Genomic DNA, 264045 nt, shown 5'->3' on the forward strand with positions numbered 1-264045 from the left:
CCAGGAAGCCACATACAAAACCATAACACTGCACACAATCACACCTTTTGTCAGTCATGAGAACCTTGCACACAAACCACACTCTCACAGGCACACACATCAGAGAACTCAGGGTTTCTTCTGCAGCTCCCAGAGCAGGGACCCAACAAGTCCCAAAGAGTGTGGTCAAGCCTCCCATGGTGTCCACAAATCTAGCCTGACCCAGCCAGTTCCCTCTGCTACGCCTTTCTGGGGCTCACCCCTCTGTGAAGCTGTTCCCTCCTCCAAGAAGCACTCTCTGAAGGCCTAAGAGAAGGTGAGATCTGGGCCTCCCAGATGTAGATGGTGGCAGTAAGTAGCAAGGGGACTGGGGCAATGAACACGCACCTCTGAGCTTCCTTGTCCTGTGTGCATAATGGACTGTGCAAGCATTCGCCAAGGTTCCCTGCCACCCACAGCTCCATGGCTCTGCCCCAGGTGTGCAGAACTGCCCTGTGCCCTCATGCAAGGTGGGCGAGGGGGGTTCCCAGGGACCAGGATGCTGGACCAAGCAGCGTGTGGCCACTTTCTCTCTGAAGTAGACTGAGATCTCAGACTTCATGGCCTGTTCCCCCAGAATCTCGGGATTTGAACCCCCTCAAAGAGCCCTCTCCAACCTCTAGGCCCACAACCAAGACAGGGCATCCCAAGTTTCTAGCCTCTCCCAGGACATCTCCTCTCTCTAGTACCCACCCCCCCAGGAACATCATAGGAGGCCACCAGGCCAAGGGGGATACTGGTTGAGCAGAGGCCCAGCTTATCTGGGGAGCCTATCATCTGAGGGAGGGAAAGCCCTGAGGTGACAGGAGAGACACTGAGACAGCCACACTGGGGGGAAAGGTGTCCTTGAACAGGAGGAGGTGGACCCAATGAAAACATTAGGAGCAAGACCCTTCCAGCATGGAGCACCAGCCTGCATGGAACCTGTGACAGAGACCTCTCTGTCTGCAGTCAGCCCAGATCCACTGCCCACATCCTGGGTCCCACAGCAAGCCAGACCTGGGCGCTGAACAGAAGATAGGTGGACTGTCAGATGGACTAGTGGGTGATGAAGGCTTAGTTTCTGTATGGCCAAGTGTCGATGAGCAGGGTGGGTGGAGGTGTGGACTGGTGGGGTGGGAGCTGGGTGAGGGGGTGGGGGTGAGGATGGGAAGTGGGGGTGGACAGATGGGAAATGGACTGATGTGGACTGTTGGAGGTTCCCACTATCTAGGAGACCACAGAGCATCAAAGCTTCCACAGGAGGCCGGCTGGGTGGGCAGGGGCACAGAGGCCCCTCCTTTTCTTCCCCACGGGCACAGACATGCTTGCCATCTCCCACTTTGTTTGCCTCCAGCTCCCTTCAAAGCTTTTGGTCCCATATCAGTATTTGACTCACACTGTTGTGTGCATGTCGGCTCCTGTAGCATGTGCACACACTCACACACACACACATGCCCCCAGTCCATCTCAGCTCACCACACTGCTCCCAGACCCAGCCTCTTCACCTGTCACCCCCTCTGCCTGCCTTGGGCACCCCCCACCCCGCCTGCCCAGCAAACTCTATGAGCGTCTATTAAGCTAACTTCTGTGCCAGTTCTCCTTTTACTGACTCTAGTGGGATGGGGATGGGAGAGCAGGAGAGGGGGACACAGGGACTCACAAGGGAGGGACCAGGCAGGGGAGACTGCCGGTCTTCAACTCCCACACGCTGCATGAACAGCTGGATCACAGGACCGCACCACCCCCGCCTGAGCGGCTGATGCAGGGAGACAGGTTGGGGGATACAAGGACCCAGTCCTGGTGGGAAGAGCACAGGCCCCAGGTCTCCCAGACACCCCTCTACACACAGCAGCTCCCACTAGGCCCATGAGTGATGGACAGACCCTCACCTGACTCAACTCTCCCCAACCGACCTCCTTGGGGCCCCTCCCCGCATCTCGATGAGGACCAGGCCATTGTCACCACCCTGTCACCTCAGATTCCCCTGGTTATGCTTCCTGGGTCAGCAACACCTGACACATTGCTTGCTTGCTAGGTCTGTCTGACCCTATCTCTCTGTCTCTCCCTCTCTCTCTGTCCGTCTCCCAAAATTCTTCTCCCCTCTGAGGGTGTGGGGAGGGGTGACGAGTTGTAGCCAGCAGCTCCCACAACTGATGCTCTGTTGTTGCAAACTTCCCTTCATGCAGGGCCCGGATGCCAGGGGTTCAGCACGGGAATAGGGCACAGTCTGCTACCCATCATGCCCTGGACATGAGGAACCCAAGTTCCACTCTGGGGCGGCGGGTAGCGGCAACAATCCACCCACGGCTATGGAGAGGAGAGCCCCTCTGTGGTTCCCCCACACTGAGGTCACCCTGCCTGACTGTGGGCTCCGTGCAACCTGAAAGCACGAACCTAACAGCCATATACATGGAGTGCTCATGGAGTGACCACATGTCCCCGATTCCCCCATCCCAAGTGATCTTGTGCATGTGAGGTGACCAGCCTTCTCCATTCTTGACATTTTTCTCGGGTTACTTATTCCTTTGCTCCTGGGTCCCAGTCACTGTCTAGAACATTCTCCCCTGAGGTTGGTTGGTACCCATGGCTGGGGCTGGTATGAGGTTAGTTATCTGTTCTCCCCTCCACTGAGTTGCCCTCAGCTGATCACTGTGGTCTTCATCCAGTCGTGAGCCTATGTGGCGTTGGGCCTCAGTTTTCACCTCTACAAAATGGGAACAGAAACCTCTGATCTGCAGCCTTGAAAAGGCCTGTCAGCAGCCAGGCAGTAAGAGACGTGTGTCCTGGTGGGTGTGGCCAAGTCGTGGGTGGTCTCAGGCCCCAGGCCCCTCCTGGCCCCTTCCCAGCACCAGAGCCTCGTTACTCACACCGCCAGCCTTCCGCTGCGTCAGCACTGAGGTCCCTCACTAGTTCACTCACTCATTCATACTTGTGCAGTTACGGAGCACCGACAACATGCAGGTCCCTCCCTCTGGGCTCACAGTCTCCTAGAAAAGAACCAAATCACACCGGAGGCTGACTGGGCCCAGGGCGGGCAGCAGGGCCTCGGCCACCCTGGTGAGCGACCCTCTCTCCTACAGGCTGTGGGAGAAGGTCTGGGGCCAGGGAAGGGGCAGGTAGAGACCCCCACCCTCCTGGTCCCTCTCTGTCCTGATGCCCCCGTTGCAGGCTGCCTCTGTGTGTTTTCTTCTCTAGTTCTGCCTCTGGCACTCCAGGTGCACCAATGCTTCCCTTGCTGGACCCCATTCAGGGTGAGCCTGGTCCAATCCCGGCCCCTCCCCAGCCCTCCTGGCCAGCTCTGCTCCCCCCAGCTATAGGAGGATGACTTCACCCTGCCAGAATCCAGCAGCACGCAGTATTTACATAAACATTCCCCCACCCCTGGAACTGGAGTGCGGAAAGGCAGGCGGGCGATCTGTGGGGCTGCTCAGCCCCCCACACACTCTGAGCTCCAGGCAGCCAGCCCAAACTTCTGTCCCTCTCTGAAGCTGCTTCTCAGGCTGCAAATGGGGCCAACGAGGCTTCCCCCATGCACAAGCCCAACTGGAGAGGCACCTTGATGGGCAGGAAGCCAGGATTCCCGTCGCCCCCCTCTCCTCCAAGGCCAGCTCACCCTGAACCCAGAAAGTCCCCTTCTCCCTGTAGGCTTGAAGGACAGACCCATCCCACTAAGGAAAGAAACATTCTCACTCAGGGGGGCACCTTGGTCTGGGGCAGGCAGTCCAGGAAGACCGTCTGTTGGAAGTAGCGGCAGCCTTAAGTCTTAATCGATGAGAGGCAGATGAGAGGGTGAGGAAGGTCCAGGCAGAGTTCAGAGGCCTTGAAGAGGAAGGCCACAGGAAAGGAGGGGACACTGGCCACTAGAACCGGGCAATCAGGGCAGGCCTTACAATCCAGCCGGGTGTGGCCCCAGGCTGACCCACAGGGGAAGTGGCAGCCCCTAGCTTTCTGCATTTGGGGCCTTGAGAAGAAGACGGTGGGGAGAGATGGTGGGAACTGGCCTCACAGGTGTGGCTGGCCAGGAAGATGGTGGTGTGGAAGGGGTTGCCCAGGAGAGAAGCCCAGTGGGGGTTGCAGTTGAGGGTACCCAGCTGCCTCTGGGCCTAGCTGACTGACTCCTCTTTCCAGCAACCCCAAGAAAAGGAAAAAGAGAGTCCTGATGGGAGGAAGCCCTGCTTCCTGCTCTGTGGCTGCTCCCCTCTGTTGACCTTTCCCAGCCACCATCCAGACCAGGACCCCTCTCAGATCTCAGACCATGTTTCCCATCAGTTCCAAGCTGGTTCCTCTGCCCCCTGGTTGCCATGACATTTGATGTGGATGCTGGAGTGGGCAGCTCTGGGTGTTCCTTGCTGACACTGTTCACCCGGGGTTGGGGGCGCTGAAGGCCTATATAGGCCTGGGGCCCGAAGGGCTGAGGCACCCCGGTCTTAAGCTTGGGAGGGCTCCAGCCCTCCAGCCCTTTGGGCCTGAGTTTCTCTACCCATGCATTGAGAAGGTTTGGAAGGTCCCTCCTGCAGGTCCAAGGCCAGGTAGGTAGACAGAGGGCTCTGTTTGTCCTGGAGCCTACAGAACTGCTCCAAGACAAGGATCTTGGGCCAAAACGGAAGAGAGGCCGTGACTGCAGCCCCTGCCCCACCCAACTTGAGGGAGCAAGAGTCCCCCCAGGGCCCTGAGAGATCAAGGCAGCTGTGGCCACTGGACGGAGATAAGGTGGGAGAAAGAGCAGAGAAAGAGGAGCAAGGGGGCTCAGGCGGCCTCAAGTGTTCACTGCCAAGTACTCCCAGGGGGTAGAGGCTGCCAGCAGCAGGGGCTGTCCTGGACCCTACCCAGAACTCCGTGCTGCAGCTACTTGGGCCGAGACAGTAATGCCAAGGTGCCTGGGACACCTTGCTGCCCCAGGTGAGCAAGAAGATCCTCCCCCACACCTCACAGCTGTACCAGCCTGAGGCTGGGGGCCTAGGAGACCCGAGACATTATGGAGTGAGGGGAGGTCCATCTACTCCACCCACCCTCCACCTCCCCAAGACCTCGGGGGTCTCAGATACCACCTGGGAGAGCTGCAAATTCAGGAAAAGCTAGCCTCAGAGAATATAGAACCTGTCCTTAGGTCTGGGGATATGGAAGATGTAGCTCTCCCTCGGGGACTGGTCTAGGGGACACAGCACTGCCCTGGGTCTGGGGGATATAGCCCTCCCTGCACTGGGGTCTGGTCTGGGGCCCCGACTATGATCATAATGGCAAACTGGTCCAGATACTCAGCTGAGCCAGAAGCCAAGCCCTTTCCTGGCCATGACCTGGGCGGCTCCCACCCTCGGGGCCTGGGGAGGGGCAGGATTCAGCCAGTGTACAGCTGGCTGGTCTGCAGGCCCTGCATTCCCAGCACCCACTGGAGCATGTCCCTGCTGCAGTCCAAGCTTCAGCTATTCAAGTAATTTCCACTCAAGGCTGGGACCCACCCTCCCGACATCCTGGACCCCAAAGTCTGCAGGGCTGAGCCCTCGCCTGACCTGCTGCTCTGGAGGGCCCTGCCACCTGGGCCCATAGCACAAAGAGGGGGGCACTGTGGGGGACTGTCCCTACCAGCACACCTCCGCACAGACCCAGTCTGGGAAGGTGTGTCACTGCCACCAGATGTGGCCCCAGGATTCCACCCAGCCGTGTGGGCAGGGCAGGCCAGGCACCTCAGGGGGGCCCTCGAAAGGCACCTCTCATGGTGCACTCGAGCTGCATTCAGTTCTCCCTTTTAGGAGCATGCAGGGGGTTGCGGGGCTGAGGGACTCTCACAGCTGCCTCCCAACAGGAGGGCCAGCTTCCGTGGGGCCTGCCTGTCTTCTCTGAGTCTATTCTATTCAGGGTTTGAGCATGCACTCACCACCACTGTTACCAGCTCTGTCAGCCCCTCTCAGCAGGGTCAGGGAGAGCAGCGGTATGACCCCACAGCTCCCTCCTGGCCCTGAGCGGGTACAGGAATCCCACCCAACCTCAGTCACTGAGACATTCCCCTGCACGACAAATCACATACTTGGTAGAAATCAGGCCCAGGCCACAGTGGAAGACCATGTGAGCCCAGATGCCAGTTAATAAAACGTTTACAGCCTCCGTGTCATCCTCGGTGTCATGTGTTCATCACATGTGGCCCCGGTGAGCTATATGGCATGGAAATTGCCCTTCCCCTCGGGGCCACAGAAATCTCACTGGCTGTGGCCACCATCACCAATGACAGTGACCAATGTCCTTCCTGGCTAGGGCAGCGGCTTCTCCACTCCACCCATCTGTTGTGTGACCTTTGGTGAGCTCTCTCACCCTCTACCCACACCCCGGAAGTGAGCTCTGAGACACACGCAGGGTGGGTAGGGAGCAAACACTGTAGGAGCACCAGGATTGTGGATCTGATGCTAAATCGTGGCCACAAAGAAAAACTGGTCAGGGTGACACTCAAGGCCCCGCCCCTCCAGGACCACCGCCCTGCCCTGGGCAGGAGGCTTCGTGGGTTGAGTGCCAGGACTCTGAGCTGGTGGGGCTGGGTCTTCATTGCTTTCCCATGCTGGTCCACACCGTCCAGCCCCTGGGTAACCCTGAGCATGTGGCCCACAGGAGAGAGGTTCCCCAACTCCACATACCAGAAGCTTCCAGGCCCAGAACCCATGATCTGCTAAGAAGCATTGACTTAACAGTAGCCCTGGCCCCATGTCCCCTGTCCCTCTCAGCTCCATGTCCCCGTGTCTCTGTGTCCCAGGTCCCTCTCAGCAATCTCAGCTCACTCACACACATTCACACGCACACAGTCACACATATTCTTATACACACTTACATAGTCACACATGTTCACAAGCTCAGACATCAGCCCTCTTCACCTCCCCTCCTCCTCAACTTCCCTCTCCCTCCCTCTCCCCCTCCAACAATGGGTTCCCACTGCCCCTCCCCTCCTCCTCTCCCACTTCCCCCTCTCCCCACAGCTGGGTCTGCGGGAATGCCCTCTCTCCTGCACCATCAGTTGCTCTCTCTTGCTCTCTTGTTCGCTCTCATCTAGAACACGGTGCGGGGGTGGGGGCACCCTCTCCCTGTGCTCTTGTCTCTAGGATGCTCTTACGCTGTGTTTGCCCCCGCACATGGTTATGGATATGGTTATCCTGCACCCGTTTGTGTATTGCAGTTCAGACCTTGCTCTGCACCTGAACTTTTCCTCCAGTCTGGGCTATCGGGCTCCGTGGGGCAGGCTCTCTGAGGACCTGCTTGGCAAAGCACGGACCAGAGAAGCAACAACACCATTCACTCTCTGACCCTGCAACTCCTTGCTCGCCTGAGTTGTGACCAGTATTCAGGTGTGAGTCCTGCCCTACGGTGAGTAGCAATGGGGAGGTCACTCTGCCAGGCACCCTGAGCACCTCTACGCCTCACACTGTAAGCCCATTTCCTGCTGGGGGCGGATGTTTCCTCAGGCACTGGCTGGGGCTCCTTTGTGGGCAGAAAGTGGAGACGTCTTTTCCCCTTACTCTCTTCGCAGTGGCCAGCAGAAATACTTCTCCAAATGTAACCAACATCGGTGGTCTGGTTTGTGCTCTTACGGCGTGTTCATGAAGTTCTTCACATGTATATTTTCCTCCACTAAGCTGATCGTTTCAGTTCTAAAGTTTACATCCTTAATTTCAGCATCTGTGTATATCAGGTGCTCAACAGGTGTTTGTGAAATGAGTGAGTGAATGATTCTTTAAAGAAAAGGTCTCTGGACTGCACAACCCCTCTCCGCCCCTTCCCAGCCTGTCTCCCCAAGGGGTCTACATTCCTGTCCCACTGGTCCTCAGCCTCCCCCAGGAAGCCGTCTGTGGCCTGGCCACTGACTTGCTGGGGCCAAATCCACCTGCTTGTCCTTCCTTCTTTCTCTTGGTCACCTCAGAGCATTGGTGACATTGTCCGCACTTCCTTCACTTTCAGAATGACTTTTTAAAGAGGTGAAATTGATTAAACCTATTTATATTTTTAAATCAAGCAAAACTAAAATGTACCATGAGAGTAAATCATTACCCCAGACTCCTTCAGTCAGAAGTAAACCTTGTTTACAGGAATTGAATTTTAATCCAGGTCTTTTCCAGGCATCACACATGGTCCAGGGATCAACACATAGGCAGAAGAAAGGAGAGAGCGGGAGGGAGGGAGGAAGGAGGAAGGGAAAGAGGGAGGAGGGAGAAGCCAAGTGAGGCAATGAGATTCAGAGATTTACTTGCTGAACTTGGGATAAATGAGATACACGCATGTTTCTAAATAATCCTTCTAGGATTAAAAGAGAGAGAATATGCGAAATGAGGACATTGGACTGGTCTCCATTCAGCCAGCACTGGTATCTGAGAATGGACCTGTCCCTCCTCCTGGCCCTCTCCTCCCCCGAATCCAGGTGTGCCCTCCGCAGCCTCCTGACTTGGCAAGCTTTCTACAATTTGCTACAATTCCTTGTCTTTATTTCAGTGGGCTCAAAACTCACTCCTTCCCCTCAACCCATGCTTTCTACCAAAAACTTCCCCATTCTAAGCTCTGTACTTTGATTTGTCTTCCCAGTGGCTGGATCTAATCACAGGGAGAGGACCTGTTTTGTATGGTTTTTCATGAGGGCCCACACATCCTGAATTTCATCAATCCTGAGACATCTGCCATCTTCCTTGCACCCACCCTATTCACACCTCTGGGGTCCCCCCGCCCCTGCCCCAGACATCCCAAGGTTTCCTCCCCACTCTCTGGGTGGAGCCTTGTTCTCTGCATCCCCTGAATTGCTCTGTGCAGCACTTCAAACAATTTACTAGAAAGGGTGTGTAACAGAAGTGAACTTTCTGAGAACTTGCCTGCCCAGAATGCTTCTGTTCTGGTTTTTTTATGCAAGCTTGGCTAGGCGTGGACTTCTAGGTTGGAGATGACTATCCCTTGGAGCTTGGAAGGCACGGTTCCATTTTAGTCTAGCACCGCCCCCCCCCATTGCTGATGATGGCCAGTATCTGTTCGATCCTCAGGGCTCTATGTGCACATGAGTTAGGAATGATTTGGGTATCAGATAACAAAACCCAACCAGTGGAGCCTAAGCAAACAGACGTTCATTAGTTTTATTTTATTTTATTTATTTATTTTTACTTTTTATTTATTTATTTTTTGGCTGTGCCACGCGACATGCGGGATCTTAGTTCCCTGACCAGGGATTGAACCCATGCCCCCTGCAGTGGAAGCGCAGAGTCCTAACCACTGGACCGCCAGGGAATTCCCATGTTCATTTGTTTTAAATCATATGTACAGAACAGAAATAGAAGAGGCAGCGTGGGATTAGAGCAAGAGCTCTACAGGGTCACTGGGGACTTAAGCCTTTTCTATTTGTGTCCCTTCATCCTTCATGTTTGGCTTCTGTACTCATGATCCCAGGATGGCTGCTGCAACTCCTCCATCACAGCCTGTGTTTGAGGCAGGAAAAGGTTGGAAGGGTATACAAGTGATGAGCAAAATGGGCATTCTCTTAGCAAGCTTTACCTTTTCATCAGAGAAAGGATGCGCTCCACAGGAATTTATCACCACATCTCCTTGGTCAAAACCGTTAGGTGACCACCATAGCTGGAAGATAGCCAACAAGAAGTTGGCCTATGTTTTTCTCACTAGATTTCTTGGGCTTTATCTTTCATTTTTTTATTTAAAAACAGTTCTTATTCCACCAGCCATATTTTCATTTCCAATAGTTCACTTTTGTTTTTATTGTTCATTTTCCATAGATTCTACACTTGTTTTATGTAGTTCCTCCACAAATCTTTCTAATGACACTGATGAGTTTATTTAAGACTCCTTTCTGTGCCCTGAATTGTTTCTATTTCTTCCGAAGTCATTTTTTGGGAATATCTCTCTAGAGTCCCCAGAGTGACTCTCTGAGCACTTTCATTCTGCCTAAAATCCCTAGAATCCAGAAAGCAAGGAACTCTGCATAGACAGATGGGACAGAAAAGCCAACTTGGTGGGGGCAGGGGGCGGGGTTCCTCCTAGCCAAATTTGGAAAAATGTGAACACTTGAAGAGTAACAACGTCATTGCATTGTAACATTTTGAATTAAAAAAAGAATCTGTGTGTCCTTGGCAATGGGAAAAAGCAAACAAAAGTTGGGGAGGGACATTTTCTTCATAGAACAATGACATGTAAAACATGTAGCAGAAATGATAGAATTTGGAAATTGCCCTTTCACAGGCACCAGTGCAATCACTGCTTGGAGCAGAGTATCCATGAGTCACAGGACCACTGATGGAGTAGATTTCTCACCAGTCACAGGAAGACCACGTGCCTGCCTGGCACAGAGAAAGGGCAGTTACCACTTCGCCCATGACCTGCCTCGGTATCCCTGAAGGGGCAAACAGGTACATCCTTGATCGGCCCTGGATCAGAAAACAAAAACCAAAAACAGCTACGCAGTGATGTTTGTTGTTCCACTGATGTTGAATAGTCAGTGTGAAGACAATAGGGAGTTATGTGGATGAGTGCTCGTGTTACTGGAAGATACACTGGAGAATTACGGGGCTGAAGTGTCAGGATGTCACCAACATAGTCTCAAAAGGTAAACATAGATGTGTATGTTTTTAGAGAGTAAACAAAGCAAATGTGACTAAATTAACAACTGTTGAATCAGTACAGGATAAATGGGAGTGTGGCAGGTAGACTACCAGATGTCCCCGGGACCCCTGGCCCTGTGGCTTTAAACCACAACTCTGGATAATCTGTTATGCAACGATACATGACTGATGCTCATCGTAGGATGGTCACAAATTCTCTTTCAAAGTTGGGGAGAAAATCATGTGGATATGCACAGTTGCCCCTGTGATAAAATCCGCACTGAGGTCTTGTTGGCTGGTCCCGGCCAGCGCTGCCCCCAGGACCTCGCCCCACTCTAGGCCTTGACCCTGCCAGTCCAGGTTTGGGACATCCCAGCACTTCCCACACAGGCGATGAGGGCTGTTCCACCTGCCTGGTGTGCTCTGCTCCTGTCTTCTCATCCCGCATGGCATCAGGGCCTCCCACTGTCCACCCCAGTGGACATGTATCATGTATCATTCATGTATCATGAAACCCCAACTGCCCCTATGTTCCTCCTCTGGCCTCCTGCATCCCCTCCCCCACCATCTCCTTCCCTTCCCCTCCCCCAACCTTCTTCCTCCTCTGCCTTCCTCCCTCTTCTCCCTCCCCTTACTTCCCACCCATCTCCTCTCCCCTCTCAGCTTCTCCTCTCCCTTCCTCTTCTTTTTCATCTCTCTCCTCCCCTCTCTCCTCCTTTCTCCACTCCCCTTCTCTCCCCGCTCTGGAAGGTGGGCCTCTGGCTGCCCAGCTAATAACCACAGCAGGAGCCTCCCGGCTCCACTCCCCAGCTCCAGCCGTTTCCATGGACGAGGGCCCACACAAACACAGGATGCTGCAGCTCCCCCTGCCAGCCCAGGACCCCCCGCAGCACAGGGCTGGTGGCAGATGAGGTCATTGCCACAGGGGCCCCACAGGCCTGTTGGGGGGGACTATTTGTTTGGCCTTGTTTCTGTGGCAACCTGCTAGACCCCTCCTTCACTCCATCCACGGGGGTGTTTGCTGGTGCAAGGGACGAAGCTGCCCCTGAGCCCCCAGCTCCACCTCCAAGGTATGCATAGGGAAACTGAGGGGCAAGAGCCAGGCAGAGGCAAGACCCTGCAGGGTCAGGACGCTTGTCCCCAGACCGGGGTCTCCCTCTGCCCGGGAACTCAGGCGAACATAGGCCAAGTGGGTCCGAGGCACACAGCCCGTCGCCCAGAGCAGGGGTCCTGGCTCTGCCCAGCATCTGTCCTGCCCAGGGATCAGGACCCTGACCTATGTGCTGGACAGTGGGCCGAGAGGGTCCTGTCCCAAGAGAGGAGGCCCTGGGCAGGGAGCGAGGAGGCGCTCAGAGGGCAGGGCAGTTTCCAGAAGAGGCACTGTGGCCAGGCACTGGGGAGGAAACCACGGGCAGCCCAGGTGGGGAGGAAAGAGGCACAGTCACAGGCTGGGGTGGCTCTAAGAAGAGGGGGGTGGAGACAGGAAGCTGGAGGAGGAGCTGAGAAGCAGGAGGGCAGGTCGAGGCAAGGCTGTATGTCCAGGGCACCAGCACATAAGCCCACGGCATGCTGTTGCCACTGTCCCGTCTGTCCAGTGGCCTTTGCAGCAGCCAAGAGCCTCCTTAGGTGGGGGCAGTCCCAGGAGGGGTGGCGTAGGCTCAGGCCAAGGGCATCAAGACCCCCAGAGCAGGGCCAGGAACGGGGGCTGTGTGCTCACAGTAGTGGGGTCCAGGTGGCCCTGGCCTGCCCACAGCCTCCCAGCTTTCCGTACGTCGGTGCTCTGGGCCTTCAGCCCTCCTGGGCAGCCTCCTTCTCACACCCCTCATGGGCTGCCCCCTGAGCACCTGCTGTGCATGGCCTGGCCAGGCCCTAACAGAGTAGCAAGTGCCACTTCCTGTGGCTCCTATGGTCCCGGGGCCTGCAGGGTCTCACAGCAAGAGGCAACAGGGCCCCACCATGGCCTGTCTGAGCTCTCTGGCCATGGTGAATTGGCCTCACTTTTTCCACCCTTTCCCTCCCCCTCATCTTCCTCTCCCTCCTCCCCTTTCTCCATCTCCTCCCTCCTCCCCTCCCCCTTCATCTTCCTCTCCACCTCATCCTGTCTCTGAAGTCATCCTGGAAGGCAGGTGGGATCCAGCTGAATACCTTCCCAAAGTGCAGGCCCGTCTGAGACGTTACCTAACCGCACCTTCTTACCTAATCCCCCAGCCATCTCCTGCTTCCTGCGCCTGCCCCCACCCCAGCAGGGCCAACATGGGCTCGAGCCCAGACTTGCCTCTGGCCACCTGTGGTCTTGGGCTGCCTCCCCAGGATGTGGTCCTACAGGGCAGGCCTTCCCCTGCCTCAGATTCTGGGCGGGCCAGCACGAGCTTGTCAGCTGGAGGAGGCCAGAGACAGGGGCAGGAGAGACTACAGTCACTGGGCAAAACGGGTAGCTGGAAAGGAGGGTGACAGCCTGGCACTTTGTCCTCACAGTGCGCACATTCACGCATACACACGCACAGACACGTGGACCCAGCGCCCCCACATGTTTGCACACAGGCACACAGACACAGACACATGCAACGTTAGCCAGGTGCACGGAGCTTATCCACCGCATATGGAACCCAGGAGCGAGGGGAGACCTGGGTGCCCAGATAGGGATCCTCGGCAGGGGGCTGAGCGCCCAAGTAGGAGGAGGTTGGCCCTGGCAGGAGGCTGTGCATAGTGACCTGTCCAGCCTGTCCTGCCTGGCTGGCCCCTTCTCTCCTCTGCAGCCCCCACCCGCTTGCAGCCCTCAGCCTGCACCTGGGTTGGTTTCAGCTACAGTTTCAGCCACCCGTCACTCAGGAAGAATGGCCACATTCAGGCTGCCTGCTCTCTAACCCAGGCAGCTCACAACCCTCTCGCACCCGGGGCACAGAGGCCTGAGTCCTCTGCCTGCCCCTCCATAGCGGTGCCGGGCAGGAGGTCTCGGTTTTCACAACATGCGAAGACGGGGAGCTGCCCCCATGGGCCCCCCACGTGGCGAGAGGGCCCTCAGCCCCCCTCTGCCCTGTTGCCACCCACCCCCATCCCTCACCTGTGGATCCCGGCGCCTGGCTGAGGGGCCTCTTGGAGCGGCCAGGTCACCTTCGGCCTGGCAGAGGGTCTGGCCTCAGGAGGAACCATTCGGTCCCCAGTGGCAGTGTTCAGGAGGGCAGAGAGGGGGTACTGCAACCCTTCCGCTTGAGTACAGTGATTAGGCAGGTAACTCCACATCCCTCGTGCAGCAGCGCCTCTCCTGGGTATCCAGGGGGACTTGGACAAGACCCGAGGTGTCAGAGAGGTGACCTCCCAGGAGAGGGGCCACCAGGGGTCCAGCAGGGCACATCACAGCTGTGGGGGAGGAGGACACACGAGATGGGCTCGAGGGAAGACAGAGGCCAGCAGGGAGGGTGGAAGGGCTAGGGACTGGGGACAAACTCGGTGGGAGGGGGTTGTGTTGGGCCTAGAGGGCCCCAGACTCAGAGCAGGTGGACGGACAGATGGACAGGCTGTGTCAGGGACTCAGCGCTGGGATGAGGCACAAGGAACCTGCTTCTGGAAGAGGTTGCAGGCTTAGAGTGAGGGAGAGAAAACTGGGGGTCGAGCAGGCATCCTGAGAGGAGGCAGAGGGCGCCCTCCGGCTAGCCAAGGGCCCCCACACACAATGGGGGGGTCACATGCCCCCGTGGGATAGGGAGAAGGTGGCCAACACAGGGGCCTAATGCATGTACTGCGGGATGGGCTGAACCTTCAGCCGCTCTCTGAAGGAAATAGGCCTTGAGGTGATGAGGGAAGAATTGCCAAGAAAGAGAAAGTCTTCTTTCCTAACTGGGCAAGAGAAGGAGATATGCTCTGTCCTGTCCACCACAGCGCCTAGGCCCATCCTTGCTCCACACTCCTTTCCCCGCTCAGGGACCAGGTCCCAGGTCCCCTGGACTGCAGTGGTTGGGGCTCTGTCCCCCAAAGTTCACATCCACCTGAACTTCAGGATATGACTTTATTTGGGAAGGGGTCTTTGCAGATTATACTTAGTTACTTGAGTCAATGATTTCAAGATCAGAGCATCCTGGACTGTCTAGGTGGGCCCTATGTTCCATGGCAGGTGTCCTCCTAAGAGACAGAGGGGAGAAGACAAAGAAGACACGGAGATGGCCATGTGAAGATGGAAGCAGAGACGGGAGTGATGTGGCCACAAGCCCAGGAATGCCTGGAAGAGGCAGGAAGGATCATCCTCTAGAGCCTCCCGAGAGAGCTCAGCCTGCCCACTTCTGGCCTCCACAGCTGGGAGAGAACAAATTCCTGTTGCTGTAAGCCGTGCCCCTCACCCTGTTTGTGGTCATTTGTTATGATTGCCCCTTGACTAACACAGGGGACAAAGCCCCCCAGCAGTCCCCACAGTCCTGCTCCAGAGGAGAGAGTGAAACAGGGCCTCAGCAGGCACTCTGGTAGAGATGAGGGTTTGGAGGCTCACTGAGAGCACTGTTTGAGGGTGTGCTGGGACAGAGGCCAAGCTAGAAAGAGTTGGGCATGTGGTCCTCCAGTGCCAGCCTATGAGAGGATCCATGGGGCCACTCAGTGACCGGGGACCTGGGATATGGTCCCTGCACATGAGAGCTGCTGCATCTCCAGATGCTAACAGGGAACTACCACCCCCTCCCACCTCTGGGGAGGGCTGGGCTGGACTTGGTCTGTGAGAGGCCTGTAAACCCTCTCATCTCCCTGGGCCCTCCTCCCTCAGGCCTCCTCCTCACACAGGCCCTTCTCCCCAGGACCACTGGAACCCCTCTGAAGGCAGCCAATGAGATGAGGCTATAATTTAAAAATACATTTATTTAGTGTTTCCATTTGTTTCTGTTCTGTTACACAAGGCCATTAAATAAATACATTCTCCAAGTCACTCGAGTACACACCTACTCGCTATACAGATGAGGTAGAGAAATCAACAGGCTCACACAAGACTTCTCTCGTGTGTGAATGCCCCTCTCCTCCCGCCCGCCTGGACCTGGCCTAACCAAGCTCGGAGTCACGTCTGTGCATGCTGAGAAGAGAGCAGGTGGCCGGGACCCGCCTGGCCCTCAGCATGGCTCTGCCCCTGCGGCCCTGGGGGGGTCGGGGGATCTGGTCGGGGGATGTTTTCTTTTAGAGATCCTCGGCTGCACAGAGAGAAGCACGTTAATGAGAGGCTCCGTCAGCGGGAGTTGTTTCTTTGCTTAGCAAGACATTCTGATATATATTTATGTATAAACAAACCAGCCAGCAGACGTTTTCAATCTGCCTTGTTTAAAAAAATACTTTTCTTAATATTTATGACATAGAGCTAAATGTGGTATTTGATTAAAAAAAATCCTTCCTCTGACTTGCCGCCTTTCCAGACCCAGTAGTGACCGAGCTACAGTCTTGTCATAGAAGCATGGCCAGGTCTGCCTGCTCCAGGCCCCAGCAGGTGGGAATGCTTGGGGACAACTGGGATGCACCCCAGCCTATCCTCACCCTCTCCAGCCAGGCGTGAAGGAGACTGAGGGGCAGACCCACATCATCCACTGTCCCCTCCCAGGGGACATGCCTTGGCTGCACCACTCTGTCAGCATGCACTTATTCATGGGGATGTTCTCTGAACCACAGGAGAATAAACTTTACTATTTACACTATAAAACAGGGACAAAGAGACCCACATCCACATAAATAGGTTTTCTTTTAAAAACACAGTCCCCAGGGTTCCTGAAGCCCCCCCTGGACTCCGAGGAATCCCTTCACTCAGTAGTTCCCGTGTCCACGCTGCCACCCAGCTCTGTGCTTGCCCAAACCCCAGCGCACACCCTCAGAGCACAGTCATAGAGCTGAGCAGGATGGGCCCAGGGCTGGAGGCCCCACCAACATGGGAAGTAGAGCTCCACACCTAGGAAGGGCACAGGGCAGAGGCCACACCCCAACCAACCACTGACCACAACCCAACACAGTGTGCATGATCACACACGCCACACATATGCAGACACGCTTACGCACATGCGTGCACACACACGTATGCTCACACAAAGCACAGACACCACACATGCACAAACATGTGCACATGGTCACACACATACATGCATCCGTGTACATACATGCACACCCATGCACAGATGTGCTCACATTCTCATGCGTGAACACACACCACACGCAGATACATACACGTGCTCACACACAAGCACGCACATGCACTTATGCATACACACATCACATACACACATGTACACTCATGCATGCACACAATCAAACATGCTCATGCACACACACCACACGCTCACGCATGCATACACACATGCACACATGTGTGCACACACCCTCAAACCAAATCAGGTCAGTGCTGGCCATCCTTTTCCCTTCCCTGCAAAATCAACAGCATGGCCAAGGAGAACAGCCTTCCATTTGCCACATCCTAACCTAGACTCTCTCCACCCATGTCTGTCCCCACCCTGCCTCCCCCACAGTGACAGAGAGCAAGCTGTGCCTTCCTCATGAAATGAACCTCCAAGGGGCTGGCCCTGCCCCTCTGCCCATGCCCACCTCTGGGAGAGAACAGGCCACCTTCTGCCACCCCCAGCCCCAGAATCTGCATTGAGGAGGCTAGAGTGTGGAGCCATGTGCCCGCAGGGTGCAGAGCGGGGCCCGTCCACTTCCCAGGTCAGCCTTGCTATGGGTAGCCGACCTGGACCATGGGACCTGGCTTCCAGAAACCCTGAGGGTGGTGGCCAGACACAGCCTGCTTTACTTCTTCAAAAACAACGACAGCATGTCTCTCTGGAGTTAGTGGTTTCAAACGACAAAGCAGATCAGGCGAACAGTTTCGGAGGGGGCGTGGAGGGGAGGGAGAAAGGGGCCCCTCCAGGCCAGGCTCTGCTGAGAGGGGGAGAAGCCACAGCCTGGGAGACTGCAGGGATGGAGAAAATAATAATTATATATTAGTTAAATAAAAATAACTTAAAAGTCACTGATATCGCTCCAAAGAGAAGTGCTCGACGTCAGAGGGGCCGGCAGTAGAAGCCCCGCACCTGGGCAGCCAGGCATCTGCCCTCTGCCCTAGTGGTTTGACTCTAAGCCAGTGCTGGTGCAGGACAGGCCACAGGCAGCTCACACAGAGGCCGTGTGGTCACGGAGGTGTGCCCGCTGCTCCTCGGAGGGCACCCGGCGCGGGAGGGGCACCTGGCGACTCAGGGGGACACAGCCTGGAAAGCATCTGTGCAAAGCTCTCAGGCCATGGGGAGGGACAAACACAGGGGAGGCAGAGGTCAGACTGGGCCTTTGAGATGGGGAGACAAAAGGGCAGAGATGGCCAACAAAGCCAACTCCCTGGCCTCTGCCCCTGCCTTGTAACCAAGTATACTGGGGGCGCCCGGGTCAAGGACTCAGCCCCTGCAGGTCTAGACCCCTCACATGGCACACACCACCTGTACCCCTGCAACAGCCTGGCCAGGCCCAGGGGCTCAGCCCCTGCAGGTGTACACCCCTCACATTGCACACACTGCCTGCACCCCTGCAGCAGCCTGGCCAGGCACAGGGGCTCAGCCCTTGCAGGTGTAGACTTCCTCGCGCTGGGTGCACTGCCTGCACTCCACATAGCAGCACCAGCGCACCTGGCACTGGCAAGGCCGGGTCACCACCCGACTCTGTGTGTTGTGACCACGCCCGCAGCAGATACTCTCGCAGTTCTTCTCACGGTGGCACCTGCGGCCGGCAGTGCCTGGGGAGAAGCGGCCAGCCAAGCAGAAGCTGGGTGAGTCGTCCAGGTGCACTAGCTCCGGTGTGCGGGGCAGTGGGTCGCCACCACCCGTCCCTGTGGCCCGGCCCCGCGGTGGTGAGATGGCGCCGGCCTCGCCGGTGGCCTCATTGGTGGTGCTGCCCACCTTGAGCGCTGTCTCGTACTTGTGCTTCAGGCGCTTGCCCACCTCATGGAAAGGCGCCAGCTGCCGCCAGCACGTCCGCACGGTGCACGAGCCTGACACGCCGTGGCACTTGCATGTGGTCTCCACCCCAGCCTTGATCACCTGGGAGGGAGGTGGGCATAAGGGCCACTCTGAGCAGACTGGAGACCAGTCCCCAAGGACAACCCTCAGAGGGGCTGGAACTGCCATTCACCCCAGGGCCAGACCTCATGGCCCCCCAGACCCAGGCCCAGGCAAAGGGGGTCACCACTGCTCATTACCCAGGCTCCCTGGTACCCACACATGTCCCTCCCTCTCCAAGCCATGAACCACCCAGGACAGAAACCCCATAGCCAGCACCACACCTTCAGAGTGGCCACTGCAGCACCCTGAACCCACCTCCTGCACCATCATGGTCCTCCCTTCCCATCCCTGCGTCCCAGGCTGCCCTCTGCAAGGCAGGGCACACCTCCCCACTAGCCCCCCTGTTAGCACCCCCCAGGACCACACAGTCTGTCCTCAGCAGTCTGCTCCTTGAAAAAGTAAGGACAAGCAAGTTAGCTTGCCTAGTGGACAGAACTGGCCATGCCCCTGCCTGAGCATAGGGATCAGATGCTACTGCCTGTGCAGGCACCATCCCCCACCCTGCTACTTGGAGAGTGGGAGAAAGCCTCCAGAGAGGTCCAGGTGGGAGGGGGCTGCACCCACCGCACACATGCAGGCAGGAGCAGGCATGGCCCAGCACCAACACTCCGCTTGGGATCTGGGAAGCTGCCTAAGACCCAGGCTGGGCCCTTCCCCTCCCAGGACTTGGGTCCAACCTGCAAAGCCGTGGAGTCAGCCCAGCTGTCCCACGGGGCCTCCTGCCTGACTTTCCACACTGGGGTCCCTAGAGGGACACGGGGAAGAAGAACGGCAGGGGAAGGGGAGGTCCCTCTCCCAGTGGGCCCCAAGCCAGGCCTGAGCTCCCACACTGCCCCCAGGGAGAGTCGGCTCAAGGGGGATTAAGAAACATAGCTGCCCTCCAGCCAGGCAACAGAAGAGTCACATTTAATGATACTTTGCTGAGAAACCCGGACAAATTTAATTAAAACGAGGCTTACCCAGGACCAGTGGAGCTAATGGAGCACTTTCATATTCTGACTTTTCATTAATAGCTTACAAAAGGGCGAGTGCAGAGGAAAAGAAAGGGCCTCCCATGGGGGATTTAATCAGCCTGCACCCCTCCCCAGAGGGTGGAAGGAGAGGCAGAGCTCCTGTGGAATAGGGGGAAATTGATTCTTTAATAAGCCCACACCTCAGAACTCTGGCTTCTCAATAAAGAGGGGCTCAGAGTGAGGCTGGCATTAATTACCTCACGCCCCCCTCCAGCCCCCAGGCTGGGGCTCCATATCCCAAGGGCTGCCCAGCAAGCGCGCAGATCCCCCTCCCAGTCCCTGACTATCCCACAGCTCAGGCTGAGCCTTGGGAGGCGTTTGACTGGCCAGGTTGTGCAGGGACTAAGAGGGTGGGGTGTTCTGTCCACAGTGAAGGTGGCGGGACCCGATGCCTCCTCCAGTGGCGTGGGGGTGGGTAGAGAGTGGCTGCGGAGCCAGGTCCCCCCAGGTCCAGCCATGCCTGCAGCCAGCAGCTCCCAGAAGGGCCCAGCAAGAGAGCTGAAACAGTCCTTTTCACCTTGAGTCTTTTGTTTCAAGTTTCCTCGGAACAGTCCTAGCCACAGACAGGGTCCCTGAGGTAGCAGCCGCCTCCCCAGCTTGAGCCAGCCACACCCCCAGCTTTTCCCCGGGACCCCTGGACCACACACTTACCCGTTTGCTGTCCACCTAGGTCCCTGGTGACAGGACCACCCACCCCTCATCCCTGGCAGGTAGGGACCAGTCCATTGTCTTCCTGGTTAGATGGTGCCCAGCAGGGAGACCCTCCCTGTGGCCTTGACCAGCCAGGACCCACCTGCCTGTTCACCAGCCAGCAGCAAGTAGGCCTTCTGGTTCCACCCAACCATGGGAGACCACGGGGCACCCCCTCCATGGAGTTCCCCACCATGACAACTAGTATCCCTGCCCATCCGGTAAGTAATGAGCCTTATAAGCAGAAGGACTGGAGGCCCTGGCTGTCACCAGTGGCTGGAACAGAGCCCCAGAGGCAGCCGACTTCACCTCCTCCCAGCCCTCTCCACCACCAATGCCCCTCCCTCAGCCCCTGCACCCCAGCCCTTAAACACATATGCACCCTGCCCACCCCTCTGCACTTTCCCGCCCTGCTCCCCAACTCACGCCACCTGCAACCCCACACCCACCCCATGCCCTGCCCTGTGTCCTGTGCGCCCCCCACCCTGCACCGTTTCCCACTCCGCACCCCACCCCGCTTGCCTTCACACCCACGAGGTTGTTGTGGAAATCCACACGGGCTCGCAGATCCTTGCTAGACCGCCGACCCAGGAACTCCTTGACGAACTTGCTGCTGTACTTGAGATTGTCCCCGCAGCCACCCCACTGCCAGGCCTCTCGGTTCTCCAAGTCAGGGGCCTCATCACAAGTGCAGCGCTCCATGCGGCCTGCACTGCACGCCTTGGCCAGTGCATGCGTCAGGCCAGCAGAGGAGATGGCGTAAAGGAAGGCTGTCTCCTTGAAGCCTGGGGTGGTGGGGGCAGGGGCAGGTCAGCAGGCCACAGCGGCCCCCGTCTCACTCAGGTGCAGACAAATCATGGCATCCCCAGGCACACATTCCATATAGAGCAGGGTCTGCGGGAAGGATCCTTCCTGGTGTGTTCCATGCAGGGAGGGGCATACCTGCCTGGGCTGCCATGTGCACCTGGGGACAGGAGGTGCTCCCTTGTGCCCCAGACATAGGACTGGTCAGGGGCAGGAGAGAACCCAGAGTGTACTGGGCCACAGGTGTGCCCAGCAATCGGAGACCCTATCCATCTGGGTCTCCAACCTACTAGACTGGCCAGGGCCCTCTGTGAGCCTTGCCATGCCCTGGGCCTCAGGTCCCCAGTTTTTTTTTTTTTTTTAAACATCTTTATTGGAGTATAATTGCTTTACAATGGTGTGTTAGTTTCTGCTTTATAACAAAGTGAATCAGCTATACATATACATATATCCCCATATCTCCTCCCTCTTGCATCTCCCTCCCTCCCACCCTCTCTATCCCACCCCTCTAGGTGGTCACAAACCACCGAGCTGATCTCCCTGTGCTATGCGGCTGCTTCCCACTAGCTATCTGTTTTACATTTGGTAGTGTATATATGTCCATGCCACTCTCTCACTTCGTCCCAGCTTACCCTTCCCCCGTGTCCCCTAGTTTTTAAAACAATGCTGTTGAGAGACTCAGATGACAGTCCCCCTCGGCACCCTCATGCAGAAGGAGACACAAGAGAGGAGGCTCCGTGCTCTGGGCTGGGGCACCAGCTGGACCACTGCTCCTGTGCCCAGGCACTGGGCCTCAGCCACTGCCATGTGGCAAGAGCCATCAGAGCTGCCTCAGGCCTTGTCACAGCTGACCACATGTGCCTTGTGCCACCAGCAACTGTTCCATGCAGGTGTGAGAAGGGACCGGGCATGGGGGAGAGGGCAGGAGGAAGGGGAAGGGGGGATCAGGGGGGTCAGATCCCACCCACCGCCCAGTCACCTGGAACTCAGCTGAGGTGATGCACTAGGGGCGCACACCAGGGCTAGGAGGTCCTGCCTCCCTGCTCCGGCCCACTGTCCCAGCACACTCACCTCGCTTGAGCAGACTGGCCCGGTAGCGACCCTCCAACGTACAGTTCCAGCGCTCAAACCGGAACTGGTACTGGCACTCGAGAGCACTCATGCTGACCGCTTCCACCAGCGTCTCAGCCACACCGGGGTCCCGGCGGCACATGCGCCGCTGCTTGCGCTCCAGCTTCAGCCGGTCGCAGGCCTTGTAGTGTGCCTGGGCAGCTGCTTCCGGCTCCAGGGTCAGCGGGAGGATGGTCAGGGGCTCACTGCCCGTCAGCCTGGGCACAGAGAGGCCAGAGTGAGCCCTGCCCCAGAGGCAGAAGGTGGGCGCTGGGCGAGGGCTGCAGATGCTGGGGCAGCGGAAGAACCTGCTCGGCCGGAAAGCATGGTGGCAACTGGATAAGAGCCCCAGTGGGCCCACCTGGGGGACAGAAGGGGCAGCAGGCCCAGGGACAGGTACAGAAGGGCCACAGAGAACCTGGCAGGGGAGGGGTGGTGAGAAGGCCGTGGGACCCTTGCCCACCAGGCGTCCTCTCTACACCCACTTGCCCCCATATCCACTCACGCCCTGCCCTGCCAACTGCTTGTGGACCCCTGCCTGGCCCCCTGCACGCCCTGGGTTCTCACACTGGCTGCCCAGTGAGCATAACTCAGGTACCCACATGGATGCTGACCACTCCCCAACAAGTCCCTTCAGGGAGTCACACCCCAGCTGACACCAGCCTCACTGCCCAGGTCTGATGACAGGGGAAGGAACACACAGCTAGAAACTCATACACACACACCTGGGAAGACTGCCCAGCCCAGGGTATTGGCCAAGGGCATACAACCAAGGCAGGGAGCGGGCACAGTTGCCTCAGGCCACATGAGATGTAAATCTACCGTACCCTCCCCGACCCACTCCCATGTCTGCTTACCCAGCTTGCTCTAGGACCCCCACACTCTGCCATCCCCAGCTAGGGGTGCCCCCCGCGCCCCTGTGGTCCCTTGAGGATGGCCCTGGCTCACTCCCTGTCCTGCAGCCTGTGCAGATGGCCCCCATGGTTCCAATGGGGTCTCCTGGAATATGTGCACCAGAAGGGGTCTCCCAGCCCAGGACCCAGGTGCCACCCAGGAAGTGGGCTCCTGGTTCTTGTGCAACTCCACCCCTTCTCTTGGCTGAGCCAAGGCCCTGGCCTGGGTCCGTCTTCCTCTGTCTGGCCTGCCTGCCCTAACTCCTTACCAGCTGCTCCATCCAGGGACTGACTGGCTCTGGCCTTCTGCCTGCTCTGTGCTCAGAACCATGGGCCTCAGTGTCCCCAGACAGACAACTGCACATCTGGGCTCCAGGAACGCCCAAGCCCAGCCCCACCCAGACCTTCAGCCCTCAGGAGGGAGAGGTGCCCACCTGGACGTGAATGGGGCTCAGAGCCCACCACTAGAGCATCTTTAGAAACAAGCCCCAGCCCCCACCTCTCACCTCAGCCAACCCCAGGAACCAGGGGTATCAGGAGTTCACAGATACTGGAGCCCCACACCGTGCCCCATCCCATTTCTTGCTGTCCTTCCAAAGCCCCCTCAGGGGTACGGTGGCCACTGGGCTGACAAGGAGAGCTGCAGCTTTCTGCAGGGGAAGGGATGTGGGCAGGGCCTTCTAGAACCCCACCCTCTAACAGACTCCAGCAGTAATGCTGCAGGTTGAGGTTCCCATGGGGACAACCTGGGGTACCACATTTTGTAGCTGCATGCACACACACCCCAGCATGCCCTGCCCTGCCTAGGTGGAGAGGGGAGTCGCTGCATATCCACCCTGGTACGGGTGGGGCCCGTGCAAAGCAGAATCAGCCCTACCCTGAGGCCTCTGGACCCCGGTCCCTGAAGGAGTTGCCCCTGTCTCACCCTCGCTGATCAGCTCCCTGAGAAGAGCAAAGCAGGGTGCTGAGGCTCGGGAACCAGGCTGACAGGAGGCCCAGGCAGCATTGGGCAAGGAGGCTACCAGAACACCAGAGCTGACTGGACCACTACCCTCCACCTCTGCACACTTAGGTGCCGCATGAGTGAGGCCATGGTGGGCACCCTGAGAAGACCCACCCCAGGCCTTGGCCCTGCTCTCCACAGTGCTCAGAGCTAGTGTACCGGTGAGCTGTGGGAGAGCAGAGGTGGCAACTGCTCCCAACCCTGAGACCAAGGGTGTGGGTGAGCAGAGCCCACAGAGGCATCCCTGCCAGCTCAAGTCTGTGCAGACGTTGCTGAAAGACCCGTGTCCCTCTCCATAAGCAACACTCTGAATCAGGAGGCCCCTGGGCGTGCGGTGGGAGGTCAGCATGGGTGCTGGCTAGAGGAGAAGCTCCAAAGGTCCCTGAGACACGGACAGATCCTTTGTGGGCCACTGAGCAGTGGGGATGCAGAGGCAGTAAGACCTTCGGGGAGAAGACACATGAGCTTGGAGCTGGGACGATGCATTGGAGGGGTAGCAGCACACGGCAACCCCAGTTACCTGCACCCCTTATCTAGCATTAGGACTTCATGCCTAAGGACATGGGGATGTGGCAGAGGCTGACGTCAGGGGGCAGTTTTGTGGACTTCCAGGCCCCTGCCTGAGGACAGCTGCTGCGCTGGGGCAGGGTGAGCAGGCAGGGGCCCAAGGACCCTGGGCTGGAGGCCGGAAGAGCCATACTCCTCACACAAAGACAGCTCACACAGTGGAGACTTGTCCCCAGACAGGAATGTCAACAGCTGTGCCCAGAACTGCGTGCCACATGGCTAAAGCACTGTAGCCTCCAACCAGCACATCCCCCAGGCAGGATTCAGATTAACCAAGCTCCCACCGCTGCCAAAACATTCCGGCATCCAAGAAGACCCCTACTGTAAGGCCATCCTGGGGGGACCTGGGGCCAGGCTGGAAACGGACGAGGAGAGGGAGATAAATGGCAGGTGATGCTGCCTTCCAGTCTTCCAGGAGGCATTGGGGGTGCCTGTGTCCAAATTCTGCACATGGGCACTGAGGACAGGCCCCCCCCCACCTGGTGCCAGCCTGTGTCCACACTGCACATGAGGAGCTAATTCAGGGGTCCCCCACACCCAGGGCCAGTCTACATAGCTATAGGTAGTTTCACTCCCACCTGGCCTCAGCATGTCCACCAGGGTATCAGAGGCAGCTCCATAAACACAGCCACAGGCAAGCTGACACTCTCCTGAGGCCAGGTGGGGTCTACATCTGTTCTGGGCAGAAGGATGTTGAGGAAGGGTCAGCTCAAGTCCAGGAATGGCCATCTGAAAATCGTGTGGCCACATGGCTGAGGCCTGAGGCCCAAGGGCCAGGCCTTTCCCCTGAGCCATCACCCAGCTCCCATGGTAGGCATGAGGCTGAAACCCAAGGGGGCAGCACTGCTCTACCCTCCGGCGTCCCTCATCCCAAGGTGGCACGTCCCCACCTCCCTTTTACGGGGGCCCAGCTGGCCCCTGCCCAGGCCCCCTTAACAGTCAGTGTGGACTCAGTGCAGCCAGCCTGTGAACTTATGGCCTGGAGTGCAGCAACAGAGGACAAACCCTCACGGAGGTGCAGGGGTGAGACAATGCATGGGGTACAGGGAAGAGGGTGGCCGTCAGGTGGGTCCGGGCTCAGTGCAGAAGGTCCCAGGGACAAGAGGCAGAAACGACAACACAACGAGGAACCCACAGAAGTGCTGGAGGAAAGATGAGAGGTTCATAAAACATTCTTAGAATCAGGGAGGCTTTTGTCAGAGTGACTCAGAATCCAAAATGCCTTTAAAATTTAATAAATTAGACTATCTAAATGTACAAGAATCTCTGCACAGCAAAAAGTAGCATAGAACCCCAAGACCAACAGAGGAAATGCTGCAATTCAGATCCCAGGCCAAGGACCAAGTTTCTTTGCTTGTGTGTGGGCATGTGCATGTGGGCACACGCGCATGTGTTGCATGTACATATGTGGACACAGGCGTATCTTTTCCTCTAGATCAATAACAAAGGAATCAACTGTTAATTGGATACAGGATATGAACATACAGTTCAAGGGAAGAGAATATAGCTGGCTGTTAAAAACTTATTTGCATTTCACTCAAAAAAATGCAAAATAAAACTATATTGAGGGCTTCCCTGGTGGCGCAGTGGTTGAGAGTCCGCCTGCCGATGCAGAGGACACAGGTTCGTGCCCCGGTCCGGGAAGACCCCACATGCCACAGAGCGGCTGGGCCCGTGAGCCATGGCTGCTAAGCCTGCGCGTCCGGAGCCTGTGCTCCGCAACGGGAGAGGCCACAACAGTGAGAGGCCCGCATACAGCAAAAACAAAAAAAACAAAACTATATTGATAGGTTATTTTTCATTCATCAGAGGAGTACAAATCAATGTCTGATAGGATTATTGTCAAGGACACAGGGAAGAAGGTGTTCCTCCTTGGCTGGAACTCTGGACTGACATAGCTATAAAAATTCACCCACCAATTCTCTTTCTAGAAATACAGACTACAGATATGTTATCTTAAAACATATAAGCAAAAAAAAAAAAATTTAATGTCAGCAAGAAACAACGTACAAGCGTATGTCACTCACATGTTACCCAATGCAATGCTGTCATGCAAAAACACTGGAAGCACTGTTTGGTATTCAAAAAGACTGGAGATTGGCTGAATAAATGGGCTCCATCCACTCCAGTATTCAGCAGGCCTCAGAAAAGCCGCAGCCCACCTGCTGTGTACACTCAGTGCAAGGCACAGGCCTACCTCTGCAGAGTACCTGCGTGCACACCTGTGGGTACACGGGGCAACCCAGGATAAAGGGCAGCCTGGGGCAGAGGAAACACGTTCTTCTCCCTTATGGCGTGTGAGCCACTCACACGTTGTCCCATGCACATGTGGCCCATTCAAAATGACAAAGTTCAACATACAGCCAGTGGCATGGAGAAGTCCCTCACAGGCCCTCAGCCCTGTATGACAACCTGGAGCAATGAGCCTCTGCCCACACAGCCTATCTCCAGGGGCCGCGCCTTCCAGCCTACAAAGTGCCCAGGCCACCCGGCACAGCACAGTCCCTCCAACCGCCCAGCTGCCCACACCAGTGCACCTGCCACTGTGCTCAACACAGCTGCCCCTCCCTCTCTGTGGGCATCTGGTCTGAGACAGGTGGGTCGATGGGCACATAAGCCTGCCCAGGAAGCCCATGGAGGACTTGAGTCCAGGTTGGCTGCCCTTGCTCCACCTGGCTGTCCTCTCCCAGCGCCGGACCCATTTCCTGGGAAGAAACGAGACCTAAATGTTGGTCTGGCACTTTACAACACTCAGGTATCTTCAAAAGATATAATACACACATGGAAGTGAGCAGCACAACTGGGAAACACAGCTCTCACCCAGCTCAAGAAACAGCCTTGTGCCCAGGCACTCTCAGCTGCCACCACTAATGTCATAATCTAAACATCCTCCAAAAGCTTCCCCATCTTGCTGTGCACATCCAGCTCTCCATCCAGCTGACACCAACATCTGCCCATGAAGTATGGTGGGGCCAGCATCCCTCCCTCAGGATCCCAAAGGTTCCATCTCCTCGCTGCTCTGTGATGTCACAGCAGCCTCACATGTGGCTCATTTCCAGGCTCCAACCTGGGCTAGTGTCCCGAGCTCCTGACGTTTTACTGGGATTCCGTCAGGAGCTCCTTCCAACAGATTCCAAGGGCACATGTTGGCTCTGCATTTACACACACGTGACAGGGTTTGCTGGGGTGGTCATGACTGCTCTGTGCAATTTTTTAAAATAAATTTATCTATATATTTTTGGCTGCATTGGGTCTTCTTTGCAGTGTGCGGGCTTTCTCTAGTTGTGGCGAGCGGGGCTTCTCATTGTGATGGCTTCTCTTGTTGCAGAGCACGGGCTCTAGGTGTGTGGGCTCAGTAGTTGTGGTGCACAGGCTTAGTTGCTCTGCAGCATGTGGGATCTTCCCGGACCAGGGATCGAACCCGTGACCCCTGCATTGGCAGACAGATGCTTAACCACTGCGCCACCAGGGAAGTCCCCTGTGTGTGCAATTTTCAATCTCTCCATTGGTGAGAACAGCATCTCTCTCCATTTACTCAGGATTCCTTCCTGCCTCTCTCTGAAGTCTTACACGTTCCCCCACTGAAGTCTGAAGTCTTACAGCCTCCCACAGGGCTGGCCTGTATTAGAGTCAGTCTGTGTTCCAGAGTGATAGTGTATAAAAATAAAATAACTTTATAAAGTCAGTCTTCCCTCTGTTGCTGACCTACAAAAATCCAAATGACCCTATGCTGATTTAGTATTTGGTGACCTTGCTATGTGTTGTAATTCATCTCTGATGATTTTCAGATGCTCTGTGTACAATCATGCAGTCTGCAGAGACACCAGTCTATTTTCTTACTATGTGATTCTTCCTGCCTTGCTACACTGGCTAGGGCCATCAGCATAATCGTGCAGAATCTGCCAGCTACCCTCTGGGACCCAGCCTCCTGACCCCCAGCTCCACAGCCACCAGCCAGCACAGAGCTGTCCAGTGCCCTTGCCAGCATGTGTGGCCATGAAGTGAAGGAGAGAACTGTGGGCACAACCACCAGAAAGTGGGGACCCTCATCCTTGCTCATCTCTGCTACCCAGACCCACCCCTCCAGACGCAAGGGCGCCCTAAAGACTGGCACTACAAGGCCAGAGACCAGGAGTCAATGCACTCACAGAGCCAGAACGTGATTGCTACATGAGAGAAATGACTCCCATCATGCTTGAGGGTCTGTTAAGACAATTGGCATCACCCAGATTTAGACAACGGTGACGACAGGCATCCCTGTCTGACTCTTGGTCTTAAAAGGAAAGCTTTTGCCATTTCACCGTTAAGCATGAGGTTTGCTGTGTGTTTTTCTGGACACCCTGTATCAAGTTAAAGAAGTTCCCTTCTGCTTTTAGTTTGCTATGAATGTTTTTAAAATCACAAATGGATGTTGAACTTTATCAAATGTCATCCCTGCATCTTTTGATGTGTGATTTTTCTCCTTTAATCTGCTAAATTGAGGAATTTCACTAATTGATTTTTCTAATGTTAGACATTAAGCATTCCTGGAATAAACCCAGTTGGCCACGATGGGTTTTATCCTTTCTCTGTTTTGCTGATGTAACTTGATGATGTTTTGTCTAGGATGTTTGCATCCGTGCTTGTAATTTTCTTCTCCCATGCTCTTCCTGCTGAGTTTCAGTGCCTTAGCAGGAGTTTTTTGTTTTGTTTTGTTTTTTTAAATTTCCTAGAAGAGTTGTGTCAGATTAGAATCGTGTCTTCTTGACTGTTTGGTGGAACTTGCCATGAAGCCATGCAGGCTGACCTTTTCTTGGAGGAAACATTTCCTTTCTGGTCCAATTTCTTTTTCTTTTCTTTTAGAACACCTTTATATATTAAGATATAATTCACTTACCATAAAATTTGCCCATTTAAAGTATATAATTCAGCATTTTGTAGTATATTTGCAGATATGTGCAAACACCACCACAGTCAATTTTAGGACATTTTCATCACTTCAAAAAGAAACTACATAGCGTACTCTTTAGCTATTACCTCCCTATTCCCCTCCCCCAACTCCTGGCAACCACTAATCTACCTTCTGCCTCTGGGGGTCTGCCTGATCTGGACATCTCCTACAAAAGGAATCAAACAACGTGTGGCCTTTTCTTACTGGCTTCTTTCACTTAGCACAATGTTTTCAAGGTCCCTCCATGTGGTAGCATGTAATAATATCCCACTGTATGGATATACCACATTCTATTTTTCTACTCCTCAGGTGATGGACATTTGAGCTGTTCAATCTTTTTATTTATTTATTTTTTGGCCGCGTCCTGCGGCATGAGGGATCTTAGTTCTCTGACCAGGGATGGAACCCGTACCCTTGGCATTGGGAGCGCAGAGTCTTAACCACTGGACTGCCAGGGAAGTCCCTGAGTTGTTCACTCTTCAGCTATTGTTCATAATGCCACTATGACCACTCATGTACACATATTTTTGTGAACATATGTTTTCATTTCTCATGGGTATATACCCAGGAGTGGAACTGCTAGGTCATAGAGGAATTCCATATGTAATTGTTTGAGGAACTGTCAGATTGTTTGCCACAGTGACTATACCACTTTACATTCCCAATGACCCAATTTCTTTGCTTACTATAGTGTTAGTCAATATTTCTATATCTTGAATCTGTTTCTGTTACTTTTTTGGTTTTCTCCATTTCCTCTGAATTTGCAGATTTATCAGCATGGAACTGTTCATTACATTCCCTTGTTTTTGTTTGCAGAATCTGTGATGATGTTCCCCGTAGCTGGACACTAGCACTCTGAGCCTCCTCTTCACTGGGTTAGTCTCCTCAGGTGTTTCTAAGACCTTCCCAGAGAGGGATCTGTTCATCTCTAATGCACGTTTTTTTGTTGATTTCTGCACTACTTCTACTTTCTTTCGGTTTACCTTACTTCTCTTCCTCACTTTTGCGATGGACACTTGCTGAGTGCTTTCAAGTGTCTCTCCACTTCTAAAATATGCATTTAAGCTACCACTGTGACTGCTTCAGCCTCTCCGAAACTGCAGCCTCAGGGCACCAGACTGAGCCTGATACAGCCCCAGGTCGCTGACTAAAACAGTCACAGCTCAGATCACTGTGCTGAGTCTGAGTCTCTCTCTACTCTCATTTCCCTCTTTACCTTATGGCCCATTGAGCTGGTGTGTTCTCTCTCCATCCTCTTATGTTCTCTATCCTTACATCGTGTGTCTCTCACCCAGAGCCTATAATTAGACTCAGGACGTGACCACAACCCCAATCACCTCAGCCTTATGCCTGGAACATTTCATCCACTGGGGTCCTGGGGCCTCAGTTTATCCTTTCTGCTGGCCATGCCTCTTCTTTTTCTTTTCTCCTCTCCTGCCTTCTTTTGGGTTATTTTCATTATTCTCCTTTTCCTTTTGTTAATTTGAAGTCATATATTTCCATTATTTTCATGGTTACCCTCAAAATTACAACATGAGTCTATAAGTTACCCATGTTCAATGTTGGTCAATACCACCCCCTTCTCAGTAATATGAGGCCTGAGAACACAACCTTGCTGACTCCCTGGAATTATATGCTGTTGTGTATTTTAGTTCTACATTTAGGACCCAACAGGAAGTTGTTCAATGCTCCCTTATCCCCTCCTTCCCTGTGACCTTCTCCTTGCTGTTCACTCCTTTTTGTGTCTGGAACACAGCAGGGCCATTTCCCATGCCTAAGCTGCGGCGTCAACATTTCCTTCAGAGCAACTCTCAATTTGTCTGAAAATGTCTTTATTTCACCCTCATTTTACAGTAATCTTCACCGAGCGTAGAGTTCTTGGCTGGCAGTTATTTTCTTTTCATGCACCAAGGGGATGGTCCCACCACCTCCTGGCTTTGCTCTCAGTTCTGAACTTAGCTGTCAGCCTGACAATCCTTGGAAGGTAATCTGTATTTTGTTTTTTGGGATTGCTTTGGTGTTTTGCAGTTGCAATCTGTCATGTTCTGGCATGAACTTTTTTTTTTTTTTTCTGCTTAGAAAGACACTGGGCCTCTTGAATCTTCTTGATTGTTCTGATCAGTTTCAGAAAAACTCTCAGCCATTCTCTCCATGTATCACCCCATCAGTTCCTCTTCTCTTCTACCTCTGGGCCTCTGGTGGAGCATGTGGGACCTCCTCACTGTGTCCCCAGGTTTCTCACCCTCTCTGCTTTCTGTGTATCTGCCTTCCCATGCCACACTCTGTGTAATTTCTCTTGACCCATCTTACAGTTTGCTAATTCTCTTCAACTGTTTATAATCTGCTTTCAAATCAGTCTACTACTTAAAATTTTTCCCAGTTCTATTTGGTTTTTCCAAACTTGCTGGGTCAGTTTTTGTGGCTTCTCATTCCTTACAGATATCCCAAGCTTATCTTGCTCCTGCAAGCACAGTGAGGGTTGTTTTATTCAGTGTGGGATGCTCTGTTTACTGGTCTGCTGCCATCATTTCTGCAAGTCCTTTGGCTGCATTTCCCTGCACACCAAGCTATCTCTGACCATATGCTGGTCGCCGTATTTGAGAAACTGTTTGCAGGAATAACCTGAAGCACAGGATAAAGGTCCCCAAAATTCACAGCCACCTGGAACCTCAGAATGTGCCTCCTTTGGAATAAGGCTCTTTGCAGAAGTAATCAAGGTAAGGATCTTGAGACCAGATCATCCTGGATTAGGTCCCACATTGCTGAGGGCTCACCCCCCTGACGAGCTCTGCAGAGAGCACACTCCAGCCCTGGGGCAGCAGGAAAGAACCTAGGACAGACAGAGCCAAGTCTGGGGATGCCCAACCCCCTCTGTGGACCAGGCCTGAGGCTGTCATGCCTGACTGCTTGGGGACTACTAGTGCAGCCCCTCTGAGCACCCAGCCAGTCACACATCCTCACATCTGCCCCAAGGACAGCCAGGTAGCGGGACGGGCATTGTCGGAAGAGGGTGGGTGCAGGTTTGGCCCACGCTGGTACTGGAGCCATCCTTGCCCCACATCACTCAGCCCCTAGAACACCTCACCCCTTCTCACTCACAGTTGGGGTAGGGGAACAGATTTCGATTGCCCTTCCTCCTGCCTACTGGCCCAGCCACCACAAGGGCCACCCTGCCCACAAACCCAGCTCCCCGGGCATGGGGAGCTGAGACCCTGGGCTGGGCGGAAGGAGAAGAGGCCGGAGTTCCAGAAGCCACAGCGCCCTGCCAAGGAAACCTCAGCCCCACCAGACGGCGTTTAATTTCTGTGTGAATCAAATTCAAAACAAATTCCAGTGCTGAGAACTGGTTCTGAGATTAACCCTCCATCCTCCCGTGGCCTGCAGCCTCCCACCCAAGCAGGCGGGTGTGGGGTGGGCATAGACGCCACCAGAGCCTGGGGCTCCCTGAGAGCTCCACCATCACTTGGTGCCCTGCCGTGCCAAGGAGGAGGTGAGGGCCAAGGGATGGGGCTGAGCAGGGCGGGAGGGCAGCTCCCTGCATACAGGTCACACTGTGGCAGAGACCTTGTGTCTGTGACAGCTGTCACCTCCATCAGCTGTGAGAACTGCCAGGTCCCGACTTCTCCACCTCATGGGGCCCGATGATTCCAGGGCACGAAGAGCTCTTGGTCAGTCCGCAGATCCATCACTGTCCAGGGGATTGCCTAGCTAAGGCCTGGCCACCCTGGGGGTCAGCTGGCAGACACAGGACTCAGCAAACTCCACTACACTGGGACCCACAGCACTGCCCACCAGGCCTGGCACCCCCAAGCCTACCAGAAAGGTCCTCATCCACACTAGGTCCCTGAAGCGAGCAGAACTCGTGGGACCCCCAGACTCTGAGGGCCACCAGCCAACTGCCCCCTTTCCAGAGGACGATGGAGCCCAGATTGGACAGTGGCATGCCGAAAGCCCCCAGGAAGGTGGCTGAGGCTGCATGGGACCCCCAGATTCACTGACTGCCGCAAGGAGAAGATGGGCTGCAGTGGCTTCATGGAGGAACCAGAGTGACCAGGCCACCTCTGTGCCCTGGTCACCACATCCCCAGGCCTCAGAGATGGCTGTGGACCCACGACGGGGCTGCCACAAAGGACAGGCAAGATGCAGGGCAGGTGGTCAGAGAGCCACCGGACCCCACCACCACCGCCGCCACTACCAGCATCACTTTGATATCTGGTTTCCTTCCTGGAGCTGGCCTCCCAGGGGCCTAGCACCATGCCAGACACAGATGGGGAACACTGGGACAGCCTCAATCAACACCCCACCCTGGGGTGGCCTGAGGCAGCCACTGCTGCTCCCTCTGTCCAAGAGGGAGCCAGGTCTGGTGTGCTCTGGTCTGGGAGCCCCTGGCAGCCTCTACTCTCGGGCCAGACCACTTCCCTGGCCACGTCTACCTCAGGTATCGCTAAGAAAAACAAACGCAGCTTGAGGCTTGCCTTTTTCCATTCCCTCGTCCGGCTGCCGGTCTCGAGGTGCAGGGCCTGCCAGCTGGGCGGCCGGGTTTCCTCCTGTGGCTAGGGGCGCCAGGCCAGCCAGGAACCTCACTGGGAGGAGCAGGGGAGCATGGCGGGCTGTGCCCGCAGGTCACAGAGCCAGATGGGCAGCACACCACCCAGGTTGATACTGTCCTGAGTGGGGCTGCCCTCCTCTGGAGACCCTGGACCAGCCCACAGATGTCCGTTAATGATTAGTCCCTGCAGGAAAACAGGCTGGTCATCATCCAGCCCATGCTACCAAGCCCCACTCCAGAGGCCTGCTCAGACCTGCTATGCACCGTGGGCAGCCACCTGCTCCCACCTCCCCAACGCTCGCTCAGTGGGGTCCTCAACCCCCACCTCCCACCCTGGGAGCTCCAGCAGAGCCCTCTTCCCTCAGCACGGCACCACAGCAAAAACGCCCGCAAAGCCTCTGTCCAACATCCAGGCCCCATTTTCTTGTGTCTGCTGCACCTGGCCCACCATCCGTGCACTGGAAGGTGTAATGGCCCAGTCAGCAAGTGTGGGTGCAGCGTGGTGGAGGTTAGGGCCAGGGGTGAGCAGGGGGCTGGGCCACCTGGTGAACGAGCACCTCAGACCCCATACCAGGCTCCTGTGTGCAGAGCCAGGAAGCGGAGGGGCCCCCTCACAGGCCTCGGAAGAGCCAGCCCAGCGCAGTTTGGAAGAGACACCACAAGGGAACCTCCTGGCTTCCCCAGAGGTGAGCTACAGGTAAGGAGTGATACTTCTGGGCTATGCTCTGGCTTCCTGGAAGAGGCAACAGCTGAGGCAGACCCAGGAGGATGGGTAGCCCCATGAGGACAGTGGCCCTGTTCCCCACCCACCAGAGGCTGACCTTCAAGCAGGGACCTGGCCTCACCCACTTCCCAGACAACTGCGCCTCCTCTGAAACCTCCTGCAGTCTGCTGAGCCAGGGTGGGCACTGCAGGGGCACCCCCACCTCTGGGACAATACACAAAGGGAGCCGGGTGCCCCCCAGGCTGGGATTAAGGGGGCTGAGTGCCGGCCCTGCTGACAGGTGTCATTTTTCTACAGCCAGGAAAGCCAAGCCAGGCCCCTTATCAGCTCATCGCTCCTCCCCGAATTCAGGGCCCACAGCCCCCCGGGAGGAATCGTGTGTGTGCATTCTTTTCCAGGAGAAAAAATACCCACACACTTCTATTGTCCTCTATATCACAAGGCCCCTGGGGTGGGTGGTGGGCGCCACCCTCAGTCTGGGGCCACCCTGAGAGCCTGGGCAGGATCATGCTAGTGCCCATGGCTCTGGAGTCAGGTCCTGGACCACAGTGGCAAGGACGGGGGTGAGATTAGGCCAGCTGTCCTCCCGTCCAGACGGCCGCCGGCTGTGGCAGAACATCTGCTCACACAGCTGAGGGGAGCCAGATGGCGGCGGCTTCCTCCTCACCTCAGACCCCACCAAGAGGCCACCGGACTCCACAGCCTGTGTGCACGAGATTCCCAGCCCAGAGGCCCAGTCCTGGCCTGATGCTCCCACCTGCCTCTATCTGGTCTCTGTATTAGGGGGCCAGGGCAGGGCCCCCCCAGGAGCCTATGGAAGGGGACAATAGGCCAGGCAGGGGCCAACGGTTTGGGAGTCCACAGCCCCCCAAAGAAGACTGGCCAGGAGAAGGGGGGAGGCAGGAGGGACTCTGGAGACGAGAGATGCAAGGGGCAGTGAGCTCCCCAAGGGATCCCCTCTGCCTCCCCCGCCTGCTCTTTCCAACTGCCTCCCCATGTCTGCCCTGGACCCATAGGCTGGGAACCTGGAACACCTAGGTCCCTCTGCTGGCCACAGAGGTCCTGGACCATAGTCCAAGAAGAATCCCCCCTCCTTTGCAGGCAGGAAGCCCAGGCCCTTCCACACACCACCCCTCTATCCTCTCCTGTCCCTGGAGCTCCCTTCCCTGACCTGAAGCCCTCCCCACATCCCCAGGCACCTTCCCTCAGCCTGCTGCCCCTGCCCTGCATCCCTCGTCACCTGCTGTTCTGAGGTCTCACCCATAGGGCTTCCAAGGGGCCTCAGCAATCTCCCTGCCAGCCCCTCAGCTGCCCTGGACACTGTGGATAGGGCCCCATTGCCTGGGCCCTCCCCCACCTCAGCTGCCAGTGCAGGCCTACCCTCTCCTGACCCTCTGAAGCACACTGCTCTCCATGGCCTCTCCCTCAAACACCAGATCTGAGGCCTTGCAGGACTGTTTCGGGCATGTCTGTCCAGAGGTGGGTCTCCATGGGTAGCACCTGCCCTGTTGCCCAAACCCACGTGACTCCCCAAGCTCCTGCCTGCTTAGCTCACAGCACCACCACCCCTGGCCGGGGAATCCCCTGGGACACCTATCACTCTGTCAGCCCCTCCGTAGCCCCAGTGGACTCTGGGTCTCCCCAGCCTCTCTGTGAAAGGCTGACCTCCCCTACAGGTGAGCCCCAGCCCTCAGCCCCATACACAAGCCCACCAAGCCCCTGTCAGAGCTGTCTCATTCTCTTAGCAGGGCTCCATCTTATCCCTTGCCCACTCACAGGCTCACCGTACAGCCTTGTCATTCTACCATTCTACCATTAGGCTCGCTCCTGCTGCCCAGGAAATCTTCCCTCCTTCTTCCTGCTCTAGGGACCAGCTGGGAGCCCCTCCTCCAAGCAGCCAGCAGGCACGTGGCCACAAAGGACCGCCAGCTGAGCCCCAGGCTCAGTATTCAGAGAAGCAGAGGAGATGCCCTCACCTCCTGGCGCTGGGCAGTCGACCCTCCCTGACCCGCACTCAGAGCCCTCCCTCACCCTAATGACAGCAGCCCCTCTGGGGCAGACCTCGAGCTCAGTGCCAGGGCCCCTAGCTAGCCCCAACCCCAGACCAGGCTCCAGCAAATGAACAGCCACCTGCACCCTGGCCCCCCACATAGTCCACTGGGGGCCAAGCAGGGGGAAGATCTGTTGTGAAGACCCATGGGTGCAGCCCCTGTATGAAGGGGTGAGAGCATGCCAGCTCACAGGTCAAGAAAACAGGTTTTCCTCAGTCCAAGAATAGATCTAGAACATTTAAAGAGCTCTTACAACTCAACAGAAAGACAAACAACTGAGCCAAAAAGTAGGTAAAGAAACTGAATAGACAGTTCCCCAAAATAAGACATTATAAATAGCCACTGTGCACATGAAAAGATGCTCAACATCACTAGTCATCAGGGAAATGTAAATCAAAACTACAACGAGACACCACCTCAAATCGACCAGGGTGGCCAGAATTTAAAAACAAACAAAAAAATATGTTTTCTTTAAAATCAGAGAATTAACAAGCATTGGCGAGGAGTGGAGAAATTGGAACCCTCGTGCATTACTGATGGGAATGTAAAATGATGCTGTGGAAAACAGTTTGGTGGCTTCTCAAAAGGTTAAACGTAGCATGACTATATGATCCAACAATTCTACTTCTAGGTATGTACCGAGAAAAACTGAAAACATACAGCCAAAAAAAAAACTTGTACACCAATTTTCACAGGAGCATTATCCACAATAGCCAAAAGGTTGAAACTACCCAAGTGTCTATCAACAGATGAATAGGTGGAAGAAAACTGCCCTATGTCCAGCTAGTCAAATATTATTTAGTCACAAAAAGGAATGATGTACTGATTCTTGCTACAAAGGTGAATAAATCGTGAAAACAGTATGCTCGGTGAAAAGAGCCAGACGCGAAAGGCCACGTATGGTATGATTCCATTTATATGAAATGTCCAGAATAGGCAAATCCACAGAAACAGAAAGTGGATTAGTGGTTGCCAGGGGCTGGGGGAGGGGGGGACGGGATATGAGGTTTCTGGGGTGATGAAAATGTTCTGGAATTAGATAGCGGTGCTGGCTGCACAGCCTTGTGGGTGTATTAAAAACCACTGAACTGTATACTTCAACTAAGTAAATTTACAGGATGTGAGTTACGTTTCAATAACAAAAAGACGTTTGGCCCTAAGGCCAATTGCCCTCCCCCATTTGCAATGGTCCAGAGCACCTCAGCTGCCTTTCAAACTGGCTCCCAGCACCCCTCATGGGGTAGGGAAGCCCTTAGTGTCACGCCTGGTGCTGCCTCTTCCATGCAGGCCTCCAGGCTACTTGGACCAGAGAGTTGGGACGAGCCCAGACCTCACAGCAGTGCCCCACTCCCCCACATCACACTGCAAATGTTTCCTGTATAATGTGGAGTGCTGAAGCCAACACCATGAAAGAGCCTCAGGGCTCACCGTGCCCCTTCTTACTTCTATAGAAGATTAATCACGTTGGAAGCCTCAGGCCTCCGCTGGCCTGTGCAGCCCCTGGATGCCTGTCTAGCAGTTTCCCCAGGGGCCTCTGCAGGGGGCTGGCTCAGCACACACACAGGACCTCTAAGAAAGAGGCAGCAAGGTGCTGGGGAGCCCAGACCCTGCTCTGACAAGCACAGATTCCCCAAATCCCCAGATCCAGCCCCTGGCTCCAGGCTCAGAGGAGCACAAGGGTGGCTTGCCCCAGGGCCTGGGGCATCCCTTCCTGAGCAGGTTTCAGCACACAAGGCCCACCCTTTAGCTCTATATTCTCACCTGAGGATAACGCCAAGAGAGGAGCAAAGTATGGGAGAGCCCACCCAGATCTATGGGGTGGGGCAGGGGACTTGGTGGTTGGCAGCAGGGAGGGGTGTCCAAGTTTGTATCTCAAACTTGCCACAAGACCTTGGGACAGTCTCTTCCTCCTTAGAACCAGGCTCCACTTCCTTCCAAGAGAGCATCAGGCCAGCTGTCTAGGCCCCCAGAGCACAGACATCTCTGTAGCCCCAGGAGAACCAGATGGAAACACCACCTGCTAATCACACCAAAAAGAATGGTCAGGCCAGGGAGGAAGACAGGAGAGCCCCTTTCCTATGGCAGGCAGGTGACCTGGAGGGCCCTGCCTGGTGGCCAGAGGCTGAGCAGGACAGCAGGAGCAGGGCGGGTTGGGTTGCAGCCTGGGGGGGTGGGGGGGGGGCGGAGCAGGGAGGGCTCCCACCACCCACGTGATCCTCCCCCAGGCCAGCCTCTCTGGGTTTCTGGGCTGTAACTGGAGCTGCCCTGCCTGTGAGCCTCTGTGCCAGGCAGAGCTTTCAGAGTGGGGGAAGGGAGAGGAGGGCTGGATCCCAGCTCCTTCCCCCTGTTCCCTCTGTACTTGGGGTGGGGAGGGAAGCCCCAGCACAAGGCACAGAGAGGCCCCCTGGCTCTGGCCCAGCCCTGCCTGGCCCTGCCTGCCTTGGGCCATCTCCTCCTCCCCCTCCCCTCTGGCTCCTGCCCCATTATTAAGCTAGGAGAAAGGGCCCCAGACCCAGGCTCAGCCAGTCACTGCTAGCCAGAGGCTGGGCCTCCATGCCTGGTGCTATCCTGAGTGGACTCCAGCACCAGGTCCCTTACCTTCTCTGCCTGTGGGGCTGGCACAGAGCCTGCCATCCTCCAGGACCTCCATCCACCAAGCTGAGTCTTGTCTCTCGTCTGGTGGCAGGGGGAGGGGGGAAGTGGGGTGTACCCCAGCAGAGGCAGCAGAACTGCTTTCTATGCTACCCACGGGGCAGGACTTGGGAAGCCTCACTTGAGGGGGCCTTTGGGATTAAAGAGCAGGGCCAGAAGGGCTAGCTGGAGAAGCCACAGGGGCTCCAAGCCTTCCTGACTTGCCACACAGCCACTGGCCACACTTCCCTGAAGGTACAAAGTGCAGAGAAAACACGGAGAAAAAGAGGGATGCTACAGGGGTTGGGATGGAGGGCAGGAGCCAGGACTCTGAACGCCACCCTGTGGGTCTGATCTTCCCAGAGAGAAAAGGCCAGCAGCAGGGAGACTCCAAGCAGAGCACAGCGTGGCGCAGACAAGCCTAGGGTGTGTCTGAAGCCTGGTGAGCAGACCCATGGCTAAGCCCGGACAGCGAGAAGGCACAGCTGGCTGACAGGCCATCGTGACTCACCGTGGACCTGCAGCCAGACAGCCAGCCTCTGACCCTCCCTCTGCCCGAGAGGGTGAGGCAAAGGCTGCACAGATGGCATGCAGGGGCGTGCCAGCCTCTGCACAGCCTGGGCCCCAGGCGGGCCAAGCCCACAGCCACAGCTCTGGCTGCGGGGTGGGGTCTCCAGGGTAAGGAGACAGGGAGCTGACCCTGGAAGACAACCCAGGAAAAAAGAACAGGAGAAGGGGGAGGGGGGAGAAAAACACAAAGGGAAAGTTTCCCATGAAAATATTTTATTTTCTTTGAGAACAGGATACACCTGCAGGGCTTCTCGCCCAGTCGGCCTCTCCCCGCCCTGGCAAGTGCCACATTTCTGGACCAACGGGGCCCTCTGCCGGCCAGGACGCTGCGCGCCGGCGCCTGGTCCAGGGGAGAGGGAACAGGTGACGACGGGTGGAGGGCGGCAGCCCGGGAACGGCCGCAGGGCACGCAGGACAGGGACTGGGCAGGACGCGAGGGTGGCCTCGGCTCCAGGAGTGGCACGGGGTAAGGAGGCGGGGAGACTGGGGAGATCCTGAGGGCTGCCCACACGATGCCACCCAGACCCCGGTGTGCCCATCTGCAGAGTACAGCGAGGGTCCCCAAAGCTCGCCCGTCTGGACATCCCAGATCTGGGAGCGAGGAACGAGGAAGGGCAGGAAGGGACGTCGGAGAGAGACGAGCCCAAACCACACTAACTGCTGCTGCGGAGAAGCGCGCAGGACAGCGACCCTGGAGGCGGCGGGAGGCAGCATTCACGGCTGGGCTGGGCCCTGCGCACCGGAGAGGTCCCACAGACGCGCTCCCGCGGGCCGGGGCCCGAGCGAACGTCAGAAGCAAAGCGCAAGAAAAATAAAATTCCTCCAGTCTGGAGTTTTTTTTTCCCTTTGGGGCTCAGAGCAAGGAACATCTGGATTTTGTACGTATTTTTTTGTTGTTGTTAAATTAACTTCTCGAGGAGAGAAAGGAGGGGGAAACTGCAAGGGGGGGTGGGTGTGCAGGGGCCAGGGAGGCTCCAGACGTTTGGCAAGAAATCCTGGCCTAAGGGAGCCGATAACCAGAGCTTGGTCCCGGAGCTCCAGGGAGCCTCACGCACGGCCGCGGGCGCGGCCGCAGCGACTACGGCTCCGGGGTCACGGAGGACCGGGGCCTCACGCCAGCCCGTCGGGTACGCCGGCCCCTCTCCGCGCTCCGCGCCACGGGGACACCGACTCGCGGACCCAGCGACGCGGGCTCCGCAAACAAACAGCTCCAGGCAACCCGGGGGCCCTCGCTAGCCCGGGCACCGCGCCCCGCGCACCTGGGTCGCCCCCGCCCTCGCGCCCGCGCCGGCCTCGGGCACGGCCCGCCCGCCCCGCCCGCCGGGCTGCCGAGGCACCTACCCGAAGTAGGCGGCCGAGGGGCGCAGCGCGGCGAGCAGCAGCGTCAGCGCGAAGGCCGCGGCCAGCCAGCGCGCCAGCAGGGGCCCATCCAGCATCTTGCCGCGCCGCGGCGGCTGACCATCGCGCTCCCGGCCCCGCGCTGGGCGCCCCGCAGCCGCCGCCCTCTTATAGCGCCCGGAGCGCCAGGCCGGGGGCGGGGCGCCGGCCAGCTGGCCCGGCCCCGCCCGCGCCCGGGGAGGGGTCACGCCGGCGCCGGGGGCGGGCCGAAACCCGAGCCAGCGCCCCGCCCAGCCTCGTTGCTGCCCGGCCACTCGGGTCTCAGGGCGCGCCTCGCGCGTGGGAAGGGAGGCACGCGAGGGGGTGGGTGGGAACCGGGGCGGCCGGAAGGGGCGGGAGCGTGGCGGGGGCCGGGGGAAGGGAACGAGCCACAGGGCGGCTGTGGGGGTGGAGCCAAGACAGAGTGTTGGTGGCCTGGGGCAAGACGGCGGGGCCGGCGTTGGGCGGCTAGCCGGGTAGGAGCGTTGGGAGACCTGGGGGTGGGGGACTTGGGGCGGCCGTGGGGGCGGGGTGTGGCCTGGGGCGGGGCCAAGGCGGAGCTCTTGGCCGCGACGCAAGGGGTGGTGCCGCAGGGGACTCCGGTGTCAGTCCGGAGCTGGAGCGCGCGCGTCGGACCCCGGAGGAGTTTGCATGAAAGGGGAGACAAGCCAGCAGGTGATGCCCCTGCCTTTTGCGAAGACTGACAGTTCAGGAAGCGAGGCCAGAGGGGCTCTGCTCCCTGGTTTGTTGTCCTGGGAATGAGGCCGACCTGATGAGGGATGGTGCGGGCCGGGTCGCTCAACATTTTGGGACCTCTCTCTTCCTATCCTTAAATCAAGGGAGGTGAACTAGAGGCTGAGGTCACTGCCAGCGCTGATCCTCGGGTGACCTCCTTCTCAGAACCTCTGTACTGTGAGAACTGGACAAAGGGGTCTTGGCGCTGCTAGAGGCAAGAGGAGTTGCCAGGGACACGGAGGAGAGATGACGCAGAGCCACTGCTAAAGCAAGTCAGTGTCCGAGAACCGAAAACCAAAATTAAAACAGGTAACACGAATTACCAGACACAGGATGGGGTCAAGGAGAAACCTTAGAAACCCCTGAGCCAAGGGTTCTCCATGTCAACAGCCACAGACCAGGGAGGAGAGCACTGCTCTGGGGTCCAGGCTGTGGGATAAGTGTCCACGAAATGCCAGCCTTCGGATGACACTAGAGGCTCCACGAGCCCACTAGGCCAGGGCTGCCAGAGCCCTCAAGTCTTGGGCCTGAAGGGGAGAGCCCAGCTCCCTATCAGACATCTGTACTCAGAGTTGCTGCTTCTGGGCACAATGACCCAGAGTCTGGGGGTCTGAGCACCCCCCAAAGGCTGGGCTAGTGGGCTCTGAGGATCTACTGCTTTGTGACCTGTGTCAGGACAGTGCTGCGAGGCAAAACAGGAGGGCCAAAGATGTACCCTGACAGTGGCCCGAAGACCAGGACATATCCTTGGGCTCTCAGCTCTCTTAGAAGGCCACCCAGGTGAGCATACCCCATCCTTCCTGGGGACCTGGGTGCTTGGCTGGGTGAGAAGAGGGTGGGGAGAAGATGGGGCCTGAGCAAATCACTGCCTCTCTGGGCCTCAGTTTCCCCATCTGAGACCCATCCAACTCCAGGGAGTCGTGTTTCTAAGTTGTAATATCACACTGTAGAAACCTCTGTCCATAGTTCTTCCTCTCTGTGGGTGTGACCAGCCTCACATCATTCCCCACTCCGGGGACTCTTCCTGTGGGAGGGGGCCCTCCAATGCCCTCATCTGCTCACACCACACTCGGCCACCTCACCAACAGGGCTGCCACAGCAAAGAGAACACCAATCAAAGCAGCCCCAGCCCACCTGGACTGCAGGGCTTGGGGACACCCTGACATCCCCACCTCCAAGGGCCTCAACACAGCCCCCAGGGCCTCCACCTGAAGGGCTGGCTCCCACACCTGGGAAGTGTGAGGCATGGGGTGAGGGGACGCAAAGTGATGACATGTTTAAAGGCACAGAGATTACGTCCAAAAAAATGAAGTGTGAGATTGTAAATGTGTGTCTGGAAGGCGCTGTAGGCCTTACAGAGTTCCATTCTGTGGGGAGTGGAGGGTTCTCTTCTGGCCACCCAGAAAGTCCCAAGGAAAGAGGCGGCCAGCTGAGGTTCCAGCCAGCGACTGGCAGAGCTATAGTTGGCAAAAAGGGGACTGGAGAGATTAGCACCATCTGTGGAAGGGGAAGGAGGGCTGGGGTTCTGCTTTCACTGGGGGCTGTCAGCTCATAGCAGCTTGGGGGGCTATCCCAGCCAGACTGAGTGGCCCTATGGCACCTGATTTTGAGTGCTAAGCCTCCCCCAGGTATCAGCAGGGGAGGAATTCTGAGAGACCCCTTCAGTCCAGGGAGTGAGAACCAAGGTCTATAGGAGGACCAGACTTTGCCGGGCCATGCAACATGGGAGTGGAGTGGAGGGGGGGTTGGGGGGAGGGGGGGCAGTGCCCGGTGCAGAGTGACGTTGGGAATACACCTGAGGGTCTGGGAGAGGCTGCCCTTGCCCCCTGTGCCTGGGGTGATGGCAGCAACTGAGGTGGTGCCACCAGCTACCCCCACCCCAGCTAGACCTGGGGGCACAGGTTCCCTCACCCAGGAGTCTCCCAGGCCTCATACCTCCCCATCAGGTCTGACCTCCTCGCCCCGCCCCTGCCTGCATTCCCATCTCCTCCATGGCCAAGGTGGCCCTACTGCCTACAGACCTCAAGGCGCCCATGCAGGCTGGACCTCTTCGGAGGGGGCCAGGTGCTTCCCACCTCTGCGTCCACAACTCCTGCCTCCCCCACACCCAGCCCCAGCCCACCTTTGCAGCTTCTGGTCACCTGCAACACCTCCCCTGGCCATCCCACGTTGGTCTCGCCTCACTGTGTCTGCCCAGCGTGGAGAAGGAAGGTAAATTAACGTGGAACAGCAACTGACAGACCAGCACCTGGTTCAGTTGACCCTGGATGGTAAACTGAGGCCTAGAGAACTCGGCAAATTAGCTCAAAGGACACAAAGCAAGTGGGGGTGGGGCAGTGGCAAACACATGATCCCAGTCTCCTGCTTTCACCAGCTAAGCCACCTCCAGATAATCTTGCTGGCCTCAGCACAGCATGAGGAGGGTGTGTTATCCAAGGAGGTCAGAGCTTTTTCTTCCAGCATAGCATGCTCTGGCCAATGGCAAAGTGGCCCCGTGTTTCTGTTAGAGAAGCCTCGGCTTGGGGCTTTTTTTATTCCCCCTGCCATGGCCACCCAAGCCTGCTTGGCATAGGCCAGCTTTCTGGGAAAGGACATCCAGAGTATGAGGCAGGACAAGCTGACGCTAATAAGGGGGCTGCAGCCACCCTGTGCAGCGTGAGGGAAAGCACGGAGTGGTCCAGGCTGGGCTGCGTCTCTACCCTGTACATGTTCCTAACCAGAGTTATGGCAGTGCTCTCCAAGGGGCTGATGGGCACAGCTCCAAGAGGACCTCATCAGCGCCAGGGAGGGGTGTGTGCTGTGAAACAAAGCCCACCCCGAGACAGGAAAGACAAGGGTGGTAGGTTGTGACGGCTCACTGGCACTTTTGCAAACATCCAACTTCATGGAGACCTTGGCCCTGTGAACTGCCAGAATCTTGCACAGCAGTGGGTCCTGAGCATGTTGACACCCAGCCATGCAGAGGGGGCTACTCAGGTCTCAGCAGAACAGCAAACTCCTGCAAAGCTGGGGGTGCCCACCATGACCCCAAGCTGGGCAAGGGCAGCCCACCTCCCTGGGCCAGGCCCACCCGACATCTTTAAGGCCTAGTTTGGATGCAGAAGCAAGGCCTCAATTGTCAATTCAGTGACTTTCTCAGTCGCCTCCTCCCAGGGCCAGAGACAGAGACAGAACGCACAGAGGACCACCTTCCCAGCTGATGCCCACCCACTCCTCAGCCACTCAGGCCTCAGTTGCCCAGCCAACAGCATGATGAGAATGAGGTTTGGGGAGGATCTAGGAGGGCCAGACTGGGGAGCTTGTGCTGCCCAGGTGCTGCCCAGAACAGGGAGTGGTTCTCTCAGGTGGTCTGGAAGGAGTGGGTGAGCAGCTGCTTATCAGAAAACATTGCCTAATTGGGGCCTAATTGGGAAGGTTGATGGGGCCAGTAAGGGGGGCTCCTTGGGGAGATGGTGAAAGCCACTCATGAGTCATTTGAAACTGAGCCAGACAAAGAGCTCAAGGAGAAATGATCCCACCCAGCCTGCTAGCCATGGGTAGAATGAGCTCATGGGCTCTGGGATGCACATGCGTGCATGTGTGTGCACGTGTGTGTGTGTGTGTGTGTGTGTGTCTGTGTGAGAGAGGGAGGGGAGGGGAGGGGAGGAGAAGAGAGGAGCTGGTACTCATACAGCTGGTACTCAGAAGCTGAGCCCTGCAGAGCCTCCACTGCGGGCCCCATCACTGCATGGCCAGACTGCCCCCTGCAGGTCGGGGAGGGAAGGGCCCAGTATCTCAGCCAGCATCCTGGCTTAGCATCCTCACCCAGCTTCCCAGCCAGCATCCAGGCCAGCATAAACATACCTTCTCTGCAGTGCCCAGCACAGGACCTGTCCTGGGACAGATGCCAAATGGACATGGAGCTTATTCTTCACAGTGGGACACCATCTGTTCACACCACTTCATCCTCTGTGAGATGTGTGTTGGAGACTTGGATGCATAATAAACATTTTAACATGTTTATTCAAATGTTTAAAACTTGTTTTGAAAGAAATGTAGATTCACATGCAATTGTGAAAAATAATAAGAGACTCCTTGTACCCTTCACCGGGCTTCTCCTAATGGACGATATGACAGCCAGGAAACTGACATTGACAAAATGCATCGACCTTGCTACATGAACTCATCTGTGTGCATGTGTGTTTAGTTCTATGCACTTTTATCACACATGGAAGTTCATTTGTCCACCACAGTCACACTGAACATCTCCATCACTCATGGAGATCCCTTATGCTGCCCTTTTATAGCCACACACCCCTGGCATCTACTAATCCACTCTCCATCTATCATTTTGTCAGTTCAGGAATACTATATACATGGAATCATACAGTAACCTTCGGGGATTGGCTTTTGCACTAAGCAAAATTTCCTGGAGATCCATCCAGGTTGTCAAGTGTATCAATAGCCCCTTCCTTTTGATTGCGTCATAGGATTCTACTGTATGGATATACCATTCACACATTGAGGGACATCTGGGCTGTGTCCAGTTTCTGGTTATTATGAATAAAACTGCTGTTAACATTTGTGTACAGGTTTTATGTGAACATAAGTTTTATTCGTCTGAGATAAATGCTCGGGAGAGCAATGGCTGGGTCATATGGTAGCTGCATGTTTAGTCTTGTAAGAAACTGCCAAACTGTTTTCCAGAGTGGCTGCACTGTTTTACATTCCCACCAGCAATGTACAAAAGATCTAGTTTCTCCACATTCTCACCAGTATTTGGGGTTGTTACTGTCTTTTTATTTTAGTTGTTCTTATAAGCATGCAGTGGTATCTCATTGTGGCTTTAATTTGCATCTCCCTAGTGGCTAATAATGTTGAACATTAATGGATTTTATTGCCTCTTTGGTGAAATGTCTATTCATCTTTTGCCCATTTTCTAATTGAATTTTTTAACTTTGAGTTTTGAATGTTCTTTATATATTGTAGGTATGGTTTCTTTTGTCAGATGCTGGTTTGCAAATATTTTCTCCCAGTCTGTAGTTTGTCTTTTCATCCTCCTCACCCGGGCTTTTTCAGAGCAAAAATTTAATTTAGTATTTCCTTTTATGGTTATGCTTTTGGAGTTATGCCTAAACTCGTTGCCTAAGCCAAGATTCTGAAGATTTCTTCTATTTTTTAAATAAAAGTTTTATAGTTTTACAGTTTACCTTTAAGTCCATGATCCATTTTGAGTTTTTATATAAAGTGTGAGGTTTAGGTTGAGGTTCATTTTTTTGTCTATGGACATCCAGTTGCTTCAGCACCGTTTGTTATAAAGGCTTCTTCCTCCATTGAACTGCTTTTGTGCATATTTGAGTGGAGCTATTTCTGTATTCACTGTTCTGTTCATGTATGTGTCTAACCCTCTGCTGATACCACACTGTCTTGATTTCTGGAACTATATAGCAAGTCTTAACGTTGGATAGGGTGATTCTTCCACTTTGTTCTTCTTTTTCAAGACTGTTTTAGGTATTCTAAGGCCTGCACCTTTCCATATAAGTTTTAGAATAAGCTTGTGTGTGCCTACCAAAAAAAAAAAAAACCTTACTGGGATTCTGATAAGAATTACATTAAACCTATAGACAAATTTGGAGAGAATTGGCATATTTGCTATGTTGGGTCTTCTAATCCATGAATACAAAATGTGTATTTATTTAGGTTTTCTTTGACTCCTTAAAATCATCATTTTGTAATTTCAGCATAAAGATCCTGCACGTTTTGTCAAGTTTATAACTGAGTATTTCATTTTCTTTGGAGTGATTATAAACAATATTGTGTTTTACATTTCAATTTCCACATGTTTGTTGTAAGTATATGGAAATGTGATTGACTTTTGTGTGTTGATCTTACACACAACCATACAGAGCTTACTTAGTGCTAGAAGGTTTGGCTTTTTTCTTTTGAAAGGTTCATTGGGATTTCCTACATACAATAGATAATCGTGTCATCTGCCAATAGAACTTCCAATACTATGTTGAAAAAGAGTGGTGAGAGCAGACATCATTGTTCTCGAACATTAGGGGGAAAGCTTTCATCTTTCACCTTTAAGTATGATGTTAGGTGTAGGGGGGTTTTTTAGGTGTTATTTATCAGTAGGGAAAATTCTCCTCACTTCCTAGTTTGATGAGAGTTTTTTTCATAAGTGGATGGGTTTTTTCAAATGCTTTTTCTATATCAGTATAAGCATATGATTTTTCTTCTTTAGCCTGTTGATGTGATGGATTACATTGATTGATTTTCAACGGTTGACCAAGACTTACATATCTGGAATGAATCCCACTTGGCCATAGTATCTAATTCATTTTATACATTGCTAAGTTCATTTTGTTAATATTTTGCTGAGAATTTTTATTTCTAAGTTCATAAGTGATATTAGTCTGTAGTTCTCTCCGGCTCTGTCTCTATCTCTGCCTCCCTGTCTCTCTCTATCTCTATCTCTCTTTGGTACTGTCTTTGCCTGGTTTGGGTATCACACAGGGTAATAGTAACTTCCTAACATCAGTTGGGATCTATTCCCATCTCTTCTATTTCCTAGAAGAAATTGTATAAAATTGGTATAATTTCTTCTGGTCATGGGGATTTCTTTGGGGGGGTGCTTTTTATTTACACCAATTTTTGAAATGGTTATAGGACTACTCAGGTAGCTTATTTCATCTTGGTTGAGTCTTGGTAGTTTATAGTTTGTGAGGAATTGATTCATCTCTTCTAAGTTGTTGGATTTATAAGTATAAAGTTGTTCATAGCTTACTTTATTATCTTTGTAATGTCCCAGGGTGTGTAGTGATGTCCCCTGTTTCATCCTGATTTTGGTGATTTGTGTCTTCTCTCTTTTTACATTCTTCAGTCCTGCAGGAGTTTATAAACAATTTTAAAGACTAGCTTTTAAAAATTGATTCCTCTATTGTTTTCTGTTTTTTATTTCTTACTTCTTGCTTTGGTTTTATTTTGCTTCTCTTTCTAGTCTCTTGAGACAGGAACTTAGAATATTGACTTGAGACCTGTCCCCTTTTCTAATGTAGGCATTCAGTGTTATAAATTTTCCTCTCAGCACTGTTTAGCTGCATCCCACATATTGTGACATGTCGCACTTTCATTTTAATTTCCAAATATGTACACAACAAACAACAGAGCCTCAAAATCCATGAATTGAAAACTGATGAAAGGAGATGTAGACAAATCCACAGTTATAGTTGGAGACGTCAACACCCCTGTCAGCAATTGATAGAACTACTAGACAGAAAATTAGCAAAGACATTTAAGAACTCAACAACCTATTGACCAAGAGGGTCTGATAGGCACCACCCAAAGTACATTCTTTACAAACACCCATGGAACATTTGCCAAGATGGACCATACCTCATGGTGTGAAATAAACCCCAACAAGTTTAAAAGAATTGTAATCATACAGGGTGTGTTCTCTGACCACAGTGGCATTAAACTAGAAATCAGTGCCACAAAAGACATCTGGAAATCCTCTAAACACTCTGAAACTAGACAACACACTTCTAAATAATCTATGGGTCAAAGAGAGTCTCAATGGAAATCTTTAAATATGTTTTTCAAATTTAAAATTTTTAATTAAAGCAGAAATAATCTACCCCCTATTTGGAGAAAAGATTTCATTTCTATAATCTACTCCAAACCAATTTTCTGAATGGTCGCTTTTCCTCCCTTGGTTTATCCACAGCTAACAGGGACAGTGCCACTCCAGAGACACTCTCACATCTGTAGGGCCAGCAGAGAAAAGGGGAAGGCACTCAGACTGAGACACCATTCCACCTGGACCACAGGTTGGGACTCGGTGGAAGGGGAGCTATTTGCACTTAGGGGTTATACTGGAGTATGCCAGGTGCGGGGCCAGTGTCCCATTTTTGAAGTCCCATCCTCATGGCTGGGACTCCCGCCCAGCCTGCAGTCTCTGTGTTGGGGCTAGGGAGCACGAATCCTGCATCCAGGCTTTTCCTGGCCCCTTGCACCCATGCATTCCTGTCCCCCCAGGGAACAGCCTCACTCTCCCATCCAGGCCTGGGTGGAGTTCTGACACCAAGACCACCATATCCAGTCAGGTGCCCAGATAAGATGCCCTGAAAGGTGTTCCTGTTCCATGGGGCTCACTGGCCTCCCCGGTGGTCAGCATGTTCCCCAGTGCCTGGCCCCAGAATTAGGAACTCACCCCAACATTTTCAGGTTTCTCTGAGGCCACAGGGACAGGTTCCAGACTCTGCTAGCTGCCGCTTCATCTCTTGGAGCCCTGACTGCCAAGTATCACCATTTGCCAGGTTGGACCTGCATTTCCCATGGCTTCCCCCTGAAGATTCAGGCAGCCTGGACACCCCAGGAATATTTTGTGTGGGATTTGGAAAGAGTAAGTGGAGGAGAGCTATGTGCTTTTGTGCCCAAGGGGTGGGTGCCAGGCCTGGGTGCTCCCCTGTGGTCAGTGAGGCCCGCCAGCTCATGCTGGACCTCCTGGATTGGCCAGGGCGTGCTTACCACAGTACAAAGGGCAATAGCACATCCTGCTAAGACACCTCCATCTGTCTCCATTCCCTCCTGGACTTCCAAATGAACAGCTTCATAGAGACTGTGTAACCATCTCCAAAACTGCATGAGGTCAAATCTTTGTCATGAATATGAACGCATCTCTGAACAGTTTACGTCTCTGCTCAGACCCTACAGTTTGATGACAAAGACTTCCTGAGATGCCAGTTAACTTGGTGGTTGGTAAAGGTGCTATTTCAGTGTCAGTGAGGGAGGCTGCTGGTGTCATAGTAGGGCTGCCAGGGAACAGCAGTCATCCTTGAGAGCCCAGGCCCAGAAGCTGGTCCCACCCTGTCTGTGTCCCTCCCAAATGCCAGGGCCAGCCCTAAGCCCAGTGTGAGGAGGGAAGGAAGCATAAATGTCCAGCAGGGTTGAAAACTGATTTAACAAGAACTAATGAACTATTTGAAAAAGAAAAAGAAAGTCACACCCTAGCTTTGCCATAAACAATTTTCAGAGGGATCAAAGAGACTTTAAAATAATGAAAATATAGGACACCTTTCCATTGAAGGGTTAGAATGATTTTTGTAAGCATAAGTAGAAAACATTGGTAAAATGATGCACCTTTTTAGGCCACCTGGCAATATATCTGAAAAGTTTTCACATTGTCAAAACTTTGTCCCAGTCTCTGGGCTTTTATGCTAGAAAAGGAACAGAGGTGCACAAACATTCTGGGAAGGGATAGGGATCAAAGCATCATTTTTAATAGTACAAAATTACAAACATTATAAATGTCCTCCAGAGGAGACCTGTTTCCAGGAATTTTTAACTGCTTAAAGATACAAGAAAATTTCTGGTTAAAGATGGCTGTTGGGGCTTCCCTGGTGGCGCAGTGGTTGAGAGTCCACCTGCCGATGCAGGGCACATGGGTTCGTGGCCCGGTCCGGGAAGATCCCACATGCCGTGGAGCGGCTGGGCCCATGAGCCATGGCCACTGAGCCTGCGTGTCTGCAGCCTATGCTCCACAACAGGAGAGGCCACAACAGTGAGAGGCCCGTGTACTGCAAAAAAAAAAAAAGAAAAAGAAAAAAAAGATGGCTGTTGGATGTTTTTTCAAAATGGTGGAGGAATAGGAGAATGTGGAGTTTATCTCTCTTCACAAATGCATCAGGAATACACCTACAGATGGAACAATTCACACAGAGCACTGGCTGAACACTAGCAGAAGACCGTGGACACCAGAAAGTACAGGAAAGATCCTTTCATAACCAGATAGGATGAGAGAAAGAGAAGGGGAAAAGAAGAGGAGAGGAAGCGGTATGGGACCTGTGCCCCTGGTGGGGAGCTGAGGAAGAGGAGAGGTTTCCACATCCAGGGAAGCCTGCTCATCAGCAGGGAAATCAGTTGGGACAGAAGGAGCATCTGAGGCTGTCAGAGGAGGGTGAAACAGCTGGTCTGTGGCAGACAGGACAGAGTGTGACCTACACAGATGGTTCATGCCACAGCCCTGTGGGCCCCAGACTGGGATGTGTGTCTGCCAGTGTATGAGGGCTGGGAGCTGGAATGTGGAGATTGGAGAGCAAAGCCGGGGAGAAGACTGCCATTGGCTGCAAGGAGAGAGCCTGAGGGGACAGGAAGGAGGTAATCCAGAAATGGGAATGCTTATGGAGGAAATCCAGACTGCCACAGAAGCAAGGTGACACTGTTGAGTGATGTGCAGGGGGTGGAGCCACCATTGCATCCTCTCTCTTCCCACGTGCCAGCCTCTGCCCCCACCAGGCACTAAGAAAACGCCCCTGCCAAGGCTGGCACACACGTGCCTGCCTCCAGGTGCTAGGAAAAGCCCCTTCCAGGGCTGGCCTTCTCATGCCTGCTGCTGGGCAATAGGAAAGGCCTCCACTAAGGCTGGCACACATGTGCCTGCTGCCAGGCACTAGGAAAAACCCCTACTAGGGCTGGCCTTCTCACACATGCTCCTGGGTACTAGGAAATGTCCTGCAAAGGCTGGCACACACACGCCTGCTGCCAGGCGCCAGGAAAAGCCCCTACCAGGGCTGGCCTTCTTGTGCCTGCTGTCAGGCATTAGGTAAGGCTCCTGCCAGGGCTGATCCTCTCACAACAGCTGCCGAGCGCTAGCAAAGGCTCCCACCAGGGCTGGATCTCTCGCACCCGTAGCTACCAGTTTCTCCGCAGACCTCCTCACCATCCAGATGGATCTCTCGCAGCCGCCAATCCCCCACCCACCAACGCACCTGTTGCCACTGGGGCTCCCATGACCCCAGAAGTCATGCAACCTCTGTGTCCTGTCCTCACCAGGGCAGACCGATACACAGAGGTGGGGCTAAAACCACAGCTGAGCTCCATGGGTGGGGCAGCTAAGGAAGAGGAAAGAAAATCTTTCTGTGCAGCCGCACAAGCCATGGATTAAATTCCCACGATCAGCTTGGTAAACCCTGCATTTATGGAATATCTGAATGGACAACCAGTGTTCCCACAACGGAGACTGGTCTATGGGGGTTAGTACATGCGAGAGTTGGGCCAGGTCACAGTCTGAGCTGCCCCCACAGTGCCCACAGTGGGTCCAGAGACCTACCTAGAGGTATTAGAGGGCCTCCTGGGGAGGCGGAGGTTGGCTGTGACTCATGGTGGGGGAAAGGACACTGACAGCTGAGACCCCAGGAAAATATTATTATTACTAATATTTTTAATCTGTTGTTCTGTTCTTATTTATTATTATTTTATTTTTTAATTAAAAAATTTTAATGGTCTTAATTTTTTATTGTTATTTTTTATTTTTCTATTTTTACTTTTTCATTGTTTTGTGTTTTTTCCTTGTTATGTTTTGGTTTTAATTTTTTTAATCATTTTTGTGCATATGTTTTATCTTTTCTTTGCTTTTTTTTGTTTGCATTCTGCTTCTGTTTTGTTTCTTGTTTTTTGTTAGTTATGGTTTAAATTGTTTGATTTTATTTTGGCATTCTTTTCTTTGTCTGGTTGTTCTCTGGTTCTTTGTTTTCTTTGTTTTTGTTTATTTTGTATGTGTGTGTTTCTTTGTTAGTTTTTGTTTGTTTTTGCTTTTACCATTTGTCTTGGGTTTTATTTGTCTGTCCATTTGGTTTCTTTTTTTTTTAACTGTTGTTACTGTTTTTTGTCTTTGTCTTTGCTATTTGTCTTGGGTTTCATTTGTCTGTTTGTTTTCTTCCCCTTCCCTTTTTTTTTTTGCCACACCGTGTGGCTTGCAGGGTCTTGGTTCCCCAGCAGGTGGTTGGGCCTGAGGCTCTGGGATGGGAGTGCAGAGTCCAGGATGCTGGATCGCCAGAGAATTCCCAGCCCCGGGAAATATTAATCAGCAAGAGCTTCCAAGGAAGTCTCCATCTCCACTCCACCCAACTGGCCCCACCCAACTGCCTGCAGGCTCCAGTGCTGGAAGCCTCACACTAAACAACAAGCACGACAGGAACACAAACCCACCCATCAGCAGACAGGCTGCCTAAAGTCATAGTAAGCTCACAGACACCCCAAAACATATCACCTGACGTGGCCCTGCCCATCAGAAGGACAAGATCCAGCTCCACCCACAAGAGCACAGGTACCAGTCCCTCCCAGCAGGAAACCTACACAAGCCACTGGACCAAGCTCACCCACCAGGGGCAGACACCAGAAACAAGAAGAACAATGACCCTGCAGCCTGTGGAAAGGAGAACTCAAACACACTAAGTTGGACAAAATGAGAAGACAGAGAAATATGTTGCAGGTGAAGGAGCAAGATAAAAACCCACAAGACCAAATAAATGAAGAGGAAATAGGCAATCCACCTGAAAAAGAATTCACAGTAATGTTAGTAAAGATGATCCAAAATCTTGGAAATAGATTGGAGGCATGGATCGAGAAAATACAAGAAATGTTTAACAAGGACCTAGAAGAAATAAAGAACAAACAAACAGTGATGAACAACAAAATAACTGGAATGAAAAATACACTAGAAGGAATCAATGCCAGAATAACTCAGGCAAAAGAATGGATAAGTGAGCTAGAAGATAGAATGGTGGAAATAACTGCCACAGAGCAGAATAAAGAAAAAAGAGTGAAAAGAAATGAAGGCAGACTCAGAGACCTCTGGGACAAAGTTAAATGCACCAACATTCGAATTATAGGGGTCCCAGAAAGAGAAGAGAAAAAGAAAAGGTCTGAGAAAATATTTGAAGAGATTATAGTTGAAAAGCTCCCTAACATGGGAAAGGAAACAGCCACCCAAGTCCAGGAAGCACAGAGAGTCCCATACAGGATAAACCCAAGGAGAAACACACCAAGATATGTATTAATCAAACTAACAAATTAAATACAAATAAAAAATATTGAAATATTGAAAGCAGCAAGGGAAAAGCAACAAATAATATACAAGGGAATCCCCATGAGGTTATCAGCTGATTTTTCAGCAGAAATTCTGCAGGCCAGAAGGGAGTGACAGGATATATTTAAAGTGATGAAAGGGAAAAACCTACAGCAAAGGTTACTCTACCCAGCAAGGCCCTCATTGAGATTCAACGGAGAAATCAAAAGCTTTAGAGACAAGCAAAAGCTAAGCAAATTCAGCACCACTAAACCAGCTTTACAACAAATGCTAAAGGAACTTCTTTAGGCAGGAAACACAAGAGAAGAAAAAAGACCTACAGAAACAAACCTAAAATAATTAAGAAGATGGTAATAGGAATATGCATATTGATAATTACCTTGAATGTAAATGGATTAAGTGCTCTAACCAAAAGACACAGACTGGGGGCTTCCCTGGTGGTGCAGTGGTTGATAATCTGCCTGCCAATGCAGGGGACACGGGATCGAGCCCTGGTCTGGGAAAATCCCACATGCCATGGAGCAACTAGGCCTGTGAACCACAACTACTGAGCCTGCGCGTCTGGAGCTTGTGCTCCACAACAAGAGAGGCTGCGACAGTGAGAGGCCTGTGCACCGCGATGAAGAGTGGCCCCCACTCACCGCAACTAGAGAAAGCCCACGCACAGAAATGAAGACCCAACACAGCCATAAATAAATAAATAAAAGACACAGACTGGCTGAATGGATACAAATACAAGACCCATATATATGCTGTCTACAAGAGACCCACTTCAGACCTAGGGACAAATACAGACTGAAAGTGAGGGGATGGAAAAAGATATTCCATGCAAAGGGAAATCAAAAGAAAACTGGAGTAACAATACTCATTTCAGACAAAATAGACTTTACAATAAAGACTTCAAAGAGACAAGGAAGGTCACTACATAATGATCAAGGGATCAATCCAAGAAGAAGATATAACAGTTGTAAATATATATGCACCAAACATAGCAGCACCTCAAGACATAAGGCAAATGCTAACAGCCATCAAAGGGAAAATCGACAGTAACACAATAACAGTGGGGGACTTTAACATCCCACTTATACCAACAGAGAGATCATCCAGACAGAAAATAAATTAGGAAACCCAAGCCTTAAATGACACATTAGAACAGATAGACTTAACTGATATTTATGGGACATTCCATCCAAAAGCAGCAGAATACACTTTCTTCTCAAGTGCACATGGAACATTCTCCAGGATAGATCACACCTTTGGTCACAAATCAAGCCTCAGGAAATTAAAAAAAATTGAAATCGTATCAAGCATCTTTTCCATCCACAACGCTATGAGATTAGAAATCAATTACAGGAAAAAAAAACTGAAAAATGTAAACACATGCAGACTATACAATATGCTACTAAGTAACAAAGAAATCACTGAAGAAATCAAAGAGGAAATCAATAAATACCTATAAACAATTGACAACAAAAACACAATGACCCAAAACCTATGGGATGCAGCAAAATAAGTTCTAAGAGGGAAGTTTATAGCAATACAATCCTACCTCAAGAAATAAGAAAAATCTCAAATAAACATCCTTACCTTACACATAAAACAGCTAGAGAAAGAAGAACCAAAAAACCCCCAAAGTCAGCAGAAGGAAAGAAATCATAAAAATCAGAGCAGAAATAAATGAAATAGAGATAAAGAAAACAATAGCAAAGATCAATAAAACTAAGAGCTGGTTCTTTGAGAAGATAACCAAAATTGATAAACCTTTAGCCAGACTCATCAAGAAAAAAAGGGAGATGACTCAAATCAATAAAATTAGAAATGATAGAGGAGAAGTTAAAACAGACACCACAGAAATACAAATGATCATAAGAGACTACTACAAGCAACTATATGCCAATAAATGGATAACCTGGATGCAATGGACAAATTCTTAGAAAAGTACAACCTTCCAAGACTGAACCGGGAGAGAATAGAAAATATGAGCAGACCAATCACAAGTAATGAAACTGAAACTGTGATTAAAAATCTTCCAACAAACAAAAGTCCAGGACCAGATGGCTTCACAGACAAATTCTATCAAACATTTACAGAAGAGTTAACACCTATCCATCTCAAACTCTTCCAAAAAATTGCAGAGGGAGGAACACTTCCAACTCATTCTACGAGGCCACCATTACACTGATGCCAAACCCAAAATATCACAAAAAAAGAAAATTACAGGCCAATATCACTGATGAATATAGATGCAAAACTCCTCAACAAAATACTAGCAAACCAAATCCAAAAGCACATTAAAAGCATGATACACCATGATCAAGTGGGATTTTCCCCAGGGATGCAAGGATTCTTCAGTATATGCAAATCAATCAATGTGATACACCATATTAACAAATTGAAGGAGAAAAACCATACGATCATCTCAATAGATGCAGAAAAAGCTTTTGACAAAATTCAACACACATTTATGATAAAAACTCTCCAGAAAGTGGGCATAGGGGGAACGTACCTCAACATAATAAAGGCCATGTATGACAAAGCCACAGCAAACATTATTCTCAATGGTGAAAAGCTGAAAAGCATTTCCTCTAAGATCAGGAAAAAGACAAGGGTGTCCACTCTTGCCACTATTATTGAACATAGTCTTGAAAGTCCTAGCCATGGTAATCAGAGAAGAAAAAGAAATAAAAGGAATCCAAATTGGAAAAGAAGAAGTAAAACTGTCACTGTTTGCCGATGACATGATACTATACATAGAAAATCCTAAAGATGCCACCAGAAAACTATTAGAGCTAATCAATGAATTTGGTAAAGTTGCAGGATAGAAAATTAATACACAGAAATCTCTTGCATTCCTATACACTAACAATGAAAGGTCAGAAAAATAAATTAAGGAAACACTCCCATTTACCATTGCAACAAAAAGAATAAAATATCTAGGAATAAGCCTACTTAAGGAGGCAATACTGTATGCAGAAAATTATAAGATGTTGATGAAAGAAATCAAAGATGACACAAACAGATCGAGAGATATACCATGTTCTTGGACTGAAAGAATCAATATTGTCAAAATGACTATACTACCCAAAGCAATCTACAGATTCAATGCAATCCCTATCAAATTACCAATGGCATTTTTCACAGAACTAGAACAGAAAATTTTACAATTTGTATGGAAACACAAAAGACCCTGACTAGCCAAAGCAATCCTGAGAAAGAAAAAAGGAGCTGGAGGTATCAGGCTCCCGGACTTCAGACTATACTACAAAGCTACAGTAATCAAGACAGTGTGGTACTGGCACAAAAACAGAAATATAGACCAATTGAACAGGATAGGAAGATAAACTCACGCACATATGGTCGCCTAATCTATGACAAAGAAGGCAACAATATACAAATGGAGAAAATACAGCCTCTTCAATGAGTGGTGCTGGGAAAACTGGACAGCAACATGTAAAAGAATCACACCATACACAAGAATAAACTCAAAATGGCTCAAAGACCTGAATGTAAGGCCAGACACTATAAAACTCTTAGAGGAAAACATAGGCAGAACACTCTATGATATAAATCACAGCAAGATCCTTTTTGACCCACCTACTAGAGAAATGGAAATAAAAACAAAAATAAACAAATGGGACCTAATGAAACATAAGCTTTTGCACAGCAAAGGAAAACATAAATGGGATGAAAAGACAACGCTCAGAATGGGAGAAAATATTTGCAAACGAAGCAACTGACAAAGGATTAATTTCCTAAATTTACAAGCAGCTCACGCAGCTCAATATCAAAAGAAACAAACAACCCAATCAAAAAATGGGCAGAAGACCTAAATAGACATTTCTCCAAAGAAGACATACAGATGGCCAACAAACACATGAAAAGATGTTCAACATCACTAATTATTAGAGAAATGCAAATCAATACTACAATGAGGTATCACCTCACACCAGTCAGAATGGCCATCATTTAAAAATATGCAAACAATAAATTCTGGAGAGGGTGTGGAGAAAAGGGGACACTCTTGCACTGTTGGTGGGAATGTAAATTGATACAGTCACTATGGAAAACAGTATGGAGGTTCCTTAATAAACTAAAAATAGAACTACCACATGACCCAGCAATTCCACTAGTGGGCATATACCCAGAGAAAACCGTAGTTCAAAAAGACACATACACCCCAATGTTTATTGCAGCACTATTTACAATAGCCAGGACATGGAAGCAACCTAACTGTCCATCGACAGAGGAATGGATGAAGAAGATGTGGCACATATATGCAATGGAATATTACTGAGCCATAAAAAGAAACAAAATTGCACTATTTGTAGTGAGGTGGATGAACTTAGAGACTGTCACACAGAGTGAAGTAAGTCAGAAAGAGAAAAACAAATAGCATATATTAATGCATATATGCGGAATCTAGAAAAATGGTATAGAATGATCTTATTTGCAAAACAGAAATAGAGACACAGACATAGAGAACAAACATATGGACCCCAAGGGGGTAAAGGGGGGGTGAGATTAATTGAGAGATTGGGATTGATATATATACACTATTGATACTATGTATAAAATAGATAACTGGGACCTCCCCAGTGGCGCAGTGGTTAAGAATCCACCTGCCAATGCAGGGGACACGGGTTCGAGCCCTAGTCCAGGAAGATCTCACATGCCATGGAGCAACTAAGCCCGTGCACCACAACTACTGAGCCTGCACTCTAGAGCCCGCGAGTCACAACTACTGAGCCCATGTGCCACAACTACTGAAGCCCATGCACCTAGAGCCCATGCTCTGCAACAAGAGAAGCCACTGCAATGAGAAGCCCGTGCACCGCAATGAAAAGTAGCCCCCGCTCACCGCAACTACAGAAAGCCTGTGCGTAGTAACGAAGGCCCAATGCAGCCAAAAATAAATTTTAAAAATAAATAAATTTATCTAAATAAATAAATAAATAGATAGGTAACTAATGAGAACCTACTGTATAGCTCAGGGAACTCTACGCAGTGCTCTGTGGTGACCTCAATGGGAAGGAAATCAAAAAAAGAGGGGATATGTGAATACGTATAGCTGATTCACTTTGCTGTACAGTAGAAACTAGCACAACATTGTAAAGCAACTATACTCCAATAAAAATTAATTAATTAAAAAAAAGAAACAGAAGAGGGCTGTTGATCCCACATATTGATTTCTTCTTCCTCCTAAGACCTCACTAAAATGATAATAAGTGAATAAAAAAACATGAGGCCCATGGAACAAAGTGATCCAGAGAAGCCAATGAGGGATTACAACAAATTTTTGAAGGAAAAAAACAGGTGGGTAAGCCTGGGTTTGCAGAGTGTAGTATAGGTTGGGGTCCAGCAGACCCCCGACTAAGAAGACAGCTGGAGTCCAGGGAGGCTGTTATGGGCTAAATTGTGTCCCTCCCCACTCCCCGTTCAAATATTGCCCCAACCCTCAGGACCCCAGAGTGGCTGTATTTGGATGTAAGACATTTAAAGAGGTGATGAAAGTAAAATGAGGCCATCAGGGTGTCCCTAATCCAAGGGAGAAAGTGGAGATGAGAGCAGGGACCACGCAGGATGACAACGGAGGAGGGTGACAGGGTGGGATGGAGGGTCCTGTCCAGGGCATACCACTCTGCTACATCTGCAGGCAAGTCTTAACCTTCCCAGGCCTCAGTTTGTCCACCTGTAAGGTATGAGGGCTGGTATTTGAACTGACATTCTGCTATTCTCTGTTACATAGCATGGCCTGGCAGGGTAAGAAAGGTTAGAGGTGAGAAATTGGCATCTATCTTCTCTATGTCATGATTTTTTACCAGGATCAGCAACAGGTGGAGACTGCTGCTATCTGAGTCACCTTTGACATAACCGGGCTTCTGGGGCCCAGGGCCCAGGTGACTTGCGGTGGGCCTTCTGTTAACTTCAGGGTCTTCCTCAACCAGGCCAAAGTGAGGCCCATCCTGGACAGCTGAGCTCCCCACTGTGGTTTTCCTGTCTGACCAAAGCAAGCTGAGATGCCTGGAGGTCAGTGAGTGAGGGCCAGGGATGAGGGGGAGGGTGAGTCAGACAGACACCAGGAAAGAAGATCATTCAGGGTCTTGCACTGAGCAAGTGGTCACACAAGTCTGGAGCCCAAGGCACCCGAGTCCCTTGGGCTGATGCGCTATCAGACTACGGGGCAAACAGAAGAAGGAACCAGGTGAGAGAAGCATGTGCTTAGATCAGAGAGCTGGTAGTGGTGGGGCAGGCTCTGGCCATCCCTGCAGGGAGAACTGACAGGCCTCTCAACACTCCTGTGGGTATGCGAGGAAAGGAAGAGCCAGACAGCTCCAATGGTGGGCTGCTGTCAGCTCAGATGGGAGGACTAAGGCACCAGCAGTTTCGGGGACACAGTAAGTGTGAGGTGTCAAGTTGATTATCAACATCAAGGTTAGAATTGAGGGAAGGTGGTCATCAGCATATCAAAGACATTTAAGGGAACAGATTTAGCTGCATCCCCCATCTTACAAATTCAGCCCTGTATTCCAGGGACCTAGGACATCTGCAACAAAGCAATCAACAACAAACTGCATAGCAGCTACAGAAACCCCACCAGCACCTTGGACACCTGAAAACAGCTGTGGACTGGCACTTGGTGGAAGCAAGTCCAAGGTGGCAGGGAAAGGCCATTGTGAGCCTGTGGACACTGCATGTCCATCAGCATAAGGACTTGCTTTGAGAAGACTTTCCCCGAACTCATAGACAATGAGGATTTTGCTACCTGAAACCACGATGGTGAGAGTCACACAGCCCATTCTTTCTTGAGAGATAGGAGTCCCATGGATCACTCTGACATGGACAAGCAGTGTTGGTTTCCAAACCTGGTGTGGCAGGCAGGGTTCTAGGGTGCCCCCCAAGATTCCCACCCACAGGTGTTCACACCTTGCATAAGCCCCAACCCTTGAGTGGGAATGAATCCGTGATTGTGATGGGGTCTTGCTATTGACCAGTTGGCTTTGAAAAGGCTGAGTATCTAGGTAGGCCCGACCTAATCTGGTGAACCTGTAGATGGTCACAGAGGTTGGAGGTGTGAGTGGGCCCAGGGAGGGCCAGAAGATGAGAATGATCCTTAGCTGCTGAGAGCAGTCCCCAGCCAACAGCAGTGAGACAACAGGGACCTCAGCCCTAGAACCACAAGAACACAAGTTCTGCCAACGACCCACAGGTGCTGGGGTAGCTCTTTTCCTGGTCCAACCCCCAAGTGAGAACACAGCCTGCCTTCCCCTTGATTTCAGCTTGGTGAGACCCTGCTCAGAGGCCACACTGCATCCAGATTCAATCTACAGACTGAGATGATACATGAGTCTTAAGTGCTGACCCCGTGCTAATTTGTTATGTGGCAAAAGAAAACTAACTCAACTGTTACAAAGCTTAGATCAAGGGGTTTCTTCCGACATGACTTTCTACAACAATCTCAACTTATGGGTTCCAGCAGGTGAAGGCCATTTGAGCAACATTTCTCCCCAGACAGTGCCATCCATTCCCAAGTGACCGTTACTTGCTAACCTCTCCTTCCCTCCAGCCCCTATCCTGCCCCACCCCCACAAATACCACTGGGAGCCCCAGTTGCTGACAGCACACAGGCCAGAGCTGACCCTGATCTCCCAGACCCTCTCAGAATCACTCAGCACAACACCAGACCCTTTAAAAGGCCCCTCCTCCTCCCTAGGACACTTCGAGACTCCCCTTGGCATGAGGCCTCCCCAGCAAGTCAATGCACTCAATGTGGCTTCATTACAAGTGTGCCCCTGGTGGTCTTTGCCTACCAGGCTTTATCAGCAAGTAGGAGGAGCACTTTGAATGTTCTGATCTTGTTTTCTCCCACCACCTAAATCTGTCCCTTGGACACAGAGATCAGTCATGCATCCTGTTCCTTGGTTCTTCTGTCCATAGATAAACTAATCCCAGGGCCATGCAAAAGCCCTGCGGCGGTGGTGGGGGAGGATTAAAACCAGATTACATCTCTAGGCAGGTAGAGGCAGCTTCTTCCAGTCCTGTGTTTCCCTGAGTGTCAGGTGCCTTCCATGCCACCAGAGCATGGAATGACAGCAACTGCAAATGGTTCACAGCAGCTTTTGGGGGTCTGGACCCTTTGTTCTGGAGCTCATCCTATGCCAACTTCTTAAAATCATGAATTGACCCAGACCACGTCTGCCTCTAGCCCTTCTCAACTCACATTACTCAGCAGAAAGCTGGAACCACCAGAGGACAAAGAGCTGAAAATGCCAGCCATCTCAGGATAAAGGTCACTGGACACCATTCACCATCTGAAGCAGAAGTAGCATGATGCCATTACCTAAGGAGATAACATGAATCATGAACAGGAAATTAGTTCCAAAAGGATCAAGTGAGACAAAAAGACTTGAGAGGTGGAGAGAAGACAGCCCACCTGTGGCCTTGGGATCTGAGAAAAGATGCAGAAGTGGGTTTCATGGTTTTCTTTTTGCCTCCCAGATCCCAGCCTGGGTGCTGGAGAAGCCAGAAACCCAGACACAACAAGGGGTGCATACCAAAAAAGCCCTAAGAAAATCTGCTTATCTCTAGCAAGAGGACCAAGAAAAGACACCTTAACAAGATAAGACATTTTAGATGGTAATTGCCCAATCCCAGCCAGACACCATGGGAGAAAACATGCCCACCACACCCCTGCCATCAAGGTGGGACCCTTGACCTCCTCCTCACCCAGACATAGTGACACTCTCTTTCCCACTCACCAGGGTGGTGCGAGAGAAGGCCCTCGATGGGAAGCCAGGTGAACACCACCTTCCAGGGGTTACAGGCTCCTACCTCATCCTTCTGGTGTTGGTGGAAGCCTGATGAGGAGCCATACACTGGCAGCAATAAAGCAGTGCCTCTCCTTCTCCACTGATCAGTATCAGAGGAGGCCCGCTAAAACAGACTTAAATGTAATACCCTACATTCATGGTACCAACACCCAGTAAAACCTCAACCTGAATGACAGAGACAATCAACAGATACTGACACCAAGATGACACAGATGTTGAATTTATCTGACAAGGAATTTAAAGAAGCCATCAGAAAAATGCTTCAACAAGCAATTACAAATGCACCTAAAATAAATGAAAATATAGAAATTCTCAGCAGAGAAATAGAAGATATAAAAAATAACCAGGGACTTCCCTGATGGTGCAGTGGTTAAGAATCCGCCTGCCAATGCAGGGGACACAGGTTCGATCCCTGCTCCAGGAAGCTCCCATGGAGCAACTAAGCCCGTGCGCCAAAACTACTGAGCTGAGCCTACTCTTTAGAGCCTGCAAGCCACAACTACTGAGCCCTCATGCCACAACAAATGAAGCCTGCATACCTAGAGCTCGTGCTCCACAACAAGAGAAGCCACCGCAATGAGAAGCCTGCACACCTCAATGAAGAGTAGCCCCCGCTCGCCACAACTAGAGAAAGACAACATGTGGCAATGAAGAACCAACACAGCCAAAAATAATTAATTAATTAATTAATTAAGAAGAAGAATAACCAAATGGAAATTTTAGAACTAAAAATGCAATTTAAAAAACTCAATGGATGGGCTCAACCACAATTCTAAGTGATAAGAATCAGTGAACTTGAAGATAGAATATTAGAAACCACCCAATCTGAACAACAGAAAGAAAACAGACTGTGAAAAAAATGAGCAGAACCAAGGAAACTGTGGGACTATAACAAAAGATCTATTTGTGTCATTGGGCTCCTGGAAGGAGAGGAGAAAGAGGGCAAAGCTGAGAAAAATTTCCCAAAGTTGGTAAATGACATAAACCTACAGATTTGAGAAGCTGAGCAAATCCCAAGCACGATCAACCCAAAGAAGGCACTCCAGGACACATCATAGTAAAACTGAAAACATAAAGACAAGGAAAAAGTCTTGAAAGCAGCAGGAGAAAAGTGAATCCTTACTGATAAGGGGAAAACCATTCTAATTATAATGTATTTCTCATCAGAAACAATGGATGCCAGGAGGGAGCAGCACAACATTTTTCAAGTGCTGAGAGTAAAGAATTGTTAACGCAGAATTCCATATCTAGCAAAAAAAAAAAAATCCTTCAATAATTAAGGGGAAATAAAAACATTCTCAGAGAAAAGAAAATGAGAATTTGTCCCCAATAGACCTACCCTAAAAGGGTGGTTAAATCACGAAACAGAAAGGAAATGGTGAAAGAATGAATCATGGAACATCAAGAAAGAAGAAAGGGTGAAAATATGGATCCTATAATAGGATTTTCTCCCCTTCTTGAGTTTTCTAAATTGTGTTGATAGCTTAAACGAAAATTATAACATTGTTTGGTGTGATTCTAAAAGTTTAGAGAGGAAATGTTTAAGACAGTTGTATTATAAATGAAGGATGTAAAGGGAAGTAAGTTTCTAGACTGTACTTGAATTGATAAAAACATCATATCACAGTCTACATCAGCAGACTATGATGTTGTATAAAATATAATACCTAAACCAACCATTTAAAAAGCTAGACAAAGAGATATACTCAAAAGCACAGTGGAAAAACCAAAATGGAACTCTAAAAAATTTTCAGGTAACCAACAGGAATGTATGAAAAAGAAAACAGAGAAACAGAGGAAACAAACAGAAAACAAAAATTAAAATGGCAGACATAGCCACAACATATCAATAATTACACTAAATGGAAATGGCCTACTTTATTTGTAATAGCCAAAAATCCCAAACAACCAAAATGTCCCTCAGTAGATGAATGGTTAAACAAACTTTAGTACAACCATTTATTGTAATACTTAAAAAAACTATTGATCCACACAACAACTTAAATGGAGCTCAAGGACAGTGAAAAAGCCAATTTCAAAGGTCACATGCTGTATGATTCCATGTATGTAACATTCTTGAAATGACAAAGTTATAGAGCTAGAGAACAGATTAGTGGTATGAGGGTAGGAGTTTGGGGGGAGGGGTAGATGGGACTATAAATAGGCCACACAAGGGAGAATTGTGGGGTAATGGAAGAGCTCTGTATCTTGATTGCAGCAGTAGTTCCATGAATCTACACAGGTAGATGAAATGGAAAACTACACACAAACATCATATCAATGCCAATTCCCTGCCTTTGATATTCTACTATAATTATGTAAAAATAACCATGGAGAGAAACAGAAAAAAAGGGCACAGTTTATGTACTATTTTTGTGAATCTATGATTATTTTTAAATAAAAACATTTTTTAAGTGGTAAGAGATTTGAACTGACACATCACCAGAGAGGATGTATAGAAGCCAAACTGGTCCATGAAAAGATACTCACTAGTATTAGCCATTGGGAAATGTACATGAAAACAACAGTGAACTGTCATTACACACCTATTAAAATGGCTAAAATAAAAAACAGTGACAATAAAATGCAAAATGCTAGCAAGAATGTGGAGCAACTGGAACTCATGCTGCTGGTGGAATACAAAATAGTGCAGCCACTCTGGAAAACAGTTTGGCGATTTCTTATAAAGTCAAATATACACTTATCCCTGTTCCTAGGTATTTACTACCAAGAGAAATAAATCTTTGTTCACACAAAAATGTGTACAATTTACCCTAGATAAATGAAACACTAATGCTTATAGCAGTTGTATTCATGATTACCAAATACTGCAAAGGACCCAAATGTCCTTTGGGACAGGAGAACAGGCAAACAAACCATGGTGTCTCCATACAGTGGAATACTCCTCAGTGATAAAAAAGGAATGAACTATTGTAAATTTAACAACTTGGATGAAGCTCAAAAGTAATATGCTGAGTGAAAGAAGACAGTCTCAAAGGTTCACATACCATATGATTCCATTTATACGATATTCTCCAAATGACATTATGGAGATGGAGAAGACATCAGTGGTTGCAATGGGTTATGGGTGAAAGGACACACATAAGGAGTTGTTTGTGGTGATGGAGTAATCCCGTATGATTGTGATGGTGGTTCTACCCACGTGGTAAAATTTCATAAAAACACACGTGCATGTGCACACGCACACACACACACACAAAGTGAGTGCCTGTAAAACCTGGTAGAATCCAGAGAAGGTCTGCAGCCTAGGAAACTGAATTATGCCAATGTCAGTATCCTGGTTTTGATAATGATATATATCATTGTATATTTATATAACAGATTATCACTAGAGGAAGTTTGGTGAAGGGTACGTGAGAATCCGCTGTACTATTTCTGCAACTTCTGCTGGAACATGGGGGGTTTGCAGAGCGGACCCAGGGAGGGGACAGCTGTTGGCTGTGAAGAGACAGCCTGAAGGGACAAGAGTAAGGAGCTCCACAACTGGGAAAGTTTGCAGAAGAAGCCTGTGCCACCATAGAAGCAAGGCACCATTGTTGCATGGTGTGCAAGGTGTGGGGCCACCATTGCAGCCCCCTTCCCCACCTGCCAGCCCCTCCCTCCACAGGCCCTAGGAGAGGAGCCCACCTGAGTGGGCTCACCCACTCCTCAAGCCAAAGCCTCCTCCAGCAGCGCAGGCCCAGGAAGGCCCAAGCATAGTCCCTGCCAAAACCTCCTTGGGCCATGCTGGTCCCAGTGACCCATACACAGCCCCCACCAAAGCCTCCTCCGGCCCGCCTCAGTGTCCACACCCATCAACACCTCCACCGCTGCTGATCTGCTTGGGCATATGCACTCTGGGGCAGCCTCAGGAGCAGACACTGGTGGGAGGAACACACACAGAGGTGGGGATGAAACCACAGCTGAGTCCCAGGGGCTGTGCAGCTAAGGAAGAAGAGCTGAAATCTCTCCTCATGGCTATGTGAACCACGGAGTTACACCTCTGCTGATGGCTTCCTAAATTCAGTGCCAGTGGAACATCCAAACAGACAACGGATGCTCATGCAGCTGAGACGGATCTGGCTTTAGCAGCAATGGGCTTTGTGGGCATGTACATGTGAGGGTTGGGCCAGGCCAGAGTCTGAGCTGCCTCCATAGTTCCCACAGCAGGTCCAGGTGCATGACTACTGCAGTCCTGGGACCAGACCTCAGGGGATCTGCACCAGTGGCCTGGTGAAAACAACACCTGAGAGTCACCAGGACCATTTGCCAGCATACCCACAGTTAAGGTGGGACCGAGAGCAGTGCCAACAACAGTGTACTTTGTGAGCTCACATAACAAGCAAAAGGGGACACAACAGAGCACACTCACAGGTGAATAGTCCCAGAAAAGGAATACTCAGAGGCTTCTCTCCCAGTGGGAGTGCTCCGATCTCACCCACCTCACACCACAGATCAGAAACACAGCTAAGAAACAGATCTCGATGCCTCTACTTCAACAACTAGGAAACACACAATGCCCATGATAGGTCAGTAACAACCACAGAGCAAAGGGGAGGCCCCTCTCAATATCCACCTCACCCACCAGGGGTCAGAGAGGAGCCCCCACCAGAAGCAAGAGGAACTATGATCCTGCAGCCTGCAGAAAGGAAACCACAAACACAATAAGACAGACAAAATGAGAAGACAGAGAAATCTGCTGCAGATGAAAGAGCAAGATAAAAACCTACAAGAAGAACTAAATGAAGAGGAGACAGGCAATCTACCTGAAAAATAATTCAGAGTAATGATGGTAAGGATGATCCAAGATCTTGGAAAAAGAATGAAGGCACAGATTGAGAAGTTGCAAGAAGTGTTTAACAAAGACCTAGAAGAACTAAAAAACAAACAAACAGAGATGAACAATACAATAACTGAAATGAAGAATACTCTAGAAGGAATCAATAGCAGAATAACTGAGGCAGAAGGATGGATAAGTGAGCTGGCAGATAAAATGATGGAAATAACTGCCAAAGAGCAGAATAAAGAAAAAAGAATGAAAAGAAATGAGGACAGACTGAGAGACCTCTGGGACAACATTAAATGCACCAACATCGAATTATAGGGGTCCCAGAAGAAGAAGAGAAAGAGAAAGGGCCTGAGAAAATATTTGAAGAGCTTATAGTCAAAAACTTCCCTAACATGGGAAAGGAAATAATCAGCCAAGTCCCGGAAGAACAGAGAGTCCCATACAGAATAAAACCAAGGAGGAACACACTGAGATACATATTAATCAAACTAAAAAATTAAATACAAAGAAAAACTATTAAAAACAGCAAGGGAAAAGCAACAAATAACATAAAAGGGAATCCCCATAAAGTTATCAGCTGATTTTTCAGCAGAAACTCTGCAGGTCAGAAGGGAGTGGCAAGATATATTTCAAGTGATGAAAGGGAAAAACCTACAACCAAGAATACTCTACCCAGCAAGGATCTCATTCAGACTCAATGGAGAAATCAAAAGCTTTACAGACAAGCAAAAGCTAAAAGAATTCAGCACCACTAAACCAATGTTATAAAAAATGCTAAAGGATCTTCTCTAGGCAGGAAACAAGAGAAGAGAATAAAAGAGGAAGTGAAGAAAGAATACCTACATAAACAAACCCAAAATAATTAAGAAAATGGTAATAGGAACATACATATTGATAATTACCTTAAATGTAAATGGATTAAATGCTCCAAACAAAAGACATGGACTGCTGAATGGACACAAAAGCAAGACCCATATATATGCTGTCTACAGGAGACCCACTTCAGACCTAGAGACACATACAGACTGAAAGTGAGGGGATGGAAAAAGATATTCCATGCAAAGGGAAATCAAAAGAAAACTGGAGTAACAATACTCATTTCAGACAAAATAGACTTTACAATAAAGACTTCAAAGAGACAAGGTAGGTCAATACATAATGATCAAGGGATCAATCCAAGAAGAAGATATAACAGTTGTAAATATATATGCACCCAACATAGGAACACCTCAATATATAAGGCAAATGCTAACAGCCATCAAAGGGAAAATCGACAGTAACACAATAATAGTGGGGGACTTTAACATCCCACTTATACCAACAGAGAGATCATCCAGACAGAAAGTTAATAAGGAAACCCAAGCCTTAAATGACACATTAGACCACATAGACTTAATTAATATTTATAGGACATTCCATCCGAAAGTAGCAGAATACACTTTCTTCTCAAGTGCACATGGAACATTCTCAAGTATAGATCACATCTTGGATCACAGATCAAGCCTCGGTAAATTTAAGAAAACTGAAATCATATCAAGCGTCTCATAGCACCTCAATGCTATGAGACTAGAAATCAATTACAGGGGGACTTCCCTGGTGGTGCTGTGGTTAAGAATCCACCTGCCAATGCAGGGGACATGGGTTTGAGCCCTGGTCCAGGAAGATCCCACATGCCACAGAGAAACTAAGCCCATGTGCCACAACTACTGAGCCTGCACTCTAGAGCCTGTGAGCCACAACTATTGAGCCTTCATGTCACAACTACTGAAGCCTGTGCACCTAGAGCTCATTCTCCACAACAAGAGAAGCCACCACAATGAGAAGCCCGCACACCGCAACAAAGAGTAGCCCCCTCTCGCCACAACTAGAGAAAGCCCACGCACAGCAATGAAGACCCAATGCAGCCAAAAATATATAAATAAAATAAATAAGTTTTTAGAAAAAAGAAATCAATTACAGGAAAAAAATTGTAAAAACACATGGAGGCTAAACACTGTGCTACTAAACAACCAACGGATCACTGAAGAAATCAAAGAGGAAATTAAAAAAAAATCTAGAGACAAATGACAATGAAAACACGTTGATCCAAAATCTATGGAATGCAGGGACTTCCCTGGTGGAGCAGTGGTTAAGTATCACCTGCCAATGCAGGGGACACAGGTTCGATCCCTGGTCCAGGAAGATCCCACATACTGTGGAGGAACTAAGCCCATGCACCACAACTACTGAACCTGCCCTCTAGAGCCTGTGAACTCTACAGCCTGCACACCACAACACTGAGCCTTCAGGCTTCAACTACTGAAGCCTGCACTCCTAGAGCTCATGCTCTGCAACAAGGGAAGCCACCACAATGAGAAGCCCGTGCGCCACACTGAAGAGTAGCCTCTGCTCACCACAACTAGAGAAAGCCCGCATGTAGCAACAAAGACCTAAAGCAGCCCAAAAAATCAAATAAAATAATAATTTAAAAAATTAAAAAATAAAAACAAAACCTGTGGAATGCAGCAAAAGCAATTCTAAGAGGGAAGTTTATAGCAATACAATCTTACCTCAAGAAACAAGAAAAATCTCAAATACACAACCTAGTCTTACACCCAAAACAACTAGACAAAGAAGAACAAACAAAACCCAAACTTAGTAGAAGGAAAAAAATAAAAACCAGAGCAGAAACAAAAAATAGAGATGAAGGAAACATTAGCAAAGATCAATGAAACTAAAAGCTGGTTCTTTGAGAAGATAAAAAAAATTGATAAACATTTAGTCAGACTCATCAAGAAAAAAAGGGAGAGAACGCAAATCAATAAAATTAAAATGAAAAAGGAGAAGTTACAATGGACACCACAGAAATACAAAGGATCATAAGAAACTACTATAAGCAACCATAAACCAATAAAATGGACAACCTAGAAGAAATGGACAAATTCCTAGAAAGGTATAACCTTCCAATACTGAACCAGGAAGAAATAGAAAAAATGAACAGACCAATCAAAAGTACTGAAATTGAAACTGTGATTTAAAAACTCCCAACAAACAAAAGTCCAGGACTAGATGTCTTCACAGGAGATGTCTATCAAACATTCACAGAAGCGTTAACACCTATCCTTCTGAAACTCTTCCAAAACATTGCAGAGGAAGGAACACTCTCAAGCTCATTCTATGGAGCCACCATCACCCTGATACAAAAACCAGACAAAGATATGAGAAAAGAAAATTACAGGCCAATATCACTGATGAATATGCAAAAATTCTCAACAAAATACTAGCAAACTGAGTCCAACAACACATTAAAGGGATCATACACCCTGATCAAGTGGGATTTATCCCAAGGATGCAAGGATTCTTCAATATACACAAATCAATCAATGTGATTCACCACATGAACAAACTGAAGAATAAAAAACATCTGATCATCTCAATAGATGCAGAAAAAGCTTTGGACAAAATTCAACACCGATTTATGATAAAAACTCTCCAGAAAGTCGGCTTAGAGGGAAACGACCTCAGCATAATAAAGGCCATATACGACAAACCCACAGCTAACATCATACTCAATGGTGAAAAGCTGAAAGCATTTCCTCTAAGATGAGGAACAAGATGAGGATATCCACTCTTGTCACTTTTATTCAACATAGTTTTGGAAGTCCTAGCCATGGCTATCAGAGAAGAAAAATAAATAAAAGGAATCCAAATTGGAAAAGAAGAAGTAAAATTGTCATAGCTTTCAGATGACATGATGCTATACATAAAAAACCCTAAAGATGCTACCAGAAAACTACTAGGGCTCATCAGTGAATTTGGTAAAGTTGCAGGATACAAAATTAATGCACAGAAATCTCTTGCCTTTCTATACACTAACAATGAAAGATCAGAAAGAGAAATTAAAGAAGCAGTCCCATTTACCATATCATCAAAAAGAATAAAATACCTAGGAATAAACCTACCTAAGGAGGCAAAAGACCTTTACTCAGAAAACCATAAGATACTGATGAAAGAAATCAAAAATGACACAAACAGATGGAGAGATATAAAATGTTCTTGGATTAGAAGAACCAATATACTCCCCAAAGCAATCTACAGATTCAGTGCAATCTCTATCAAATTACCAATGGCATTTTTCACAGAAGTAGAACAAAAAATTTTACAATCTGTATGAAAACACAAATGACCCCGAGTAGTCAAAGCAATCTTGAGAAAGAAGAACGGAGCTGGAGGAATTAGGCTCCCTTGTTCAGACGACACTACAAAGTGACAGTAATCAAAACAGTATGGTACCAGCACAAAAACAGAAATATAGACCAAATGAACAGGATAGGAAGCCCAGAGATAAACCTATGCACATATGGCCACCTAATCTATGACAAAGGAGGCAAGAATATACAATGGAGAAAAGACAGTCTCTTCAATAAGTGGTGCTGGGAACACTGGACAGCTACATGTAAAAGAATGAAATTAGAACACTCCCTAACACCATACCCAAAAATAAACTCAAAATGGATTAAAGACCTAAGTGTAAGGCCAGATACTGTAAAACTCTTAAAGAAAACATAAGCAGAACACTCTTTGACATAAATTGCAGCAATATCTTTTTCAATCCACCTCCTAGAGTAACAAAAATAAACAAATGGGACCTAATTAAACTTAAAAGTATTTGCACAGCAAAGGAAACCATAAAAAAGACAAAAAGACAACACTCAGAATGGGAAAAAATATTTGCAAACAAAGCAACTGATAAAGGATTAATCTCCAAATTATACAAACAGCCCATGCAGCTCAATATCAAAAAACAACAAACAACCCAATCGAAAAATGGGTGGAAGACCTAAATAGACATTTCTCCAAAGAAGACACACAGATGGCCATCAAACACATGCAAAGATGCTCAACATCACTAACTATTAAAGAAATGCAAATCAAAACTACAATGAGGTATCACCTCACACTGGTCAGAATGGCCATCTTCAAAAAATCTACAAACAACAAATATTGGAGAGGATGTAGAGAAAAGGGTACCCTCCTACACGGTTCATGGGAATGCAAATTTGTACAGCCACTATGGAGAACAGTATGGACTTTCCGTAAAAAGCTAAAAATAGAGCTACCATATGATCCAGCAATTCCACTCCTGGGCATATATCTGGAGAAAACTATAATTCAAAAGGATGCATGGGGGCTTCCCTGGTGGCGCAGTGGTTGAGAGTCCGCCTGCCGATGCAGGGGACATGGGTTCGTGCCCTGGTCCAGGAAGATCCCACATGCCGCGGAGCGGCTGGGCCCGTGAGCCATGGCCGCTGAGCCTGCGCGTCCGGAGCCTGTGCTCCGTGACGGGATACTGCAGCACTCTTTACAATAGCCAGGACATGGAAACAACCTAAATGTCCATCAACAGAGGAGTGGATAAAGAAGATGTGGTACATGTGTGCTCAGCCATAAAAAGGAAAGAAATAATGCCATTTGCAGCAATACAGATGGATCTAGAGATTGACATACAGAGTGAAATAAGTCAGAAAGAGAAAAACAAATATCATATAATATTGCTTATATGTGGAATCTAGAAAAATGGTACAGATGAACTTATTTGCAAAGCAGAAATGAAGTCACAGAGGTAGAAAACAAACTTATGCTTAGCAAGGGGAGAAGGGGGCGGGATAAATTGTGAGACTGGGATTGACATATATACACTACTATATATAAAATAGATACCTAATTATTTTATACTGTGATAATGGGAGGAGGACCAGATCTGCCCTGGAGTGGAGTTTGGGACAGGAGGAGATTCAACCTCCTCCTTGAAGCATTTCCTGATAACCCAGACAGAAGGGCTCTCTCCCTCTTGGAGATTTGAAAATTCTGAGAGATTGTATCTTGTTCAATCTTCTAAAAAAGAAAAAAATCTTATGGGAAAATTGAAGAGCCAAGTGAGCCTCTTTCTGCGTCCCCTTTGCACTAGAATCTGTCCCATAACTAAATAGTCATGAACAGTGGGATGTCCACCCACCCTGGGTGTGGGCAATAAGGGGGAATATTGTCTGTACAGAGTTTTAAAGCAAATAAAAGTTGGTCTGCTTTTAATGATCACCATGTACCAGCAATTCTGAAAAATATCAGTGATAAAATGTTCCCCCATCCCCAAATATTTTGGTCTAAGTTCTAAATAATGACCATGGTTACTCCTAAATTTTAATAATATGTATGTAAGTTTCAAATTAGCACATTTTCAGTACTTCCTCTTTAAGAAACATTGCATCTATCTGAAAGTTAACTCAGAGAACTTCAAATTCAGCTATATGTGTTCACTTCAAAAGCAAATTCATAAATGTTCAGAATCACATGAGCTTGCTCTAGGCATAGTTCGTGTCTCCAACCCCTGTGGTACTATGTATTTCTACATTTAAACAGTAGATTTTAAATAAACAATAATACCACAGTGATTAGAGAGACAAAGAAACAAAATGTGTGTTGTTTCATTTCTTTCATTCTATGCAACCATTTTGAATATTTATTTGTTTAAAATTTGAAACAGTGAAACAGAATACAAGCTGTGAGATACAATTGTTTTCTCATGCACGAACTAAAGTTTATATCTGAACTGTTTTATTGATTAATATCTTTATAATTTATCATCTTTAAAGTGTTGTTTTAAAATTAAAGAATGGATCAAGAAAATAAAACTTTACATTAGCAATTAAAAAAAAAATAGATACCTAATGAGTACCTACTGTATAGCACAGGGAATTCTACTCAGTGCTCTGTGGTGACCTAAATGGGAAGTGAACCTAAAAAAGAGTGGAGACATATATATATATTATTTATTTATATATATGTCACTTTGCTGTACAGAAGAAACAAACACAACATTGTAAAGCAACTACGCTCCAATAAAAATTAACTAAAAAAAAAAAAACTTCAAAAAAAAAAAAAAGCTACTAAGGGCTTCCCTGGTGGTGCAGTGGTTGAGCGTCCGCCTGCCGATGTAGGGGATACGGGTTCGTGCCCCGGTCTGGGAATATCCCACATGCCGCAGAGCGGCTGGGCCCGTGAGCCATGGCCGCTGAGCCTGCGCGTCCGGAGCCTGTGCTCCGCAACGGGAAAGGCCACAGCAGTGAGAGGCCTGTGTGCCGCAAAAAAAAAAAAAAAAAAAAAAAAAAAACTTCTGTTCATCTAAAGACAATGTTGAGATAATAAGAATGCAAAGCATCAGACAGAGAGAAGAAATGTTCACAATATACATATGTGACAAAGGTCTTGCATCCAGCCTGTATAAAGAACACCTACAACTCAAAAGTAAAAAGACAACATAATAAAACAGTGTGTTAAACACTCAAACAGATACTTCAAAGTAAGAAGATATGCAAATGTTATTAGAAAAATGCAAAGTAAAACCACAGTGAGCTACCACTTCACACCCACTAGCAGAACAAAAATTTAAATGAATGAATAACATCAGGATTTTTGCTTCCATGGAGTAACAGGGAGTGGATTTACCTTCCTATCTAAAACAACAGCAACAAAGACTAAAAAAGAAAAGAAATGGGCAAAATACATAAAACAACAGACAGTGAGTGTGAAAACAGTGCAAGACAGTGATCCCTAAAAGAGGGAAAGCAAGCAAGGTCAGCTCTACAATTGCTCAGTTGACTGTCTGGGGAGAGTCCACGTTGAGGTAGGGAGAAGGACCCAGAAGGAGCCTGGGGTCTTCCTGAGCTGAGGATACAGAGTCGGGAGTCTAAGAATCCAGATTGGATTGAGTTCACAACACAGAGCACTGGAGAGGAGAGAGCTGCATGGAGAGTGTTCTTGAGAGTTGCAGAGGGCTCCCTCAAGTCATCCATGACTGCTGATCAGCACATACATGTGATGAAGCTGCTCAAAGCCAGAGAAGGGACCACCTGAAAGAATCAAAGAAATAATCTCCATAGCTCACACAGGTCAGCAACAGTTTATGTTCCCAACAGCCAGACTGGAAAAGCCTCATAATTCAGAGGACATCAAATGGAGTCGTCAGAAGTACACTGCCTCAGTGCTAGGGAAAAGTTAGCCCTAGACTAAATCCTGCTCAGGTCCTGACAAACAAATCTTTAAAGAAAGCCTCAGAAGAAGTTTTCAAGTAACTTAACTGTATTCAGAATAAAGCTGAAGAATTTTTATAAGAATACAAAAGTATTCAGCGAAATAAGCTAAAATTCACAATGTCTGACTCTCAATTGAAAATTACCAGACCTGCAAGTAAGCGGAAAAATCAAGCAATAGAAATAGACACAGATGAGACAGATGAGAAAAATAGTAGACAAGCACATCAACACAATGACTGTAGGGATTTCACATATTTGTGAAGGTAGAGGAAAAACTGAACAGGTTATGTAGAGACAAGGAACATAGGAGGGTAATCACACTTCTAAAGTTGAAGACTACAATATTTGAGATGACACATACACTGGATGGGATTGATGGCAGATCAGACATGGCAGAAAAGAATATTAGTGAACTAGAAGACATAGCATAGAAGAAAAGGCTGAAAATACAAACAGTGAATCAGTGAGTTGTGGGAGAACTTCAGGCAGCCTAATACTTGTATAATTGGAGTCCCTGAAGTTAGGACACAGATTTATTTATTATTTATTATTAGAATTGCCTTATACATTTGTGGAGGCAAAACAAATCCAAAACCCACAGAAATTTAGGAAGAGATCCCAGGAAGGTTCAAACCATGGGCTCTTTGAAAAGATCACTCTAGCCAGACTTATAAGAAAAAAGAGAGAGAAATTAATAATACCAAAAATTAGAAAGGTTACATCTCTACAGATATTAAAAATATTAACATCTATATGCCAATAAATTTAACAACTTCTATGAAATGAACAAATTCCTTAAAAGACAGACTATCAAAGCTCACTCAACAAGAAATAGATAACAAAAATAGCCCTACATTTATTACAGAAATTAAATGGATAGTTACAAACCTTCCTATAGAAAACTTTTCTTCCTGAGAACACTTTAGGCACAGAAGGCTTCATTGGTGAATTCTACCAAACATTCAAGAAAGAAATAATAGCAATATTCCACAAATTCTTCTAGATAATTAGATTTGGGAACACTCATGGGTAGTCTATGAGGCCAGCATTATCCTGATGGCGAAATCAGAAGAAGATATTATAAAAAAAAAGAAAATATCAGACCAATATCCCTCATGTACATAAATGCGAAAATTCTTAATTAAGTTTTAGCATATCCAGTTGAACAATATGCAAAGAGGACAATACATCATGACCAAGTGAGATTTATCCCAGAAATGCAAGGTTGGTTTGACATTTGAACATCAATTAATATAACTCAGTGAAATAACAGACTGAAAAATAAAAACCATATAATTGTCTCAATAGATGCAGAAAAATCAATTGACAAATTATGACATTTGTATAAAAACTTTCAGCAAACTAGGAACACAAGGGAACTTCCACAACCTGATAAAGGGCATCTCTGAAAAACCTACCATTAACATCATACTTAAATGAAACACTGTGGGCCTGTTCCCCATTATCAAGAACAAAGCAAGGATATCTACTCTGACCACTTTTATTCAAAATTGTCTTAGAGTTTCTAGCCAACGCAACAAGGCAAGCAAGAGCTGAAAGGCATCCGGAATTGAAAGGCAAAAGTAAAAATGTCTTTATTCACAAACAACACCATTGTCTATGGAGAAAATCCTACAGAATCTATGAAAAAAACCACACTAGAACTAGCAAGTGAGTTTAGGAAGGATACAAGATCAATGTACTCAAATCAATGGTATTTCTATGTACTAGCAACAAATAATGGAAATAGAAATTGAAAGAAACAATATCATTTAAAATAGCATCTATCTCCTAGACTAAGAGGAAAGAGCTGGTCTAGAGGGCAGGTGGAAGATTTAAGAGAGAGAAGAGCCTGAAGACAACGAGAACAAATGTCTGCTGAATCTTCTGGATGAACTGGGCTGGTGGAAATTTCATCCTCTGAGGCAGGAGAGATGGAAGCCCCACAGCAGGTCATATGGAGAACGCTGATGTCCTCGATTTCCCAGTACAACCCTCTGGACAACATGAGAGAGGAGGGATACCTATTGAGAGCAGGCAGAAGGAGCTGCACTGGTAGGGGGAGGTGGGGATGCTAGGTAGAAAGGCTCTGCAGAGCAGGGAGGTAGGGAAAAGGCCCACCAAGAGGCTGATGGCCTCATAGGAAACATATTGTCAACTCTCATTGGAGCCAGAGAACAGCAAGAGGGGAAGGGAGTGGTCAGAGAAGACCTTGGACAGCCTCAGCCCCCCTCCCCTCCCTCCCATGATCACGCCTCACCTTTCCTGACCCACAGACCACGACCTGGAGGTGTGGGAAGGTAACACCCCAGCCTCGCTCAGCCCAGGGAGATGACAGCCGATGGTGCATATTCTTCCCCCACCATCACTGATGGAGGCACCGAAGGTTATGCTGAGGGTTCAGTGCACCAAAGTAGAGGGCAATCGAGTGCAGAGGGAGTTGCAGACTGTGAGCCTGGGTGACAGGGAGGCAGGAAAGATGCTGCATAGGAGGCACCCAGTCCCTAATCCTAACCCTCTGAATGCCAGCCCCATGGATCTTGCGCTCAAGTCCTCCAGGCCTCAGCTCTGACTCATGTCCTGAGGATGGTAACACCGCTTCTCAAGTGGTTCTGGGACCAAGTGATCACCCAGCTTGCCTAATGCAGACCAGCCGGGACTGTGGTCACTGCCATTACCAGGAGGAGGATCATCTGTACTCAAGACTTGGGAACGCCAAAGGCTGGGGAGGTGCTGAGGCTTGTTCCACCCACAGCTGTGCCCAGCTGGGCACTGACTGCAGGTGAGGGACCTAGGAGTGGCCCCAGGTGTCCCATCCATGCCACCTCATTCAACATCTCCACATGGTGGCAGTATTGTCCTAGAAGCGGAATTTTGGCAGGTGGCCCCCCAAACACTAATGGCACCACGGGGAGGCTGTCGCAACAAAACTTAGCACATTAGAATGGCTGGGATGGGACTTCCCTGGTGGCCCAGTGGTGAAGAATCCACCTGCCAATGCAGGGACATGGGTTCGAGCCCCGGTCCGGGAAGATCCCACATTCCACGGAGCAACTAAGCCCATGTGCCACAACTACTGAGCCCGAACTCTAAAGCCCGCGAGCCACAACTACTTAAGCCCACACACCCTAGAGGCCCGTGCTCCGCAACAAGAGTAGCCACCACAATGAGAAGCCCGTGCACTGCAAGGAAGAATAGCCCCCATTCTCCGCAGCTAGAGAAAGCCCTCATACAGCAAAGGAGACCCAACACAGCCAAAAATAAATTTAAAAAATCCAAAAGAATGGCTGGGATAATATAGAACCCTCATTTTACAGGTGAGCGAGGCCTCAGAGTCAAGATTCTAGGCCCCACAGGAAGCCAAGATTCTGGGACAATTAATCTACAGATCCTAATTGTTGTGATGAGTCTAGGATTCCAGAAATTCCACGATGTTGATTTTGAAATTCTTTTTTCTTATGGTTCTAAGACTCTATCTGTGGCTTCCTGCTTTGAGAATCAAATGATGCCAAGATCTGACGGCTCTACTTATTCAGCTGCTCTGGGCCTCATGATTCTATGACTGAGTGGTGCCAGCATTTGGAGAGTTCATTCATTCCTTTAAGCAGAATTCACTACGTGGCTACTTAGGAAGTTAGAAAACTCAGTAGCCCTACTTCCATGACTCTTGGATTCCACCCTCCCTTCGCTCCCCACACAGAGATCCACAATTCCCACAACATCAGGCCACCTCTGTCCATCTGAGGAGAGCAGACTCAAGGATCATGCAGCCTGGGAATTCCCTGGCGGTCCAATGGTTAGGACTCGGCGCTTTCACTGAAGTGGCTCAGGTTCAATCCCTGGTGGGGGAACTTAGATCCCGCAAGCTGCATGGTGTGGCCAAAAAAAAAAAAAAACCAAAAAGAATAATGCAACCTGGAACCAGAATAGGACCAGCCATGTCTCTTGCGCTCCAAGTCCTAAGTGGAGGGGATGGAAGGTTAGGGTGCTTACACAGAAAGACACATGAGGTAGGGCTGCACACTGGAGACTGGATTATGGGGGATATTTGTCCCACAAGCCTTTGATGATAGCTTCCCATTCGACATCCAGAGGCTGGGTGCTTGGTGATCCAGGAGCAGACGTCCTGAAAGGCGTGAAGAATCCCTGGGGTATGAGATCTGGAAACCACGGTGCATTCATTCTCAGTCTCTGCTGCTCACCCTGAGGCTACTTCCTCTGTGTAAAGAAGGGGCTGACCTAAGGTTCCAGTCATTTCCGTAAATCAGACCCTCTGATCAAAATCAAAATGGAACTCTCAGGGGAACTTAGGAGAGGTAACCATGTGAGCGGAGAGCCAGCTATGGGATGGTATCTTGAGACAGATGGATTTGTTCTCAAAGGGACTTCCTCAAACCTCTGCAAATGCTCTCTCCAGGGACTCCAGAGGGCAGGTAACCCAGCCCAACAGGTACCTCACCCTTCATCCACAGGAGTCAGCTCAGAAAGATGAGCAGACACAGACCAAGTTTGCTCTCCTGTGGACACATGCCTCCCTGCATGCCCTCTCCATCCCAGCCATAAGCTTTTCAGGCTCCTGCCACACAGCCTTCAGAATTATGAGGCCTGCCACCAGTATTCAAATCTTGGAGGGACTTATTCTTGTGAGGAACACATTATCTCCAGATACACAAGTCTCAGAGAGACTGAGACCCCAATCCTTCCTTGACTCCCTCTGGGGACCCAGGGAGAGTTGTATCATAACCCTCACTGAGCCTCCTTGCCCAGAATGCAGAGACAGATGTTTCTAGGGGGTGCTGGGTGAGACCATGGCCCCACAGCACTGGGCAGAGCCCTGGGCACCCAGAGCATGTGGTGTTGTCACCATCTCAAAGAGCACTGGGGAAGTCATCTGATCCAACAGCCTGTCTTTACAAGGAGAACCTACCAGAGAGACAAGAGGAGGCAAAAATTTCACCAGGGATCTGAACTGGAGAGGAGAGGCTCTTAGAACACTAACAAAACTACAGACTAAGATGGAAAGATGGGGACAATAGTAGGAACCAATGAACACACAGCAGGATTAGACACAAGGTAGGACACATGAAGAGGTGCACCTGCAGCAAAGAAGGGGATGGGGGAGGCAGAAAAGCCAAGATGACCCATGCATCTCAGGCCCACCCAAGAATCATGGTTCCCAAACTTTGTGCCAAGGCACCCTGGGGTGCCACAGCAAATTCCCGGGGTACTGCAGGATATTTTAAATGTTCAAGGAACACGTGGTGATATGGTCCTCTCTGTAGGACAGACACCTACTGGCTCCAGGCAGTTCTGTTTCAGCTTGGACGGTGGCACATTCCTTTGTGAAGCTGAGTTTCTGGCTTTTGCTGTGATTAAAAAACAAGTACCAGGCTTCCCTGGTGGCGCAGTGGTTGAGAGTCCATCTGCCGATGCAGGGCACATGGGTTCGTGCCCTGGTCCGGGAAGATCCCACATGCCGGCCCGTGAGCCATGGCCGCTGAGCCTGTGAGTCCGGAGCCTGTGCTCCGCAACAGGAGAGGTCACAACAGTGAGAGGCCCGCGTACCGGAAAAAAAAAAAAAAAAAACAAGTACCAAATGAAAACTGCTGAAGAACAGAAAGTAAGCTGTCCTCCCTGGGACTGCAGGCACACACTTCCCATTGGTAAGTAACTGCAGTTATGTGACAATGAAACAAAAATAGTATCTTTTCTTTTAACTTATAAACATTTCTTTTCCCAAGAGCTACTAATTAATACATTATTTGGACCTAATTATTTGCTAAACAAAACTTTTAGGCATTTCTTTTGGCCTGGGGCACTGTGAAAAAAATGACAGAGCATGGACAGAAAGTCTGCCTCTGAGTACAAGCACCCCACCCCTGAAGAGCAGGTGTTCCAGGAATGACAGCCCCCCAGGCAGGTCAGGGAAGCTTCCAGAAGGGGCTTAGAACCAAATGAGCCTGGAGGTAAGAAGAGCACCCGCTCTTCTGACCCTAGACCTTCATCCTGTCTGCTTGTGGCCCCTCTGAGGTGACAGCTGCAGGGCTCCTCGGCTTCCAGCCACTGGCTACCCAGAGCCTTTCCTGCCTCCCCTCAACTTTTTAGAAAAGAAGGAAGTAAATGAATAATTAGGCAGTTAGTGTCTGAAAGTCTGCCTCCCTTCTCTCCAGTACAGGAAGGACCACTACCTAATACTTACCGGGCAGGGATTCAAATGCTACCACAGATGACAGTTCACTACCTCAGAAAGCAAAGTGCCCTCTCATCTGGCCTCTTTCCTCCACACCAGGTCCTTGCCCTCCCTCCCCCACCTCCCAGCAGGGGCCTCCAAAGCTCCTGGGACCATACTTTCCTTCCCCTCCAGTACTATTCTGGAAGGAACACAGCCCCAAAGGGGCCTCTGGAAGACCTATGGTGAGGCAAAAAAAAAAAAAAGATCTTTTCTCCAGGGGCATCCATAAATTCTTCAGAATGTTGAATTAGACCTGTGACCAAGGGTCCGTCATGGAAGCTCCCTCTGTGTGACAGCAGAGGGCGCTGCCAGGAAGGCATCCTCCCCTTCACCTTCAGGGAGGGAGCCCAGACTCCATCGCCAGGGTGAGCAGCTGCGTGGAGCAAAGGCATGCCACACCACCAGGTTGACTCTATCCTTAAGTCAGGTTGCAGAATTTTCAGCTGAACATCAGGGAGCAGGAAAGAATCCCACTCACTCAAGTTATGATAGAAACATCCCCCTCCTGCACCTGCATTCTCTCTACCCCAACCTGGGGATGGCCCCCATCCCCATGCTCCTGGGCTTCTGGGAAACAGACTTAGGGAGCTTCTATCATGCCCAGAAAATGGGGTGGGACCCCCGTTCCCCCATGCCGTAACCTCTATGTAAGTCTCACAGGGTCTGTGGAGGGCTGGAGGCCCCTGCCATCCAGACTCAGGTGGCACCACTCTCCAGCCTTCTCTCCGAGGTCCCGCCACCTGTCTGGAGATCCCTTCTCCCCCTCTTCTGTGCACTCACATGGGTTGTTTGAGGTCAAAGCTTTCAAAAAGACCACAGGATGGGGGCAAAGGAAGAGCGCCCTGCGAGATCACCATGTGGAAAGGGCCACCTCTGGAAGCTTCCGGACCAGTGCCATCATGCAGCTTGCCCTGGTTGCAGCTCTCCCAAAGGAACGCTGTGATGCACATTTTTCAAGGAACTCTAAAGAACTGGGAGTCTTCACGTGGGAGCGGGATCGGGGCAGTTCTCAGCTCTCCCTCTCTCTCCCTGCACCATGGGAGGCTCCCCCAAGCTCAGGGTGCCCAGCTTACTCTCCCTCCCTACCACCTAGTGTAGGCAGAGGGCAGGGACCAAATGAGGGAGAAGAAAGCAGCAAAAGGAAGAAAGAAGGGGCCTGGCAAGTGAGGTGGCAGGAGGGAGGACTGAGGCGGCAGCGCCCACCTGCTCCATTCCCCGCAGAGCCCATCACAGCAGGACAGCCAGTCCTTTGGTCCTTCGGTAGGGCACAGCCACCGCCCTTTGTGTGTGAGGAGCCAGCAGCCTCTTGGGGGCTCCTCATAACAGCTCTAATCCCAGGGCCCCACAGTTGGGAGGGCGGGGGTGGGAGCCTGCTGCACTGGGATTGGCCCCCACCCCACTCCCACAGCCCAGTCCCCAATAATGCGATAATTGGGTGGGATTTTCACTGAGAGAGAGGGGAAGTCCAGAGGAAGACGAGCTAACTACCCACCCCGCCTCATTCCAGAATTCTTCCGTCCTTCCCTCTTCAGGTGAGGGGGCACAGTGACTCAGAGGAGGGGTAGAAGGACAAGGCATGTGTAGACTCAACTGGATCCCACTGGCAGTGCAGAGAAAAGAGAACATTCCTTGAAAGAGAATGGCTTTCCCTCCACATCTGGGAAGGAGTCCCTGATGCAGTCACCGAGGTGACCCCTGGTCCAGAGTCCACAGGACCCCACAGGCTCCCTTTACAGATGGGAAAACCAAGATGGACAGGGGCAGCATGCCGTGGGGTACGGCCTGCCTCTTGCTCTCCAGCCACTGCCTAAACCTGGAGGGTTGCTGAGTCACTCCCTGCCCCGAGAAGCAGCCACATGCCGGCCAGTGGCCTCTCCATCGGGCCCCCACATTCTGCAGGTCACATGGTAAGGCAAGGCTCAGGCGCTGTGGAGGAGCTGATGTCCACTTGAAAAGAGACATCATAGAAGAGACTGGAGTTGGGATTTTTATTCACGGCTCTCCTCCCCTCAGTTGCGAAACGGTGACATGGATTGCTGCTACCCCTTCTTCACAATCATTGACTGGGTCTCCTGCTAATGCACAAGGTGGGGGAGGGAAGGGAAGTTGGGAAGACATCTCGACTTGGATCTTCCTCTTCCTCTCCCCAAATAACCCTGGCTCCTTTCTCCCTGGGCTGCAGGTGAATATGCAAACAGAGCTTTGCGTTGGACTGGGAGCTGGAGAACTGGCTAGCCACTCTTTGTGACCTTGGATAAGTCACTTTCCCTCTCTGGTCTTCCCTTTCCCCATCAGCAAAAATCATAAGGCTTACCTAAGTTGTCAGAAATCCCTTCTGGCTGAAGAGGCCAGCAGCCCTGGGCAGACTCGGCGGTCAGTGGTCCCAGAGCCAGGGCGCTAACCGGCTACACTGTCCCTGGGGACCGGAAGCACCAGGACTGCCGTGCCCTTCCCTGGTGGGGTGTAGGGGAGAAAGAGGAGCCGTCAACACCTGGGCCCTGAACAGAGCTGGGCTGTTTCCCAATAGTGACTTTCAGAAACGTGGCTGCACCCTAGATGCACCCTAAATGCCCACCCAGCAGCTGTCCCCAGACAGGCCGCCCCCATTCTGGCCCCTCGCCATCGGCCCAGCTCCCAGCGGATCGGCAAGGGGCCGTTCGAGGAGACAAGCCTCGGACGAACGGAACCCCAGCAAGGAAATGGACGAAATGGAGGCGCAGCCCGACCACCTAGAGGGCAAGGGACAGAGCGCGCGACAGAGCAGGGGCAGGAGCGAGAGCTGGACAGCGCGTCGCACGGTGAGCGCAGGGCGCGCGGGGCTCCACACCTAAGGAGCTGCCCATAAGCCCCGAGGGGGCGCGGCCCGGGAGGTCGGAGGGGATACCTGCGGACCATGCAGTCCCGGGTGCCGGCCGGCCGCCAGGCCAGCTGCCCATCTGGCACAGCGCAAAGCCTGGAGCCGGCGCACCCGCGCACCCCCGCGCACCCCGCGGCCACGGGAGGGGCCCGCGCTGCAGCCGTCACCGAGCTAGCTCCCAGGGCCCCGCCCGCCCCCTGCCTGCCCCGCCCCGGCCCAGGCCCCGGCGGGCGCCCCCCGCGGCGCTGCCCCGCCCCCGCCGTCCCGCGCCGCCCCGGGCCCCGGCCCGCCGCCCGGCCGCCGTCCCACCTGGCGCAGCGCCGCCCTCGGAGCCCGCGCACCCGCGCACACCCGCGCACACCCGCGCACCCCGCGCACCCCGCGGCCGCAGGAGGGCCCAGCGCCGCCGCCCGCGAGCTCCCAGGGCCCGGCCCGCTCCGGCGCCCGCGCTCTCGGGGCGGACTCCTGGCCCTCCGAGATCTCCCGCCCGGCGATGGCCCCGCTCGGATATTTCATATTCCTCTACGGCCTGAAGCAAGCGCTGGGCAACTACCCGATCTGGTGGTGAGTGAGCCTTCCTCACGTTCTCCCCGGCCTCTGTGCGTCCCCCAGCCGCCGTCCCCTCGGGCAGGACCCCGCGGTGGCCCAGAGCCCGCGCTCTGCCCAGCCCTCCTGTTCCGAGGGTGGTTTGTTTTCCTTGGCGGCCAATTTCGACCTGTTCGGGCCGGGGCTGGGACGCGGGTGGCGGAGTTTCCGCGGACATTGATTCCTCGGGCATAGAGGGGCTCCCGGCGTCGGACGGGGCGAGCAGTGAGCTGGGGAGAGGCAGGAAGTGGGACAGCACAGATGGCATGAAAGCTCGGGCACCAGAGGCCAAGAGAAGCCAGGAGGGCGAGCTGGGAGAGGGAGATCCGCCTGAGACTTTCCTTAAGGACATGTCTTACACACACACACACACACACACACACACCTTAAAACAAAGTCAGTGAGACAAGACCGAACAGCTCGGAGCAGCGTAGTTACGTAAAGACTGCGGGGACCCGGCCGGGAGTGGCGGGCGCATTGGGGCCAGCACCCGGCCCTCCTGCGCCTTCCTGCCGCTGTCCCGACCGCGATGCTAAGGAGGGGCTTCTGGAGAGGTAAAAAGGGAGAAAGCATCGCGTTTGAAGGCTCCTTAGTGAGAGGCTCCGCGAACCCACATCTGAGAGGGCTGGGGCGTTCCGTCTTCCACCACAGACAAGACACATTCCCGTGAGACCCTCCTAAATCTGGCGATGGAAGTGCAGATAAACCAAGGGAAGGGTCCTGAGGGTCTGCAGCACATATCATGAGGGGAGGAGGGAAGCGAATTTGGTAGAGCTCCCCACAGGCAAGGGCCACCCCGGCTCCCCAGCGGAGAGGGGAGGGGCGCTTTGAGATGCCCAACATTTGACGAACACAACTGGGGGGAATGTGGGAGCCGAGCGGCCTGGGCGCGCCGCTGGAGGCGACCCAGATCGGAGACAAGCCTTCACACACACATGCGCGCGCGCGCGCGCACACACACACACACACACACACACACACACAGCCAGGAACTCTCTCCGACGGCTTGCCTGGAATTATAATAATTACGCCGAGGGGAAGTTGGGGCGGGGGGAGACTGAGTGAGCCGAAGTACATCTAATCCGATAATAATTTTTCTCTTCGAGATTGTTCAGGAGCGGGGGCACCCTAGGTGTGGGGCGCGGGTCCAGGCGCAGCCTGGCGGGACGGGGCGGGGCAAGAAGGAGGCACCGGCGGGTACGAGGGCCTGGGAGAGGTGGCGGGGCGGCGGGGACATGCTTCGGGGACCCCCGCGCGTCCCGCACCCCCGCGGCACCTGCAGCGCCCGGTCGTCTTCTGGAGCACAGGATACAGCGGGCGTGCCTCCCGACGCGGGGACACTGACGCCGGGGGAACCAAGGGAGCGCGTCTGAGAGAGCCCCGCGGCCGCCCGCTCCCGCGCAGGCTTCTAATTAGAACCCGCCGCCGCCGCCGCATTCCTGGGCGCTAGTGGAAGCGCTTTCGCCCCTGCGCTTCTTCCATAAACAAGGGCCGTGTCACCAGCCTCTGGCCACCCTACGCGGTGGAATCTTTGTCCTTTTGGCCCTGAGTGTCCCTGGCCTTGCTCCCCTCAACACACGTATGTCACCCTTTCCACCTGGGCCGTATGTGTTCCATTTGAAAGGATCCTGGGACATGCTTAGTGTATCCGGCATTCTCCAGATCCGTGGGGAGGGGCGTCCCCTCCCCACCGACTGCTGGTCAGTGACCCACCCAATCAAGAGTCTAGAGCAACCTTTTGGCCCCAGAGGGAAGATGGCGCCATGGAACCCCCCACTTTGCTCTCCATAGGATTCTCACATTCAGTGATTCTCTTGTTTCCTGGGAAGAAGCATCTTCGGTGGCCACAACCTCAGGGCTTACTGAGGACCAGCAGTTTCCTCTCCTCCTCCCCTCTGCCCCCAGGCTGGACACAGGAAGGACGTGGTGTCTCCACAGTGGACATGAGCGTAATGAAAAGGAGGGCTCACAGGGAAAGAAATGGAGTTTCATAGCAGGCGGAAGGCTTTCCATCTTCATACCCTACCTGATGGAGTTTCCCACAGGTGGCTCCTTCTTTCTCTTGCCAACCCCCTCTCCCACTTCCCTCCCTTCCCCACGTGAGGCCTCGGAGGGAGACCCTGTCTTTGTAACTTCTCACCTTCACACTCAGCCTCCCTAACTGGTATTCTGTCTCACCTTCCCTCCCCAAAACAAAGCCACCGTTCCCATCACTTCTCTCCACCCCACCCCCAGCCCCTCGCATATGAAAGTGAAAGTGACAGGGACTTCCCCACCCGGAGAAACAAGGAAACAACCCAAACTGGGAGTAATTAGGCTTTGAAGTTGGTGTGGTCTTGGTGGGAGGGTGGAAGGAGAGGAGGAGGTGGTGCTGCATCCCGTGGGAATTTAAAGAGCCAACTGCCTCCCCGGGACCGTCTCGGAAGAGTGTCCTTCACCCTAGATGCTCAAGGTCCAAAGGCAGGTCCCGACAGAGGCACAGAGAGACAGCCCTAAGACCAGAATGTTGAAAGCTACGGAGACCTCCAAGAGGTCTGTGCTCCTTGTGTGACAGACAACGGGGTGGGGGGTGGGATCCAGAGAAGAGACCTGGGAGGTGACAGGACAGAGGCCTGGGCACCTGACCCCAGAGGCATAGCATGGCCAGACGGCCCTAGCCCCCTCCCCCTCACTCCCCTTGTCTAGACTGAACTCTTGTTTAATTAGAATTGATCAGAAGGATCCCAGCGAACACAGAACAGGCATCATGGTCAAGGGGAACACGTGGAACCCTTGAAGAACAATACCCAGTGTGCACCTGTGCTCCATGATGTGCTTTGGGCACCTGCCTCCTACTTCCCGTGTCTGGGCTGATGGCATCTTGTGATCCCCCTGTGGCCTAGCCAGGGCCCTGGAGGTCAGCCTGTTTTCTCCCCTGCCCCTCACCATGGGGCCAGGCCCCTTCACTTCCCCCGCCAGGTTGCAGTGCTCCATTCCCGCCATCTTCTGCCTCTGTTCTCACTGCCCTCCCGCCCTCCACTCTAACCCCATACCCTCACTGCCCCCAGAGCTCCAGCAGCAGTGCTTTTACCTGCCCAGAGAGCCCGGTCCCCCTTTCCCTATCGGGACCCCCTTCCTGCCACCCAGCTCCTCACCAGTTTCTGATGGACCTAGGGCTCCCCAGCACTGAGTGGCACCTGGAGTGGACATCACCCCAGCTGGCCCGGGAAGTTCCCATGTTCACGTCCCGTCTTCTCCCACCCCTGGGCCGGCTCAGTCGCCTGAGACATGCTCCCAGTGCAGCATTCTCTGGTTCTCCCACCTTTCACTGCCTCTTCACCCTCCTCCTTAGTCCCCGGCACCCCACACTCATGTGCACACAGACACCCTGCTCTGAGAATGTGTCCAGACCCCAAGGAAGGCCAGCTCAGCTGTCACCTGCCCCCCACCTTCTAGAACCTCCTCTCTGCACAGCCTTTCCTGGCGCCAGCCCCACTGGTTCTTCAGGCCCAGGGGTCTTCTCAGTCCCGGGTGGGACATAGGCTTCCCTCAGTGGGACCCACTATTTGCGGGTGAAGGTGCACATGGAGTTCAGGGAGAGTGAACAAGGGCTCTGGAGGCACTGCCCAGGTCCCACAGCCTCAAAGGGTGGGTGAGGTGGGGGCTGAGGAGGAGGAGGGATGAGCAGCCACACAAGGTGAGAGGTTGCCTGTGTCAGATGACACGGGACCTGGTAGGGCTGAGCAAGGCTCTGAGGCTTCTCAGGCAGGCAGGGCCCAAGCAAGCAAGACTTCCTGAGCTGCCCTGCCTCTGTGAGCCTGCACCACTGCGAGTCCCTCCCCAGGGCAGCCCTGTCCCTCCCTCCAGTCCTTCCTTCTCACTCTGCCCTGTTTGCCTGTCCCCCTCTCTCTATGTTTCTCTCTCTCTCTCTGTGTCTCTCTACCTCTCTGTCTCTGTCTATCTCTCTGTCTCTCTGTGTGTCTGTCTGTCCCTGTCTGTCTCTGTCTCTCTGTCTGTATTTATCCCTCTCTGTCTCTGTCTCTCTGTGTCTCTGTCTCTAGCTCTCTCTGCCTCTCTCTGCAGCTCTGAGGCTGGTGATGGTAGTGGCTAGCCTATGAAACTAGAGAAATCCAGACACCAGTTCCACACCCCCAGCATTGTAGGATCTCAGGGTGCTGGGAACGATGTTCCTCCACAGAACCACCAATGCACATCCTTTTCTTGAGGAGCAATGTTAGAAACAACCATAGGTAAAACATATGTGGTCAGAAAACTTGTTTTGTACCACCAAGTTCAATACCCATCATCTTGATTCCTTGACAGCCCACCACGGCACACGCTCCTTCCAGAGCACAAAAGCATCACTCACCTGTCACATCCAGCTCTCTCTGACTTGGCCACCTAAACACTTGGGACTCTGTCTGGGGCTCAGGTGCAGCAGCTTCTCCCAAGCTGGCTAACCCTGCATTTTACTGGGCTTCTTGTCATTTTTTAAAAAAATGATTTTGTTTTATTTGCACAAGCCTGCTGGAATTCTTTGTGACAGGGAAGAGGGTGAATAAATACAGTTGAGGGGGAATACAGTCTGGAGGGGTTGTAAAACCACACTTTCCACGGTGGTCCCAATTACAAATCTCCAGCCTGCAGGAATAGGAATTGCCTTGTTCCAGAGGGGCTCTGCCACCATCCTGCAGGTGTGGCCCAGGACAGGGAAAGCAGGGCTTGGATGTACCACCTGTCCATGAAAGTATCAGTTATACTCAAAATGTAGTCCACAGACCAGAGCCCATCCATGAATGGTTGTCCATGAAGAAATAAGAACGGAAGTTGAAAATAGGTGTTTGGGAACAGTCATGGCAGTTTTTTAAATGTATAATTTTGTGCAGCATTTTAATGTAATCTATAAGAATGGGTTAGAAATAAAAAAAAAAAACCCAAACCAAGTTCTCTAGCTAGTTTGAGAAGCCAAAGCCCCCCACGGTAGGCAACCCCTACTATGCCCAAGTCTGGGATCATCCATATGGACCACATCCCCTCAAGGCTTTGCCACCCAGCACTTGCCATTTGCGCTGTGGAACCAAATGCCAGAGTTTGTATTTGCCCCTTTTAAGTGTAGTTGAAGGACTTGAGCCACCCATTGTTGAGAAGTGTCAGGGGAAGACCCCCACTGCTGTTCAGTGTGTGAGAGGCTCTCGGGGAAGGAGGACTGGACTTCTGTGTGGCTCCAGCAAAGGCTGGGAGCAGAGGCTACAGGTGACCAAGAGGCAGATTTTGGCTCAGTATAGGAAAGGCTTCCTGGGTCTGAGAGTGGTGGTGGTGAGCTGCCCGTCCCTGGAGAGGTAGAAACAGAGGCTGAGGAAGGAGCAGCCTGCTTTGGGTGGAGGGTTCCCATGGACACGTCAGCGGCTGAGAATCCGAGGTTTACAAGGCCCACATGCTCCCCCCACCCCCACTGTGGTCAGCACTGCAGCTAATAGTCTTCCTGGTTAAGTCCCCTAGACTCTACCAGGCACAGCTGGGGTAGTTTGGTTCACAGTTACACAGCAAGCGATGAACCCATCTTGGCATGCCTTTACCCGCCACCCCCCAGCAGCATGCCCTCCCCACCTAGTGCACCTGCGTCACATCACACTTGCCCCTAGCCTCGCTCAGCTGGCCCTGGATCTGACTATACCCGCCTCCTCGCTCCTCACCTGGCTGGGCTGGACACTGTGGGGTGACATGAAGAGATGGAGAATAAGGCTCTGACTCCGGCCAGGCTGCCTGATCCCAGGGGAACCTGTCCTTCCCTTTGTAGAATTGTCACAAGGACGGCACCTATATCGCCAGGCTGTGAAAGCCCATGGGGTATTTGTTCTCCTTCCTCCCCTCTTGACCCTTCACCCCTTGTAGCTCCTAGATAAGATTTGGTTGAACAAATGAATGAAGGAATGAATAGATGGAATCTTTCCTGTGAAAAACAGAAATTATCAGGTGGCCTGTGCTTGGGGACATGAGGACACAGCTGACTGTTTTTACAATCCCCCTGACTGAGCCCCGGCTCTGGGGCTGGGTCCCCACCATGCACCAGAGCAGCTCTGCCTCGGTCTCCCTCCCAGCCTCTCCAGGTGACACCCTGGAGGTGTCTCACACTTTGGTGCTTCCACATTCCATCCCCGACAAAACGTGCCGCTGCCGCCCAGGGAAGCGGGCAAATGCATGGCCGCGGGCACGGGAGCCTCTGCCCGCCTGCTGGGACTTGCGCAAAGTATGTGTCAGTAATCCCGGCTCGGCCCGCTGGGGCAGGAGGGGGTGCTGGGAGGGCTGCAGGCAGGGCCATGCAGCCCAGGGGCTGGGAAGAGATGGCCCCCAACACCAGGGACCCAGATCCTGGGACCCCTCCCCATGGGCCCTCCTATCGCCAAAGGTGTTCCAGCTCCTGGGGAGGGGTCTTCCAGGCAGGAGAGAGAGAGAGCATGGAGGCATGTGGGCTTTTCTCGGAGACGCCATAGTGGGTAGAAAGAGAAGGCAGAAGCTGGAGGGCTCTGGGGCAGGTGAGCACCCTTGGGGGAGTCTGGGTCCTGTAAGCCTCCTGGACAGCTCCATCCAGAAAGGACAGAGCCTACACATCAAGCTGGGTAGCCATCAACCCACAGGGCAACCAGCCCCACACTCAAGGCCTCTGGTCTCAGGACAGCAACCTGGTCCAGCTGTGGAGAGGCCCTGACCTTAGAAAACAGCAATTTGGGATAGGACAGGCACTCTAGAATCCTCATGTGTCACCAAGGGGAAGACCCATGAGACCAGCAAGGGTCCTCCTCAGCAGAGGTCCTGCAGGCAGAGTGCAGAACAGGGACCCCCAGATGAGGACTGAGCAGAGATCTGTGCCTTCGAAGGACAAGAGAAGATGTGGCCTTGCTCTCTGGGAGCGGCCCCTCATGGCTCAGACGTGGGAGGTTGTGCATGAGGAGTGGCAAGCTTCAGCAGCGTCCAGAGAGGGCGGCTAGCAGGGCTGGGAGCACAGAGCACTTCCTGGAGAGGTGGCCCCGGATGACGTGTGGACAGAATGTGCCCCAGCCCCGCCAACGTGTGAATGAAACTGCCATGCCCATTGCTCACTTCCCCTCCAGGAGCCTCTGATAGAATGTGGTCCAGCACCTCCTTAGACAGACGGAGAAACTGAGGCCCAGGAAGGAAGGGCAAAAACAGTTAATTCAGTGAATAATACAGCTGGTGACCCACATCCTGCCCTCCAGGCCCAGCCAAGCTGTCCTCTCCCCAGAACCCCTCTCTCTTTGAGAATTGCTGTGAAGTCCCAGCTCTCCCTCCAAAATGCGCACAGCCACAGGCAAGGGCAGAGCTGTGCCTACAGTGCACAGGTACCCTGTGTTTGCTGGTCTTGCAAAAAGAAATCAAACCAGGACTCAAGAAAACTAAGAGCCTATGACTCCGTTAAGATCTGCCAGGTAACGGTGCACAGGCACTTAGCCTCTCCGGTTGAGGATCCACCCCCAGAGGAGCCAGGCAGGGGCGGGCAGAGAGGGGGCCTGCTCCAGGTCCTGCCTTTGCCCCCAGCCTCTGTCCACAAGAAGAGCCTTCTGTCCTCTGGTTTCACGGCACATTTACGGTAAAATCCGCTTGAGTGAAGGCCGTCAGCTCAGGTTGGGGCAAATCTGGCCCAGGCTGGGTCCTGAGTGGCCTCCTTCCCCTGCATGTCACAGCCAGCGCCTTTGCTCTATCTTGAGTAAGACTGCCTGGCAAGGCGCCTGGCCTTTCAACAGTGCAACAGCGCAGTCCTCAACAGGAGCGAACCAGGGAGGAGGGAGAAAAGCCATTAGTACTTTCAGGAGGCAGCCGTGGCTCACGTGGCCCCAGCCACAGGCTGGAACCGGAGTCTAGGAGCCACTTTGCAAACTGCGCACGTGGTTGCTTTGGGTTGAAAATAGTACCCCCACCGAGAAAAAAATTATTACTAAAAAATTAACCAACAATAGCATTCACAAAAACCTGGAAAAAAAAAAGTTCATCAACTTACCAACTTAATACAGGCATTTTCCTCACTTTAGGTTCTTATTTCATTCACACATTTTTCCTGATCATAATAACAGTGTGCAGAGAAGATCGTGGTCTGTTTTCTAGGGTGTACCATCTCCCATTAAACATTTTGCATTTGTGGGGCCTTCTCAGCGATGGTGCTAGCAGTTACTCAGGCCTGTGCTGTGAGCGTGCTGTAATCTGCTTGCCTGACCATTGGCCCTTTCTGCTGTATGGATGGCCCTGCACGGAGGATCTCTCCAGAGTTGGAATTTGGGGTAAAGGCTCAGGGCTCAGAGGAGGTGGGGGGGGGTCCTCCCATATCTGCGCAGGGAAGGGTGCATTCAGTTTGGGACAATCTGGTTTTTAGGGGCCTTCGGGACATCCGATGTGACATCCAGTTGAGCATTTAAAATTCTAGCTCCCAGCCAGGGGGCGGCTGAAGGTGAGGGTGTGGGTGTTTCCTGGTTGCCAGCCTGCACTTCAGGGTTGGCAGCAACAAGGGAAATGGAACAAATTCCTCATAGGGTGAACTGTGGTGGCCAAGTGCAGGGTGAAGGAAATGGGTGCAGTGAGGGCAGGCTGGCCTCTTGGCCTCTGCCCGCAGGCTGGGCAGGGCCTTCATGCCCCTGTGGTTCCCAGGCCCCCAGGCCCAACGCCCCAAGGGAAGGGCAGCACACCCCCCTCCTGCCTGGCTTTCCCTGAGGCCACAGGACACAGCTTTCGCCCATTAAGGCAGGACCAGCGACCCCTGAGGTCATTGTTGGTAGAACATCCTGCATTGGCGATGGCCGTGAGGAGGAGGAGATGCATGGTGATCCCAAGGCAAGGTCAGGACCTCACGGTGACCCAATACATGGGTCCGAGGGTAAAGGAGGGGTGACTGATTATGGGGTTCTCACCCCCAGCGCTCACCTGAACACCACCATCCCTCCTGTGAGTGGCCCTAAGTCAGGCCCCTTCCATCTCCATCTGGTCCCCAGTTTGCACACCTGTCAAGCATGTGAGAGGCTGAGGGGGAGATTGGAAAATTAACCTGAAGCCCCAGACACGCAGGTGAGAGCTCAGAGTGGGTTCCTGGGAGGTTAATGAGGCCTGGTCCACGCTTGTTACCCCTCCAGAGAACCCCTCTTAGCAGCACTGGACAGAAGACCATGACTTTGCCTCCTCAGGGTTTGGAAACGGGCAGTCCATTCCCTGCCTCAACATCCCCCTTCCCACCACAACACTTCTGGAATGTTCACTATTGCTGCTTCCTTCGTCTGTCACCACCTTGCTCTTTTTAGGATCTTCACCACCTCTGGAAGAGAGATGTGGGGTCCGGCCCCTGCTTATTGCTGGCTCTGGGACACTGGACTGGAGGGAAGCAAGCGGCCAGCCCCATGCAGACAGATGGGGCTGTGGAGGGCGGGGGCTCACGTCCTGAGCCTGGCTGAGTGCGCTCTCCCCTGCCTCTATAACAGATCTCGTGTTCTCAAAGAGCAGCACTGGAAGTTTCTGGAAGCCTTGGGATTCAGAAGCAGAAACCAAAGGAAAACCTTGACTGCCAGACCAAAGGGTTTGGACTTGAAGCCTTGGGAGGCTCCTTGGACTCAAAGTCCCAGGACTCAAAGCTGGGCTTACCTTCAGTGATCCCAGAATTGGTGGTTTTCAAACACCAGCAAGCATCAGAACCCCCTGAAGGGCCTGTCAAAACAGGGCACTAGGGCTTCCCTGGTGGCGCAGCGGTTGAGAGTCCGCCTGCCGATGCAGGGGACGCAGGTTCGTGCCCCAGTCCGGGAGGATCCCACGTGCCGCGGAGTGGCTGGGCCCGTGAGCTGTGGCCGCTGAGCCTGCGCGTCCGGAGCCTGTGCTCCGCAGCGGGAGAGGCCACAGCAGTGAGAGGCCCGCGTACTGCAAAAAAACAAAACAGGGCACTAGCCCCGGGTTTCTGATTCAGCAGGTCTGGGGGGGCACCGCCTTGGGACTTGCATTTCTGACAGGTTCTGTGGTGCACCTGTTGCCTGCCCAGGGGCCACCTTAAGAGGACCCACCTGTCACCCAGCTACCTGGCATGATAGCTGGGGAAACCAAGGTGCAAAGGGTCCAAAGTAACAGGCAAAGTTGACCAGCCAGGGGACAGACTGGAGCCACCACACACATCGCCCTTCAGTGATTGTTCTGTGTTGGAAACAGGGTCATATTGAATCAGGGAGACCAATAGTGTTCTGTGTCTTTGGGTTTAGTGTTGTCTGTGTGGGATTTGTTTATTAATATGATGTTTATCTTACTCTCTGTCATGTTCATGTTCCCCCAGATTTATATGTTGAATCCCTGACACCCAATGTGATGGTGTTAGGAGGTGGGGCCTTTGGGAGGGGATTAGGGTTAGATGAGGTCATGAAGGTGGAGCCCCCATGATGGAAATAGTGTCCTTAAAAGAAGAGGAGAAGACACTAGAGTTCTCTGCTATATGAGGACACAGCGAGAAGGGGGCCATCTGTGAACCAGGAACCCTTCGCCAGAACCCCACCATGCCTGCACCCTCATCTCAGACTTCCAGCCTCCAGGGCCGTGAGAAATGAATGTGTATTGTTTCAGCCATCCTATCTGTACTCTTTGCTGTGGTGGCCCACACTGACCAAGATAATTGTTCATAAATGTTATCTTGTATGTACTGGTATTTAATACATTTTAAGAGCATAATAGCATATTAGAAAGGGGGGGCCTGGGGAAGCCAACCTGCCAAAACCCCATCCTGCCATGTTAACTCGTTGACGTTGGTCAGGTGTCTTCCCCTAGCCCCAGATTCTTGGTCCAAGAGATTACCCGGGGTTCCACCTACCAGGTTGTGTAGGTTGGAGAGAGTCATATAGTGGGCAGGGCCAGAGCCAGGACCACACAGGTGATGGTGATGGAGCAGGTAGGCCAGTTAAGTAGCTAGGCAGTGGCTAATGGTGGGTGGTGGCAGAAGTGATGCCAGGGGCTTTGAAGGAGGAAGTAACCAGCCTCCAAGAGAGAGGCACTGGTCCCTGAGGAAGGGTGGTGCTGGGGACACAGGCAGAGGAGGGGGAGGGAGGGAAGAGCTGTCTGAAGGCTGTGGTAACCAGCCCTTGAAGGTGGCAGACCCTTGGGCTACACATGGAGGGGCTACCTCCTTGCGAGGTTCAGTTCCTTCTGGCCTGAGCAGCTTGGAGGATGAGAGAAAAGAGCCAGCATGAGCAGAGGAGGGAGATGGGGAATATTCAGTCTTCACTGCATGACAAATGACCAGAGTTATGGCTTCAAATATTACCTGTGCATTCACAGAGTTCATGGCTCTGCAGGTCGGAAGTCTGCGCAGCTTGTCTGGGTTCCCTGTTCAGGGTCTCTAGCGGCCAAAATCAAAGAGTTGACCAGTCTGGGGAAGAATGTGCTCCCAACCTCACCCAGCTGTTAAATTCTGGTCCTTGCAGTCCCCATGTACTTGCGGCTACCTGCCAAGGGTGGTTCTCAGCTCCTCGAGGCCACTTTCTGGTCCTAGAACACAGCCCCTTCATCTCAGAGCCAGCACCAGCTTCAGACGCTGCTGATGTCTCCAACTTCTGCTACCAGCTGGAGGCTCTGCTTTGAAAGCATGCATGTGGATAGATTAACTCAGCTTGGTGGCCCTGATTTATGTCTGCTGTCCACTGCAGGTCCTGCAGATATAGCAAGTGTGATCTGTCTACGTTAAGAGTTCTGGACAGGAAGGTGGGCACTCTTGATGCCATATCAGAATCTGGGCTTGGTGGGTGGGAGAACAGGAGAGCAGCCACCTCCTTCCAGGGGTGCATAGCCGCCCTCTGTCCCATCCCCCCAAACCACGTCCCCTCCCAAATGCTCCTTAGATGTCCCCCTCTGGACGCCAGGCCCCTGGGACAAGAAAATGACATCTTTATTTGTACCCACCACTAACAGCAGTTGAACTCACCTTCAATTATGAATGGAGGTGACAAACTGCAGCAGCATTTGTGGCTTCTGAGATGCTATCACCGGAAGAAAACAGATACTTTCGTCTCAGATGACAGTTTGTTCAGAGATTACAAAATGCCATTGAGCTCTCAGCCCATCATGTAGGCTCAGTAAAGAAACACACAGCCCTGAATCACAAGCTTGTTCCCTGTTGTAACCCTATGTCAGTCTGCTTGTTTTCTTGTAACTGTTTCTTTCTTCTCCACTTGGTCTGGGACGATGACTTGACTGTAGTGCAGAGAGTTTGTGCCGGCCAAACCCACTTCCCCTCGTGGTCACATCTTACATAATTATCAGAATGGAGACCACGCTAGTGCACAGCCAAACACAGGCTGGCTTCAGCAGCCTCTCCATGGATGCCCTTCCTCTGTTCCAGGATCTGACCCGGGAGCCCAGGCCGCATTTGGTGTCGTTGCATTTTATGCGCTCTGAGAACTTGGGGAGGCGCAGAGCACCAAGATGGTGGTGCCCTGTAGTTGCAGCACTTTCCAGTTTACAGCATTCCTCTCCCACTAGGCTGTCTCTGGTCCCTGGCGAGACCCTTAGACAGGACAGTACGTGGTTATCCCTGGGGTCTGGGGCCCAGAGTCCTGGATGCTCCCCAACATCCTGTCCAGCCCCCAGCCCCAGGCCAGTGCACCCTCCACTTCCTCCTGGAAGGGCATGGGAGGAAGGAGTTACAGATCTTGGTTTTCCAAGTATTAATTGACTGGGGGCAACTACCTTCTTCTCAGATTAGAAATTGGAATCCTGGGGGTGGTAAGGAGATAACATATGTCCAGTTTGGATTTTTTTCCAGCTTTATGGAGATATAATTGACATATAACATTGTGTAAGGTTAAGGTGTACAACATAATTATTTGATGTATTTACATGGAATAGTGATGTATATATTGCAAAATGATTACCACAATAAGATCAGTGAACACAGTTTGGATCTTTAATATGAACTTTTTATGAACCAGTTTATCCTTCAAGGCCCAGCAAGATTCAGTGACCTGAGTTGGGCCCCCTTGACCCTTCCCTGCCCACTTTCTCCCACACACTGGACCCTCCTGTGTCTGACAGGACCCCCCCCCCAACTTTCTGCCCTCCTTGGGCAGGGTCTGCATCACCCAGATCCTCTTGGTTGCCCAGCTCTGGAACAGAGGAAACTTTCTGGAAATAATTCAAGGAACTAAAGGGGCCGCCAGGTCCAGAGGGGGTGGGAGAGGGATCCAGTCAGGCTTGGTGGAGGCCAGAACAGCTGGAGTGGCATCTGGGCTGGGAGCTGGCTGCCAGTACTCTGGCCGTGCTCTCGGAGGTGGTCATACGGAGCCTGACTGGGAGGAGGTCTGGGAGGAGACAGGGGTAGGGGAGCCGACTCAGCACCCCAACCTCGGAATGAGCCTGGGGAGAAGCTGTGAACTTGAAAGTCCCACTCTGCTTTCCCTGGAGCTGCGGCGCGGCGGCGTGAAGGGAGGTGGGGAGGGGCCGTGGTGGGGGCAGGCTCTATGCTTTCTGTGGGTGGTGGTGGGGTTCTGGGGATGCGCAACTCAACCCCCACTCAGAATGGGTCCTGGCCTCTGGCGTCTGGCAGAGGGACCAGCACCTTGGGAATGGTGAGGACCGAGAGAGACTGAGTCTTCTTTCTCTTTCTGTCTGAATTGAGTGACCCCTTCTTTTTCCACTTGTTCTGAGTCTCCGAGTACATTCTGCCAGTAAAAAGAAATGAACTGAGTGGATTTGCCTTCTGACGGACCCTCTTCGCCCCTTCTCCAGTTCAAGCCAGGCTGCCAGCAACAGAAGAGAAGAAGGAGAGAACCCCCATGAACCTCAGGAGCTAGCCCCTTCAGAAAGGCTCCATGACCGGAGCCATGAAGGTCAAACCTTACCCTAATGTTCCATCAGGAAATGTTCAAACATCCAGAAAAGATGCAGGACGTCGACGGAGAACATCTATGTGCCCACAACTCACATTTACCTGACCCAGTGTATTCCATACCTAAGCATCCCTCTATTCACCCACCTGTTCATCTCATGTTTTATGTGCCCTCAATCCACTCTTTCCCTGAACACTTTGGCTGGCTCATCGTTAACTAGAGTTCAACATTTGTTTACAAATCACATCACATGTGGAGCATCAAAATGCGGCACAGATAGATGTGAAGTACCCTGGCTCACGGAGTGGAAGAGCCACAGCCTGTCAGGGCAGCCTCGCCTGGAGTGACAGCTCATCCCTGCTTCCAAATGGAAACCCCTAGTCCCAGGCAAACTGGGACAGTTGGTTCCAGCCCCACCTCACCTGCCAGCCTCTGAGGCACCTCTGCTGGGGCTCCTGTGTGCTCCAGGGAACTGGAGAAGATTGAAAACCACTAGCCTGGCCCCCACAGTCACATCTCTGGCCTGGCACTCCATCGAGCCCTCCAGGACTGGCCACAGCAGCCCTTTCTTGGCCTGAGACAGAAGGAGCCTGGTGAGTGACCAACCAGGCTAGCCAGAGATGGACTCTGAGCTATGGGAGGTGCCATAGAAGCTGCTGAAGGATCCTGAGCCAGAGTCCTGATTCTCCCCCAATCCAGCTCCTGCCCTGTGTTCTACCTGCTGTCTTCACAAGGCTACTCAGTTCCCGTGACCCTTCCGCATGAGCCTCTCCACCCTTTACAGAAGATGTCATCCCAAACTCTTGTGCTGCCAGTTTCACGTTACATCCTGTTCATGCCGAGTGGAGTGGGGGGATAATGCTGGGCAAAGGTGGGAGGCGGGGAAATTCAGGGTCACCGTGAGGGGTATCACATGGTGGAAACAGATAGCCGACCTCAGCCAAGGGCAGTCGGAGGCCAGCCACATGTGCCGATATAGGCAGAGTGGTCACTGGGGCCAGGATGGGATGTCTCAGTGGGTGGAAGGGTGTAGAAACTGGCTGGAGTAAGTTGGGTAGGAAGTGGAGGTGATGATGTTCTGGAGGAGGACTGGGGCCCAGGGAGTTTTGCCCTCTGATTTACAGGTGGGAGGTTCTCCACGAAAGCATGGGCTGAGAGTGGCTGCGGGCACGCAAGTTAGACACGGCCTACCTCCCCCGCTGCCCACCACCAACCCGTCCTGGACATCTGACCTCAGCCTGGAGTGGGCAGAGCTGGCCCATCTTCTCCACCCTGAAATCCTCACCCTGCCCACTGGGTGCATCCAAGAGCAGACTGCTGACCTTGGCCTGCATGCCACCTCTCAGTCCAAGGGCCAGCTTCCCTCCCATCCTCCCATCCATGCATTCAGCCTGTCCATCAGGAAGCTAAGCACCTAGGGCAGCCCAGGGGTCCCAGAGAAGCAGCAGAGCAGCCCCTGTGGTCTCCACTCAGAGCCATCTGTGCAGGACAGGGTGCAGGAGAGCGAGGCTCAGATCACAAAATACTTCCTAGAGAGGAAAGACCTCACAGCTGGGTGAAAGCAGAGGGCTGGCCTTTCTGAAAACCTTGGGGTCCCAGACTGTGGGGTGGGTGTGAGAGAGAGCTGGGGAGGGTCAGGCCTGGCTGGGCACCCAGCACCCAGTAGGCTCTGCAGGTAGTGAAGGAACAAGCAAGGGAATGAGCCAGCCCCACAGTTGAATGCCACTTGGGAATACTGACTCAGGCAGTGGCATGGGGACGTCCGTGATATCTGGCACGAGGTCATGGCTGGTCTTTGGCTCATCAAGTCATGAGTAGGGACAGGATGGGGAGTGTGCCCAGGGAGGGGGATTGGATGTTGGAGCATGGATGTGGGAGGGACCCAGGAGGCCAGGAGTCTGGTCTGGAGGCTTCGGGCCTTCCCCAGGAACAGGGACTCTAGGGCTGGCCACTCATTAAAAGAAGGCTCAGCTTCACTTGAACACCTGACTGCAAGGTGTCATGGACAGTCCCTGGGGAAAGACAGGTTTTAATTCTTGAGAGATGCACTTGATCAGGAAGGGAGAGCAAGCAGAGGACGAGGGCTGCATGGTTGCCCAGAAATGGTGGGCAGGAGGGCACAGGATGAGAGGATACCATACATGGAAACCCTGTGTTCAGGACTTCAAGGAGAAGTTGCCCTCTCCCAACCAGCTAACTGAATACAGAACTACATAAATGCTGCCGAGGCGAGGCGTAGAGGGTGGCCCTCACACAGAAAGGCAGGGGGACTGTGGGGGATACCAGGGACTCCGTGTGGCCATGGAGATGCATGGGACGAAGCCCCACGTCAGCTGAGAGATGGGTGGAGACAGGAAGTGTGCGGGGAGGCTGGTGTGACAGGAGCAGAGAGCTCACAGGGTGTGAGAGGAGTGAGCCGGACAGATCCAGATTCTAACAGGACTGTGCAGTGAGGAAATGTTCTCTCCGGGTCATCCAATGAGGCATCTCCAGGTACTGAAGGGCATGGGTTTTGTGCCTTAAAGTAAGGCAGCCTCTGAAGATTTTGAAGACGAAGAGGGAAACATGTTAGGATATGATGTGTATTTCCAGAGGGTGGGTTTGTTTCTCTGAGAGACAGTGATCCTGTTTCCTACCATTCTCACCACAGCTGAATGGAACTGTGTTAGACTCAGAGTAGGACTTCCTGAAAGTCAGCATCTTAATGCAGGTGTGTGGCTTGCTGAGGGACACAGAAACCTTTGTCCCACCTTCTCAGGGGTGCTTAGCCCTCCCAGGGGAGAGGAGGTGCCAAACAAGAGGAACCTCTGGGGGGGGGCAGCTGAAACGTTTATAAAGCTGCCATTGCCTTGGTTTCCCCACCAAACAAAGGAAGGGGAAACAGACATTTCCACCTGGATTCCACCAGAGAAAGCTACCAGATAAGCAGGAAGCGTCCTGTCAGGCAGAGGGGCCACTCTGGGCCTGGGACACACCACACCAGACACCCCACAGGGAGGAGGAGACCCGGCTCCCTGAGGAGGAGAGAGCGCAGAGGCCAAAGGCCTGGGTGAGCGTGGGTAGCATCTGTACCTCTCTCTGCTAAGAGAGTCCACAGATCTCTGGGGACTAGGTAAGAAGGCACAGAATGCTGTTTCCCTGGAACCACCCCACTCCCAGTCACCCTCCTAGATCCGTGGGGCCTCCCATGCTTTGGTCTTCTCCTACCACCCTAAGGGTCTTCATAGCCCCTTCCAAGAGCTGAAGAGCCTTTGTGATATCAGCGGTTGATGGGGGGCAGGCTTCCACAGCCGGCCCTGAAGAGTAGCAGTGGCCGCACAGTCATTCACATGGAACACCCACCCAGGGGTGAAGGAAGCACTGAGACGCAGAGGAATCAAGCAGAGCTCTGCCAGCAAGAGCCCATCAACCCACTACAAAGACAGATGCATCCACAGGTGACAGGACTGTGGGTCATCCATTGGGATGGGCAGATATAACAACATGTCACCATGGGATTGGAGAAGGTCTTTCCCCTCTGCCCCAAAAATGACCTGGTGGTTCTTCCTCTTAAATCAAGGTGTAATCACATATAGTAAAATGACCCCATTTCAGTTAGTTTTGGCACATAAACACATGTGTAACCAACACCTCCATCAAACACAGAGCACCTCCTTCACCCTAGACCAGTATGGTCCAGTAGAACTTTACACTGTGACTGAAATATCTAACCATCCAATTGGTAGCCACAGGCCATGTGTAGCTGGTGTGACCGAGAAACCAAATTTTTCTCTCATTTATTGTCATTTTGCTTACTTTAAATTACATAGGCATGTGTGGTGAGTGGGAACAATTTTGCAAAGCACAGACTGAGAAACATTCTCTCATGCTGCCTTCAGGTCAGGCCAGTCCTCCCTATGAATGAGGAAACTACCCTGATTTCTGTCCCCATCCACAGTGTTGCCTGGCCTTGGTCTCCATCAGAGGAATCGTGGTCACCCACACTGGGTCAGGCCTCTCTTCAGCACCCTGCCAGGGAGATCCCTGCCCTTTGCATCAGTTGTCCACTCCTCTCTGTTTCCAAGGAGAACTCCACTGCAAGAGTAAACACTGTTCATCCACGCTTCTATGGATGCATACTTGGGTGGTTTCCAAGTTTTTCTCTGATGATCACAGCCCTGTGAATATTCTTGAGCACATCTTATTGTGGACATATGCTGTTATATCTGTTGGGTAAATAGCCAAAAGCCGGCTGGCATGGTCGGTATGAGTTCAGCGGTGATTTTCACGCATATGATTTAGCCACTGCTGTACCCCATCTCACCGCTGCTCCAGAAGTGGCCCTCCTCCCTCCTACCACAGACCCAGCCGCTCCTCTCTGTGCTGACCCAGCAACACACTGTATCCCCGAGTTCTGTCCTCTGCGCTCCTGAACAGTTTCAGGGTGCTACTGTCTCCACCCCAACAGAACGGGGGACACTTGCAGTTGCGCAGAGAAGCAGGCAGGCCTCCACCACTTCCTTGATTTACTTTCTGTCAATCCACGTGCACATCATGATGTTTTGTGCTAAGTCTCAGGTACAGGTTAGGGACAGGCTTCCTGCACGGTAGAAGCACACCTTGCCCTGGAACGCACAAGCGTTTGGAAGGAAAGGGCCTGTGTGCATCCTCCAAAGAAGGTTCACACTAAGGCAAGCCTGGCTCCTGCTCCTGTTTCATGGGCCAGCAGTGCACCCCTCTTACTAACCAGGCCCCCTTGTCCTCCTCCCCCAGGTCCCTGGCTGTCGGGCCCCAGTACTCATCTCTGGGGACGCAGCCCATCCTCTGCGCCAGCATCCCAGGCCTGGTCCCCAAGCAGCTGCGTTTCTGCCGGAACTACGTGGAGATCATGCCCAGTGTGGCAGAGGGCATCAAGATCAGCATCCAGGAGTGCCAACACCAGTTCCGTGGACGCCGGTGGAATTGCACCACTGTCAACAACAGCCTGGCCATCTTTGGCCCTGTGCTGGACAAAGGTACACGTGGCACCCGTCATGGCTTTTCAGGCAGAGGTGGCAGCCCAGGGATGTGCGTGCAGCAGGGTCCAAGCCAGCTTCCCCCTCAGTGAGGGTGGGCACAAGCCACTACATTCCCCTCTGCCTTCGTGTCTCACCTATGCTCCAGTGTGGGAACAGCACTTCCAGCAGAGGGGGCAGGGCCGCACAGACCTCATTACCGTAAGCATCTCCCATGTGGGTCCTTTCCAGTGCTCACCCACTCTGGAGGGTGCTCCTGACACTGGGAAGGATGTAAGATCACACAGAGATTCCTCCTGCTTCCCCTTTCCCAAAAGCAATTACGTAGTTCCACGGGGACAAGATTAACCATTGCAGGTTTCCTGCAGGAGCCAGGACTTCAGGCAGGTCTTAGAGAGGAAATATAAAAACAAACAAAAAACACAGAAAGGGAGAGGGTTGGAGATCACAGAGGCACACAGCAGAAGTTATTCAGGGTCATGGAGCCAGGGGTTTATTTTGGGAAGGAGAGGAAGATTGGGAGTGCTGGGTATTGGTTAACTTACGGTGAAGAGCAAACTTTCACAAAACCTAGTAGTTTAAACAATATTAATCATGTGTTATATGTCCCAACATCGGCAGATATAGACAGATGCAGCAGGCAGGGCTGGTCTCTGCACCTCTGCTGGTCCTCATTTCCCTTACATATCTGGTGGCCAATGCTGCGGTCAGCAGGAACACCCACAAGCAGCCTCTTCACGTGACCTGGGTTCCCTTAAATATAGTGGACAGGCCCTCCAGCAAGTGGGGGGAGAAGGAGGGAGAGAGAAAAAGAGAGAGAAAGAGGGAGAAAGGCTACTTTCACTGAGCAAAATGTTTTCAAGATTTATCCACCTGTAGCATGTTTCAGCACTTTTCCTTTTTATGGCTGAATTATATTCTATTGTATGGATGGATCACCTTCTGTTTACCCATTCATCTGTTGATGGACACTTGCGTTGTTTCCGACCTTTTTTGGCTATTGTGAATAATGTTGATATGAGCACTTTTTACAAGTATCTGTTTGAATACCTGTTTTCAATTCTTCTGGGTATGCTCCTAGAAGTGGAATTGCTCAGTCATATAGTAATTCTGTGTTTTGAGGAATTACCAAACTGTTTTCCACAACAGCTGCACCATTTTATATCCCCACCAGCAGCACATGAGGGTTCCAGTTTCTCCACATCTTTGCCAATGTTTGTTATTCTTTGTCTGTTTTTTCCTTTAGCCCTCCCAGTGGAAGCGAAGTGATGTCTCATTGTAATTTTTACTTGCACATCCCTGATGGCTAATGATGTTGAGCATCTTTTCATGGGCTTGTTGGACATCTGAATGTCTTCTTTGGAGAAATGTCTATGCAAGTCCTTTCCCCAGTTTTTAATTGGGTTTTTTGTCTTTTTGTTGTCGAGTTGTCAGAGTTCTTTATATATTCTAGACACTAGATACTTATCAGAAATACAATTTGCAAATATTTTCTCCCTTGTATAGATTGTCTTTTCAGTTTTGTGACAGTGTCCTTTGATGCACAGAAGTTATAAATTTTGGTGAGATTCAATTTACCCATTTAGATGTCATATCAAAGAAAGCATTGCCTAATCTAAGGTTACTAAGATTTACACCTGTGTTTTTTCTTCTAAGAGTTTTACAGTTTTACTTCTTACATTTAGGTCTTTGATCTGTTTTTAGTTATTTTTTGTATATGGTGAGAGGTAAGGGTCCAGCTTCATTCTTTTGCACGTGGGAAACCAGTTATTTCAGCACCTTCTGTTCCAAAGACTAGTCTTTCCCTCATTGAATGGTCCTGGCACTCTTGTCAAAAATCAGTTGTCCATAGATGTCTGGGTTTATTTCTGGACTTTCAATTGCATTCCATTTGTCGATATGCCTGTCATTCTGCCAATATCACACTATTATGTTTTCTGTAGTTTTGTAGTATGTTTTAGAGTTGGGAAGTATAAGTCCTCCAACTTAATTTTTGTTTTACAAGATTGTTTTGGCTTTTTTGGGATCCCTTGTAATTCCATATGAATTTTAGGATGGTTTTTCCATTTCTGAAAAAAAGGCAGTTGGAATTTGTTTTTAAACATCTTTATTGGAGTATAATTGCTTTACAATGGTGTGTTAGTTTCTGCTTTATAACAAAGTGAATCAGCTATACGTATACATACATCCCCATATCTCCTCCCTCTTGTGTCTCCCTCCCTCCCACCCTCCCTATCCCACCCCTCTAGGTGGTCACAAAACACTGAGCTGATCTCCTTGTGCTATGCGGCTGCTTCCCACTAGCTATCGGTTTTACATTTGGTAGTGTAGATTTGTCCACGCCACTCTCTCACTTTTTTATGGAGATTACATTGAATCTTTGAGAAGTATTGCCATCTTAACAGTATTAAGTCCTCTAATCCATGAACATGGGATGTCTTCCACTTATTTAGGTCTTCCTTAATTTTTCAGCAGTATTTTGTAGTTTTTAGTGAACAGGTCTTGTACATCTTTGGTTAATGCATTCCTAAGCATTTTTATTCTTTTTGATGCTATTATAAATGAAATATTATTTTATTAATTTCCTTTTCAGATTGTTCACTGATTATGTATAGAAGTACAATTTATTTTTGTGTTTTGATCCTGTATTCTGCAAATTTGCTTAATTGTTTCATTAGTTCTAAGAGTTTTGTGTGGATTCTTTAGGATTTTCTAGATATGAGATCATGTCATCTGTGAATAGAAACATTTTTGCTTCTTCCTTTCCAATTTGGAATCCTTTTATTTCTTTTTCTTGCCTAATTGCTCTGGCTAGCACTTTCAGTACTATGTTGAATAGGAGCAGTGAGAGTGGGCACCCTTGTCTTCTTCCTGATCTTAGGGGGAAAGCTTTCAATCTCTCACCATTGAGTATATGATGTTAGCTGTGGGATTTTCATAACTGCCCTTTATCAGGTTGAGGAAATTCCCTTCTATTCCTAATCTGTTGAGTGTTTGTATCATGAAAATGGTGTTAGATTACATCAAATGTTTTTTCTGAATCAATTAAGATGATCACGTGGTTTCACCTTCATTCTATTAATGTGGCATATTATTATTGGTTGATTTTCATCCATTGAACCACCCTTGCATTGTTGGGATAAACCCCTCTTGGTCATAGTATATAATCCTTCTAATATGCTGGAGGACTTAGTTTGAAAGTATTTTTTTGAGGACTTTTGCATCAATATTCATAAGAAATATTAGCCCGTAGTTTCTTTTCTTGTAGTGCCTTTGTCTGGTTTTGGTATCAGGATAATGCTGACCTCATAGAATGAGGTAGGAAGTGTTCCCTCCTTTTCCATTTTTTTTGTAAGAGTTTGAGAATGATTGGTGTCGACTCCTCTTTAAACGTTTGTTACAATTCACTAGTGAAATTCTTCTTTGCTGGGAGGTTTTTCATTTTTAATTCAATCTCTTTACTTGTTATAGGTCTTTTCAGATTTTCTATTTCTTCTTGGGTCAGTTTTGGTAGTTTGTGTGTTTCTAGGACTTTCTCCATTTCATCTAGGTTAGTCCTTCATTTTTGAAAGATAGTTTTGCCAGATGTAGAATTCTTGGTTGACAGTGTTTTTCTTTCATCACTTTAAATATATCATCCCACTGCCTTCTGGCCTTATTAGTCTCTGATGAGAAATTGACTGTTAGTCTTATTGAGGATCCTTTTTACATGATGAATAACTCTTGCTGCTTTCAAGATTCTCTCTTTGTCTCTACCGTTTGATAGTTTGATTAAAATGTCTCAGTGTGAAGCTCTCTATGTTTATCCAACTTGAAGTTTGTTGAGCTTCTTGGGAGTATCTTGAGTCTTTGAGATTTTTTTAAAATCAAATTTGGAACTTTTGGCCATTATTTCTTTAAATATATTCTTTCTGCTGCTTTCTCTCTATTGTCTTCTTCTGGGACTCCCACAATGTGTTTGTTGCTACATTTGATGGTGTCCCACAGGTCTGTTCATTTTTCTTCATTGTTTTTTCTTCCTTCTCCTCAGACTGTATAATTTCAGTTAAACTATCTTCAAGTTCACTGATTCTTTCTTTTGCCTGCTCAACTCTGTTGAAAACTTCAAGTGAACATTTCATTTCAGTTATTGTACTTTTCAGCTCCACAAATTTTATTTGAATTCTGTTTATAATTTCTGTCTCTTTATTGACAGTCTCTCTTTGTTGAGAAAATTTTCTCCTGGTTTCCTTTATCTCTCTGAGAACATTTAGGACAGTTGATTTAGAGTCATTGTCTAGTATGTTCAGTATTTGTGCTTCCTCAGAGACAGTTTCTGTTAATTTAATTTTCCTTTTCCTATGGGTGGGCCATACTTTCTTGTTTCTTTTCATGCCTAGTAACTTTTTGTTGAAATGTGGAGTTTTTGAATATTATAATATGGTAACTCAGGAGATTAGATTCTTCTTCCTCTTCAGGGTCTGTTGTTGTTACTATGGGTTGTTGTTGCTTGTTTGTTTAGTGCCTTTTCTAAACTATTTTTAATTAGTGCATTCTATGTCATGTGTGGTTCTCTGAAGTCTGTTTCTTTAGCTTAGAGTCAGCTAGTGGTTTGGCAGAGATTTCCTTAATATCCTGGGATAACAACAACAACAAGAAAAAGGCCCCCACTCTGCCATTTTGCTGATGCCACTTTGTATCATCTTTTGAGACCTAGCCTCAAAGGCTGGGCAGTGCCACATTCTGTTGGTCAAGGCAGTTACAAAGGCCCACCCAGATTTTAGGGTAGGGGACACAGACTCCACCCTTGATAGCATGTTAAGTTCACCTTGGGAAATGAGCATTAGGGATGGGACATTCATTGGTGTGGCCACCTATGGAACTGCCATCCAATCTAGGATGGGCCAACAGAGATTTGATGCCTAAGGTGGGTCCCAGGGGCCACAGCTGAACATGCTGTCAGTAGCGAGAGTAGGCCACAGAAGACATAAGAAGAGAGGATGCCAAAGGAAGGCTACTAGGACAAAGGTAGGGTGGGTCACATCAGCAAAGATCTGCTGGGGGCCCTGTAGTCCCAAGGGGCATTGGTGACAGGATGGCCAAGGCCATGTACGACCTCTTCCACACACCTGCTTTCCCATCTTGTAAAGGGCAGCCCCATCCTTCTGTTACTTGGAGTCACCCATGATTCCTCTCCGTTGCAAGTCCCATCAACAGTACCTTCAGAGTCATTCCTGAATCCAACCATTTACCACCAAGCCCAGCCACCCTGAAACCGTGCATCATCAAAGTGGCTCCTATACAACCGTTCAGTCCCATTCCCAATGTCCCTGAGGCCAAAAGAGCTGTGTCAACCACACCCCTCCTTCACTTGGGCAGGGCTCCCAGCTCTCTCGAATCCTCTGGCCCTGCTGCCTCTTTTCCCTCCTCCTCGTCATCCTCCCTGTGCCCCTGTCCAGCCCCACTGGCCTCTTGGCTGCCTCCCAAACACTGAGTACAGTTCTATCTCCACCTTTGTTTTTGCATATCCCTCTGCCATTGCTCTTTTCTCTGCCTTGTGTGTGATTCCCTGCCCATTTCCCTCAGTCTCCTTCTAAATGCCACCTTGTCTCCTGTGTCATGTAGCATCCCCCATGCTGACCCTCTCTATCCCTGTCACCTGGTATCACATCTTGCTGCCCGTTGTCCTCAGTCCTTTACCATCACATCCATCAACCACCCCATGAGTACTGTGAGGCCCACCCCAGCTGCCCTGTCTGTCTTGCCAGCACGTGGCCTGTACGTATGGGAGGAACAAATGGCCTTGCTCAGACCTGGCAGCCAGAATGCAGAGGGAGGAAGAACAAAAGATGTCTGGGAGGAAGACACACCAGGCCCTGAGACTGCTGGCATACTGTGGGCAGAGGTCCTGAGAGTGCAACTGAGCATTGCATTAAGGGCAGGTGGGGCCCGGTGGTGTTTGTTCAAGGGGTCGGGGCTCTCCGACATCAGGCAGTCATGGTCATGCCCCTCAAGGTTGGTCTGTATTCTCTAGGAGCAAGAAGGGGCAGAGGAGAGTCATGTCATGTGACCTTGACCAGCAAGTCAGCTCACTTCCTGGAGCACTAGCGTCCTCATCTATAAAATGGGAGAATAATTGCCACAGCCAACTTCACAGAGCTACTGGCTGGGGTAATTACACACCAGCTCCTGCGGGGATGGCCACTGACATGTGTGGGAGAAGTTAGGGCCACAGGGTGATGTGACACATTGAGTGTGGGGGCATGTGTGTGTGAGTGTGTGCAAGTGTGTGTGTGCATGCATGTACATGTGCATGATTGTGTGTGTGGTGCCTGCACGTGTGGGGTCATCTGTGGGTTGTGTGTGCGCATGCATGTGTACAAGTGTGTACTTGTGTGTTTGAACACATATGTGTTCACGTTTTTGCATGTGCATATTTGTGTGTAGTACGCGTGTGCATTTATGTACGTGTGTGTGTGGTGTGTAGTGTGTGTGTGGTGCAGGGTCCCATGCTGTGCCATGGTCAGGGAGGTATGCCCATCAATTTCACCATGCCCGGGAGGGCCCAGACAGGATCATGGTGCCATCTGGGTTCCTGGCTCCACAGCCTGATGGGGGTGTCTAGGGTCCCCACACTCCTAAGTAAGAAGAAATGTCAGGGATTTCGGGAAGAAGGCAGAAGCCTGTACACCTGACACGGCTGCCATCCTGGTGGTGGAGGAAGGCTGTGTCAGGTGGGGTCAGGCCCCACCTGGAAGCCAGAGAAGGAAATGTGGATTTATTTCTGGGCTCTCTTCTACCCCATTGGTTCACATGTCTGTCCTATGCCCAGGCCACACGGTCTTGACTTCTGTGGCCCTGCAGTAAGTTTGAAAACAGGGAAGTGTGAGTCCTCCAACTATGTTCTGCTTTTCCAAGCTTGTTTCAGCTTTTTGGGGCTCCTTATAGTGATTTTAGGATCAGCTCATTAATTTCTGCAAAAAAAAGAAGTTGTTTTTTTGGAAATTGCATTGAATCTACAGATCACTTAGAGGAATATTGCCATCTTAACAATTTGAAGTCTTCTGATTCATAAACATGGAATGTCTTTCCATTTATTTAGGTCTTTAACGTCTTTCAATGACATTTTGCAGTTTTCAGCAGATAAATCTTCTATTTATTCCTAAGCATTTTTTTCTTTTTGATGCTATTATAAATGGAACTGTTTTCTTAATCTCATTTTTGCATTGTTCATTGCTAGTGTATAGCAACATGGTTGATTTTCAAATATTGATCTCATACTCTATAACCTTGCTGAAGGTTTATCAATTCTAATAGATGTTTCATGCATTCCTTAGAATTTTCATGTCATTTGCTAATAGAGACAGTTTTCTCCCATCTGGACACTCTTTATATATTTATTTTTTTCTTGCTCAGTTGCCCTGGCTGGAGCCTCCAGGAAATGGTGAATAGCAGTGAGCAGAGCAGGTGCCCCTGATTTCTTCCTGATCTTAGAGGAACAGCTTTTGGGGCCCATTCTGTTCTTAAAATTTAAAGATCTAGGCATGAGGGTCATCCTTCAGAAAAATAAACAGATAAAAGGGAGAGTTTTGATATAATGTCTCTTGATTCTTTGAATTTTTTCTGAGTTACCTGTGCCAAAAATCTCACAGTGATATATTACCAAAAAGTTTTAAAAATTTGTCAGCTCATCATTCAATTGGGTCCTCTTTCATTCTGAAACAAGAAATTGGAAACACCTGATTTACACAGAGCTTGGTGTCCCAGTCTTTATAGATGGTACCAGGGCTGGACATGTGCCAGGAAAACTGGGAGTCTCTTCATGGGTCAAGTGGGAGATGGGTGGTCCTAGAAGGGGAGGCGGGAGAAGAAGCAACAATGCCGGTGAGGTTGCCTTGGAATCACCCATGCCGACCTATGCACCCCTAGGGATATGTGAACCTGCCTTGGAGACCCCTGGGGCACAGCATCACCCTCACAGGCCCACAGGCTTTGTCCCTTTTCTGCACGTTCAGACATAGGATCCTGTCATGCTCAGCTCCAAACCCGCAATCTTCCAGCTATGGTCAAACACACAAGCACCCTAGTCAGGACAGCTGTGGAGGCCCTGAGGCCTGCCTCTTGACCCCTGCCCATACTCCCTTCTGTGTTACCCACATCGGGGTGCCACAGCAGCCATGCTCTCTCCCAGGCGACTTTTCCAACATCGCTACTGTAGATGGACCTTCCCTGCCAGTCCAGAGCTGCCTGCACCTGCCCCTCACTGGACCCCACAGTCTGAAATGGGGTCAGTCTTTGTGGGCCCCATTTTTGCAATCCTCATCCTCTCCAGATCCTTCTTATCTTTAGCTCTCAGCCCACAGGAACTACCTGGGGGGCAGCTCCTGGCCTCCAGAGCAGCTCCTAGTTTCCTGCCTCCAACCTCAACATCACTCTCCCGGGACAAAAGCTGAGCCCTGCAGGGTGATCTCAGGTCTGGTGTGGGGCCCCCTGCCATGCGCAGCAGGTTCACACAGCAGGCACATAGGGCAGTACCAAGGTTTGCTCTGGCACAGAATGGGTGCTTTATAAGGATGCGCTGAGTGAGTGACTGAAGGATGAGCACATATGCCTGAGGGTGCCCACGTGGCCAGGTTTCCCTGGGGAGGGGGGCGTCTGAGCTGGATCTTAAAGGGTTTTCTCTCTTTCTTTAAAACATGTATACAGTGCTTTTGGAGCCGTGTGTTAAGTGTTTTACACACAGCAGTAAACTGAATCCTAGCACCCATCTCATGAGCCAGCACTATGGTTACAAGTTAAAGAAACTGAGGCACAAAGAAGGGGCTGGGCCAGGACTCCTAAGAATGTGCCAGCCTGTGGTGGAGGGGGTGGTGGTGTCTGTAGGGGCTCTCCAGGTGAGAACAGGCGCTGCAGGTGCCCAGGGCCTGCCCCAAGGAACAGACAAATCACTAACTTCTGGGCTGGGGGCCCAGGGAGTTCCCCCTCTTCCTCTGCACTCCCTCACTTCCTTGAAAGCCTCTCAGGGGGAACCAAGACTCCAGCAGGCCTCTGGGACCCTCGTGTGGCCTTGGTGTCCCAGTCCCTTTGCCCCCATATCCACCCTTCCCATGTCCACTCTCCCCTCTTGTCCTCTCTCCCCCGTGTCCACTCTCCCCCATGTTCTCCCCTTCATGTCCACTCCCACATGTCCATGCTCCTTCCTCTGCACTTTGCCCCCTCTGCTCCCCCCTCCCCTGACCTGATCTCTGCCCCTCCCTCCCTCCTCCATTTTCAGCTGGATGAAAGTCATCTCAGCTCCCATACGCCCTCACCACTTGATCTAATGGGAAAGAGGAAGCCCTCTCTCCCCCATCGCTTGCCACGGGGCTGAGAAATGGCCGGATTCATTGTGGCGCAGAGCTGAATGGCCCAGGAGGAAGGAGCCTGCCAGGTGCCCCAGAGAGAGGCCAGCTCTGGGAGGCCATTGTGGAGGCCCCCGCCTGGCCACCGGGCCACACTCACAGTAATCAATCTGATTGGATTAGGGTCAGGGCGACCCTAATCGTGTCAGAGGTCGCTCAGGCTTTGTGGCAAGGTCCGTGGGGTGCTTGACCACCCCTGCTGAGGCGGCCTAGTTGAACAAAGCTTAACACTGTCAGCTGAGCAGAGGGCCCCAGCCCCGTGTGGAGGTGTGCGAGTGTGTGCGTGTGGGGTGAGGATAAGAGGGAAAGAGCGTGTGCTCATGCCTCCTGCTTCCAGCTCACACACACACACAAACCACCATCTGCCTGGCCTGGGGCTGGGGGCTGGGTGGGCCAGGTGGACCCCTGAGAAGCTGCCACCGAGGAACGTGGGGTTGGGAGACAGAGGTGAGCCCGGGCTCGGAAGAAGTGCCCTCCACCCTCACTTTCCACAGCAGCAGAACCATGGAACCTGCATTAGCCAGAAAGTATTTGAAGAATTTTGAGTGCATGAAGGCTGGCACACGATTGTGGCTTATCTGTCCCTCCAGGCAGGCCCCTGGACTCCTGGAGCGCCTGCTTTCCCTGAGAGCTGCCCGACACCCACTCTTGACCCCCAGTGAGGTGAAGGGGTGGGGAGGCCAAAAGGCAGGGAAGGCAGGTCCCAGACCTCAGTGCCTTAGCAGACACTCCTGGAGGAAGCCCAGCCAGGGCCATGCCCCTAGGGAAGCACAGTGGGTGCAGCTGGCCCAAGGTCCAGGCCAGTGGGTTTGTGGGTGGCACATGACTTTGGGGGGACCTGGGTCTCAGCTGGGTGGGGCATTTGCAACTTACAGAAATGGAAGGGGCCATAAAGAGGTGAGTCATCCACAGTGGGGAGCAGGACCCTTGATGCCTCTCCCACTGGTGTCCCAGCACGTCAGCACGAACAGGTGGGGCATGGTCCCCAGCTTCATCATCAGTGACCTCTAGAAACCGGACCTCAGCCTGTGTCCATCCACTAGTTTAGTGCCCTCGGTATAGTGCCCTTGGCAGTGGCTTTCCCAGGCACCCCCAAGCCTGGGCTACAGTGGCTTCCCTAAAGAAGAGACTGGGGGAACCACTCAACCCTGCCTCTGATTCCAGCATATGTGCCTCCAAAACTCCCTTCGGGGGTCTCAGGACCTGGAGGACACAGGGCCTGCACATCTGCATTCCAGGTGGGGCATCCCCATTGGCAGAGGGAGCTTTGCTGCTGGTAGAAGTGGGCTGACTCTCACTGTGGGGTCTGCACTTGGACCTCACCCATTGGGCAGCTGAGCTGGGGACCCTAGCTGACCCCTCAAAGCACATCATGTCAGAGTCCTGGCTGGTTACCCTAGGGGCAGGGTCTGTGGGTGTCAATCAAGGTCTCCGCAAGTGTGTTCCGGGTGCCTGTTGCCTTCTCTGGCTCCCCAGACAGTGCTCATATCCCCTCGCAACCCTCCGCCCGTGCCCTTGGACAGCCCTGGGACAAGCACCCACGTCTGCCTGCCCTCTTCCCCATTCTCCTTGGGGGTTGGGCTGGGGAGGATCAGGAGGGGGGACAGCATGGCCTGTCCCCTCCCCAGCAGAGCCCCTTCCCTTGGCCAGGCTCCAGGGGGTGGTCTGTCCACCTCCTTGTGTGTCCCGGCTTGATCTGCGGAGGGCCGGCGTGCAGGCACGGGGCCGGGGCAGGACAGCCAGGACGGCACAAGCCACAGGGCTCAGGAGGGGTCAGAGAGAAGAAGGGGCCCTTGAGGGAACCGGCATCCCTGAATCCAGGTTGCAACCCCTGACCCTCATCGGAAAGTGTTTCGGTTCACGGTGGTTGGGGAGCTCCGACTGTCTCTGCGGCCTCCCCCGTATATCATTAACTCTCCCCAGTTGGGGGTGTGTGTAAAGGGGCCAGGAGAGACCCCGGCGACACCCTGCCGCGCCCGGCTCAGAAAACAATATCCCCACGACGACGACAAGATTAAGCACAAGAGAAAAGTGAAAATGCTGCTGGCGATTCACACGCCCTCGGGAGTGCTGTGTTAAAGCGTGTGAATAGCGAGCTCCCCTCGCGCCCCAGGCCCCTGGGCTGCGCATACCTCCCGGTTGCTATGACTGGCTTGCTATGGCCTAATCGCCGACGAGGGGGGAAATTCATATAAAATATCGAGAGCCATTGTGGGCCTAACGCGGCGTGACAGTGGCTCACAAAGCCAGATTCATTAGCCCCAGCAGGTAATCAGGACGCCGGCCGTGCTGGCGGCCGGGCGGTGTCAGGGGCCGCAGCTATAGCGGGGCGCAAGCTGCATTCCGCTCTCAGGTGGCTCCATCCTTTGTGCAGGACGGGCCAACGGGATTACCAAATGCCATTGCCCATTGCGACACCCCCTCCTGGCCGCCCCGCTAGCTCTGAGACCAAGGAAGGTGGGCTGTGTGGGAAGGGAGCAAACTGCCGGCTAGGGGCTCAGGCCAGTCTCCCATCTCTTCTTCCCTCATGTTGGGGCATTGGTAGGAGGAAGAGATGCCAACCTCTGAATGCTCTAAAAGTGCCCTTGAGGCCTTCATGGGCCAGGGAGACAGACACGGAGCATTTGCTGACCTCTCTGCACTTGCACAGGCACTGCAGGACTTGCTTGTCTTTTGGGGGGTGGCCATCCCTGGACCTGCCTCTCTGCATCCTCCCCCTCCTACAGCCTCTCACCTGCCAGGTGTGCAGAGGCCCAGGCCTGGCCCAAGGAGGCTGAGTGGTGCCTGAGAGGGAGCCACAGTCACTGCCCTTGAGCGTGTGCTAAGGATGCGGCATGAGTGAGGGCACTGAGTTCTCTCCGTGTCCTGACAGTGATGCTCTGTGGGCAGGTGGGCGCAGAGAGGGTCCCCACAGAGGCTCCCATGGAGGCTCAGTGCCCACAGGAACCATTTGCCCTGACCTGGCCTCTCTGTAGTCCTGTCCAACTGTGAGAACCAGCAGCTGCCACAAAGAACTCCTTACCTGGAACGCCAGGGAAGACTCACAGAGGGCCCCCAGCTGAGTGGGGACGAGCCTGTAGGATGGGGGATTCTCCTCACATACCTGGCGAGAGAGAAGCTTCCCTGCAGGGCAGTAGAGTGGTGGGGCTGGGGTCCAGGACTCCCCACCCTGGGCAGGTGATTGTGGTTGCAGCCATGGTCCTGACAGTGGGGAGGGGGTCTCCATGGAGACAAGGGAGCCTGCCTTAGGGCTGCACCCTCTCTGCTGACCAACCCCCAGCACCAAGGCAGGGAGTCTGACCCAAAAGTCAACACTGCCCAGGGGAGTAGTGGAGCCCCAGGTCTCCAGGGGCCACGGGGCAGGCATGCCCAGGAGAGAGAGGGCTATCCCTCAGGCCAGAACTCAGCCAGGAGGAGGCTTTGAGAGGCAGGTCCTACAGTTCCCAAGGAGGAGGTCACACCCCACCCTGCCCCAGGCTGAATCCCCACCCAGCCACCAGATGATAGCAGCCAGGCCCCAGTGACCCAGGGCCTCACTTCACATATGAGCCAGGCCAGAGATGCACAGCCCACTGCAGGAGCCCGGAGCAGGGGGAGTATGTGAGACCCTCCGTGTTAGCCACCTCCACGTCCCTCTAATGGGGGGGAGTGTGTCAGAGACACCCTTGCCACGGTAAACTCCTCCCCTCTCCCTGCAGAATCCTGTCCTGGGACCTCCCTCCCAAACACCTCCTGAGTCTGGCCAACTTCCAGAGGAGGGGGCTTAGGAATCTGAGACCATAATGGAGACTGAGTTCAGCTCAGGGATGCATCAGAATCACCAGAGCACTGCTTACAGATATAGATGCCCCCCACCCAGAACAGTGGGCCTGGGTCCACTGGTAGGTCTGCAGTGACCACTGCTGGGGCATCTGGTTACCTGCAGAGCTTCTCAAAGGGTCCACTGGGTGGACTCCACAGATAGAACACCCAGGAGCTTGATCTCATTGGTCAGTGGTCGAATTTGAACCACAATCCCCTTCCAGGAACTTCCACTGCCAGGGTTCACACTCTATCCTCCGAAAAGCGCTCCAGCGCCCCCTCAGGCCAACGGGCCTATCCCAGGAGCCCTTGGCCATCCCCTCCTTCTCATCTGGTATCAGGCCTCCATAGCCTTCCCCTTCCAGGAGAGGACAGATGGGCCTCTCCTCAATCCCTGTGGCTGTGAAGTATGGGGCCCAGCAGGGCAGGTGGGCCCTTCACCTCCTGAAAGCTGCAGCTACTGAAACAGCCTGCTGGTCATGGGACCCACTGCTGGGGGGTGCAGGAGCATCTCCTGCGACCCCTGTCTGGGCTCTGTACTCACTGTCGGGCAGCCTGTGACCGGGGCTGACCCATTTTGAGCCTTCACACATCATTGGGACTGAGAGGGCCTTCAGGGCCCATGGTGGTGGCTCAGCAGAGAGGAGCCCTCTCTTTCTGTCCGGACCAGTCCTCTCAGCAGTTATAAAAAGATGCGCAGGGCGCAGGGCAGGGAGGCCTCTGGGCAGTGCTTTCCTATCAATCCCTGATAAAAGGGCCTTCTGGGTAATCTCCCAGAGAGAAAACCAGCTCTGGGACAGAGCCTGCAGCCTTCTTGTCCACTTAGAACACAGTCAGTGCTCAATAAGTAGTTGCCAACCACCAGCTTCATGGTGAAATGTGAAAGGCGAGGTCCTTGGAATAATTTTTTTGAACTTTCTTCAGCATATAGGACTTTGGAACTGTATCCTTTTTTAATGTTAAAAGGTCCTTTTCTGAAATTATGATAGTCATTTCTTATGTGTCTTATTCTCTCAAAAAAGTAACAACATTTTGCAGTCCTATTTCAGTCCCCAAGTAATTTCTAGTACTTGCCAAGCCTATGAAATCCAAATCTGGAGACAGGATTTGTTAAAATCTCTCTCGTTCTAAAGTTCTGAGACCCAGGGAAGTGAAGTAACTGCCAAAGCCCATCTCACATGTGACACTCAACCCTCGTGTCCAGGGCTGGGCTGGCCTCAGTGATGATGCAGCCCTGCCAGGTGACTCCCCCTGCCCTCCCCCAGGCTCCCAGCTCTTGCCATATAGTCCTCCTTCACCTGCCCCAGACTCTACCTCTACCCTTCCATCCATCCACTCACCCATCCACCCACTCTCCACCATCCACCCATGCATTCATCCATTCACCCACCCACCATCCATCCATTCAGCCACCCATCCATCCCAGGCCTGCCCCAGAGCTCACATTGCCAAGCCTACTGTGTGTCCTAGTTCCCCTTACTCTCTTCATCATAAACTGTAAGCTCCCAAAGGCAGGTGACTCAGCACAGCCCAAAGCAAGGAACCTGACTTGCAATAGCAGGGCCTCCCACTAAAGGAATGCAAGGATTCCTCTGGTTCACCCTCCTCCTTCCCAGTGCAGGGATTCCCTCCACCTAACAGTGGATCATCCAGTTTATGCTTGATTACCGCAAGAACAGGTAGCTCCTTCAACCTTTCAGAAAGCCTGGGTTGTTAGACATTTCATCAGATAGAGCAGCAATCCACTTTCTTGCAGACTTCTTACCTTGGTTCTTGAGAATGGGCACCCTGCATCTTACTTATTTTATATTCCTAGTGTATGGCTCATTATAGACTCTCAGGTCCTGGAAGGGTGGATGGATGGATGGTAGAAGAATAAATGAATGGATGGGTGGATTGTAGATGGATGGATGGCTAGATGGTAGAAGAATGAAAGGAAGGGTATATCACTGATACTTTGCATGAACTCAACAAATAATTGCTAATGAGACAACATCAAGTTTCTGGGGAAGATGGTTTTCTCGATGGAAGACGCTTGTCTTACAGAAAGACTTTGTTACAAGATTCCCTTTCTTCTTCCTTTTCCCAAGCCCTAATTGCAGTGTGGGATAAGAGTCCTGGGCTGGAACAGAGCAGGACTGAGATAGCTCAAAACACTCATGCAGGCTCTATCGCAGCAACTTGGTAAACTGACAAAATTGGTCCTTAAGCACCCCCCTCTCACAGCCCGTGTCCCCTCCTCCTCTCCTGACCTGTCATAGCCCATTCAAAAGAAGACATTTTGCTGGTGACAGAGGTATTTCCAGTCTCATCTCCAAGATGCAATTCTCTTCCCACAGGCAGGATGGTTCTCTCTCCCCCTCCCTAGCTGCCCGTGTTGTATAATCTCTGACAAGGCTGCTGTCTGTGGCTAAAAGCTTTGCTGTAACTGGGGCAGCTGCTGGGCTTCAGACCCTGGTCTGAGTCCTGGTTGTGCCTGCCCCACCCATGACCTTAGGGGAGCCCTGTCCCCCTTCCTCTGTAAACTGAGGCTACTCCAGCCAGTCAGTCATGACCTTCTTGGTTCAAACCCCTGTGGAAATCTGATAAAAGCAATCTATCCAGAAAAACACATGAGTTTTCAGACATGCCCTGGAATTCCAGCTCATGATTTTGACAGGGTTAAGAACCCCCTAAAGTCTGCCCATGGATTCCTGGGTTAAAAGCCCCACCACTGTGGGATGTCATCTGGGCATTCAGCGGGTCTTCCTTCTGCACAGTCTCAGGATGTGTTTTAACTTTTTCTTTGGAAATAGTTGTATACTTACAGAAATACTGCAGGAGTCCATATCTCTTCCTAGGCCTCCCCAGTGCTGACATCACACAAACCCAGCTAGATCCATCAAAACTAAGATCCATCACTACTAACTAGACTCCAGACTTTACCCAGATTTCACCCAATTTTCCACCAATGTCCCTTATCTGTCCAGGATCCCATCCCAAGTCCCTAAGCCCAGACCAGCCCTGCCCTTCATGCCCTTGAGACTGGGAGGAGCTTGGTTAGGCCTTTGGGTTTGGTTTGTTTAACGTTTCCTGATAATTAGATGCAAGTTACGATTCTTTGGTTAGAATGTCTCAAAGGAGGTGGAGTGTCCTGGTGGGGGCCTCGTCTTAGGAGGCACATGGCATCCATCCGTCTTCTGTCCCATTGCTGGTGACCGCAACCCCTATTTCTCTGGTAAGGCGGGGTCTGTCAGATTTCTCTGATGCAGAGTTTCAGTTTTTCCCTTTGTGATTGATCAGTATCTCGGGGAACTACTTAAAGACCTGTGTCTTCCATTTGAAAGGGGACTTTCTTTGCCAGAATGGACCACCTCAAGTTTTTCTGGCTCGTGGTCTTCGTAAAGGCTTCTTTTCCTCATGAGCAATTTAAAGGCCGGCTCCAGGGTGTCCTTGGCCCTCGGGACTTTATTTGTGAGGAGGCCCTCTCTTCATTTAGCAGAAGAGGAAATTGAGGCCCCCAAAGGAAAGAGAAGTGTGCAGGGTCACACAGCTAGTTGGTGACAGAGCAGGGCAGGAATGAGTTCTTTTTCCTCCAAGTTCAAGGGGGAACACCCCTCCCAACCCCCGCACACCCTTCCCCTCAAGTGTGTCTGGCAGCCCTGGACTGTTTACCTGAGCTCGATAAGCAGAGATCTCCGAGCCCTGTTCAGGGCAGAGCAAAGCCCCAGGCCTGCTTTCTCTCCCCTTATCTCAGAAGCTGGAGAAGGGGAGGTAAGGAGGGGCTAGAGGAGGGGGCAGAGCAGAGGCAGAGACAGAGGCAGGATCCTCCTATAGGAGCTAGCCCTGGGCCCTCAGGGGGCAGAGTCAGAGGGAGTTGGGGGAGCATATTCAAGGCTTGGAGAATCTGAGCCTTGAGAAGGGCCACCAGAGAGGATGCAGTGGAGGAGGCGCCAGGTTGTGTGCAGTGGGTTCCAGGAATGCCCAGGACATACTGGCTCTACCCTGCCCTGGGAGGGGTGGTAAGGAACCCCCAGGCCACCAGCTCACAGCCCCTAACCCAGGGTCATTGCCTGGGCAGGAGGGCAGATACCACACCAGGGCCCTGGACGGGTGAGAATCAGGATCTGAGCCCACCCTCTAAGGAGTTGGAGGTGGGGGACAACCTGAGTCCTTGAAAAGGACTAAGAAAAGAATAAGGGCAGGGGTTCTTCTGAGTGGAGGGACGAGAAGGAAAGGGGTCTGTGTCCATGCAGTTGTTTGTTCTTGGTGCTTTGAGTCAGCAGAAGGTGGCTCTAGGCTGGTCTGTAACTAATCAGTTGTATTATAAAAGGAAAACGGGGCAGGGGCTTCAAGTGTCTTGAGGAGGCAGCTGCCTGGCTGACATTTGGGAAAAGGAGCAGTGAGGGGAGCTGTCTTGAATTCATTCAAGGACAAGCTGAGTAGAGAGGGGCAGAGAGCCAGGTCCCATGGGGTAGTCCTGCCCAGGTGGGCTCAGACCCTCCTGGACTCCCTGCCCCAGCCCAGGGCCCGTGCCCTCTCCTCTGACCAGGCTCTCACTCCCCAACAACCATCTGTGGGATGGGCTGGGACTCCAGGTTAGAAACAAAAGGTGAACAGGACACAGCCCCCAGCTAAGGGAGCTTTCAGGCAGAATGGATGTAAGAGGGTGCTCCTGAAGCACCTGGGGAGCCCGAGGGCTCCAGGGCCAGGTGTGGACCGAACCCAGACTGCAGGGTCAGGACCCTGGTCTGTGCCTCAAAGAGCAGGGATGGGGACATGACAGATGCACATGAGCAGAGAAGCAGTTGGAAAGAACCCAAGGGAAGGACGAGGGCTGAGTGTGGCTGGAGGCCAGGGAGTGGTGGACAGGGCTGAGAGGGCAGGAGGTGGGGCAGAGTCAGCCTGTGTGTGAGCCAAGCAAGGACACAGTGGCAAGAACTGGAGAAGGGCTGGGCAGAGCCAGATGGGCACTGGACAAAACGCTCCTCCTACAGTATGTGTGAGTGTGTGTATGGGCATGTGCGTGCATACCTGTGTAAGAGTGTGTGCCTACGTGTGTGTCTGTGGATGTGTGTGCATACATATATTGGTGAGAGAGTGAGAGAGAGTGTGTGTGTGTGTGTGTGTGTGTGTGTGTGTGTTACATGTGTGTGGATGGGTGGGGGAAGCTGGAAGCTGGAGGTGCCTGTCCCAACTAGGAACCTCTTCTGGTGCAACTGGGAGATACTGCGGGCTGGACTCATGGTGAAGAGCCAGGAGAGGCAGGATGGGTCAGGGCCATTTCGGGAGGCCAGAGCAGCCTTCAGACTTGGGCAGTCCCCAACCAAGCTGTCAGTGGGAGGCTGACAGAGAAGAAATGGGGAGTCCCTTTCTGGGTTTGTGGCTGGGTGCTTACCACCTGGGAGTTTCCAGAAAGCAGCAAGAGTCCAGGCCTGCTCTGGGCAAAACATGGGGAGTACACAGGTTGGCCGGGGCCTGCAGAGGACCATCCAGAACTGTTGGCAAATCCACAGAAAGAGTCACCAAAAGCAGGGTGGGGCCTGACAGCTATCGGGAGGCTCGTGCAGAGGGCACTTCCTCAGACACATCTCACACTGTGTGTTCTTGGTATAGGAGTGAATGTGCTCTTTTCAGTGGCAGGTGTGTGTGGAGGTGTATGAAGATGTGTGGATGAGTGTGTGCACATTGCTGGCTGGAACTCTATCTTACCATTTTCCTGCCCCTGCCCCCTGAGCTTTGGGACACACATGCTCAGATGCAAACCTGGGAGCAGGCGAGACCATGCATCTGGAGGAAGTGTGGGGAGCAACACAAAACTTCTACTCACTCCCTAGGGTGAAACCCACCTGTCCCTCCCCCTGCCAGGAAAAATGCCTCCAGGGCACTGATGTGGGGTGAGGAGACAGCAGCCCCCTTTGATAACTCTCCTGTAGCCATTTGGAGCCCTAGCAGTGTCCAGGCCTGCAGTGGGGCATCTGCCCACGAGGAGCTCAGGGACACAGCAGGGCACACACCCCTTGTCTGGCACAGAAGGTCCTAGTTGGTCCTGTTCCTACATCTCTCCTGTTCGCTCCACAGCCCATAGCATTTTTTTTAACCTAGGATTTTAAAATTCGTGCTAATCAGCAGGTGAGCTCCACGAGGGCATCTTGCTCCCTGACGTTTCTCCAGCAGGGCTTGGCAAACAGCGGCTAGTCCCGCACACACATGTGGAATGGCGAGTCCAGGAGTGAGTCCTATCAGCTCACATGGGACCCAGGGCACCCCCAGGCCCTTGTCCTCCACCTGGAGTGGATCGTGGCTTGGTGCCCTTGAAGAAATGTTTACACACACTCAGGAGGCATGATGCATTCATTCATCCCGTCTGGGGAAGCCTGGCTGGAAGTCCAGCCTCTGCAAATTCCAGACTGTCCCCCGCATGCCCTGTACTTCCCTCTGGTCCTGCCAGCCCAACCCCTCCCCACCTGAGGCCCTGCCCTTATGGGCCTCCCCATGCAGAATACCCCTGCCCCCTGCTTTTCCTCTGTCGATTTCCTGCCTGTCCTTTGAGACCAGCTCCTTTAGGCTTCTGTCTACCAGGGTCAGGCTAGGCCTCCCACACCCAGCGACCCCCTGCAGCTGGCCTCGCCAAGGCAGACCTCCCTTGACTCCCTCACATGCCTGTCTCACCCAGTTCGGCCCCACCGGCTTTTCCTTCCCAAGCTCCAGCCATCACCCACTGGCATTCTGAAAACCAGTGCCACATCCCCTGACTCATTTTCTCCATGTGCAGAAAGAGAAGGCTGCATGCAGGCGGCAGCTCCAATACCAGGTCAGAGACAGCCTGGATGAGGTTCCTGGCAGGCATTCAGTTCCAGACCCAAGCACATGGGGCCAGCAGGAGGCAAGGTGCCAATGGAGGCACTGATCTTTGGAAGGTTCCAGAAGAGGCAGCCCTTCAGCTGGGCCTCTCAGTACCTGGTGTCTGGAGTGGAAGAGGGGAAGGGTGTGCAGGCAGAAAAAGAGGCACAAGTGGGCAGCATGTGGACCAGGGGCCATGCCCTGGGCAGGGCTGTGGGAAGCTTCCAACCAGGACATCTGGGCACGGGGGCTCCACCAAGGGTTGGTGGGACACTAGAAGGACCCTTTTTGTATGCCTTTTAATCAATCCACATGATTGCTTTGAGATTCATCCATGCTCTCTTTCCTGGTATGCTAAATAGAATTCCATTTCATGGATGTGCCACAATTTTTAATTGAAATATAATTGACATACAACATTATATTAGTTTAGGTGTACAGCATAATGATTCAATGTTCGTATATATTGTGAAACGATCACAACAATAAGTTTAGTTTAACATCTATTACCCCACACAGTTACAAGATTTTTTCTTATGATGAGAACTTTTAAGATCTACGCTCTTAACTTTCTAATATACAATATTATTAACTCTAGTCACCATCTGTACATCACATACCCACGACTTATTTATTTTATGCCACAATTTTTCATCCATTCACCTGTTGATGGACATTTTGGAGCTGCCAGTTTGGGGCTATTACAAATAACGCTGCAGTGACATTTGCTTCCTGGTCTTTGCAGGGACACAGGTTTCCTCCAGGGTAAATACCTCAGAGGTGAATGACCAGGTCATAGGGTAGGTGTATGTTTTCAACAAGCTGCCAAATCCATTTCCAAGGGGCAGCACCAGCTTCCTTCCAGCCAGCAGTGTACAGCGTTCTGATTTCTCCACATCCTCACCAGCACTGATTATGACCTGACTTTCTGATTTCAGCCGTCATTGCTGTTCTCCATGACAAGTTATGTCCAGCATCTTGCCTTGGGCTCCTTAGCCCTCCGTATACTTTCTTTGGGGAAGCTCTCCCTCCTCCTTGGGTCCTCCCTCGGGGACGCGCGCTCCTGTCCCACCGCAGCCCTGCCTCCCCGACTCCCATTACTGTACCGCGGTTACCGTGCTGCGAGTCTAGCACTCCACGCCCACTGTGAGTACCCAGGACCCAGCCCGGGAAGAGGCAGCCACGCCCCCACGCCAGTCCCACCACCTCAGCCCTGCCGGGTCCTGCCAACCACGTCGCCTCTTTCCGCAGCCACCCGGGAGTCCGCCTTTGTGCACGCCATCGCTTCCGCCGGCGTAGCCTTCGCTGTGACACGCTCGTGCGCCGAGGGCTCCGCTGCCATCTGCGGCTGCAGCAGCCGCCACCAGGGCTCGCCCGGTGAGGGCTGGAAGTGGGGCGGCTGCAGTGAGGACATCGAGTTCGGAGGGATGGTGTCTCGGGAGTTCGCAGACGCGCGGGAGAACCGACCAGACGCTCGCTCCGCCATGAACCGCCACAACAATGAGGCTGGGCGCCAGGTACGTCCGCGGCCCCCGCCCCCATCCTGGGTTGTGGACCCGAGAGCCCTGAGACCACACCCCTGAGGGTCCCTGGGAAATAGAAGCTTTCTGAGCAGGGTATGTGCCCTGGTCCCTTGAGGAGTATGGCATGGTGTAGGCAGGGTGGTGGGCTGTGGGAGGGATGTATGTATATGGTGGCCAGGCTGGGGGTCTGCTCACCTCCTGCCCAGCGGTGTCTGAAACACAGGGCTGTCCAGTTGCTCCACGAGGTCTAGGGCATTCCCACAGTATGGCAGGTCCACCTGTGCAGCTGGGGTCACAAGGAAGGAGGGATGGGAGAAAGGCCTGCCCTGCAGGAGCTCCTGCACGTCCAGGGAGGGAGACAGCCAGGCTGCTACACCACAGTGTGGTAAGTTCTACGATGAAGAAATGCACACACACAAGGTGATCTGGACATAGTGGAGAGGTCAGACCCAGGCTGGATTCTCAAAAAAGACTTCTCGCAGAGGTGGTGAGTGGAGACAAGCAGAATAATTGGCAGTTATCTAGGTGAAGGGAAACCAGGAGAGCCTCTGGGTAGCTCAGAGGTGAAAGAATGCATGTGAGTTAGTCCAGGTAGAATATGGAGAACAGAGGAAGAAAAAGATTTGGGGGATGGAAAGGCCAGCAGAGACCAAGCTGTGCAGGGCTTTGTGAGCCCTTCTGAAAAGGGGGCTTAGTGAACCTAGTCAGAGGTTCAGTGGGGCACTGCTGATAGGAAGTGATATGTGTAGGGACTGAAAAGTGTTCAGCAGAGTTGGCCCTGGCCTTGGCCAGTGGAACCAGGGCACTGCAGAGAGCTGAAGAGTGAACACTTAACTTCTAGCAACAGGGAACTAGGTGACTCCCATTAATCTTCTGGCTAAAGACACGTACAAATGTAGGATGAAGTGTAAAAAGTACCCTTTAAAAGTACAGAATACTCACCTGTATAAGTTACCTGATTTATCACAGGGAAGATAGTGCTGCAAAGGGGGAAGTGGTCTTTTCAATAAATGGTGCTCAGTCAATTGGATAACAATGTGGAAAAAAATTAGTCTTGACCCCTACCTCACATCATATAAAAAATCAATTTCCCATTTCCAAATGGGAAAGATAAAAGAAAGAATGTTTTAGAAGAAAACATAGAAGAACATCTCTGTGACCTTGGAGTAGGCAAAGATTTCCTAAACAGGCCAAAGAAGCACTCACAATGAAAGAAAAATGTAATAATGTGGACTATATTAAAATTTATAGAAAGGCACCACCGTGAAACTGAAAAGGCAATCCACACAGAAGGAGATGTTCACAATATATACACACAACAAGTATATGAAAGTTATAGTATAAAAAGAACAAAAAGACTAACAACCCAATAGAAAAGTTGGCTGAAAAATGGAAAGCCACTTCACAGAAGAAAATCTAGAAATGTCCAATAAATATGTGAAAAGGTGATCAATATCATTAGTCATCAAGGAGATGCTGTTAGAATATATGCCCTGGAGAGGGGAGAGTATAACAACTGGAACAGAGCATGGTGGGAGTTCCTGAGGAGCTGGTGTCCTGAGGCTGGTAATTCATGAAATTTTGTCATATTCCATGCTTATGATATATAAACTTTTGCATGTATATTGCACTTCCATAAAATAATTGTTAAGTGTCAAATAACTAACCATATAGTGAGGAATTAGCAGTCCAAAGTCCAGGAGAAGACAAGACTCTGAACCTGGTGCCTGGGGCAGCTTTTGTCCAGGGATCATTTGCTGGTCTGGGAAAAAAGTGCATATGCTGAGCTGCATTTCCAGCAGCCTCACAGAGCTAAAAGGGGCCCACCAAAGGTGCTATGTCTAGGAAAAAACTCCTTGGTTGAGGCTGGGATCCCGAGGAGTAAAGGAAAATCAGAAGTAGACAAGCCCTTATGCACATGTACAGGCTAGTAAAATCTCTAGACTGAATGGATTAAGGTGATCCCAAATTGCTGGTATCCCCATGTACCTGGAGAAAGCAGATAAATCCTCTTTGGAGGATGATAACCTTATGCTAGGCTGAAATTTTTTTCTACAAACAACTTTTCAAACACAATGTTCAACACATAATCAAAGATAACCTGTTAAATGAGTGATAATCAGCAAAACAAAACAAAACAACAACAACAAAAAAAAACAGAAACAAGACTCAAATACTGGAATTATTAGACATAGATTATGAGAAAAAATATGCTTACTTATGTTCACAAAGCTAAAATGTAAGATTTGGGAAAGAATCCCATAGAAATTGTAGACCTGAAGAATGAATGGGAGTTTCCAGTTAAAGATGACAAACAAAATACAAATATTTTCCTCTGCATTCTCCTAGAACTCCACTAAAATGACAATGAATTAATTTTAAGATATATAAATAGACTATTGAGAACATGGAAAACAGAAAAGGTGACAATGGCAACAAAATTTTGAAAGCAAAAAGTAGATGGATGAATACTCAATATCTTAGTACACTCAAGAAAGCTGGATCTTAAGCCAGTAGAGAACTCTGAGAATCAACCAAGGAATTTCTAGTATCAGATATCTTGAGAAGTTGAGATAGATATGGGGCTGGAAACAGAAAGACTGGTCATTTGCTGGTCTGGGGAAAAAGTGTGTATGCTGAGCTGCATTTTCATTTTAAAGTCTATTTTAAAAGCACTTTTTAATGTACCAGCTCTTCTATCCAACATCTTGCATCCAGACAGCACCCCTCCATCCCCATGGCTGAAGTCTGGAGGCTTATTCCCTAAAAAGGGTAAAGCAGAAGGTGTCTGGACTGCTGAGGGTGAGGCTGCCCAAGTGAAAGTAGTCTGGCTACATACACATTTGTCTTCCTAATGTCCTAGTGCCACAGTGAAGCTTGATTATGCTCTAGGCAGGAAAATGGAAGATTCTCCCCTGAGAATCAGACCATCCCAAGAGAAGAAACTTGAAGATTTTGAGGTGGGGGTTCCCCCAAAAGCAACGTGGCCAGATCACTCTACAGTGAGGGCCCAAGTAGATGAGTCCCTCCCACGTACAGGAGGTTCCAACAAGATTTTTGGCGCCCCACTTTCAAATATGAGCAGGCAGCCAAGGATCACTGAACATCTGAGGAAGGCCTCCAGCAACCACAAAGGTAAAGACCAAAATAAAGAAAAAAGAAACCCAAACTTATGGGAAAGAGACATTACAAAGGGATGAAAACTTCAAAAAACCATCAGTATCCCCAGAGAGATAAAACACTGAATCCATAAAATTGGAACAGGATGTTAATTTAAAAGAACATTCAGGGGAAAAAAGAAGCTCTTAGAGATTAAAAATAGGACAGCAAAAACAAAACTCTCAGCAGAAAGGTTGGAAGATAGTTGAGACACGCTTCCCACAAAGTAGAGAAAAAAAGACAAGGAGATGGAAAATAGGAAAGAATAGAAAATATGGAGGATCTGTCCAAGAAAGACAATGATGAACATGAAGATGAGGAATTTGGTAAAGAAATAAGACAAGAAGGTTCCCAGGGCTGAAGAGCAGAAGTTCAGACAAAACAGGCCCCATAAGTGATTAGCACAAGAAAGGGGAAGACCCACATCAAAATTCGCTGTGAAATCCACAGCCTATGACACAGAAAAGCCTTCCAAGCTTCCCAGAAAACGCTTTGGTTTCATGCAAAGGATCAGGAATCAAAATGTCATCAGAGTTTCTAAGAACAACAGTGAAAGCTAGAATAAAATAGAGTAATGCTTTCAGAATCCTGAGAGGGGGAAATATTTTAAGCCAAGACTTTTATACCCAGCTAAATCATCTTTTCAACTTTAAGTAGAAAAGATTTGTTTTCAGACATGCACATTTCACAAAATTTACCAGAAGGCCTTTGAAAAAGATGTCTCCAAGAAGATGAAATCCATAGATCAGCTGGTGTGTTTGAAAGTCTTGAAGAGAATATTTAGACAATGAAAGGAGTTAGTGAGACTGAACCTGTGATGAGTACATTAAAAACAGCAACAACATGGGGCTTCCCTGGTGGCACAGTGGTTGGGAGTCCGCTTGCCAATGCAGGGGATACGGGTTTGTGCCCCAGTCCGGGAGGATCCCACGTGCCGCGGAGCGGCTGCGCCCGTGGGCCATGGCCGCTGGGCCTGCGCGTCCGGAGCCTGTGCTCCACAACGGGAGAGGCCACAACAGTGAGAGGCCCGCGTACAGCAAAAACAAAACAAAACAAACAAACAAACAAAAAAACCAGCAACAACAAAACGTTTCGTAGAAAAGGAAAAGCTATCATGGCACGTGGCTCAACTAAGTATGACATTTACCACAGCCCCAATACTGTCAGCACTAAATTTTGATCTAACTGGAATTATGCTACAGATTTTAGTGTAGGAAGGGGGCTGGGAAAAGTGTGCATCAGAGTTGTGGAGTGAGGTCCCATGGGACCTCCATGGTGAGAGGTCCATAGACAATGCCAAACACTGAAAAATCAAGAAGTAGCAAGACAAGCATCTTATCAGAGGTGTAGAGGTACAAGGTGCTGCCTCAAGTGGTCAGGAAAGTGCTGTGAATGAGAGTGTGGGGGCAAAACTCCTGTTTTTCTTAATAGGTCTTAGGAACTCTTGGACTTTTCAAAGTATGTGCATATATAACTTTGATCAAAAGTAGAACTAAAACAAGAGACTGAGGAGGCAGAGATGGGAAGTGGCAGCTCCTCTCTGGAAAAGCTTGGTCACAAAAGAGAAGAGAATGGAGATTAGACAGACCTGGACTGCGGTGGGGGAATGTAATTTACAGATGCTCCTAAAAACGTGCCAGTATGAGAGGGAAGGGTTGAAGAAAGAGCAGGCAGAGGGGGACAGGGTAGAGGCAGCATCTGGACACAGAGCCCACATGAAGCCTTAGATTTATCAATTTCTAGTAGCCACATTTTAAAAGGAAACAGGTGAAATTTGCTCTAATAATGAATTTTATTTAACCCAATATAGCCAACATGTTATTGCAATAATGCAATCAATATTAAAATTTTGAATGAGATATTTTACATCCTCTTCTTTTACAAAGTCTGGGGACTTAGTATGACCCAGCATGTGGTTTGCACTTAACAGCACTTCTCAATTTGGACCACCAGCCGCATCTCAGGACCTCACATGTGGCCAGTGCCCATGCTAGTGGCCAGTTCAGCCATAGTTCTGATTATGCCACAGGACCTTTCACCCCCAGCCCCACTCCGTCCCCCAAAGAGAGAAGGGAAGACAACCTGACGTTGGGATGCCCACAGGAGAAACACATACAATCCTCAGCAACTCCCCTACAATCTGATAAAACCAGCTTCCTGGGCCCTGAAGGTACCCTGCTCAAGCCACTACCATTATCCGTGCTCAGGTCAGCCCCTAGCCTTGCCACCCATCCCATGTACATCTCCTCTAGACGGAGGTCTTGGGTTTCCCCAGTCACAATGAACGACTTCCTTCCTACACCCCGGCACTTACATATCACATGTTACAGCCCCTTCCTTCCTTCACTCAACATAGATGGCCTAGAAGTAGACCCAGCCCAGGAGGGGGTCTCCCAGGCCCTGCCCTCCAGGGATCTTGGGTCTACCAGGGGAGCCACATGGCACAAGAACCTGTAGCACCACACGGAAGGGTGGTGCTGGAAGAGGGCACCTGCTCCACCCGGAAGTCCCGGAGCTTTATGGAGCAGGTGGGGGGACTGGGTTTGCCAGGTGAGTGGAGGGGGACTACAGGCAAGGAGTACAGCCACCCTACGTGGGAGGTGGGGAGACTGAGGGCCTGCCCTGACGCCCCCGCTTGCCCACGCTCCTGCAGGCCATCGCCAGCCACATGCACCTCAAGTGCAAGTGCCATGGGCTCTCGGGCAGCTGTGAGGTGAAGACCTGCTGGTGGTCGCAGCCCGACTTCCGTGCCATTGGTGACTTCCTCAAGGACAAGTATGACAGCGCCTCGGAGATGGTGGTGGAGAAGCACCGCGAGTCGCGCGGCTGGGTGGAGACCCTGCGGCCACGCTACACCTACTTCAAGGTGCCCACAGAGCGCGACCTGGTCTACTACGAGGCCTCGCCCAACTTCTGTGAGCCCAACCCCGAGACGGGATCCTTCGGCACGCGCGACCGCACCTGCAACGTGAGCTCGCACGGCATAGATGGCTGCGACCTGCTGTGCTGCGGTCGCGGCCATAACGCGCGCACCGAGCGGCGCAGGGAGAAGTGCCACTGCGTTTTCCACTGGTGCTGCTACGTGAGCTGCCAGGAGTGCGCGCGCATCTACGACGTGCACACCTGCAAGTAGTGGGCGCCGCACCGGGCTGCGGGTCCTCCTGGTGGCGGCGGGGGGACTCCTCCATGGATGGGGCGGGGCTCTGGGATGGAGCTCCTGGAGGGTGGCGGGGTCCTCCGTGGTAGGGCAGGGGTGAGGCTCATGAGTGGGATGGAGTTCTTCCCGACAGGTGTGGGGCCCTTCCTGGGGTGAAACTCCAGGGATGGGGCTCCTGTAGGGTGGCGGGGTCCTCTCTGGGGGCGGGGCTCCAGGGGTGGGGATTTAGCCTGCCATTACCTTCCTCCGAAGACCACATGTTTCCCTCCACCTGACCTCGTCATGTAGAGCAGTATCTCCTGGCAGAATGAGCTGTGGAGAACCTGTGGGGGGCATCTTGTCCCCTTACCCTTCCCACTAAGGTATGAGGCCCATCCTACAACGATTCAGGTGCCTGGAGGCCTGTGGCACTCCTTCCTCGGTCTGATACCTGCCAACGCTCTCAACCAGGAACCCTATCAGGGAGAGCCTTTGCTGTGCAGAACCGCAAGAACCACCTGGGCTTGGGTGAAGGAGACAGGGCCTGACGGCAGTAGGCTGAGAAAGGGCCTGGAACACGAGGCCTGGCTCTGTCCTGGCTGCCCTGTGCTGGGCATCAGACACCCAGGCCCCAGCAAGGTGCCACTCAGCCTGGTCTGCTGTGCCTTCTACTTTGCAGCTGACAGAAACTCCTGCGCCTGGCTCTCCTGTCTCCCTGTCTTCACATTCCCACTTGCACCCCATCGCATCCACAGAAGAGGAGCAAAGCCTGCTGTTCCAGTCTTGCTGTTGCCTCCCTCTTGGCCTAGCACCTCTCTCCACCTCCCTCATTCACAGCCCCTTGTAAGCGGAAGGCAAGAAGGGAGCCACTGGCCTGTACTGCTGTCCAGGTCGTACTCAGCTCCATACCCTGCCTTGGAGGCTCACTTTGGGTTGGGTTGTTTGGGAGATTGGGAGTCGGGGGGTGATCCCACACTGGTGCTACAGACAGAGGACCCAAAGACCCCAGAGGACTGGTCTCCTTCCCAGCCCCTCATAGCCAGGACGGACCCCCAGGTCCTGCTGCTGTAGCTATGGTACATCAGACCTACCCGCCGCCACTGGCCACTGTTGTGGAGCCTCTGGTTGGCCGCTTGACTTGGCTCTGCTCACGTCTGACTCATCCATCCTGTCTGGGAATGAGCGAGACTGATGGACCTCTCAACCAATGCCCACAGGGGCTTCCTGCCAGGTGCTGCCATGCTAAGACCTCTCCTCCTCAGCCTCTGCCACTGTGAAATGTTGCCCAGCCCCCTGTCCCCGAGGCCCTACCCTCCAGGCAGGGGGAAGAGACAGTTGGGGCGGGGGGGTGGGGAGGACAAGCTGCACGGCTCGCTAGGGATATGACCTTCCTCTGCCTTGAATTTTGCATTTTTGGTTTTAATTTTATTTCCAATGCTGCTATATCCACCATACATAGGAACTAGACAAACAGATGTGTTATTGTTGTTTTCTTTTTCTTTCTATGAAAGAAATTATTTTAGTCATAGCTTGTGAGTTTCAAACTATGGGGAAAGTAAAAACAAACAAACAAAAAACAAAAACGAAAAGAAGAAACAACCAAACAAACCTGTGGATTGTGCTGGATTTTTGGTGGTGGGTCAGCAAGGCATGGGGCCTGGATTGGTTGTGACCCTCTGGGAGGGGCCACGATGGGAGGTGGGGTGGGCATGCTTAGCTCAGAGACTCCTGGGGCCTCTGCAATAGCCTCCAGAGCCAGAATTCCAGGGGAAGGAAGAAGGATGGCCACTCCAAAGAAAGGAGGAAGCAGCCAGTGGTCTTGAAGTCTGGGGCGGGGTAGACTAGAGACCAGGGCAGAAGACCCCAATGGAAGTGCAGAGAAAGGGAAAAGGAGGCCTGCCTGTTGCAGGGGATGTACAGTGCAGTGAGCAGGGGACCATGGCAGCCCCAGGGGGGAGACCCCATGCAAGTCAGTGGTGCAGCAGGACATCCACCAAGTCAGCTGAAAGCCACTTCCCCAGACATCCACAACATGCTTCATTCAGTTGACATTTGAGCACCAGCTACGTGGCCATGCTCCCTGGGCTTGGGGACATGGCCCCCGTGTGGGGTCCCCTTCTCAGCCCACCAGGGGTATTCTAGGAGCCCAGTCTGGTTGGGAGGACGGACATGTTCCCTCAATTTGAGGCTCACCAGCCTGAAGCCTGGAAATCAGGCAGCCGCTTCTCTCTGAGCCTGGCCTCCTTCTACCTCCTGCAAAAGCCACTTTAGAAGTCCAGCTCATGCAGCTGGAATCCAGTTGGGAGGTCATGAGGGACATCCCTCACTGGCAGAGAGCTGCTGCATGAACCCAAGAACTCCCAGGGGCTCCCTCCTGCCTCTGTCCATCCTCAGGTCAGAGGCTAGAGCTGACCCCTGGCCTCCCCTCCACCATAGGGCATAGCTCAGGAATGCAAGTCTTGGCAGAGGTCGGCAGTCTCTCAATGTATGGTTGGCCAAATCCTGGCATCATGCTCAGAACCTTGGGATGGGGATCTTTCCAAGGCAGACAGGGAGAGCCTCAAGGACAAATGAGGCATTCTGTTGGCAGAAGCCTCACGTTGTCCCTCCATGGCTATTGCCTACATCCATCCATCCAGGGTATTTGGGGTATGCAGAGCTGGGTGGGCCTCTGAAAACTTAGGCTGCAGGAGCCAGAGGGTGAAGGAGTGGCTTTCTCAAGGCCACACCTTCATCTCTCCAAGCCAGGAGCAGGGTCCTTGCTTCTCTCTGCATCCTTCCATGCCCCTCTCCCCACTACTACCACCACCTCTGAACGCTGCCCTGATATCCAGCCAGACCCACAAGGAGGGAGAAAGCTGAGGAGGCAGGGGTGGAGGGACAGGCTAGGACAGGTGGGGGCAGGGGGGAGATGATGCTGGAGCTGAGGGGAGGAGGCCTAGCCCCACCCACTCAAAGGTCAGGCCCAGCATAGCCACCCTGCATGAGCCATATGCTGGAAGGGAGGGGGCTGGGAACAGACAGGAGCCTCGTAATTGGGAGGCCCGTGCCTGCTGAAAGCAGAGGGAGGGAAGCCCAATTCAGCTGGCTCCGTGGCTAGACATCAGGGCCACATGGTGTCCTTGAGAGTAGGGAGTGAAGGGCCACCCTCTGCCAACAGAGAGTTGTGGCTGGCTGGGCAGGGGTCCTGGACGGGGCTGTGCAGACCCATCGTGGGCAGGAATGTCCACTCCACACAGAGCCCTGCACTGGGAGAGAGCTGTGGTAGGGTATGGGGAGCTGCCTGATGGATGGAGTGGGAACCCATCAAGGGAGGGAGGGAGGAGAGAAGGAAACATGGCTTCATCCCTCAAGACAGGACTCAGGGAACACCAACCCCACCACTTTACTGGCCACAGTGGTCTTTGCTGGAGGCTCCAAGCTACTGAAGACAGAGCCAGAAGAGGCCCAGTGAGGCTAAGGGACTAGAGACAGACGCAGGGCTCTGGACCCCAAAGCCCCTGCTTTCACACTCCAAATCACGCATCAGCTTCCCGGGCTGGCACACCAACGTCCCACCCCAAGCCCATGGCCTTGTTGGCTCGGGGCTCACTGCTCCCCCACCACCAGGCCCATTTCAGGCCAGGTCACCCACTGTTCCGGGACTGTAGCTGACCACCAGCAATTCCCAAATGGGGCCCCAAGGGGTTGGCTGGGTCCAGACAGACTGCAGGCAGACACTCTATAAAGAGGGAGACAGTGATTAAGCACACAGGACAGTGTCCGAGACTGGAGTGCAGGTGGCCAATCTCACCCACGGGTGTGAATCACCAGCCAGGAGGACCCGCAAGCCCTCACAGCCCACCAGGCAGTAGAGCCAGGTCAGACACTCCACACAGGGGTTCAGCCCTGGAGGTGGGGGGTGACAGGTGCCCCACTCGAGCTGCCTATGGGCCACATCCACAGTGCACAGACAGTACAAATGGTGCAGCACCTCTAAGTTAGGGTACGGGCAGGAGTTGCCCTAATTGGTACCTGCTGGGAACCAGGTGCCAGGGGCTCCTCAGATGAAAGGGTAGGGGAGACAGGTTGGGCAGGGGGTGGAGGCATAGCCACAAGGTCACAAGGGTGAGATGCCAAGAGAGGAAGCAGGGACAGAGCCGGGCCTCCTAAGGGAGCAGAGCCCAGATACCCAGAAACAAGAAAGGAGCTACCCTGGGAGCTGATGCAGAGGTAGGTTCTGCCTACCTGGTCTCAGCTCTCTACCAGGTGAGGCACCAGGCTCCCACTACCCATCGCCACGGCTCCAGGACAGAGAGGGGCAGAACCCCACCAGAAGAGGCCCATAGATCCACAGGACAGGCCCCAGTAAATGGGCGACGGGAGCTAGCAAGAGCCTGTGTGAATGAGGAGGCAAAACTCTCAACTCTCTGCTGGCCAGGAGCAAGCCCCACCCGGGGCCTCAGTTTCCCTCTAGTGCCAGAGGAAGTGGGATGAGGGGGCTCCCCAGGGCCTCTCTGCTCCTGCCTTTTGCTGATGTGGGATCTATCTGGAGCCCCCTCTAGAGCCCAGCTGGCCCCCCTCACCTGCCAAGATCAGCATGTCCCCATGAACCCTGGCCCAGCCCCTCAGCCGCTGCCCTTTACCCTCAACTCAGAGGGAGGGCAGAACACAGTGCAGCCTGCCTGGGCCTCAGAAGCACCTCTCCAGGGAGTTTACAGCCCCTCCCGCCAGCCCTGAAGAAGGAGGAAATGGGCCTGGTGGGCCTGTTCACAGGTAGTTGAGATAGGAGAGGAATAACCATATTAAAGGCCCGGAGGTAGTAGGGCCTCACCCCACCAGGGCCCCCCTTGGCCCAGCCCCCTGCAAATCTCACACCCCCAGGGCAGCAGCTTTGAAGTTCTGGAGGGTGTGTGGCCAGCCCCCTCCTCCTGGGGCCCCCACAGGCCCTCCCCTTCCCCCTCCTCCCCATACTCCCACTTTCTGGGTCCTAGGACCTCAGTTTCCACACACTTCAAGAAAGCTCTGAAGCACCCCATCCCCCCACCCCTATGCTGGGCCAGAACCTCCAGGGCTGGGACCCCCAGAGCAACAGGTGCAGGGCCAGCTCTGGATCACCAAGCCTGGTACAAAGGGCTGAGGACCCCTGGCCAGGTTCCCTGGTCCCACACAGTGATGGCCCACACTGCCTACAGCAGAGCCTGGGCTGGATGGGCTTTAAGGTCCTGCTGGCCAGGCCTTTGCCCCTGTCCTGAGGGTCTGGTCTGGGGGACATGACACAGCCCATCCTGGGGTCTGGCCTGATGGCCTGGGGTTGCCCCAATCCCTCAGCTTTCCCCTTCAGGGGCCTACCCCGACTCCAGCCCCCTGTCCCTCCCCAAGCTGCTTGGCCCTTTTGCCTGTGACTCATTTCCCTGTTAGAAACCTGTGTCCCTTCGTGAAACCCTCTGGTTGGGACACCCAAGGACAAGGCATCCTGGCAGTCAGCAGCTTCCTCTCCAGCAGCCCCTTGGCCTCCTGGCCTGAGCAGGAAAAGGACACCTTACCCGCCCACACTGCCCTCCAGCCTCCAGCCTCAAGTCCAGCTTCAGTCTGGACTGAACAGACTGAAGCTGGACTTGAGGCTTGAAGTTGTCCCTGCAGGCAACCTCCCAGGGTGATGTCCAAGGCTTGGAGGAATGAGACAGCATCCCTGCAGGGGTGGGAGTGCTGCCAGCCCTTCTGTTCATAGGCACTGACAGGTAAACTGAGACCTACTGGGTGAGGTCTCTCTCCCCAGTGTGAGTTTATGAAGGCAAAACTACCCCATTTTCTCCCTCCCTCTCCCACCATAAAGTAGGGGGACGGGAAGCAGCTAACAGAGGGTACTTCCACCTGTCACACCCCTCACCCCCCCTTACTCCCTCACCTTGGCCCCAGAGATTTGGGTGATGGCCCCTTCTATATCTTCTGGGTCATCTGCGAGGGCTCCCAAGAGGAGGTGAGCATGTGGTGCTGTTTCTATGGCTCTGACATCCTCAGTCTGGGCCCCTTAGGCATCCTATACTACTGAGAAGTCCATCCCTACAGATGCCAGGACGAAGGGGGGTGCCCAGGGCACTGGAGAAGCCCTGGGGAGGGCCCCAGCCTGGGAGCCACCACTGCCTGGCCTGGCAGCTGGGACAGAAGCTAGTCAGAAGGTGCTAATTGATGTTTAGATCCAGGCTGGCTCCTCAATCACGTCTTTCTCTTTCTCTCTCCCTCTCTCTTTTTTTATTTGAGTCTCTGGAGCACACAGTAAACAGTCATTTGGCTCTCAGGGCCCTGCAAATTGGTGTTTATGGTATAAGGACCAAGAGTCGTCCACCCAAACACGGCAGGCTGGGAGGGAGGCGCTGGGCTGGTAGGGATGGCACGCCCTCCTGCCCATGGAGGCCCAGCGCTGGGAGGGCCTTCCCTCCACTCTTAAAGGAGGAGGCAGGCCTGCTTCCAGAAACCCCTGATGCCTGCATCCCAGCCTGAGGTGAGGAGCCAGCTAGTTCACCCACCAGCAGTGGGCCAGCACTGGCCAGAATCCTGCCAACTGGGCACTTGTGTGGTTGGAGGTGGCCAACACTTGAGGAATTGCCATTAATCCAGGAGGGCTTCTAGGAGGAGGTGAGTTTCTGTGAAAGAGAGGACCCTCCAAGGGGAGGTCCAAAGGTTTGCCAGTGCCCTCAGATTCCCCAGGGCTCTGTGTCCAGTCACAGCTCCTGTCCAAGCTCCTCTCAGGCTTCCATCTCCTTCAACCTTCTCCAAGTCCCTATGGCAGATGTCAGGACCCTCTACACACACACCCCCTCCCAACCCCAGAGGCCATCTGCAGAACTAAAGACAGGAATGTGGGGAGGTCTAGGCCTTAATGCAAGAGGTTGAATGGTGGAATTCCAGGACAGCAATGGGAAGGTCTTGGGAGAAAAGGGGGACTTCCCAACCTGTCTGCCCCTTGCCTAACAACCAGACTGCAGAGAGGCAGGCAGGCCTATGCAGAATCTCCAGCAGGGCTCAACAGCCCTCCCCGGCTCCTTAGCTTCCTGTGCTGCCTATAGGTTACAGGGGTTCATTTCACCTCAACTGGCTCGCCCAGCCTGTCAGCCTGCAACCTTCAGAGAGGCAAAGCCGGGAGCCCTGGGGAAGGCTGTTTGATGTTTGGATTTTGGAAGGAGCCCCATAGATCGCATGTGCTTCTTCCCTGAGTGTGCTCTTAGCTCCCAGGTCTGGGCCAGAGAACAGGAACCTCAGGAACAGAGGACATGGGTCGCACATCCCCAAGCTAGCCCCCTCCTCTTCTCAAGATACTTCCATGGCTCCCCAGTGCCCATGAGTTGGAGTTGGAGTGCCTCAGCCTGCACCCATCACAAACTGGTTCTACTCTGAGCTGAAGGGGGACCTCTAATCCGTGGATGGAGAAACTGACCTGGGCAAGACATGACTTGCCCGAGGGCATTCAGCACGTTAGTCAGGACAGAGTCTTAAGGAAAACTGAGACCTCATATATACCTTCTGGTCCCACCCACAGTTCACTCTCACCTTCCTTCACCCTTGCCTCCATCCCTCCAGTCTCAAGCCTCCCCTGGCCTCTGCTGCAGCCTTCTCACCACCTCACTGCCATAACCTTTGTGGTTCCTGTATCACTGTTCCCTGGGGACATGGAAGGTCAGTGCCAGCCACACCTCAGGGGCCCATGCAAGGCAGAGGAGAAGCTGTGTATGTGTTGCATGTGGGGGTTGTTGGTGGTGGGATATGATGTCAAGCTGGCCCGTCCCCAGGGCTACAGGCCTCTGCAGGGGCCCTGACCAGCTCCTAGGGCTGAGCTATCTCCCCAGCTCTAGACCCAGCTCCCAACAGCTCCACCCTCCCCAGCTCCAGCCCTTGTGCAGGCCAGTCTGAGTAAGCCAGGTTATCAGAATGCCTGAGGGGGATGCCCCTTATCTGGGAGGAGATTTGGGAGTGGTTGGGACACCCGCAATGGGCCACCCTTACAACAAGTGGCGTCAGTATCAGCTGTCTCTGCAGCGATACCAGGGGGTCCCTGTGTGCATGCCCACCATGGAGCCTCACCCCAGCTCCCATATCAGGGTCCCCAGGAGGTGGCTGTGAGGAAAGGTGTCCCAGGTCTCTGGTCACATTGCAAACAGGGAAACTGAGGCTGGGAAAGAGGCAGGCCTTGTCCCAGCCTCTCAGAGTCAACGGCACATTGAGGACAGGCAGGATCCATACACTGGGTCACCCCTGCCCTGGAAGCCCACCAGGAAGGGGCTGCATCCAGCGCAGGCAGCTCCACCTGGGCAAGTGTCCAGGAAGGACAAGTGCTGCCTGGGACAGGATCAGGGTCAGTCTGAGGTCAGAAGTCAGCCTGGCAGCTCAGAGCTGGGTCTGGGTCTGCCCCTTGCCTGTCTCCAGAGGGCTGGTTTTCATGGATGTCCCCCACGGTATGGGGTATGGGTGGCCTCACCCAGGCTCCTAGACACCCCTGCGGGTGCAGCAACAGCTCCCTGGTCCCCAGCCCATGCCTAAGCGCCTCAGCTCCAAGTCTCCCACCCACTGGACCACTGGGGAGCTGCCCTGGCACTTCCCAGTGACCCACAGCCCTGCCAGTGCTTGTTTGGCAACTACTCCTGGGGGTTGTGGAGGTTGGAGAGTTCTAGCCTCTCAGATGGGGAGGATGGACACCCCAGCCCACAGCTGGTGCGAGGAAGCTGGTAGAGCTCCAACCCAGCACACACCCACTCAGACTAGGAGGACAGTGTGGCCTCCTCCCCCAGACAGCTCAGCTCAGCTTGCCCCAGAGTAGCCGAGGATAACAGGTATGCTGGGGACTCAGGTGGGGGTAGTGCAGCTGGGGACACTGCAGGTGAGAAGGACACTGCAAGTCAGGAGGATGCAGGTGGGAAGGAGAGAGTATAGGTAGGGAGGATACAAATGGGGACCCTGCTGGTGTGGATGCTGCAGGTGGGGACAATACGAGGGAGCATACTACAGGTGGGGTTGCACACAGCACAGGTGGGATACCTCAGGCTAGGACACACTCACAGGTGGTTCAGACCCGCTCTCTGCCTCTCCCTGTCACACAGCCTGCCCTATGATGGACAAAAAGAAAGGAGTTTTGTTCTTGACCCCAGGTTTAGCCCCTCACCTGGGCTGACCCTCGACTGTGAGCCAGTCGGGGCTGACCCACAGGGTCCAGCTCCTGCAACCCAGCCCAAGGCTGACATGACAAGTGGGACAGGCCACCATCCACTCTGATATGCTTCCTCAGCCAGCAGGTTCAGGAACAGGTGCAACCACTTCCTATTTCCCCTATCACAGGGCTTGGGGTCCCTGAGCAGGCCCTTGGGTTGAGGGACATGAGGACACACCTGGGCCCTGGAATAGGACCAGAGGCCTCTCCAGGGTTCCCCCTGCAGCTCTCCAGCTGCAGCTCGAACCCAGCCTGGCCTGACACGCTGGCAGCCAGCAGCACCAGCCCAGCTGATACCCCAGCATGGCCAGCAGTCTCCAGCTCTGGGTCTGTCCCAGTGTCAGGTGTTCTTTTTATATTTTCCTTGTTCAGTTATGAGGAATAATTTCTCTCCAGGCCCAGAAGCAATGCTGGGCCTCCTCACACCACCTGGCCCACCTGCTCAGGCTCCCCCAGCCCTCAGCCTAGCTCTGCTGGGCCTCTGGGCCTGGACTCTGCCTGTTGCCCTGATGTTCAGGCTCTGGGCAGCAGTGAGACACTCAGGCCTTCTTTATTCCCGTCTATGGCAGAACAAGGCCTGCTTTTGTCAGGGACTCGCCTTCCTCGGCCTATCCATGTCTCCCTCTCTAGAGCCAGGCCTTTGAAGGATCAGATCCCAGATCCTGATGTCCCTGACTTCTCATCTGGCAGGCCTCTGCCTGCCTACTGGCCTCCCTCACAGGGCACCCACCCCCTTGAGCACACCCGGGGAGCCAGGTGCCTTCCAGGGCAACCCTGGCCTGTCCTTCACAGACAGTTCTAACTAGGGGTGGCAGGAGGTAGCAGCCTGTGCAGGAAAAGGCTTGAGACACCCTCCCAAGAAGGGGACTCTCCAGGGCAGGTGCCCAGCTGGGCTTGCAGGTAGAGATGGGGTGCTGAAAAGGGCAGGGCCGGCCCACCATGACCTGGGAGCCAGAAGCAGCACCCAGCCCCCCAGGCTGGAATCAGGACCTGGCACAAACAGGCTGGTGTCCCCAGAGCCAGGCTGCCCTCACTTGGTGGGGACAGCAAGCCACTTCAGAGCCTCAGGATCCCTGAGGGATTTTCACACTCTTGGAGAGACCAGAGTGGGGATCATGGAGCTGCACCCCAATGTGGGGTGGCAGGTGTGAGGCCAGCCCTCTGGGGTATGAGGCAGGGTGCACGCGGGCAGACCCTGGCAGCAGGTGCTGGGACACCGTGATGCCTTTGGCTGGGCTTTTTAATTAACCTTGGCCACTCTGAAGGGCCCCAATTAAATGGAGAATGTGATGGCAGAGTGGGGTCAGGCAGAGAGATGAGTTTTAATTAAAGCACAGAAGGTTCCCAGCCAGGGTAGCAGTTGCCTAGGCAGGAGCGCCCCCGCCTGACCGCCTTTGCTCCAATCTTGCTCCAAAGGATGATGGCACGTCTCAGATGGCAAGAGTGAGCACTGCCTGCCCTTGGCCTGGCAGGACACAGCATGGTGCCTGCAGAGCCTGTGACCTCTTATCCAGTCTGTGTGGCCCAAGATCAGGCAGCTCCTCTCTGAGCCACTGTCCTCTGCTGGCTGCCCCCCTGCTCTCCTTCCCATCTTTGAGCATCTATGGTGTGTCCACTGCAAAGGCCCTGCTGGGTGGTGGAGGATAGACAAAAACAATGAAACAAATGTATTAAATACTTTCATGTGCAATGGAGGAGAGTGGAGTGAAGGGCTGAGAGAAGCAGGGAGGGCTGCTTCAAATGGATAGGGGGTACAGAGGAGCACCTCCTTCCTTGGAAGGAGGAAGGAAGGAGGGAGCGAGCTCACCTGGATGGGAGCAGTCAGTGCGAAGGCCCCGGGACACGACCCTGGGCACAGCTGAGCTGCCTGATACCTGCAAATTAGAATGAGAGGGGGCCAGATGGCAGAAGGCCGTGGGCATGGGGGGCTTTCAGCTTCACTCAGGGGGACAGGGACCACATGCAGCTTCTGAGCAGGGCCACTTGCTAGGTGCCAGGAACCAGGGTGCCTGAGCCCTCCATAACCCAGACCCCAATCTGCTTGTCGTCCAGGCTCCCTAGCCTTGCTCAGTGGGATGGCAAGCAAGATGCTCATGAGTCCTTGGGAGATTCTGTGAATCCTGACTCCTTCTTCTGAGGATAATCCACACCTGGGCCTGGGCCTGGAGCTGGCTGGGGGAGGTGGTGGCAGGCAGGCACATGAGCCTGCCCCCACAGCTGCCCATCTTTCTTCAGGGCAGTTTTGCAATAACTGCAGCTACAGAGACATTCTCCACACCTGGCTTCCTCCAGACACGGGGCTTTGGGAGCGATGAGTGAAGGAAGCAGGGTGAGGGAGTGTCTTTCAGTATCAGCACGGACTGCCTCCAGTCCTTCCCCTAGTCCTGCTGAGGGCTGCAGGACAGGGGGCACCTGGGAAGGGACTGGTCTGACCCCAAGACCCAGAACCACTTCAAGGTGTGGCGGTCACAGCAGAGGACACATACCCAGTGGGGGACACATACCCAGCTGGGCAGGCTAGGTGGCCACTTGCTAGAAGTCGGCCACCCTCAGGCTGATGTGTGCAGATACCACCCGGACAGGCAGGTGAAAGGAAAGAGGGGTGTCTAAGGGGCCCCCATCCTTTCAGCCCCAGGAACCAGCCCACATGAGGCCCTGGGGAGGCCATGACAAACTTCCACAAATGTGGCGGCTAAAAACAGAAATTTATTCTCTCCAAGGTTTGGAGGCCAGAGCTCTGAGATCAATGTGTAGGTAGAGTGTGCACCCTCTAGAGACTCTAGGGGCAGATCCTTCCTGCTTCTTCCAGCTCCTGATGCCCCAGGCATCTCTTGGCTTATGGCTGCATCACCCTAATCTCTGCCTCTGTTGTCACATGGCCATCTCCCCTTGTCTGTGTCTCAAATCTCCTTATAAAGACACTTGTCATTGGATTCAGGGCCCGCCCTAATCCAGGGTCATCTCATCTCAAGATTCTCAACTAATTACAACTGCAAAGATACCATTTCCAGACAAGATCCCGTTTGGAGATTCTGGATGGCTGTGATTTTGGGGGTCGCAATTCTAACCCCCTGCAAAGCCTGTGGTGTAAACCCAGGCACTGCCACTGTCTGGCTGCACCTCACGCAAGACTTCATGCCAGTACATGTCACCAAGATGCCGCTAGGTCCTAACCCCCAAGAAGGTGGCATATATAAGGACTGTCATTTTAAGCCACTAAGGTTTGTGGAACTTGTGGAACTAGTCACCAGACCGCAGAATGGGCGGGGACCAACTTTTCCCTTTCCTAGGGTTTTTGGAACCCTGAATTCATTAGATGCCTCCCAGGCCAGGTGGAGTCCCTCCCTCCTGCTGTCCTCTGTCCGGGGATTGAAAGGGGAGAAGGGCCCCCAGAGAGAGGCACAGACACCAGCCCCCTCAAACCTAGGGGTGAGTCCCAAGAGAACAGCTTGGTCCAGGTGGAGACTAGTGTTGCATGCCCCCTCACAATCTGTGTCTCCCCACCCCCAGACCCATGAGGGCCCCACTCTTCCTCCCTCCCCTACCCACTACCTTGCTGGGTGCTGTGGCTCCACACCCTGGTCAGCCTGGTCCTGGTGGCCTCCTCCTGCTGGCTCCCTGGCCTCCAGCCCCTCCCTGGCCACACTGCAGGAACCACCAGGGAAAGCCCCTGAGTCACTGGGGCTCTTCCTGCCCCTCAAATTCCAGCACAGACATCTCTGCTGGCCCCCTGCCCTGCAGCCTGTCTTACATATCCCCAAGTGGGGCCTCTCTCCCACCCCTACTGACCTCCTCCAGAGGTTAGAGCAGAGAGGCTATGTAGGCACCAGGGACCCCCTAGCAGGCTGGTGAAGCCCATGGGCTCCTTCTCAGAACAAGGTTTTATTACTGCCTAAAATAAATGATGCACTATCACAAAAGAAACAGATCCAGTTATCAAAAGCTTTAAGACTTTTGTGGCATGTGACTTCAGGGGCAACAGGTTTCCATTACCTTCCATTACAAGGGTGATGGCTTCCAAGACGTACTAAGTGTGGTTAGAACTTTCCAGACCACACACCACCAGTGTGTCCTTCTAACTGCGTTCACCTCCATAAAGCCAGAAGATATGGAAGTGAAGCGTTGTGAAGAAGGGGGCACGGCATGCAGCATTGTCACCAGCACCAGAGATGAAAAGGCTGGCTGCAGGCTGACAACCTCTGTAATTTCAGTTGAGCAGGGAACAGAAACAAGATTTCATGGTTCCTGCAACAGCTATGACACGAGATGAAAATGTCTTGAGGTTTCTGTTGCTGATGTCATAGGTCCAGCACATACTGCTGTTTGGGAATGTCACCTATATTCAAAATGGGGGGAAAAGCTAAATGTTAGTCAGAGGGTCCTAAAAACAAAGATGTGCTTTTTGGAACCCCTGTGCGAGGCTCACTGAGCGGGGCTCCCTGTACGCGCCTTACCTGTTGTCTGCCCAAGCATGGAGTGAGGCCGAGAACCAGGTGAGAAACATCCTTGCCCAGTGTAACTGGCCTTCCAGGGAGGACCATGGTGCCCAGGAGAGCTGAGGTGAGCGTGCAGGAACCACCCATTCCCAGACAGTGCCCCAGGCAAAGGGAGAAAGGCCCTGGGTGGGGAATGGTCCCGGCCTGTCCCTGTGAGCTGGGCCAGAGTGAAGGGGCCATAGTGAGGATGCAGGGAGGGAGGGGCCTGCATGAGATGGGGAAACTGAGGCAGGAGCAGGTATGCTCAAAGGGTCCAAAGGTGAGAGAGACCCCAGAGCCAGCCCTCTCACATGTGTGGAACTGGGCTATGGGGGTCCTCACACTGTCCCTTGACCGCTGTGTGGCTCTGGGTGAGCCCACCCCTGTGCCAACCACAGGCTTCCCACATGACCTGGCAACCCCCAGACTCCAGCCCAGGCCCAGGACAAGGGGCAGAGCTGCCCAGGGATGGGGCAGGAAAATGGACATGGAGGGTGTGTAAGTCCCCTCCTGGGACCCACACCATCAGCATAGCTGTAATAATCCCTGCACCTGCACCAGGAGGGACATGTAGGAGGGTGGGCTTGGAGAGTGCGCCTAGAGAAGAAGGGATCTAAGCTGAGCAGAGGGAAGGGTGCGGCCCTCTCCACACGCCACCTCTATCTGGACAGAAGCCTATCTCAGGGTCTCCTCTGGGCTCAGGAAATCTATAGAGGCCAGCCCAACAGAGCCAGGAGCAGGTAGGGGAGTGCAAGTAGGCAGGGGACCCCCATCCCCACCCCACCCCCATCCAGGGAACTCTTTAAGAGGATAAAGTTCTGCAGTTACATCCTGGACGTTGAGTGCCTTCACAAGTAGTGAGCTCCCCATCACTGGAGGAGTCCAAGATAATGTTGCAGCCTGCAGATGTACTGAAGCTCCAATGTCTCCAGAGGCAGGGTAGGGCCAGAGGAATAGTGAAGGTGCTGGCAACAGGCTTTCTGGAGTCCGAGTTCCAGGGGCTCAATCCTAGCTGTGTGACCTTGGGTGGGCTTGCAACCTCTCTGACTGCCAATAACCTGGCACAAATGCTGTCCACCTCACAGGTGCCACACACAGAAGCTGCATGAGGTACCTGCCAGGCCTGGGGTCTTGGCATTTCCTATTCCCTCTCTCTCCTGCCTCTGCCCCTTTGCTCTTGCTGGTACTTCTGTCCCTCTAGCCACCTTCCCCAGGGGGCCTTCTTATTCAGCATCCTTGTGTCTGACCTTGTATTTGGACTCAGGGACCCCCAGAGGGGAGGAACTTGACGCCAGACCCCAGCCAGGCCCCTGGTGTGTGTCAAGCTGAAGGTGAGGATCTGGGCTGGGGACTCTGAGCCTGACAATGGAGGTGGCCATGGATGTTGGCAAGCCCTCTAGCCAGCTCACTTTGCCCCCTCCTGGCCAAAGCTGGGTAGGCACCCTGTTCTGTCCATCCCGTGTTTCCATCGCTTGGACTCCAGGGAAGGGGGCAGGGAGGTCCTGGTGGGCACTGGGGCCTCACTCTCCCTAGGCAACTGCCTGACACCTCCTGGCTCTCTAACAGGTCTCCTGCCAAGGGCAGGGATCCTTCCCCTGAGGTGCCCACCATGGGCCTCCCATACCTGTCTGGCCTGAAGATGCCTCCTTTTCCCAAGGGAGGGGGGGCACCAAACCAGAACAGAATCAGGAGGAAGGTAAATTAAGTAACCTGGGGATTACACAGGAATCCATCTTATTTTTTAAACTGTGCGCGTATCTTTCACATGCTCCTTCCTGTGTGTGTGTGTGTATATATATATATATATATATATATATATATATAAAAGGAAGCTCTGAGGACACAATAATCATTTGCGACAGTCAGCTGCGGGTCAGTTCTCTGGGGGTAGAGAGCCAGCACCACCAGAAGGTTCTGTGCCCCTCTCTGGAGATATAAACCCCTGAAGGCACTTTGAGTGAGCATTGTGATGTGTTTACAGCATTGCGGGGGGGCAGCAGCTGAGGTGCAGAGCACAGGCTGGTTCTTCCATAGATAGTGAGGTCTGGGGGAGGCTGGGTCTCGAGACGGGACTGGTAGGGTCTGGCTAACAGGGCCTAGGGCCCTCAGCCTCTCAGGAGAAGAGGTCATCAGTGTTTGGGGCAGGAGGGCTGCCGTGGGTGTGTGTGTGTGTGTGGCTGGGCAGCCCTGGGGAGGGCTGGTGAGGTCCTAGCCACCCCAGCCCAGTAAGGAGGCCCTGCCCAAGAGGAGTGGGTGGGTGGGTGGGGGGGCAGAGAAATGACAGGAGCCTGCCGGCATACTGCACAACACCTCAAGGCTTTTCTCTGCCGGGCAGGCTCCTGGGCCAAGACCCAGGTGATGGCCTGCTTTGCGCCCTCCACAACATGCAGGGCACTTGGGGAAGAGGCCCCCAGCAATCTCACCAGTGACTCTTGATTTGGGGACCCTTCACAGCAGCAGGAGGGTAGTGGGGGAGAGAGTTCAAGTAGCACAGGGGTGGAGGGATGGTGCGGGACTGGGGGTTGGGGGGAGGCCACAGTCAGACCCCCAGCCGGGAGAACGTGGAGAGGGACCACGACAAGCCCCCTCTCCCTTCTGATCAGCTCAGGGAGGCTTCCCAGAGGAGAGGGCTCCCCCGTCTGTCACCTGGAACCCGCCTCGGTGGCTACCTCGGGGGAGCGCTGTTCCCTGCCCAGCTTGGCTCCCGGCTCCGCCCGTGCTACTAGACGCCAGCTTTATTTGATCTTGGGTCTTGCTTCTTCAGGCCGGCTCCTCGGGCGCGCACGGGGCTGCGTGGGTCACTGCAGTCACCCGAGCTGAGGCTGGGGAGGGGAGCTGGCACCTGGGAACCGCCCTCCCGGGACCGCAGGGCCCACCCGGGACTCAACCTCTGCATCTGCGAAACGGACGCGAGAGCTCCCCCAGGGCGCAGCCGTACTCTGCCGGGGCTGAGGGCGAGGGGGGTTGGGGGCGGGGGGAAGGAGGGGTGCGCGCAAGCGCAGCGGTGAGAGAGGAGTCGTCCCTGAGCCCCGCGCCTGTCCGCGGTCCCGTCCCCACCGCCCGCCCAGTCTGCGTGTGCACGCCGCAGCGAGAGAGTGGGCGGGACTGCGGGCGGGACCGCCCCGTTCCCCAACGTCCCCCGCGGCAGCAGGCACTGACGTGGCTGCCGTCAGAGCCGCCATCTTGTGGGAGCGAAACCAACGCCTGCCTCCGAGCAGCAGCTGCGCCGCGGCCGCCGAGGGTGAGGCTGGGCCCGGGCCGAGGGGGGCGCGGGGGCTGAGTTGAGGCCCGGCGTGAGGCTGGGCCGGGGCGGTAAGAGCCGAGACGGGTCCGAGGTGAAGCCAGGCCGGGCGAGGGGCGAGTTGAGGCCGGGCCGTGGGTCGAGGCGGGGAGCCGAAGTGAGGTAGGTAGAGGCAGGGAGCCGAGGCCCGGCAGGGTCCAGGGTCGAATAGAGGCCGGGGGCTGAGGAGAGGCTGGGCCGGTCTGGGGGTTGAAGCCGGGCCTGGGACCGAGGCGGGGCGGGGCAGATTGGGTGCTGTGTGCTGGGCCAGGGGTCTAGGCTGGGATGGGGGTCTAGTAGGGGCCGAGCTGGGTCGGGAGCCGAGTCGAGGCCGGGGAGGGGGTTGGTCGCGCAACCCTCTCCTCAAGCCCCCCAGAGCCGCCGGGGCGGGCGCCCGGAAGTCCGGCCCGCAACGCGGGCTCTCCAGGAAGCCTCGCTTCCTGCTCCGCCTGCGAGGCCTCCTGCCTCGGGGTCGCGAGGACCAGGAAACTGAGGCCCGCAGCCCGGGACGCGGCCAAGGTCACACGATGGCCAGGGTTTGAGCCCAGTTCCTGTCTGTTCCGAGCACGGAGCCGGCGAGGCGGGGCGGGGTTCGGGGTCCGGGTTCCAGGGCGGGTGCTGTGGAGCTGGGGTCTGAGTGGGAGTGCCTGCGGCCCAAGGAAGCCCCCGATGGACGCGCTGGCGGCACTGTAGGACCCCTTTATCCAAGCTTGCTGCAACCCTGGGATTGCTTCCTGGGTGCCTTTGGCATGGATTAGAACACACTTCCGAGCTGGTGAATCTTTAACCTACGTTTGGAACGACCTGTCCAGGGTTGAGGCGGCCTCCCTAGCAGAGCGTCCTAAAGCTTTCTTGTCGCCCTGTCCAGGTGGTTACGGGAGGTAAAACGGTAGCTTTGTTAATAAGGCTTGGCAATTACAAAGTCCTTAAAATATTAGCTAATCAACTGAGCACTTTTGAGCTCCTCAAAACACCAAGTTGCTGTTTTAAATGAATCGAGCAAAAATGCACAAGAAATCATTGGCAGGAGACAGAGGCAATTCGGACGATTTGGGGAGGCCCCGGAAGTCGCTGTTGAGAGCTGTGTAGTTGATGTAGTTGTAGCTGATGTAGTTGGTGTTAGAGTAGTCAGCTCTAGTTCTTGTTTCAGAACTGGTGGTCAGCGTTTTCTTCTGCTGGCTGTTTGCGTGGTTGCTCCTGCATTTCTGGCAGTGTGTGTGTGTGTGTGTGTCTCTGAAGGAGTGCGAGATGCCATGGCGCATGCTGTGTGTGGTGTTCTTGGAGTTTTCAGAAACTCAAGAGTAGCCAAAACTGGAAGAACTTTGAATGCATGGTGTTGTTAGCTGGGTCCAAAATTATGAAGAATTGAGTGTGTATGTGTTTATCACAAATCTGGCCACTTTGTTAGAGTGTGCCATAAAGGTTTTCTCTAGTTAACGGGTAGAATGTAGTGTGCCTGTTCACTGGGCATGTCCTGTTGAAAACAGATCCTTGTCACCTGGGCATTAGAAACCTGCTGTTTCCCGTGAGGGCTAACTTCAGATACAGGTATTCAAAATTGCTACTTCAGAAAGATTTAAAATAGTTGGTTTGGATAATAGCTGACTCACATGCTGTCTGCTCATCATTGTAAGAAAGTTAGTAGAAAGCAAAAACTGGTTCTGTGCTTCTCACAGTTCTGGTTTTTAAATCATGTGGTTTAGCTATTTGCTTTGCCTCTTGCACAATGTGAAGAGGGCGTTCAGACCTGCTAAGCCACCTCTACCAAAGATCAGACAGGGTTTGAAACTACAGGAAGGTACACCTGGACTTTTCTGTTTACTTTAGTAGAATTCAGTATGGACCATCAGCCACTGAGGTGATCTCCAGGGTCGAATGGCTGTAGGAATAAATCTAACATAGGGGAAAAACCCTTGTGCAAGTTCACAAATAGTATATTAACTTGGTTTGAGAGAGTTAAATCAGTTTCCTTCAAATTCTTCAAATTCAATGTTGCCTTGAGATATATGAATTTAAATCTGCTCTTGATCACAGTTCAGGCTCACCAAGCATTTCTGCAGCCTTCCTGAGGGTTGTGATCACTTACTGAGCTGGTGTTCAGACCCAGCTAGCCTGTGCTTGCCATAGCATTTATGACTGGTCTCTGTACACGTTGTCCCATAGATATTCTCCCCTTTGACCTTCCAACCTTTGTAGGATTAGGAGAAAGAAGGAAATAAAATGCACATCTGTCAGAGGTGGTTGGGAAAGAAACATGAAAAATTCCTTTCAGTTGGGATCTTAACATTAAATAAGAACTTACCTCTTTTGTGGTCTGTCTGCTCGTCATTGGTGTGGATGGTGTTAGAGATGTCCTCCCAGCACCATCTGAAGTGGTCTTTTGGAAATGTTTTTGACCTAATAGTGGGTTGGGTGTAACACCTCCTACTGGCAGGTAAAGGAGGGCTTGGGAATGTGTGAGTGTGAAAGAATGGGGGTGAGGTTAATTTCAGAGTGTGAGCCAGGGAGAGGGGAATACTTCATCCTTAGGTTCTTATCCTCTCGTGCTTGTTATAAAGTCTTTAAAATATAGTATCTGTTATAGCTATACAGCTCTATCACTATTCTGGAAGGCAGTTCAACATTCTCAGATGGTTCAGATGGCCTGATTAGCTAGAAAAAATGTGGCAGAATTTAACACAGAAACATCAAAGCTCCTTATTCCTAGGAGAATCTGTTAGGCCCTCACCCAGTTCTTTCAGCCAAGCTTCCTTATATGAGTGGGAAGAAATGGTGAAGCTATCTGTTGCAGGGACTAACCTCCATATTCCTAACAAACCCATGTTTCCTGGGTTTTGCATACATTGGAGACAAGAGCTTAGCAGCCTGTCATCACATAGAAAGGGAAGAGTGGGACTTATCACTCACTGAAAAAGAAGAGACAGAAAAAAAGCATACAAGACAGGCAGATTTTACACACATAGCATTCGGGAGCGATTCTCTTTAGGAGGCAAACATTTTTACACACCTGAGGCTACAGGGGTAACTGTTAGTATACAGCATAAATTAACAGAAGCCCCAGTTATGATCCATGCACATTTTCAGAAGTTAGAGATGTACAGTATATTTTAGAAACATTAATTAATGTTTAATCAGAATTTAGTAAGTTTTGCTCCTCAGAGGGATGCTAGCAAGCTAGAAGAGTTTGTCTCCAAAGAGCAAGTCATATGTAAAATAGCCAACATCTTTCAGTTTGTATTGTACATCAAATTATTTTTGCAGTGATGTATGTGGGAGCTAAACAGAAAGCTTAATAGTACTAGGTCTCTGAGGTCCTGGAAATTTTTAACATGAAGTTTTTAAGTGTCCTATCAGTGTGACTTAGGGACAAATGGCCAAGAAAGCAGTTTCAAGATTCTGTCTAGACTTATATGTGAAGAGTAGGAACGAAGGCAAAGTTAGATGTGCCTGTGTTTTGATGACAGGTTTCAGAATAAAGGATGTCTTTAAAAATTGCTGTTAAGAGGGTGTTTTCCTGTCAAGTATTCTATCATCTGTAGATGAGCATGCAGTTCCTAACTGATTGAATCTATTAATTTATATTTAAAATACTGTATCTTTTGTCAGTTTTGGTGATGTAACTTTGCTTAAAATAATTATAGCTTTTAGCATTTCTCTTTTGTCAAAGTGATATGAGATCTTGCAGATTCCTGGGGAGATCACTGAAAATATATTTTTAGTCACTGGTTGCATGTACCTGAGGGCAGGTTTAGGAAGCAGATTGTGTACACACCTCTCCTGTGGTATTGAACTTTGCTGAGATGGACGTGTTTGCCCTGAGTAGTTATCTGTGTCTCTACAGCCCAGATTTCCTCCTCACTGGAATGTCAAAGGAATGTTCAGAGTCCATCACACTCATGTATACTTTTAAACCAGCATGAAATTCGTCATTGAGTTGATAGGGTTTTTTTTCTGACAAACTAATTTTTCAGAAAAGCATATGTGTATGATTAATCTTTCTACTTTTTCATACTTAAGGCCCTGATAAGTGTTCTTTTATGATTCTTTTCTCCTCTTCTTGACAGTGAATCTCTTGGGTGCCCAGGGAGGTGGCCAGTAGAGAAAAAAACAGGTGGAGATAGAGAGATGGGCGGAGGAAGGTGCGTGAGTTCTGGGCAGAGGAGTACTCACTGGCAAAGTATAAGGCTGGGTGGAGACGCAGGGCCATGACAGTGAATGGAATGGAAAAGCAGGCCAACGGGACACAGTAAAAGGAGTGGGCACTGAGTCAGACCTATCAGGAGGAAAAGGGAGGAGGTGCCATTTGAGAAGAGGTATAAGGGAGTGGGGGTCCTGTGGGTCTTTGGGAGAAACAAGAAGCTTCTCCCAGGCAGGGGAACAGTAAGTGCAAAGGCCCTTAGGTGGGAGTGCACTTAGTGGTTTTGGAGACCTGCCAGGAGCACAGGAGGGGAGAGAAGCCTGCTGGTGTGTACCAGTGGTCCTTTGAGGGATAGCCCCACAGAAAGGGTATTTTGGGAACTTGTGGGAGGATTTTGGGCTCTGCCAATGGTGAGAGGCAATACTGATATTTAGTACGTTTAGCAGCAAGAATGCATTCAGCATGACTTTCATATAGGTGAAAAATCTGTTTATATCTTAAACCTAATTCTGTTTATCTACGGAGTCAACGTGTGTGTGTGTGTGTGTGTGTGTGTGTGTTTGGTTTTAGTAGATGTTCTGAATTTTCTAGGAGGTAAACTACCTTGTAAATTAAGGGTGATTGTATTTTGTTCTTTGCAGAACTTTACCAAGAGTTGTTCTCTGTTTCCGGTGGTGGGACATTTCATGGACACAGCAGGTTCTGAGTATCTGAGATGCTGGTGTATTTGTGGCAGTCTTCATTAGGTGGTTCTCTGACTACCTCCCTTGAACGTGTAGTGTGGTCATGACCAATACTGAAGGTCATGTGTTATATGACACCATCTTTCATTTCCGTGTTACATTTTAGTTGGGGCAACATGGGTTTTTTGCAGTCTGGTGTGTATGTTGGTTGTATTGTCTGCTAGTTTCCTTTCTGGATGGCAGGGGTGGTGCTGCGAAATGCCATGGGGGTGTTGGCTCTGATCTTCTTAAAGAACCTGACTTAGTCTGACCTCTCCTAACAGGACCCTCTTGCTGGCATTGAGAACACCTTGCAGAGTGGAAGTTCCAGGCTTTGGGAGTGCCAGAGGAGAGATGAGGTGGCCGGGACCAGGTGGATAGTGATGGGGAAGCACCTTTTCAAAGGGAGAGGTGATGGGACTTGCCAGTAAAGTAAACAGATTTGAGGATGAGAGGGACAGAGAGAGGAATTGTGAGTGTCTCTGGGGTTTGGGTCTGAAGAACTGGGAGGAAGTTGCAGAGGGTTAAAGTGGGAAAGAGTGGGTCCTTTATATTTGAGGATTAGATTTTGATGGGAAACCCATGTGTTAAGGGGGTAGTAGAAGAGAAGTCTGGAGGTGAGAGGAAGCCTCAACTGGGGTCCCATGTAGGGGACTGCGTTCCTCTGGGAGTGAATGGCTGGATAGGGGCAGTACTAGGGAGTGAAAGTGCAAGACACTGAGTGTGATAGGACTGCTGGTCACCTGAGGCGGGTGATGGGGACTGCTGGGAGGTTTTAAGCAGAGGATGGCAGGAGCAGGTATATGAATGAAATTTCCCTGAGTCCACGGCTGTCCAGGGTTTGAAATGTGAGGAGAGGTAGGAAGAGGCCTATTGAGAGGTAGCTGTGGCTGTTCAGGCCAAACAACGAGAAGTTCCCCACAAGGACATTGTCCTCCCAGCCAAGACCAGCTGCTTGGAGAGTGAGGCAGAGGTTCCCCCGAGTGCTCTGAGCTGGTGCACCTCTGGGTGCTCCTAACAAGGGTCTTAGGAGGGCAGATCTGGCAGGGGGCTTGCTTCAGAGGTAGGAGGATCTAACAGAGGCTCTCAGCCACTGCTGCACTTTGCTATTCTGTGTCTTCTGGGAAGCCCATCACTCAGAAAAAGAGGTGGGGCTGTAATTTTTTTTACATTTTGTTTTCAAAATGAAAGTTCTCTGCAGGCAAAAATCAAGTTTTAGAGATTGGTTTAATCATTTTAATCACTCACAAAATCCCCTTGTGCTGAAAAAGCCTCAGGGGGCTGCCTGCCACTCTGAGAAGTTTGAGGAGGAAGAACTGGGCACTCTGACAGCTCATGGTTGGTTGCAGTTCCCTTTTTCTTCAAGGGTGTGGAAAGGGGTCCGAGCAACGCTGGCTTCTCCAGAGCCCCACCCTTGTGCCTGGAGAGGGTCCTATGTCTGCACCATGGGTGCAGGTGGCCTCCTTGAGAAGACACCAGAACAGAAACCATAGGGGCTTTAGCATGTTTGTGGTGATCATATAATTAAAGAAGTAGAGTGACAAAAACAAACTAATGTGGTATACTTCACAACAGAAATCAGAATCCTGAATTGCCTTCTCTTCCTTGTTCTCACTACTGGAACTGAAACATAGGACTGTGTTATTTGACAGGTGTGCCTGTCCTTTCTGTCAGGATCATGGGGACTGAGACTTCAGCAGCTGGAGCTGTGTGTGTGTGTGTGTGTGAGTGTGAGAGAGAGAGAGAGAGAGAGAGAGTCCCTGCGCTCATGTTGAAGCTTTTAGCTGCATTGAAAGGACTATAGTGTAACTGTGGATCAGTCTTTGACATTGCTTGGCCCAGAGCCTTGTTTGCCATTGAGGTGAGGTTGGAAGGATGAGCACTCTGTTCCACTTGTGTTTCACCATTTGTCAGTTGGATTCATTGAGTACTCTTGAGCTTTTGTGTGCCCAGGGCTGTGCTCATCACACAGCTACTCCTTACATGAGTGTGCTGACTGTTAGCCCCACAGTGTGTCGAGGGTATGCTGAGAGCAACAAAAAGGAAAGGACTCTTCCCTGTGGAAGGTGGCATCTGAACTTGGCTTCAGAGGTTGAGTGAAGGGCTCGGTGGGCATGGCATAGAAAATCAGTATGGAGAGGGGACTGGGAGCCAAGGTCAGAATATGGGCCTGAGTGACTTGCTGAGGAGTTCCAAACCAATGGTGCTCTGTTTGCCACTAGGATGGGTTGAAATACAATTCTAATTGATTTCCATAGAACCACTGATGTGCAGAATTAGTAAGGAGTTGGTGGTCAACACTTTTCAGGGTATCTGGGTGGTTTACAGTTGCCTGTAGTTTCTCTAATCCTGCTTTGCATTTTAGTCATAAATTGCTTTGTTTCCTCCATTTTCAGTTTAATTTGTTATACATTTTAATGTTCTGAGGTTGATGCAAATTTGTTTTTGGTTCTGTTTTTTCGGTCTTTTGATCTCTTTTTCCAGTAACAATTTCTTTAGACTTAAGTGTGTTTGGAGTCAGATGGAGGGTATATATGCCCTGACTTCTGGAGTAGAAGTGCTCGTTAGGGTCCATGGCACTGGCCCCACCACAGCGAGGGGTCCAGGCGCCGACCACCAGGTCTGCAGGACCTGGAAACCATTCCATCACTGTTGCCCCATCCCACGGGCTAGCATACTCAGATGGTCCTGCATAGCTACAGGGGGCCAGGAATGTAGGTTTACTCTGGAAGGCCTCAAGCCCAGGGACAGATCTGGGAGAAGAAAATACCAAGGAGCAGCCAGCGTCTGCCACCAGGACGAATGCGCAGAACTGTGAGAAATGCTCCTGATGTAGCATCCGAGTGAGGCCTCAACTTGTGGGTATCATCCACTCTTTGTTTTACTCCAGTTGGAGGCCGCATGACATTTGTGTTCAGAGGTCCTACATGGATATTGTTTTCATTTGGGGTAGACCATCTGGTTATTTGCTCCCATCTGTAGATTTCACGTCAGTGTAAGTATCTTTGGTAATGGGCTTTGAGAACAGTTATGTTAAAAAATAGTAAAACTTTAAGACTATGAATAAGGGAGAATTGCAAAAGATAACTAAATGTATTCATCAGTTAAATGCTTTGGATTTTGTAGTTATTGGTAAGTAGGATTAATTGCAGTTTCGCTGTCCACGCTCGCCTTGTGGTTTGTATGCTTGTTCCGTTAGACAATGGACAGTGACTCTTGGATGTTCATGTTAGTGTAGACCAAGAGCTACATTCATGAATGAAACTCATTTCTTGTTGTCATTTTAAGGATTTCACCTTGAATCTTAAGCTGGCCAAGAGGGACCTAAATTGAATTTCACTGGTTGCTCCTCCTAAGAATCAGACCTGACCGGAAACCCCTTCCTTCAGCTTTGGGAGGCAACTTGCAGGGCATCTGGAGACCAGGGTTAGTGTACTAGTCTATGGATTTCTGGTACTCATCGTCCTCTGGGGGCGGCGGTGGGGGGGTTGTTGGGAACGGGACTGCTGCATAGAGGCCAGGTCTAGTGCCTAATTGATTCCTGCAAAACATCCTAAAAGTTTTGTTGTGAAAAACAAAAAACAGTCTCTCATTGGAATTCACCTTTAGGAGCAGACCAGAACTATACAGTTCTAGAATGTTTTTGCATGTTCTTTCATTTATTCTTTTTCTTTGTATTGAAAGTTCAGAGTCAGTGTAGATGAAATGGGTGGAGGTGGTCAAAAGGTACAAACTTCTGGTCATAATATAAATAAATCCTGTAATAAGAGGTACAGTATGGTGACTGTAGTTTACTGTACTGTATTTATATTTGAAAGTTGCTAAGAGAGGAAATCTTAAAAGTTCTCATCACAAGGAAAAAAAGGGTGACTGTGTGAGGTGATGGGAGTTAACTAGACTTTTTGTGGTGATCATTTCACAATATATACACATATCAAGTCATTATTTTGTACAACTGAAAATAATACAGTATGTCAGTTATATCTGAATAAAACTGAAAGGAAAAAAAAAGTTCAGTCAACTTAATTACATCCTTTGAGTGTCTCAGGCTGAATATTCTTCCTTCTGAGCGTGTTGTTGATTCTTATCTTCATCACAATTGTGTTAGGCCTGTGAGGTGTATCTGCCTATCACTAGTATTGGCACGTTCAGTATTCTTATGCTAATTTTTATGAAAAAGTTACAACATGTAACGCTCTACCCAATAGCAGAAAAATGTTAGAGCTACAGAAATGGAATGTTGGACTAATAGAGTAATGACTGAAGGCTTTATTTAGCTTATGGGGTGGAGCTACAAGTTGATGTACAAAAAGCAGTTTGTAGCAGATTATATTATGTGATCATATTGCCTATGAAAGTAGAGGACCCCCACCCCTTAAAATTAAATCCTACATGTCAGGGATGAATTAGGCTTTTGAGTGGTTGATAATCTAAGCACATATTTGACTGCTTGAAGAATGAATGAAACCCTTGTTTTATAATGTATATCAATTCCTCAGGAAGATCTTCACTTTGTTAATTTTCCTCAAATTAGATATTAAAATTGACATTATGAACTATTGAGCTGTACATTTTACTATATGTAATTTACACCTAATAAACCTGACTTTTTTTAAAAAAAAGCAAAACGAAAAAAGTTCTGATGTCACCTAGCTGTTCATTTGAATAGGGGATTCATCCATGTGATCTCTCATTTACAGAGGGACCAGAACAGCCCATCACATCTGAGGCACAGAATAGAATCCAAACCCTTGTTTTTTGCCTCCTTGGGTCACATTTTCGTTTCTCAAGACATGCTCTAGGTTAGTGGTTTATTCTTCCTACTGATTCCCAGCAGTTTGGGTCATCTTGATATGGATACAGAGATTTTGTTAAGTAAACCAGCTCTAACAGTTTCAGAAAATGTGACAAACTTTCCTTCTGCAGAAGTGAGCTGCACGGCTCTGTAGGGGAGGGCTGTCCCGTGCTTATCTTGAATCCTCTGAGGCTTGTTAGGAGATGGCAGCAGGCACAGGTAGAGCTCGTGGGTACATATATTTCTCTTCATCAGCTAAACCAGTCACTGTGGATTCATTTACTGGAGTGGAACGGGTGTAAACTCACGCTACATTTTTTCCTCCCTGCACTGGCTTTCCCAGGGAGGCCTGTTGTTGGCCTTGGCCTGTAGCCTAGTAGGTCTTTGCATGCAGGAGTGTAGGCAGCCAGTTGTGTCCTGTTCTTTGCTATAATGTTGAACTGCCACCCTATCATTGTTTCTGGTCCTAACCAGAAAAAGGAAAAAACCATTCTTAAGGGGCTGTGTCCGCTCAGAGCTTTCTGTCTCAGGAAAGAGACGTGCTGTTGTTACTCTTGCATCTTATGAGCCAGCTGGAAGGTGCAAACTCAGGCAGGTGCGGGGAAGTGCTCTTTTGAGAAAATCAGCAATACTCACGGCCATTACCGTGAACCTGAAAAACAGGTTTTGACCTTAGTGCTAGGGATCCTGGTAGAGGAAAGGGTGAAATAGGCCTAGGCTGGGCATCCTACAAGTTAGAACCTGTGTGGAGAGGCCACGGAACAACTCTCATGGTCACTGTTGAACCTTTCCACTGTGATACTGTGTTAGGTCAGGAGCTGCCAGGGCCCCTGGACCAGGTGCAGGGTGGTTATAGATAGATGCTTGTATAGTGGGAGAGACCAAGTGCTGTGTGTAGCGTCTTAAACCCTAGAGTTTGTGCTCATCCCCATCCAGGTTCAGCCACCAAATATATGGCCCACTTCCCCTTTGGGGCTTCAGGACTTGAGTAAGTTAAAAAACTGTGTGGAAGGCAAGGACCACACTGATAATCAGGGCTCAGCAGACTGCACGGCCAAGGCAGGCCAGGGGTGAGTGGGCAGACACGCTTGGGTGGGGAGGGGAGGAGGCTCTTGGACTGCCATGGCTGTGACTGACTACATTTTGAGGCTGACATGCGGGTGTGGGCCTGCTGCTGGGCCCAGTTTACCTGGAATGTTCCATCAGTCCCATGTGGGAGTTGGGAGAGTACACTTAACCTTTTCACCCCTTAGTGCCCAGGTTTTTGTGTCAATTTGTAGGAACGTAACACTAAAACAGGTATAAAACAAGTATAAACAGCAGTCTTCCATCCTGCCTCCCAGGGATAGCCCCTTTCATGCCTCACTGTACTAAATAGTGTGCTAATACTGTTTCTCAGTGTGTCAGCTTTGGACAGTGAGGGTTGGCCCTTGAGACCGCAAGTTCTGGCCTCAGCTTTCCAATACCCAGCAATGACAGTCAAAGTATCATGACTGAGTAAATATTGTTCACTGCTGAGTCAAGTGGTGACTGGCTTATGGTTTCCCTCAGGAAATCTTAAAATGACTTCTTTGCATTTTCATCCTTGGGTTTTTTTCTGTGTACCTGTCATTAGTTTTTCCCAATTCCCCTAGAATTGCCAAACCCCACGTTTAAACCGCATAGGTAACTGTTCCTCTTTTCCTGGAACTCTCCTCCTTCCTGCTGCAGCCTGTGCTGGCTGCTGTTCAGGCCTGCCTCTGTGTCTCCCTCCATCACCTTGGGGGCACCTTCTGCCTGTGGCAACCTGGAGAAGAAGGCATGTGTGAAGCCTTGCATTTCTGACCTCTGTTCTGCCCTTTGGCTGATACAGAATTACAGATTGAAAGTGCTGCTTATGTCTCTCTTTTGGGGGAACAGTTTGAGGTTCACCACATAACTGAGGGAAAGGCATGGAGATTTCCAATACCCACATAGCCTTCCTCACTATATCCCCCACTAGAGTGGTGCATTTGTTACAGTTGATGAACCTACATTGATACATCATCATCCAGAGCCCATAGTTTACCTTAGGGTTCACTCTTGGTATTGTGTGTTCTGTAGGTTTGGAGAAATGCATATTGACACATATCTACCATTGCAGTTTCACACAGAATAGTTTCACTGTCCTAAAAATCCTTTGTGTTCCACCTATTCATCCCTCCCTTCCTCCTAACCCCTCACAACCACTGAAAGGATCTTTTTACGTCTCCACAGTTTTGCCTTTTCCAGAATGTCATATAGTTGGAATCATAGGTGTGTAGTATTCTTAGATTGGCTTCTTTCACTTAGTAATGCACATGTATGCTCCTCCACATCTTTTCATGTCTTGATAGCGCCTTTTTAGTGTTGAATAATATTGTTTGGATGTACCACAGCTTATCCATTCACCTACTGGAAGACATCATGGTTGCTTCCAAATTGTGGCAAAATTTTGAATGAATAAAACTTTTTGGAATGAATAAAACTTCTGTAAACATCAGTGTGCAGGTGTCTTGTGGATGTTAGTTTTCAGTTCCTTTGGGAGCATGATTGCTGAATTATATGTTCAGAGTATGTTTTGTAAGAAACCTCCAAACTGTTTGCGGACAGCTGTACCATTTTGCATTCCCTCGGGTAATGGAGGAGAGTTCCTGTTGCTCCACATTCTTGCCATTGCCAGCGTGTATTCTGGATTTTGGCTTTTGGTCATGCTAATAGGTGTGCAGTAATAGCTCATTGTTTTAATTTGCATTTCTCTGAGGACATATGATGAGCATCTTTTCATTGCTTACTTGCCTTCTGTAAACCTTTAATGAGGTTTTCATTAAGATCTTTGGCCCATTTTTTTAATTTTAAAATTAAATTTGTTATTGTTGAGTTATAAGTGGTCTTTGTATATTTTGGATGACAGTCCTTTATCAGATGTATCTCTTGCAGATATATTCTCCCAGTCTGGTTTTGTCTTTCACAGAGCAGAAGTTTGTCATTTTAATGAAGTTCAGTTTATCAGTTATTTCTTTCATGGGATCATGTCTTTGGTGTTGTGTCTAAAAAGTCATCACCATACGCAACGTAGATGTTGGTCTTTTAAATTGCTCCTAGTTTCCTCCCTTTTTTAAAAAAATATTTATTTATTTGGCTGCGTTGGGTCTTAGTTGCAGCATGCAGGACCCAGTTCCCTGATCAGGGATTAAACCTGGGCCCCCTGCATTGGAAGCTCGAGGCCCTAGCCACTGGACCACCAGGGAAGTCCCAGTTTCCTCTTTTTTAAATCTTGTGTGTGTGTGTGGATTTTTTTCACTTTGGTTGTGAGGTCTGCTGTTCTCTGTGTCCTAATGCCCTGTTCTTGTTTTGTGGGCACCAGGTCCCCACCATGTCGATGCCAAGGCTGTGTGTGGGTTGGGGATTTTGTTTATTTTTTATTGTTTTTTTCTTTTTAAATGTCTTCTGTCTTCTCTCCAAATTCTTTGTTTCAGGCACTTGCACTGGGGGCTTCTTAAAGGGAGATAGGGGCGTGGCTGTTTGAGGGCCTCCAGGTGCAAGAATCCATAGGTCCTTGCTTTGAGGCCTCTGGGTTACATGTGAGGGTCTGCAGGGAAGTGTGCCTCCCTGTTGATTTTGCCCATATCTGTCTGTTTCCAGCACAGTGCACCCCATGCCCTCCTCTGCCTGGATGGTGGAGTCAGGGCCCCTGGTTCAGCCGCTCCAAAAAGGTCCCTTGGCTCTCCTGCAGGGCTGAGGATGAGCACTCGGTCAGGGTCAGACCTCACCAAAATTTGCTGACTTCTGTCACCTCTTTCCACCTCCCCCCACTTTTCTCTTTTGAGTCAGTCATCACTTATTTCTTTATTGGTAACGATTTCAGGAGTAAGCTGAGATAAATGTGTGTGTTTAGTTTATTCTGTCTTCCATAATTTATCATTGTCTATAGGAAAAATGGCTGTCTGCAGAAAAGGAAATATAGTAAAGATATTTTTAAATTTTAATTTTATAACTAGGTAATATTATTCAAAACCAAAAAGAATTAAAGTGTTGAAAGTGCACTGAAGCCTGCTGGAAGCGCCTCCACGGGACACCTCTAGGACCATTGGAGCATCTAAGTCACAGTGGGGTAGTGATTCTGACCTACTGAGTAAACTAGGAATGCACAAGTTCACACTATATCAATATATGGAGAAGTGGTTCCTTGCAGTAGAATGCTAACTAATAGCTGGAAGGAATGACTCAATAGAAAATCACCATCTGACAGTCCTCATGGTAATAATTCAGCCAGGAAATGTCAGAGTGCTAAAACTAGAAGGTGGAAGTTGGATGAGGAGCAGGATGTGGACTTAGTCACCAAATACTCACTGATGACTAAGGCAGAAAGTAACTTGCAGTGGAGGCCTGGCGACTCCACCTGAGCCTGTCATCAGAGGTGATAAGGAATGGTGGGGATCTGGGGCACGCCCCCCAGGTGGAGTGCAGTGGGACGTGCCTGTGGCAGGCCCATATCTGTGTCCTTCATGGGTCTGGCCTCTGACCCCAGCAGTGTCCATCCAAAGTCCAAAGACTGGGGAGCTCATTGTTACTTCTAGGGGGGTCAGGTATGCAGGGCAAGGCTCCTTCCAAGCCTTGACAGTGGCTTCCACCAACACCCTCTCAGAGGTCAGGTGCAAGCAGCTCCTGCCTGCTTGGAACAAGTTCTCTGTGGTTCATTTGGTTTTCTGTCAACACTCACACAGAGTTCTTCCCAGTTGAAGGCTGCCCAGCTCTCCACAGCTTGACTTCACCATAGGTGCCAAAAGTCCAGATTCCTGGCTTCCCTGGTGGCACAGTGGTTAAGAATCCGCCTGCCAATGCAGGGGACACAGGTTCGAGCCCTGGTCCAGGAAGAGCCCACATGCTGCGGAGCAGCTAAGCCTGTGCGCCACAACTACTGAGCCTGTGCTCTAGAGCCTGCGAGCCACAGCTACTGAAGCCCACATGCCTAGAGCCAGTGCTCTGCAACAAGAGAAGCCACTGCAGTGAGAAGCCTGTGCACAGCAACAAAGACCCACCTCAGCCCTTAATTAATTAATTTTTTTTAAAAGTCCAGATTCCTAAGCATTTGAGAAAGTGACCGTTTTTTCCTAAGGCCTTGTTTGCAAATAAAACAGTTGAAGGAGGAGAGTACTGAGCATGGAGAGGCCAGGCCTGGGCAGCTCTGGTGCCTTGCGCGCCTTTTGGGACAGGAGATCCTCTCCTCCGTGAGCCTCACTCTCCCACAGCTGTGGTCACTTGTCCCTTCCTATAGGTCTGGGTGTCTGGGCCTGGTCTCTGACCTTGGGTCCAGCCAGCTCAGTGGTATCCTAGTGTTTCTGCCCTGCTGAGTGAGGAGAGCCTGGTGGGAGCCCAAACACAGCACACATGTTCTCGTACAAGCATGTTGCTGCACCACACAGGCCTTCTCCTCTCTGGGACAGCACTGACCACAGCTCTTGGGAAAGTGTCCCCTGGCAGGCTCCCCAGGGTCATTGTTGTGGGCTCACCCTTAGACTGAATGCCCTGGTGTGCCGCCCTAGAGCCCAGGTGTTCTCACTCCACCGGTCCTGCCTGCAGGGTGTGCTAAGCTCTCAGCGTGTTGGGAAAGGTTGGCTTTTGGTCTCTGCCATGGGCCCTCCTAGCTTCTTGTGTGTTAGTTGCCTTAACATTGGACTGTTTTTCACTGAGACTTGGAGCAGTTGGGAGACATGGTAGGGCCTTGGAGTGGTTGTTTCTGGCTCCTTGAAAAGCTCTGTATTAGATTATGGAGAATCTAGCATTCATTTGAAAGCCACACCTCTCCACGCATGTTGGACATTGCACCCCACAGTGGCAGGTTGTAGGACTTAGAGGTAAGTTACCCTGAGGCCTTGGGCGTCACTTCCTGATATAATGGCAGTAGCTGCTTCAAAATCCGGTCAGCCCTGTTCTAAGATTCCCATTCTCTCCCTTTTAAGGGTGATTTTAGGGCTCAAGAGGCAGGCAGGCAGGACTCTTTTTCTTTTGGATAGGAACCAGAATTTCATCAGCTTATGCCTTGTGAGTTTTCAGGAGAGATAACAGGATGTCCATCTGTCTGTCTGTGGGTGAGTCTGTCTCTGAGCTGCTGCTGCTTTGCTGGCCCTGGGCAGCATAGAAAGAGACACAAGGACTCCTTGTATCTGCAGGTTTCTCTGGCCAGTGTTGCTCCCACCAGTCTACAGCATGGGGAATATCTTTGCAAACCTCTTCAAGGGCCTTTTTGGCAAAAAAGAAATGCGCATTCTCATGGTGGGCCTAGATGCTGCGGGAAAGACCACCATCCTGTACAAACTGAAGCTGGGTGAAATCGTGACCACCATTCCCACTATAGGTGAGGAGGCTGGGCCTCGGGAGGCTAGGGGGTAGTGGTAGCCCTAGGGAGAGCCTCACACTGGGTTTCCTCCAGGCTTCAACGTGGAAACCGTGGAATACAAGAACATCAGCTTCACTGTGTGGGACGTGGGTGGCCAGGACAAGATCCGGCCTCTGTGGCGCCACTACTTCCAGAACACACAAGGTGAGGGTGGGCCACCCCATTACAACCCTCAGGAGGGGGGCTGTGGCCTTTGGGAGAGGTTGGGAGTGTCCCGGGTGCCTGCACTAATGCTTACTGTTCCCTATGCAGGTCTCATCTTCGTGGTTGACAGCAATGACAGAGAGCGTGTGAATGAGGCCCGAGAGGAGCTTATGAGGATGCTGGCAGAAGACGAGCTCAGGGACGCTGTTCTGCTCGTGTTTGCTAACAAACAGGTACGCATGACTGAGCCACCCTGTGTGCTGGTGGTGGGTGCACATTAAGCAGCCAGCCTCTCAGCGATGGAGGTCTGACGAGGGGGGGGTCACAGGTCAGGTGGAGAGGGTTCCATGCAGTCCCCTTGACCCACGCCTGCTCTGCTACCCTCCCCCCTAGGACCTCCCCAATGCCATGAATGCAGCTGAGATCACGGACAAGCTGGGTCTGCACTCTCTGCGCCACAGGAACTGGTACATTCAGGCCACCTGTGCCACCAGCGGGGACGGGCTCTATGAGGGACTGGACTGGCTGTCCAATCAGCTCCGGAACCAGAAGTGAGCTGTACTCCTCTCTCCTCCCTTCACACTCCCTCCTTCTGCCCTCGCTTTACTCTCATGTGGCAAACGTGCCCCTGTGGTGTGAGTGCCAGAAGCTGTCTCCATGGTCGGTCACAGTGTGCTTCACCATGCTGTAAATGTGCAGACGCAGCCTGCAACTGGGTTTTTATTTAATGTAAATAGTTTTTGTTTCCAATGAGGCAGTTTCTGGTACTCCTATGCAATATTACTCAGCTTTTTTTATTGTAAAAAGAAAATCAACCCACTGTTTAGTACTGAGAAGGGATTTTAGGCACACGGGTCATCCAGGAGTCGCTGTGTCAGAAAAGCCCGATGTTCCTCTTCTGGGCTTTACATCTGTGTTGAGATCCATTTTGGTGGTTGGTTTTTAACCCACTCAGTGCATTTTTTAAAATAGTTACAAATACAAGATAAGGAGAACACTTGAACACACAGAAGGGAGAAATGTGCCTAGTGTAGGTTCTGCAGTAATGGCCTGAGTCCAGTCCACCAGTGGTCTGTTTCCCGTTGGGAACGTGAAACGGGGCAGAACCAGCTATGATCCATTCTGCATGGTCACAATAGGGTCCCTGTGATTTGCTCTGTCTTGGGTCATCCCACACCCCATAGCGTTTGTGCTTGTATCTGTGCTTACATGGCTGCCCAGGAGATGGGCTGGAGGCTGCAGCCACCACTCTCAGACCCCTTGGAGGAACCCCAGCCTTTTCTTGGGTCAGCATGGGCACTTTGGTTGGAACGCTCTGGTTTGAGCGGGAGCCCTGCAGTCCCCTTGCTTGCCTGCTCCGGGCTCTCTGGGGTCTCACCAGCAGGAGCGCGGGTGGTCATCCTTGAGCCCCAGCCCCTCGGAGCCCCTGTCTATGTGTGCTTTCACTCCCTCAGCCTGCAAGGGTCAGATTTGCCATCGAAAAATGATAACCTCTACTTTTTTCTTTTGTATTTTGATAAACACTGAAGAAGCTGGAGCTGTTAAACTTTATCTTGGGGAAAACCTCAGAACTGGTTTATTTGGTGTCGTGGAACCTCTTAATGCTTTCAATACACAATTAGTAATCAACTGTTTTGTATACTTGTTTTCAGTTTTCATTTCGACAAACAGGCACTGTAATTACAGCTATTAGAATAAAATCTCTTAACTATTTCATGGCTCTCCCATTTTTGGGTGCCCCTGACTGACAGTCTGCCTCTTGGAAGCTGGGCAGGGACAGCTGCTTCCTCCCCACTTAGGGAGGGCAGCGTTGCTCTGACTTGCCCTGTTCTCTCTCTCTGCCCATCCCTTCCCTGCCACCCCACCCTTGTCTCCCTCACCCCCTCCCCCACCGCTTCACTTTCCCATGGGTGGGTGTGGGTGTGTCCCAGTGCCCTTGTGGTGACCACCTCATTGGTCTCATGCTGGCAGTCCAGCCCCCTGGTCCCAGTCTTGGCAATGCCTGGTTGTGAAAGGAACGGCAGGGTCACCAATATGGAGTATGCCCAAAAGGCTTAGGGCCAGGTGGTATGTGGAGGAAACCCCCCACCCTTCCTAACATCCACCCTCTGTGGTAACCCCCAAGCCAGCCAGCTTGTCCTCTGGAGGGGCGGGAACCCCTGGCCAAGCTCCACGTCACTGCCACAGCGATTGACCCATGCCTGGCTGGGTGCTTTGTGCACCTGTGCCATAGACCCCGTCCCACTTTTGCAGGGGTTGTCCCTCTGACCTGGAGCCCTTGGCACCCTTGCTCCCCCCACTGGGTGCAGGCATTGGCAGGCGAAGTTCCAGGTGTCCTTTCCCCCAGAAGGCAGGCTGCCCCACCATAAATAATGATCTGCTCTAACAGGTTGAAAACCAGTGCTGAGTGCTCTGAAGACAGAATTGCCTTCAGCTCTCATTTCTTTGAAAATCAGAAGCAAAACAAGAACCTCAATAATGAATCCAGGCTGGGTTTTGTCTTTATTCCAATGTGGTTGTAAGATGTTTTCACTTTTTCTGTGGAGGGCCAGGTTGTATGTATGCCTCCCAGCCTTGGAGATGGGGGGCCGGGTGGAGGGAGCCAGTGCCATAGCACGCAAAGGGGATGGGGGTGAGACAGTGGTTAAGAGGTCCCTTGGTGGCCTGGAGAGACAAGGGTGGCTCCAGGTACAAGTCCAGCTCCCCATGATCTAAATGCCCAGGCTGCCCCTTCTAGCATGCTCACCTACCTGCAGCTGAGCACTGTTTGGCCCCTCTGCCTTCCCTGCTGGCCAGACATGACCCAGGGCTCTTGGTACACCTGAGGTTGATGCAGGGGACCAGGCCAACATGGGACCCCAGGATGCTGACCACCAAAAGGACAGTGCCCCTCCCAGTGGGCTTGCAGGTAGTCTTGCTGGAACTCAAGAGATTTACCACATTTTCACACATCACGTTCTATTGTGACACATGACAACAACCTTCCCTTTAGTATGAGACACTTTCCACTTAAAATAAGTTTATTTAAGTACAAAGAATGAGTCAACACAAAGAAGAATAGCAGTAGGCATACTTGGCCACAACTAAGCCTCTTTGGGGACCTGGGGTGACCCCCACAGGCCAGCCCTCCAGATCCCTGGGCCTCAGTCGCTGTCATGCCTGCGCTTCCTCTTGCAGCAAGTCGAGGAGTCTTCTGAGTCATGCCTAAGGGAGACCAAGGGACACCTGGTGTGAGGGGCCCTGCCTGCCCAGCACTGTGTCTCCATCCCCAGGCAGCTGCACCTACTGGATGGGAGCAGGGGGCTGTGAGGAATCCGGCCCCTTCCCGTGCTCCTTTTCTTTCCTCCTCTTCTCTTTTTTGTGCCTCTTCTTCTTTTTCTTCTCTTTCCTGCTCTTCCTGTGGCTTTCAGGGCTGCAAAGGGTGATACGGAGTGCCAGGAGCCTCGGGTTTTGGGGGTCTAGCCGGGGGTGGGGCCACCACAGTAGCCACTGACCATGTGTAGCCATTTCAATCTCAAATCACTAAAGGAAACTCCTCAGTACCATGTGTGGCCAGTGGCTACCATGGTGGGCATCACAGACACATTCCAACCACGGCAGAAAGGTCTGCAGGGCAGCACCTGACAATCTCATGGCTCCTTCCAGCCCTCCCATTGGGATGCCCCTGCACTCTTGGGGCCGGGTGGTGACCCCCTCCTGTGCTCCCCAGACCCTCGCACAAGTGGCCCATGTCTGAGCATCCTCCTCCAGGGCCCCTGACCCTGCAGGGGGTTGGTAGGCAGTCGTGAGACCGCCCCAGGGCTCAGAATCTCCAGAGGCTCCTCAAAAGAAAAAAGGGGCTGGAGCTGGGGAGTTCACTGACTGGAGAAGCAGCCAACATGCTGAGAAAACAGTGAGTTCTGTGCCCTGGGAGGCCTTACCCCGGCTCCACCTTCTCCTCTGACCGAGGCTTCTTTTTGGCCGAGGCCGGGGAGGTCCCTGTCCGACTGCTCTCCACGCGGTGGTGCTGCCGAGAAAAGCCACAAGCCACTTGGGGTGTGCGGGGCGCCCTGGCATACCGACCGGCGAGAACCAGCCAGAAGCTGGGAGGGTATCCCCAAGGAGAGACGGCCTGCCCCCACGGCCCTCAACAGGAAGAGGCACTCAGACCGCCCCCCACCCCACCATGGGATCCCAGGACGTTTGGGGGTAGTTACCGTGAACACTGAAAGCCCCAGCTTAGCAGCCTCTTTGTCTTCCCGGGACAGCGCCACTCGCCCTGCAGAGCCACTGCGGGGACGTGGGTGAGATCCCCCCATGGTGAGAGACACCCCCATAGACACACCCACGGCGAGGACCGCCCATCCCCAGGCCTCCCTAGAGAAGTGGTGCGCCCAGACGACCCGTGCTAGCGTCCACCTGGGCGGCTGACAGTGCGGAGCCCCGAGGAGCCACGCCCTCGCGATTTCTGGGGCCCCCAAGGACCCTCTGGCCCCGCACCTGGAGCTCCCCAGGCCCAGGAGCCGGTCCACTCCCTTCTCGGGGTCACCTCCTTCCCGCTTACAGACTTCGACAAAGTCCTGTTGGGGAGGGGAGTGCAAGTGCTCACCGCAGCGCAGGGTCAGACCCCTCCCAATCCCGCCCCCGCACTCCAGGAGGGCCCACCTCTCACCTCCTTGCTCAGGCCGGTGGGCTGCTTCCTTACGTTCTTGTAGCCTCTGCGGGGGCCGCGCGTGAGCTTCAGGGAGCTGCGGGCCTCGCCTCGGCCCCTGCCCCTGCCGCGCCCCCACCCGGAGGTAAACCAACACCCTCCCCGCCCCCCCGGCCCCCCACCCCCACCCCGGCCCAAGCTCTCAAGCCGCACTCACAGCGCTGCCATGAGCGCCTCCTGCTCCGCCTGCCTCACAGCCGCCAGCTCCTGCTCCCGGCTCAGACCCGCGCTGTGCTCCCGGCCCTTGGCGTACCAGGTGAGGTCACGGCCCTTCTGCCAGCGGCCCACCGGGGCCATGAGCGAGTTGCCTGCGGGGAACGGAGCGCCGAGTGCTCGGCACGGCCCGCGGGTCGGCGCACCCCCAGCCCGCGAGCCCCCGGTCCCTGCGCCCCACTCACCCAGGTAGTTCTCCCTCTGCTTATCAGTCTTCACATCCTCCCAGCTGAACTGGTCCTGCCCGCCGCGCACGCCGCCCCGGCTGGAGCCGAACATGGTAACAGGCAGTCTTCTACCTCCGGACTTCCCGGTACCCAGGCCCCACAGGTCCCCGCTCCCACTCACGCGTCGCACGCGGTGACGTCACGCCTGCGCCAAACCCGTGCGCTTGCGCTCTGTTCCCCCCTCACCTCCCGAAGGTGTCCCGCCCTGGCGCGCCTGTGCCTCTGTGCCGGCCCCCGAGCGCTTGCGCACTGCCGCGGGCCCAGCGGTGGCACTGGCAAAGGTGCGGAGGCTGGACCCGGGCACCCCAATGACAGGACAGCCGTTATTAGAAGTCACATTATGTGGGTGACGCCCCAGAGTCACTGTTCCCATTGTGTGCCGTGTTCCCTTGGCTGTGCCGGCAGAGGGGCAGGCACTGGAGAGACGTCTGCAAACCCGCACTGAGTTTCCCGGCTATGGCTGCTTGAGGTTTCGATCAGGTAGCAGGCTGCCCCAGAGACAGGGAGCGCCAAGGTCAGGTCGCGCCTGCACCGCTCGTCCTCCGCCCTCGGGGGTACCGGCTGTGTCCAGTTCCCAAGGAAGCACACCTCATCGCGTTCGTTCCCCAGACAGCACAGAGAACGCCTCAGTCACCCACAAAGTGTTGGCAGATGCTTCTCATTCGGCACCGTTTCGGTCATTGCTGCTGTCAGGTGATGGCTCAGTATCCGAAGTAAATTGAGCTAGTTGTAGGGCAAGCGCGTTCTGTTTATCACCAGAGCGAACCAGACTAGATTCAGTGATAACGGTGCTAGTGAGTGGAGGGGTGCCACTCTATTAGCCAACCCCTGCTGAATTGAAACCGTAGGGTGAACAAATGTTCTCTGAGGAATTTACAGCAAGGTGTCAAGACTGTTATTCTGTATGCCCTTTGTATTAGTCCTTTCACAAGACACTGCCCTCCTGCAGGTTACTCAGTGAATTCACCTGATGGGCTGGCAGGACATTAAATGAGAAGAGGCCTTTCACCTGGCCTTCCTCTGAACCTGCTTTCTCGGGGAATCCCGCACTTGCCTGACGGCTGCCGGGGGCATCCTTGACCAACCCAGGTTGGCAGGGCCTGGAGTGGACAGCTGCTGTGGGGGCCGGGGGGTGGTGCAGTGCAGTAGATGTCCCCGTGCAGCTGTACAGTGCTGGTGTGGTGAGTGGACCAGAAGGGGTTGGCCTTCTGATCTAGAGATAAGGTACAGGGTTCATCTCCCACAGGCTGCTGGCTCCTGCCTCCCAGGTCATGAACAGAATGCCGTCCCCACCATCTACTATATGACAGTGCTCTACAACTGGCCCTCAGGTTTATGAAAAGGAGCCTGACAACCAAGGACCTAACGAGAAGCAGCCCCAGGCCTGGGCCGGGTCAGCTGCCTTAAAAAGGCTGGGAATTGCTCCCTTGGGTCTTGCAGGAAGGCTGCCAGGGTAAAATCAACCCCTGGAGCAGAAAGGCAGCAGTCAACTGGAAGGCCTAGCAGATTGTAGCTACAATGCACTGCAGACCTCAGTGGTGTTAACAAAGAGGAGCGGCCAGTCCCTTTGGCCCCTTTGATGGGGAGCACCTTCCCACTGCGTGCTGGGTAGGGCTGAGGGAGCCCTGGTGAGGGGTAGGGCAGGCCAGCTGTAGGCTAGGTGCAGATGCCCTTGGATCCCAGACACCCTGCTCCTCCCACCTACTCTTGGTGGCCACTGTGCTCCCCCAGGAGAGTCCCTGGTGCCCTGAGGCTGAAGGCAGCGCTAGAACCAAGGCGGCTCCAGGACCCAGAGGGGCAGGTAGAGCAGTGGCCAGGCTTCCCTGCAGTAGGAAGAGCACCCATGACCTCGGTACTGTTGAAGGATCACATGCCCTTTGGACCTCATCCTAAAACCACAGCTGACCTGATTCTAAGCCCTCCATTCAGCTCAGTTGTAGAGACCCTCAGGCTAGGGCACATGAAAAGGAAAGACAAGATGGACACAGCTTCGTGAACACATGATTTAAAGACACATGCCCCTCCCTGCTCCATAGCATCCCCCTCGGTCAGAGCAGCTTCCAGGCACCATCACTTTTTGGTCCAAAACTGCTTGTACTGCTCCACATCGAAGTCGTCACCGAGCTCTGGCTCCTCCTCCTTCTCTTTGACCTGGGCCTCTCGTTTCCGGAACCGTGCACGCCTCTCCTCTGGGGACAGAGAGTCCAGGTCCACGGGCATCTGCGGGGAGGAAGGGATGTGTACATGGCTCAGGTGGAGGGTACCAGGATGTTCTCCAGGGTCTCCACTTCACCTTGTTATCATCTACCACACAGTTTAGGTCTTATGTGTTCTGTTGGGTTTTCTCTCCCTTTGAAGCTTTTATTTTTTAAAAAACCTTTTCTGCTTGTTTTCCCAAGACGTGATAGTTTTTTGAATACACACCTCACTATTGCTTTCTCATCTTGACGTGTGGAGTGAGCTCCAGGTCACCCTCCTCCCTCCCTCCAACAATTCTGACCCATGACTTGCCTTCCCTCCCCAGTCCAGTGATGGTGGGTTCTGACCCCATGAACCCCTAGAGGAGCAGTTTCTACAGGCTAAGACCTGCACCCCAGGGGAGTGTTGGGGAAGGAAGCTTACTGTGAGTATCTGTCGAGGCTCCCGGTAGCGGATGTGGATGGTGGAACCATCCTGCTTGACCAGGAGCACAGGGTAGAGGCGTGCGTAGGTCTGCCGGTGCACTCGAGTGAGTGAGGCTCTGTTGCAATCAGCCCGCTGGGAGGACATATACAGTTGGCGGTGGCTCTCAAGGGCAGCCCCTGTCACCACACGCTGCCAGAGCAGGCTGCAGACACACACGTGCTGGTCAGCGGTTGGTGCCAGGACCAGAGTGGCCACGCAGCCCAGCTCCTATGGGGGCACACAGCAACCCGCACCAGGGCAGGATGTGGTCAGAGTAGCTTCACCCCACATCCAGAAAGAGGCTGCAGGGGTGAGCCCACAAGGCTCTCAGATGGGTGAGGACAGAGTCCACAGCCAGGACCCTGGTGGGTGTCTCTGGTGAGGCCTGGCCCCATAGCTAAGGTGCTGGACTACAACATTGAGTGGGAAGCTGACTTCCAGGGGACTGCAAACCTGGTGCTTGGACTGACCATTTGAGCCCATCCCATGCCCCCTTCCCCATTCACACATTGAAGCCCTAACCCCCCGTGAGATGGTGTCAGGAGGTGGGACCTTTGGGTGGTGATTTGGATTAGATGAGGTCGTGAGGGTAGGGTCCCCCCAGTAGGATTGGTGCCCTTACAAGAGGAAGAGACCAGAGAGCTAACTCTCTCCTCCATATGAGGACACTGCAAGAAGGCAGCCGTCTCTGAACCAGGAAGAGAGACTTCACCAGAACCCTGCTGGCACCCTAATCTCAGACTTCCAGCTTTCTTAAGCTGCCTGGTCTGTGGTGTTCTGCTAGGTCAGCCCAAGCAGACCGAGACACCTGGTCCACTTGGCTTCTGAGTGTGGTGGGCGCTCAGCCCTCCCGCACACAGCAGAGCACATGCTCCAAGGTGACAGGAAAGGGCTAGGTACTCTTCATGCCCCACTCTACCCAGCCACGTGACCCCACATTTGTCTCACCCACTCGGGACCTCGATTTCCCTGTCCCAGCCTTTCCCTGTGACCCCCCGCCCCAAAGTCCCTTCCAGGCTGGCTTTCATGCAAACTTGAATTCAGAGCCCCAGGCTGTGCCTCAGTCCATCCGTTTCCTCCCTCACAGGTTTGAGGAAGAATGCATTCAAACAAGTACCAGAATTTCCTGGAATTGTCGGGTACTCTGGAAGTGACCACTTTCTCCTGGCATTCTTTTGAACACTCACGGTGGACAGGCATCCTGCACACTCACCATGTGCCTTTTCCCAACCCCCTCACTGCATGGGCAGTCACATCAATGCAGACCTTCCCAACAGCCTCCCACCTGGTCCCCATTTCAATTCCAGTTAAGTTCCCCTGCTTTGTGGGTAGTGATTCTAAAAACCTGATATTCACATCACTTCAGTAGCTCCCACCAGACTTTCAGGACTTCTCTCTCCACAAAGCAGCCAGCGTGAGCACATGGGCCACGCACAGCCACAGTATGGCAGCCTCTGCTTTGGTTGTGGTTCCCACCACCCCCTGCACTCCCCAGCTGACACCTCAGGCTGAGGGCCCATCTCCTCCACTAGCCTGATGGCCTGGGGCAAGAATTGCATCTTATTTGCTATCAAGTCCCAGACCCTCCCTAGCTAAGTGCTCGTAAATTTTGGCAAAATGAATCCAGTCCCTGCCTCCAGAAGTGGAAGACTGGAGAAAGGAGGTGGTGGGTAAACTCCAGCACCAGAGGAACCTGCAGTCAGTTGGGCAGGGCCTGTACCTAAGCAGCATCAGGGAGCCCAGGACACAGCCGCTCCGGAGAACCTGGGGTTGGTGACTCAGGAGGCTTCTGGAAGGGGCTGGAGTCAACCCTTGAGGGGAAAGAGTGGATGTTTTCCCACCAAACAGCAGTTGCAGCTCCAACATGAACCTTCTCCAGCAATGAGGGCCCTCCTGGGAACACTGCAGCCCGAGTCCCTTCTCCATCTTCATACTAACCCACAGCTTCAGATGCCACATCCCTCTCCCTAGATTCCACAGAAACAATTCAAAACCTGCATTCATTTTCTCCTCCATCAATACTTCTCACCTGGGGGAGACCAGGGAGTGAGAGGAACACGCAGATGGGGAGGCAGTTCTGGTGGTAAGAGAAGGAAGGCCATGATGATCTTCTCCATGGCTGGCCCGCAGGCTCTGAATAGGACAGTGACCACCATCACATCTGTTTGGTGCCAGGTACTCACAAGTCACTTCCATTCCTCCTTCAACACTTAAGGTGTCCACACATATGTACTTGTATGTATTCTCCAGATAAACACACTGGCTCTGGAGGTTTTCCTGAGGCAGCAGACCCTAAGGCTCTTGAGTTGGCATTCTTTGGGTGGCCCCATTACAGCAGTCCCGAGAGGCCTGGAAATCCATGCTTACCCAAGCAGTCTGCCCTTGGCCACCATTCCTCCTGCAGCACGTGAAAGCCCAGGGTCAGTCACTGGCCCAGCATGTGACCTGCTAGGCAAAGAAATGAGAGATCTTTTTAAAAGGCAGGCTTTTCCACCTAACTGATTCTCACCAAATCCCAGCCGGGAACAAAGCGGTCTCCGAGACATTACCAGGTCAGTGCCAGTCTTGCCCAGTAACCTATCAGGCTTCCAGCCCTGACCTGGCATTAGAATCACCTGTGGAACGTTTTTGACCCGGAGATGCCCCAGTCCTACTCCCCAAAACTCTGACTTAGTACGTCTGCAGCAGGGCCCGGGACCTTTCTGGCGGGTTGCTGAGTCAGGGGAGCCACTCTGAGGATGGAATGCAACGTAAACGGAGAAGACTAGCTCATACCTTGTTTTCCAAGGTCATTGCATTCTCACAAAATCCAGCAAGGTAAAGATTACAAAAGGGCAGCCGCGGCTTACTAAACCTTGAGTCCCAGGGAAACTGAGGTTTCCGCGGTGACAAACCAGTTGTTTCAAATGTCGAAGACCTGATGTATCAGACATTCAGACCCCAGGAAAAGAGCCCTCCCGGCCGAGATGAGGTTTGCCTCGCTATCCCCAGTCAGGGCAGGGCATCTGCAGGCTTCCTTCCGCCTTAGGACGTGACTCAGCAGGACAACGAAATGCTATAAACCTCCCAATCGATACCCGCCCATTCTCTCGCCCTCGAGGGCGGCTTGCGGCGGGGCCCGGACCCTCCCTTGGGGGAAGCCCTCCAAAACCCGCGCGACGCGGCGCCTTTCCGGCACCAACTTGCCACCCTCACCGCCTCCGGAGCGGCCTCGAGGACCAGCGGCCAGGCCGCCACTGGCCAATCGGGCGCCGGACTGGCCAGAGCCCAATCCACAATCACTGTAAACGCAGCTTTCAATTCTCCTGCGGCACCGCCACAACGTCATCCGGCGGGCGCAGCGTCGTGCGGCGCTGACGTACAGCCTTGAAAGGCGGGGCGAGGCCGGCGCAGCTCTGACCAGCTTGCTCGCTGGCTGAGGCGGGTCCGGCGCCGCGCTGAAGTGCTTCTCTGAGGGGCGGAGAGAGGCCGGGCCGGCGCGGCGCTGCTCTGTGACGTACGTCCCCGCGGGCGGTGGCGGCGGCCCTTCATGCTGCGGCGCCCGCTGGCCGGGCTGGCGGCGGCCACCCTGAGCCGGGCCCCCTCGGACGGTGAGTGGCGGCCCCTCGCGTGGGGGCGGAGGTCCGGGCGCGCGCAGGCCCACGGGAGGGCCTTCCTGGGGAGTCCGGTCCCGGGCTCGCGTGTCGCTGTCTGAATCCGCGGAGGAGAGACGGGGACCGCCGCTGCTTGCGTGCGAGGGGCCGCCAGAGCCCGTGCTGAGCGCCGGTGTCGTGGACCTGCCTGAGGGACTCGTGGGGCTGTGCTCGTGAATTCTGTCATCCCGCCAGGCACCGAAATTGCCCTCGGCGGTCCTCAGTGGTTTCCAGAGTTCCGTCTCGGGGCGAGCAAAGCAGGGTAGACAAGGAGAGGGTAGTGTGTCTTCTCATGGAGTTTGCAAATTCAGGGAGGCTTTCCTTCGCTTTGGAGTTGTATCCCGTCTGTCTGTGTTTTAGAATTGCTTTTGGTAGTTACTATTTTACTTAGACAAATTAAAAGCTGGTTCCCCTGTGTCAGTCCTCAAAATGTAGGAGGAAGCTCTTCTGGCACGGGAAGCTCCAAACAGCTTGTAAAACCCCTGCAGCTTGAGGACTTCATGCTGGATGCCATTGTGGACCCTGCAGGATGCGTGGGGGGCAGAGAGGGGAGCAGCCTGACACCCCTCTCCAAGGTGGGCCACACAGCAGAGCCGAAAACCCTGCGAGATCAGGGTTTTGAAAGACCTTAGGTTGCCCCTGGTATGGCAGAGTCGCAGAAGTCCCGATTAGCTCACCCGGCCTGTAGAAATATGTAGTCTACCCCGAGCTCAAGAGGAGCAGCACAGATAACAGTTGGGAAACCCTCCCGGTGGTCCAGCTTTGGTGCTATGTTTGGTTCCCAAATATTGCAAACGCAGGGGCGTCCTAGGTGGGCAGAGCTGACTGCTCCAAGGACTCCCAGCCAAGAGGGCCCCTGGGACTGCTACAGGTTCCTGGCCAGCCCCACAGCCCAGCGCTGCTGGACATTGCAGATATGGGTACTCCACGCAGGAGCAGGTTGTTGGTGGCAGGCCTTCCTGACTTGTGGGCATGGTAGCTGGGGTTCAGCTTCCCTCAGGACAAGACACCTCAAGTCTAGGTTGCTGGAGCTGCCCATCTTCTGATTTTAGACATTCTTTTGGGAGCAGTGAGAGGGAGTGAGTCTCCACCCAGATGTTGGTTTGAGGAGGAGCAGTGAGGGGTGCCACCTCACATGTTATCAATGTCTTTTGATCGGGGTGGAGGAGGTGGAAGCTCAGGTGATGATTGGCCAGTGTGGGATGAGGCCCACGGGGACAGGAGGAGGGAGGCCAAGATGTGCTTCTCATGGTCAGCCTTGCACGAGTCCCCTGTGAGTGCCCCTTGGCAGCATGCCTGGCCAAATGTGGACTTTTCTGGACTTTTCTGTCACTCTTTCACTTCCCAGACCATGACTTGTGAGGGACCCAGGAAAACCTTCACCTTCGCCACCAGGACGGATGTGGGGTGGGTGTGGCTTCCTGTCTTATCATTAACAAGCTGAATTTCCTGCCACGTGAGCCCCCACTCTGCCCTTTTCTTGTAAGAATTCCACACACTTGCCTGCACACACCAGGCCAGCTTATGATCTGGGTTGGTGCCACACCAGTGATAGGTATAGTTCGCTTGGGCTTTCCTTTAGATTCTGAGAACACGTTGATCCAGCCCTTGACCTTTGTCTGGAACTGGTAAGATCAGCAGTTTATTTGAGTAGCAGATTCTGCAAGTTCTGAAGTTGTACATTTTTCTTCAGCCACACCCAAACTTTTTTTTTTTAAACACTTGAACTGTTGATCTCCATCGTTTGCGTCACATTTAGCATAGCCCAAGAAACACGTTCAGAGGATTTGAGGAAGAGCAAGAAGGAAGGTATTATGATGTGGTTGGGGGTGGAAGGAAGTGACCCCAGTCCTCAAGGAGAAAAGGGGAAGCACAGAGGGTGAGCTGTTGGGGCACTGGTATGGAGGCAGGTGCTCTTCAGTCGGGCTCTGACCCCTGGCTGAACCTGTGTACCAGGCCTCCTCTGTTCCCCCTGGGTCCGTCTCTGATCCTGTGCGTGCTGGACCTTGATTTCCCCTGGTCCCTGGCTGAGCCTGCATGTTCCAGGCCTTGGTTTTCCCTGGTCCCTGGCTGACCCTGGGTGTGCTTGACCTTTGTTCCCCTCTCTGTGAGAGTGAACGCTGCCCCAACCAGAAGGGCTTGGGCTTTTTCTTGCTCCATTATTTGTATGTCCTGGACCCCTTTCCCTTTTATGCTCCCTCTGCCTTCCCTTAGGGCTAGAACTGAGGATCTCATGTGGGACTGAATCCCGGTTCTTCTCCTTGATGGAAAGAGATCCAGATGCAGCTGTGTAGTGCCATGACAGGCCTGAGTCCTCCATAGTGTGGCTTCTTGCCAACACTTTTGAAGGACAGGCTTCCTCTCAGGGAAGGCATGGTCTCACCCCACTGCCGGGAGAGGAGGTGAGAAGAAAATCGCTGGCTGCGTTGTGGCTCTCCCACTTCAAGTCAGGTTCTTGAAGGTTAAGTGGTTTCTTAAGGTCATTGGGCCAGGGCATGTCCCACACACGGAGCACCTGAGGCCAAGGCCAGCATAGTCCTCCTGTCCCACACAGCCTTTTTGGGGGATAGGGCATGACCAGCTATCCTAACCCAGATCAACTCATGTCTTGTGGCTTGTGTTTCGCAAGAGGGCTGATGGGGTTTGACTTTCTCTTCTGTGTATCCTCAGAGGGTTGCACCTTGTCTTAGTGTCTCATGGAGGAGTGGGGAGGGAAGTGGGATGGTGGCCATGCCCAGCCCTTGGGACAGGGCGGGAAGGCAGGTGGAAGCAAGAAGGAGAGCAGGAAATGCTTCTCGAGGCAAGCCTTCCAGGGCTGCCTGAGGAGCTCCTCGTGAGGGGTTCCAGCAGAGAGCATCCCAGAATGCACAGACTTGCACCAGTGACTCCTACAGAAATTGCATCCCTGATCCTTATTGCTGTCCTTGTGAAATTTCCAGTTTCTTGCCAGGAAGCTGGGGTTCAGAATTGTGGAATAGTCAAGGAGTAGAGGATACAGAGCATTCCTAACTGCCAATCAGTTCTACCAGCTGCTGGGGCCAAAATCAGGCTCAGGGGTATCTGGCACATTTGATCACTGGGACTGAGAGGCCCTGAGGTCTGTCCCACACTGAGTGTGCTCCTGTCAAATGTGGCTTTAGTGAGCACTCTATCACCATGATCACTGGGTGGAGCCCAGTACCCAGCAACTCCCCAAGTGCCTTCTGCAGGGCTAGTCCACTCCGATGTGGTCACTGTGGCTCAGACCCTTGTGCTAAGAGGAGGTGACCTCAGGGAGGAGCCCCACAAGAGGAAGGACTCTGGATCCCACCCACCTCAAGGCAGTGGTGCCCTTGTCATCAGTAGCGTAACCTTCGAAGGAGGGCACGATGGATGGCCAGCACTGGGAAGGCCTGGGGCCTGGACTTGAGGGGCAGGTTGGGGCTCAGGAGGATACCCTGTGAGGAGTGGGCTGGCAGGGTAGGGTGATGATTTGGACCCAGGCAGGGAGTGAACTTTGCAGCCATCAGCCAGTCCCCATGCGTGCATACATACCTGCTGCTTACTGCCAGTGGTTGTTGGGCTGGGGATGGGAGGTCTCAGTGAGATGCAGGTGCCGTGCCCATGCCCCCAGCGTTCACAACATGGGGTAGAAAGCCGGATAGAAACCAGGTAAGATGATGAGTAAGACTTGTGCACAGCATGCTCCTTGAGGGTTTCAGGCGCTGGGACTTCCACGTGTAGTGTTTGGTCCTGACTGAAGACATATCTTCCCTATGTAGGTTTGCAGTGTCCAGATGTTAGAGCTTATGACCACAACATCTGGCCATGATTGCAGGCATGGGGAACAGGGCAGGAACTGCCAGGGAAACATGTTAGGGGCCTGTGTGCTGGCCTGGAGGCACAGGGCAGGTCAAGACCATGTAGCCTCTGGGTGTTGCTGGCAGGTTTACAGTTGGGGGCTGTGGGATGTGAGGGTGGGGCACCTGTTCAAGTTGGCAAAGGAGCATAGTGTTCCTGAGGGGCTTCTTCATAGATAAGCAGGATGGGTCCTCCCCTCCCTGGAGGTGGATACCCCAAGTTGGGTCCAGAAGGCACCAGCTGCATCCACTGAGTTGAGGGTTTGTTGCTGTGAGCAAGGCCCAGGTAGGCTTTCTGGTCCATCGCTTGTGAGCATTGCCATGTGTCCACTTGATGTTGCCCCCGCCCTGGAGAAACTCACATTCCTGTGGTGCCTACGTGCTGCCGGGTCCTGGGAAGACCTACACTGCTGAACAACCACAGCCCTCCTGCTTGCAAGGTGGGGGGGCAGTGTGTGTGCGGCGGTGACTCGGCACAGTCCAGAGGCCAGGCAGTGTGGTGGTAGACCCCAGCCTCCATTGCCTTTCTCTTGCCAGGGCTCCTCTAGGAGCAGCAACCTTACTCAGGGACTGACTGGCCCCCAATATCTCCTCTGTCCTCCTATGCCCCTCCACCCCGACGTAGCTCTCTCCACAACCCTGGTCACTCACTGTCAAGTCAGAACAGACCCAGGGGGGTGGGCTGGGTTGCCCACAGGACATTCATTCTGCAAAGGAAGGACCTTTGTGAAGGCCAACAGTGAGCCAGAGATGAGACCTTCCCATGCACCAGTCCTTAGGGTAGGGAGGGGGCTGCGGTCTATTGGGCAGCAACAGCAGTGGGCTTAGAGTCGGACACACACACATGTGGGCATTTGTATGGTGGCACTGTGTCTGGGTGGGAAAGTCAAGACACCAGAAAGGAGTTGGGAGTCCAGTGGGACCGTTGCTAGATAAAAACGGTGTACTGTTGTAATAGGAAACTTGGAAGAGACAAGGGAACTAAGAACGGGTCACTTAGAAGTGACAGGTAATTGATGAGCTCCTCTGGGTCCATTTCTTCTATCTCTCTTCAGCAGGGGAACGTATCTGTTTCCCGACTCCTTCTCCGGGGTGTTTGCATATGGCATGATGGTCCCAGAATAGCTAGCTATGCTTTAGCCAGATTACCCAGGTTGGCCTCATTGCGGATTAGGGAAGCAGTGACCACCTGGGGCCCTGCTGGAGAGCTGCCCTGGGCTAGATGACTGGGTGTCCCCAAGCAGAGTGGCCTGTCCCTCCTGGGCCTCATCGATGGTCTGCTGGCCACTGACTGCTCCTCCACACCTTACCAGGCACCCCACAGACAGAGCCCTGCTGGTGTAGGCCAGCTCACCACACGCCCTCCCAGGGTCTCCCTCCGGAGCAACACATAGCCTCCCAGCCCCCTAGCTCAGTGCCTGCCTTGATTCCTGTCTTCTGAGGCTCCAGATGCACCTGACCTTCCTCAGCCCATCTTGTTCATGTGGCTGGGTGGGCAAGTGCGCATCTCTAGGGTGAGGAGCAGCCTTTGCCCTCTGCTGAGCAGGTGGTGCTGGCTGCCCTGGGAGGGATTTAGTGCTTAGAGGGTGGAGAGCAGGCAAGGATTACCACTCTCCTCTCAGCTCATCCCGAGCAGCCCCAAGGTGAGCACGGAGGCTGCACCCCACGCAGAAGGTAGGTCCTGTATGAGGGGTGCTGGGGTGATCCGATGGGCACAGAGCAGGCTAAGCTGATGCTTCCAGAGCTCCCCCACTGTTCCTGCCCTCGGCGTTTTCACCTGTGGCAGGTGTCTGAGCCCTGTGCTATGAGCTGGGAGGGTGGCACCCATTGCTCTCCTGCTGGCTTCATGAGACCCAAGTATCAGAGAAGGGGAGTCAGGAAGCTGTGGTCGTTTGTGGTCAGCCCCTTGCTTTTCAGTGGAAGTTCCCAGAACAGAGCTTGGGTTCCGCTGACCTTGACCAAGGGTACCTCTGGGGTGTGGTGCCAGGAGACACAGGAATTGGGACCCGGACATGCCCCTCCCAGGAGCTCCTTGACGGTGGGATAGGAGTGGACAGCTGGGGAGGCCACACATTTGTGGTCAGTGCATGTGTCACCAGGTAGCACGCCCAAAGGGAGGCATAGCCAGGGTTTGAGCATGGCTCTGAGTGACTGCCCACAGCTCTGCCCAATTTCTGGGGTGAATTCACTTGGGGCAGAGGTGGGGGCACTGCAGCCACCTCGCCCACTTCCATAGGGAGCAAGGCCCTGCTGATATTTGTCTCCCCCGTCCCCCGCTACAGGGATGTCGGGACCAAGGCCCGTTGTCCTGAGCGGACCCTCAGGGGCTGGGAAGAGCACCCTGCTGAAGAGACTCCTGCAGGAACACAGCAGCATCTTCGGCTTCAGCGTGTCCCGTGAGGCCCCAGGGGAGGTGGGGGAGGGTCTCAAGGAAGCTGGGGGCGGGGACCCCTGCTGACATGCTCTGAAGCCCCCCACACTCCCACACGGTGGGGCGGAAGCCCCCACACTGCTGACCCTAACCTGGAGCCTCCTCTCCCACACCCCCAGATGGGCTGAGCCAGGCCCTGTGGGCAAGGCCCTGGGGATGGGATGCCTGGGGCTCCAGGTGTTGTCCCAAGTCAGTCACTGGTACTTGTTCCTAGACACCACAAGGGACCCGAGGCCAGGAGAGGAGAACGGCAAAGGTGAGCTTGGCCAGCCTCAGTGCTCCAGCACAGGAATGGAGCAGCCCTCCATTTGTCAGAGTGATGCATGAGGCCTCAGCCTCCCCATCAGCTCCTCCTCCTTTGCAGATTACTACTTTGTGACCAGGGAGGTGATGCAGCGGGACATTGCCGCCGGAGACTTCATCGAGCATGCCGAGTTCTCAGGGAACTTGTATGGGACCAGGTGGGCCATGCTTGGGGCCCTCCCTTCCTCCAGTTCTCTCAGGAACCTAGAGTGGGCAGCCCAGGCAGGGGTATCTCTCTGTGGGCATTGAGCAGCGGGTCTCCCCTTGGCTGGGCCCCAGGTGGGGGGTTTCTTTCTATGGGCTGTCTGGGCAGTTGGGGCAAGGGACCCAGCCCCCCAGGGGGTCAGGATGCAGCCACAGTCAGGGCTCTCTGGGCCACTCCCTCCTGGCCCAGCCCCACTTGTGTCTACCTGGCCAGGCTGCTGTGAGAACAGTGGGCCACACAAGGGCCTGGTATGCAGTGAGGACTTGGAGGACCTGGGTCTCATAGGTCGGCAGGTTGCACTTCCCCCCCCCCACCTCCAACCCCTGGGGTAGCCTGAGAGGGTCCCTGGCACAACAGCAGCTGCCCCTCCCAACAACCCACCAGAGCGGGGTCTTTGCTGGCTCCTCGCACCTGGCTTGCAAGGCCTGGAAGCAGTGCCTTGACACAGGCAGGCATGCCTCTGTGCATAGCCTGTCCCTGAGCCACCTAGCTGGGTGAGGCAGGGACCCCACAGGACCCAGCATACTCTGCCCCAGGTGCAGATGGGAAGAGTGGTGGGCTGCCAAGTGGGGTCATTTGGCCACTGTTGGGACACTCAATGCCTGCTGAGGGGCAGTGCCCCCAGTGGATGAGGAGCACATGGTACGTGGTGACCCTAGGGTGAGGGGCCAAGGCCTACAAAGAGTGGCCAGGGGATGAGGAAGCCCAAGGGCGTGCCGTGTAGTTCTGTGGGGGCCATAGCCAGGGCATCCCTCTCCAAGCAGGGCCCCAGCATGCAGGATATGGGAGGGTGGTCGCCATCGCTAGCCTGAGGGCACGATCCAGGGGGTGATGCCAGAAACTTCTGGAGGCATGATTGGCGGGTGGGACTGATTGGGGTGATGGAGTGGTGTGGGGCCTGGGAGCAGGTGCCAGGAGAAGGAGAGGCCCTGGGCCAGGGTCTGAAGGTGCCCCTCCCTACTGCCACACCAGACCAGCAGAGGGCCCCCTTGTGCAAGGGTTGCTCAGGGAGTACTTCCAGAAAGAGGGAACAGATGCCACAGTTAGGGTGGGCTCCTGTGGGCACCCCCAGAGAGGCCCAGAGCAAGGGATGGGCAGTAGATGGTCCCACTGAGGCTCTTTGAGGCCATGGGGTCTGCTAGGGCCTCAGGAGCCCACAGCTGAGCAGCCCCTCTCCTATCATCCCCCAGCAAAGCAGCTGTGCGGGCCGTGCAGGCCATGAACCGCATCTGCGTGCTGGATGTGGACCTGCAGGGCGTGCGCAACATCAAGAAGACCGACCTGCGGCCCGTCTACATCTTTGTGCAGCCACCCTCACTGGATGTCCTGGTGGGGGCTGAGGGAGGAGGGCGGGGGGGCAACCCTGGAGGCTCTGACCTCCTGACTTTCATACTTCGTCTCAGGAGCAGCGGCTGCGGCAGCGGAACACAGAGACGGAGGAGAGCCTGGCTAAGCGTCTGGCTGCTGCCCGGGCTGACATGGAGAGCAGTGAGTGTGGGCACCTATCCCTCCGTGTCCCTGGACCCTCTCCAACCCCCACAGTAGAACAGTCCCACCCAGCAAGGGGCAGAGGAGGGCTGGAGCCATCACCTAGCACTGTGGTCCACGTGAAGGGTCCCCGGACCCCCTCCCCTCTGTCACCAGAGCCTCCACTGACCCTGCCCCCACCCTCAGGCGAGGAGCCCGGCCTGTTTGACCTGATCATCGTCAACGACAGTCTGGACAAGGCCTACTGGGCCCTGAAGGAGGCGCTCTCCGAGGTGGGCTGGGGGTGGAGGTGGGGCCTCAGACCTCTGTCTGGCAAACGGGGAAAATAGGCTGGGACAGGTGATATGGCGACCCCAGGCCCTGGGCGAGACCCTCTTCCTTTTCCCAGCCTCTCTTCCTTTCTCCCCGGCAGGAAATAAAGAAGGCTCAAACAACTGGTCACTCCTGAGCAGGTCCACCGGCTATAACTCCTCAGGTGGGGCCTAGGGCCTGGCACCCACCCGCAGCGGGCCAGGGTCTCCGGCAGTGGCTCTGCTCACCTCAGCTAGCACCCAGGGTTTGGGGTGCTGCCTATCTTCCCTCACTCCCCCACCGTGACTGGAGGACTTTTCTCTCACCCCCTCTCCCCATGTCCATTTCTAGGCTTCCTCCCCACCCTGCCCTATCAACCCCCCTCCCATGGAAGCTGGGCCGACATCCAAATAAAAAACTGCTGGGTTAGAGTGTCCTTGAGCCCTTGGATCATGGCTCTGGGTGGGTGGGGCCACGGTATACCACTCCAGACCCACCCCCCACCCCACCCTGCTCTTGGCAACCACACCCTAACTGGCCAGCACCTGGAGGTCCTTGGGCAGCAGCATCCATCTGACATCTGCTGCTCTGGGCTGCCGGGCCCCCAGAGAGGGCTGCCCCTGAGCTGCTGCACGCTACTTGCCCAGGGCTCCCACCAGGTGGGTGCAGGGCCTCATCCCCCACTGTCTCTTTGAGTTGTCGTTGAGGCCGGGGTCAGAAGGTCCTGGGGGCTCATCCTGCATGAACCACTCCTCCTGGTCCCTGAGCTGGGCTGATGGTGGCAGAGGGACAGACACTGCATACCTGAGGAGGGACTGAGACTACAGAGAATGGACCTCTGCATCTGGGGGCCTTGTGCATGGCCCACTGGGGGTCTGGCCGGCCATAATGTTCCTGGAGAGGCCAGCCCAGGGAAGACACCTGGGGACCTCTGTTAGGGTTCCAGGCTCTGTGGAGTCTCAGAAGATACCTCCAAAAGCTGCCCATCTCAAGTTGGGGCAGCTGAGTTGTACTAGGCACAGGAGGCACTTGCCTGAGCCCTGGTCCATGCCCAGGCCATGCTCCTATGGTGGAACCCAGACAGATGGTGGATGCAGACCTGGAGGAGGCAGGGAACCCAGACAAATAGAAAGGCTGCGCTCCATCCAAAAGTCCAGATGCACAGCGGAGGGCAGGCGAGAGCTGGGCCTGGACACTGGACGGTGGGCAGAGGGGCGCTGGGCAGCCCCTAGGCCTGGGGGCAAGTGAAATGGGGCTGGGCTGCCTCCTGACCTACTGTACAGCCTGGGAGAGACTGGTTCCCTCTCTGGGACCCATCCAGCCCCAGGGACAATCAGGGATTCAGACCCCGAGCCTCAGGGGGAACAATGGAGCCCTTGAAGGCCCTCCCCCCACATTGTGCTTGGTGGTGAGAGGTGGCCCTGGGTCGGGTCGGGCCCTGGACTTAGCCGGGTGCACACCCTCAGGAGGGCTGGTGTCCAGCCGGCCAGCAGGTGGAAGGGCTCAGAAGGACTTGTTTCCTGGCCTGGAAAAGGTAGGGTACCACCAGGGGATCAGGTTTGGGGTGCCCTTTGGGGCTGACAGCACCCTGTTTACTCTGGGCCCAGGGTCTCAGGGGCCTGGACTCAACTCTCTTGGAACAGCCAACCCCAGGAGATAACGGGTGCTGAGCCTGGTTGGGTGGCCCTCCATTCTGGGGGTCTGTCCATCTCAGGCCCACTGCCCTCACAGGGCCATCAGTTTGGGTGGTGATTCAGCTGCAGTAAGACTCAAGGGTAGGAGGAGGTAGAGGCAGAAGTCTGCCCCTCCCCCTCCCCCAGAAGCTGCTCAGGCCAGCTGATGAGCAAGGGGGGAAGGTGGTGGGCCTCCGAGCAGCTGGGACCCCTCAGGCCATGTGGGACTGGCCAGCCCCTGCCAGCTAGGCAGCTGCAGTGTATCCAGAGGCTGATGCCTTGGGCTATTCAGCGCTGGGGGGAGGTTGGGGAGCCCCAACTCTTCCACATGGGCAGACAAGCTGTAGTTGGTACACCTGCCTGCTGTCCACACTGCTCTTGGTTTAGCCTTTATGTGGCCACGGGCACCTCCTAAACCCTTGTGGCCACCTGCTAGGTCTTGCGTCCTCAGATCTGGGTCCTGGAGGTTAGCAGAGCAGAACAGACTCCTGTTCTCCAGGAGCAGCACCCATTGTGCCACAGATGTGAGTTGTCTGGATGCGGACTGCGTGCAGGGTGGCTGGACATGAATGGGGAGCGGGACTGGGCTGGGGTCCTGACAAGGGCAGCACGGCTGAGGGGCGGCAGCTGGTCCTGTGGTATGCTCGGCTGTTGGAGGAGCAGGTGGACACAACAGGTGTTCAGGGCAGGAAGGGGGTATGCAGGGCAGAGAGAGTGGCACTGCCACACACTAAGGGGGCAGAGCCTGCAGTGGCTTTAACGCGGCGTTTTGGGCCGCATCAGGGTGGAGGGTTGAAGGAGAGGTTGAAAATGTGGGCACCCCATGGAGTCCGAGGGGCACAGTGTCCTGCCCTTGGCCAGCAATGCCTGGGGAGGTCCTTGAGGGGGCACCGAGCTTGGGCAGGGGTCCTGGTTCAGCCTCACACCCTTGCTCCTCCTGACACCTCCCCCTGCCAAAGCCCAGGGTTCTACGGCCCAGGCCGCCCTGTAGCAGCAGTTCCTGGCCTGGCTGCGGGAGCGGTACAGGCTGCGCCACCATGACTCACTCCCTAGGCCTGTCCCCACCACACCCTCCACTCCTGCAGGAGGCCCCTCACTTCCCAGGTTCCAGGCTGGAGCAGAGCAGAGAGGGGGCCCCCTCGTTCCTCCACAGACCCAGAGTCACCATGGGACGTGGTTACCAGCCCAGCCACCTGCACCTCCAGAGGCCCTGGGGGGGAGGAGGGCCCTCCCACCTCAGGTTTACACCAGCCCTCCCCAGAGCTTCCAGGCAGGGCTCCACTGCCTCAGACATTGAGTCATCCCACTGGCATTTGCTGAGCGTTTGGTGTGATTGGGGGCACTGAGCGTGCGGTAGGGACACCTCACTCTTCTGGCTGTGGAGGGAGCTTCCCAGAGGAAGGCCATTGGAGCGGTACAAGGCGGAAAGCAGTGCGTGTGTGTGCCTGAGCGTGAGGATGAAGTGTGTGGGCGTGCAAATGCGTGTATAAGTGTGTGGGTATGCAGTTGTTAGAGGGAGGGAGTCCAGACATGGTCAGCTCTGAGGTGGACAGGAGCAGGTCAGGAAGTTCCTGAGGACCTCTGAGGATATGGGTTTTGTGCTGAGAGCCCCAGGCTCCCTGGGACCCAACCCAGTGGGGCCTGTGTCCCCACCTTGGGGTGCCTGCAGGAGGGGAGATGGGGGTAGGGGACTGGGAAGGGAACCTCGCCACTAGCTGGTGTCTACACTGTGGGAGGCTGTGGTGTGCACTGGAGTTGCTGGGGCCGGATGGATGTGGCAGAGGGTCCCCAGGCCTGGGGTCTGGGTTTTGGGCACCTGGGTTGGGGGTGGGTGCACACCTCTCAGTGGCCAGGGGGTTCAGGCAGGACACAACTGGGGCATCCGGGACAGGGGCACAGGGAGGGAGGGACATGGAAGACAACCCACAGAACCACTAGCAAACTGACAAGGGAGAGACCTCGTGGGCATCCTAAGGCCAGGCTGTGAGGGAGGCCACCATTGGGAGGCCTGGGAGCTAGTGGAGGTGGAGAGAAATCGGATTTCTTCAGGCATACAGCACTGGGGACTGAGCAAGGCAAGTGCTGCAGCCCCACTCTCTGAGTAAGAACTCTCCCCCACAGGGCACTTCAGTGGGTGGGTAGGCAAGCAGCAGGAGGGAGACCTTAGCCTGGGAGGTGGGTGGATTGCAGGAGCAGCCCCTGGTCCCTGATCTAAGGCCTCAAGTCTCCCAGGGCTGAGTCCACCTTGGGCTACTTGTAGGTACTCATATGTAGAAGAGGGACCACCCGGAGGGACCACCCAGTGCCAGGTGCGTGCAGGAATCTGAGTCCTCAGGAAGGGAAAGAGGTTATCTGAGATGCCCAGGTTCCCAGGGAAGGGTTCCACCAGTCCTCTTGGTGAGCTGAGCACTCCACTCTGGGGGGGTGGGGGGGGCAGCCAGGCAGCCACACCTCAGCCAAAGGAAGTCCACCCACCATGAGAGGGGGCACATGGGAGGAAGCTGGGCCAGGGATGGGAAGGAAATGGCTGGGCAGGCCCTGACCTCACTACTACAGGAGGAGGCACTGGGCATCTCTGGTTCTCAGCCTCTGACCACCCCCCCCCCACCAGCCCAGGACCTTTGTTCAGACCCAGGGGTGAAAGGGGCTTGAAGCGGGGAGAGCCCAGCTGCCCACCCCTGCAGGAGCCACTCCATTGGTGCCAGAACCAGGTGTGCAGGGCCCAGCTCACCCCAGCACAAGTCATCCTGATGCCCACTGGAGCCCATGGTGCCTGCCTATCACCCTCCTCCCAATAGGGTGCCTCCTTGAGCAACTCTTGGTGAAGATGACCCCAGCCCCCTTCATGGGGATCCCCCATGTGTGCCCTGCACCCTGCCCAGTCACCCCTCCCTCCCCCGACCCCACACCCTTTAGTGAACACTCCCAGGCCTGCCCCCTCCCAGACCTTGACACCCAGGGGCACCTGGGCCCCTTCTCCCCAAACCTCATCCTGGATCCCACTTGAGTGGCCCCCATCTGCACTTGCTCTAACATGTAGCTTTGGGTGAGATTCCCTCTGGGGAAAGGATTCCCTCTGGGACAAAGGTCCCAGCAAGATTCCCTCTGGGACAAAGGTCCCAGCAAATGCCAGGGCCTTGTTCCCTGAGGGGCCAGCACCCCCTCACACACCCTACTCTCCTGCTGGCCCAGCCCAGAGCCAAGCTCCCACTGGCTGCCTCCCATCAGCACTGGGCAGCCATGGGCCTGGCCTTTGCCTCCCACTGCCCCATCTCTGTGTTGGGGTCCTTCTTGCCCCCCACAGCCCCAGGACAGATCACAAGCAAAACTCCCAGCTCTGTGCTTGAAGCCTCCAGACATAGAGAAATACGTTCCAGATGGGACAAGACAGGGAGAGGGAACTTGAAGTGATGGGAGTAGGAAACCATTTTAAATAAGGTTTTTAATTTTACAACACGTGTGATTTACAGAGAAGCTATAAAGAGACCAGGGAGAGTTCTCATTTGCCCCCAAACCCAGTTCGCAGTGATGTGCTTGTCACAACTGGTGCACCAATATTGATACATTGCCGTTAGCCAAAGATTCCTCACTTTTCCATGTGTCCTTTTGCTGTCCCAAGGTCCCCGAGGGGTGACTGTCCTCGTGTCTCCTTGGTCCCTCTTGGGGGTGACTCCCTCAGACTTCACTAGTTACTGATGCCCTTGGCATTTTGAAGGTCAGGTAGTTTGTAAAAGCCCCTGCTGGAACTTGTGTCAATGTATCTCATGATCGCCTGGGGTGAGGGTTTGGGAAGAAGCCTCCGGGGCAGCAAGGTCTGTGCTCTCAACTTGGCTCCTCCCTGTAGGTGGGGACCTCGGCCACCTGCCTGAGGTGATGTCTGTCAGGTTGTACTCCTCCCTCCCTCCTTGCTGTGCTCTCTGGAAGAGCACCCTCCTTGAGGTCACAGTGACTACATGAATTATTCAGAATTCCCTTCTCCCCCATTTAGTTAGTTATTGTATCATTTGTATCAGTGGGGTCTCATACATTTTCTACCTTGGGCAACAATCTATAAACCAATCTATAATAGCAGGGTGGTGGGCTGGCCTCAGAGGCAATCGGGTGGAGAGACAGGACCAGGGGGCAGGGCTCAGCGTGGGGTGAGGTGGAGCGGGAGTGTGGGCGGGGAGTGGACGCTCGTGGGACTGCGGCGTAGCAGAAGCCCCAGCAGGGGTGGTTTCCGCCTGTGTGGGAGCAGAATGCGGGTGCTGGTGCGTTGGGACCAGGTGCGCTTGGCATTTTACTGCAACGTCGGGGGGAGTGTCAGGAGCACAGGTCGATGGGCTTCCTAAGGTGCTTGGCAGAAGCGAGGCAGGCCCAGGGAGCGGCAGGACCCGGCGGAGTCCGGTTCAGGGTTTTTGCTGATGAAGCGGAGGGGGTGCTGAGCGGAGAGCCGTCCAGGATAAGCCCATCTGAGAGGAAGACGCTTTGGAGGGAAATTTTTGGGTCTGGTCGTCTGGGGTTTGCTGTGCCTGCTGGCATCCATGTGCCGATCCAGCAGCTGGCACCAGAAGTCTGGATTTGGGGGACCCCTGCGCATGGCACTGAGGGCCTGGGCTCCTCCAGGCCATAGCTGGTCAGCATCAGCCCCCTGACCATGGAATGACCCCGCTGTGACACAGGCCCTGCACACACATGTACACAGCACGCAGGCATGGGCCCTTGGGTCTGAAGAGCCAGAGCCTCTGCTCCACACCCAGAGGGTGCCTGAGCTCCCCCACTGGCACAGGGGGAAGGAAGAGAGGAGGTTTGCTCACCCTTCCTGCTGCCCAGGCTGTCCCCTTCTGCTGACAGCCTGCAGGGCCTGCACCCTCTTTCCTCCACACAACTTATCTCTGGGGGTGCTCTGACTGCACAGGTCAGCCCCCCAGGACAAAGTGCCATCCTTCACACCCCAGGGCAGGGTCCATCCAGTGCCATGCTAGAGCTGGTCTCAAGAACCCTGTCCTCACCCCCCACTCCCCGCCCCCGTGAGTGTCTCCTCGAGCTGGTCATGGGCCTGGTGGGCGCATTTATACCACGGGAGTCAGCAAACACACCAAGGCTTTTCCACCGAGGGCCAGTTGTTAAATACCACACAGAAGGGGTCAGGACTGCCCTGGCACCCCCACCCTCCCTCCCATTTCTCCACTGGGCTCCATCTTGGAGGGGAGAGAAGTGGGGGATGCTCTGCCATCCCTTTTCTGGGTTCCTGCATGGTGGGATTATAGGCCTCAGCCTCCTGGGATGTGGGACTGTCGAGGTCAGGGTTGGGGACAGGTCCTGAAGGAGAGCTGAAGTTAGAGCTGAGGAAACATAGCCAGCTGAGGACATCAAGACCCTCATGCTCATTCCTCCTTGAGGCAGAGGTATATCAAAGGTGGCCCTGAAGGGCTGGGCATGTGCCAGTCTGTGTACCTGTAAATGTGTGTGCCTGAGTGCATTGCACATGTGAGTGTGTGTATATATATGTATGCACATGTGTGTCTGAGTGAACATATTTGCATGTGCACTTGTGAGTGTTTGCATGTGTGTGGCTATGAGGGGGCGCTGCACACAGATGTGAGGAAATAGGGTCACTTCCCCAGGAACCCCGGCTGCCCCCTCTTCCTGCCCCCACCCCTGCCCCGGGAGAGGCCCCAGCTCCATAAAGAGGGCCCGGAGCCCTGAATGCCCCTGTTGTTCCATTCCACACCTGACCACGCTGCCTCCCAGGCCTGTTCCAGAAGGAGGGGGCCAAAAGCATCAGGTACTCAAGGGTCTTCTGCCTCCAAACTACCCAGGAGCAGGTACTGGTGTGGAGGAGGGAGGGTGGGCATTAGGAGGCTGCAGCCCCCTCCCTAGAGGTGCAGGGGTACAGGGGTGTCTGGTCCTGCCCACTGAGCCCCTTCTAGGTACAGGCTCACTCAGGGGTAGCTGATCTAGAAGGAGCACTGGTCTGGGACGTGGTAAGTGGCCACATGGCTGTCTCCGAGTGTCACAGGTGCCCGAGTGTGGTTGTGTGTGTGCCTTACGGTGTCTGTGGGCCTCGCTGCACATAGTGCCACCCTGAACAGACACCTGGGCTCACCCCCTCACACCCCAGCCAGGATGTGCAGAGGACATGGGAGTGCTGGAACAAGAGGGAGGAGCAGCCTGGAGGGTAGGCCTCAGCCCCTGGTACAGCTGGACCAGTGGCGGGGGTGGGGGGGTGCAAACAGCACGGCAGTGGTCCTTTGTGGAGACAGGGGGACCAGAGCCCCTGTCCAGGATGTGGAGGAAGTGGGGGCCCACTGTTGGGGCGTCTGGAACTGATGGGGCTGGGGGCTACAGGGGCTGGAGGCTGACAGAGCTGTTGGGTCTGGGGATGGATGGGATTAGGGGGTGATGAGAAGGCTAGACTAGGAGGCTGAGGGCTGAGGGCCACTGGGTCTAGGGGCCTGGAGAACTGTGGGCTGATGGGGGACTGGAGTGGCTGAGGAGCTGGGGGGCCAGGCAGGCTGCAGGCCCAGCCCTTGGTGGGCCCCTGGCATGCTGGAAATAGGAATCCAGCAACCTGGGTGCTGCAAGGTGGGAGCAGGCATCTGAGGTGAGGCCCAGACTCTGAGCGAGGCTGGTCCGTTTTCTGGTTGGCCTTACGAAGGCAGCTCACCCAGTGGACTCCCTGTGGCTCTCAGGGCCTGGGGTGAGGTCCCCAGAGGCTGGGTAAGGGACACAGCTTGCACGGCACTGGGCTTTCCTAGAGAGCTGGGGGAGGGCAGGAGGGCTGGTCCTGCTCCAGGCCACAGGGACCTAGAGTCGGGTTTTGGGGGGAGCAAGGGTATGTGCTCAGCCAGAGAAGGAGACCCCTTGTCTGTCCTTGTAGGATCTATCCTCTGGCTGCAGAGGCCCCGGCCTCTTGCTGATCCCTCCTACGGCAGGGTCAGGACCCTAGGTGAGGGCGGCGCTCCTGGAGGGGCTCCAGGTGCCACTGTACACCCTTCCAACCCACCAGCCCTTGCCCCCATTACCCTCGCCCCAGGTTGAGCTCCTGCTCATGGCCTGCAGGTCCCATCCCCCGCCCCTATGACCAACATGAGCTGGAGCTTCCTGACGCGGCTGCTGGAAGAGATCCACAACCACTCCACGTTCGTGGGCAAGGTATGGCTCACGGTGCTGGTGGTCTTCCGCATCGTGCTCACGGCGGTGGGCGGTGAGTCCATCTACTCCGACGAGCAGACCAAGTTCACGTGCAACACACGGCAGCCGGGCTGCGACAACGTCTGCTACGACGCCTTTGCACCCCTGTCCCACGTGCGCTTCTGGGTTTTCCAGATTGTGGTCATCTCCACGCCCTCCGTAATGTACCTGGGCTATGCTGTGCACCGCCTGGCCCGCGCCTCACAGGACGAGCGCCGCCGCGCCTCTCGCCGCCGACAAGGCCGCCTCGCGCCCCGTGCACCCCTGCCGTTGCCCCCACCGCCCCACCCGGGCTGGCCCGAGCCCGCAGACCTGGGCGAAGAGGAGCCCATGCTGGGCCTGGGTGAAGAGGACGAGGATCCGGGGGCGGCTGAGGGCCTGGGCGAAGATGATGAGGCTGAGGACGCGGGTGCAGCCAAGGGCGCAGGAGGGGACTCAAAGGCGACTGGGGTCCCAGGCCCGGCAGGTCAGCATGACGGGCGGCGGCGCATCCAGCGCGAGGGGCTAATGCGCGTGTACGTTGCCCAGCTGGTGGCGCGGGCCGCCTTCGAGGTGGCCTTCCTGGTGGGCCAGTACCTGCTGTATGGTTTCGAGGTGCGGCCCTTCTTCGCGTGCAGCCGGCAGCCCTGCCCGCACGTGGTCGACTGCTTCGTGTCGAGACCCACTGAGAAGACGGTCTTCCTGCTGGTCATGTACGTGGTCAGCTGCCTCTGCCTGGTGCTCAACCTCTGTGAGATGGCGCACCTGGGCCTGGGCAGCGCGCAAGACGCTGTGCGCAGCCACCGCCCCCTGCCCACCACCCCTGGCCCCATGCCTCGCCAGCAGCCCTGTGGTCTCCCCGCCGCGCCTTCGGGCCTGGCCTGCCCGCCAGACTACAGCCTGGTGGTGCGCGCGGCTGAGCGCGCACGCACCCACGATCAGGACCTGGCCAACCTGGCGCTGCAGGCGCTGCAGGACCGGCGGTCACTTGGGGACCTCGACAGCCCACCAGGCCCTGGCCTTCCAGCAACCGCCCGGGGGCCCCTGAGGGCCGGCGCCCCTGCCTCCGGGTCGGGCAGTGCCACGTCGGGGGGCACTGCCGGGGGCCAGGGCCAGCCAGGGGCCAAACCCAGGATGGGCTCTGAGAAGGGCAGTGCGAGCAGCAGCAGGGAGGGTAAGACCACCGTGTGGATCTGAGGCCTGCATTGGCTGCTGTTCCTTCTCCCTCCTCACCAGGGCCGAGGTGGAGGGCTCTGGAGGAAGTCTAGGGTCTGGACACTGCCTAAGGGGCAGAGCACAACCTACTCTCCTCCCCCTTAGGTGGCTGCTCTCCCCCTCGGGAGGGGGCGGAGGGCACCAGCCTGCTCTGCATCACTGCCCCTCCCTGTCTGAGCCCCATCTTCATCCAGGATAGGGTGGGGAAGGTAGGCCTGGGAATCACGAATGGTCCCCAGCTCTGGTCCATAAGCCCTGATGGGTAGGTGGAACTGTGGCTGGGGCATTTCCACCCTCCCAGAGCCACCCAGCTGGCCACCTCAGGACAAGGCTGCCCTCCAGGAGAGAGCTCCACCCCCTCCTGCTCCACTTTCCCACCAGTAGCCCATGTGTGACTGCCCAGCGGTGCTTGGCCTGGGTCTTGGGGAGTACTGTGCTTGTCCTCACTCCCTGCCCAGCAAATGGGGCTCTTTTCCTAGCACCCACACTCTTCTAGCCCAGGTTCTGGTTCTTGCAGAGATGGAAGCAATGCCAGGTCTTCCTTGTACAGAAGGGAAAACAGAGACCACAGTGGGCAGAGGCCCCTGTGCCCAGCCCTGGTTGGTACCACCTCCTGCCTCACCCCCACTAGGCCCCAAGCATGAGCTGCCTCGAGTGCCAGGTGGACCTGCACCCTGCTTCCTGTTCCCTGCCCAGGCAGATCTGGGGCTCAGGCCCCACATGGGCCCCAGGGTGGATGGGACCATGCCCTCTCCAGCTCCTGTGCTGGCCTGGCGTGGCCCCTTCCTCTGGGACATACTTCAAGTTCTGAAAAGACATCAGTCCCCCTTACCACTCAGACCAACAGGATGGTGGTGAGGGGCTATAGCTTTGCCCATGTTAGGGGAAGGCGCTCTGAGGCTCCCACCACAGCCTCTTCCCTCCAGCCCCCTGTCCAATTCAGACACAGCCTCCAAAAGGAGTGAAATAAAACTAACTTTTGTTTACAACCACATGTGTATGTGTATGAATGTCCGCATAAATGTGTGTGTGTGCTTGTGTATGTATGTGGGAGTGTGGTGTGTGCACATATGTGTGAGTACATGTCCACCGCTGGCCTCTGGGGACACATGGCTCAGCTCTAGGATGGCTGGGAGAGGAAACCACTTTGCAGGGGCCATATGGGGAGCAAGGCCCAGGTTGAGCCCCTGCAGCTCCTTGGAGACACTCTGGTGCCTCTCTGTGCCAGGCAACAGGCTCTGCCCAGAGGGGAGGGATATGGCTGAATGAGAACAAAGAACAGCCGGGCCTGCATGTTTAGAGCCCAAGGTGGTAGCTCAAAGGACAGAGAGGCAGTCCTGTCTCAGGCCCCAGCATTATCCAGATGCTGGCCAAAGCCTGCAGTGGTAGCTTTTGGTGGGGAGCAAAGGTGAGCACAGTTGGGGAAACAGCTGCTGCCGTCAAGGAGCCACCTTGGTCTAGACTTCAGTGATCCTGCTGTCTACCAGCTTCCCTCAGGCCCAAGGAAGGCCCTGAGAGCTTTTCCCAGATTGCAAATCCTCTCTGGGGTCCCAGGGCCAAGCCCCAAGCCTGGGTGAACCCCAACCCAGCCTGCCTGTAGTCAGATGCCAAATGCAGGCTGAGTCCCTTTCCTTTGTGGGGTCTGACTGGCTGATCCCGGGTTCCAGGTGACCCCACCCCAAGGTGAGCCTTGCCCCCAGGTAAGCCCCACCCCCACGAAGTCCCAGATGTCAATGCTGGAAGCAGAGCCTCAGAAGGAAAGCCAATCCAGGTCCAGAGCAGGGACTCACCACTTGCCTCTCCAAGAGAGGAAAGCCCATGGAACTGGCATCCCTGCATTTGGGGCTGTGCTGCTGGCAGTGTCGTCATGAGGAATACTGGGTTTCTGTGGTGGGGAACATGCTGTCCAGCCATGCCTGGCTCCCATCAGTGTGACTGGGTGCAGTGAGCGGCAGAGCTGGTGAAGGATATCTGCAAGGCACTATTGTTGGCTGACACCCTTGCCGTGGCCCCTCCATAGCCTCCCTGCCCACTGTGTCCCTGAGAGCAGCCTCCTGCAGCCAGTGGAGGGCCTGGAGGACATCAGGACCTCAGGGAGTTAAGTGGGCATTCAAGGTGGGGAATAGTGGGAGACTTTAGGGTTCAGAACCACCCTAGTGGCTGGAGAGGGCTGGTGAGGAAGGCAGGTGTCCACTCCGAGCAGGACCCAGAGGTTGGCCTCGATCCTGATGGTCAGTGCTCCCACATCTCAAGGCCATGAGGCACACTTGATGGTGACAGGGTCCCACAAGGGGTGGAAGGTGGGGCATGGGCCCTCAGCCTGCCTGAAAAGAAGCCTTAAGCCAGCAGACAGGGAGACCCTGGGTGGTTTTGTGTTTGGGGAAGAACATTCTGGATTTCACTGTGACAGTGTCCAGGGAAGCCTTCCCCCATCCTCTCTGTGGAGTAACATCAGGATCTCACCCTCTATAACTCGGGTTGGGCTCCTGGTGTAGTTTCAGCCTGGGAGTGTCTGGTGGGGCCAGGGCTGGCTCAACGATTTCCTCACTCACCGAGCTGGGGGTCCATGCTGGGGTCCCTCGATGTGGTTTGGACCTCCTTGCAGCATGGCGGCCCAAGAGGACCCAGCAAAGGCCAACTGACTCTTATCACCAGCCCTAAAGTCATATCACTTCACATCATAGCAGTCACAGGCCTGCAGGATCCCTCTCAATGGGCCAGTGTCACATTTTAAGGACATGTGGAATAGACTCTGTTGGCCTTGGTCCGCTGGCCCCCCTAGCCACGTGTGAAGCCCTTCAGCACCCCTCCCACCCGCACACACAGGGGCACGTGATCTTGGGGCCTCTGCAGCCACTGCTCCCTTCTTTTACCACAGTTCTGATATCGGTCCATAATTCGCCCCATACTGTTTAGCCTGTCCAGTTTCTATCATCTCAGTCCCCCCACCCCTAATTGGTTTAGATACAATTTGAGGCAGCTGGGTCAATGGGAACAGGACACTGCCCAGGGGCTCCTGGGGAAATCTATTTGCTGCGTGTCTGTGACATGGAAGTCAGATGTGGGTCAAGCTGTGAGTCTCTGTGCTCAGTGGGTTGGTCCAACACCAATCCAGATGTTGCGGTGAAGGTGTTTTTTTAGATGAGATTAGCATTGACAATCTGTGGACTTTGATAAAGCAGACCATCCTCCCTAACGTGGGTTGCCCTCATCCAATCAGGTGATGGCCTTAAGAACAAAGACTGAGGTTCCCAAAGAAGTGATTCTCCCTCCAGACTGCCAGTGATGATTACATTTATGGGTCAGCTTAACTGGGCCCTGGGATGCCCAGAACAAGCGTGATTCTAAGTGTGTCTATGAGGGTGATTCTGGATGAGATTCACACTGAATCTGCACACTGAGTAAAACAGATGGCCCTCCCCAGTGCGGGTGGGCCTTGGCCAATCAGGTGAAGGCTTGAGTGGAACAAAAAGGTGGAGTAAGAGAGAACTCCTGCCTGACAGTTTGAGCAAGCACACTGGTCTCCTGTCTTCAGATTCAGACTCAGGCTAGAACTCTCCTGAGTCTCTAGCTTGTAGATGGCAGACCTTGGGACTCCTCAGCCCCCATAGTTGAGTGAGCCAATTCCTTATAATAAATCTTTATCGAGTTGGTTCTCTTTCTCTGGAGAACCCCAACTAATCAACATCCCATCAGCCAGAGGTTGTTAAAAGGGCATCCCAGCTGTGAGGAAAACTGCAAATGGAGGCTCTATTCTGGGAGGTATCTCAGTCAGCTCAGCCTGTGTAACAAATACCATAGACTGGGGGCCCAAACAACAGACATCTATTTCTCATAGTACTGGAAACTGGAAGTCTGAGACCAAGGTGTCAGCACCTGAGGCCACTCTCCTTGGTGTGTAGACAGCTGTCTTCTCCCTGTGTCCTCGCATGGTCTTCCCTTTGTGTGAGTCTGTGTCCTCATCTCCTCTTCTTATAAGGAAACCAGTCCTATTGGATTAGGGCCCACCCCAGTGACCTCATTTGACCTTAATCACCTCTTTAAAGACCCCATCTCCTAATACAGCCCCGTTCTGAGGTCCTGGGCATTAGGGCTCCATAATGTGAATTTGGGGGGATGCAATGCAACCCATATTAGAAGGCAGATGCCTAACTAAAAGCTCAGTCACCACAGAAGGGGATCCTAATGCATAAGCCTCTTGTCTCAGGAACTTAGGGGCCTGTATGAACCACTGGGGTCCTGTATGTTTTGTGAGCTTTCAATGGGAGTGACTTAGGATTTACTGTCATGTCCTCCCAACTGATGTCACTGGCCATCCCAGGCTAGGGGAGCCAACCTCTGTGTCATACACGTTCCTACCTCTAACACCAATTTCTTGATGTTTTGAACCACCATAGCCATGATCTCATGCCTGAGCCCCGATACCCTAACAGGGTGTCCATCTCCCACCTATGACATAGTATCTAGTATGCCCAAGTCTGTTAACTCTCAGAGGTGGAACCCAACCACTAAACTTGGCACTTAATGCTCACCTAACTACCTAAAAAAAAAAATCCTCTCAGTGCCTGTATGGCCATGAGGCTGGAGAGCTGAACTGGGGTGCAAAGCCATCGACCCTCGCCCCCCATCTTCTGTGCTCTGGAGCAGGCTGGTGGGTTGAGCCCAGGCCTCCCCACCACTGCTTCACTGTCTGGTGGGGTCCTCGGGCTGTGTGGGGCCCACCCAGGTCTGTATAGGGGCAGGGCCAGGCCAGGGGAGCGGCTGGAGCAGGATCAGACAGAACGGCCTTGTCTCATTCTCATCTGTTTCCATGGCTGGAGCCAACTCACCGGCTGCTCAGGGAGATCGTGGAGGGCTTCAGGGAGGGGGGTGCCCAGAATGGGGGCAGCTTCCTTCTTCTGACTTTGTGAAGGGAGGAGGCCATGAGGAGAGAATAACAGGAAACAACCCCTGGCCTGGCAGCAGCTGGGAAACAGGGTCTGGGACCCCCATGTCTGCTGATTTTCCAGCTCTCAGATCCCCACCCCTCCCGACAGCTCCAGGGCCCATGGCCTCAGAGGGAGGAGATGCACATGGGATCCAGCAGCAACCTATGCCCCCAGCTGGACCCAGGCCAATGAGTGGGGTTCCTTGGGAGCATCCTGAGACCAGTCCACAGTTCCCTCCACCTAGACCTGTAGGCATGAGAAGCTGCAGTGAGAGGACCTGAGAAGGAGCAGTAGCCAGGCCATGCCCACATGCAGGGGCCCTGCTGTCAGGCTGGCCAGGCTGGTGCAGAGATCTGGGAAGCCTACCTGGAGGAGGGAGCCTGAAGCAGTGCTGGTTGGCAGACTCTAGAATGCTGGGAAGTGCTGCCTGCTCTGTTCACAGAGGCAGCCACCAGCTGACTGTGGCTCTGGACATTTCAGTGTGGCCCATTCAGTAAGGAGCTAAAAGTTTCATTTGACTTCATTTGAGTTAATTTGCATTTAAACAGCCCCAGGTGGCAGCAGTGGCCCTGCTGGACCAAGTGGGCTGGGCTTGGCACTGGACTGGGAATCAGGTAAGGTTCCGGGTGGCCCTGGGTCAGCCTGCTGGCCCTTCCCACAGGCTGTGCTGGTGGGAAGCAGGTTTTCTGCTGGCCAAGGGATGGGCTGATGTGAGGCTGGAGGAATGCAACCCCCCCCCCCCCCCCCCGCCAATGTTGTCCTCGAATGGTTTCCTCCCTGACCTCACAGGGCTGACAGGGAGGCGCTGGGTCACCCTAGGAACACAGGCCCAACAGAGGAAGACCTTTTCCATGAAAGGCCAGTGGAACTGCATTCCAGGCCTGGCTGCTCAAAACCAGGAAGCTGACTGGGAGGGGACCAAGGGCCTGGAAAACCCTAGGGGGTTCTGGTCAACCAGTTTATGTTAATGAGGTGACTTTTGAAAAGCCCCTAAGGATGGGGGCTGGTTGCCAGAACCAACCATGTGATTAGAGGGTTAGAGCTTTCAGCCCGACCCCTTGACCTCTGGGGAGGAGTGATGGGCTGCAGGTTGAATCAACAGCCAATGGCCAATAATTTAATCAATCACATCTAGGTAATGAAGCCTCTGTAAAATCCCAAAAGGACTGGGTTTGGAGAGCTTCTGGGTTGGGGAACACGTAGAGATTTGGGGATAGTACGGTGTGCTCAGACGGCATGGATGCTCCGTACCCCTTCCCACATACCTTGCTCTTTGCTCTCTTCCATCTGGCTGTTCCTGATTTATATCCTTTTATAACAAATCAGTAATCTGGTAGGTAAAATGTTTCTCTGAGTTCTATGAGCCACTCTAATAAACTAATTGAACCCAAGGAGAGGGCTGTTGGAACCTCTGATCTATAGCTGGTTGGTCAGAAGCACAGGTGACAACCTGGACTTCGACTTACATCTGAAGTGGGGGGGGGAGAGTGTGAGTGTATGAGACAGTGTGTGTGGCAGTCTTATGGGATCTCATGCTATCTCCAGGTAGATGGATTAAAAATTGAGTTAAATTTTAAGACACCTAGCTGGTGTCAGAGAATTGTGTGCTGTGGGGGACCCTCCCCCCCCCACATATTTAGTGATAAGAAGTGAAGGGTAGTGTGAGAGTATAGGATACACAGGAGTGTCTGTTTTACAAAGGAACTGAAAGCAAAGTTGTACACCCATCTTCATAGCAGTATTCAAAACAGCCAATGGGTGGAAACAACACAAATGTCCACCAATGGGTGAATGGATAATTCAAATATGGTATTCACATACAATTGAACATCATTCAGCCCTTAAAAAGGTTGACATATGCTACATCATGGTGGAACCTGGTAGACACAAGCCAGTCACAAAAGGACAAATACTGCATGACTCCACTTCTATGAGTTTCCCAGAGGAGTCAGGTTCATAGAGACAGAGTGGAATGGGGTTCCCAGGGACTGGGGAGGTAGATAGGGATCTGCGTTTGATGGGGGTGGAGTTTCCGTATGGGAAGGTGAGAAAGTTCTGAATGATGGGGATGGCTGCAACAGAGTGTGAACGCGCTTAATGCCCCTGAAATGTGCACCCAAAAATGGTTAAGATGGTAAAGTTTAGGTTATGAGCGGCTCACCACTATAAAGCAAGCAGAAACTTCTCTGAGGCTCGTGGAGGAGGTCAACTGCAGGAGCAGAAGCCAGCTCAGGATAGGTGGGCGGGGGAGTGACAGCCCGAGGCGTCGCCCCCGCGCAAGGTCCGCCCACCCTCACCCTGGCTACTCACGCGAGCACCGCTCGCCCGCCTCCAGGGATTGCTGTGGTACTAGCCCGCGCATGCTCGCACACACTCCGCCCCCGCGCACGCTTCGCCCGCCCGCCGTCAGGGGCTGTTTTGGGGCCCGCCTGCACCGCCTCCACCCCCACCCCCCCACCTCCGCCCCGCGCACGCTCCACTCGCCCGCCTCCAAGGTGTTGTGGCGCGCGCCCGCCCGCTCGCGCCGCCTCCGGGCCGCCCCTTCCCGCCGCCTCACTCGTCCCCAAGATGGCGGCCGCAGCGCTGCTCCGGGGTGCAGCTCCAGGGCGCGGCGGCCGGGCCTGGAGCTGGCGGCTGCGCGCTGCCCCGAAGCGTCGCCTGGGCCACAACTATTGCAGTCAGCGTGGTGAGTCCGCGGGCAGCGCGGCGTGGGCCTGCTTCCTACTGGACGAGCGCGCCCTGGTGCGCGTGCGTGGGCCGGACTCTGCGCGCTTTCTCCTGGGTCTGCTGACCAATGAGCTGCCGCTTCCAGGTCCTGCGGCCGGCGAGGCTTCAACTTCGGCGCGTTCGGGCTACGCCCACTTTCTCAACGTCCAGGGACGCACCCTCTATGACGTCATTCTCTACGGGTGAGAGCGGGTTGGGGCACAGGCTCCGGGGGACCGGGGTAGGGGAGGGGGTATCACCCAGGGGAAGGGCACCCAGGAGCGGGCATGAGAAGGCTTGGAGGATGGGCTCCCATGGAGAGCTCTCAGGGGAGGGGTAGGCACCGGGGAGGGGCGGACAGGGGGCGGAACTAAGGACATCCAGAGGCAGGGCACCTAGGGGAGGGCTACCAATGGCCCAGGACGGACATCCAGGAGAGGACATGCAGGACAGGGCATCCAGGGGAAGGGACACCTGGGAACCTGTGCATAGGGGGTGCCGAGGTGGGCCTCCAAGGGAGGGCACCTGAGGGTCGGAGGTGCGCCCAGGGTAGGGAACTTGGGGACCCGCACACAGGGTGGGCTGGGGATGGGCACCTGGGGGAGGGCACCGGGGCAGGGCAGCCATAGGTGAGCTGGAGCCTGCACCCAGGGATGGGCCAGTGACACTCACCAATGGGAGGGCCTGGGCGTCCCTGCTCCTGGTCTCTGATCCTGCTCAGACCCACTGCACGGAGAAGGGGTCGTGGCACCTGGAGCCACACTGCAGGGAGCAGTCTCTGCGCTACTGGCTTGTGCCACTACTTCCTGAGTTCTCCAGTGTACACACATTTCTGTCCAATTCAGTGATTCAGTGATTATTAGCTCTCCGTATTCAGTGATTATTAGCGTTTGGTGTTTTACATCAGTCAGTGCTGATTTTATCATGACTTTCTGTGATGGTCACCAGGACAAGCCAAGTCAGTGGCCTTTAGAGCTATAGAGCTTTCGGTTTTCACTTGCTTAGCTTTCTCAGACTTTCTCAGAGGTTCTTCTAGAACCTCTCATGCAGTTGCAGGTCGTTGCTCTGCCTGAAACTGCCCTGGAAACTCCAATGTCCCTCTTCTATTGTGGGTTCTTGTCTGCATCTTCCTCAGTGCCTGCCTGCTGGAGGAGTATGTTCTTTAGTGCCTTGTTGAGAGGTAGGATACTTCAGGTGGACCTTTGACTCCATCAAATGGTTTTACCTGATAGCTTGGCTGGGCATAAAATTCTAGGCTGAAAATTGTCCCTGAAAACATTGAAGCCACAACTGGCATTGCTGTCAAGAAGCCTGGTGCCTTTTTATTTTTGAGGCTTTGTGTGTGACTGCTTTTTCTTTGGACACTCTTCGGGGCTCTTTTTCATCCTGATGTTTTGAAGTGTTATGACAATGTGTTGTATTTTGGGTCTTCTTTCACGTCATGTTGCTGGGCACTTGGTGGGCTGTATGACTCTGGAACAGGACTCAGTAAAGTATGACCCTTGGGCAGATCCAGCTCACTCTCTGTTTTCATAAGTAAAGTTTGATTGGAATGCTGCATGCCCATTTGTTTGTATACTGTATGGCTACTTTCATTTTCCAATGGCAAAAGTATAATTAGTAATATAATAATGTGGTAGAGACAGTGTGGCTGCAAACCTAAATTATTTACCGTCTGGTTCTTTACAGAAAAGGTTTGTTGTCATTATCTGTTTTATGTAATTATTACCTTCCCAGTAGTTGCTTTAATCTCTTTTAGAAACTGTGTTCTTTGATTATCTTAAACCCTCTGTGTCAGTAATTTTCAGTTAATCTATCAGTGTTGTAATGATGTTGTTTTGGTCCCCAAATTTTCTTCCTTGAGTCTCCAGTCTGCCTTTACATCTTTATGCCTTTGCATTCTTGCTATAATGAATTTTATATCCTCGTAAGTCACTCTACAGTGTAAAATTTTTTTGTTTCTAGGGGTTTTTTTCTCTTCATACTTTTCCTCAGGTCTGAAGCGTTTTTGCTTAGCTGCTGGGCCAGCAGTTCTTGTCACCAAGCATGTATGTGGTGGCTCTTTCCACACATTGTGGATGCCCTGATTTGTCCTATAGAGGAGTTTGTTTTTCTCTCTCTTGTTAATTCCTGAGAATGGGGTATTGCAGTGCCACTTGCTCTCTGTGTGCTAAGGGAATTGGGGTGCACTGTGATGACGCCCCCTGACCCCAGGTGCTCTTCTGAGATTCCAACTCAAAGTCCTTTGTGGGGAGTGCCGCCCCGAGGGGTGGGGTGGGGTCTTCATTCCATCAGAAAGAGACAGCCTGAGTTAGTGGTCCCACTTCTCCTGAGCAGTTAGAGGAGAGAAGACATGAGAACACTCCCTCAGATGGCTGCTCTTGGGCCTGGGGGCTTGGTAAACAATGTCCAGATTTCTCTCTCCCAGTTCTGCTCTGGGGCATGGGGTGTCAATCCTGCTGGCCTTCCACCCCATCGCTATGCCTTTGTTCTGGTCTGATGCCTGCTGGTAGTTCATGGGATGTGATCCTTCCCCTCCTGGTTGCTCTTGGCCCTTTACCTACATCTGATCTCACTGAGGTCTGCTCTCTGGGGAGAGGGACACACTGGCAACTGGCTGTCCCGCCTGGGAGCCTGGGACCTTCCTGTTTTCTTCGTGCTTGCTCTCTGCCTGGTGTTTTCTCTGCATCTTCTCTCTGGAATTTTTCTTTTTCTTTTTTTTTGGCCAACTGCGCAGCTTGCGGGACTTCAGTTCCCAGACTGGGGATTGAACTCAGGCCAGGGCAGTGAAAGCCTGGAATCCTAACCACTAGACCACCAGGGAACTCCCTGGAATTTTTCATTAAAACTGTCACGCTTCTAGTTTCCCATCCTTGAGTTGTTCCTTCCTCAGTGCCCCCTGGTCCGGATGTAGGAGCATCTCAGACAAAGCTTTAGCTTTTTGTTTTTTTTGTAATAGATCTTTATTGGAGTACAGTTGCTTCACAATACTGTGTTAGTTTATGTCGTACAACAAAGTGAATCAGCCATATGCATACACATGTCCCCATATCCCCTCCCTCTTGAGCCTCCCTCCCACCCTCCCTATCCCACCCCTCTAGGTCATTGCAAAGCACCGAGCTGATCTCCCTGTGCTGTGCTGCTGCTTCCCACTAGCTAACTATTTTACATTCGGTAGTGTATATATGTCACTGCTACGCTCACTTTGCCCCAGCTTCCCCCTCCCCGCTCCGTGTTCTCAAGTCCATTCTCTACGTCTATGTCTTTATTCCTGCCCTGCCACTAGGTTCATCAGTACCATTTTTTTTGATTCCATATATATGTGTTAGCATACGGTATTTTTCTCTTTCTGACTTCACTCTGTATGACAGACTCTAGGTCCATCCACCTCACTACAAATAACTCAATTTCATTTCTTTTTTCAAACTAATCAATTTTATTTATTTTTATATTTAAACATCTTTACTGGAGTATAATTGCTTTACAACGGTGTGTTAGTTTCTGCTTTATAACAAAGTGAATCAGCTATACATATACATATATCCCCATATCTCTTCCAGGTTGCGTCTCCCTCCCTCCCACCCTCCCTATCCCACCCCTCTAGGTGGTCACAAAGCACCGAGCTGATCTCCCTGTTCTATACGGCTGCTTCCCACTAGCTATCTATTTTACGTTTGGTAGTGTATATATGTCCATGCCACTCTCTCACTTTGTCCCAGCTTACCCTTCCCCCTCCCCGTGTCCTCAAGTCCATTCTCTAGTAGGTCTGCGTCCTGTCCTGCCCCTAGGTTCTTCATGACCTTTTTTTTTTTTTTTTTTAGATTCCATATGTATGTGTTAGCATACATTATTTGTTTTTCTGACTTACTTCACTCTGTATGACAGAATCTAGGTCCATCCACCTCACTACAGATAACTCAATTTCGTTTCTTTTTATTGCTGAGTAATATTCCATTGTATATATGTGCCACATCTTCTTTATCCATTCATCTGTTGATGGACACTTAGGTTGCTTCCATGTCCTGGCTATTGTAAATAGAGCTGCAATGAACACTGTGGTACATGACTCTTTTTGAATTATGGTTTTCTCAGGGTATATGCCCAGTAGTGGGATTGCTGGGTCAAACGGTAGTTCTATTTTTAGTTTTTTACAGAACCTCCAACCGTTCTCCATAGCAGTTGTATCAATTTACATTCCTACCAACAAGCTTTTTGTTTTTAGAGTAGACTTTATAGGGAGTTCCCTGTTGGCCTAGTGGTTAGGATTCCAAACTTTCACTGACGTAGCCTGGGTTCAATCTCTAGTCAGGGAACTGAGATCCTGCAAGCCATGTGGCGTGGCCAAAAAAATAAAGAAAAAAGAAAAAGTAGACTTTTTAGACCAATTTTAGGTGCATAGCAAAATTTAGGGGAATGTACAGAGACTTCTTATATACTCTCTGCCCCCACGCATGCATAGTCTCCCCCGTTATCAACCTCTTCCTCCAAAGTAGTATGTTATTTACAATCGACGAGCCTGCATTAACACCAAAATTACTCAGAGTCCTTAATTCACATTAGGTTTCACTGCTGGTGCTGGACAAATTGGACAAATGTATAATAATGTGTACGTACTATTATAATATATATGGTAGTTTCGCTACCGCTAAATATCCTCTGTGCTCTACCTATTCAACCCTCCCTTCCTCCTAACTCCTCACAACCACTGAAAGGATCTTTTTGGATCTGGAACTGTCTCCATAGTTTCACTTTTTCCAGAATGTCACGTAGTTGGAACCACGGAGTATGCAGCCTTTTCAGATTGACTTCTTTCACTTAATAATATACATTTGTGTCCTCCATGTCTTTTCAGGGCTTGATAGCTCATTTTAGTGTTGAATAATAGTCCATTGTTTGGATGTACCAGTTTATGTATCCATCTACTGAAGGACTTCAGCAGTTGCTTCCATATTGTTGCAATTATGAATAAAGGTGCTATAAGCATCTGTGTGCAGGTTTCTGTGTGGCGGTTACTTTTCATCTCCTTTTAGGTAAATACCAGGGAGTGTGATTGCTGGATTGTAAGGGAAGAATATGTGTAGTTTTGTAGGAAACCACCAAAATATCTTACAAAGTAGCTGTACGATTTTGCATTCCCACCAGCAATGAATGAAGACTTTCCGTTGCTCCATAACCTCACCAGCATTTGGTGGTGTCAGTGTTCTGGATTTTGATCATTCTAATAGGTGTGTAATGGTAGCTTGTTGTTTTTTTAATTTGCTTTTCCCCGATGACATATGACGTGGAGCATCTTTTCATACGCTGTTTGCCACCTATCTTTGGGGAGGTGTTTGTTGAGGTCTTTGGCCCATTTTTAATCAGGTTGTTTGTTTCCTTATTTGAGTTGTAAGTGGTTTTGTATATTTTGAGTGACAGTCCTTTGTCAGATGTGACTTTTCAAACCTTTTCTCCCAGTCTGTGGCTTGACTCCTCACCCTCTCAGCTGAGGCTTTGTGGTTTTTTTTTTTTTTGCGATATGCAGGCCTCTCACTGTTGTGGCCTCTCCCGTTGCGGAGCACAGGTTCCGGACACGCAGGCTCAGCGGCCATGGCTCACGGGCGCAGCCGCTCCGCGGCATGTGGGATCTTCCCGACCGGGGCACGAACCCGTGTCCCCTGCATCGGCAGGCGGCCTCTCAGCCACTGCGCCACCAGGGAAGCCCGAGGCTTTGTGTTTTGAAAGTCTTTCCTCATTCTGACCATGTGTTTGCTTCCTGGGCCTCTGTCTTCATGATGGAGGCCTTAAGTGCTGGCTGCAGAGGAGATACTCCAGGTTTTGGTCCTGGGCTGCTCTGGCTTTTATGGGACACACTGAAGTCTCTGTCTACGGGTTTCTGGGGGGTGTCTCTGGGGGCCATCCGGCCAGGGTTGCCTGGAGAGGATTCGGATGGTCCACTGCTCCCTTGTTTCTCTCCATGCCTGGTTCCCCTGGTGCTCATCTCAGCTGGCTCCATGCTGAGTCTGGTCTCAGCAGGTTCCTGGTATGTGTGTACCCAGCAGAGGGAAGGTGGGCAGTGGGGCTAGTGCATCTCTGCCCAGGACCTCATGGTTCTTATGGCAACCCCACTGAGCCTCCATTTAACCCACGTCTCTTCTGCCCTCCTGCTGTGGCCATGATCTGTGGACCCCTGGATTGTCCTCTTCCTGCCTTGTGGGGAGCGTATAGGGCTCCATATACTCAGTCCCCCATGGGCACGCTGTAGGCTGTTCCCCTAGGCGACTTGGAGTATGCCAGCCTGACAGGGTCCTCCATGTACAGTCCTGCAGCAGTCCAAGGCCCCTGGTGAGTGCCACCACTCCTTGACAGGCATTTGGGTCTGGTCTCTGTGCACCTGTGTGTCCCTTACCTGCTAGCCCCCTTGTGCCCCATGCCTCATGACCTGGTACCTGCAGTGCCCCTGAGGGGATCTGTTTATGTGTGAAGACCCTGGCCCTGGGCAGAGCTGGATCCAGGGCTGCACTCGAGGAGTGAGGTCCCTGTGTTTATGGGGGTGGCGGGTACCAGGGTGTCAGGTACTGTGCAGGGCATTGGGCTGCTGGAGGAGGGCACTCTGGGAGTTCTGGATGAGGAGTTAGGTGGGCTTGACTCTCCCTTTTTGGGTTTTCACAGCCTGCGTCCTGGGCAGGAGGGTGGGTGAGGATGGACACCTGGGATTGCACTGCCACCACATGCTATATCCAGGTCCTGCCCGCCAGGCCGGCTGGGGAGGCTGCAGGTGCCCCTCGACCTTCCTTTTCCTGCTGCTGCGGTTGTGCCCCTAGGAGGGGCTTCCAGGCTTAGCAAATAAAATTGTGGGTTGCCCAGCTAAATTTCAAACAGACACGGGTGACTTTTTAGGAGGTGACCTACGCAGTGTTTGGGAAATACATATACTAAAGACATTACATTGTTTTCTGAAATTGAAATTTGACTGGACATCCTATGTTTTATCTGGCAGCTCTACTCAGGGGCACTTGGTGACGTCTGGGGATATTTGTGGTTGTCATTCAGGCGTGGATGCTCCTTGCCTCTAGTGGCCTGGGCCCAGGGTGCTCTCAGCGCTCAGCAGTGCCCAGGATGGCCCCACAGAGAGTGCTCCAGCCCACACATTGGCCATGCCAGCCAAGAAAGCTGCCCTGAGCATAGGCTCACCCTACTTCACCCCTTCTTCTTCTGACCTGTCCCCTGTTACTCAACTGCAGCAGGGACAGCAGACAGTCTGATTTGGGGTGGTGGGGAGCAGGGGTGCATTGCAGCTTTGTTGGTCCTGAGGGGCTGAATGGCACATGGCCATCTGCACAGGTAGCTCAGAAAGTGTCTGAGCCCAGAACCTGGCCCTGCCCCACCCAATTTGTCTTGAACCCCGTGGAACATCTGCCCCGTGAGTGAGATGGGGGCATCAGCCTGGGGCCTGTCTACCCCGGCATTCTGGTGGTCCCTTCACCAGCCCTTCTCAGGGCCCTCCCCATGCTGGGCCTCCTCCCTCCTTGGGTATGGCTTTACCCTCATTTCTCCCTCTTCCCTCCAAGGTTTACTCTCCCCTACAACCTCACATTCTGTCCACCCATGCCCAATTCCTCCCCTTGCCAGTATTTCATACTGTTTCTGTCTGCTTCCTTTATCGGAGATTAAAAAAATAAAAATGTATGTAAATTGATACAGCCACTGTGGAGAACAGTATGGAGATTCCTTAAAAAACTACAAATAGAATTACCATATGACCCAGCAATCCCACTACTGGGCATATACCCTGAGAAAACCATAATTCAAAAAGAGTCACGTACCACAGTGTTCATTGCAGCTCTATTTACAATAGCCCGGAGATGGAAACAACCTAAGTGCCCATCATCGGATGAATGGATAAAGAAGATGTGGCACATATAATGGAATATTACTCAGCCATAAAAAGAAACGAAATTGAGCTATTTGTAATGAGGTGGATAGACCTAGAGTCTGTCATACAGAGTGAAGTAAATCAGAAAGAGAAAGACAAATACCGTATGCTAACACATATATATGGAATCTAAGAAAAAAAAATGTCATGAAGAACCTAGGGGTAAGACAGGAATAAAGAAAGACACAGACCTACTAGAGAATGGACTTGAGGATATGGGGAGGGGGAAGGGTGAGCTGTGACAGAGTGAGAGAGTGGCATGGACGTATATACACTACCAAACGTAAGGTAGATAGCTAGTGGGAAGCAGCCGCATAGCACAGGGAGATCAGCTTGTTGCTTTGTGACCCCCTGGAGGGGTGGGATAGGGAGGGTGGGAGGGAGGGAGACGCAAGAGGGAAGAGATATGGGAACATATGTATATGTATAACTGATTTACTTTGTTATAAAGCAGAAACTAACACACCATTGTAAAGCAATTATACTCCAATAAAGATATAAAAAATAAATAAAAAATAAAAATGTACCTGCACATGGTTAAAAAACCTAATAACATTAAAAGGCTTTTGATGAAAATTGACCGACTGCTGTCTTCCTTCTCACCGGCATGGACCAATTTTCTCCAGAGGCAGCTCCTTTTTCTTCTTTCTTTTTAACTTTTTATTTCGAAATAATTATAGATTTACAGTAAGCCACAAAAAAATGAACAGGGATGTCCCATATACCCTTCACCCAGTTCCTGCAGTAGCATCATCTTGCCTCCTATAGTCCAGGGTCACAATTGGGACGGACATGGGCCAGCCACAGGGCACCCTCAGGTTCTCCCAGATTTCCACGTGTTCTCATGCGTGCAGCTCTGATTTGATCACACATGTAGACCTGTGTAACCTCGATCAAGGCAGAGCTGCTCCATTACCATCAAGCTCCCTTCTGCCCTCTGTGGGCATACTGCCCTTCCCATCCCCTCAGCCCTGCTCGCTCTCCATCTTTATGATCATGTCATTTCAGGAATATCGTACAAACAGAGTCTTCTGAGATTGGGTTTCACTCACCTTGATGCCCTTTGGCTTCATCAGTAGTCTGTTCCTTTTCCCTGCTGAGCAGTATTCCATTGAGGGAATGGACCACAGTTTGTTTAACCATTCACCAACTGAAGGATATTTTGGTTTCATTTCTTGGCTGTTAAGAATAAAATGCCTCTAACATTCATGCACAGGTTTTATGTGAACACCTGGGGTGTTTTCTGGGATAAATACCCAGGAGTACAATGGCTGGGTTGTGTGGTAGCTGCATGTCTAGTTTTATAAAGGACTGCAAACCATTTTCCAGAATGTCTGTTCCATTTACGTTCCCACCAGCAAGGCTGAATGATCCAGCTTCTCTGCATCCTCACTGCCTTGGATGTTCTTATTTCTGATAGTTGTGCCGTGGTATCTCATCGTGGTTTTAATTTGCCTTTGTTTCCTGATAAGTGACTTTGAACTTCTTTCCATGTGGTTATCTGAGGCAGCGCCTTTGAGCTCTTCTGTTTTTTTCTGGCATTTTAATTCCATCCGTAAATGATCCTTTTTCCACCCCTCAGCTGATCTCATTTTTTACCTTCTTTGAGGACTGTTTGGAAGGTGAGGTGCTAACCTGACTTGCTGCTACAGCCTGCTGTGTTCCACACGGTTGTCCCCGTCCTTATTGGACCCGTGGCTGATAGTTATATGCATGGACATGAAAGGGTTTGTGCTGTAAGGTGAACCCACCAAGCAAGCCTCTGTAGCTCTTTCCTCGGGGGGTGACTGGCTGCTCCAGGGCAGCAGTTAACCCTTTCCTGCCTGGGGAGGGGGTTGGGGGCACAGCTGATGGGTTCTGGAGGAGGGGTCTGGGGTACCAGCTGATGACCTTTCTGTCTTATACGTGCTCCTGGAAGGTCTTACCCGCTTCTGTGTCTCAGCTCCCACCCAGCTGTGGGTCCTTGCTCAAGCCACGTCTATAACCAGGACTCCAGCCATGTACTCTGGGTCCTGGATGTCTCCACTTAGGGCCCCTCCACCATGTCTGATGGTGCACTGGTCTCTCCTCGGTGCTCATCTGTCTGTAAGGGCCCCATCATCCATCCGTCAATGACAACAGGATCTGGGGTCATTCCGGTGGATGTGGGCTGCCTGAAGTGAGGGTTAGGATGGTTCTGGAGCCCTGATCAGGTTGCGGAGCTTCCCTAGGGGAGGTGGGAGGTGGGCATGGGTAGGGTGTGGCTTCACCATGCATCTCACCTGCGTCAGCTGTCTGCTGTCCTCCCAGCTCTTCCTGCCTGCCCACATCCCTCCTGAAATCCATTGTGTGCCCTGCCTTAGGACCCTTGGCTTCTCAGTGGCTTCTCAGGGCTGGAGGAGACAAATCCTGGACTTCAGTGTGGCCGTCTGTGCCTTTCCGCCTCACCTTGCGCACCAGACACCACTGTGGTCCCAGGGCCCTGCTTCCCACCTGTTGGGCCAAGCCCTCTCCTCCACCTGCCAGACTGTTTCCTGGGGTTTCCTCCCTGGGCGGGGAGGGGTGGTGCCATGAGGTCTACAGCACATGGCTGTGCTGTGCAGCTTTACTAGGTGGTCCGAGGTGCACTTGGGAGGCACAGCCACGTATGGCCGTGGCCTGACTCCATGCACTTTCCACGGTGTGCCGTGCCCGCCCCCATGCACCCCTTCCTCTCCCCGCAGGCTCCCTGAGGGCTCCCACGAGCAGCCCACTTTCCTCCTGGAGTGTGACAGCTCAGTGCTGGATGCGCTGCAGAGGCACCTGGTGCTGCACAAGATCCGGCGGAGGGTCACCGTGGAGCCATGCCCCGAGCTGCGGGTGTGGGCCGTGCTGCCCTGTGCCCCTAAGGAGGTCGGCAGGGCTGTGCTGCTTCAGGAGAAGGCCGAGTGCACCACCATCCTCACCCGTGATCCCCGGACTGCTCGCATGGGCTGGCGGCTCCTCTCCCAGGATGAGGGCTCAGCCCTGGTGCTCGGGGGCCGTCTTGGGGACCTCCAGGATTATCACCGACACCGGTACCAGCAAGGTATGGACATGGGGTTGGACCTGGGGAAGGGTCGGGGGTAGAGGAGTGGTGCTGGATGGGGGCAGAGGAAGGACAGGGTGGGATGGGAAGGGACCGGAGGGGTGTGACACAGAGCCCTGGGGAAACTGTGTGGTGAGCCCAGGCACTGGGAGGAGCCAGGGTAGAGAGCAGAGATCCGGGGTCAGGGGTAGGGTCGACTTCTTTAGTGGGTAGTATTGAGGGCCAGACCAAGGTGCTCACCCAGGGACCAGAGCGGGGGGCTGGAGTAGGGACCTGGAGGATGGGGAGGGACAAGAAGGGGTTCTAGGAGGGACCCAGAGGATTGTGGCGGGTCAGGTGGTGGGACTCCTACAGGCCAGTACCCCCGGCCACTCTTGATTGAGCCCCCAGCTCTGGAGGACACCTTAGTCTCACCAAGCCTCTCCCTACCTCTACAGGCGTTCCCGAGGGGGTCCATGACCTGCCCCCAGGAGTAGCCCTACCGCTGGAGTCTAACCTGGCCTTCATGAATGGCGTCAGCTTCACCAAAGGCTGCTACATTGGCCAGGAGCTGACGGCTCGCACCCACCACATGGGTGTCATCCGAAAGCGCCTCTTCCCAGTACAGCTCTCAGGCCCCCTCCCTGTGGGCAGCATTGCCCCTGGCACCTCTGTGCTCACCAAGTCGGGGCAGGCAGCCGGCAAGTACAGAGCAGGCCTGGGGGACGTGGGTCTGGCTCTGTTGCGGTCCGAGAAAATCAAGGGTCCTCTCCACATCAGAACCTCTGAGAGTGGCCTTGTGGCCCTAACTGCATCTGTGCCAGACTGGTGGCCCACATCCACTAAGTAGCCCTGGATGTCCCTGCAGTCCTGTACAAGGCCTCTGTTTATCTGCTGCACCCTGTAGGCCAGCCCCCACTTCCTAGGGTGGCCCAGTTGAAAGAATACCCCCTTGGAGGGTCCCCAAGTATATGTGGGCCTCCCAGAGCTGCAGGCATGTTGGGGCATGCTGCTGCAGCCCAGGTGTTCCCAGCCCATCATGCTTCCTGTGGAGGGTCCTATGCTGAGGCTGGCTGTCCTCTCGTGGTGGCTTTGTGGCTGGAGCATCAGGAGCCCTCCTGAGGACTGAGGGTGGGTAGAAGTGAGTCCTGCGCCTGCCTCTGTGCTGAGCAGAGGCCCAGCTTCCACCAGGCCCTGGATGAGATTCCGAACCATATAGATCTAGAGGTAGTTCATCCATCAGCCGAGGGCAGGATGCTCCAGGATGCCTCTGGGCTGTCCACACCCCTCTGAGCCTGCTTGGTCAGGCCTGGAAAGGAGGCTTCTCAGTGTCTGGGGTGGCTGAAGGGGCAAGTGGGCTCTGGGAATGGTCTTACCATGTTGGCTTGGGGGCATGTCTCAGGGTGGGAATCTCTTGGGGCCAGGTGGAGTGGCGGTGTCTGTGAGTGGAGGCACATGTACTGCTGACATCCACCTGAGCCCTCCAAGGTGTATCTCTGTGCTCAGGGGTGCCAGCTGGGGGAGCCCCAATACCATTTTATGCCAGGGTAGCACATCTCCACAGCTTCGGCCCCACAATGGCATTGGCAGCCCCCTCTCCCCACCATAGCCCTCATGAGCTCAGGGGAGGAGTGGCTGCCCTGGGACGGCAGTGCCCAGGGTGCAGAGAGGAGTTTCTGCTTGGCTTACTTGCTGCTGTTTTCTGATGTAGTCATGTCTTCACAGTAAGGGGATGACTTACTTCCCCACTTTAAACCACTGACCTCCATTTTCCCACTGCAGTGTGAATCTCGTGGTTACTGGGTGTCCTACCTGATGCCTCAGAGTGGCTATTAAAGTGTGACGCACAACTGCCCCATGTGGAACTCTGGGTTTTTTTTTTTCCCCCCTTAACTTTATTTATTTATTTATTTAAAATTTTTATTGTAGTATAGTTGATTTGCAATGTTGTGTTAGTTTCTGCTGTACAGCAATCAGTTATACATACATCCACCCTTTTTGAGATTCTTTTTCCATATAGGTCATTACATAGTATTGAGGAGAGCTCCCTGTGCTATACAGTAGGTCCTTATTATCTATTTTATATATAGTAGTGTGTATATGTCAATCCCAATCTCCCAATTTATCTCTCCCCCACCCCTCCCCACTTCCCACCCTGGTAACCATAAGTTTGTTTTCTACATCTGTGACTCTATTTCTGTTTTGTAAATAAGTTCATTTGTACCATTTTTTTTAAGATTCCGCATGTAACCAATATCATATGGTATTTGTCTTTCTCTGTCTGACTTACTTCACTCAGCATGACAATCTCTAGGTCCATCCATGTTGCTGCAAATGGCATTATTTCATTCTTTTTTTATGGCTGAGTAATATTCCATTGTGTATATGTACATTTTTTTTTAAAGATTTCAACAAATTTTTACAATATATATTGAGCACTAATTCCTGTACAGCTTATTCTTACTAGTTGGGATCCAGCTGTTCCAATGTATTATGAACCAGTGAGCTGTCCATGTCTTTTAAAACAAGTCTCAACTGAAATCTCAGAACAATCACAGCAAAAGCCATGGAACAATGGAAGAATTAGATGTTTCCATCATAATTAAGACCAAGGCTCCATGATGGGCAGGAGAGAGCATTCAAGGATAAAAATCAAGTTTTCTACCTAGGTTAGACAGTTACTGAATTGGGATCTTAGAATTCCCAACTTTTATTTGGTATAGTAATAAGATACAAAAAAGGCAGGGGCACCTTTTTTTCCTAAATGGAAACCTTCACCAAAAGAGGTTAGAAGACTTCAAGGCAAGTTCTTTCTCCAAAATGAGTAAATGACATCAGTTCTAATTCTTACTGAGGTTACAAACCAACCATCAGAATATTATTAACTCATGTCTAAGAGGGAAATTGGGAGGTAGGGAGAGGTAAGGCCTCAGCAGAGAAAGCAAGTTTTAAGTAGGGAGACAGCCAGCTTCTGCCCTGAAGTTATTGCTAGGTTGTAACTGAGCTGCATATATGTAGACCTGTTTCACAGAGGAATTGAGTAGCTGAATCCTTTGTTAATCTGGTAGGCACTGTAAACTGTAGTATTTACTGTCCAGCAGAAAGGTGAAAGATGATGTCTTTACAGGGAAATCTCTTGATTCCCCCAGTTTCTACAAAGGCTGTAGCCAAGAATCAAATCATCCAGGACTTGGTATAATGTCAAGGTAGATGATCCAGTGTTCAGCTGACAACTACTTTATAAAATTATTTCACTCCCCCAAAAGGGGATTAGTGGTTGATGGAGAGAAAGCATTAAGCATGTCTGTACCAATAAACAGGTTCCCTTAGAGGTTTCCCACTGCTTTCCAAAGTCATGATTGGTTCTTCTAGTCTGAGAGATCTTGGCTGCAAGGGGTGGGGATGCCAAGGCTCTCAGGTGTTTAAGCGTTTGCATAGCTCATCCAGTGGTAATGGGGGCACATACAGCTTTTCTGATAGTACATAGTATGTATGTTTGTGCTTGGCTAAGCTTCTCCAGCAAACTTAAGCTCTTCTAGTGGTGAAAAGACTAGTAGTAAAGACTACTAGGTGGTGAAAAGACCCCAGGAGGGCTCAAAAACATCACCTACTCATTGTATGGCCCTTCCTAAAGGGCTTAGAGAATGCTTCTTCCTGACCCTAAATCAGTAGGCTGAGAAAGGAAATGGGAGTAGGGAGTCCCCACCAACCTGGGGAACTGAGACTTCTAGCTGTCTGCTCAAGGGCTGAATCCAGCCTCATTCAGTACCTTCTGATACCTCTTAGGTGCTGTGTCTTACGTACTCAGTCTCCAGGAACTTCATAAGAAATCTGGCTAGAGAAGAGTGAGGCTCTCTGCCTAAGTCTCTGTGCCTTCAGTGAGACCATGTTTAAAACCTCTATGGGAAGGAGGGACCTCATGCTCAGGGGAAAGTGGTTTAAGGCTGTTTGTTGGAGAAGTCAAGCCAAGCAGAAAGCCATTACTTCCACCCAACGCTTTCCTTTTTCTCATAAGCTAAAATTAAGGATGGCACAAAGTCAGGCCCCAAGAGAAGAAACAGAGATGATCCATGCACCATCTCTTGCACAGAGGCTGGAATTTCCCAGCAGTTTGAAAGCCAGATGCTTTGTTGACTGCCAAGGGCAGGTCAGGAGACTGATAGCTTCCAATCCCAGCACTTAAGGAAGCAACTCTTAACGACTTCAAGTTTTTTTCAGTAGCATTTGTGTTTCATTTCTCACCAGAAATGAGTTTACTGGTCCAAATTCTGTCCTAAGGAGGATCACTACTGGTCGCGTAAGCTAACGCCTTTTTGGTCTGAAGAAGCACATGGATTTTAGGTAATGCAGCAACAGACTTTAGCAAAGGTTGGTTAAAGCACAGAAAGCTGGAGGGACCAGAAATGAATCCAGATGTGCTGGGGAAGAAGAGAGCCATTTCTACCAGGACTTCTGGTGGGTGAAACAGAGGCACGCAGCTCAGGGGGATGGGTGGGCTACAGGAAGAAGGGTGAAACTGTTTAGGTTCTCAGAGGAAGGGAGGAAGATATGGTCCAAATTCCAGAAAGTCCTCGCTTCATCAGTTACCATCATCACCCCAAGATCATTGAAACAGGAACTTGCCTGTGTGATCTGTACCAGTTCCCACTGGCCTCGGCCTCTGCCAGACACAAGGTGCACCTCTGAAGCAAGACAGGCATGCCCAGAGGTGGCACAGCATCTTTGCTCGCCCTGGTCTTAGGAACACTGCAGATTTTCTTGTTAGCCTGCCCCTCTATAAGCTGGCTAACTGTGGGCCCAGACATCTCGAGCTATGTCCCTGTGAAGCACTGAAGAAGCCAGTAGAAGCCCTCAGGATCAGAAGACATGCACGGCTCAGATCACGTACTGCCGGCAGATGGGACACTGGTTCATGCACTTGCCACACTTGGTACAGGTGACCATGTGGCTGCACTCCAGCAGAACACAGTCGATGGGCGAGTCCATGCAGATCCGACACAGGTTCTCCTCCAGGCTGGATGGCACTGCTCCCCTGCTCCCCTGTTTTGGTCTTCAGCACCACACACCAGCTGCTGGAGTCCCTTCTGACCCTTGTACAGCCACGTCACCCTCCATCAGCTCCCACTTCTCACAGCAGCGCTTGTAGTTGATGAAGTTGTGAGCCAGGATCTCTTTGAGATGCCACACAGTTAGACCTTCAACGTCCTCTGGTTGGTCAGGTCAGACAGAGAGGCCCTCCAGCCTCAGCTATCCTCTGAGTTGACGGTCTGCGTCCGCCCTCAGTAGGTGCTCTGGCTGTGCTCTCCAGGTAGATGGGTTCCTCTTGGTCCTGAGACACATGGCCATTGGCCTTCCTGGCCACGCTTGTGAAGTGCGCCCCACAGGCCTTGCAGCTTGGTTCCGAGACCGTGGGGGAAGGGAAGGAGCTGTACCCAGGGATAGAATAAGCCTGCGACCTGGCTTCATGGGGTGGTGAGGCTGCCTCAGGCTGTCCATCCAGGCAGAACCAGTTGCAGCAGGTTGCCCACATAAAATCTGGGAGGGGAGGGGAGAGGCTGGATCCTGCCTGTGTACACCTCAGGCAGGGGAGCTGTGGGCTGTGCCCTGGCGGCATCTTGGGGCTGAGGGGCGGTCACGACATCCTCACGGCAGCCCCAGGAGTTTGCCGTACAACATCTTTATCCATTCCTCTGTCGATGGACATTTAGGTTGCTTCCATGTCCTGGCTATGGTAAATAGTGCTGCAGTGAACATTGGGGTGCATGTTTGATTTCAGATTATGTTTTTCTCTGGATATATGCCCAGGAGTGGGATTACTGGGTCATATGGTAGTTCTATTTTTAGTTTTTTAAGGAACTTCCATAGTGTTCGCCATAGTGCCTGTACCAATTTACATTACATTCCCACCAACAGTGTAGGAGGTTTCCCTTCTCTCTACACCCTCTCCAGCACTTATTGTTTGTAGATTTTTTGATGATGGCCATTCTGACTGGTGTGAGGTGATATCTCATTGTAGTTTTGATTTGCATTTCTTTAATAACTAGCAATGTTGAGCATCTTTTCATGTGCTTTTTGGCCATCTGTATGTCATTCTTGGAGAAATGTCTATTTAGATCTTCCACCCATTTTTTGATTGGGTTGTTTGTTTATTTCATATTGTGCTACCTGGGCTGTTTGTATATTTTGGAGATTAATCCCTGGTCAGTCACTTTCTTTGCAAATATTTTCTCCCATTCTGAGGGATGTCTTTTCGTTTTGTTTATGGTTTCCTTTGCTGTGCAAAAGCTTTTAAGTTTAATTAGTATTTAAGTTTAATTGTTTATTTTTGTTTTCATTTTCATTACTCTAAGAGGTGGATCAAAGAAGATCTTGCTGCTATTTATGTCAGAGAGTGTTCTGCCTATGTTTTCCTCTAAGAGTTTTACAGTATCTGGCCTTACATTTAGGTCTCTAATCCATTTTGAGTTTATTTTTGTGTGTGATGTTACGGAGTGTTCTAATTTCATTCTCTTACATGTAGCTGTCCAGTTTTCCCAGCACCACGAACAAAAGAGACTTCCTTTTCTCCATTGTATATTCTTGCCTCCTTTGCCATAGATTAGGTGACCATAGGTGTGTGGGTTTATCTCTGGACTTTCTATCCTGTTCCATTGATCTATACTTCTGTTTTTGTGCCAGTACTCTACTTTTTGTTTTTTGTTTTATGTTTGTTTTTGGCTGTACCACGTGGCATGTGGGATCTTAGTTTCCCAACCAGGGATTGAACCAGTGCCCCCTGCAATGGAAGCGCAGAGTCCTAACCGCTGGACTGCCAGGGAATTCCCAGTGCCATACTGTTTTGATTACTGTAGCTTTGTGTATAGTCTGATGTCAGGGAGCCTGATTCCTCCAGCTGTTTTTCTTTCTCAAGATTGCTTTGGCTATTTGGGGTCTTTTGTGTTTCCATACAAATTGTAAACGTTTTGGTTATAATTCTGTGAAAAATGCCATTGGTAGTTTGATAGGGATTGCATTGAATCTGTATATTGCTTTGGGTAGTGTATTCATTTTGACAATATTGATTCTTCCAATCCAAGAACATGGTATATCTCTCCATCTGTTTATGTTATCGTTGACTTCTTTCATTAGTATCTTGTAGTTTTCTGAGTACAGATCTTTTGCCTCCTTAGATAGGTTTATTCCTAGGTATTTTATTCTTTTTGATGTGATGGTAAATGGGATTGTTTCCTTAATTTCTTTTTCTGATCTTTCATTGTTAGTGTATAGGAATGCAAGTGATTTCTGTGTATTAATTTTGTATCCTGCAACTTTACCAAATTCATTGATGAGCTCTAGTAGCTTTCTGGTAGCGTCTTTAGGATTTTCTATGTATAGTACCATGTGATGTGCAAAGAGTGACAGTTTTACTTCTTTTTTTCCAATTAGGATTCCTTTTATTTCTTTTTCTTCTCTGATTTCCATGGCTAGGACTTCCAAAATTATGTTGAATAAAAGTGGCAAGAGTGGACATCCTTGTCTTGTTCCTGATCTTAGAGGAAATGCTTTCAGCTTTTCACCATTGAGAATGATGTTTGCTGTGGGTTTGTCATATATGGCCTTTATTATGTTGAGGTAGGTTCCCTCCATGCCCACTTTCTCGAGAGGTTTTTTTTAATATTTATTTATTTCGGTTGTGCTGGGTCTTAGTTGCAGCATGCAGGCTTTTTAGTTGCGACATTCAGACTCTTAGTTTTGTCATGCATGCGGGACCTAGTTCCCTGACCAGGGATCAAACCTGGGCCCCCTGCATTGGGAGTGCAGATTCTTACCCACTGGACCACCAGGGAAGTCCCATCTGGAGAGTTTTTATCATAAATGGGTGTTGAATTTTGTCAAAAGCTTTTTTTCTGCATCTATTGAGATGATTATGTGGTTTTTATTCTTCAGTTTGTTGATGTGGTGTATCACATTGATTGATTTGCATATGATTGAAGAATCCTTGCAACCCTGTGATAAATCCCACTTGATCATGGTGTATGATCCTTTTAATGTGTTGTTGGATTTGGTTTGCTAGTATTTTGTTGAGGATTTTTGTGTCTATGTTTATCAGTGATATCGGCCTGTAATTTTCTTTTATTGTGGTATCTTTGTCTGGTTTTGGTATCAGGGTGATGGTGGCCTTGTAGAATGAGCTTGGGAGTGTTCCTTTCTCTGCAATTTTTTGGAAGAGTTTCAGAAGGATAGTTGTTAACTCTCCTCAAAATGTTTGGTAGAATTCACCTGTGAAGCCATCAGGTCCTGGACTTTTGTTTGTTGGGAGTTTTTAAATCACATTTTCAATTTAGTACTTGTGATTGGTCTGTTCATATTTCTTCCTGGTTCACTTTTGGGAGATTGTACCTTTCTAAGAATTTGTCCACTTCTTCCAGGTTTTCTATTTTATTGGCATACAGTTGCAAGTCTCTTTGGATCCTTTGTATTTCTGCGGTGTCCATTGTAACGTCTCCATTTTCATTTGTAATGCTATCGATTTGAGTCCTCTCCCTTTTTTTCTTGTTGACTCTGGCTAAAGGTTTATCTACTCAAAGAACCAGCTTTTAGTTTCATTGATCTTTGCTATTGTTTTCTTTGTCTCTGTTTCATTTATCTCTGCTCTGATCGTTATGATTTTTTTCCTTCTATTAACTCTGGGTTTTGTTTGTTCTTCTTTCTCTAGTTGCTTTAGGTGTAAGGTTAGGTTTTTTATTTTCTTGTTTCCTGAGGTAAGATTGTATTCCTATAAACTTCCCTCTTAGGACTGCTTTTGCTGCATCCCATAGGTTTTGGATCACTGTGTTTTTATTTTGAGTGGAAGGTGCTGGGACTTGGTTTTGGGTAAACTAGATACATTGAGATGCTTTCCCTGTGCACACCAGATAAAAGACTTTAGCAGAGTTTCTCAGTTTGCTGGACTGATAAGAAGGGAAGAGGCCTCAGAGGCCTGGACCTGTGATGGAGCTCCGAGTCCAGAGGAGATTGGGCCCTGGTGACTCTGAGCTGTGGTCTGCAGACCCAGGGCAAAAGGCAGACAGGCCTGTCCCTGTGAGGCATGTGAGCAGTTCCCACAGAGCTGGGATGGGATGACTGAGTGACAAAGGAGCCATTCTGGTGTTGGGGCAGCAGCAGTATCCCCTCCAAGAACCTGCAGCCAGATGCAGCCAGGAGTCACTCCAGGAGGAGGTGGGGACAGTGGACCTGGGGGGTGGGGAGCTGCTGGGAGCCTGAGGGGAAGATGGGGCACAGAGAGGGACTGGGAAATTGAAGGTGACTGACACATGGGGGGCTCTGAGGGCTTGGCCAGCCCAGTGAGGTGAGGCTCCCCTCAGGGAAGGAAACAGCCAGGCAGTTCTGACCCCTTCCCATTCCCCCAAACTGAGAGCAGGTGGTCAGGCTGGATGAGCAGCACCATTCTGAGGTTCAGTCTCCTGGAGTGAACAAAATTAAAAAGGCAGGACATCCACTGGACCAGAATGGAGTAGGTCTTCATGACATATAAATAAAGGACACAGGGGCCCATGTACTGATGGTGCTGCCAGTATCTGTGCTGTGAATTAAAAAACGCTCAGGGTGGGACTTCCCTGGTGGTCCAGTGGATAGGACTCCACACTCCCAATGCAGGAGGCCCGGGTTCAATCCCTGTTCGGGGAACTAGATCCCACATGCATGCCACAACTAAGAGTTTGCATGCCGCAATGAAGATCCCACATGCTGCAACTGAGACCCGGTGAAGCCAAAAAAAAAAAAAAAAAATCTTTAAAAGAATATAGTATATTAAAAAACTGTTCAGGTCTTCTCACTGTCTGTGGATGCCCGGAGTTGGGAGCCAAGTGTCTTCTCTGGGTAGTGGTATTTATGGAACATCAGTCCCTTGGCCTGAGCATGAGCCACTGTGCTGACATGTGACCTTATGTGGGAGCCATAAAGTAAATGAGAAAGGAGGTGGCCAATGGTGTTTTAAGCGTAGGCAGCTTCCGACTGAAATGCTGCTTGGAGATCATGTGTCCTGTAAATGTCTTCAGGGTTCTCCAGGTAACTGTGACCTTAAAATATTTGGTTCAGATCCAAAGAAATGCACATTCCGTGTTTTACCTCAGTGCTTTTAAAAAGGAGACTGCCATATGACAGAAGTACTACTTTTCTTGGACAACCAAGTCAGTTTTCACAGAAACGCTGGAGCTTGCAGGAAGCTCTGACTTTCAGGAGCTCTAAAGCCAGCCTTCTTGTGCACATTACCCAGAGGGGGATCAGTCAGTGTTTAATCTTTACATTTGCTTCCAATTTCATAAACACTGATCACTGTGAGAACTGGTGCAGATACTAGGGAAGGTTTTTGCTGATTTTCCTATTTGCTTTAGTTCGTTTTGTAGAAAGTATGTCATAGTTAAAAAAGAAAAAAAGGTAGCACTGGGTGGTAGTATTTCTAGAAGCCGGGCAAATGCAAGTGTAAACCTTTCTTTACAAACCCTTATCCAACTCAGGTTTTACAGAGAATAAGTTCTAAGGAATATACCTTTGTTGTTAAAAACCCAAAAATCCCAGAAACACTAATTTAACCCAAAAAGAAACATGAGTCAACAGAAAAATCATAGAATCAAACCTACAAATTTTCAGATATTGGAGTAACCAGGCATAAAAAATAAGTGTATTTAGTATATTTAAAGGAATAAAGTAAGGCATTTAAATATTAGTAAGAAGCAAGAGACTATAAAGACGATTAAGCAGGTCATAAACAAATCAAAGAGAACTTGTAGAAATAAAAATATATTCTTTAAAAAAAATCCATGGGTGTATTTTCTGAAGAATTGGGAAATATGATAAAAAGTAAGAGATGGGAGAAGGGAGAGAAGATTTAGTATAATAACATAGTTATCTAAGTGGAATTACAGAAGGAGAGAAAAGAACATGGGGCAGAGGAAAGAAATAATGGCTGAGAATTTTCCAGAATTGATGGAAGTTGTCACTTCTTAGGCCCAGGAAGCCCAGTGGGTCTGTAGCTCTACCTCGTCACATCTTAATGAAAGTCCATAATCCCAAAGACACCCTAGAATTGTATACCCAAAACTGTCATTCACGAATGAGATGAAATAAGACATTTTCATCTGAGATAACTGTGGTTTTCAGTAAGAAATATATATTTGGTCTTGTCCTTAATCCTGGCACAGAGCTCCTAATATTCTTGGAATTTCCTAAGTAGAGTGATAGAGGTGTGTTAATATTTATAACAAGCTCCTGTCAACCACACCAGACTTTATGTTAAGGAGGTGACTTTTAGAAAGCCTTGAAGGATGGGGCCTGGTTGCTAGAGGACTCAACCATGTGATTCGAGGGTTAGAACTTTCAATCCCACTCGCTGACCTCTGGGAAGGGGAGAGGGGCTGGAGCTTGAATCAGTCACCAAAGGCCAATGATTTAATCAATCATACCTTTACAATGAAGCCTCCATAAAACCCCAAAAAGATGGGGTTTGGAGAGTGTCCAGGTCAGTGAATACATGGAGATTTGGGGAGAGTGGCATGCCCAGAGAGGGCATGGAAGCTCCATGCCTCTTCCCACATACCTTGCCCTTTGCATCTCTTCCATTTGGCTGTTCCTGAGTTATATCTTTTAATAGTAAACCAGTAATCTACTAAGTAAAATGTTTCTCTGTATTCTCTGGGCCACTCTAGCAAATTAATTGAACCCAAGGAGGGTTGTAAAAACCTATCTATAGCCAGTTGGTCAGAAGCACAGGTGATAACTTAGACTTGTGATTGCTGTCTGAAGTGGTGAGGGGGCAGCCTTGGGGGACTGAGCCCTTAACCTGTGGGCTCTGATGCTATCTCCAGGTAGATAGTGTCAGAATTGGGTTGAATTGTGGGATACCCAAGTGGTATTGGAGACTTGCCTGGTGTGGGGAGAGAACCTACACATCGGAATTGGGTGCAGAATTGTACAAACAAACAAAAAGTTTAGAATTTAAATATTCTCAAGAATGACTTTAAGGCAGAAGGAAAGTCCCATAGAAGAAATCCCATAAGGGAAAATATGAAATGCAAGATTAGAATGAATTGTGCGTGGTGGGGGGGAAGGTAAATATGTGGATAAATCTAAAATGCTGAATCTGAAAGTTGATATTTATAATGCCTAATTTGGGAGTGAGTTTATGCTAATGAGGTGGCACAGGGTGGACCCATAGATGGCCTTAGAATGGGACCAGTCACCATGAAGACCAAGTGATAAGAGGGTGGGAACTTTCAGTCACACCCCAACCTCCAGGGAGGGAGGGGGTCTGGAGATTGAGCTCCATAAAAACTCTGGAACAAGATTTGATGAACTTCCAGGCCAGTGAACACTCGGAGGTGCTGGAAGGGTGGTGCCTGGAGAGATCATGTGCGCTCCATGCATTGAACCCCCATACCCTGCCCTACATATGTCTTCCATTCGGCTGTTTCTGAGTTATATCTGGAACGCAGGTCATAAACCAGTAAACCTAAGTAAAGTGTTTCCTGAGTTCTGAGTCACTCTAGCAAATTAATCGAATCTGAGGAGGGGGTCACGGGAACCCCTGAATTTGTAGCCAGGTTGGACAGAAGTGTTGATGGCCTGGGCGCCTCATGGCAATTGGCATTTGAAGTGGGGGCCGTCTTGTGGGCTGAGTCCTTGAACCTGTGGGGTCTGACCACTAACTCAGGAACTTAGTCTCAGAATTGGGTTGAACTGTTGGACACCTGGTTGGAGTCAGAGAATTGGAGAGTTGGTTGTTGGAAAAGGCACCACATATTTGATGTCAGAGAAAAAAAACACAGAAACCTCTCTCATTAATCGGCAAATCAACAAAAGTCAGTAAAGACAAGATGATAATAACAGAATCAATAAGCTTGATCTAAAGCATCTATCAACCATTGCACTCAGTGATTGAAGAGTACACATTCCTATCAAAAAGACATGGAACATGTCCTTGTTCTCAACCCTAAAATTTCCACAACTTTCAAAGAATTGGTTTCATAGAGACCATATCCTTTGACCAGATTTTACCTAAAAAGATACCAATAAAAAGATAACTAAAAATCCTTCATCACTTGAAAGTTAAGAAAGTCACATCTAAATACCTCATGGGTCAAAGAAAAAAGTCATCACAAATTATCAGCTACTTAGAAATGAAATGACAATGAAAATACAACAAAATTTGGTTGTGGGTTTATATTAGGGTTAAATTTATAGCTTTAGTCATATTATTTAAAAAGACCAAAAGTTTAAACAGTTGTGCCTCTGACTTAAGAAGTTAGCAAAGTAACGACATGATAGACTCAAAGAAAGTAAATAATAAACAGAAATTAAAGAAGTAAAAAACTGAGAAGCAGAGGAGCAACAAAACCAAGTATTTTTAGTTAACAGGGCAATAGGAGTGGGAAGAGAATCCTGGGGGCTGCATGGGAGGCAGGGGGGCCAGGTCTGCACTCTCCTTTTGCCCAGCCTTTTCTGGAAAAAACCCCTCTCTTCCCACCGGACTGCTGTGTTTCCTTGCCATGTTCCCCTTTCCACCTGGTGTTGCACGTAACTTGATCTTCCAGAAGCTCTCTTTAAAAATATATATTTTAAAAATATATATTTACTTTGTCCCATTTCTTCTTCTTCCCATTTTCATTTCTTTCCACCTGGTGTTGCAGGCAACTTGATCTTCCAGAAGCTCTCTTTAAAAATATATATTTACTTTGTCCCATTTTCTTCCGGGTTTATCTCTGTGTTGCTTCTGTGTAGTTGAGGTCTTTCTATGTTTAATATGTCAGTCTTGCGTCTGTATTTTTTCCCCCACATTTCATAAGCACTTATCCCTCTGTCATCACCATGGATGTTTTTTGTGGCTTCCAGTATTTGGATATCACTTGGTTCACTCAACTAGGCCACAGATGGACATTCGATATGTTTTCTTTGTGCTTTCTCTCTCTTTTTTAGATGATAATATTTTGATACACATCTTGCAGATAAGTCTTGTGGGATGATTTCCTCTTGACTCTTTGTATTTCAGATTTCATGGTTCACTATGGGCATGGGCAGGATGCTAACCCCCTAGTGGGTGGCACTCAGCCAGTTGTGCTGCGTTCTTTTCTTGGCACTGGTTCCAGGAGTATTTATAAATAGATTTGAGAAAAATTATCAAGTTGGAAAGCTGAGACTGAGTTGGATGGAGACCCCATTGTAAGAGGCCGGTACCAAGAGCTTGTACCTGATGCCCCCAGCATATCTGAGTGGAGGCTGGCGGATACTGATCCCTCCTCCCCTTTTATGTTTAGACATGCTTTCTCCAACATTTTATTTTGAAAATATCTAACACAGAAAGTGAGGGTTTTTTAAAACATATTTATTGGAGTATAATTGCTTTACAATGGTGTGTTAGTTTCTGCTGTATCACAAAGTGAATCAGCTATACATGTACACATAACACCATATCCCCTCCCTCTTGGGTCTCCCTCCCACCCTCCCTATCCGACCCCTCTAGGTGGTCACTAAGCACCGAGCTGATCTCCCTGTGCTATGTGGCTGCTTCCCACTAGCCATCTATTTTATGTTTGGTAGTGTATATATGTCCATGCCACTCTCTCACTTCGTCCCAGCTTACCCTTCCTCCTCCCCGTGTCCTTAAGTCCATTCTCTACATCTGCGTCTTTATTCCTGTCCTGACCCTAGGTTCTTCAGAACCTTTTTTTTTAGATTCCATATATATGTGTTAGGATATGATATTTGTTTTTCTCTTTCTGACTTGCTTCACTCTGTATGACAGACTCTGGGTACATCCACCTCACTACAGATAACTCAGTTTCGTTTCTCTTTACAGCTGAGTAATATTCCATTGTATATATGTGCCACAGCTTCTTTATCCATTTATCTGTCAATGGACACTTAGGTTGCTTCCATGTCCTGACTATTGTAAGTGGTGCTGCAGTGAACATTGTGGTACATGACTCTTTTTTGAATTATGGTTTTCTCAGGGTACGTGCCCAGTAGTGGGATTGCTGGGTCATATGGTAGTTCTATTTTTAGTTTTTTAAGGAACCTGCATACTGTTCTCCATAGTGGCTGTATCAATTTACATTCCCACCAGCAGTGCAAGAGGGTTCCCTTTTCTCCACACCCTCTCCAACATTTATTGTTTGTAGATATTCGATGATGGCCATTCTGACCATTGTAGTTCTGATTTGCATTTCTCTAATGATTAGTGATGTTGAGCATCCTTTCATGTGTTTGTTGGCAGTCTGTATATCTTCTTTGGAGAAATGTCTATTTAGGTCTTCTGCCCATTTTTGGATTCGGTTGTTTTTTTTGATATTGAGCTGCATGAGCTACTTGTATATTTTGGAGATTAATCCATTGTCAGTTGCTTCATTTGCAAATATTTTCTCCCATTCTGAGAGTTGTCTTTTCATCTTGTTTATGGTTTCCTTTGCCGTGCAAAAGCGTTTAAGTTTCATTCGGTCCCATTTGTTTATTTTTGTTTTTATTTCCCTTTCTCTAGGAGGTGGGTCAAAAAGGATCTTGCTGTGATGTCTGTCATAGAGTGTTCTGCCTGTGTTTTCCCCTAAGAGTTTTACAGTGTCTGGCCTTACATTTAGGTCTTTAATCCATTTTGAGTTTATTTTTGTGTATGGTATTAGGGAGTGTTCTAATTTCATCCTTTTACATGTAGCTGTACAGTTTTCCCAGCACCAGGAAACTGAGAGTTTTGCAGTAAACACTCCTTGGACATGCCCAATTTGCAATGAGCTTCTGCTGTGCTTTTTCCTTTGGGTATCAATCCCCCACCCTAATCCTCTAGCCACCCCCTACCCCTTGGCCTTTCTTAATTTTTGATGCATTTCCAAGCAAGTGGGAGACCTCAGCCACACCCATCCCTAGCGCCTTCATCAACATCATTTATGTTTCTTTTTTTTTCCTCTTGGAGGTAAAATTAGCATGTGGTGAAATGCACAAATCCTGCTGTTTGATGAATTCTCAAAAATACATACAATTGTGGTAGCTCTCTCCTGCCCCTTCCTAGTCAGGCTATATGCCCCAACCATCACAGATGTGCTGAACCTGCTCTAAAGCTTCATGTCAGTGGAATCACATGATGCTGCACTTCCAAGGGAGGTTTTGTTCTCGGCACATTTTTGAGCCTCCCCCATGATGCGTGTGTCCCTGGTGCAGTCCTTTTATTGCTGAGTAGTGCTGGTTGAGTGGACGGACCACAGTTAGCTTATCCATCTCCTATCGAGGGACCCCTGGGATATTTGCAGTTTGGGCTGTTATGGGGAAAGCAGCAGTGAGCATACAAACCATAAACAGACCACCTGTAAAAATAGAAATCTGACCTACAACCTTTGGCCACCTGCCCAAGAAACCAACCCACCATCTCCAGTAGCCAGCCTGTTATAGTCAGACTTGCAGGATGTCAGCCTGCTATCTCTAGCAACAGTCCAGGCAGCCAAACAACAACCCCTGCAATTAGCCATCAGCCCCAAACCACAGGACTTGATCAATAACTGATGCTTCCCTATCTTTTGTCCTGCTTCCAACTTGGAACCAACCAGAGCAAGCCAAATATGCTCCCTAACCCGTCCCACGGGACACCCCACTGCTCGTCAGCCGTTCCAGCTCCGCAGGCCCACAGCCTCTGTCGGCACACCAGGGCCTTCCCTTTTCCCACAGGGAAGCTCTGCCACCCCTGACTGCCCCTCACTCCCTTGCTGCAGCGAGCTCTGAGCAGATAGCCTCTGCCCGTTCTCTGCTCCGGCCATCTCCATTCATTCCCACACTTGAACAAGCCCTTTGTGGACACAGGCTTTCAACTCGCCAAGTCAGCGCCTTGGGGTGGGCCTGTGGGCCACACATAGGATGAAGCTGCCTGCATTCTCCCACAGTGACCAGTCCGTTTTACACTCCCACCAGCAGCTAGTCCATGCCAACATTTGGTGCTGTCAGTCTTTCTAATTCCATCTGGAGATTTGGTGTTTACATTTCAAACATCTTGGGCAGATGCCTGGCTGTGCTGAGGGGAAGCTGGGGGAGCATTCCACTCTTCAACCCTGGGGGGAGCCCCCTTGCACTCTCTGTGATCTGGGCACTTAGCCAACTCAGTGTCCTTGTCTTCAGTTTCTTTGCAAATGATGTTGATTCAGTTTGGTCACATTAGTGTTTGTGGGAAAAAGGAATTACTTCTGAATAAATTTTATTCAGAAATCTCTCAAGAAGTTCGTCAGGGAAATGAATGACAGCAGGGACCCCTGCTGATGAAAAATCTGGAGATTGCTGAGTTCTGATCTACATTTCACTCATTCATTCCTCTATTCATTCACCAAATTATTGAGTGCCTACAAACCGTAAAAGTAAAATACAAAATATACTGGATTGCCGTAGCTCTGCGGTCAAGAATAAAGCAGAGAATGGGATGGGGTGTGTGCGGAGATGGGGTGAATTGGGGGGATGGGCTGTCTGTTGGTGGGGATGGGTTATGTGGTGGGGACCAGGCCGTTGGAGGGATGGGGCATGAGCAGGTATGGAGTGCATTGGGGGGACTGGGCTTGTTTGGGGTTGGGGTGCAGGTGGAGATGGAGCAGGGTTGGGGCAATTAAGGGACAGGGTGGGTGCAGAGTCGGGATATGTTGGGGGGACAGAGTAAGTGTGGGGATGGTGCACATTGGGAGATGGAGTGTGTGTGGTATCAGGGAGCATTGGGGGGACAAGGAGAGGGTGGGGTTGGCGTGCATGTGGAGACTAGGTGCATTTGGGGTATAGGGCAAGGTCAGGGTGCATTGGAGGAATGGGGCATGTGTGAAGTCGGGGTGCATGCGGAGACTGGGTGCACTGGGGGGATGGGACAGGGTTGGGGTGCATGGGGGGATGGAGCACATGGGGGGACTGGGCACATGAGGGATAGAGGTTGGGGGACATATGTACTGAGTGTGTTCAGACAGAGGACACAGCAAGGAAAGGCCTTGAGACTACTGCATGTCTGGAATAGCCTTCGAATAGTTGAGGCCAATGCATCTTGGGGCAGGATTACAGGAGGCCACATCGGGCAGAGCCCGCGAGGGGTTTGCACAGGGCCTGGCACTATCCTGGGGCAGAGTGGGGGTTGAAGGAGAGCCCCTGCCCCTGGGTGATGGGTGAGGGGGTGCCAGCAGAGTGGGCAGAACTGAGTTTATCTTAAAGCACACTTGTAGGAATTGTGGGGTGCTGTGGTGGCTGTCCTCATGTGGGTAGGGTTCAGTAGGGGTGGGTGTGGGGTGGCCTGGAGGTCGTGGGCACAGAGGGGGTATCACCGAGAGGGTGCAGACCGACGCAGAAGAGCATCAGGGGACAGGGCTGCTCGCAGACACACCTGGCCCAGGGCCTTGATTGAGTTTGTGCGGCCTCTCCTGACCTGCTCCAGATACCCCATCACCTTGTGTTGGGCTGTTTTGTTTAATGGGTATTTTTACAGAGATCATTGCCATTGTAGGACATAATACAGAGAGGTGCCAGTACCCTTTACCCAGTTCCTCCCCATGGTAACTTTTAGCAAAAATGTGCTACAATATCACACCAGGATATTGACTCTGATACCATTCACTGGCCTTATTCAGATCTCACCGTTTCCTTTGTGCTCATTTGTGTACATGTGTTGACTTCTGTCTCAACTAGAGTCAAGGTACAGAACACCTCTATCCCATGTTAACCTGTCCCTAACCCCTGGCCACCACCAATCTGTCCTTCATTTCTAAAATTCTGTCATTTCAAAAATGTTATGTAAATGAAATCCTATAGTAACCTCTATGTGTTGAATTTTTCCACTCAGTATAACTCCCTGGAGATCTGTCCAGGTTGCTGCTGTGTGAATAGTTGATTCCTTTTTGTGGCTCAGTCCAACTCCATGGTATGAACTACCACAGTCTGTTCAACCATCCACCTGTTCAAGGACATTTGCGTTGTCTCCAGTTTGGAGTGATTACAAATAAAGCTGCTATAAACATTCATATACCTGTTTCATGTAAACTCAAGTTTTATTTCTCTGGGATAAGTGCCCAGGAGAGCAATGGCTGGGTCATATGTTAGTTTCATGTTTAGTTTTATAAGGAACTGCCAACTTTTCCAGAGTGGCTATATCACTTTACACTCCTACCAGCAATGTACCAGAGATGCAGTTTCTCTGCATCCTTGTTGGCATTTGGGGTTTTCACTGTTTATAATTTTCTGATAGGCATGCAGAGGTATCTCACGGTAGTTTTACTTTGAGTCTCCTTGATGGCTAATGGTGTTGAACCTCCTTTCATGTGCTTATTTGCCATCTATGTAATCCTCTTTGGTGACATGTCTTTTCATGAATTTTGCCCCTTTTCTAATTGGGTTGTTTGATTTTTACTGTTGAGTATATATTTCGATACCAGTCCTTTGTCGGGTGTGGTGGATTCTCATTATTTGCTGTAGTTATATTCCATAACTTCCCTGCAAACACTGAATTAGTGAATATTGAACCACTGCTCCTGTGGAAAGAATGGAGTTAGGTTCCCTCCAGCCTCTGGTTACATTTTTATCAACTGATCAACAGATACCTTTATTTGATATGTGTTTCTGTTTAAAGACACCTATATATTGCTGGTTCATTAACACTAAACTCACGGCCAACAGCACTATAACTTATACCTGAATGAAGCCCACCTAATGTATTGCCTCCATAAGGCATGTCACAGCCTTCTTGTGCTCAGGAACACTAGATAACACTTCAGCTCTATGCTTGGGGGCCGTTTTAAACAGTGAAATCCACAAAAAGTACAAAAATTCAAAAAATGTGTAATAAATCAACTATGAAAAGGACATTTGTTTACAGTCTGAGAGCTGGGACACAAAGACAGAGTATGCCTTGTTCCACCTCAGCTGGGAACGTGAGCATTGGGAGAGTCGAGTTTTCACTGCTCTGGGCATGTCTGCAAGGACTGCGAAAGCACCTCGAGTATTGATTTTGGGGTCACAAACTTAGGGAGTAGGCGAATTTGAAAATAGAGACACCAAGGGTAATGAGGATTGAATGTGGTTTGAAATACAGTTGTCCCTTGGTCCTGGGGGGCTTGATTCCAGGACCTCCTTGAATACCAAAATCCAAGGATGCTCAAGTTCCTTATATGAAATGGTGTGGTATTTGTGTATAACCTATGCACATCCTCCTGTATACTTTATTAAAATTTTTTTCACTGAGGTATAGTTAATTTACAATATTATATTAGTTTCAGGTGTACAACATAGTGATTCAAAATTTCTGTAGATTATACTCCATTTAAAGTTATTATAAAATATTGGCTGTATTCCCTGTGCTGTACAACAGTGGTCCCCAACATTTTTGGCACCAGAGACTGGTTTCGTGGAAGACAATTTTTCCATGGACTGGGGTGGGGGTGATGGTTTTGGGAAGATTTAAGTGCATTACATTTATTGTGCACTTTATTTCTATTATTATTACATTGTAATATATAATGAAATAATTATACAACTCACCATAATGCAGAATCAGTGGGAGCCCTGAGCTTGTTTTCACTTGCCACTCACTGATAGGGTTTTCTTTTTTTTGATGAAAATAAAAAAAATTTTAATTTATTTTTGGCTGTGTTTTGTCTTTGTTGCTGCGTGCAGGCTTTCTCTAGTTGTGGTGAGTGGGGGCTACTCTTCATTGCAGTGCGCAGGCTTCTCATTGCAGTGGCTTCTCTTGTTGCAGAGCATGGGCTGTAGGCGCGCGAGCTTCAGTAGTTGCAGCACGTGATCTCAGTAGTTGCGGCACGCAGGCCCTAGAGCGCACAGGCTTCAGTAGTTGTGGCACGTGGGCTTGGTAGTTTCAACACGCGGGCTCTATGGCGCGCGAGCTTCAGTAGTTGTGGCGTGCAGGCTCAGTAGTTGTGGTGCACGGGCCTAGTTGCTCCATGTGGGATCTTCCTGGACCAAGGATCGAACCTGTGTCCCCTGCATTGGCAGGCGGATTCTTAACTACTGTGCCACCAGGGAAGTCCCACTGATAGGGTTTTGATATGAGTCTGCAAGCAATTGATTTATTATAGTCTCTGTGCAGTCAAACCTCTCTGCTAACGATAATCTGTATTTGCGGCTGCTATCCAGCGCTAGCATCACCGCCTCAGCTCCACTTCAGATCATCAGGCATTAGATTCTCATAAGGAGTATGCAACCTAGATCCCTTGCATGTGCAGTTCACAGTAGGGCTTGCATTCCTATGAGAATCTAGGAATCTAGGATCTAGGAATCTAGGATCCTGCTGATCTGCCAGGAGGCGGAGCTCAGGCGGTAATGCGAGCGATGGGGAGTGGCTGTAAATACACCTGACACTCGCTCACCTGACACTCACCTCCTGCTGTGTGTCCTGATTTCTAACAGGCCATGGAGCAGTACCAGGCTCTACCAGTGCACGGGCTCTAGGGTGCACAGGCTTCAGTAGTTGTGGTGTGCAGGCTCAGTAGTTGTGGTTCACGGGCTGTAGAGTGCAGGCTCGGTAGTTATGGTGCACGGGCTTAGTTGCTCCATGGTATGTGGGATCTTCCCGGACCAGGGCTCAAACCCGTGTCCCCTGCATTGGCAGGCAGATTCGTAAACACTGTGCCACCAGGGAAGTCCCCCTACTGCTATTCTGCCCTTCCTCTTTCTTCTCCCCACTGGTATCCACTAGTTTGTTCTCCATATCTGTGCACCTGTTTCACTTTTGTTATATTCATTCGCTTTATTTTTTTGATTTCACATATAAGTGATAGTACACAGTATTTGTCTTTCTCTCTCTGACTTATTTCACTAAGCATAATACCCTCCAGGTCTACCCATGTTGTTGCAAATGGCAAAAATGTATTCTTTTTTTGGCTGAGTAATATTCTATCGTATATATGTATGAAATCTTCTTTATCCATTCATCTGTTGATGGACATTTAGGTTGCTGCCTTATCTTGGCTATTGTAAATAATGCTGCTATGAACATTGGGGTGCATGCATCTTTTCAGATTGGGATTTTGATTTTCTTTGCATATACCCAGGAGTGGAATTGCTGGATCATATGGTAGTTCTCTTTTTAGTTTTTTGAGGAACCTCCATACTGTTTTCCACAGTGATTCCACCAATTTACCTTCCCACCAACAGTGTGCAGTGGTTCCCTTTTCTCCACATCCTCACCAACATCTGTTATTTATTTGTGATCTTTTTGATGATAGCCATTCTGACAGGTGTGAGGTGATGAGGTTTTGATTAGCATTTCTCTGATAATTAGTGATGTTGAGTATCTCTTCATACACCTGTTGGCCATCTGTATTACCTTCTTTGGAAAAATGTGTATTCAGGTCTTCTTCCCATTTTACAATCGTTTTTTTTTTTTTTTGCGGTACGCGGGCCTCTCACTGTTGTGGCCTCTCCCATTGCGGAGCACAGGCTCCGGACGCGCAGGCTCAGCAGCCATGGCTCACGGGCCCAGCCACTCCGTGGCTTGTGGGATCTTCCCAGACCGGGGCACGAACCCACGTCCCTTGACATCGGCAGGCGGACTCTCAACCACTGCGCCACCAGGGAAACCCTGTTTTTCTTTTGATATTGAGTTGTATGAGCTCTTTATATGTTTTGGGTATTAAGCCCATACGGGTCATATCATTTGCAAATATTTTCTCCCATTCAGTAGGTTGTCTTTTTGTTTTGTCAGTGGTTTCCTTTGCTGTGCAAAAGCCTTCAAGTTTAATTAGGTCCCATTTGTTTATTTTTGCTTTCGTTTCCTTTGCCTTAGGAGACAAATCACACAAAAAAGTTTCTATGATTTGTGACAAAGAGTGTTCTGCCTATGCTTTCTTCTAGGAATTTATGGTTTCTGGTCTTACATTTAGGTTTTTAGTCCATTTTGTTTTTTTAAATCTTAATATTGAGACTTTATTTTATTTTCATCAAACCTTCTTTATTACCTAACATTTTTTTAACTTTTTATTGGGTTGGCCAAAAAGTTCATTGCGTTTTTTTGAAAGATATTATGGAAAAAACCCGAACGAACTTTTGGGCCAACCCAATATTATATATTGGATTATAGTTGATTAACAATGTTGAGTTAGTTTCAGGTGTACAGCAAAGTGATTCAGTTATACATATTCATGTGTCTATTCTTTTTGGATTAATTAATTAATTAATTTTTGGCAATCTTGGGTCTTCATTGCTGTGCGTGGGCTTTCTCTAGTTGTTGTGAGTGGGGCTACTCTTTGTTGTGGTGTGTGGGCTTCTCATTGCAGTGGCTTCTCTTGTTGCGGAGCTCTAGGCTCACGGGCTTCAGTAGTTGTGGCACCCAGGCTCAGTAGTTGTGGCTCATGGACTTAGTTGCTCCATGGCGTGTGGGATCTTCCCGGACCCGTGTGCCCTGCATTGGCAGGAGGGATTGAACCCATGTGCCCTGCATTGGCAGGAGGATTCTTAACCACTGTACCACCAGGGGAGTCCAACATGTGTCTGTTCTTTTTTGGGTTTATTTTTGTATAAGGTGTGAGAAAATGTTGTAGTTTTATTCTTTCACATGTGGCTGTCCATTTTTCCCAGCACCACTTATTGAAGAGACTGTCTTTTCCCCATTGTATATTCTTGCCTTCTCTGTCATAGATTAATTGACAGTAAGTGCATGGGTTTATTTCGGGGCTCTCTGTTTTGTCCCATTCATCTGAGTGACTGTTTTTGTGCGAGTACCATGCTGCATTGATTATTATAACTTTATGATTAGTCTGAAGTCAGGGAGCGTGACACCTCTAGCTCTGTTCTTCTTTCTTGTTTTGGCTATTCAAGGTCTTTTGTGTTTCCATACAAATTTTAAAATTAGTCGTTCTAGTTCTGTGAAAAATGCCATTGGTGTTTTGATAGGGATTGCATTGAATCTATCTTGGGTAGTATGGTCATTTTAACAATATTAATTCTTCCAATCCAAGAACATGGGTTTGTGTCATCTTCAGTTTCTTTGGTCAGTGTCTTATAGTTGTCTCAGTGTGGGTCTTTTACCTCCTTAGGTAGGTTGATTCCTAGATATTTCATTCTTTTTGATTCAATGGAAAATGGGATTGTTTCCTTAATTTCTCTTTCATGTAATTCATTGTTATGTATAGAAAGGCAACCCAATTTCTTTCTTATTTTTCTACTTTTTGGACATGCCATGTGGCATGTGGGATCTTAGTTCCCCGACCAGGGATCAAACCTATGTCCCCTGCAGTGGAAGCACAGAATCCTAACCACTGGACCACCAGGGAAGTCCCCAAATGATTTCTGTATATTAATTTTGTATCCTGCAACTTTACCAAATTCATTGATGAGTTCTAGTTTTATTTTGGTGACATCTTTAGGATATTCTATGTATAATATCATGTCATTTGCAAACAGGAACAGTTTTACTTCTTCCTTTCCAATTTGGATTCCTTTTAGTTCTTTTTTCTTGTCTTTCTTTTTTCTAGCCTTGGCTAGGACTTCCAATACTATGCTGAATAAAAGCAGTGAGAGAGGGCATCCTTGTATTGTTCCTGATCTTACAGGAGATGCTTTTAGCTTTTCACCATTGAGTATGATGTTACCTGTTGGCTTATCATGTATGGCCTTCATTATGATGAAGTATGTTCCCTCTATACCTATTTTGTGGGGTGTTTATCATAAATGGATGTTGAATTTTGTCAGAAGTTTTTTCAGCATATACTGAGATGATTGTATGATTTTTATTCTTCAATTTTTTAATGTGGTGTATAACATTGATTAATTTGCTGATATTGAAACTTCCTTGCATCCCTGGGGTAAATCCCACTTGATCATGGTGTATGATCCTTTTAATGTATTGTTGAATTTGGTTTGCTATTATTTTGTTGAGGATTTTGAATCTGTGTTCATCAGTGATATTGACCGGTAATTTTTTTTGTGTGTGATATCTTTGTCTGATTCTGGAATCAGAGTGATACTGGTCTCATAGAAGGAGTTTGGAAACATTCCTTCCTCTTCAATTTTTTGTAATAGTTTCAGAAGGATAGGTGTTAACTCATCTCTAAATGTTTGATAGAATTCACCTGTGACGCCATCTGGTCCTAGACTTTTGTTTTTTCAGAGGTTTTTTTTTAAAATTATTGATTCAATTTCATTACTGGAGATTGGTCTGTTCATATTTTGTATTTCTTCCTAGTGCAATCTTGGGAGAGTATACATTTCAAAGATTTTTCCCTTTCTTCTAGGTTGTCCATTTTATTGGTGTATTGTTGTTTATAGTAATCTCTTATGAGCCTTTTGTATTTCTGTTGTATCAGTTGGTAACTTCTCCTTTTTCATACCTGATTTTATCAATTTGGGTCCCCTCTCTTTTTCCTTGCTAAGTCTTGCTAAAGGTTTATCGATTTTGTTTATCTTTTCAAAGAACTAGTTCTTAGTTTTGTTGAACTTTTCTATTGCTTTTTAGTCTCTATTTCATTTATTTCTGCTCTGATATTTATGATTTTTTTCATTCTACTAACTCTGGGTTTTTTCTGTCTTTCTAGTTCCTTTACGTGTAAAGTTAGGTTGTTTATTTGAGATTTTTCTTGTATCCTGAGGTAGGCTAATATCACTATAAACTTCCAACTTATAACTGTTTTTGCTGCATCCCATAGATTTTGGATCATTGTGTTTTTTGCGGGGGGTTATTTTTTACTTTTATATTTTTAACGTCTTTATTGGAGTATAATTGCAAACAATGTTGTGTTAGTTTCTGTTGTATAACAAAGTGAATCAGCTATATGTATACATTTATCCCCACATCCCCTCCCTCTTGTGTCTCCCTCCCACCCTCCCTATCCCACCCCTCTAGGTCGTCACAAAGCACCAAGCTGATCTCCCTGTGCTATGCAGCTGCTTCCCACTAGCTATCTATTTTACTTTTGGTATATATGTCCATGCCACTCTCTCACTTCGTCCCAGCTTACCCTTCCCCCTCCGTGTGTCCTCAAGTGCATTCTCTATGTCTGCATCTTTATTCCTGTCCTGCCCCTAGGATCATCAAAAGCATTTTTTTTAGATTCCATATATATGTGTTAAGATATGATATTTGTTTTCCTCTTTCTGACTTAGTTCACTCTGTATGACAGACTCTAAGTCCATCCACCTCACTACAAATAACTCAATTTTGTTTCTTTTTATGGCTGAGTAATATTCCATTGTATATATGTGCCACATCTTCTTTATTCATTTATCTGTCGATGGACACTTAGGTTGCTTCCATGTCCTGGCTATAGTAAATAGTGCTGCAATGAACATTGTGGTACATGACTCTTTTTGAATTATGGTTTTCTCAGGGTATATGCCCAGTAGTGGGATTGCTGGGTCATATGGTAGTTCTATTTTTTAGTTTTTTAAGGAACCTCCATACTGTTCTCCATAGTGGCTATATCAATCTACATTCCCACCAACAGGACAAGAGGGTTCCCTTTTCTCCACACCCTCTCCAGCACTTATTGTTTGTAGATATTCGATGATGGCCATTCTGACCAGTGTGAGGTGATACCTCATTGTAGTTCTGATTTGCATTTCTCTAATGATTAGTGATGTTGAGCATCCTTTCATGTGTTTGTTGGCTGTCTGTATATCTTCTTTGGAGAAATGTCTATTTAGGTCTTCTGCCCATTTTTGGATTGGGTTGTTTGTTTTTCTGATATTGAGCTGCATGAGCTGCTTGTATATTTTGGAGATTAATCCTTTGTCAGTTGCTTCATTTGCAAATACTTTCTTCCATTCTGAGGTTGCCTTTTTGTCTTGTTTATGGTTTCCTTTGCTGTGCAAAAGCGTTTAAGTTTCATTAGCTCCCATTTGTTTATTTATGTTTTTATTTCCCTTTCTCTAGGAGGTGAATCAAAAAGGATCTTGCTGTGATTTATGTCATAGAGTGTTCTGCCTATGTTTTCCTCTAAGAGTTTTATAGTGTCTGGCCTTGCATTTAGGTATTTAATCCATTTGGAGTTTATTATTGTGTACGGTGTTAGGGAGTGTTCTAATTTCATCCTTTTACATGTACCTGTCCAGTTTTCCTAGCACCACTTATTGAAGAGGCTGCCTTTTCTCCATTGTATATTCTTGCCTCCTTTATCAACAATAAGGTGACCATATGTGCTTGGGTTTATCTCTGGGCTTTCTATCCTGTTCCATTGATCTATATTTCTCTTTTTGTGCCAGTACCATACTGTTTTGATTACTTTGTAGTTTTATAGTATAGTCTGAAGTCAGGGAGCTGGATTCCTCCAGCTCCGTTTTTCTTTCTCAAGATTGCTTTGGCTATTCGGTGTCTTTTGTGTTTCCATACAAATTGTGAAATCTTTTGCTCTAGTTCTGTGAAAAATGCCATTGGTAGTTTGATAGGGATTGCATTGAATCTGTAGATTGCTTTGGGTAGTAGAGTCATTTTCACAATGTTGATTCTTCCAATCCAAGAACATGGTATATCTCTCCATCTGTTTATATCATCTTTAATTTCTTTCATCAGTGTCTTATAGTTTTCTGCATGCAGGTCTTTTGTCTCCTTAGGTAGGTTTATTCCTAGGTATTTTATTCTTTTTGTTGCAATGGTAAATGGGACTGTTTCCTTAATTTCTCTTTCAGATCTTTTTTTTTTTTTGTGGTACGCGGGGCTCTCACCGTTGTGGCCTCTTCCGCTGCGGAGCACAGGCTCTGGACGCGCAGGCTCAGCAGCCATGGCTCACGGGCCCAGCTGCTCCACGGCATGTTGGATCTTCCCGGACTGGGGCATGAACCCGTGTCCCCTGCATTGGCAGGTGGACTCTCAACCACTGCGCCACCAGGGAAGCCCTCTCTTTCATCATTAGTGTATATGAATGCAAGGGATTTCTGTGCATCAATTTTGTATCCTGCTACTTCAGCAAAGTCATTGATTAGCTTTAGTATTTTTCTGGTAGCATCTTTAGGATTCTCTATGTATAGTATCATGTCATCTGCAAACAATGACATCTTTACTTCTTCTTTTCCGATTTGGATTCCTTTTATTTATTTTTCTTCTCTGATTGCTGTGGTTAAAACTTCCAAAACTATGTTGAATAATAGTGGTGAGAGTGGGCAACCTTGTCTTGTTCCTGATATTAGTGGAAGTGGTTTCAGTTTTTCACCATTGAGAACGATGTTGACTGTGGGTTTGTCATATATGGCCTTTATTATGTTGAGGTAAGTTCCCTCTATGCCTACTTTATGGAAGGTTTTTATCATAAATCGGTGTTGAATTTTGTCAAAAGCTTTTTCTGCATCTATTAATATGATCATATGGTTTTTATTCTTCAGGTTGTTAATATGGTGTATCACACTGATTGATTTGCATTTATTGAAGAATCCTTGCATTCCTGGGATAAAGCCCAGTTGATCATGGTGTATGATCCTTTTAATGTGCTGTTGGATTCTGTTTGCTAGTATTTTGTTGAGGATTTTTGCATCTATGTTCATCAGTGATATTGGCTTGTAGTTTTTTCCCTTTGTGACATCTTTGTCTGGTTTTGGTATCAGGGTGATGGTGGCCTCGTAGAATGAGTTTGGGAGTGTTCCTCCCTCTGCTATATTTTGGAAGAGTTTGAGAAGGATTGGTGTTAGCTCTTCTCTAAATGTTTGATAGAATTTGCTGTGAAGCCATCTGGTCTTGAGCTTTTATTTGTTGGAAGATTTTTAATCAGAGTCTCAATTTCAGTGCTTGTGATTGGTCTGTTCATATTTTCTATTCCTTCCTGGTTCAGTCTCAGAAGTTGTGCTTTTCTAAGAATTTGTCCATTTCTTCCAGGTTGTCCATTTTATTGGCATATAGTTGCTTGTAGTAATCTCTCATGATCCTTTGTAATTTTGCAGTGTCAGTTGTTACTTCTCCTTTTTCATTTCTAATTCTATTGATTTGAGTCTTCTCCCTTTTTTTCTTGATGAGTCTGGCTAATGGTTTATCAATTTTGTTTATCTTCTCAAGGAACCAGCTTTTAGTTTTATTGATCTTTGCTATCGTTTCCTTCATTTCTTTTTCATTTATTTCTGATCTGATCTTTGTGATTTCTTTCCTCCTGCCAACGTTGGGGTTTTTTTGCTCTCCTTTCTGTAATTGCTTTAGGTGTAAGGTTAGGTTGTTTATTTGAGATGTTTCTTGTTTCTTGAGGTAGGATTGTATTGCTATAAACTTCCCTCTTAGAACTGCTTTTGCTGCATCCCATAGGTTTTGGGTCATCATGTTTTATTTTGTTAATTTTATTTGTTTATTTTTTGGCTGCGTTGGGTCTTCATTGCTGCATGTGGACTTTCTTTAGTTGTGTCGATGGACTTCTCATTGCAGTGGCTTCTCTTGTTGTGGAGCAGGGGCTCCAGGCATGCAGGCTTCAGTAGTTGTGGTGCATGGGCTCAGTAGCTGTGGCTTGTGGGCCCTAGAGCGCAGGCTCAGTAGTTGTAGCGCCCAGGCCTAGCTGCTCTGCAGCATGCGGGATCTTCCCGAACCAGGGCTCAAACCCGTGTCCCCTGCATTGGCAGGTGGATTCTTAACCACTGCGCCACCAGGGAAGCCCCGTCGTGTTTTTGTCATTTGTTTCTATGTATTTTTTTATTTCCTCTTTGATTTCTTCAGTGATCTCTTGGTTATTTAGTAGCTTATTGTTTAGCCTCCATGTGTTTGTATTTTTTACAGTTTTTTTCCCCCTGTAATTGATATCTAGTCTCATAGTGTTGTGGTTGGAAAAGATACTTGATACGAGTTCCATTTTCTTAAACTTACCAAGGCTTGATTTGTGACCCAAGATATGATCTATCCTGGAGAATGTTCCATGAGCACTTGAGAAGAAAGTGTATTCTGTTGTTTTGGGATGGAATGTCCTATAAATATCAATTAAGTCCATCTTGTTTAATGTGTCATGTAAAGCTTGTGGTTCCTTATTTATTTTCAGTTTGGATGATCTTTCCATTGGTGAAAGTGGGGTGTTAAAGTCCCATGCTATGATTGTGTTACTGTCGATTTCCCCTTTTATGGCTGTTAGCCTTTGCCTTATGTATTGAGGTGCTCCTATGTTGAGTGCATAAATATTTACAATTGTTATATCCTCTTCTCGGATTGATCCCTTGATCATTATGTAGTGTCCTTCTTTGTCTCTTGCAATAGTCTTTATTTTAGAGTCTATTTTGTCTGATATAAGAATTGCTACTGCAGCTTTCTTTTGATTTCCATTTGCATCGAATATCTTTTCCCATCCCCTCACTTTCAGTCTGTATGTGTCTTTAGGTCTGAAGTGGGTCTCTTGTAGACAGCGTATATACAGGTCTTGTTTTTGTATCCATTCAGCCAGTCTGTGTCTTTTGATTAGAGCATTGAATCCGTTTACATTTAAGGTAATTATTGATTTTATGTATGTTCCTGTTACCATTTTCTTAATTGTTTTGGGTTTGTTTTTGTAGGTCTTTTCCTTCTCTTGTGTTTCCTGCCTAGAGAAGTTCCTTTAGCATTTGTTGTAAAGCTGGATTGGTGTTGCTGAATTCTTTTAACTTTTGCTTGTCTGTAAAGTTTTTAACTTCTCTATCAAATCTGAATGAGATCCTCGCTGGGTAGAGTAATCTTGGTTGTAGGTTTTTCCCTTTTATCACTTTAAATATGTCCTGCCACTCCCTTCTGGCTTGCAGAGTTTCTGCTGATAGATCAGCTATTAAGCTTATGGAGATTCCCTTGTATGTTATTTGTTGCTTTTCCCTTGCTGCTTTTAATATTTTTTCTTTGTATTTAATTTTTGATTAATATGTGTCTTGGCATGTTTCTCCTTCAGTTTATCCTGTATGGGACTCTCTGCAGTTCCTGGACCTGATTGACTATTTCCTTTCCCATATTAGGGAAGTTTTCAACTATAATCTCTTCAAATATTTTCTCAAACCTTTTCTTTTTCTCTTCTTTTTCTGGGACCCCTACAATTCGAATGTTGGTACGTTTAATATTGTCTCAGAGGTCTCTAAGACTGTCCTCAATTCTTTTAATTCTTTTTTCTTTATGCTGCTCTGCAGTAGTTATTTCCAGTATTTTATCTTCAGGTCACTTATCCGTTATTCTGCTTCAGTTATTCTGCTATTGATTCCTTCTAGAGAATTTTTAATTTCATTTTTTTGTTGTTCATCATTGTTTGTTTGCTTTTTAGTTCTTGTAGGTCCTTGTTAGGCGTTTCTTGTATTTTCTCCATTGTATTTCCAAGATTTTGAATCATCATTACTATCATTATTCTGAATTCTTTTTCAGGTAGACTGCCTATTTTCTCTTCATTTGTTTGGTCTGGTGGGGTTTTATCTTGCCCCTTCATCTGCTGTGTGTTTCTCTGTCTTCTCATTTTGCTTAACTTGCTGTGTTAGGGGTCTCTGTTTCGCAGGCTGCATGTTCATAGTTCCCGTTGTTTTTGGTGTCTGCTCTCAGTGGGTAAGATTGTTTCAGTGGCTTGTGTAGGCTTCCTGGTGGAGGGGACTGGTGCCTGTGTTCTGGTAGGTGGGGCTGGATCTTGTCTTTCTGTTGGGCAGGGCCGCATCCAGTGGTGTGTTTTGGGGTGTCTGTGAACTTAGTATGATTTTAGGCAGCCTCTCTGCTAATGGGTGGAGTTGTGTCCCTCTCTTGCCAGTTGTTTGACATGGGACGTCCAGCCCTGGAGTTTGCTGGCCGTTGTGGGGAGCTGGGTCTTATTGTTGAGATGGAGATCTCTGGGAGAGCTCTCGCTGATTGATATTACGTGGGGCCAGGAGGTCTCTGATGGTCCAATGTCCTGAACTCAGCTCTCCCACCTCAGAGGCTCTGGCCTGACTCCCAAGCTGGAGCACCAAGACCCTATCAGCCACACGGCTCAGAAGAAAAGGGAAAAAAAAGAAAGAAAAAATAAATAAATAAAATTATTAAAATAAAAAAATAATTTAAAAAAGAGAGCAACCAAACCAATAAACAAATCCACTAATGATAACAAGTGCTAAAAACTGAACTAAGATAAACATAAAAATCAGAAACAAATCAGTCGCAGACAGCGAACCCCAAGTCTACAGTTGCTCCCAAAATGCACCACCTCAATTTTGGGATGATTCATTGTTTATTCAGGCATTCCACAGAGGCATGGTACAGCAAGTTGATTCTGGGGATTTAATCTGCTGCTCCTCAGGCTGCACGGAGAAATTTCCCTTTCTCTTCTTTGTTCGCCCAGCTCGTGGGGTTCAACTTTGGTTTTGGCCCCACCTCTGCGCGTAGTTCTCCCTCAGGCATCTGTTCCCCACCCAGACAGGAGGCAGTTAAAGCAGAGGCTGATCAGGGTGCTCTTGCACATTCAGGCCTGGAGGAGGGAGGGGTATAGTAGTTATAATTGGAATGTGGGGTGAGCCTGTGGTGGCAGAGGCCGGTGTAGCATTGCAGCAGCCTGAGGCGTGCTGTGTGTTCTCCCAGGGAAGTTGACCTTGGCATTGGCGGGCTTCACAGGCTCCTGGTGTGTGTGTGTGTGTGTGTGTGTGTGTGTGTGTGTGTGTGTGTGTATAGTGACCTGTGCTTGCACACAGGATTATTGGTAGCTGCAGCAGCAGCAGCATTAACGTTTCATGCCTGTCTCTGGGGTCCAAGCAGCATTAGTGTTTCATGCCTGTCTCTGGGGTCTACGGCTCACACATGTCTCTGTGGTCCACAGCTCACACCCATCTTTGGAGCTCATTTAGGCGGTGCTCTGCCTTCTGTGGGCAGACAGGGAAGGAATCCCTTCTCCTTGCACACTCTGAAACAATGGTCTCTTGCCTCTTAGGCAGGTCCAGCCTTTATCCTGGACTCCCTTCTGGCTAGCTGTGATGCACTAGCCTCCTTCAGACTGTGTTCACGCAGCCAACCCCAGTCCTCTCCCTGGGATCTGACCTCTGAAGCCCGAGCCTCAGCTCCCAGCCCCCACCCACCCCAGCAGGTGAGCAGACAAGCCTCTCAGGCTGGTGAGTGCTAGTCGGCACCAATCCTCTGTGTGGGACTCTCTCTGCCTTGCCTTCTGCACCCCTGTTGCTTCACTCTCCTCCGTGGCTCTGAAGCTTCCCCTGCGCCCATCCCCCATCTCTGCCAGTGAAGGGGTATCCTAGTGTGTGGAAACATTTCCTCTTTCATAGCTCCCTCCCAGACGTGCAGGTCCCATCCCTATTCTTTTGTCTCTGTTTTTTCATTTTTCTTTTGCCCTCCCCAGGTACCTGGGGATTTTCATGCCTTTTGGGAAGTCTGAGGTTTTCTGACAGTGTTCAGTAGGTGTTCTGTAGGAGTTGTCCCACATGTAGATGTATTTTTGATATATCTGTGGGGAGGGAGGTGATCTCCACATCTTACTCTTCTGCCATCTTGAAGGTCCCTCCCTGTGTTTTCGTTTTCATTTGTCTCCAGGTATTTTTTAAATTTCATCTTTGATTTATTCAGTGATCCATTGGTTGTTCAGTAGCATATTGTTTCGCCTCCACAGTTTTTTGTTTGTTTGTTTTGCAGTTTTTCTAATAGCTGATTTTTAGTCTCATAGCACTGTGGTCAGAAAAGATGCTTGATATGATTTCAGTGATCTTAAGTTTACTGAGACTTTTTTTGTGGCCTAGCGTGTGATCTATCCTGGAGAATGTTCCTTTTGCACTTGAAGAGAAGGTGTATTCTGCTGCCTTTGCATGGAATGTTCTAGATATATCTATTGAGTTCATCTGGTCTAAAGTGTCACTTAAAGCTAGTGTTTTCTTAATGATTTTCTGTCTGGATAATCTGTCCATTTATGTAAGTTGGGTGTTATAGTCCCTTAATATTTTTGTGTTACTGTCAGTTGCTCCCTTTATGTTTGTTAATATTTGCTTTATGTCTAGTTGCTCCCATGTTGGGTGCATATATATTTATAATTATTATATTTTCTTTGATTGATCCCTTGATCATTCTGTAATGTCCTTCTTTGTCTCCTGTTACAGTCTTTGTTTTAAAGTCTATTTTGTCTGATATAAGTATTACTATCCTGGCTTTCTTTTGATTTTGATTTGCATGGAATACCTTTTTCCATTCCCTCACTTTCATTCTGTGTGTGTCTTTAGCTGTGAAGTGAGTCTCTTATAAGCAGCATATACACGAGTCTTATTTTTCTATCCAATCAGCCACCCTGTGACTTTTGATTGAAGATTTAGTCCATTTACATTTAAAGTAATTAGGTATGTACTTATTACCATTTTGTTAATTTTTTGGGAAGGTTGTTTTTGTAGTTCTTTTTGTTCCTTCCTTCTTTTGTTCTCTTCCCTTGTGATTTGATAACTATCTTTAGTGTTATATTTGGATTCCTTTCTCTTTTGTGTGTGTATCTATTATCGATTTTTGGTTTGTGGTTACCATGAGGTTTATATACAGCAATCTAAAGACCCTGCATTTTTACTGCCCTCTCCCACAATTACTGTTTTTGACATCATATTTTACACCTCTTTGTTTTGTGTGTCCCATAACTACTTATTGTGGGTATAGATGATTTTACTACTTTTGTCTTTTAACCTTCATACTAGTTTTATACATTTTTTTCCATGCTGCATGGCTTGTGGGATCTTAGTTCCCTGACCAGGGATTGAACCTGGGCCCTTGGCAGTGAGAGCACAGAGTCCTAACCACTGGACCACCAGGGAATTCCAATATACGTGGTTGATTTTGTTACTTTATATTTGCTTTTATCAATGAGTTTTTCCTTTCACACTTCTCATGTTTCTAGTTGTGGCCTTTTCTTTTGTTTAGAGAAGTCCCTTTAGCATTTTTTGTAAAGCTGGTTTGTTGGTGCTGAACTCTTTTAGCTTTTGCTCATCTGTAAAACTTCTGATCTCTGTATCAAATGTGAATGAAAACCTTGCCTGGTAGAGTATTCTTGGTTGTAGGTTTTCCCCTTTCATCACTTTAAATATATTGGGCTACTCCCTTCTGGCCTGCAGAGTTTCTGCTGAAAAGTCAACTAATAGCCTTAAGGGAGTTTCCTTATACATAACTTGTTGCTTTCCCTATGCTGCTTTTAATAGTCTCTCTTTATCTTTAACTTTTGCCATTTAAATTACAGTGTGTCTTGGTGTACTTCTCTTTGGGTTGATACTGTTTGGGACTGTTTGTGCTTCCTGGACCTGGATGTCTGTTTCCTTTTCCAAGTTAGGGAAGTTTTCAGCTATTGTCTTCAAATATGTTCTCTGCTCTTTTCTCTCTCTTCTTCTGTGACCCCTATAAGGCAAATGTTTAGTATGCTTGATGTTGTCTCAGAGGTCTCTCAAACTGTCCTCATTTCTTTTTATTCTTTCTTCTCTTCAGCTTTAGTGATTTCCACCACTCATCTCCCAGCTCTCTTATCTGTTCCTCTGTATCATTTAATCTACTGTTGATTCCTTCTAGTATATTTTTCATTTCAGTTATTGTTTTCTTCATCTCTGTTTGGTCCTTTATATTTTGTAACTCTTTGTTAAAAACTTCTAACTTCTCACTCTTTTCATCCATTCTTCTCCCGAGTTCTTTGATCATTTTTGTGATCATTACCTTGAACTCTTTTTTGGGTAGATTGCCTATCTCCACTTCACTTAGTTCTTATTCTGGGATTTTGTCTTGGTCCTTCATTTGGAACATGTTCCTTTGTTGCCTCATTTTGCCTAATTTGCTGTTTTTATTTTGATGTATCTGGTAGGTTGGTTATGTTTCCTGACCTTGGATAAATGGCCCTTTGTAGGAGACATCCTATGCAACCCAGCAGTGCACTCCCCTCTGGTCACCAGCGCTATATTCTCTAGGGGTGCCCCTTCATGGGTCCTTCTGTTGTGGCAGGCCCTTGTGTGTGGGTGGTCTGGTAGGCGTGGCTGGCCCCCAGTCTGGTTGGTTGCCAGGCTCTGCCTGTGAGGAGGCTGCTGACTGCTGGTTGGCAGAGCCTGGTCTCCAGGCAGCTGGATGAGGAACCCCAGAGGGTTCTGAGACTAGTGCTGGCTCACTGGTGGGTACAGCTGGGTTCTGGGGTGGGTGGTTTTGGGGTCAGGTTTCTTGGATCTAGTGTTGGCCTGCCAGTGTGTGGGGCTGTTTCTTGACTTGGCTGGCTGCAGGCTCTAGAATGTCCTAAAGCTGGTGCTGACCTGTTGGTGCGTGCAGTTGGATCCTGGGTGGCTTAGGAGTCCAGGGTATCTTAGAGCTGGTCTTTGCCTGCTGGTGGGTGCAGCTGGGGCTTGGGGGTTCCTGGGGTTGGTGCCTGCCCACTGGTGGGGAAAGCTGGGTCCTGATGCTAGTGCCAACCCACTGGAGGGCAGAGCTGGGTCCTGGGGTCTCTGGCTGCAGGGACCTGGTGGTTCTGGAGCTTGTGTTGTCCTGCTAGTGGGCTGGACTGGTTCCTGACACAGCTGGCTATAGGGTCCAGGATGTCCTGAAGCTTAAGTTGGCCTGCTCGTGGGTGGAACCAAATCCTTGGGCAGCTTGCTGATGGATCCAGTGTGTACTAGAGCTGGTATTGGCCTGCTGGTGGGTGAGAGCAGAGCCCACGGACTCCTGGGGCTAGTTACAGCCTGTTGGTGGGTAGGCTGGGCCCTGCCATGGCAGGCTGTGGGGCTGGTGTCTGCGCACTGGTGTGTGAGGCTGGTCCTTGGGCTAGTGCCATCCCTCTGGTGGGTGAAGCTGGAGCCCAGGTGTTCTGGGACTAGTGCCAGCTCACTGATGGGTGGAGATAGGTCCCAGGGTTTCTGGCTGCAGGGCCTTAGGGGTCCTGGAGTTAGTGGGCAGGACTCGGGCCCAAGGGGTCCTGGGGCTGGCGTCTGCCCACTCGTCAGTGGAGCTGGGTCCTGTGGTCTCTGACTGGGGGGCTCTGGGAGTCCCGGGGCTATTGCCTTTACAGTGGTGTGTGGGATTGGGTAGTGGACCCTATGGTGGGCAGAGTTGTGTCCCAGGGTAGCTGTGGGTTCAGGGGGTTGTAAGACCACCTGCCTGCTAGTGGATGGTGCTATATTCCAGCCCAGCTAGTTGCTTAGCCTGAGGCATCCCAGTATTGGTGCTGACCCCCTGGTGGGTGGGGCTGGATCCTGGTGCTAATGAGTTAGAGTGAGGACTCCAAGATGGCACTTGCCAGCACCAGTGTCCTTGTGGTAGAAGGAGCTCCCCAAAATGGGTGCCTCCATTATCTGTGTCCCCAGGTGAGCTCCGGTTGCCTCTCCAGGAGACTTTCCAAGATCAGCAGGTGAGGTGACCCAGGCTCCTTTCAAAATACTGCTTCTGCCCTGGGTCCTGGAGCATTTGAGATTTTTTTTGTTGTTTGTTTTTGGTTTTTTGCTGCACCACACGGCTTGCAGGATCTTAGTTCACAGACCAGGGATCGAACCTGTGCCCTTGGCAGTGAAAGTGTGGAGTCCTAACCCCTGGGCCTCCAGGGAATTCCCTGTTTATTTTGTTTTGTTTTGTTTGTTTATTTTGTTTTTTTTTTGGCTGTGTTGGGTCTTCATTGCTGCATGCAGGCTTTCTCTAGTTGCAGAGAGTGGGGGCTACTCTTCATTGCAGTGCATGGGCTTCTCATTGCAGTGGCTTCTCTTGTTGCGGAGGTGCGTGGGCCTCAGTAGTTGTAGCATGCGGGCTCAGTAGTTGTGGCTTGTGGGCTCTAGAGCGCAGGCTCAGTAGTTGTGGCACACAGGCTTAGTTGCTCCGCGGCATGTGGGATCTTCCCAGACCAGGGCTCGAACCCACGTCCCCTGCATTGACAGGCGGATTCGAAACCACTGTGCCACCAGGTAAGTCCACATATGAGATTTTATGTTCTTCCATTAAGAGTGGAGTCTCTATTTCCCACAGCCCTCTGGGTCTCCTTGCTGCGCTTGGGCTTTCTCTAGTTGTGGTGAGTGGGGTCTACTCTTTGTTGCAGTGCACAGGCTTCTCATTGCGGTGGCTTCTCTTGTTGCAGAGCATGGGCTCTAGGCATGTGGGCCTCAGCAGTTGCAGCACACGGGCTCTAGGGTGCAGGCTCAGTAGTTGTGGTGCCCAGGCTTAGTTGCTCTGGGGCATGTGAGATCTTCCTGGACCAGGGATTGAACCCATGTGCCCTGCACTGGCAGGCAGATTCTTAACCACTGCACCACCAGGAAAGTCCCTATTTTTTTTAAATTTATTTTTTATATTTTTGGCCACACCACATGGCTTGCGGGATCTTAGTTCCCTGACGAAGGATCGAAACCGTGCCCCCTGCAGTGGAAGCATGGAGCCCTAACCACTGGACCACCAGGGAATTCCCAATACTTGTAGATTTTTAAAATGTAGGTAAGGGTACAAATACAGCAAGCATCAAACCTTGTAATTCATCCAGGCTCTGTCCAATGGCAGAGATCAAGTGATGCAAATTCAGATCTAGTGCCATCATTGAAATATAATCATTATGGGGAGAATCAAGTCAGATGCAAATGCCAAGTTCTGAAAGAGAGAGAGAGAGAGAGAGAGAGAGAGAGAGAGAGAGGGAGGGAGGGAGGAAGAGAAGGAGGGAGGGAGAGAAAGAACGCGCAAGCATAGTTGAACTAAGCAGACTGCAGGTCACAGCATTCTGGAAAGTGAGTGTGTGTGTGTGTGTGTTGTAGGAAGGGGCACAAAAGCAAAGCAGGGCTAAGATACCAGAGAATTCAGACAGCCAACAGATCAGCATCAGGCTGCATTTGGCTTCAGGGAACAAATCTGCAGATCTGCAGCTGTTCTGCAAACCTTTATAGTTTCTAAAGTTAGCTTTAGTTAATTTAAGATTTTGGCTGATCTCTATTTTGCTGGGGTTCTGATAGGAATTGCATTAGACTTACAGAGCATTTTGGGGAGAACTAACCTGTTCTGTGAAGCAGGGTGATAGTCTTGACCCCAAAAGTTCTGTGTGGCCATGGTGGGCCTGTCCACCCACCGCACGGTGGATCTTCTGTTCTCAGAAGCTCCTGTCCTTAAAGTGCTAATAAAGTGCTTTAAAGGTCTCATCAGGGAATCTTTGCCAGCAATGCCCTCTGGTCACAGTTTTACTGACTTTCAGTAAGAAGATGACACCACATGGGCCAGCCTGGCAGTAGCTGTGGTCAGGTGTGGTCCACAGTTCCTGGGATGTCCCTGCATCCTGATCACATGCCCTTGGCAAGGTCTTGCCCCCATGGCCCTGCTTGCCAAGTTGGTGTGGAACACACAGCTCCACTGTGCCCACCCTCACGGGCCCTGAGGGTGCTTGCTCAGGCGGTGGGTGGAGCTTTGGTCTGTTCTTGGTGCTTAGGCTGTCAGCTGCCCCTCTGAGGGTCCCCCCTGACCTTGGGGCCCTTGGGGAGCAGCCCAAGCAGGTGTGCACCAGTTGTCATAGAACAGACTACCTGGGAGGAGGGTAGGGGCTCTGCTAGGAATGCACTGCCTGGGAGGGGGAGGCCCCATAGGCATCAACAGACTGGAGGTCACCAAAAAGTAACTGGTGGACATGACCAAGGGGTCCAAGCAGCTTGGACTCCACTGTCCCCTATCCCCCTCCAAATCAGAAGTCATGTTTCTTCATCAGCTGCTTCTGGTGTTTATTTTGCCCTGATGCAACCTGGGTGTGGGGTAAGGGACCAGGAGAGAGTGAGCTGCATTACTCCATGGGGGTGAGAGGGGGGGCAGTGCAGGTGGGTACTTGGGAATGGGGGCTTGCCTGGGGAGCAGGGGGTGGGCCCTAGGGTGGCAGAGGTGGGATTTTGGAGGCAGGAGAGGGCACTTAGGATAGGAGGGGATTGGGGGGGATGCGGGCAGGAGAGGAGGGGCAGGGGCAGGGTTCAGTGGTGTTTTCCAGCCCCTGGAACAGTCGGAGAGTGAACCCAGTTGTGAGTCATCTCTCAAGTAGGTAGGATCCCTTCAGGAGACATCCTCGGTTGACCTGGCTGAGTGGGCAAGGGTGGGGATGGGGAAGTGGTGGTAGGGGGACGACAGTGGGAGAGGGAGGCTGGAAAAGCAGGAAGAAGTTGTTCTAGGAATCAATGAAAAATGGCAATTCAGTTTTTTTTAAAAAAACTTTTACTTAAAAATTGTGGTAAAATATATATATAACATAATAATTCACATTTTTAAGTGTAGATTCCAGTGTCAAGCACATTTACATTGTGTAAACTTCACCACCATCCATCTGCAGAAATTTTTCATCTTCCCAAACTGAAACCTGTCCATGTTAAACAATAACTTTCTATTCCCCACAACCTGTAGTACCTACCCTTCTACTTTCTGTCTCTATGAATTTGACTTCTCTAAGTCACTCATGTAAGTGGAATCATTCAGTGTTTGTCCTTTTGTAACTGGCTTATTTGACTTAGCATAATGTCTTCATGGTTCATCCATGTTGTAGCACGTGTCAGAATTTCCTTCCTTTTTAAGGCTCAATAACATTCCATTGTACGGATGGGCCACAATTTGTTTATCCATTCATCCATGGATGGACATGTGGGTTGCTTCCAACTTTTGGCTATTGTGAATAATGCTACTATGAACACAGGCGTGTAAAGATGGGAATTCAGGTTTCAACACAATCCTAGACAGCATGCCATGTGACCTTCATCACCTCCATAGGAGAGGTGGAAATGATCAGCCTAGAATGGGGGACACATAGCCAGGCACTGGGTCTATGATCTTACCACTGTGGGGAGTTTAGGGGGAGTGTTTAGAAACTGTACTTACAGAAAGAGAATATATGTTTATTTTTTATTTTTTTATTTTTTATTTTGGCTGCTTTCGGTTGTAGTTGCGTTATGCAGGATCTTGGTATCTTTTGTTGGGGTGCATGGGCTCTTTGTTGCATTGTGCAGGCTTCTCTCTCGTTGTGGCGTGCAGGTTTCTTTTCTCTCTCTAGTTGTGGTGTGTGGGCTCCAGAGTGCGTGGGCTCTGTAGTTGTGGCATGTGGGCTCTCTAGTTGAGGTGTGCGAGCTCAGTAGTTGTGGCGCATGGGCTTAGTTGCCCCATGGCATGTGGGCTCTTAGTTCCCTGACCAGGGATCGAACCCACGTCCCCTGCATTGGAAGGCAGATTGTTTACCACTGGACCACCAGGGAGGTCCCGACAATATATGTTTTTGTTCCTGCAGCCCATCACAAGTGCTGTGCTGGAGTGCATGCAGGAAATTTGGGGTCCATAGGGTAGGTTCATCCTACCACAGGGAGTTCTGGGTTGGGGGCTGATGGATCAGAATCAGTGTTTCTTCAGTTTGATTTAATACTCCAATTGGAAATGGTATTGTGCATCATCCTCTGCTAGTCAACCACCATCGTTTCCTTTCTGTACAGTGTCTCAATCCTTTGTTCATTGTCTCTGGTGGCCTTTATCTTCTCCTAGGTTTTATAAGAGTTAAGTGTGAATTTCGAACACTAGTTCATAATCAGTTGTTGTATGCCTTGCAGATATTTTCTCTCAGTTTGGGACTCGTCTCTAACCTTTTTTTCTTTTTCTTTTTTCCCTCTAATTTGTAAAATGAACACCTGAAAATGTAAAACACATTGGTGAAAGTAAGTATATAGTCATATTTAGGATACACTAATGCTGTAATGTGTTGTGTTAACAACTTAACTCTAGAATAAAGGTTAAAGGACAGAAATGTTAAAAAATAGATATAGCTATAACAATGTTTTAATGGATACACAATATTAAAAAAAGTAAATTGTGACACCAAGAAAAAAAATGTGGTGTGGGGAGTAAAGGGTAGAGCTTTTGTATGTGGATGAAGTTATGTTGTTATCAGCTTAAAATAGACCTTTATATCTAAAAGATGTTTTATATAAGCTTCGTTGTAACCACAAAGCAAAACCTACAGTTGATTCACAAAAGATAAATAAAAAGGAATCTAAGCATACTACTATAGAAAATCAATTCACAAAAGAAGATTGTAAGATAGGAAGAAAGGAACAAGGAAACCACAAACAGCCAGAAAACAATTAAGATGACATCAGTAAGTCCTTACCTATCAATACAAACTTTAAATGTAAATAGATTAAATTCTCTAATCAAAAGGCATAGAGTGGCTGAATGAATATAAAAGAGACCCAACTATATGCTGCCTATAAGACACTCACTTTAGATGTAAGGACACACACACACACACACAGAGACTGAAAGTGAAGGGGTCAGAAAAGATACTCCGTGGAAACCAAATGAGAGCAGGTAGCTATACTTATATCAGATAAAATAGACTTTAAACTAAAATGGTAATGAGACAAAGATGGTCATTTTATAATGATAATGTGGTCAATTCATCAAGAATATATACAATCATAAATATATACACACCCAACATCAGAGCACCTAAATATATTAAGCAAATCCTAACAGATCTGAAGGGAGAAATGGACAACATTACAATAATTGTATAATAATAACAACACTTTCAACAATGGATAGATCATCCAGGCAGATGTACCTAATAGACATATACAGAACATTCTCACTTTTTTAATGTCTTTTTAGGATAGAAGCTTTAAATTTTAACACAGTTAACTTTTCTCAATATTTTTTTAGGGTGCATGCTTTAGGTACATTGCTTTAAAAATTCCCACCACTCTGAGGTCAGGAAGTTGCTGTCCTATACCAGATTCTAAAACTCCTGCTGTTGTACTTTTCACACTTAGGTTTTAATCTACCTGACACTGATGTTGATGTGTGGTGTGAGGTGGAGGTTAACTTTAATATTTTCCTGTTTATGTAACCAGTGGTCCCAACCCTGCTCACCAAACAATCCATCTTTTCCCACTGACCCACAGTGTTCTTGGTCACCCCCACAGGTCTACCTATGTGGGTCTGTCTCTGGGTTTTTCATTCTGCTCCACATGTTCTAGTGTTCTATCTGTCCATCCCTGTGCTAGTACCATGTTGTCTTAATTACTGCATCTTGAGGTTAATTCTTAGAACTTATATGTCTCTATAGCAAGCCAAGACCTTGAGATAGAATCTTGGCTATTTTTTAAAATTAATGTATAATTGACATACAACATTATATTAGTTTTGGGTGTACAATATTTTTATATATTGTGAGATTATTACTACAACAATCTAGTTAACATCCATCACCATATATAGTTAACAGATTTTTTCTTGTAATGAGAACTTTCAAGATCTACCTCCTTAACAACTTTTTTTAAGCAGATAATTCTATTTATTTATTAAAAATTTTTTAAATCAATTAATTAATTAATTAATGTTTGGCTGCATTGGGTCTTCTTTGCTGCATGCGGGCTTTCTCTAGTTGCAGTGAGCGGGGGCTACTCTTTGTTGCAGTGCGTGGGCTTCTCATTGCTGTGGCTTCTCTTGTTGTGGAGCATGGGCTCTAGGCATGTGGGCTCAGTAGTTGTGGCTCACGGGCTTAGTTGTTCTGTGGCATGTGGAATCTTCCCAGACCAGGGCTCAAACCCATGTGCCCTGCATTGGCAGGCAGATTCTTAACCACTGTGCCACCAGGGAAGTCCCTCCTTAGCAACTTTTAAATATGCAATACAGTAGTATTAACTGTAATCACATGGTGTACATTATAGCCCCATGACTTATTTATTTTATAACTGGATGTTTGTACCCTTTGACTCCCTTCACCTATTTCACCGCCCCCTCCCCACCTCTGGCAACTCCCAGTCTGTTCTCTGTATCTATGAGCTTGTTGTTTTTTTTTTTAATTAGATTCCACATATAAGTGAGATCATGCAGTATTTGTCTTTCTCTGCCTGACTTATCTCACTTAGCATAATGCTCTCAGGGTCTATCCATGTTGTTGCAAACAGTAAAATTTCTTTTTTATGGCTGAATAATATTCCATTGTATATAAATACCACATTTTCTTTATCCATTCATCAGTTGATGGACACTTAGGTTGTTTCCATACCTTGGCTATTGTGAATAATGCTGCAGTGAACATGAGGGTGCATATATATATTTGAGTTAGAGTTTTCATTTTCTTTAGATAAATACCCAGAAGTGGAATTGCTGGATCATATGGTAGTTCTATTTTTAATTTTTTTGAGGAATCTCTATGCTGTTTTCCACAGCAATTGCACAAATTTACAGTCTCACCAACAGCGCAAAAGGATTCTCTTTTCACCACATCTTTGCCAATACTTGGTATTTCTTGCCTTTTTGATAATTGCCATTCTAACAGGTGAGAGGTGATATCTAGCTATAGTTTTGATTTGTATTTCCCTAATGATTAGTGATGTTGAGCATCTTTTCTTGTGTTTTTTTTGGTCATCTGTCTGTCTTCTTTGGAAAAATGTCTATTTAGATCCTATGCCCACTTTTAAATTGGATTGTTTGTTTTTGCTATTGAGTTGTATGAGTTCTTTATATATTTTGGATATTAACCCCTTATCAGATATATGATTTGCAAATATTTTCTCCCAATCAGTAGATTGCCTTTTCATTTTGTTGATGGTTTCCTTTGCTGTGCAGAAGCTTTTTAGTTCAATATCGTCCCACTTGTCTATTCTTGCTTTTGTTGCCTTTGCTTTTGGTGTCAAATCCAAAAAATCATTGCTAAATCCAGTGTCAAGGAGCTTACTGTCTATGTCTTATTCTAAGAGTTTCACGTCTTATATTTATGTCTTTAATCCATTTTGAGTTAATTTCTGTGTATGGTGTAAGACAGTGGTCCAGTTTTATTCTTTTGCATGTGGCAGTCCAGTTTTCCCAACACCATTTACTAAAGAGACTGTCCTTTCCCCATGTATATTCTCAGCTCCTTTGTCATAAATTAATTATTCCTGGGCTCTCTACACAGTTCCATTGATCTATGTGCCTGTTTTTATGCCTTTATCCTACTGTTTTGATTACTATAGCTTTTACTATAGTTTGAAATCAGGGAGTGTGATGCCTCCAGCTTTGATCTTCTTTCTCAAAGATTGCTTTGGCTATTTGGTGTCTTTTGGGTTCCATACGAATTTTAGGACTGTTTGTTCTGTTTCTGTGAAAAACTCCATTGGATGTTTTAAAAAATAGGGATTGCATTGAATCTATAGTTTGCTTTGGGTATGGATATTTTAATAATATTATTTTTTCAACCCGTGAGCATGGACTATCTTTCCATTTATTTGTGTCTTCTTCAATTTTTTTTTCATCAGTGTGTTATTGTTTTCAGTGTACAGATCTTTCACTTTGTTGGTTAAATTTATTTCCAGGTATTTTTTTCTTTTTGGTTCAATTGTACATGGAATTGTGTTCTTAATTTCTCTTTCAGATAGTTTGTTATTAGTATATAGAAATGCAACAAATTTCTGTATGTTGATTTTGCATCCTGCAACTTTACTAGCATCTTGGCTATTCTTGGTGCTTTGATTATTTATGTGAATTTTAGAGTCAGATTGTTTACAATCTGTTCACACACACTTGTGCACACACACACACAATAGCATTTTGCTCAACACTGCATTAAATTTGTAGGTCAGGTTGGGGAAACTGCCATCTTAGTGTTATTGAATTTTCAAATCTATGAACATCATGTGTCTCTCCATTTGTTTAGGCCTACTTTGATGTCTTTCACAACAGTTGTATAATTTTCCTAAAGTTCTTATATATCTTTTGTTAAATTTATTCATGTGTTGTTAAAAATAATTTTGATACTGTTGCAAATGGTATCCTTGTGAAACTGCATTTATGTAAATTTTTGTTCACAGATGTATAGAAATAAATTTGCAAATGAGTCTTTTCTGTAAGTGATTTGGGACTTTTTCTGTAGACAATCATATAATCTGAGGTGAACGAGAATTTTGTTTCTTTCTTGCAATCCCTACACCTCTACCCTTTTCCATGTCTTTCTATGATGGATTGAGTTGGGTAGAGATGTGGTACCACACCCCATTTTTGATCTTAAGAGAGATGCCATTGTAATTTTACCACTTGGTCTGATTGTTGCTGAGATTTTTTGGTAGATATCCCTTTTCAGGTTAAGATAGTTCTTTTTGGTTTTTGCGGTACGCGGGCCTCTCACTGTTGTGGCCTCTCCCGCTGCGGAGCACAGGCTCCGGACGTGCAGGCCCAGCGGCTGTGGCTCACGGGCCCAGCTGCTCCACGGCATGAGGGATCTTCCCAGACCGGGGCACGAGCCCGTGTCCCCTGCATCGGCAGGCGGACTCTCAACCACTGCGCCACCAGGGAAGCCCTAAGATAGTTCTTATAACTGCAAGTCCTAGTTTGTTAAGTTTTTAAAAAAATCATGACTGGTTGTTAAAGTTTATTGATTTTGGGGGGGATATGAATTGAAATGATGATTGTGTTTTCTAGGAATTTGTCCATAACATCTAAGTTTTCAAATTGTTGTAATAACATTGTTCATAATATTATACTGCTTTAAAAAATAACCTATAATAAGGTATAGTTGATATGTAATAAACTGCATCCATTTAAAGTATACAATCCAATGAGTTTTGGAAAATATCCTATTTTTAAAAAAAATCATGCTGTACATTAAAAAAAATCTTATAACTGAACATTTGTACACTTTAACCAATATCTCGCCTTTTCCTCCATCCCCACAACGCATACCAACCATCATTCTATTCTCTGTTATTATGAGCTCAACTTAAAAAAAGTTTTTTTTAAGATTCCACATGTAAGTGATACCATACAGTATTTGTCTTTCTCTTTCTGACTTATTTCACGTATCATGATGTCCTCCAGCTTCTTTCGTTTTGTCACAAATGGCGGATTTCCTTCTTTCTTTTTGGCTGAATAGTATTTCATTGTATATGCATACCAAATTTATTTATCCAATCATCAGTTGGTAGACTCTTGGGTCATTTCCATGTCCTGGCTATTGTGAATAATGCTGCAATGAACATGGAGGTGCAGATATCTCTTTGAGATATCGATTTTGTTTCCTTTGGATAAATACCCAATAGTCAAGTGCTGGATCATATGGTAGTTCTACTTTTAATTTTTGAGGTTCCACCCTACTGTTTTCTACAGTGCTGCACCAATTTACATTCTGATCAACAGTGCACAGGGGTTCCCTTTTCTCCACATCCTCACCAACATTTGTTATCTCTTGTAGTTGGATGCTAGCCATTCTAACAGATGTGAGGTGATATCTCGTGGTTTTGATTTGTATTTTTGTGATGATTAGTGATGCTGAGCACCTTTTCATGTGTCTGTTGGCCATCTGTATGTCTTCTTTGGAAACATGTCTTCAAGTCCTTTGCCAGTTTTTAATCAGATTGTTTGTGGTTTTTTGCTCTTGAGTTGTGGATTCATTATATATTTTGGATATTAACCCCTTATCAGATATATGGTTTATAAATATTTTCTCCCATTCTGTAGGTTGTCTTTTCAATTTATTGATTGTTTCATTTGCTATACAGCAGTTTCTAGTTTGATATAGTCCCACTTGTTTGTTTTTGCTTTTGTTGTTTGTGCTTTAGGTGTCACTCAAAAAATCATTTCTAAGACCAAGGAGAAATTTTCCTATGCTTTCTTCTAGGATTTTTATCGTTTCAGGTCTTACATTTATGCCTTTAATCCATTTTGAGGTAATTATTGTGTATGATATAAGATAGTGGTTCATTTTCATTCTTTTGCATGTGGATGTCCAGTTTTCCCAACCACATTTATTGAAGAAACTGTCCTTTCTCTATTGTGTGTTTTTGATGCTCTTGTCAAAGATTAGTTGACTGCAGATGTGAGAGTTTACTTCTGGGCTCTTGATTCTGTTCCACTGGTCTATATGTCTTTTTTTAAAATGCCAGTACCATTGCTGTTTCAATTACTATAGCTTTGTAATATAGTTTGAATCTTCTTATCTTTTCAATCTGTGCAGTGTTTGTAATTCTGCCATCGCTTCATTCCTAATGTGGGCTATTTTTGCCATCTCCTTTTCTTGGTCAGTCTTGACAAAGGTTTGTCAAGGAAGCAACATGTAGTTTTATTTATCCTCTCTGGTTTCTCTTTACTCTTTATTCATTAATTTCTGTTCTTATCATTATTCTTTCATTCCTTATATGTTCTCTGTGTTTGGTTTGATGATTCTTTTCCTAGCTTCTGAAATTAGATGATTAACTTTTAGATTTTGGCCTTCTTTTCTTCTACTCTAAGCTGTTAAGGCTGTTTCTTTCTCAACAGTATCCCATTGGTTTGACAGGCCATGTTTTTGATGCATTTTAGTTCTAAATATTTTAAATTTTCCATTGCAATTTTTTTAGCCCTTATTTAGAGGTGATATCTAAATGAATGGAGCTTGTCTTTGTTTTGTTTTTGCTGAATTTTAACATTCTGGTCAGAGGACATCAACTATGTTATGCCTTTCCTTTGAAGTTTATGGCTGCCTGCTGAATTGAACCTTTTCAAATGACCTCTGAACTTTAGTTACTATTTTCCCACAAAGCCAATTTTGTTTGCTGGTAATATAGCTGCATCAGTTTTCTTTTCGGTAATATTTGCCTTTTCTGTATTTTTCTGTTCTTTTTCTTTGAACTTTTTAATATACTTATGTTTTAGGTGTGTTTCTAATGAAAAGCATTATTTAGATTTTTTTTGTTGTTATTCATCCCCAAATCTTTTCTGTTTGGCCAGAATACATATATGCATGTGTGCATGTATACACACACATATGTACGTTAACTCTGGGTCTATTTCTACCACTCGTACCCACAGCCATTAGTTTATGAACTGTGAGTCTTGAACTCTGTTGCTCAAAACCATTGTGTTCTTTCTTGTTTAGTGCTGTTGCTTTAGACTTATGTCCTGTATCAATCAGGGATTCCCTGGGAGCTTTTCAGCCTCAGAATTATTTTAACTCCTAAAAACTTTCCCGCAGACCTCAAAGAGCTTTAGTTCCTGTGTGATAAATCTATTGATATCAAAACTGAGAAAATTTTAAATGTTTATTAATTCACTTAAAATAATAATAAGCCCATTATATGTTAATATAAATAACATATTTTTAATGGGAAAACCCCTGTATTTTCTAAAACCAACAAAGAACAAAATGTAGAGACAAGAGTGGCATTTATTAGTGTGCAAATCTCTCTAATACCCAGCTTCATACAGGACAGCTGAATTCTCTGCTCTGGAGTCCTGCAACCTTGGGACAATGCCACACTGGTGAGAGAGTGAGAGTGAAAGAGGCAACATGGAAACTGTCCGTACTGCTAGGTGTCTTGAAAGGGCTTCAGGGACCCACAAGTTGGTGGGACCACACTTTAAGAACCACGGCACTATAATATTTCTACTCTGATCAGCTTTTTATATTTGAGCTCTGATTAAGACTTCATTGAAAGAAACAACTCTGAAGGCAAGTTGAAAAGTG

At 50.7% G+C, this 264045-nt stretch overlaps 8 protein-coding genes and 1 pseudogene across 31 annotated transcripts; 5 read left to right on the forward strand and 4 right to left on the reverse strand.

Annotated features, from left to right (window-relative positions):
• Positions 1–13603: 13603 nt before the first annotated feature.
• On the reverse strand, positions 13604–41642 carry WNT9A (Wnt family member 9A). The gene is made up of 4 exons (XM_022563350.2): positions 41484–41642; positions 22186–22442; positions 20833–21095; positions 13604–18586 (listed from the first exon to the last, which is right to left on the reverse strand). Exons 1-4 carry the CDS (start codon positions 41576–41578, stop codon positions 18104–18106), a joined length of 1098 nt encoding a protein of 365 aa, XP_022419058.1. The 5' UTR covers positions 41579–41642; the 3' UTR covers positions 13604–18103.
• Positions 41643–86200: 44558 nt separating this feature from the next.
• Positions 86201–133142, forward strand: WNT3A (Wnt family member 3A). Its single transcript, XM_022563367.3, has 4 exons — positions 86201–86443; positions 105043–105284; positions 126539–126804; positions 132623–133142. Exons 1-4 carry the CDS (start codon positions 86373–86375, stop codon positions 133100–133102), a joined length of 1059 nt encoding a protein of 352 aa, XP_022419075.1. The 5' UTR covers positions 86201–86372; the 3' UTR covers positions 133103–133142.
• A 16737-nt stretch (positions 133143–149879) lies between these two features.
• On the forward strand, positions 149880–167947 carry ARF1 (ARF GTPase 1). Of its 5 annotated transcripts, XM_089909858.1 has the most exons (7): positions 149910–149999; positions 158187–158324; positions 159599–159700; positions 165864–166048; positions 166124–166234; positions 166343–166467; positions 166628–167947. In XM_089909858.1, exons 4-7 carry the CDS (start codon positions 165901–165903, stop codon positions 166787–166789), a joined length of 546 nt encoding a protein of 181 aa, XP_089765984.1. In that variant the 5' UTR covers positions 149910–149999; positions 158187–158324; positions 159599–159700; positions 165864–165900; the 3' UTR covers positions 166790–167947. The 5 variants fall into 5 exon arrangements, with proteins under 5 accessions (XP_022419103.1, XP_089765984.1, XP_089765983.1 ...); XM_089909857.1 differs by lacking the exon at positions 159599–159700; XM_022563395.3 differs by lacking the exons at positions 158187–158324; positions 159599–159700 and having other exon boundaries at positions 149880–149999.
• On the reverse strand, positions 167752–171654 carry C3H1orf35 (chromosome 3 C1orf35 homolog). Of its 3 annotated transcripts, XM_022563394.3 has the most exons (8): positions 171323–171556; positions 171082–171232; positions 170886–170931; positions 170714–170793; positions 170431–170503; positions 170155–170240; positions 169521–169646; positions 169237–169438 (listed from the first exon to the last, which is right to left on the reverse strand). In XM_022563394.3, the coding sequence occupies exons 1-8, from the start codon at positions 171414–171416 to the stop codon at positions 169378–169380; spliced, it is 717 nt and encodes a 238-aa protein (XP_022419102.1). In that variant the 5' UTR covers positions 171417–171556; the 3' UTR covers positions 169237–169377. The 3 variants fall into 3 exon arrangements, with proteins under 3 accessions (XP_089765981.1, XP_022419102.1, XP_089765982.1); XM_089909856.1 differs by lacking the exons at positions 170714–170793; positions 170886–170931 and having other exon boundaries at positions 171323–171644; XM_089909855.1 differs by lacking the exons at positions 170714–170793; positions 170886–170931; positions 171082–171232 and having other exon boundaries at positions 167752–169438; positions 171323–171654.
• Positions 171655–173353: 1699 nt separating this feature from the next.
• On the reverse strand, positions 173354–177404 carry MRPL55 (mitochondrial ribosomal protein L55). Of its 7 annotated transcripts, none has more exons than XM_022563391.3 (4): positions 177224–177404; positions 176396–176476; positions 173987–174191; positions 173354–173584 (listed from the first exon to the last, which is right to left on the reverse strand). In XM_022563391.3, exons 2-4 carry the CDS (start codon positions 176419–176421, stop codon positions 173435–173437), a joined length of 381 nt encoding a protein of 126 aa, XP_022419099.1. In that variant the 5' UTR covers positions 176422–176476; positions 177224–177404; the 3' UTR covers positions 173354–173434. The 7 variants fall into 7 exon arrangements, with proteins under 7 accessions (XP_022419099.1, XP_022419097.1, XP_022419101.1 ...); XM_022563389.3 differs by having other exon boundaries at positions 176396–176473; positions 177224–177403; XM_022563393.2 differs by lacking the exon at positions 177224–177404 and adding an exon at positions 176883–177122 and having other exon boundaries at positions 176396–176473.
• GUK1 (guanylate kinase 1) lies at positions 177289–186653 on the forward strand. Of its 10 annotated transcripts, XM_089909849.1 has the most exons (10): positions 177289–177618; positions 178082–178235; positions 179009–179067; positions 183782–183895; positions 184050–184186; positions 184295–184391; positions 185629–185767; positions 185842–185926; positions 186083–186198; positions 186339–186653. In XM_089909849.1, exons 2-10 carry the CDS (start codon positions 178161–178163, stop codon positions 186372–186374), a joined length of 858 nt encoding a protein of 285 aa, XP_089765975.1. In that variant the 5' UTR covers positions 177289–177618; positions 178082–178160; the 3' UTR covers positions 186375–186653. The 10 variants fall into 10 exon arrangements, with proteins under 10 accessions (XP_089765975.1, XP_089765976.1, XP_022419092.1 ...); XM_089909850.1 differs by lacking the exons at positions 178082–178235; positions 179009–179067 and adding an exon at positions 183122–183173; XM_089909851.1 differs by lacking the exons at positions 177289–177618; positions 179009–179067 and adding an exon at positions 183122–183173.
• A 259-nt stretch (positions 186654–186912) lies between these two features.
• GJC2 (gap junction protein gamma 2) lies at positions 186913–197249 on the forward strand. Of its 2 annotated transcripts, XM_089909843.1 has the most exons (2): positions 186913–195027; positions 195202–197249. In XM_089909843.1, exons 1-2 carry the CDS (start codon positions 194953–194955, stop codon positions 196240–196242), a joined length of 1116 nt encoding a protein of 371 aa, XP_089765969.1. In that variant the 5' UTR covers positions 186913–194952; the 3' UTR covers positions 196243–197249. The 2 variants fall into 2 exon arrangements, with proteins under 2 accessions (XP_089765969.1, XP_089765968.1); XM_089909842.1 differs by having other exon boundaries at positions 186913–197249.
• Positions 197250–203645: 6396 nt separating this feature from the next.
• On the forward strand, positions 203646–240619 carry IBA57 (iron-sulfur cluster assembly factor IBA57). Of its 2 annotated transcripts, XM_022563380.3 has the most exons (4): positions 203646–203874; positions 204001–204097; positions 214509–214852; positions 215290–240619. In XM_022563380.3, the coding sequence occupies exons 1-4, from the start codon at positions 203757–203759 to the stop codon at positions 215679–215681; spliced, it is 951 nt and encodes a 316-aa protein (XP_022419088.1). In that variant the 5' UTR covers positions 203646–203756; the 3' UTR covers positions 215682–240619. The 2 variants fall into 2 exon arrangements, with proteins under 2 accessions (XP_022419088.1, XP_022419087.1); XM_022563379.3 differs by having other exon boundaries at positions 203647–204097.
• Positions 219456–220361, reverse strand: LOC115802252 (E3 ubiquitin-protein ligase rififylin pseudogene; annotated as a pseudogene).
• Positions 240620–264045: the final 23426 nt, after the last annotated feature.

Source organism: Delphinapterus leucas, chromosome 3 (genome assembly GCF_059928025.1).
Source record: "Delphinapterus leucas isolate spDelLeu-1000000601 "Yukka" chromosome 3, BTC_Dleu_Yukka2, whole genome shotgun sequence".
Taxonomy (NCBI): Eukaryota; Metazoa; Chordata; class Mammalia; order Artiodactyla; family Monodontidae; genus Delphinapterus; species Delphinapterus leucas.

What these genes read in the sequence shown, in the direction of transcription:
- GJC2 (XM_089909842.1), top strand. Translation starts at nt 194,953, where the DNA reads ATGACCAACATGAGCTGGAGCTTCCTGACGCGGCTGCTGGAAGAGATC.
- C3H1orf35 (XM_022563394.3), bottom strand. Translation starts at nt 171,416, where the DNA reads ATGTTCGGCTCCAGCCGGGGCGGCGTGCGCGGCGGGCAGGACCAGTTC. An exon ending in CTGGGCCTGGGGAGCTCCAG is followed by an intron (nt 170,504 to 170,713) that starts GTGCGGGGCCAG and finishes ACGTCCCCGCAG; the next exon opens with TGGCTCTGCAGGGCGAGTGG. An exon ending in GAGGAGAAGGTGGAGCCGGG is followed by an intron (nt 169,647 to 170,154) that starts GTAAGGCCTCCC and finishes CACCCTTTGCAG; the next exon opens with CCCTGAAAGCCACAGGAAGA.
- IBA57 (XM_022563379.3), top strand. Translation starts at nt 203,757, where the DNA reads ATGGCGGCCGCAGCGCTGCTCCGGGGTGCAGCTCCAGGGCGCGGCGGC. An exon ending in TATGACGTCATTCTCTACGG is followed by an intron (nt 204,098 to 214,508) that starts GTGAGAGCGGGT and finishes CTCTCCCCGCAG; the next exon opens with GCTCCCTGAGGGCTCCCACG. An exon ending in CCGACACCGGTACCAGCAAG is followed by an intron (nt 214,853 to 215,289) that starts GTATGGACATGG and finishes CTACCTCTACAG; the next exon opens with GCGTTCCCGAGGGGGTCCAT.
- ARF1 (XM_022563395.3), top strand. Translation starts at nt 165,901, where the DNA reads ATGGGGAATATCTTTGCAAACCTCTTCAAGGGCCTTTTTGGCAAAAAA. An exon ending in GACCACCATTCCCACTATAG is followed by an intron (nt 166,049 to 166,123) that starts GTGAGGAGGCTG and finishes GGTTTCCTCCAG; the next exon opens with GCTTCAACGTGGAAACCGTG. An exon ending in TCGTGTTTGCTAACAAACAG is followed by an intron (nt 166,468 to 166,627) that starts GTACGCATGACT and finishes CCTCCCCCCTAG; the next exon opens with GACCTCCCCAATGCCATGAA.
- GUK1 (XM_089909845.1), top strand. Translation starts at nt 178,796, where the DNA reads ATGTTATCAATGTCTTTTGATCGGGGTGGAGGAGGTGGAAGCTCAGGT. An exon ending in GCCACCAGGACGGATGTGGG is followed by an intron (nt 179,068 to 183,781) that starts GTGGGTGTGGCT and finishes CCCCCGCTACAG; the next exon opens with GGATGTCGGGACCAAGGCCC. An exon ending in CTTCGGCTTCAGCGTGTCCC is followed by an intron (nt 183,896 to 184,049) that starts GTGAGGCCCCAG and finishes CCACACCCCCAG; the next exon opens with ATGGGCTGAGCCAGGCCCTG.
- MRPL55 (XM_022563386.3), bottom strand. Translation starts at nt 176,032, where the DNA reads ATGAATGCAGGTTTTGAATTGTTTCTGTGGAATCTAGGGAGAGGGATG. An exon ending in GGCTCCCTGATGCTGCTTAG is followed by an intron (nt 174,192 to 175,748) that starts GTACAGGCCCTG and finishes GTGTGTCTGCAG; the next exon opens with CCTGCTCTGGCAGCGTGTGG. An exon ending in AGCCTCGACAGATACTCACA is followed by an intron (nt 173,585 to 173,986) that starts GTAAGCTTCCTT and finishes TCCTCCCCGCAG; the next exon opens with ATGCCCGTGGACCTGGACTC.
- WNT3A (XM_022563367.3), top strand. Translation starts at nt 86,373, where the DNA reads ATGGCCCCGCTCGGATATTTCATATTCCTCTACGGCCTGAAGCAAGCG. An exon ending in GGCAACTACCCGATCTGGTG is followed by an intron (nt 86,444 to 105,042) that starts GTGAGTGAGCCT and finishes CTCCTCCCCCAG; the next exon opens with GTCCCTGGCTGTCGGGCCCC. An exon ending in ACAATGAGGCTGGGCGCCAG is followed by an intron (nt 126,805 to 132,622) that starts GTACGTCCGCGG and finishes ACGCTCCTGCAG; the next exon opens with GCCATCGCCAGCCACATGCA.
- WNT9A (XM_022563350.2), bottom strand. Translation starts at nt 41,578, where the DNA reads ATGCTGGATGGGCCCCTGCTGGCGCGCTGGCTGGCCGCGGCCTTCGCG. An exon ending in CCCTCGGCCGCCTACTTCGG is followed by an intron (nt 22,443 to 41,483) that starts GTAGGTGCCTCG and finishes CTCTGTGCCCAG; the next exon opens with GCTGACGGGCAGTGAGCCCC. An exon ending in ACAACCTCGTGGGTGTGAAG is followed by an intron (nt 18,587 to 20,832) that starts GCAAGCGGGGTG and finishes CCTCCCTCCCAG; the next exon opens with GTGATCAAGGCTGGGGTGGA.